Source organism: Sceloporus occidentalis, unplaced genomic scaffold (genome assembly GCF_023333645.1).
Source record: "Sceloporus occidentalis isolate IW3139 unplaced genomic scaffold, rSceOcc1.0.p SCAF_11, whole genome shotgun sequence".
Lineage (NCBI taxonomy): Eukaryota > Metazoa > Chordata > Lepidosauria > Squamata > Phrynosomatidae > Sceloporus > Sceloporus occidentalis.
Genome location: NW_028316991.1, coordinates 9,642,695 through 9,891,817, shown reverse-complemented (window position 1 = coordinate 9,891,817; position 249,123 = coordinate 9,642,695). Strand labels below are relative to the sequence as shown.

The 249,123-nt window shown below is 39.1% G+C and overlaps 5 protein-coding genes across 5 annotated transcripts; 2 read left to right on the top strand and 3 right to left on the bottom strand.

The window, feature by feature from the left end:
- Positions 1 to 5,508: 5,508 nt before the first annotated feature.
- Positions 5,509 to 27,279, bottom strand: LOC149305539 (leucine-rich repeat-containing protein 69-like). Its single transcript, XM_089477559.1, has 8 exons — positions 27,103 to 27,279; positions 25,982 to 26,108; positions 25,364 to 25,436; positions 12,201 to 12,396; positions 11,582 to 11,653; positions 10,191 to 10,292; positions 6,631 to 6,810; positions 5,509 to 5,619 (listed from the first exon to the last, which is right to left on the bottom strand). Exons 1-8 carry the CDS (start codon positions 27,277 to 27,279, stop codon positions 5,509 to 5,511), a joined length of 1,038 nt encoding a protein of 345 aa, XP_089333685.1.
- Positions 27,280 to 29,701: 2,422 nt separating this feature from the next.
- On the bottom strand, positions 29,702 to 34,041 carry LOC149305538 (deubiquitinase OTUD6B-like). The gene is made up of 7 exons (XM_089477452.1): positions 33,966 to 34,041; positions 32,948 to 33,102; positions 31,828 to 31,920; positions 31,262 to 31,574; positions 30,796 to 30,857; positions 30,300 to 30,406; positions 29,702 to 29,783 (listed from the first exon to the last, which is right to left on the bottom strand). The coding sequence occupies exons 1-7, from the start codon at positions 34,039 to 34,041 to the stop codon at positions 29,702 to 29,704; spliced, it is 888 nt and encodes a 295-aa protein (XP_089333578.1).
- A 3,473-nt stretch (positions 34,042 to 37,514) lies between these two features.
- Positions 37,515 to 56,978, top strand: LOC149305537 (type II phosphatidylinositol 4,5-bisphosphate 4-phosphatase). The gene is made up of 7 exons (XM_089477420.1): positions 37,515 to 37,617; positions 45,915 to 46,063; positions 47,226 to 47,332; positions 47,873 to 47,996; positions 49,604 to 49,656; positions 53,615 to 53,705; positions 56,835 to 56,978. The coding sequence occupies exons 1-7, from the start codon at positions 37,515 to 37,517 to the stop codon at positions 56,976 to 56,978; spliced, it is 771 nt and encodes a 256-aa protein (XP_089333546.1).
- A 7,407-nt stretch (positions 56,979 to 64,385) lies between these two features.
- Positions 64,386 to 138,781, bottom strand: LOC149305536 (N-terminal EF-hand calcium-binding protein 1-like). Its single transcript, XM_089477424.1, has 13 exons — positions 138,683 to 138,781; positions 136,371 to 136,395; positions 126,268 to 126,376; positions 103,227 to 103,252; positions 96,034 to 96,131; positions 81,519 to 81,655; positions 74,135 to 74,247; positions 73,010 to 73,086; positions 72,522 to 72,575; positions 70,144 to 70,256; positions 67,862 to 67,939; positions 66,354 to 66,445; positions 64,386 to 64,414 (listed from the first exon to the last, which is right to left on the bottom strand). The coding sequence occupies exons 1-13, from the start codon at positions 138,779 to 138,781 to the stop codon at positions 64,386 to 64,388; spliced, it is 1,050 nt and encodes a 349-aa protein (XP_089333550.1).
- A 61,988-nt stretch (positions 138,782 to 200,769) lies between these two features.
- On the top strand, positions 200,770 to 221,637 carry LOC149305535 (transmembrane protein 64-like). The gene is made up of 3 exons (XM_089477558.1): positions 200,770 to 201,408; positions 217,042 to 217,197; positions 221,449 to 221,637. Exons 1-3 carry the CDS (start codon positions 200,770 to 200,772, stop codon positions 221,635 to 221,637), a joined length of 984 nt encoding a protein of 327 aa, XP_089333684.1.
- Positions 221,638 to 249,123: the final 27,486 nt, after the last annotated feature.

Below are 249,123 nucleotides of genomic sequence, written 5' to 3'. Positions count from 1 at the left end.
TGCACTATATGAACAGGTTAAATTTGTAGTGTTGCATACATGTTCTAAAAACTATAAATACATTAAAACAGTATATCACAACTTTGTTGAAGATGGGACATAAAATGTAAATTTAATCCCCCAGCTCCTCTAATAAATTTGCACACAGGGACAATCCCAACATACAAGCAAACTAGGCAGCTATCCATTGCACCAAAAATATAGAGAGGCACTTATATAGCTCTAGTAACCTATACATAAATTATATTAAACAGTGCACCACTCCAAGGCTAACCCCAACAGGAAAGCATATATAGCACAAAAAAAGTAAGGAGGTGCACACACAAAAACATGTCATTTAAATAAAATATAATATTTATTCCAAAAGTAATTTTTAAAGCCAAAAAGAAAACATATACTTACAAAAGTTATTAATAAAGCAAGCCAAAGACAAAAAAACCCCAAAAAGATACCAAAAAATCAGGAAAACAGAAAAATAAGCAGGAACAGGAGAGTTGTTCCATGGAGATCCCCAGTTTCGACTTTCTCAAAAAAATATTTGATGCCCTGCTAATTTTGTGCATTTGCCCACTGACAAAGACATGATCAGTCTATAATTTTAATGGTAGATTAATTTGAGAGACAGAATAACAAAAACAAAATCCAGAATAACACATTTCATAAATTATAAATTGATTTGCATTTTACTCAGTGAAATAAGTATTTGACCCCTTTGCAAAACATGACTTAGTACTTGGAGGCAAAACCCTTGTTGGCAATCACGGAGGTCAGACGTTTCTTGTAGTTGGCCACCAGGGTTTGCACGCATCTCACGAGGGATTTTATCCCATTCTTCTTTGCAGATCCTCTCCAAGTCATTAAGGTTTCGAGGCTGATGTTTGGCAACTCCAAACTTCAACTCCCTCCACAGACTTTTTTATGGGATTAAGGACTGGAGACTGGCTAGGCCATTCCATGTGCTTCTTCTTGAGCCACTCCTTTGATGCCTTAGCCATGTGTTTTGGGTCATTGTCATGCTGGAATACCCATCCACGACCCATTTCCAATGCCCTAGCTGATGTGGTGAAGTTTTCCTGTCCCCTTAGCAGAAAAACACCCCCAAAGCATAATGTTTCCACCTCCATGTTTGACGGTGGGGATGGTGTTCTTGGGGTCATAGGCAGCATTCCTCCTCCTCCAAACACGACAAGATGAGTTGATGCCAAATAGCTAGATTTTGGTCTCATCTGACTACAACACTTTCACCCAGTTCTCCTCTGAATCATGCAGATGTTCATTGGCAAACTTCAGACGAGCTGTACATGTGCTTTCTTGAGCAGGGGGACCTTGCAGGCGCTGCAGGATTTCAGTCCTTCACGGCATAGTGTGTTATCAATTGTTTTCTTGGTGACTATGGTCCCTTTAAAAGAGTGCTCCTAATCTCAGCTTGTTACCTGTATAAAAGACACCTGGGAGCCAGACATCTTGCTGATTTATAGGAGATGCAAATCAATTTATTACCTATTTGAAATGCGTTATTCTAGACTTTTTATTGTTGTTCTCTCTCACTGTTCAAATAAACCTACCATTAAAATTATAGACTGAAACGTACAAAATCAGCAGGGGATCAAATCATTTTCTCCTTCACTGTATTTATAATTTTTGCAAGTATATGTTTTCTTTAAATATTACTTTTGGAATAAATAAATATTATTTTATTTAAATGACTTACTTTTTTATTAACTTTCTATTGCCTAAAGTGACAAAAAATGCCACTGCCAGATCCCATCATGAAGTAGAGCTGGTAGAAAAAGGTCAGAGATGACTTCCGGATTGTACATACCAAAGAATACAATGATAATGAAGGAAAGAAAGTGAAAACAAATCTGGGAGAGGGAAATTTGATGTATAGGGAGCAAGAAATAAAAGTGATGGAATCCTGAATTTGAAACAAAAAGGCAGCTTAAATTACAAAAGGAAAATGAGAGTTTGAAGAAACTACCGTATTTTTCGCTCCATAAGACGCAGTTTTTTTCCTCCCAAAGTAGGATGAAAAATCAGCCGCGTCTTATGGAGCGAAGATGCACGCACGCAGGGAGGGAGGGGGGGGGCAACGATATACCGTATTTATCGGCGTATAACACGCACTTTTTTAACTAAAATCCGGAGCTTAAACCCTACCTGCGTGTTATACGCCGATAAATCCGGGGTCGCAACTGAGGCAGGCGGCGGCGGCCGCCAGCAGAGGAGTCCTGGATTTCTGCCAGTCAGGGGGGCCCAAGGGGTGCCGAGCGGTTGCTGAAGACAACCGCTCGGCAACTCTCGGGCCCCCCTGCCTGACAGATATACAGGAATCCTTTGCTGGCGGCGGCCGCCACCGCCACCGCCGCCTGCCTCAGCGCTTCAACTCCTGTGTTGGAAGCGTTTGTCTCGGGTGCCGGCGCTTTACGCTGGGCGCCGGCATATGACGTCAGACGCCGGCGCTCAGCAGTGAAGCGCCGGCACCCGAGACAAACGCCTCACGCTTCCAACACAGGAGTTTAAGGTAAGTAACCGGGGCGGGGGGGGGATCCTGAGAAGGGGGGGGTTAGGGAGTTGGGGGGGGATCCTGAGAAGGGGGGGTTAGGGAGTTAGAGGGGAGATCCTGAGAAGGGGGGGTTAGGGAGTTAGAGGGGAGATCCTGAGAAGGGGGGGTTAGGGAGGGAGGTCTTACTGTGTGTGTCTCACTGTGTCTGTGTGTGTCTTACTGTGTCTGTGTGTGTCTTACTGTGTGTGTCTTACTGTGTTCATAGCTTATTCAGTTATTGTAATAAATATTTTAGCCCATTTTTTAGCTCAAAATATTTTTTCCTTTTTTTTCTCCTCTAAAATCTAGGTGCGTCTTATCAGCAGGTGCGTCTTATAGAGCGAAAAATACGGTAAATGGTTTCGTTACGAAATAATGCGAGCAAAAGGGGTTCAAGCAGCCGAACCTGAGTATTCTTATCCTAATAAACTGGGGTTAAGTAACTTTTCAACCATAGTTATAGTGGTTTGCTAGCTGATCAAGTGGTGCTTGTCATATAAGTGGCTTTCTTCAACATCTCAATAACAGAGCTGATTTTGATGGCTCTTCATAGACTTGTACTATGAAAACATACACTACCGTTCAAAGGTTTGGTCACTTAGCTTTTTTCATGGAAAACAAGGACGTTTTTTTAGCTGTGCTAACAAGCAAAAGGGTTTTCTAACTATCAATTAGCCTTTTAAACTTAAACTTGGATTAACGAACACAATGTGCCATTGGAACACAGGAGTGATGGGAGTGATAAAGTCCTCTGTACACTTATGAAGATATTCCATTAAAAGTCAGCCATTTACAGCTACAATAGTCATTAACAACAACAATAATGGCGTATACATTGTATTGCTCATCAATTTCATGTTATTTTAATGGACATAATTTGCTTAGGAAATTCCTAAGTGACCACAAACTTTTGAATAGTGGTGTATATGCTCAACATATCATGAATGATGTACTTATTGCATGTGCTATCAGAAAATCACAATAATCTAAGCCACCTATGTCCACATATTATCCATACTGTGAGAGGTTACTTGTACTTTTACCATATCCCCAGATTAACCCTAAAACACAGACCTTAATCATTTAAAGGAGCAGCAAAGGTTTAGCACAAAGCATATTTTATATAAAAGAGCACACCAAGAGAAGTTCATGTAGGCATTTAACATTTTCAGGACTAGATGATCTCTGAAAATTAAGTAAGCCGTTTCTCCTGACTTTTCTTGAACCTCTTCACATATTTTAACACTGTTGACCACCTCTTTCCTCTATAAACCTTTAATTCCGATGTTATCCTTGTAATAATGCTCTCCTAGCTGAAATTGTTCCACTTCGACTGTATCATAAGCATCTGTTTCTCTGGAACTTGTTTAACTCATCTATCATTTTCAGTTGCGGTATCCCGGTATTCCAGTTCTGGGTCTTGTGCTCTATTCTAACTAAATATCTTCTCTTGGTGAAGTCATAGTTCTTTTTGATTACAGTTTAACCTTTATATTGACGGCTTGCTCATTTCTCTTTGCTCTCTGACCTTTTTTTTCCATTCACAAACTGTCTTTTTGAAATCAGTTGGATGGCATCCAACTACCCAAATCTACACTATAGCCCACATTTACTGCCTTGGAGGTACACTTGGCGCTGCTCTTTTCTTTGTTCCAAACACCCAGTCACCCACCTAATCTGCTGCCTCCACCTGAGAATTATCTCAAATTTGAGCTTTTCTCACATAAGACACTACTGAAATATAGATTCATTTACTTGTGATATACTGTACACTCACTGGCCATTTTATTAGATACACCCGTTCAATTACTTGTTAACACAAATAGCTAATCAGCCAATCACATGCAGCAACTCAATGCATTTAGGCACGTAGACATAGACAAGATATCTTGCTGAAGTTCAAACTGAACATCAGAAGGGTGGGATAAAGGGGATTAAAGTAACTTTGTGTCATGGTGGTTGGTACAAGGCTATACTCCCCATGAATTGAATGAAAACAAAGCTACTGCTCTGTATTTTTGTCCAAAATACATTTGCCCACGTTCACTCGCACTCTCTTACACTCTTACACGTTTCCCTAACTTCTCTGCAGACCACTTTTGCTTCCGCATCTTATTCATCTTTTATCTTCTTCTATCTTTAATCTTCGTCCTCATCTCCGCAGACATAACCCAACGGGAATTTCCACCCAAATAGCGGTGTCTCCTGTGACGTCCTCTCCCCATTCCTCCAATTTAGGGAGAGGACCTCACCGAAAGTGCCTTCATTTTGCCACAACTTGAACTCAGGGCAATATAGCGGCACTTCCGGTGATATCATCTCCCCGATCCTAAAATTTAATAAAAGATGCCCCCCCCCAAATTATTGGTCAAACCAAATGGGCAAGGGACAAAACGTGTTGCTTGAAAACGAATAGGCCAAAAAAGAACCAAAAAGTTTGTCCGAATCATCTTTGGCTCATATGTTTAGTTTACAGTGTTTTCAACCAGTCAGAAAGTGTATTCAAACTATACTCTAAATCTAGAACTTCTGATAACTGGGCTGTTTTAAAATGACAGCGCTGCCAAATCTGCCGGCGCTTTCTAAATAAATGTAATGTAAGGTGCCAGGGCTGCCCTGTCATCACCAGTCCAGCTCCGTATCCTTTACACTTTAATGGTGGTGGGATTTAAGCCACAAACGGATATTTATGATTACACTGACAGTTTTTACATTTTAAATATACTTTAAATATTAAGATGAAACATCAAGGCATGTGGTGTCAAAACTAGGTATTACCATATTTTATTTAGAATTATAACAAAAAAAAAAACAACAACAATGCTGCTTGATCACATTTGAAGAGATAGGTCACCTGTAAATAATACTTTAAAACAATAAATACTGTGAGTTGAATACTAATAATTCACTTGGGAAATTATTACTGCTTTAAAACACATGACTGGAGAATATTGTGGCCTGAGTCATGCTACTGCCACTCCAAAAATGTCACCGTTCCTCTGATTAAAGCATTTGTACGAACATAATAAAATTCTGACTGGTAAAAACTTCACATTGCTTGAAGTCTTCATTTTCTGTTACATAGAAAGAAAAGGGGAAAAAATAGTCATTGTTGAATGATGATCCATATGACAAACATATAAAAAAGAGTAGGCTCTGGTAGCAAAAAAACAAAACAAGCCATATTTATAAAGCACTCACCTGGTGCGAAATGTTAATGTGATATAATAAGCAGGGCCGGCCCAAGACAAAATGCCACCTGGGGCGAAGTTTAAAATGCCGCCCCCCCATTATCTACCCTTCCTCTCCCTCCCTCCCTATTATCTAAACCTACCCCCCCCCTTGTACTTACCTTTCAGCAGTCCTGCGGCGAGTCTCCCTGCTCGGTCTCGGTGCCGGCTTGTAATGCTGAGCAGCCGAAATGAGAGGGCTCGCAGAGGAGAGAGGGGCGCCGAGCAGGTACTGACAACTTGGTAAGCGAAAACCACTCGGTGCCCCTCTCTCTCTCTTCCGCTTTTAAAAAAAAAAGCAAAGTGCCGCCCCTTCAAAAGTGCCGCCTGGAGCAGTTGCCCCACTCGGCTCCATTGATGGGCCGGCCCTGGTAATAAGTGAGAACCTTCCATGGAGATGCAGCAGTAATGATATTCACATTAATATAGTTTAACATCATTATGAAACATTATATGATAACTCTATTATATGTTGTCAACATACAGATGTAATCCCAGAGACTCATTTCTGTCTTTCTAATACATTACTCACCACCTATTACCACTGGGGCGATGAGTGGTATTATGTATTTTTTTTGCATGATGATGCATTTGTACTATGGGATGCTGTTGGCATCATTGGATAATAAGAATATGGTTGCACTCTTATTCTATCGTACTACTACTACTACTACTACTACTACTACTACTAGAATGGGTGCTGTCTTCCCTTATTGCACATGTTTTTCTGCGGTGTGTCGTCTCTGCCGTGTGAAATGCTTTGTGTTTGCCCCTCTTTTTCTCTGTATCTCTCTCTCTTGAGGGTTTAGAAAATTCCTTTTCTGAACATAGAGCATCTCACTTTAGAGATAGTACCTTTGTAACATCCACAAACTTTACACAATCCAGCCACATGTCCAGAAACCATTCTCCACAAAAAGCACAGACATTCCTGTTTGATAGGATGGATTTTGCCTCTGGATAGTCTTGGATTTGTTGCCGTAAGATAGAGTCTCTGCTTTGTAGATGGCGTAAAATTAACCTTGCTGTTATTTCCTAGAATAAATTGTACATTTTAAATCTCTGATAGATATCATTATCTGTATTATACATGGCTATTTTCAAGAAAGACCAAGTTATACACAAATCAGACATAATAGTCTTATAGAAAGTATATTATTAGATGCAAATTACATGATACATAAATATTACAGGTGTGAACACACAATGTTATAAAAAGTACTAGAAAAAGCATAAGAGATAGTAAAAAATTAAATCAGGTGTTTTTACAATAGCATTGTGGAATCCATACCATAGTAGTCCTGAAGAAGTGACTGGCTAAATAGAATGCATTATGCTACCTGTTATGCTGTTATTCTGTATATTACTTATATTCGTGTAATACAGCAATGCATAAATCCCCAAATACAAACACTTAGGCTAACCTTTCTGTTGCATTACCATAGTTAGTGAAGGTATAGCGCTTTCTCTTCTGTCATGTAACACCAAATGCTGTAAATTGTACAGCACTGTGCAATATGTTGGGCCTTAATGAATCAAGGATAATATATATATGCAAGAAAACATATGTGAACCATTTGGAATTACCAGCATTTATGTATAAATTTGTCTTAAAATATGATATGATCTTCAAGTTACAACAATGAACAAACACAATCAGTTTTAACTAAAAACACAAAAATTATTGTATCATTCTTATATTGAATTATGAGTATATCGTTCAAACATCCATGGTGGGTTGGAAAAAGTAGTAAATCCCTAGGCTAATCACTTCAACAAAAGCTAATTGGAGTCATGAGTTTGAAAACCTGGAGTCCAATAAATGAAACAGGTCTGGAGGTGTGCTTTAGAGCTACTATGACAAAAACAAAATACTCAAACATTTTAAGTTTGCTATTCTCAAGAAGCAGCTGCTGATGTGAGCTATGCCTCCCAAAAACACAAATCTCAGAAGACCTACAATCAAGAATTGTTGATTCACATAAAGATGAAAAGGGATAAAAAGTAATCTCAAAGTTTACATATTTAGTAAGACAAATTGTTCATAAATGGAGACGATTTAGTACCATGGCTACTGTCCCTATAAGCAGGCACCCAGCCAAGATGACTCCAAGGGCACAACACAGAATGCTCAACGGGGTAAAAAAAGAACCATAGAGCAACAGCTAAAGGCTTGAAAGAATGACATGAACTGGTTAACATCTCTGTTCATTAATCTACCAAATGCAGAACATTCAGCAGGCATGAAGCCCATGGCAGGACACCATAGAGGAAGCCACTGCTCTTCAAATTAACATTGCTGTTCACCTGAAGTTTGCCAAAGAGCACATTGACTCTCCACAACACTAACAGGAAAAAGAGTTATGAAATGATGAAACTAAGGTTGAATTGTTTGAGAAGAACACGCAGCAGTACATATGGCTTAATAACTGCACCCCATACCAACATGAAAACATTATCCCAGTAGTGAATTACGGTGTAGGGAGCATCATGTTTTAGGGCTACTTTGCCGCCTCAGGGCATGGACAGCTTGCCACCATCTAGGGGACAATGAATTCCCAAGTTTATTGAGATATCATACAGGATAATGTCCGGGTGGTTGTGCGCCAGCTGAAGCTCAGTAGAAGGTGGGTGATGCAGTAGATGTCAGGGTCCATCCAGGCTGCGGAGCTGCATATCTCTGTTTTTCCCTGCCTTGCCTCAGTTCCCATGTTTTGCTGTGGTCCACTCCTGGATTTCCATATGCTCTGTCCTGAACCTCTGATTCCAGTCTGCTCTTTGCTTCAGCTCCTGTTTCCTTTATAAGGTGTGTCCCACCTGTTTGTTCTGTTTGTCTCAGTCTGCAGTCTAAAGGTATGTCCTTCTCGGTTCTGTGTTTGGATTGAATGTTTAGTTTATCAGTACTTTCGTATGCAGGGCTTAGCGTTAGGACCCACCGTCATTGGAGTACTTTGGCGTAGTGGTGGGCTAAGCATACTATGGCCATATGATGTGACGGTATCTCCAATTGTTATCATATAGTTCTAGGCTAGTTTCTGTATTCATGTTTGTTTGTCTCTTATGTACCTTTGCCCTTCTTCCTTGTATCATCTGAGGATTCTGGTTCCTCTCTCCTCTCCATTTGTCCTAGTCAATATGGCCTATCCTTGCTTAAAGGAGAAGCGTCCGAGGATTCCGGCTCCTCACTCCTTCCCCTGTGTTCCTTGCCTTGTTCCCTGTCCTTTGTTGTGCCCTGTATCATGTATATCTTGTCTAGTAATGTTTATTCCTTGTCTGGTTCACTGTAGTGCCCTGTAACATGTATATCTTGTCTGGTTATGTTTTGTGCCTGGTCTCCCTGTCCCTTGCTTGTTATGTTTCTGCTATATCCTTTGCTTAGCTTCCATACGCCCAGCCTGCAGCATCCTGCACATGATTCCAGTGATATGTTTCATGCCTGCTCCAGGGTGCCTGCAGGATATCACTTCGTTTCATTCTGGACTTCATCCGCTGCTATATCAGGGCGCTGGTGTTTGGCTGGACAACCCTAGGTGCTCAACACCTGGGTCAGTGTGGTCGCCCTGCAACCAGTTCCTGTCTAACTCCACTACTGCACTGTGACTCCTGCACACAATCTTTGGGCGTGCTGGGTCCTTTCAGTCATCTGTTTGGACCCAGTCCATGACAGTAGAACAATGACGCAAACATCAAAGTAAATATACTACAGAATGGAAAATCTTCCATTTGAGTATACCCATTAGATGACCTCAAGACAGCAGAAACCAAACATCGTAACAATATGGCTGAGCTTAAGCAGTTCTGTAAGGAAGAAGAATCCCTCCTGAACCTTGTGCAGGTACCAGAAGCGCTTGTTTGAGGTTATTGCTGCCAAAGGAGGTTCAACCAGTTAATAAATCCAAGGGTTACTTTTTCCACCAACACTGTGAGTGTTTAATGGGTGTGTTCAATAAACACATGAAAGATTATCATTGTATTATTAGCATAAGCACATTGTTCGTCTATACTTGTGACTTAGATGTAGGTCAGATCACATTTTATGAACAATTAATGCAGAAAACCAGGTAAGTCCAAAAGGTTAATTTACTTTTTCTTGCCACTGTACATATAAAAGTGAGAAAACCCCTCCTCAATACAGAGTGTGTGTGTGTGTGTGTGTGTGTGTGTGTGTGTGTGTGTGTGTGTGTATATATATATATATATATATATACATGTTTTGAGTCAAGGATACTACCCTCGATACACAGTATCAGGTAAATAATGTGTGCTGTGGTGGACTGTTATTGTTATGAAACCTATTTATTTGCTTAGATAAATATGCACGGATCTGGCCATGTCTACCCTGCAGCAGAGTTTGTACCCCTGACATGGATCACGCCATTCGCATTAAACTATTTCTGGCAGAATGAGTTTAACACCTTCAGTGACAAGATCTCCTCATCTTGTACAGCAGGCAAAGGCTCTTTCTGAAGCAGGGGGTTTTCTTCACAGTATAGTTCTTGCAGTGGAACCTCATGCATCTTCCAAAGAAAATCAAATCGTGTTTATCAGACCAAAAACAAAGAATAAACAGTAAAAGCATAGGCTGACCACATTTAGTATGATGTCATTAAGGATATTTATTACTTTACGTGGGCTAAAAGACAAATATAGCTTTGGAGTTTCATAGCCAATGTTGTAAATATTTAAGTCTGTTGTTGAAGTTGATGTATTTTACTGGACCAACAATAAAATATGTAATGTTACATAAGCTTTCAGGTACCTCATAGGTCTCTACTTCAGATGGAGATGAAGAGATGAAATGGAGATCCCACAACTTTTTATGTTGGCTCAGTAAACCTAATCCAGAGGTTCTACACCCATAAATTGATGCAGCTGTATAATCTACTTATGAATCCACATACAATTTCTATCATATTAACATATTTGCTAGAACATAAGACAAGGTTTTTTTCATTGCAAATGCTCTGAAAATACCCCTCGTTTTATATTTGAGGTCATTTTATGATCCGACCTCAAATAGAGCTCCAACTATAAGACGAAGATCCAGATCCCCCACAGCGCTGCAGGGGACCTGGATCGTCCTCTCAGCCTGTGAACATCAGCGCGATGCGTGTAGACAACCTCCGCTGCTGCCGGCATTTCTGCCGGGGCTTCTTGACCGAGCACCGGCATCACATGACCTTCTGGTGCTCCCTCATAGAAGCCCCAGAGGAAGTGCTGGGCAGCAGTGGATGTTGTCTACGCGCATCGTGCAGATGTCCACCAGCTGCCCTCACTAGACACCAGGGAGTCTGGAGCATGGAGGACTTATTTCAGGGCGTATAAGTGATATCTGGGGGGCAAATAAAAATAATAAAATGTTTTTCCTATAGGGTAGTCTAATATTCAGGGTTTTTCTTTTTTTCCTAAATAAATATTAACATTTTCGGGGGTCGTTTTATAATCGAGCACATACAGTATATATTATACATATTATATATGTTATATTTTGGGAAGGCTTATTACAACATAGTAAAGGTATCATATTATTGAAATTATAAATGCAACACAAAAAGAAAGATTTCAGGGCAACTAGAACGCTTAATGCATACTTAACCTAATGTCACAATCACTAAGCCCAAAAGATAAATACGCAATGCGGTGTTAGCTTGCAAGAGCAGGGTTGTCCTTAATATGTGTTAATCTTATTGTCAAGTTGTGTATTGTGAACTTTTGTGTTATTGTTAACTGTCCCCCTGTTGTAATCGAGCTACGGAATCTGCTGGCATGCTATGAGTAAGTGTAATGTAAAATAATGCATACTTACTGTAGATGGAAACGCTTGAATCTGGTTTCCTGCCACATCTAGAATTCTTAAGTTTTTAAGTTTGCAAAGTCCCTGGTTAGAAAATAGTAACGACAAATTTAACACAAAGCAATGAAATTCATCTATTCTCCAGAAAACTTAAAATCAAAAATTTGGAAAACAAAACCTGGTCTTCCAATTTTGGATTATATGAATTTGACACCAGATAAAAACCTTCAGCCCATCTAGTCTGCCCATTATTCCTGCTGTAGAGAGCCCAACCTTAATGAGTTCTTGACCTTATCTTAGATTCAAGATACCATTATGCCCATCCCTCACTGTATTAGCCTCTACCACTTCTGCTGGGAGGCTGTTCCATCTATCTACCGCTCTCTCAGTAAAAATGTAATAGCATAATACAAAATGTCAGGGATGTAAATAGTTGTCTGTATGGCCAATATCACCAAAGGACCTGGTGCTTCCTGATTAACATGTAGTCAGACACTCTGTATAACCACGTTTTTTATGTAAATCTTAAGATTTAACCTGGTCCAATAAAACGTTTCTGGCCGGCATTATCTGGATTTGAGAGGCTTTTTGCTTGCTTCTTGAAGACTAGTCAACTGGCCCTTTTGCTTACCTCTGGGAGACTACTCAGCTTATTTCTAGAAATCCGCAGCTCGGTCAGATTAATCATGTAGCTCATCTGCTCGGGTAAGGCCTCTATTTGGTTGTTTGCAAGGTGGAGCTCGTGAAGATTTTGCAAAAGACACAGTTCTCTTGGAAAGGCTTTCAAGCGATTATGGTTTATGCTAAGGCTCTCGAGGCGTCTCATCCTAGACAAATGAAATAGTTGAATGTGTAATTTAATGTATTCTGAGCATCTAGATTATAAACTGGTTTGAATGGGGGCCTTTTATTTCTATAAACCCATGTTTTCTTTACAGTAAGGGCAATAAAGTTATGGAATTCGCTGCAGAGAGGTGGTTCTATGAAATACAATAGATGCCTTCAAAAGGGTTCTAGGTACGCGGACGTGCGCGCCTCCGTAACATGTTCCGGTACTGGTAGCCTGCTCCCTACCTCGAGAGACCCCGCTGTCGGACGAACTCCATGGCCGGGCGAGCGTAGTTTCTCCCCCGGCTGTTCATCGCCTGCCGCCTCCTGTCTCCGCTCACCAGCCGCCCGCCGCTAGTTGCCTGCCTGCCGCCCCCCGTGCGCTGACTGCAGTCTCCCGTCGGATCCTGCCGGAAGGTGTTTAGGGTAGGATTCAGACGGGTGGGACATGCGTGGAGTGACGGGTGGAGTGTTTCTGGCGGGCGTACTTTGGCGGGCGGTGGGGTGGCCTGGGTTTCGGGGTCTGAGGTGGCTTCGGCTCCTATCCGTGCGTAGCAGCACGGGCCTGCACAGGAGCGCAGGTGTTAAAATGATCAGCCAGCGGGTGAGAGATCAGACGTGTTTGGAGGAGTGTACCCAGTAACAGGGTTCTCCCCCTTATTGTTTTTAGACCCTGCTGGTTGGATGGTGGTTGCACTTCTACACATATTCCCAAAAATTAATGAGAAGTTTGAAGACAAAAGAAATTAAAGAAATACAGAGACAAATATCAATTTGGATTTCATACTATTGATTGCAGCCTATATCAATTGAGCTAAATGAGTTAATTTCATTTCACCTAATGGCTGTTTAATCACCTAATAGTTGTTTAAAAAGAAAAATATCAAGCATTATGATGCAGCATAACTTAATTGAATCTTAATTGAATCTTAATCAAAGATTAACCGCTGAGACTTTGCTGATTGGTTGGTGAATGTACTATTATATACACTCATAAATATAAATCTGCAGTCCGAAGACAAAAGATATACAGCGACAAACACCAATTTGGACTTTTCATGATTGATGTTTAACTGCTGAGGTAAATCGAAGGAGAGAGGAAGGAAGAGAAGATAAAAGGAAAGAAAAAAGGGAAAAGAAAAAGAAAGGAGAAAAGGGATAAAAAGGAAAACAAAAGAAAAGGAAAAAAAAAAAAAAAAAAAAAGAGGGAAATATGGCCCCTAAGAAAGATAAAGAAAAAGCTGTAGACAAAACAAAATCAATCAATACTTTTTATTCCCCAAAACGGTCTGAATTAGAAACGCCCAGTACAAGGAAATCCCTTGCTGGAGACACTAGAGAAAGAAGATAATTTCCCCTCGAGCCAAGGCCTATATCAGATTTGAATTTACCCGAAGAAGCAATATTACCTCAGGAGATCACTAATCAGTCATTGGGCGTAATGTTTGATTCATTATATAATAAATTGAAACAAGATATGGATAAAAATTCTGCGGATTTAAAAAAAGAAATTGAATATTAAGCGGAAAAAGTGGAAAATACGAACCTAAGAATCATAAATGGAATAACTGATAAGCAAATTAATTTTTTAGAAAATAAGGTGAATGAAATTGAAGATCGTTCAAGACGTAAAAATATTCGCCTTAGAGGAATTTCGGAAACGGTCGGAAATGACCAGATGAATACCTTCTTGGAGCATTTTTTCAGTTCATTTATACCTGTGGAGAAACTTGGCTCTAATTACATAGAAAACTTCCACAGATTACGTAAACCTAAAGAAGTGGACTTGTCATCTCCACGGGACGTTATTTTAAGATTTGCAAGTTTACAATTAAAAAATCTTATTGTACAAAGCTTTAGAGAAAATTCGAACTCAATTCCTCAACAATATAATGATATTAAAATCTTTCCGGATCTTTCTTTTGCTACACGACAATCAAGAAAAAATTTTTCTCATCTGACACAAATACTTAAGAAAAATGGGATAAGATATAAATGGACATTTCCTACAGCAATATTAGTTTTTTATAAGGAAAATTCGTATCTCTTGAAGGATCCAGAGACACTACAAGAAAAGATCGCACTATGGAATTTGGTCTAAAATATATATATATATATATATATTTTATTTTATATATATTTTTTTTTATAAGCACTATTTTTGCACTATAGCTTTATAAGCACAATGTGGTTAATAATTGTCCCCCTCCCCTTCCCCCTCCCCTTCCCCCTCCCCTTCCCCCTCCCCCTAATTTTTTTTTTTTTTTTTTTTTATTAATTTTATGATAATAAGAATAGCACTCTGATACACTTTTACTTATATTGAATACACAGATATATGTGCTTGATTTATAATAGTCTAACAATATTTTGGGTAATTAATTAATCTATTCAAGCATATAAGAATAGTTTATTAGCACATCAGATAAGCACTATTTCTTAGCACTTTACTAATTGACCCTATATACTGAGAGGATGTAAATTAGCACAGAAGTTAACTAAAGCTATAGCATTAATTGCATAATTAAATCCAATAATGGGGATAATAGATATCCCCTTTTTCCCTCATAGGATTATTTTGTTATAGTTAATATTGGCACTTCGTCACGTAACAATCTTATGAAAATATAGCTGAACTTATTTAATAATTAAAAAAAGGAAAGAGAAAGGAAGGGAAGGAGTGGGAGAAAAGTAAGTAGAAAAAAGAAGAGAAAAAGAAAAGGGAAAGGGAAGAAAGGGGGAAAAAAAAAAAGGAAAAGGGGAAGGAAGGGAGAAAAAGGAAAAAAAAAAAAAGAAAAAAGGGAATAAGTTCTTAGTTTTATATTTAATAAACATATTCTATACAAATACTTTGGTTGGCACTTGACACCTTTAAAGATTTATTTTTATGGAAACAATATATTATGTAATGCACCCTTACAAATTTATATTTATGCCGATTCCATAGATAATCGTACTTGGTATATAATAGCTTCCACTAAATACCTCTGGCTAATATTATTCTTGGCATTTGTTTATTACTCCTAATTTATTGAGACTATATACATCTATGAGATAATTATTTATAGTAATAAACATACAACCAATTTTAATATTGGGAACTATTTCCATTCCCCTCTTTCCTTATAGAAATATATAGTTTTTGATAATTTAGACATGCTGACATTTCAATATTTTATAGAAGAACTATCCCTTTGGGGAATATGATAGTATGAAACATAAATTGATATACATTACATATTAATATTGAGTCCATAGATATTAGTACATGATATATAATAAATTTGCAATAATAATGCGGGTAACTCAGCTAAATCTAATAAGTATATAAACTATGAATAAGCATTTAATAACCATATTTAACAAGCATTATATTTTATGTTATCTCATGAACCTTAATTTTTTTTATTTTTTTTTTGGAAGTCTTCATTTATTTTGGAATTATTTATTATTAATATGTTAATGTTTACAGGGGTATAGTTTAAGTACAATATCTAGGTTACTATACAGAGATAACGGGGCAACTTAACCAAGTTACCGGAATATCTCCTGCGGCGGCAGCAGGATATAAGTTAATAGCTTAAGAATTGTTGCTTTTTAACTCATTTGTAATGGTTATTGATTGTTGGTATGAATGGTGGTTAATGTGTGCATGCAGTGGGGGAAGACCTTCAAGATGGCGAAAGAATTGGGGAGGAAACGTTTACTCGCATGTCACTTAGAATAGCTACCCAGAATGTTAAGGGCCTAAACACACCACAGAAAAGAGGCTGCCTATATAGATACATATTAGAGAATAAAATAGATATAATGTTCCTACAGGAGACTCATTGGAAAGAACACCGTCAAAAAATATGGAAATTTAATAAATATAAAGATATCTATATGGCATGCTTTCTCGGCCAGAGCAAAAGAGGTGTTGCACTACTATTTTCCAATAAGCTTAATGTCACGACCCAGGTAAGCAGGTCGGGTAGGAGCCCAGTAGCAGGGGATACAAAGGGTTCCGTTTGTACCCCACGATGCATGACGGTAAGTGGGGTGGTACGGACAGGCGCAATAAAACACAGTACAAACAGAATACGTGGAAAGGTACTGTATTGATATAGGTGATATGACCAGCAAGTAAAGGCAGAAAGTCTCTAGGCAGGATGCCCACTGGCAGGGCTGACGGATACGGAGGCCCACTGGCAGGGCTGACGGGTACGGAGGCCCACTGGCAGGGCTGACGGCAGGTAGCTCAGGTACAGGCAGGTAGCTCAGGTACAGGCAGGTAGCTCAGGTACAGGCAGGTAGCTCAGGTACAGGCAGGTAGCTCAGGTACAGGCAGGTAGCTCAGGTACAAGGCCAAAGCAGAGTGGTCATAACACTACAATGCAAAGGCCCTGACTGCAGGGCTAGGCAGGCTTATAAAGGCTGTGATAATTAGGTAGCAAGGTGCACCTGGACATGATAATCAGCCAGAGTGGTCCTGAGTGGCAAGGGCGGCCACTAGTGGTTGAAAACGGGAATGAGCCACACAAAGTATGAACAAGTCCAGCCAGTGAAGGGTGAAAACATGACATACCCCCACCGCAAGGAGCAGCCTCTGGATGCTCACAGAACCATGGAACAGTGGTCTCACCGTCTGCGGTGAGACTTCTTCTTCTTCTTCTTCTTCCTAGCACATAGTGCTTTCTCGTACGCTTCCAGATCTTCACGACATATTACATTGCCGTTGGAAGTCACTACACGATCTGATGGCAGAGGTTCTGTTGTGCTGAGTTGGGCTGGATAGGCCTCAGCTACTGGATACACAGACGTGATAGTCCCGGTATGTGCTTGTCTTGTCCTACTTCTACTCCTGTGAGTGGTAGGAGTGGTGCTTCTGACTGCACAAACAGCCGGGGGGTTGATCTCCATGGATGTGTCCATGACCTCTGCATCAGATGACGCACTGTCCATATAGGACCACTCGGGGGTGTCAGACAAGGTCTGGAGGTCTTCTGACATTGTGATGGAGGGCGTAGGAGTCACAGGTGCCGAGGACTGGTTAACCCCTGCATCACCTGTCTGTGGATGTGACAGGGTATGCTCCTGCTTTGTGACGTTGCGGGCGTCATATGCAGGTTCCGGGGCATGGGGTTTCTCCAGGTGGGTTGTGGACGGTTTGACTGGTTTGTGCGGACAATATGTAATCCTATGACCAGTCTCTCCACAATAATAGCATAGGTTATCATCTTGTCTTTTCTGTTTTTCCTCCTTGGTAAGTGGCTCTCGCTTGAAGCTCTTCTTAGCAGCCTTCTTGCTTTTGGTCTCCGTCTTGGTCTCTTTAGCTACATGGTCAGGTTTTAACACAGTCCTTACAGATATACATATCTGGAGAAGACACTCCGCCAGTACTTCTAGAACTGCGGTTATCCCCGCGGACTCCTTGGTATGGCCTTTGCATTCTGTCACGACCCAGGTAAGCAGGTCGGGTAGGAGCCCAGTAGCAGGGGATACAAAGGGTTCCGTTTGTACCCCACGATGCATGACGGTAAGTGGGGTGGTACGGACAGGCGCAATAAAACACAGTACAAACAGAATACGTGGAAAGGTACTGTATTGATATAGGTGATATGACCAGCACGTAAAGGCAGAAAGTCTCTAGGCAGGATGCCCACTGGCAGGGCTGACGGATACGGAGGCCCACTGGCAGGGCTGACGGGTACGGAGGCCCACTGGCAGGGCTGACGGGTACGGAGGCCCACTGGCAGGGCTGACGGCGGGTACAGGCAGGTAGCTCAGGTACAGGCAGGTAGCTCAGGTACAGGCAGGTAGCTCAGGTACAGGCAGGTAGCTCAGGTACAGGCAGGGTTCAGGTACAAGGCCAAAGCAGAGTGGTCATAACACTACAATGCAAAGGCCCTGACTGCAGGACTAGGCAGGCTTATAAAGGCTGTGATAATTAGGTAGCAAGGTGCACCTGGACATGATAATCAGCCAGAGTGGTCCTGAGTGGCAAGGGCGGCCACTAGTGGTTGAAAACGGGAATGAGCCACACAAAGTATGAACAAGTCCAGCCGGCGAAGGGTGAAAATGTGACACTTAAGTTAGAGCTAATACACGAAATAGTTGATACTAATGGTAGATACCAAATTGTTATTATAAAAATCAACGATATATTGTATACCTTTTTGAATATATATGCGCCGAATCAATCACCTCTTAGATTTATGAAGGAACTTTTCTTAAAACTGGAAAACTATACTATAGGAACCTTAATATGTGGAGGTGATTCAAATTGTGTGATTAACCCTAGAATTGATAAAAGTTATACTCAAAGAAATTTGATATACATCTTTTCGACACTTCGACATCTTTACAAAAAATATTAACACAATATACACTCTATGATTGATGGAGAGTTCTACATCCGACTGAAAAGGATTATTCCTTTTATTCAAACGTACACCAAACATACTCTCGTATAGATTACTTTTTAATGAAACCTCAGACATTAAGTCGTATTATCAAAATAGAGATAGGCTCAATTTCTTGGTCGGACCATGCCCCTGTCGTTATGGAGATAAAAAATAATGAGCTATATAAACCACGTACAAAATGGAGACTAAATGAAAGTTTGTTAAATAATGAAAAAAATTTAGATTATCTTCAAAAAGAGCTAAAAACATTTATAATACACAATGATAATAATGAAGTATCTCCAGGAACTATATGGTGTGCCCTTAAGAGCTACATGAGAGGTGTTCTTATAAAATTAGGTGTAGAGAAGAAGAAAATAAATAATAATCTTTCGATTAATGAACTATATATCAAACTATCTACACTAGAAAGAGAAAATACATTTAAATTTGATCAAACATTCTTAGATAAAATTCTTGAAATTAGGGCAGAAATAAAAATTAGAACTTATGAGAAAGTGAACCAAGCCATTATTAAATTAAAACAAAGGTGGTATTACGGTAATAATAGAACAGGGAAGCTTCTAACTAAAAAACTACAATTTAACAATGAGACAAAGATAATTAAGAAGCTAGTAGTAGGCAACAAACAATTTCTAGATTCAATAAGCATAGCCAATGCTCTTGGAAAATTCTATAACGCACTATACAATATTCCGACTGAGAAGGATAAAAATAAATTAGATATAGTGAAGTTTTTAGATAAACTAAACTTACCAAAATTATCTAATTCAGATTTAGAAATAATAAATAAGCCTATATCACTTTTTGAAATAGAAGAAATAATCAATAATCAAAAGCTAGATAAAGCCCCTGGTCCAGATGGTTTTTCATCTATATTTTATAAAAAATTTAAAAAAAACTATATCCCCATTAGTAATGAATTTATTTTCAACTTCATTAGAGATAAATAAATTTCTGGCAGAGATGTTCAAAGTGGATATACTTCCTATATTGAAACCAATGAAAGATCCTATGATTATAGGGAATTATAGACCTATATCCCTAATAAATAATGATATACAAATTTTATAAACTAAACTAATTTATTCCAAAATTGATCAATACAGATCAAGTTGGATTTGTTCTTAAAAGAAATCCGGTTGATAACACCCGTAGAATATTAAATATAATACATAAGATTAAAATGCAACAGCTTGGAGCAGTACTAATGGCGATCGATGCTGAAAAAGCATTCGATAGAGTAAGCTGGGACTTCCTTGATAAAGTACTGGATATATTTGGTATATTGGGCACTATTAAAACCAATATTATGAGTCTTTATACCAACCTCACAGCTAGAGTAACAGGACCTCTATCCCAATCACAAGACTTTAATATAAAGAATGGTACTCGACAAGGTTGCCCACTGGCTCCACTATTATATATCTTGACCATCGAACCCCTAGCAGCCATGATAAGACAAAATACAGAAATATCGGGTATATCAACTTCCGATATAGAACATAAAATAGTACTCTACGCAGATGATATTTTACTGACATTAACAAATCCAACTTTATCTATTCCAGCTTTATTACGCACAATCGATACTTATAGTAAATATTCTAATTATAAGATACATTTACATAAAACACAAGTACTTAATGCAAATTTGACCAGCAATGAGCTAGAGATGTTGAGCTATAATTATAAATTTAATTGGAACAATAGGCCCATTGATTACTTAGGGATTAAGCTAGCTATGGATATTGAAAGTATTATAGATATTAATTATATGAGTTTATTTAAAGAGATCAGAGAGAAACTGAATAAATGGAGTAGCCTTGAAATTTCATGGCTAGGACGAGTAAACACCATAAATTCGTATGTCATTCCTAAGATATTATACCTTTTTAGGACAATACCTTTAAGAGTTAAAGCCAGAATACTTCATAATTTTCAAAAACTTTTTGCTGATCACATATGGGCTGGGAAAAACCCCAGAATATCACAACGTATACTTAACCCCTTCAATCCCAGGGGTTTTTGGTACCTCAAAGCCCAGAGCAATTTTGCCATTTTTGGGGTATGTCGGTTTAGCGATGATTCTCTTTTCCTGTGAATAGTGTACCCATGTAAACTATATATTGTTTTTTCAAGGAGAGATAGTGCTTTTGTTTGATACCATAGTTGGATGATTAGCTGAAAATTTAGAATGAGAAATTTAGTAAAAACTAGCGAAAATTAGAAAAATAAACTAATTTTTTTTTACATTTTCCCTCTGAATCCTCACAAAATTAGGTAAAGTGATGGAAAATTCCCTCCAAGTTTATCAATTCAGGTGTCCTGATTTCAGAAATACCTAATTTATATAGATTTTCCAGACTTTCCCAGCACCAGGGAGCATACTATTAGGTGTACAATTTTGTATAATTTTTATGCCTATGGCTTAACGGGTTTGGGGGTTGTGAACGGGGGCAGGAGGGTTATACTGGCTAGATGTTATGCTAGGGCAACGGGATGTAAGGTTTTTTTAAGAATTTTTTTTATTATCTTTTTTTATATTTTTTTTTATTTAAATTTTATTATCTTTTTTTACATTTTTTGTATTTTTTACATTTTTTTTTTTACACAGTAATGGTTAGAGGTCCTCCTAGGGACCTCCTGAACATACCAGTGATGTCACAGTGACATCACAGCTCATATTATAATTTTTTTTAGTATTATTTATATTATTATTTTAACGATTTATTTAATATTATTTTTAAATGACTAACCATTTATTTTTTTTTCAGCTTTTCTGTTACAGGCCGGGAGGGGGAGTGAGAGAGATGGTTTCTCACTCCCCTCCCCGCGATCCCCCTGCACCGATCACACTGTGATCTCTATGCAGGTCCTCACAGACCTGCATAGAGATCGCAGCGTCTCTGTGCCTCATCAGAGGGCAGGATATCCCCGCAGGGGATATCCTGTCCTCCGATGACCTTCCGGGTTACGTCAGCAGTGACGTAACCTGGAAGGGAATGCCCGATCGCGCGTTTGCAACTGCGCGATCGCGCGATCGGGCAGTTTACCGGCAACAGCTTACCGGCTTTCATGCCGGAAGCTGTTACAGGCGATCGGACAGCACAAAGCCGGCAAAGTGGGGAGTCCAGGCTGTCTCCCGTGCAGCGGCAGGGATGTGTCCCTGACGCTGCACGAAGGGCTGGACGTACCGGGACGTCCATAGGGGTTTCTTTGTGGGCGTTTTTTGGACGTCCCGGTACGTCTATAGGGGATTGAAGGGGTTAAACTTAATAAGAAAGAAGGAGGTATATCCTACCCAGATGTTGCTAAATTACATGAAGCATCTATGTTAACACATGCTCTCGCATGGTTCAACCCTGATTCCAAAGTATTTGCCTGGTACGGGATTGAATTAATATATTTGGCTCCTTGCCAGCCATCACAAATCTTCTGGGCTAATATAAAGAGAATTTTACATCTACCGATTGATAATCAGGTAATTGTAGACGCATTGATTTCTTTGAATAAATGTAAGACCACATTTAATTTAACGCAAGCAATCTCTATGAATTCCCGTATAGTCATAGCTAAATACGACATAGAAAATTTGGATATAACAATATGGACTAATGCCGGCATAATTAACATATCGGATATAATGGATAATGGAAATATTATTTCGTTTAGGGATTTGCAAATCAAATTTAACATCCAAAACAGATATCTGTTTTCATATATGAGGTTGAAAAACTACATATCCAAGAAGTTTATACTACCACTAAATCATCAAATTAATAGGCTATTAAATAACTTACAGAGAAAAGGACAGCTCTCAAGAATATTGTCTCTAAGCAAAGAATCTAGCGTTAGGGAAAAATATCCTCCCATACTGAAATGGGAAAATTCAATAGGAAATGTATACGACATGGAAGACTAGCTTAAAGGGTTATTAATAGTCACAAGGAATACCCACTGCATATCGCTGGTAGAACTTCAGTATAAAATAATGTATCAATGGTTCCAACAAGATTACATAAGATATCTAAAGTATTCTCGAATTCCTGCTGGAGATGTCAGAAGGCTGTAGGCGATATGATACATATATGGTGGGACTGCCCGATGCTTGATCCTTTAAAGGGAAACCTTAATAATATGTTATCTAGGATGTTAAACATAAAACAAATAATTACAGTGGAATCTTTTTTATTTAATATCAATTTTCCGGCAGTGAGTGAGGTACAACAAATCTTAATTTCTCAGCTGTATTTAGCAGCTAAAATATGCATTGCAAGAAAATGGAAACAATCGGAAATAATAGATTGGAGAGATGTTGTTGTTCAGGTTAAATACCAAAACAAGATGGAACAAGGTTTCTTAGTTTCTAGAGGCCAACATAATGTATATGAACAAATATGGAGACCGTGGGTAAATTTCCATAGTGATATGATAGATTAGACGCTCCCCTGTGGGAATTATTTCGCCTAATACAACCTAATGTCTACCCCAAGTCTATGTGAAGTGTGAATGAGCGAGGTATGTATGTACAACTTGAACGTTTTATGCAAGTTGGTAATAATGATTATAATGAATATTTACCTTCCTATAAATGGTAGAAAGTACAGAAATTCCGTTTGTTTTTCTGCTGTAATCTTATGGTAATTATGGAAGAAATGTTTTATGATGTGTAAAAATATGAAAATTCTTAATAAATAATAAAAAAAAAAAAAAAAAGGGTTCTAGGTATTTCCTTTTTTTAGAAAAGAAGAAAATACAGAGACACTATGCTAGAGCGGGTTTGAAGAGAAGATCTGTTCACTGCCATCTCTCCCGCTCTATTTCACCAGGGAAATCATTAGTCACCAGCAGTTAGATTTATTTTTTTCCCTTGGATCTTGGATCAGCAAATCTCACACACTTAGCACAATGGCTTCATGTGGCATATGAGTAGCTCGATAAGGCCCCTACCTTAAATTAGGCCCAGTCAGGACCGGACTGACTGGGCCTATGCGGCCTCTACGGCCGCATTAACGCAGAGCATAAGGGGCACCTGCCCCTTAAGCCCGCCGCAACTGCGACCGGGTCCGCCACTCTAAAGGGCCGGGAAGCTTTATTTAACATGGAGGATGTTAAATAAAGTAAAAAAAACCCCCGATGTTTTAATTTAAACCCTGTGCGGCCGCACACCCGTAAGGCCGGCCCTGGTGGGGGCTTCCCGGCCCCTTAGAGTGGCGGACCCGGTCGCAGTTGCGGCGGGCTTAAGGGGCAGGTGCCCCTTATGCTCTGCGTTAATGCGGCCGTAGAGGCCGCATAGGCCCAGTCAGTCCGGTCCTGACTGGGCCTAATTTAAGGTAGGGGCCTGGAGCTGCAGCTCCATCAGCCCCTAAGTCAATCCGGCCCTGCCGCAGCCCGGCGTGCCCGATGGCCAGTCCGGGCCTGTACACATGTACACACTATCCAACAACATACACACACTGGGTAACACTAACATGTATAAAAATACACACTCTAACACTATGCCCACATACACACTGAATCTGGAACTACAATACAGTAGGCACACTGACTCTGGAACTATACATTTACACATACACACACTGACTGCAGCACTGTACATTTACACATACACACACTGACTGCAGTACTTTACATTTACACATACACACACTGCCTGCAGCACTATACATTTACACATACACACACTGCCTGCAGCACTATACATTTACACATACACACACTGACTGCAGCACTATACATTTACACATACACACACTGACTGCAGCACTATACATTTACACATCCACACACTGACTGCAGCACTATACATTTACACATCCACACACTGACTGCAGCACTATACATTTACACATCCACACACTGACTGCAGCACTATACATTTACACATACACACACTGACTGCAGCACTATACATTTACACATACACACTCTGACTGCAGCACTATACATTTACACACACACTGACTGCAGCACTATACATTTACACATCCACACACTGACTGCAGCACTATACATTTACACATACACACACTGACTGCAGCACTATACATTTACACATACACACTCTGACTGCAGCACTATACATTTACACACACACTGACTGCAGCACTATACATTTACACATACACACACTGCCTGCAGCACTATACATTTACACATATACACTCTGATCAAGACAACAGTATACAGTATATTCCCCCGCAGGAAAGCGTAGGGTCACGGATTCCCAAAGCCATTTTTTTCCAAGACACATTTACATTTGACATTTTGCCCATCAGTGCTGTCCCCTGCAGTATGAGGAAGGTATAAACCTAAAGAAGAGTTACTCAGTTTCACATCCAACATATTGTATGGCAGAACATTACAGGTGCTGGCCCGCCATATGTCAAATGTCTATATATCCGGGGAAAATGGCGAATGTAGACACCCTAAGTATTTAGGTATTTCACTCTTTTTTTATAATGATGACTTTGCCATAGTCATGTATGAACATTACTTCTACATGTTATGCAGGAGGAAAGTAAAAGAGACTAGGGCAGGACTTGAGGATACCTACTTGTGCATTTCACCAGGAATATGTTCAATAAGGTTGTTGTTCAGATTAAGAGATACCAGATTTTCTAGCCCATCTGAAAAAAAAAAGGTTAAACCCAAATTATGTTTATGTTTTTTTTTTTTAGATTGAAAACTTCCAAATTTATGATTGTAGGCTTTACTTTTTACAAACGTAAAAGTTACTTTTCCTTAAAGGGTTAAATTTACTGTAAAAACGTTTCACATGTCAATGCTTTTTGGAGAGCTGAACAGACAGTAGATGTAACGTTATTTTTTTAGATCAAGCAGCAGTGACCTCATGGATTCATGCATCAGAGACAGAAGCATAAAAACAGATTTTTATATATCAGTTTAGAGATTATAATTCCATTATTGCACGATATGACTCAATCATATCATCTACCAATGCAGGAGTCTAACCTGGAGAGGTATGTTATGTGTGGTTACATCGCCCCCTTGTGGGAAACTTGTGAAAATGATTTGCTCATGCAATATATAAAGTGCCTAGAGGGGCGAGTAAAGGCTAACGGGCCCTATGTCCTAAAATTTGGCAGAAAGATTAAGTTTAAAAATAAGATTTTGTTTAAAGGTTAAGGTAACATTCATTGCTCATACTTACCGCATACAGTTGGTGGCATTTCAGTAATCCTGTTCCCAAACAGATGAAGTCTTTGCAAAGACTGGAGGTATTGTATTTCTTCTGGGACTTTTTCAAACAGGTTATTTCCCAAATGTAAGACTCTTAGCTATAAAGGGACATAAAATATTTTTCTGCCAATTTTGCGTCTTCAGACAATTTATAGCTCGTGTTTTATTTACATATATTTAAAATTCTTCCCATTCATTCAAAGTCTGTGCAATTGTAAGGAGGGGTCTGGCATCTATTCTCCATAGGTTAAACCCACGGGCTATTATTTGATGGGTTATGGCATCATCTAGCAGGCCAAACTCTAATCAATCTATATTAGCGAGTACGCAGGTAGATGACATTTAAAATGAACTGGTAAACCTCAAATGTTCACTTTACATGTAATATACAGGAAAACATTTATATGAACTTGGACTACTGAGCAGCCAGTTACTCGGGAGATTAAATTGTGAATTTATGAGCTTTTATGAGCCTATACATACGGTAAGTTAAAATGGGCTGAGTAGATGAGCCAAATGGTTGTTACCTCCCCTCAATTTCTATACCTCTAAAATAATAATGTTTCTAAAATAATAATGATAAAAATATTAATAACAAGTACATTGTTTGTGGCTATTTAATATTTGTCGTGGCCAGTGCTGACTCCCAACAAGTGAATCTGAAGTCAGTGTTTAGGATCACTTTGACCTTCACCAAGACAGCGAGGACACAGAACCCAAAGTATGGAATCAGCAGCTTCATTCTATGTGTGAGTTTAATCTTAATATAAACTCCTCTGGTCAGAATCCTTTACTTTAAAAAAATAAATAAATAAATAAATATATATATATATATTATATTATAAATACACATAATATATACATACACAGTATATACACATAATATATACACTATATATATATATATATATATATATATATATATATATATATATATATATAATTTAGTTTCTGTATGATCTGTATGGCCAGAGAAAGCCCATGTACATGTTGCACTTGACGACGAGCTGCTTTGGTGGCAGCACATCTCCGGTATGTAGCCAGCCTGCGGAGTTTATTATCATAGTATTTACACACAGCCCGGGCCCTCACATTGCGTAGCGCTACCATCTCCTCCGGGAGTTGGCACAGCTGGTTGTTCTTCAGCTGCAGCGCGGTCAATAAATGAAGGCTGCCCACGGCCCCGGGAACCCGCTGCAGTCTCTTGCCGTTCAGATTCAGAGTTCTGGCCTTTCCCCTAACGGCCCTGAGTACCAGGAGGTCAGCCATGAGCACGGTGCTCTATAACCGGCACAGGGTGCCACAGCCGTGTAAGTGTTTAGTGCATGGACGCCAGCCGCCCGTTACCATAGCAACGACGTCACGCAAGTATAGTCGGCTGGTTAGCGGCCATTTTTATTATGGGCTAAAGCCATCCACTTTACTGAAACATTCAATAGGAAGGCTGTTACAAAAATCAACTGTTTTGAGATCAGGGGAACATTACAAGATTTCCACTAAAGTGCATAAAAAACTTGGGTGCTGCATATCTGCTTATATTGGGGGATGGGGGGAAACCAGTTAGAAAACCAACCTACAAAAAGCATGGCCTCAAGCTCCCAGTTTGATAGTGTTTGTAAGTCTTTAAACGTTGCGCCTGAACTACTTTGATACATAACCCGGGTGTGGGCCAGCAGTGCTTAGGTTAAGGCCGTTATCTTTTATGAATATGGTGAAAACATGGTATTATGCGCTACAGTGGGTACTGCAGTGTTATTGTTTTCTTGTTTACGGACTAGCCCGCCCTTACGTTGTTGCGTGCTAAACACACAGATCTGCGGTGCCCAAGTGGGCGACAAGCTGTTGGGTTTTCCCTAGGAGATGCCACCCCGGTTGGCCAGAATACAGCACTGGATGCAAAGCGTTGTTACGGTCTGCGACCTGGACTTACTATCCCTATAAATAAGCGCTGGTGCACCATCTACCACTTCTGAGCGGTTTCCACAATGCAGTTTAGTTGAAGAACAGCTGAAGAATACGTTATGAAGATTATCCTACATGTCACTGATGTACACAACCACATCCATTCATACAGTTCTCCATAAATACACAACACACACACAAACAAAACACACGCACACAAATGGCAGGAGTGTTCTCGGTCTGCAGTGGCCAGTACCTATAAAAATGGTCTAAGGAAGTAAAAGGGGTGAACTGGTTAAAGTATTTTTTTTTTTTTTTTTCTTTTAATTAAATTTACAGGAGGTACAAGAGAGACCCCAAAGGATCTCTCCCCCCCAATGTTGCCGAATATAAATTGTATACGTATTAGCACTCTATTATGTTTTGTGTGTTTCTATGATTTCAAAAAGAAAGCCTTACGTGTCCTGAAAAAAAACAAAAACATATCTAATTTGTGCGGGAACATCAAACAGAAAATAGGAATCTCGATTAAACCAACATATGGTAAAAATGGCAAAAAGGTATGGTCTTTCGGGTACGGAAGGGGTTAAGAGAATTTTTTTTCACATTTTGTTTGATTTCTTGATTTATATAGCATCGTATTCTACGTGTGTGTACTTCAGGAAAAATTATGCAAATAAGCAAAGAATTGTATTGGTTCATTAGAGTATTTATAGCCACACTGTTCCTGTATAAATGGCACCAATTTAGAACATTTAAAAAAAAAAAGTAGCATATAGCCAAACAGAAAACACATCACATGTTTAGACTTTAAACAGAAAATATTAAAGAGGGGAATTTCCCTCAGGAGAGGGAGAATTCTATTTGAACATCAACAAAGCATACATCTGCTTTCATCATCTTTTAAACTCTTCTTTGCCTTGTCACTCTACTAATTTCAGCATTTGATACTTGTACGCTTAACATGTGCATGACAAAAGTTATGGTGGGGGGTAAAGGTGATGGAAAACCAATCCACTTAAAACTAACAGCGTACAGAGGCAATATTAAACATTAGTCTACACCAACCAGACAGGCCAGAAGACATGTTTCCCCCAGAAATCTTGTTGCTGCCACAACCGCAACACATTCAAGGTAGGTGTGTACCTTTTGTGATTATTGTTAACCATGTTTGCACCTTTGGGATCTAAGGGCACAAGGAGACAGTGGTGTAGGTAATATTATATAGGGAACCCCATCTGATGTGCCCGGAAAGCGCTTACGTCTTGACCTCTTCCGCGAGCCAGCACTGTAGCTACGAGTATAACGTGTGCTGTTAAGCAGAATATTTATTTGGATCAACGTATCTCCTGCACGCTATGGAGCCTGGGACAAAAAAGGAGCACATGCATAGTGGAGCTCCTGACAAAATAATAAATTTAAAGGAGACACTCATTAAACATCAAAATGCAAGAAGTTTAAATAAAACAAAATAAAAAAAACCAAGACATTAAAGTGTAAGAGAAGCAAAGACACAAAAGAAAACATGCAAGCAGCTTAGAGGACTTACAATTTATCTTTAAACAGCAAACTGTATGTGTATTTTTGACAGAACATTGTATGGATTTATTTTTTTTTTACTTTGTTTGTAGCACTAAAGTCATACAATTTACTGCCCACAAGTGAGAACTATTCCAAACCCTCTCAAACATATGGCAACATTCTTTTTGTGTATCTCTTCTAATGTGGCTAACAGTTTTGTAAAGTATTTGACAACAACAATAGTAATGGCCACTTGTAACAGGGTCCCCTAGCTGCTTTCCAGAGATACCACCTTTAGTTGTTCAACTGAGTTATAATGCTCTCCCAATCCGTAAGCGTGGCGCATATATCTAAAAGAAACAAAAATATAGAAGTATAGAGATCATTTTTTTCCTTTAAAAATAAATTAATAAGACAATATGATGTATAGACAAAGTACAAAGGTTTCTTTTCATACATGGAGAATGACAAAGAACCACATTTGAAATTACAAGAGTTATGATAGAACTATTACAGCTTTTTTGTATTTTGTAACCATAACAATTCAGATTTATTAGCAAATATTGCATTTCAGAAATGAGTTAAGGTAGGAGCCAAACAATTGAGCAGGTAAATGCAACAAAATGCTTGAATAATAAAACAAAACATTATAATGAGGTGTGATTTAAACAAACCATTTTTTTTTTTTTTTACAAAAGGTCATAGGTATAAGTCGGAGGTCTCCGCAAATTAGAAGTTTACATATATAATATTATTGGGATAACCGCTTTTGGTATTGCTTTGTAGTCAATAGAGAGAAAAAGAAACCAAAAAAAACTTGGTCCATTTATTGTTTGTTTTTTTATGCCAGAAGAATAATTACTTACACTAAGGTTATAGGCTTGCTTGAATATTCCTCACCAATGTAAATGGGGGAGGACTCTGCTTGGATAACCTCAATAGGAGTTTGCAGTATGTGAGACAGGGCTCTGAGCTGTTGGGAGGGAAGAATACATTGTAAGAAACTAATGTCAACCTGCGAGATGCTTCTGTTAATAAATGATTTAAAGACAAACTGCAAAAATCATACCTCTCTCTCTAACAAGCGAACATGTTAAAAAAAAAAAAAAAAAAAAGCCAGTGCCATTTAAATATTTATGTTCTACAGAAATGTATACACGTTTTAAATTATATGATATATATGTATCTCTCATTTCAGTTCTAGACTGCCCTTGTGGCAGGATCAGATCGATATGTACATGTACGCTCCCGGGTGGGGATGCACTGTAACGCAGCCTATTAAGTGGCCGCCCGATATGTCCATTTGGTGAGGGGGAAAAAAAAATAAAAATAGATAAAAGACCAAATAGATAAAATACTTACCTCTAATTGACCCCCCCATGCTGGAGTGCTTTCTATCTCAGTACAGTATTTCTCGAACTCCTCTGTATAAAACAATGGGGGGGGGGGGACATATGTTAAATGCACTCACGGCATTCTGTGACATAGCAAAAACAATTATGGGCATACACACATGCATGGGGAATTCACACACAGCTATCATTTGGTACTTTTTATTTCTATCCTGGGCAATAATTCGGATCATAAAGATTAGATGCCCTTTTTTTGCTTTAACATGACTTGTATCATTAAAACCTGGTGTGCAGACACAGCTCTGACAAATTCTATTTGTGGGCATAGCCACTTCTCTCTGTTCCATACAATCTTCCACCCACATTATGATTCCAATTCATTTGGTTAGCTCACTATGCCCAGAATCAATAAAGGACAATTATAAGGGTTAATGAAATATGTTAACAATATACACAAAAAGTGTAATGTTAGTTACCCTGGGTGTACATTTCCCCTGTGGCAAAATTTGTTAAGAACGGGAGAAATTCATCTGCGTGATTTCGCATGTAGTCTGCCGTTTGGCTTCTAAGGTTTGAAAGCGTAAGGACATTATCTCGCTCTTTCAGCTGGTGCTCGATAGCTCTGTACATACAGTGACCGTCTGATGGGATCTGTTTAATCTGCAGCTGGCGGTCTGCCAAGAGGCTCGTGAGTTTTTCACTTTCCAGGTGTCTGGCGCCAGATAGATTTTCTATTTCAGCCTCAGCTATGCGCTCATCTCTCTCTTTTTCCAAGGCAGCCTTTTTCTCCTAAAAGGATCGGAAACGCATATAATTAGCCTAGGCAAACCAATGTGACACTTGGTAAAATAGCAATGAAAGCTCCGATCTTATAGCTTCTAGAGCTGTGTATGAAACTCTAAGAATTATGAGCATGTAAACAAACTCTTACAATTAAAGCGTAATTCACAACAACTGCGTTCTATGTATAGTTATTGTGGACTTCATTCATGGATATTCATAAATACTCAATATTTTGATATTGCAAAAGGAGAAGTCCTACCCGCCTCTTTTGAGCTTTGGTGACACGTGGTTTTTGGACAGGCTCTGTGTTTTCCAGGTCTAAACTTAGGATACCATTAAGAACACTTTCTGTCTGAAAAAAAGAAACATATCGGTCATTATAAAAAGCGGCTAATATAGTACAGTATGCATCCTAATACTACTATATAAGGACAAAAAAAAACAACTAATGTGCTAAAATTATGAATTAACTTTAGTCAGTTGTCGTGACTTTAATCAGCTAGTATTAACCTCAGATCCTCAAACCCTGAAATGAAGGTGATTTTCCCCAATTCTAAAGGCCTACGGAGAGCCCAGTTTATGAAATTCCTGGAAAATCTAGAGCCTAGGAAATTGCTCAACAAATCAGTAATGCTAAATTACATCAATTCTTCCTTTGCATACGCCCATGTAACGTGTTTTGTGTTCCCAACGCTTCTTGGCTTCAGAGGGCCCAGGGAGGTACAACCTGGGACAGCTCCACTGTTTTGGTTTGGTGAGGGGTACATCAGTCATTGCATGTGGGAATGTTACCGATATGTGCTTCTGGGCCCTTTCATCTACACTTTATTTCACTTGGCTCACCTTGTGGCCGGTGCATGGAAGAAAATGTTAATAAACCTAGAATCATTAGCCACGATTTGTTTGTGCATGTGTGACCAAGATGTTTGTATTTTTGATTGAAAACACTTTATTCCAATATCATATTACTGTCCATCTGTGCATTCCCTAATGTATGTGGTTGTGAACACTGGATATTCAGGTCGCTGAAGATCTAGCTTTTTGTTGGGGTGGTAGGCTGGCCCTTTGGCCGCCATCTCCTTCTAAAGACATCGGATGGGGAACCAAAAAGATCCAGGCTTTCTTCAGGGAAGGAAATAAGGGGTCACATATCCATCTAGCTAGTGTAATCACTCCCGCTGCAGACTTGAAGACTGTAGCTGGAATGCTTGCTCGTGATTCCAAACCCTGTGCTGTGCTCAGAAAATGTGTCTAAATCAGGCTTATGCAAATGAAGGGCCTTAGACATGCCAATCTTGTATTTTATTCAGTTTGCAGACCGAAAAAAAAAATGAAAGGAGGAAAAATAAATATATGACAAGAAAAACTAAAAAAATTACCTGTGTTTGCACACGTTGGCTGTTTGCCAATTCCTCCAGTTCCCTTTTGTGTTTCTCATCCATTTCAGACTCCAATTTAGCAATATCTTCAGTCAACTGTTTCCTCCGCTTCTTGTCATTTTTAGGCACAGAGTTTTTCATGCTCTGGATTTTAGCTGCATGTATAAATATATATAAAAAGTTAATAAAATGTCACAAATCTTTAAACTCTACAAAAAAAAAAAATGTGTTCCGCTATAGAAAATTTACTTCCTGGCTTAAGAGGAGCAAAAAAAAACCAAAAAAACTCCATACTGGAGTGTGTGAGAACTTTTTAAGTTAATGTTAGTTAATCTCACCAATTTATTCATTCATCATACTCAGCGAACGCATCATACCCAGCCCTCTATATTTCACAGTTAGATAAAAGGATCCCTAGGAAATCGACTCCTCTGTGCACTCAATAGAGGGGAGCCCACATATACAATTACGAACAAACCCTACCATTTAAATGTTGGGGGGGGGGGAAATACTATCTCAGTCACACAGGGCTGTATCCCATATTATATGGCTCACACAGGGCTGTATCCCATATTATATGGCTCACACAGGGCTGTATCCCATATTATATGGCTCACACAGGGCTGTATCCCATATTATATGGCTCACACAGGGCTGTATCCCATATTATATGGCTCACACAGGGCTGTATCCCATATTATATGGCTCACACAGGGCTGTATCCCATATTATATGGCTCACACAGGGCTGTATCCCATATTATATGGCTCACACAGGGCTGTATCCCATATTATATGGCTCACACAGGGCTGTATCCCATATTATATGGCTCACACAGGGCTGTATCATATATTATATGGCTCACACAGGGCTGTATCCCATATTATATGGCTCACACAGGGCTGTATCATATATTATATGGCTCACACAGGGATAAGCATTTATCTTCCTTCCACCCATTCGCTATTTCTGCAGATGAAGCAGACAATCACAGCCTCGGCCGCCAATCCCCGCTCACCCTGCAGCTCCTTCTTCTCATTCCGGTGCTGTTTCAGCAGCGCCGCCTCGCCGGTAGTATCTTCCTCCCCGTCCATGCTTGCAGCGCGCGTCACCTTCCACACATCCCCACACTGACAGACCGAACCGAATGTGACCTCAACATTTTGGCGAGAAGGAGCCAATCAGCGGGCTCGACCATAAAAATCCTCTGAACTCTCTACTGGTTACGTCTAAGCTTGTCAGCGTCTTATTGGTCTATTATTCACCTTTGACTCGCTGACGCTCCCTCTGTATAACGATTGGCTAAGCGATCAACTGACGTCATCATACCGCGCCTGGAACGTACCGTTGTTAAAACATAGTACTTAATTTATAATAAAGCCTTCGTCTGAATAAGGAGAATTTTTTAAAAAAAAATAATAATCTTACAAGACAGAAGACAGTAGGACAACTGAAATCTGGCGAATTATAAGCGAGCAATGGTAATATAGTAAGAGAAAGAAACAGTATATATTATATATATAGTAAGAGAAGGAAACAGTATATATATATATATTATATATAGTAAGAGAAACAAACAGTATATATATTATATATATATAGTAAGAGAAAGAAAAAGTATATATTATATATAGTAAGAGAAACAAACAGTATATAATATATATATAGTAAGAGAAAGAAAAAGTATATATTATATATAGTAAGAGAAACAAACAGTATATAATATATATATAGTAAGAGAAAGAAAAAGTATATATTATATATAGTAAGAGAAAGAAACAGTTGGTTCAGCATTCAGGGCTGTCAAACAACTATGAAAAAAACTATTGGAAGTGTTTCCAAGGAAGTAGTGCCTGATTTTATCAGAAATATTTAGCAAACCCCTTCAAACACCGGCCCCTTCCAGAGAGCTGCATATGACATAAATGATGTGACATCATTCTTCCTTTGTATATGACCCATTATTCTCGCTTTCAAATTCCTGGTTAATCATATGGATATCGTCTAGGCAGGCTATATGGCTCAGTCATCTGGTGCCTGTTTTGATGCAGCCCCATAGTATAGTGCATTTTATAGACTTCTTTCCAGTTAAAGTAGACATCTGGTCATCTTAGTCTCTGTCTTCATTGATAATAGGATTGAAGTTCATTAGCCCACGTAAACTGAATTGTTCCCAAGTACAGCGTGGCCTCAAGATCATTCCTAAACTCCTTTAGGTGTTTATTTAGAGTAAGACAGCAGGAGGTGGGTCTTAAGATTTGGGGTTGTTTGTGATAAGGTTGTGTGTTTTTTCTTAAAAGCACTTGATTTTGAAAATTAGGCTCCTGGCATTTCCGCCTGGGTTTATTATAAACATAATACATGGTAACTTTTAGGCTCTGGCTACCTGGAGCCCCTCTTGCGGGATATGGCCAAGATTACCCGCTGGCATCGGTGGTCCTGCTGACGTTGTGTAACACACCCCATTTAAGGGGAAAATGGGTGGGGAGTGGGGCGAATCCAGGCATTCCCAGGCATTATAATTTCCAGGCATTATAATTATGGTTGAGATATTTCCAAATTTGGTTTGGGAGTTCTTGGGAATAACCGTAGCCATAGTGTATGCCTCTCAACTGTGCCACTTTGACAGTCTTGGACAGTCCTAATTTTGCCTCTCTATCCCACTGTCCCTGCAAGCTCTTACTCTGTCCTGTTTTCCGGGACACTAGAGAATACGGTCACTAAAGAATGAATTATGCGCATGCGCAGAATTGTGCGCACACACAGTAGTGCTGTCAGTCGCGCTACCTCCCAAGCTCTGCTCCCCCAGCAACCCTATTCGACAGGAGTAAAAGTCGGAAGGTATAATAGTGACATCGCGGTGTCTTTATGGATGTTGAAGCACTTGTCTCACTTGAAAACCAAAGGGTTTCATTCATTCAAGGGCCAACACTGGTAGGCTTCTACAGCAAAAAGTGCCGAGCTGGCCCTGCATAATGTATACTTTAATCGCAGCATTGAAGGGGGTTAATTCGGCACAATCACCGAATGGAGCGATCAGACAGTAGGGGAAGGTCGGCGCTGCTCTGATATATGATAAAATTAGATGTATTACATTGAGTGTATAAGATTAGCAGTCCTGAAGCTTTTTAATTCACACTAGCCTGGCTCTGACCTGCACCCACAGACTGAACCTGGTTACAAGGAAATGTATTTTTCATCTCAACTATGAAATGTATTGGCAAACTCTATCAATGCATGCCTCGCACTGGAATCTCCTCCTTATTTTAAACACCCTGACAAATGTTAAACTCCAAATGTGTCGGCAAACATGGGAAGCTGGAGACCATATTGTGATTCAGGTGGTTTCACTCCCTACCCCCTCAGCTAATCCATGCCTTGTGCTGCAACTAACATCATTTTGTCCTTTATGAAGAATATAGTGCAGCTCGTGTTAAATATAGGTAAGTTGTATACTTGAATTTTGTCATGATGAATATTTCTCTGCAAAGGAAAACTAAGAAATGGCCATTTGTGTTTTTATCATAAGTGCACTGAATGGACCAATCAGCAGCTGATTTTTAGGTAGCAGTTTGTTTAATACAAGTTACAAACACAGTTGCGATCAAAATTTCAACCCCCCATTGCAAATCAGGTTTATTTTCAAAATGTACAGACTTTCAGCTGTTTGCAAAGAACAAATCAAACAAACGCAATTGAAATAGCTCAACAACGAATGCTATATTATATTATATATATATCATATATATATATATATATATATATATATATATATATATATAAAACACTTTCAAAAAGATGGTCAGCACTCCAGGTCTTTAAATAGACAATTTCATTTTATTCAAAGTCAACGTTTCAGTCATTACTGACTTTCATCAGGACATATATATATATATATATATCATATATGCAGCAAGTAACATAAAATCATATCAATAATAGAATGTCTACAAACTATTTTGTTCTGAGCTCATAAATGTGCAAAGTTTCCAAAGCACTCTAGGAATTCTATTCACAAACATGTAGCTGAAGCTCTGCATAAATTGTTGGCGCTATATAAAGATAATAATAATAATAATAAATATACAATGTATATCTCTTGAATACTATGCCTAGTATGTCCCTTATTGATTCCTTCCCCAATGCTACATATGCTCTCTTATTTGTATATGCCTGCTACTTAACACAAAGCTTGGAATACAGAACATACTCATATTGTCCAAAGTGTATTTTATTATGCTTGATTTATATAAATAAATATATATATATATATATAAATATGGGATATTATATACATATTCACATGCTCATCTTGTGCTATAGAAGGACATACAATTGTTCTTTCAATGCCCTTTTTTTGAAGTGTATGAGGCATGTGTCCATAAGATCATGTACATGGGAATGCATGTGATTGTCTGTCTCCACTCTGCACCAGGGGGGGTCTGTTGGGAGGGCGTATCTTGGGCAGTCTCCTCCCTTCTCCTTGTGATTCCCAGCCCTGTGACATGCAGCACATTGTGAGACGCTTCCTTCCCTCCCCTCTGGTTTAGCTGCAGCTTCTGCAGTCATGGCTGCTGATGGGATTGATGAACGCTCCCCTCTGATCTCCCCCACTTCTGGCAATGTTACCCCCACTGCTCCCCCTTACACCCAGGAGAGTAACCTGCGAGGTAAGGGATCACCCGGCCGAGCAGTGTGTGTTTGCGTGCATGTGTTCCAGCAATTCAAACTCATTGGAGGGAGGAGATAGTTCTGCAGAGTGGCTGAATCATACTGATATGTGATACACTGCAGAGGTTTGGGCTATTGTAAGACCCTCTTGCTTTGTTGTGTTTATGCTATTAAAAGTACACAGTGCCCGTCTGTGGTGGACAAGAAACAACACCTTGCATTCTTTGTATGATCTGCAGATGATTAACATGAATGATCCAGTTTTAAAACAATGCCATTTGTAAAAGGGTCTGTATTAAAGCACTTCTTGGAGCACATGTGTCCACTTAATGTGGGCCTTGTGGTCCAGGGAATGCTCAGATCTGATTTGAGGATTAGCTCTTGCAAACCAGATTATAAACATTATGTATTTAAGATCCAGCCGCTAAACTGGTGTATGGAACAAACTGGGTAGAATATATTCAGGAATTGGTTGCTTGGTGAGTACTGCTTAGCCCTGGTAAGCGTCTTTGATTAAGATCTTAATCAGATCTAATTATATGAAATAGGAAATATTCAGAATAAGTATAAATACCTGGAGTGACTATTCCTGTGTCTAGGTTAACCCCAAATAGATCAAGGGGGTTACCTTGAACGAACACACCCCTCTGACACTCCTGACTATTAAATCAAGGTGCTTGTTTAAAAGCTGTTAAGTGCCTTAATTTACAGATCCAGATGGTTAATTGATGGTCTGTTATTCCTTGTACTTGGATGTATACATCAGAGATGTCTTTGTTAGATTTGAACTGCAGCAGTGTTGTCTTTTTTTCACCCTTTTGGTGGGGGGGGGGATTTTCATATTCTAGCATATATGGAACTGGCAGAAGGATAGTGTATTTTCGTGCACTAATGCTGAAAAATGTACTTTAATATGGATTTTTAAAAAAATAAAATTCACTTACCTTTGGTAGAAGTTGCAGCTGCAGGGCTGCTGAATGCCTACTTCAAGCAGCCAGTCTGAGACAGAAAAGGGCTCCCTTTGAAATTAGAATCCATCTCCTGCACAGACTATAGCTGATGAAAGGGCCAAATGCATATGCAATGGGGACATAACAAAAAGCCTGAAATGTAAATGTTTTGAGGTTTATTATATATATTATCATTGAATTGCATTGTTCCAGGGATGGTAATACAATAGTTGTACATGATAAAGAGACCACTGAGGTCCTGAAAGTTTATGTAACTTTACATCTTTTTTCTGTGTTGACCCAATAAAAGTTATCAACTTACACTAAAGATGCCAATAGTTGTATAGGACACTTGTAGATTTAGTCCCAAATATAAGGTTTCATTTCCCTATGTTATCTTTCATCACATTATATATCAGAAAGAGGAATAAAAACAAAGCATTGAAAAATAGAATTTGATCATATAATAATGGTTGCTCTACCCCTTGCTGTAAAAATATATTTGGTATGTTGAGTATAGCCTTATCCATGTGAAAAAGGTAAAGGAAGGTCTAGCAGTGCCTCTTAAGAGGACTTTTCATGCAATAGGACGTTTGCATTGCACTCATAGTTTAGCATCAGCCAATAGCCTCAGACCTTCAGGAAAGGCAACTGTTGATGAACTCCTGTAATGTAGTGAGTTCTGTGAGTGTTTAATAAGTAAATTTTGTTGCATTTTTCGAATTCCAATGTAAACATACTAATATGTAATAATACTAATGGCGTTTAGAAACAAAATATAACACCATGTGTAAAGCTATTCAGATAAGCTGAAGGCCCATTCCCACAAAGAGAAGGAGAAGCTTAAAAGAGGGTCAAAGGCTAACTTGTAATTTAAGGAAGTCATATTTTACTGAGATGGTGGTAGATAAGTGGAACAGCCTCCCAGTTGAAGTTGTATAGGTAAATACAGTGAAGGAATTTAAACATGGCATTAAGCTTATATTCAGGACAGCATTAAGATGTCCTGAATATAAAATGAGACAAGGGCTGGTTTAGGTTTGTCTTTACATCACAAAAAATGGGCAGACTAGCTGGTTGTTATCTACTGTCCAGTTCTCTTTCTGTACGTTAGTTAAAAAACATGTAAGGTTGATGGAAGTATTTTACATTTCAGTGTTTTTTGTAAATGCATTTTTCCCATCATTAGACCTGTGCAAAGGGAAGAAAGATGTTGAGAGGAAGCAAGGTGACCGGATTATCTCTCTGCAAGCACTGTCATTACAACTGCATGTTTCATTCAGACATCACACAGCCGCTCTCTTGATAATGATTTGCCCCCTGCATGCCAGATAATGCTCCCAGAGCACTGTCTCTAGCAAAATTGTGTAATTGTTGGAGTTTAACCCTTTCATTGACACACAATCAGTTTTTGTTGTATTCCTGTTAATGGGCACTTTTTGATGCAGATAAAAATGTTCTTAAAAGTAAAGGAATTTAGTCTCCTGAGTCAGCTTTTTTTCTTTGATCCTTGGTTGGTTCCTATAATTGGTCTGTTTAACGGTGCAAATAAATTGTATTACGCTAACACAAGCTGACAATGTAGATGTTTTTCCCAATTCAGTACAGCTTTGCTTTCACATTCCTGCTCTGTGATCACAGTGAATCATTCAATGATCTCTTGAGAATAAATGCCTTACGGGACAACCTTCAATCAACAGCTTAGAGTAAGACCCCCATTTACTTATACTGAGCCCCACTGATTACTCTCAGCTAACACATCGATCTAAACACACTGACCACTCTCATCCAAATTAGTGTAAAATCAAACATACTGACCGCTATCAATCCTCCTGACATGCACTTAAACACACACCCTGCTCTCAGACTACATACACATCACTCTCAGCGACACACCTCATACATGCTCTCCATGATCACCGCTACATATATCAAGCTTAAACATACATGTGACAGCAGTTGGTGGATGACATTTCCATTGTAAGCATTCTGCTGCCAAAGCCGTACAGATAATGTTTATGTGGATACTCAGCAATGACTCAACTTTTTAATCAGATTAAGCAACTTGGGGCTCTCAGTTTAAGAGATTCCTCTTCATATAGCTATAAGGTATCTTTTTTCCTTAGCGTTATCATTTATGTTTTCACTACAGTACAAACTATTGTAAAATGTTGGGTTTGGCAAGGTGGCCATGCCTCTGGGGAAATATGTCTAGTGGCCTTTTGCTTGTGCACTGGCCTTTGTGCTTTCTTTGAAATGTTGTTCAGGGAGCTCTTTCACACGTGTGGCTTCTGAAACAAACATTGCTGACATTAACTGAGGTCCAACTGTGGGCAAGTTTTCAGCATCACTGCACGTGTCAGACCCAGACGGATATATAGGGCAGCACAGATTTCAACACATGGATCCAGCGTTCCAGCTGCTATGATGTGCAATTAACCATGTAGCTGACTGAACATCATGGGAGTGATTCCCACGGCTATATGGCCAGAGGTATCTCATTCCTATTCCTAATAATCCAGCTTCATGTAATTCTAACCCAGACTGCCACATTATATTTGTATAATGCTACATGTCCCTGTTTTACTGCAGAAGCTGCTGTGTTTTGTTGAATACTTTTATTTGACCTCTTGTATCGTTATTCATTATGAACGACCCACACTGGCATGTTCCTCCAGCATGAAGGGCTGAGCTCCCCTGTATAATGCATACATCAATGTGTAGGGAAACTGAAGAAATCTCACTGGCTTGACCATACATTATATACAGCTAGTCCAGTTGTACCTGCTGCAATAGCTTATTTGTATGCCTGGGAACTTGTGGGCTCCGGCTACTCGGAGCCTACCCTTGCGCTGACGCCGTGACATTGCGGAAAAAAACCCCATGTAAAGGGGAAATGGGCGGGGAGTGGGGCATGTCAGGACCCTGCTTTCTCTGACCCTGAGGATTCGGGTGTTGACCTGGAGAAGTCGCGCTTCAAACCGGGGAGAGTTCACAGGTATGCTTATTTTGGTATTGGCCTTCTTAATGTATCGTAAAGGAACTCAATCAACTCTCCGTTTAGTGAATTGATCCTTCTGTTTTTAACTCCCATACGAGATTGGTACATGCAGCAAGTCCCACAAAATTGGTGCCTTTCTCGTTATGGAAGCCCTATGAATGGCCTGCATGGTGGTGACTATTACATCTTTTTACAAGTGCTTGGAGTGCTCAATCACTTCTGGTAATTCTAGTATTTGTGCGTGGGTAATTTGCTTGTTTTTACTCCCACCACAGTGTTCATATTTTATTTTTCAATATTTTTTTGTTCATTGCCACAGAGCATGTTAGTTTTTAATAAGATTTCTCTAGATTTGGAGCCATTATTTTTCTCCAAAAATGAGCACTTGACACTGCTTTTGACATGACATATGGGAGCTCAAGGCAATCTCCCTGAGAGACATTTGCTGCCTTTCATCTTGTTACTGGTAATTAGCTTTTCACAGTTATCAAAAATCATCATTAACTAATTAAATTAGTCTTCCTTAACAGCCAATGCCTGAAAAAGATAAAAATACTGTTAAGTTTAATTCACTTATTTAAAAAATATTTTGTACAACTAAGTAAAGCCCTCCTACAGGAGCTTTTCACAGTGTGTTTCTTTTAATGTGCCCATTAGCCCTTAGTGACCAATGACATACCAGGTACGTCATAAAAAGATGTCCCTAGAGGACCAGTGACCATACCTGGAAAGTCTGGGTTTTGCCCGCAGACTCTTGATGATGCACCGCTTCTCCGGGGCACGGTGGTAAATCTCTGCATCGTGGGATCAGCATTTAAACACCCCCCACCAATTTCCCCTCCTACCTCCTACAAAGTTAAAGAATTTGGGGATTAACCCAAACCCATCTACCTTATCAGTCTCTGGTAGCCAGAACCTAGAAGATTACAGGAATGCTTGTACCTGTTACGTCATCCGTAATCACCACTGTTGGTCAGTCTACAGCCAATCGCATGTCGAATGACAAATGTCTCTGCTTTCTGCCTCTCTCCTTCTCACTGTGATTGGTGAAGAACACTAAGTAAAAGTGATTCACTTGGTCCCAAGATCCAGGTTTATTTATTTGTTTTATATAGGTTTAAGTTTATATTTTAAAATTAGTGAAGCATTGAATAGGGTTAGATAGGGGTTAAAAATAAATAAAAACCTAAAAAAATAAATTGTGATCTATATAAATATAAGGTGGTTCTCAAAAATGTACATATACCGTAATTTGTGTGGGTACACTAAATGAGGGAAATAATGATTGAAGAAAGACATGAAAAAATGCTTTGGTCCAGTAGTGTAAAAAAGCACCGGTTTTTAAAGGGTTAGCTGAATGTCCCCTTTAAATTCACATTTTCCCCTTACAAATGGGTGGAGGGATTCATCTGATTCCCTCCTCCATGCATTTAGCCCTCTTTCTCCACCTTTCAGCTGCTTGAGTTGCATAAGATTTGGCCAAAGACGTCTCTTGTTTACCGATGTGCTTGCGAGATATACTCGATATCAGCCAGCTTCTGCATTGTATTGCGCAAGAGTTGAGCCCGACTAGCATTTGCTGTCAGTGATTGGCCAAAGTGCACAGCAGAAGGGGTTGTATGTGCCGCTCTGGAGGTCACTGATTTTTACTTTAAGTTACTTAAGCATTCTTCTTTGGAGGGGCTTGTATGAAATTATGACCCTTTTAGAAGGTTTGTTATTTAGGGAACATATGACGGAACAAAACACATACGCAAGCGTATATTAAATTAGCCCAATGTAACAGCCTTACAGTTTCAATAAACGAATACAATAACTATAACACAAACAATAACATCAATGAGCAATACTCAACCCTTACAAAAAAATACTGCAGTTTTTTGGACATGAAAAAACTGCAATACTGCACTTTATATTCTGCGTATCCAGCAGTTATACTGTGTAGATATTTAATAAAATACAGTGTGTATGCAAATCAGATGTCTGCGAGCTTGCGTTGCATTTTTTTCCCCTATGGAATTTTGTAATTTTATGAAATTGTCTCTTTCCCTGAGCTTGTGGCCGCTTTGCTTTTGACGTGCATGTCACTGAAGAACAAAATAATTTCAACAGTTTATTGCCTAAATCCCCTGCTTTCGCCTCTTCCCCCTGTGCTGACGTTAATATCTTGTGAGGTTGTGTCAGTCCAATGGACAGTGAACCGTGTGATTTTTGAGTTGCTACAACTTTATCCAGAATGAATCAAGAAAAAAAACCTTAACGCTCGCAGTTGGTCCTAGAGTTTCATGGTTATGTTTTTAGTCGGTTCCTCTGATTGTCTATTGGGAAGTATGTTCAAGCAGTGGTTTTATATAATGTGATGCTTTGAACTTCCCATGGCCGCTTCCACCAAACATTCCCTGTCCTCCTCCATACAGTAGTGAGGAAGAGAACAATGGCTGAGATTAGGATTTTCAGTAGCTCCAAAGAAACTTGAAACATGGGTGGGGAGTGGGACCTCTCTATTGAGTTTAATCACACAGACCAGGAGACTTGATAGTCTGTTCTGATTTTCAGAGCCTCACAGTGAAACCCTAAGAGTGCTTATATAAGCTGGGCACCAGGAAACGCTATTGTGAATAGGGTCGCTACCCTTAGGACACTCTTTGAGCGGTTATTCCTGAAGCTGTGACTGGGCATGGGCTGGGTGTAGTAGAGAGAAAGGAAATAAGAAAAAAATGGATGTACAAGAAAGTGAGGAGAAAAAAGAGAGGAAGGATAGCAAAAACAGAGGCATCAGAGAAAAAAGAGTGGCGTCATGGGCGTAGGAACCGGGGGGGGGGACAGATCCCCCCCAGTAACTCATGCGGGGAGGACCAATAATGAAGAAATCCCCCCCCAGGGCCGTAGGAACCCCCCCAATAGAAGTAAGATCGGCAGCCAGGGCAACAGATCTTACGCGGTCCGCACCTCGAGCCCTGCTACTTACCTGTGGGAGGGTCTTCTGTACTGCACAGAGGAAGCGGAACCCAGCAGAGTTCACGTGACATCCCATCACATCCTGCTTCCTCTGTGCAGTACCAGAGAACGCAGAGGTAGGCTGCGCCCCCTGCTGAAGTCTGTGAGCGGCATCGAGGAGCTGCAGTGCAGGTAAGGGGGTGGGGAGGGTGTTTGAATGAATATGTGTGATTGAGGGAATAAATCTGTGAATGAATGAGTATATGAATGAATGAGTGTGTGTGATAGCATGGATGTGTAAGTGCTGGAACCTAGGCATGATGGGAGTGTGATTGCTGTTAGCAATCACACTCCTATCATGCCAAGTCAGCCAGTACATGCTGAAACCTAGCTAGCTGCCCCCCTTGTGTATTGATGCTGCCAGCAATATGGGGTCTGCACATCACTTACAGCCACCCTGTACCAGCATGTACTGGCTGCCTGGGTATGATAGGAGTGTGACTCCTAGTGTGAGAGATGGGGATAAAGTGGGGATCTGATGGGGGGAAAATGCTGTCCCCCCCCAGATTTTTAGGGGTTCCTACGCCCATGAGTGGCGTTACCTTAATGCAACAAACAGCTTGTGATTGCTCTTAAATTGTAATAACAAATATTTATTAAAATTGCAATTTTTGGGTGCAGTCCTAATCTAGTGTTATAATGTGTGATATTGGCTTGTATTGAGGAAAATCTGAGAGGTTTGCACCTTTCTCAACTTTGATTTTTTAATAATTATATCATTTACATGCTAGTTTTATTTATTTTTTATAGTGATAGTTTGTAATGCTAATATTTGTGAGTAATTAGATTCAATGTTTGTATTGATTTTAACTAATTATAAATCTGTCTTAATATAGTTAATGAAATCTGTTCTCTACAACAGAAAAAACTAACCACATTCGTTTAGGGTTCACAAACTGATTGTCTTTCCTCTTTGCCTATTATCCCAGAGCATGCAAATCCTTAGGGAAGAAATGTATATCCAGCAACTCATTCTTATTCATTTTTAACTTTGTGTGCTAATTGTGACTATATAGATTGGTTTATTCCAGTTATCTGTATGTAATATTTTAATCGATTTGTATCCAATTGGAGTAGGTCCCATTGAGTTGCATTAGTCTTAATTCTGAGCTTTCTGGATTAATCACTATAGCTAATGCGTATAACAATAATCTGGAACGGCTGAGATTGTTGTGTGTTGATCATTAATAAACAGATCTTGACTAGAAATAAAATGTAATTTCAAACAAATTGAGTCAATTGCTCAGAGTTATTGTCTTTATCATATGTCAGTGTTATGTTTTGAGGCTTTTTATTGTTTATAGCAAACACTGACTTCCTGCTTGCATGAAACATTGTCTCTGTGCAGCTGAATTACCGCCTCCGTATACAGCCATTGCCAGCCCAGATGCCAGCGGAGTCCCTGTTATAAACTGCCGTGTGTGCCAGTCTCTTATTAATTTGGATGGCAAGCTACATCAGCACGTAGTGAAATGCACAGTCTGCAATGAAGCAACGGTAAAGGGAACAGCCTCATGGAGTGATGCTATTACCTAGCATAGCAATGCAGCATATATCCAAATAATCATATAAGAGATAAAAGATGATGTTAAACAGCCATTAGGTATTTCTAAACACTTTTTTGTCTTAACCCTACTCCATACCTTTTCAGTTTGGCTGCTGAGTGAAGGAAGCTTAGTTTCTTATGTTCTTCAACAGATTTTTTTGATATTAAGCAATTACCTTGTTGGCTTCCGTGTAGCCCACCACTTACTACAAGCTGCATATAGATATTAAGTTAGATATGTTTAGTTAAGTAATAGGGCTTATATTCAGCCTAGTGGGGTATTACTATAAAATTTGAGCGTTATTGTACATTCATACGCTGGGTCGGGATCTAGTGCTGCAATTTGCCGCTGAGCTACCCAAACCTGGTACCATTCTTCTTTGTATTGAGTTAACCTCTAGTTACGTTTCAGTATTAGTAGGCAAAGCTACACTATATGGACAAAAGTATTGGGACACCTGACCATTACACCCACAGGGACTTTTGCAATAGAAATGGGGCTTCACAAACTGTTCCCACAAAGTTGGAAGCATAGCATTGTCAAAAATGTCTTGGTATGTCCCATTCAGCATACCAAGACATTTTGGACAATGCTATGCTTCTAACTTTGTGGGAACAGTTTGGTAAAGATGCTTTTATATTCCTGCATGACTCTGTCCCAGTGCACAGAGCAAGGTCCATAAAGACACGATTGGATAAGTTTGGTGTTGAAGAACTTGACTGGCCGCACAGAGCTCTGACCTCAACCCATCAAACACCTTTGGGATGAACTGGAACAGAGATCGTCCAACATCAGTGCCTGACCTCACAAATGCTCTACTGGATGAATGGGCAAAAATTCCCACAGAAACTCTCCAAAATGTTGTGGAAAGTCTTCCCAGAAGAGTGGAAGCTGTTATAGCTGCAAAGGGGGGACCAACTTCATATTAATCTATCAATATCCCAGTCCTTTTGTCCATGTAATGTAGCTTACATAGATAAGGTAAGGTACTGTCCCAAGCCTAGGATCATGGCCTTTAGACTTTATAAATCACAATCTGCAATACATTAGAGATAAAACTATTCTTTATTGTCATGTTATATGTTAATATTTTGTGTTTTATTTTATTTAAGCCAATCAAAACTCCTCCTCCAGGAAAGAAGTATGTTAGGTGTCCATGTAACTGCCTTCTCATATGTAAGGATTCATCTCGGCGAATAGGATGTCCAAGGCCCAATTGGTATGTTGCAAAGACTTATTGACAGATACTCGCAAGATATTTAATGGAGAAACCTGCGTATAGATGGTGATTTGAGACTTGTGGCAGTTAGAGGGTTATTGGTGTAGGAGACCGCATGTGGTCCTGTCTCAGTGTGAGGCAGCAGAGAATAATGCCACCGTCCATACAGATCTATATCACTGATCGTTCATGTTCCTCAACAAAACATTTATCTTCTAAATGCAGAGACTGAAAATGATTGACTCTGGGAAATAAACATAGATACCGGACTCACTATCTCTTTATGGATTATAGGCGACTATAGTCGGTGCCAGGTGGAGCTACTTCCACATGTTGCTATTCAGGCAGTGGGATTTATGTCATCTTTAAAAAAAAATTATTTACTTGGCCATCATATGTAGCTTTTTCTACATGGCAGGCAATGACTCAACTAGAGTTTTTTATTAGATGACTTGTACCTTGAATCACCTCTGATGCTGAAAGTTAGAAGAAATCTTTGAGAAATACATATTTTTTATTAATGTCTTTTTCTCTCCACAGTAGACGTATTATTAATCTTGGTCCAGTGATGCTGATTCCCGAAGAACAGCCAGCTCAGCCTGCAATTCCAGTTCAGCCAGAGGGTACCAGAGTAGTTTGTGGCCATTGCGGGAATACATTTTTAGTAAGTGTACATTTTTAAATTCTTTTGTTACCCACCACCTGTTACCTGAAAGTGTTGTTATCACCCTGCATACTAAGTTGCCCCCTTCGATCTACACATCTATCTCTGCCCAGAGTTCTTACAAAATTAGGCGCCAATGCGTTCTGCCATGCTGCTTCTACCCTCTGTAACTCTGCTACATTCGGTCAGGGGGGCCTCATCTCTAGTGACCTTAAAAAACAAAACAAAAAAAAAAAAAACATCTTTTCTCCCAAGCATTCAACTAATTCTCTTTTTTTGTTACACATTAATGTCCAATTACGTAACTACAATAAGTTAATAAATAAATAAATAAATATATATATATCTACCCCTGTAAAGCGCTTTGAGTCCCACTGGGAGAAAAGTATATATAAGTGCCTGTTGTTGTTCGCCCCCTTACACTCCATGGCCTACCATGATATCATGAAAAGAGAGGGCTTTAAACCTTTATGATGACATGGTACACAGTATGAGGGAGAAAAACACTTACAAACCACCATGGTCCCCAGTGCAGGGAACAGCCTCACACCTGGGAGGGACCCTCACTGAGCACCACGGTTGGACGTCTTGCATGATTACATGTAAAGGCGAGATTTCCTGGAAGTTTGGGTTCTTCCTACTGTGCCTTCGAATCCTGCATGACTGCGTGAATGTTCTACAAGCCCCCTTTTTTCAAACCCCCCTCCTGTCTCAATAAATAATTAAAAATTAATAATAAAAACACACACATACGTGTTTGTTTATGTAAATATATATATATTTTTTCTTGAAATTTAAAAATGGACAGGGATTTTGCAGAAATGTGTATTTTCCCCCTAGATTGTGTTTCTGTGTTATATGTATGGCGTTTAACCCTGTCTTATGTACCGTTATTTACATGAGCTGTGCAACCTACATGCATATGTTTTTTTCATAAGAATTTTTTTTTATATTTGTATCATTTGTGTGTGTATGTATGTGTGTGTGTATATATATATATATATATATGTGCTTCCTTTTTGTATTTGTTTGTATATATATATTTTATTTATATATATATATATATATATATTAGTGTGTGTGTATATAGAAAAAGCAAGATATAAATTGTAATGGTACACAAAAAATTTAAAACATATGTCTATAAAGACAATAATGCTCCAGGGTTTCTGGTACACTATACACTTTATGTGTTTTTTTTTTTATATATATATATTTTTTTATTTTAGGCATGTTTCTATCTGGTTTTTTTCCCCTGCCTTTGTGATATGTGTTGGAATTTGAGTACATGCGGGTTCAGATATGTGTGCTGTTGATATTATTTTAAATATTAGTATGTTCTCTTGTTACAATACTCGTGCTTTAATTGCAATAAACTTTGCTAAAAAATACATGTTATCAGTATCTGTTTTACGTCAGCTAAAGACTTGCTTTTACCAGAGCCTGGGAAGTTCCCCCTTTTGGGAATTCCAATTTATGAAATGTCTAGATAATGCTCTTCCAGAGGACATACAGGCACTGGGGTGTTTCGCCTAACAGTATGAACTTGTCGTCAGCTCATTCTAGGTAATTGAATCTATATCCATGTTTTCTTTCCTCTCCTGCAGTGGATGGAGTTGAGGTTTAACACGTTGGCAAAGTGCCCGCATTGCAAAAAAATGTAAGTAGATATCGACATCGCGTTAAGTAACATAACTTTCAGTATGTGAAAAATACATTTGTTTCCACCATAATTAGTCATTTCTCCTAGAAAGCAGCTGCTTTAGACCTTCAACGAATTATCGATTGCTGTCATAAATATTTAAGATCTGTAGTTTTAGGATCTCCAAGTTTTTGTATTCCCTGGGAAAGTTAGTGATTTATTCTACTTTGTTTGCCTACATTATGCAGTGGCGTTTTTTTTCGCACACACAGTTTGAAGAACTAAGTTTTACATTTTAAAAAATTCCAGCAGAATAAGAAACTTAAAATATGCATATTTTATGATTTCCAGCATTTCATTAGGTGTTCTAATACACACACACACACACACACATATTATATATAGATAGATATAATATGTATTAATATAAAATGTACCCTTATGTATGAGCCCCTGAGTTTAGAGTTGTGACAGGCTCAGTGGTTTCCTTTGCTGATTCGTAATGTAGAATGAAGGCCGATATTTGTATTGGGGAAGGTCCTTAAATAGCTGCTATTTAGCCAATCATAACAATGTCTTGGCCACAGGAAGTCTCGTGTCCACCGGACAAAACACGCCAAACTTTCCAATCGCAATAATCCCACAAAAGAAGTGCCGAGGGTTACGGCACCAAATGGAAAGCAACTTTAAAACTCTAATAGCCATTTGTCTCCAACTCATTCACTGTTATATGGCATTTGGGCCTGTTCAGAAGGCTCGCATGTCATTCGCAAAGATTATATGTAGCGGAAGTATTGGCTTCCCCTTTGACTTGGCGTTGGGGGCACCCCGCTTCCTCTGTGTGCATGCACAGTATTTCTTGTGTCATTGGTGGATAAACAATGCAATATCTGAGACTGGTTAGTAATCTCCTGAGGCCTGTGAGGGACACACTATTTCAGGTTCTTTTTCCTTCCAAGCATGCGTTATGACGTGTTATGCATAGCTAACATACAAATCCTAATATATATTAATGAAAAATGTTTGGAGGATACATTCTGGCCAGCTCAGTCTTATTTACAGACTAATAGATTGTAAGATGGAAAGGGCAGGACCCTCTACTCCATCTGTACCAGTGCTGGGTACTTTATAATTTAGTTGTTACTTTTCAATGTAATAGTCCTCAAAAGCCAGGAGCATAACTCCATCTCAACCACCGAGTTCCAGCCTTAAAGGTGAATGATGGTTTGAAGTGAGGTGAAGCCGAACACCACTTATTGAAACATATAGACGTAAATCAGCTCTCCATAGAGTCTGACTAGTTACCCTACTTGATGGTGTGTATGCTTCTATGAAATGATTCTTCAGATTTCCTTATCCAAAATATGGAAGGCATATGACATGACTTTTAAAATAAAAAATAATCATGTCTTTTGTGTACCAGTCTTCTGCCTTTGAAATGTGTGTAGATTTTAATAAAATCATCTAGACGAACCCATCCAAATCTTGAATTGATTCTACTGGAATCCCTTGAAATGTGTCATGTAGCGGTGCTTTGTAAATCAGACGTTAGCTTTTCAAGTTCACCGGGTCTTAAATGTGCTTCTGCGATCATGCAGAAATCATGTGAAGAGTTTGAAGCACTAACTATGGTCATGTATTCATTTAGTCGTAATGTTTTAATTACATTTTTTATCACTAGAGTGCTTTGATAAATGCCAGGGCTGTTTAACTCTAACACTACAGCGTTTTATGCGAGCCGCTTAGCCATGAGCTCTAATCCTTTCCTCGTGATCAATCATGGGAACGATCTTGAGGTGATATCACATCACACAGGGCACAGCAGCTGATCAATTTGGAAGTGTGAACCCACGCTCTTCTGTATGGTTACATAGGCTGAAAAAAGACATGCGTCCATCAAGTTCAGCCTTTCCTATATCCGTTAATTTGTTGCTGTTGATCCAAAAGAAGGCAAAAAAAACCCCGGTTTTGCTCTTTCCAATTTTGCACTAACCAGGGAAAAAAATTCCTTCTTGACCCCAAAATGTCAGTCAGATTTCTCCTTGGATCAATAAGCCGTTTCCCCATAATTAAAGATTATATCCCTGAATATTATGTTTTTCCAGGTATCCATCCAGTTGCTGTTTAAACGTCTGTACAGACTCCGATAAAACTACCTCTGCAGGCAGAGAATTCCACATCCTTACTGGCCTTACTGTAAAAAACCCTTTCCTCTGCCTTACACTAAATCTCCTTTCTTCCAGGCTAAACGCATGACCACGTGTCCTATGCATAGTTCTGTTTATGAACAGATTTCCACACAATGGTTTGTATTGGCCTCGAATATATTTATATAATGCTATCCTATCCCCTCTGAGGCAATGTTTTTCTAAACTAAACAGATTTAAATTAGTTAACCTTTCTTCATAACTATAGTGCTCCATTCCTTTTATTAATTTTTTATTAACTCTGTAATATACTCATTAGAAATTGGGTCCACTTAAGTATCGCTATTTCATTGTTAAATATTTATGAACATTTAAATTATCCGTAGTTAAGATTTTATTTTCCAAGAGTGGTTAACATGTCCATTATTTTATGGAGAAAATGTTTTATTATCAGTCGCAAAGTAGTACATATTTTCAGAATGCTAATCTATTTTATACGGTAAAATAATTGCATTAAATCTTTCCCGACCTCTCCCGTGATGCAGATTTGCATGTTTTAAGTTTCTTTGGTTTTCCTGTTCACACATCTTTTCTGAAGGCCCTTCTTAACTTACAGCAGCGGGAACTAACATGGCGACTTCACGGAAGCTCCAGAGGAACACTGCCACCGTAGGCAATTCATACTTCCACAATCAATCGTACTAACACCTCCAACTCCCACACGGTTCATCCGCAGCAGCACAAATCCTCACCAATTGTCCTGTTTCGCCAGCACCACTCCCATCCCTCTGTAACTTGTGTTAAGTGTATTTTCGAGCTTAGTTTGATGGCTCCCACACGATACTTGTGTTTATTTCAAGAGGATCAGTTTATGGAAAAATATATTTAGTTTCTTTTAAAAGATCACCAAAAAGTATGATGTCAAAACCTATTGAAGGGGGAATAATGAAATTCATATATTTTTGTAAAAAATTCTAAATCAATAATGTTCAACTAAATTTTTTTTTAAATGTATTATTTTTTAAATCACGTCCCATGTTGCTACATTTGCAATTCATTTCTTCCTCGACATTCTCAGGTTATTTTGTATCTTTGTGTCTTCTGTTATGCATCAAAGCATGATTGTCCATTCCAGCACCTGTCTTTGAAACATGTTCGTCTGCTTGTATCATTTCGTAATTTAAGTTTTTTCCTGGCTCTCTAGCCGCTTCCTTTGTGCAATTTGTAAGGTTTTGGCAACATCTTTTCATGTTTGCATGTATCACAATGAAATTCTTCTCATCTCTGTTAATCTTGGGCCACTGATCATTTAAGACTATGGGTGGGTGTTTGTTAGATTAGTATAGAGTAATACATCTGTACATCCCGCGATATACTCCCAAAATAATTATGTAGTTATGAAACCTTTATTTCTTTACCTATACTTTCTTGGGATTAAGAATGACATAATATAGTAACTTTTTAATCCTATCATCCATGTAGTAGACTCTCAATTTGAGCATACTGAATGTCTATGTTTCACAAATAACTAGACGCTTTGCCTAGAATAGGGTTTAGAAAGCGGGTATACGCTTGATAAAGTCTCTGAATTGTCTGTAACAACAAATAACGATCTGTTACAGATTGTTGTGCTTCCCCAATGGTGCCTAGAAAGTGCTTTGTTTTTTTACCACTTATATAATTAGGATTCACATTCCATTTCAGGAGAATGCTGTTAAATTAAACTATGAATGTATAGCTCACTGGCTGACATCCAGTTAAGGTTTTTTGTTATTTGAACAACTATGGAAATGATCAACCAAACAAATTTTTTTATTTTTTTTTTGCAGCTCCTCCGTTGGCAGTGCGCTCCCACGCAGACGCTGCTGTGCGTATATTACTATGGGAATAATCTGTATCTTTATTGGGGTTGGTTTGACGGTAAGTATAACAGTGATCCTCTTTGAATCAGTGCTAGTTTATTTCTACTATGAAGTCTAGGAGACATGTTTAGGAAGTATTCCCAGTATGGTCATTTGGAAATGTAGCTGTCTTTTTTTTTTTCTGCTGACAGCATTTGAGGACATTTTGAAGTGACTTATTTTCCAAGTTTGGTAAAACCAAAAATGTGCATAAAAATAAACACACGTTTTTAACAAACTGGATGCTTGTGTTTCTTTGTTGCTATACAAGAGCAATGGAGCTTAGAAAAGTGCCCTCTGCTGGACACAACAGGAATTACAGCAGGGTTTTCCTCCACAATAACTGTTATCATACAAAGTACATTTCAGGTAGAAACTGCATACGATAGGTATGTTTTGTGTCGGTAGGTTATGCCAATTCACTTCTCCGGTTTGCAAACCCAAGAAAATGAGATCCAGTCTGTATTTGCATTGCCAAGCTGGACAGATAAGATGAGAAAATTAAGAATATCCTACCTTCGCTTAAAGTAGTGAAGCAGTGCCTGCTGCCATGATTATATATAGTATTCATATTATGTATATATGTTTGCCTTTTTAACGGTTATGTTGCGTGTTTAGTTTTTACATTTTTGGATCCCCTGTGCTGCACATAAATGTAGCATTTGCTTTGTAAAGAGTGACATATGGCAGACGAATCTGTGGCAGCTGTATCTCTTTGTTATTTCTAAAGCGCAGCACAGGGGCGAGTGTGCTTCATCCATGTATACCAGAGGAACAATGTTTCCATATTCTCTACTGTTTCAAAGTTTGGGGCCACTTAGAAATGTTCTTGTTTTAAAATGAAAGCACAATTTTCCCATTAAGAATATAGTGCAGACATTGTTAATGTTGTAAATGACTATATTGTAGTTGGAAACGGCTGATTTTTTATATGGTATATACATAGGCGTACAGAGGCCCTTTATCACTCCCATGTTCCAATGGCACCTTGTGTTCGCTAATCCAAGTTAACGTTTAAAAAGCTAATTGATCGTTCCAAAATTCCTTTAATATAGCTATAGCTAGAAATGTCCTTGTTTTCCATGAAAACAGCTAAGCGACCCCAAAGTTTGAACAATAGTGTACTTCTCCCCATTAACCCCTTGATGACAATTGCCGGTCCGGGCACGTCACCGAAAATCGTGACGATTATGACAATTGACGTGCCAGGACCGGCACGTCTTTAAACGGGTGAAAAAATCGATCCGTGATCGATTTTTTTCACTCAAACGGTGTTGCTCTAATGCCTCGACATCGAGGCATTGAGCAACACCAAAAAAAACATTCCCGGCCCCCCCCGATCGCTCCTAGGAGCAAATAAAAAAACATGTTTGAAAGACTGCACGTCTTTCAAACATGGCGGCGCCCGCCGCCGAAAAACGGGTTTAGGAAGCGATCGCGAGTCGCTTCCTTTGCTTAGCTGGTGTTGCTAAGATGCCTCAGTATCGAGGCATCTTTGCAACACCTGTTTAGCAAAGGAAGCGACTCGCGATCGCTTCCTAAATGCTCAACTTACCTTCCCGGTGCCGGCGTCTTCGAAACACATGCGGTGTTTCAAGATGGCGGCGCCCATCAAGCCGGGGGCGGAGCCTGCTGTCATCATCGGGGGGGGGGGGGGTGTTGCTGGATGTCATGGACATCCAGTGAATAACACCCCTAGTGGTCAGATCACTCATAAGAGTGATCATGATCTGATAAATCAAAGGCAATGTTTTCTAAACATTGCCTTTGATCAGTATTGGATCTGCCTCCCTCCTTCACTTGCTTCTAGTGAGGGAGAGAGACAGATCAGTGTGTTTCTAGGTATTCTCAATAATATATATTATTATTGATCCAAAGGCTCTTATAAGAGCCACCCATTTAATATTAACCCCTTCATTGCCATTGATCACTGCATAAACAGTGATCTTGCATAGTGGCAATTGTTTTTGGGGTTCTTTTTTTTTTACATTTTTTTTTACTTTTTATTTTTTTTTGTACTTTTTTTTAGGGTTGTTTTAAATTTTTTTATTAGAGCCATTAACCCTTTCCTTCCCTACTATTTTTGCTGCAATTGTTGCCATGCAGCGGTATACGGCTGAGGAGGCATGTTCCAAATTTGGCCCTTTTGCCCCCAAACAATCTGACAAACCCATGCATGTGGGGTATCAATGTACTCAGGAGATGTTGCTGAACACATATCGTGTTGTGTGACAGTGACATATACCAGGAGCTGTAATTTTACACCTGAAGTACAAAGTATGTTTAAAAAACAGCAAAAACAATTACTATCACAAACTTTGACAAGGGTTGGTGGTAGGATTAGTGCATGGAAAGGGTTAAACTATCAGCATCTAAAATACCCTGGGGTGTCTAGTTTTCAAAAATATATGGTTTGGTGGGGTAAATTTAATTTGCTGGCTTCAAAGATGCCCCAAATACCACATGGAGACAGAATTACCAGATTCAGAGAAAAATGGTTTTGAAATAGCAAAACGCTACTTGTACTTATTGCCCCATAACGTGTAGAAGAAAGCAAAAAAACATAAAAACATTGGGTATTTCTAAACTCGGGACAAATAGTAGAATCTATTTAGCAGGTTTTTTCAGTAGTTTTTTATGATGAATAAAAGATTTTTCAAATAAAAGTGAGAAATTTTTTTTTTTTTTCAATTTTTCGTCATATTTTATTATTTTTATTATAGAAAATTACATCATATATAAAAAATTATGGTGTCTGAAGAAAGCCCTTCTTGTCCTGAAAAAAACTATATATAACTTGTGTGGGTTTAGTAAATGGGTTAAGAGAAAATTACAGCTAAACACAAACACCGCAGAAACGATAAAACAGCCATTGTCACGAAGGGTACAAAAAATAGAATCAGCCTTTGTCACGAAGGGGTTAAAGGTGGAACCAAGTGTATAAACATGATACGGGTTTGTGGTTTGGGTTATTACTATTTACTTGCTGTCAACTTAAAGGCCACGTTAAAAAATAAAAAGGACACCTGATTTCCTGGGATCTCCTGTGTATGCATTTAAAAGTACAATTTCTATAGCTTTATAAAATGTACTCTTGTTGAATATATATATATAGTGATGGTCGGTTATTTCTTGTGTTCTTTTTCAGGTTGGCACACAGGATTTTGCACGACGTTTCCACGCTACATACGTGTCCTGGGCAGTTGCTTATCTTTTAGGATTAGTGTGTCTCATCCGGGCTTGTTACTGGGGAGCCATAAAAGTTAGTTATCCAGAGCACAGCTTTGCATAGACTTGTCTAGAATGGGTATAGCGGGTGATAAGGTCTAGTGATTCTGGGCATATAACTCATTGGGTTTAAACCCTACATGGTTGGATTTTCCTCAGGACAGAAAACTGTAGGCTTCTCCAGCCCGTAGCAGCTTAAACCTCTTTCTTTAGAGATTCCAATCCATTTCTAGTAGGTGTAAGGCTGGGGAATGGACACTTTTAATACCCATTGCACTACATTATATGCAAAGTTATTTTTCATTTTTGCTGCTATTTTCAAAGCTCTGAATATATAATATATGTTTACATGTTCAGACATCTGTCCGGTGCATCGTTACAGGAATTCCGGTGTGTTTTATATTTTAACATTCGTGCTTTTTTTTTTTTGCATTTTATCTTCCATCTGTGCCATTCTCTAAGTGTTGTAAAACAGCAATCAGTATTCATATTTATGTATTACTTACAGCAGCTTTAGTTTCGTGTTCATGTTTTACTTGATATTTTAATGGCTTGCTTCTAAGGTGCGTCATAATCAAATCCCAATGAATACCCCATTTTTAGAGATCATAAATATTCTTTTTTTGTGATATAATGTTTAGTGAAATTGATCTACTTCAAAACATTTTGAATGAAACATCATATTCAAGGCAGTGTGACCCGGTGACATAGTATACCATATACTAGCATAGTCTAAAATGTTTTCTCAATGTGTAGAAATGATCCAGCTATGGGCAGAACTTGAAGTTATTGCCCTAACCTCAAGAAAAGTCCATGTAACGTATCCTCTAATAGCTGTATTCATTTTTTCAGTTGATGTAAAGTCTCGTTTTCTCTAAAATGTCAAAGTAGGTTGAATGCACCTTTTTGAGCCCTGAGCAATAAGCATCTGCTTGACATAGACCTAGCTCTGTTTTACCTAAAACACTAGATAGGACCCTTTCAGGAAATTAAATGTAAAATAGTGTACTTTTCTGTAATTTAACATTTCAAATTTTTAGGTATGAAACCTGTTTCAACAGTACTTTCATCAGCACAGAAGAAATTCTCCTACCCGCATGTAGGACCTGAACCAGATTATTGTAAGAACATTGTTTTAAATTGCACCGCAGTGTTTCTCATCACTACAACAGGGATCAACTGTAGAAATGAGTCCATAATTACTCACGGGTCTTAATTTTCTTTTTCTACTAGTATTGAAAGCCATTCCTCTCAATGCGTGGAATGTACTGATTACAATTTGTATGGTTTAATATGGAGGATTTTTGGGGAGGGGGGGAGGGCGAAATGTTTTTTTATGTCTTCTGTGGTGGTGTTTTGGACACTGGGTGGCGTTTTTACCATTCTGATGTGCGGGAATCTTTACTGGTAAATCTTGTAGAATACATTTCCTTAAGATTAGGACACTTTTAAGAGTGAAATCTGTAATACCTGTGACAAAAGGGGGTTTATTCATTAAAAGGATCGTTGGCAGAAAAGTGAGTCCTCACTTCTGTATTCGTTGTGACGGAAGGGCTGAGCTGGCCCTGTATAATGCATGATTGATTGGGTGTGGAAATCTTAATCCATTTTATACTGTACATTATACTAGAACAGCTAGGCTCTTCCTGCAGAAACATTCACTTTCAGGATCTGTAGCAAAGTTGAAACCACAACTCTCTGGCCAACCCTCCCTTTAGTGAATAGACCAAAATGTGTCCTATACTTATATTATACCAGAGCATTTTATGCCAATTAGAATGTAGTCTGACAAGCATGCATTAATGTCCTTTAGTCTTCTTGATCAGCTGGAACAAATATCACACTAATACCATCTGAAATATGTGGTGTCTCCTTGTATTCCATTGTTTAAAGGATCTACCAAGTTTAGATTTATAAATGATATATAACTTGGGTGGCGGAGTCCTACTATGTATGCGGTTATTCAAATAAATTTAGCCAAATAAAGAAAAATGTCTGTATTGTAAATTAGTCTTAAGAGGATAATTCATTTAAAAAATACTGCCAGAGCACAACTGTAAGTCACATTACCTGTTTGTATGATAAATGTACATGTTAGCTCGTTAGGGATTATACTGTATCTTTTTAAGAAATACTAATAAAGGTTATTATACAAATAAGAAGTTTGCTGTATGTATTTAGTATAGTCACAAATGGTGAAAATATTTTTAATTAGAAAATAATCATAGTTCATACCAACTCAATTGCATTGATGTTTTTTTTACATACTATATTCCAATTTAAAAACTAATAAAATGAAGGGTAAAAAAATGTAATGTTTTAAAAAAACATTTGTAAATGTATATTGAAAAAACACCACAAAGTAGAAATAATAGATCTTCATATACTCATTGCCATAGTGTGTGAAGGAAGGAGGCTGTTAATTTACACGTTTTGAACATCCAACCATATACTGTATAAGTTTGTATATGTATGTATGTTTGTGGTGATCCTAGCTGTCTTGCTGCACCAAGCATTGTTACCACGTCCAACACACACACACACACACACACACACACACACTCCCCCCTCCCCCCCCCGTGCTACCGTATGACCGGATATACCATCCCTGATATTTAGTAAGTGGTTGGGTTAGATATGACACGGAGATTAGGCTTTTGAGAACACAACACATACCAGTCTTTTAGAATGCATGTGTTTCCCTTTCCTTTCTGCATTATAACGATTAGCCAAGCCCTGTCAACAGTGGGAGCCCTCTCAGTGTGTTTTCATGTTCTAATGATAAGGAGCATACTGAATGATCTACTATGCACCATGTAATGGGTCAGCACTCGTGAAATGGGTTAATTCCGATTCACATTATAATTTAGTAAGTGTTTCACATTATAATGGAGAGCACAGTGAGCAGGTCAGCTTCCTCGTTGCATATTCTTGAAGAGACATTCTAAGGTCTTCTCCACGGTGTGAATCTTAAGCTATCTCCTCTGTGTCACTTTATCTCGGAGATGGATCTTGAGTGGCTGTATATTTTGACATGATGGGGGCATGGTAAGTGGGCCTGTGGTGAGTTACATAGTAATGGGGGTTGATGAGTGTGCTACCTCTGTGCCTGGCTGTGTTTATTGTAGGTGCATATTAAAGGGTAGATAAATATCTACAGATTTGTGTTTTTGTTTGCTAATAAATTCAGCCATCATATTCACTTCAATAGAATACCCTCTATGGCTTTACTATTCTCACTGCCAGTCAAGTCTAGCATTGGGTCCTGTGGGAGTTTCAGCGGGTCTGACAAGAACCACTGCTGCTCCTCCACCGCAAATGCCCCTGTTGAGTTCAATTTCCATACAATTTTGTTACATTACCGCTTATACATTGAATGAAGTCTTGTTTGTTTGCTTTTCACAGGCTTTATCACAGTATTCAACTCTTCATCTTCTTAAAAAAACATTTTCTTGTTATTTGTGAGATGTAGATTTAAACAATTTACCCCTAGACGAAGGTGTGTTGGCACAAATATGTCTGATTTCCAGCATATCGGCTCGTCCTCTGTGTGGTTCCCAGGAGAAGACCTCAAAGAAATCTCAGGTATGGTTGGACTTTTTGTGCAAGAAGGAACAGAATCAAGTTAAAGCACTTTTTTTCTTCTTTATTTTAAGCAAATAGACAAAAAAGATTCAGACGAATAGTTTTTGTTTTCCCCCAGAAATCTGCCGGCATTATTCTGGTCTCTCCCAGGAAAAGCCTCTCCCCTGTTCCTGCAATCTAAAGAGAGAGGATGTGAAAAAACGCCACCTTTTTGTGGAAGTGTACGGATGTGTATGTGTAAGAGTGTGAGCATGGGTGTGTAAGGAGTATGTGCATGTGTGTTGGTGTCCAAGTCAGTGCAAATGTGAAAGTGTGTTATGTGCTAATGCTCTAGGTATACCCCTGATGTGAGGCCAGGTTCACAGAGAAGCAGACAAAGAAAGAAGACAGAAGAACAAGAAGGGGCAAAAGCAGTGCTGTGAGAAAGGAGAGAGAGAGAGCGTGAATGCGAGTGAGGGAATGTCAATGAGTGTGAGACCTCGTATGAGAAAGTGAGTGTGAAAGAGTGAATTTATTAAGAATGATGTAAAAATGGATGTGGGCACGGTTTTTGTGGTGGCAGTACATGTCTTGAGCCACTCTGGCACTCAGCCATGTCTTACACTAAGCGCAGGTAACAGTTTACCGATCTAATGGCGATCTAGTTATTACAGGTGAGAGTTCATTGTAACATTGGTGATGACTCCTCAGTCTAATTGTGCAGTATGTTAAACGATTTTATCTTGGCAAACTACTGGATGTATAAGACTCAGGTGGGTATTTATATTACAAACACATTGGGTGCTATATCCTTGTAGCAGAACAATACATAAACATAATTAGTATACGAACTGTGGATGTGGCACAACGTCTTTTTGGGTGGAAAAAAATGTTAAGTGCCTCTTTTTATTGCATGACTGTGTCCTTTCATAGATCCACATTTTTGGCTTTAACTACTCTGGAAACGTTTTGGAGACCACTTTATGCTTTTACTTTTTCTGGTTTTTAGGCCTTTTGGTGTCTTATAATAATACCCCCTTACTTCTTACACTCAATGTATTTCTACTCCTATGGTCTGCTACAACACACACTTTTTTAATATGTTGAAATATCAATATTTATGCCAACATTTAAGTATTGGGACACCTGACCACTACACCAACAGGGACTTTTATGGCATTGCATTCTAAAAACATAGACATTAATACAAAGTTGGTCACCCCTTTGCAGCTATAACAGCTTCTACTCTTCTGGGAAGGCTTTCCATAGGATTCTGTGGGAATTCTTGCCCATTCATCCAGGAGAGCATTTGTGAGGTCAGGCACTGATGTTGGATGAGAAGGCCGAGCTCACAATCTCTGTTCCAGTTCATCCCAACATCAATGGGGTTGAGGTCAGGGCGCTGTGTGGCTGGTCAAGTTCTTCCACACCAAACTCATCCAACCATGTCTTGGACTTTAAATAACCTATATAGGACAGAAAAACCTGCAACCAGAGGCTAAAAACTGTCCATTAACAGGATGAGGCAGTTTATGATAGAACGGTCTTTTAAGGCCCAAGTTGTTTCTTAAGAGTCTTTAAAAGGGACCTGGTGCGTCATAGTGCTTACTATAGCTACATTTATGTAATAGAACTACTTTATAGCTTGTGTCACTTGTTAAGAAATATTTCATGGTTCAGGAAGGTGGTGGATGGAAGGAAAGGGCACATAGCAAACATATTGTTAAACCAAGGCATTTAAAGTAAATTCCATCCAGGTCCGTCCCTAGTGGGGCCGAGGACTTTTGCAGGGCTCCACATCGGTAACGACATTACTTAACATCATGAGAGGCAATAATAAGAACGTGAGAGCCCTGCATTTTCTCATGATGACTCCCCAGCAACCAGACTGGGTGCAAGTGAGTACGAAGCTAACTAAAATAAAAACAGAACTATTCCCTAGGGCCTAGATACCGTTACCAGCTTCTTTTCCATATGCTTATGGCCAGGGACACTCAGGCAACCGGCAACCGTGGCTCCCAGCATGGTGACGTGGCGTAGTAGAGGCCGCAACAGTGCAGCATCTGGCACTGAGCTGTAGAGAATACTATCCAATAAAGTATTCAAAGTTAAACTGGTTGACTCTGTGTATTTAATAATTCTATAAAACACACTCCAGAAGCCATGGAATAACACAGTTTATTATTCTTATTCTGGTACATTACACATATCATACGATAAACCTTTCTTATAAAACTATTCAGAAGTATATCACTTTCTTTGTATGTTGGCCCTGAAGTTCTTAATATGTTGTGTATACGTATCAAACTATCAAAATGGTATTAACAAAGTCTACAAAGGATAGCAATACATTTTAACCATTATACTATCAAAGACCTACAAATAATATGAGCAGTAACACAAGCAGTGAGGTAAATTCATAGAATATTCATGAAGAAAAATACACTACACAGCCAAAATCATGTAGACACCTGCCTTTTAAAAAATCTGCATTACTAAAGAGTTACTGAGCGTTCACTCGGCTCGGAAGACTTTTCACTAAATGTTGGAACACTGCTGCGGACATTTGCAACACCAACATTAGTGAGGTTGGGTACTTATCTTTGGTGGTTTGTCGTAGCCTGCTTTTGAGGTCGACATTCCGGTTCATTCCAAAATGTTGTATGGGGTTGGGGTCAGGGCTCTTGAAGGCCAGTTCCTCCATTCATCTTTGACAAATCATTACTAGACAGATCTTGTTTTGTGCTCAGCGGCTATGTCATGCTGAAATTTCCCGCTCAAAACACCTGCCCCAAAAGTACCACAGAGTCCCCTAGAATATTATTCACTAAAAGTGAGTTTTCTTTGTGGTTGTGGTTTCAAGCCTCTGACTTCACCATTCATTAAGAAGAGCAAACAAAGGCACACGTCTCCAACAACAGGCCCTGTATAACACATAATTCAAAGTTTAAGGAGACTTCTCAGTGAGAAGAAATCTCCCTGATTTGACTGTATTAATGCATTAAAATAAGTCAGCCAAGCTCTTTCTACAGCACACTTTCGTGGGGGTGCTGAATAGTAAAATCAAGAAGTTAAAACCACAACTCTCCTATGAATACACCCTACAGTGTGCTGTGGGCTGTATGTTACTTTTGGCACTACGTCTTGCCAAACTCAGCTCTCCATTGGACTGCCAGATGCTCTAGAGTACAATCTTAATGACCTTTACTTGGCTACAGTTCACCCTTGGCATTCTGCGTGGTGATTTTAGGCTTTGCTGTAGAAAGCCATTTCATGAAGCTCTAAATTTACTGTGTTTATTTCTTACAGATGCAGTTGGAACCCTGCAATAAGTGCTCCAACTGGGGACAAGGAATTATTTAATGATTCAGGACTCTGCATACCAATTCTAGAAGTTCATGTAGCTTATAACTCCAACAACAACAACTACACTTACAATTGACTAGGGTAGATAGTTGATGGAGTTGAAAATATGGCATCTTATCTGTTTGTCTGTGGAGATTCCATGTGTGTTTGAGTTTAAAAACATATTTGTGGTCTGTCTGACTTACTCATTCAGTTCCATTTCCCTTGACAGTAAATCTGCAGTCCTTGAGGACTGGTATGCCACAGTCATGCCAATAGAAATCAGACTATAAATACACAAGCCTCATACACTAACAGAATCTGGAAAGATGTCACCCTGGCAATTTATACCTCAATGTACCTTTCCTTCATCTCTAATACAAATCACTGTACCACAATTACTGAATTATGTTGTCCGTATCAATGATTTTCTTAGAATGTCACAAGAGTTGTATGATTACATTAGGCAAGCCATGAACAGACACACAGGTACATGACGTAGTACAGTATTGTACAGTGTTGCACATTTACCACACTTCCACAGCAGATATGAAGAGCAGAACTAATTGTTATTCAGTATCCACCAAGAAGCTGGAAAAAAAATTAGAGGGTTTACTAAAGAGAAATAAAGACTTACATGCATCATTGCAAGTACATATAGATACAATGCATTTTCTATTGTCTTGTACCAGAGTTATTTTATTATTTTTTATATGGTCAGAGCTAAATACCGTATTTGCTCGATTATAAGACGACTCCCCAAAATCTGAATATTAATTTAGGAAAAAAAGAAAAAGCCTGAGTATAAGACTACCCTAAAGGAAAAAAGTTTTACCAGTAAATGTTAATTCATGTAAACTATGTAAACTATTTTAAATAAAAGCTATGATTGAGAAAAATATTCTGTTTTAATTTCCTTTTATTTTCCAACCTGCCCCCCCAGTTATGCACATCTGCCCCCAGGCTTGCCACTCTGCCCCAGAAATGCCTTATACCCCCTATATGCCACTGTGCCCCATGATATGCCTTTTAACCCTCTAAATACCACTGTGCCCCATGATATGCCTTTTAACCCTCTATTTGTCCTGATTTCATAAATGTGCCATTTGCCATTGTATTTTTCTTTTCTTTTTTTTTTTTTATTTAGCTCATGTACACCTACTTTAAAAAAAAAAATAATATATATATATATATATATATATATAGAAATGTTTACCTTAAATCTATATATCAGCATTAAGATAAGTCCCTCTTTATGATCGATGTGCAGTAAAAAGGAAGGAAGTGGTGCATAAACACTGCTATTGGCAACATGCAGGTGACTGGCTGCTTAAGCCATCACATGCATGATAGTGGCTCCTATTGGCTGCTGCTGGTCTGCCTAGGTCTCTCGAAAACCAGCAGCAGTGACTACAATTAGCAGTTTTTGCAGGGACGTAATATTAGGTCCTATGTCTTTTAGCGGTTAAAGTACTCTGTGAGTACTTTAATATTCATTCTTCCAAAACAAAATAAAACTAAAGCATTTACCTGACACAGAAGCTGCAGCAGCTGCTCCCCCCTATAGTCTGGCATTTCTTGCCACTGACTGGCTGCCTGAAGCAGTCATTTAGTGGCAGAAAAGTGCTCCATTTAAAATCAATGGACAAGCTTTGCACACATGCTCAAGGTACAGCTTTCCCTGAACCAGCAAGACCATTGTAATGTCTTGCAAAGACAGAGTTCTCGAAACTCTAGAAAATAGATAATACATCTGGTTTTCTCCTCTGCCTTATATTGGTTAAGATTAAAAAAGTCAGAGCAGACTATTTATCAGTTATTAATATGATACATATTGAGGAGGTGCTTAAAAGTTGTTTCATTAAAATGGCTTGCTAAAAATCATGGGGTTGTAGAATATATATATATATATATATATATATATATATATATATATATAGAAACATAGATATATACATATATATAGATACATATATATATAGATACATATATGTATATATATATATATATATATATATATATATAGATACATGTATAGATATATATATTTATGCTCACACATATATATAGTCAAATATTCATTGCAAAATGTAAAGGTGGCTGTAATGATTTATCTTCTATCTGGTTTAATACTTTAGGAGTTATTTTTAATGTAATGATTTCTGCATGTTATAGAAGTGACAAGGACAATGCTCTGAAGCTACACAGTTTGCAAAAGCTGAGCAGTTCTAAAAGCACTAACTAGACAAAGGCCGTGTGTCATCGGAAGAGCAGACATGGCAGACACAGTGGGTTTTCCATAAACTCAAAGGATATATCAGCTGCCCTAGTTTAGGCAAAGAAGAGCTTTTTTATTGTTCAAAGAAGTAAAATTCAGTGCAGATACATTAATACTTTGAGCCTCACAATAAATGTTCTCATTCTGAAGATGAATCTGCACGATGTTAGGAGTTAGAATGCTTGGTGGCATTATATATATATATATAAAATCAACAATCAACCATAAATCATTGGCAACAACAATACTAACCAGGTACAAGCATTGTCGTCATGAGTTCTGGAGTTTCCAGGAAGTCAACGTTACTTCTTTGAAAGGTCTTGCTGTAATTGCTTTGAAGGTGGCTGTGTAAATGTTAATCAATTCAAACTATAATGAGTAGTTCATATATTTTATATTCTAAATATACATCAGCATATAAGTGGATATTTACTGTACAGAATTACAATGACAGATCTAACCTAGGCAGAAGAATCCTTGTATTTGAAAGATATTGAAAGAACAGGAAGATGATTAAATCTCTATAATATGGACTCGTTATACGTGGGCACATCGGATATGAAGGTGTGGCCCGCATGAGATCTGCAGCCGTAACCACAGCTCCAACCATTGGTGGATCCAGGGGGAGCAATGGGGCAATTGCCCTCCCGAGATAGATGGAGGCATGTTGGGACTTAATTATTTATCTCCCTAATTTCCAGGAGGAGGCGGATTGAGGTGGGTTACACAAGGTCGCATTGCTTGACCCTGCAGGAGTAGACTGGGAGCTCGCCAGGTTCAAGCTTCACAAGGTAAGTTGGGTGAATATGTATGTATCTCCATCTGTCTGGGTATGTTAGTGTGTGGGGGTATTTTAGTGTGCCATCATGTGTCTTTGGGTATGTTATCATGTTTGTCTGGGTAAGTTAGTGTGTGGGTATCTTAGTGAAAATTTGAGTCTGGGCTATGTTAGTGTGTGAACCTGTGTTTGTGTGGGTGTGTTAATATGTGTGCATGTGCGTTAGTGTGGGTGTCTGGGTGTGTGTCTTATAGTTGTGTGTGTCTAGTTGTGTTGGCGTAGGTGAACTGCTCTATACAATAGATGGGGCCTTTTATATTATTTAAACCTTCATACCCCTGCTACTGGGGCATACACCTCCCAGGGTTATTTAGTTACCCCAGCCCAGTTTTTTTATTTTAATAAGTATTTATGTTTTCTTAAATGTATTGGGGAAAATGCTAATTTTGCGAGTTACATGCTCGGACAGCAAATTCGCTTTGAACTTGCATGCCCTCGCCTGTAATGACGAACATTTTAAGTCGTAGACACTATTATGCACTCGCAAGAGTTGTTTAACTTGGCAGACCGCTTGACTTCTAAGTGACTAGTCCTAGTCATCATGTTATGTTAATGCATATTTTGAGAAGCTGCTTCACTTAACACCCAATATCAAAATGAATTTAATTTACTAGAAATGCTGTTATTTTAACAGGAGCATCTTCAGAATATTTTTTCTTGTATTTCTAATATATTTATCGACTGATAGTATGAACAGCTTATTGAATGTTATGGTGCTATTGTATCAGTAGATGCCCTGTGAAACTAAATTACCTCCAAAGCCCTATATATACATTTTTGCATCATATTTACTATGCTGCATATATAGAGAAATAATTATAGCACATTTAAGGGTTGCCAACGTGCACATATACCCATTCAAGAATTTTGGAGCCATAATTTAAAATGTGAAATAGAACAAGCTAGAAATAGTTTTACTTACTTCTTCCAAATGCTGCTGCTTTCCCAAAATTCATAAACTATGAACCGGGACTCATTCGAAAGCTTCTGAATGGCAACGCTGTATGAAGAAAACAAAAATGGTGATAGAAACACAAATCTAAAAATATGTCCAGATTTCCCAAAACGTCAAATTAAATGTTACTATTGCTAAAGGAAGAAAAAAAAACCCTTTTTATAAAAGTTAAAAAAAAAAAAAGCTCACCTGTTGTTCCAAGCATATATTTTTTTTATTGTATTAACACATAATGTCATATAGATGGAATGTCTAAATGTGTTCATAAACGCACTTTAAATAGGCTTCAGTAAGGTGTATGTAAAGACAGAATTATAAGAACATTGCTCAACTGGCCAATTTAGGTATTTGTTGCATTTAACAACTCAATACCACAGGACGCTTTAGGAAGCAACGGTGATCAAAGCTGGTCTGTTCTGGTGCCAGTGAAAGCACAAAGCAGAGTAGGCTAGCACAGTCAATGCTCTAAATCTATGTGGCTGCTATTAGTATAATTACACAAAGACATCAGGGCTAACATAAATAAAAATCCAATGGCTAGTAAGCCAGTGAGTTCATACGGGCTAGGTAAAGCCAAACACCTAATAGCTTGATGCACAAAAGCCAGTGGGGTGGCATTGGCATTTTTTAACATCATGCTTCCTCTTTGTCCTGAACAGCATAGCTGATTTTTTAGTTTGTGTAAATGATTAGCAGATTTATCAAATATTTTAAGAATTTTGTCTTTAGTTGTTTTATGCCATTTCTACAATAAACACCATTTGAGAATAAGTAGAGTGCAGTAATTATAATTGGGTTAGCGCTAATATTTCCTAAAGAGTTGAATCCTAAGAAGTGGTTGTGTTCTCACTAAGCAATTCCCAAGATCACCTATATGATAGGTATGGCCCTGGGTATAACATATAAAACATTTTTCTAATTAAAACATAAAAATAGTTCTGATGGTATTTCTTTGCATTTCTTACTTTTATACTCTTTATTTCGTGCTCAACATTGTTAGAATACTGTTAGATGTGTTATAATTGAGTTACCAGCAGGTGGCGCTAGGCATCCATCTTATAATAATTGAATGTTTCACTTTTACAAATGTTTACACCACATTTCTGAAACCTTCTGTTTATGGAGTAATTCCCATTTGTAATCATATACTGACGTATATCAGACGTTCTACAGTAAACAGTACATTTATTTAATGCATTGCTATAAAAAAAATACATATATAACAAATTCTGTTACAGAGAGAAACTCTACAGCGCTTTCTCCTTCTCACTTCAATTCTGTTTTACATCTGTATAGTGTTACCAGGGCCGTAACTTCCATGGGGCAACAGGAACAGCTGCCTTAGGTGCTCCAAGGAGAGGGGCCACTTCAATCCCCCCTGCTTCCAGAGGTTCATGTGACATCACCACGGTGCACAACCTCTGACCTCACCCCAGATCCCTATTTACTGTTCTGAGTGACATAATGGAGAATTATGTGCCAGTACATACTTTGCTGTGGGGGGGGGGCTCACTCTATATACATGTAGTATGTTGGAGACGCAAAATGACAGTCTCAGAAAACGTCATTATGTGCTTGTGAACCTAGTATATGCTCTATCCAAATAAATTATGCAATTTAAAGAGCATACACGCTACAAAGAATATGCCAGTAATGGCAATAGTATGTGCACAACATATGCTGTGGGTAATAAAGCTGTCACCACCGGAATCCAAGGGCTTACCTGTGGACCAAGGACCAAACAGTAGAGGGCCAGAGACCAACAGTCTCTGTGACCGGCTGCTCTCTGCGGCTGACATTAAATTCCAGCTTCTATGAATTTCTTACTTTGTAGTTTGTAAAATCTAAACTTGTAGAGGTATTTTCTTATTGTTTATGATGCTGGGTTTTAACATCATATCATAATATAATATAAACACCCCCTTTCAACCATTCAGTCAAATAAACACACCCCTCACCCACCATTCATCCAAAATATTAGGATGAATTATTGATATTCACGTCGTAGTATATAATATCTTACCAGCGCAAAATAGTGTCATGATTTGCAAAGTACCTGCGTTAGAGGTTATTAGAAATGTAAGTGGATTGAAAAGCTTTATATATTTTTATTGCGAAAAAATACTATATATATATATATATATATATATATATATATATATATATATATATATATATATATAGTCCCTTTTCATAAGCCTGAATACTATAAAACATTAAGAGGCAAAACAGCCGATTCACATACTCACTGCAAACACCCGGTTTGAGCTGAAACTGACTCCACATAGTGTTTCAGGGAGAGACGAAATTCGTCTAGTTCTTCTGTTAGCACAGATAATTGGCGCTGAACAATCATTATGTGCTAAGGGATTCAAAGAGATTGACATAATCTGACAGTTAGAGAAAGAAAGACCTATTAATTCATGCATAGTTTGTTAGAATAGACTCCAACGGCAAAGAAAAAGAAATGGTAATTTCCAGCTTTTGTGTTGGTATATATTCGACTCAGGAAGCTTGTCGATACTTTTACAATTTGCAATGTAGGAAAATAATATCCGTAGTCTAGAAGTGGTTTCTGGCGCTAAAATGTTGTTTTTCATGTTCATGCAAGTTTTTATCGACTTCCTATACTAATTATCCATGTTGTTCTGGGATACAATCAAATTCCCATGTTTCATTGAAGAACGGAAATAAATACAATAGAAAACAGGCTTAAGAGATATGTCAGCACATTAGCAGATTTTAACATAAATTCCAGTAATGGTCTATTGCATCATAACAATCAAGCTCTTTAAAAAAAAAAGGGATTATTCGCTAAGGCAGGAACTGGCAAGAAGGTTTGAGGAAGAGCTGTGGTTTCAATTGACTGGCATCAGTATAAATTATAAATGGCCCCTCAAAATGTTAATATTAATTTAGAAACAAAAGAAAAAAAGCCTCAATATAAGACTACCCTATAGAAAAAAAAAATAAACCAGTAAATATTAATTAACATGTGAACTATTTTTTCATATTTAATAAAAATTATGATTGAGAAAAATGCAATTCTTGTTTTTATTTCCTTTTGTTTGCCAACATGCCCCCCCACTTATGCACTCTGCTCCCCCCAGACTTACCAATGCATCCCCAGACTTGTCCCCTGTGCTTCAGATTCCCTGGTGTCTAGTGGGGGCAGCCCGTGGGCATCTGTGCGATGTGCGTAGACAACCTCTGCTGCTACCCAGCACTTCCCCTGGGGCTTCTATGACTGAGCACTGGAAGGTCATGTCACGCCAGCACTCCGTCATAGAAGTCCCAGCGGAAGCACTGGGTAGAAGTGAAGGTTGTCTGCGCGCATTCTGCAGACGTTCACCGACTGCCAGAGAGGAGGATCCAGGTCCTCTCATCTTATATTCAAGAAAATATGGTAAATAACATGGGGGGGGCTACCGCAATGTTATTTACATTTGCGTTTGTTTATGGATAATTTTTTGTCATCGTGGGTAAACACAACCTTTCCTGTGTCCTTACTACGCACAAATTGTCTAGGTGCAAGTTTAGAATTGAGGAATGTATCTCTTCTCATCCACTAAAAAAAGGAAATGTATTGATTTCATGCATTATACATTTTTTACACTTGATGTTTTGTTTTCATAAGGCCATTATATGTAGAACATTGAAAGCTATTATGTTGACATTTGAAGTTTAGTAGATTTTGAGAACAAAGCATCAAAGGTGAAGTACAGAAAAACGGCAGGAACTCGAGCTCTGAAAAGGTCATGAATAGCCACGGATTCTACATCCCTGGAGAACGTCTATCTTACTTAGTATCCTCATGGCTATTCATTCTGTACAAAGGGCACAGCAAGAGAGCCATAAACTGTTTTGATTAAATGTTTCCTTCAGCAGACATTTGATCATTTGTATAAACGTCTAAAGAAGTAAGTTAACCCTTACAAAAAATTACTGCACTTTTTCTGAAGTAATACTGCAGTTTTTTGGACATGAAAAAACTGCAATACTGCCCTTTTACTGCAGTATTACTGCACATTTACTGCAGTTTTACTGCATTTGTACTTCACTGTACTGCAGTATTACTGCACATTTACTGCACTTTTTTTTTTATGTTGCAAACCTACAGTTGTACTTCAAAGTACTGCAGCTTTATTGCATTTGTACTTCCTTACAAAAATAACTGCAGTAAAACTGCAGTACAGTGAAGTACAAATGAAGTAAAACTGCAGTAAATGTGCAGTAATACTGCAGTAAAAGTGCAGTATTGCAGTTTTTTCATGTCCAAAAAACTGCAGTAATTTTTTCGTAAGGGAATATTTTTGCAGGACCAGAATTTCCCTATATTTTTAATCTAGTATTATGAACAGGATGTACAAACTGACATGTTGGAGGTCTTTTGCTTCAGTTAGGCATCATCATGGCCTAGTCCATGACAGTAGCATTGGACCCCAATAGACCCACCACACCCCCATGAACTGGCTTCAAGGGTCAAAACCCATGACCTATGTATTAGGTCATAGAACCACCACACCCCCATGCACTGGCTTCAAGTGTCAAAACCCATGACCTATGTATTAGGTCATAGCAATCCACTCTTCTGCCCAATGCGAAATTGTAAAAGTTATATACTTACAGATTTTGTATTTCCGTCTAAAACCTCTTCCTCCAGTGGTTCCAACTTTAGATCCTGTTATAAATGATAAGGAAGGTATTAAAAAAAAACAGAAACCAAATAAGAGTTAAGGAAATTTGGCAATAAATATGTTTATGATGATTGTACCCCAGCCACATTTCTGTAATGCTCCAACGATATTAATCTGGTGGTTCAGAAATCTATGTTGAAAAAACTGCTTTAACATGTCATTTGAATTTTTTTAAAGCTACAAGTATTATAACACATGGAATTTGATTAGAGTACAAAATACACTAAATAAAAATAATATAGTTATCTACAAAAATTGCATTTACCATTCCAAATTTTATTTTATTTTAACTAGGGGAGAATTTTTGTGTCTATTTGAATGAGGGCTGTCTCAGCTCCAACCAAGCGAAAAAATAGAAAAATAGTTCTTTATCAGCGTTTGCAAATGAAAACCATATAGGCAAATATAGATTTAATACCTTCTTTTCCAGTCTGTCAATTAGTTTCTGAAGTCTGTTTATCTGGGTCATCCACTGGTTATCTTCATCTAACAAGCCTTTGGGAAGAATAAATAATGGAAAAGAAAATAGATTTTTTTTTTTGCAAAATAAGCTGTTCAAAAGAAAAAAATAAATCACACAACAGAAAAATACACTCTGTTGACTAGATTAGTATTCTGCATTCCCCTTTGGATTAAGCATTTAATTTAATTTTATATTCTGAAAATGTATCAGAAATATGGAAATCAACCCTGCATTGATTTTGTTGTTTTGTTTTAGTCTAAGCAGCGAAAGATTTGTAAAAACAAATGTTCAGAGCACATCTCGTAGCGATGAGTGTTTCTAAGACTTTTTGCCATGAATACATTAGAGAATTGTAACTTGAAGGCTCTGTGTTATAAAAGTGTGTGGAAGATATTACAATACCACAGCGAGAGGTCCATTTTATATAAGATTGGGACTTCTTGATTAAAACAAAGATAGAAGTTGTCTACCTCTCCAGGGTAAGAAGTAAGCTTTTACGATTGTAATAGTTATGGCAGTTGCGAAGGGACCAGTCGAGTTCACTGTCTAGGTAGAAGGGAACATCAAATACACTTTATATGATAACTGATTCATACCCCAGGGATTTGTTGACCGTTAAAATGATAAATAAGTAATGTGAGACTACCCAGTCCATTTAGTGTTAAGGGGCGCTGTTTTACTTTTATCAATCATAATCGTTATTCTCATTGGGGTTCTGTGACCTACTTCTTTAATTAAAATACAAACCACCATGGATATTGCTGTAACTGGTTCCAGGCAAGACAAAATTATTATTGGCCAACGTCCATAGAGTAATGGAGAGTGATGAACCTTTAAGACCTCAGAGGTTTCTTCCAGTTTATAACTTCTGATGAACTCACACTCCGAAGCTTATTAGTGACTTGCCATCACTCTTCACTATGTGTTAATGTTTTCTGCATGTTGGATTTTTTGGCCAGCTTTTTCTCTATTATCTGCTTAATATTTGCTCCTTTGTAGAAATCGTAGGAATCAGGGAAACCATGGGCCTACTACAGATGTTTCATTTACATCAGCTGATATGTAATAACAATGAGTTACCAAGGTTAAACTGAGGGCTGTTTGGAGAAAAGCTGTTGTTCCTTTGAAGTCTTCGATTTGATCGCTTTCCTGACCATGGGATCGAAAGGACTTCTGGCTTTGCAGGACCCTGTCTGTAAATAAAGATAGTTAATGTGATTTTATTCTGGTCCCTTGACTTTATTTATGCTAAATAATCTACCTTTGAAAATAAATACAAATGAGTACAAACATTTATCTACGAATGTTGAATGTAAAACTAACAAAAAATATGTTGCATGCACTTTAAGTCATTTCCAGGCCCATTATGATGTCTATTCCCCACAAGGATAATTCTTAGGTAATAAAAATTTATTTTCTCATCTTAATTTCTATTCTGAGCTAAATTATTTTATAACATTAGGATGTATTGGCTAGAGATATATTTACATAAAGAAATAAAAATCAAAGTTTTTAAAAAAGTGGGAAAAGCTTACACAACCTGATAATTGTTACAAATGTTACATGGCCATTTGCCTAAAGTATTTGATTGTCATCATTGGGGTGCCCTAATTTTTTGGGGGGTTACTATTTATGAGGAGGGGCAATTTTTGTTCTACTTTTTTTCTTTTATTTTTCTGTGATACTGAAATGATTGCTGAAAAATGCTTGACTGGTGTACCCTCAATGCCCGGGCCAGGATCCCTAACCAATTTAACTAAATAATGACACAACACCAGGAGTGGGGGTGAAAAGGCCACAGCCGATTTATTTATTTAACCTAGCCATTGCCACGCAACCTAAACCAAAACTAGATGCGTTAACAGGGCAATGACTACCAAAAACTGAACTCCAATAAATAACATAAATAATGAACATCAATAAATTACAAAAATTCCCTACGCTTACCAGGCTATCCAGGTGCTACCAACATAGGGGAAGACATACCAGGGTGCCCAACCCCAGACACGAGGCTCCGAGCACCACCAGTCAGGAACCTCCCACCCAAATACCACCAAATGCTCTCCCCCCCAGAGCATTTACTCCTTAGATGCCTGGAAAGCTTCTGCCCCCAACTGTGACAAAATTAACCGCCCACCTTAACACCACAAAGAGATGGAGGGTAAGACAAACTACACGAGGCAGGGTGACACACAAAATGGCTCCTAACCTAATAACACCTGTCCTTAAATAACCTCCCCTAGCTCCGCTCCCAAAAACTCAAAAAATGCTGGCAGGCCTTGCTCTAATCGGCATCCCAGTCAAGTCCCCCGTGGGCATCATTCTCTGTTTAATTGATGGGGTCATGTGTATTATTGATCAGGTTGCTGCATAATGCTTATATGATATATGTAATTATATATATATATATATATATATATATATATATATATATATATATATCTCAACATCAACCAAACACATATACCAAACCACTCTTAATATATATAAGTAGCATTTAACTAAAAATAACAGTCAATGGGTCTGTGTTTCTATATGTATTTAGTTAAAAGTCTGTACTTCTTTCATGTATTGTATTCTGCAACAACTTAATGGCATAAGAGCGCACATTGTTAAAATACAATAATTGGTAAATTTGCTAATAAAAAACGAAACATATTTCTTAATGTAACTCATAAAGTGAAAATGTGCTCTCTGGGGGCTTATTCAGTGGTAACGCTTATTCATGGCGTCTTACTTTGCTGTTAAATTTTAAAACATCTTTAAAAGAGGTCACACCACACATAAACCTCTGTGTGATACTATTTTATTCCATACAATTTCAGCTACAGTAACAAGCTAAATAACCACATTATTATCCCCTGGGGTCCATATTGATAGTAAAGAAAGGCATTCTTGCTGCGTCCTCTCTGTGGGTTGTGGTATTATGTCTAAGCGCTCCTTCTTTTCCTATATCTTAAAACAACAGTACTTTCCTCTTAATTGTGTCACTTAACAATGTCACAGCCAACTAAAACTGTGAAAGTAAAAATAAATAATGGAGGAATCTATATTTGATATTTGTCTCAGTGGCCTTTTCCACTACATATTATCATGTTTTATGAATTAAGGCCATGCAGGGCCAGAATGGGCTATAGTGGGCATTGATTGCCGTGCACAGTAGGGATAGGTTGTTTGGCGGGGATTTAGGGGGAGGAGCTTGGGTAGTAGGTTATTGACGGTTTGTCGGTCTTCCGAGCCAATTTTAACAAGCATGTCTGGGTTGTGTGTGCCTCTCTCCCATTTACATTATAATTCTGAGTGAAGATGTTAGTGGAATTTGTCACAGTCTTAGGGGCAGCAGCTTGCCAGGCATCAAGGGGGTTTAATGCGGTGGTAAGATAGGTGTTGGTAACAACCAGTGGGAGATTCTTGGCTGGTGATGCTTGGAACCTCATGCCCGGGTGGGGTCATCTGGGTATGTCTCTTCCCTAATTGGTGTTTGGCCCTGGTACCTGGATAACTTGGCAAGATTAGTGGATTTGTTGTATATATTTACATGTTTGTGTCATTGTCTTTGTTAATGCCCCTATATTTATGCACCTATGCTTCAGATTTGATGTGACAATGACTTTAAATTGGCTGTGGCCTTTTCTTACCCAAAATCATTTTTTTGTGTTGTGTTTTCATTATTGGGGTAAGTGGAGGGTAAGCCTAGCCTGGAAGTCGAGGCTACAACAGTCATTTGTCAGTCCATTGTGCAAAGGGAAAGGGTTAGGTAACTTGGTAAAATAATTGGTGGCAATTCAGCCACGGAATTACATGCAATTTGACATGCTTAATGATGTGGAAAATACGTTACTAAAAGGTAAAAACACAGATAGGGCCCAAATCCTTATAACAGAGGACAAATATTTCCACTAGTACAATCACATGGTTCAATGTATCAGTAATGATCTAAAAATAGATAGTACTGTTGAGTACTGACATTTGATGTAATATCCCACCTCTTATAGATAGAAGCACAGCATGAGTACTCTGTCAGTTCCTTTTAACCAGCCCGTTAAGCAGCGGCAGAGCAAGGTGCCTAATCACCCAAGACGGCCATCTGTCCCTAGTTTTGGGGACTGCCCTCTTAGTCAGCCTAGGCCAGAATATGCTGCTGGTCTTTCTATGCAAAGAAGGGTAGTAAAACTCACACATGCTGATTTTGATCTAAATGGGGCCAGATTGACGACTCATCACTTTTTGAGCCGCTAGTTGACTCCTAATTCCGTAACGTTCTGTAATGCGAGGTTAGCATCTACTGAGGTTATCAAATTACTACTATGCGCTAAAAGAGCATCAATGCAACAGAGGTAAATGTGTTTATACCTACATGCAAAGATTTTACTGAAAGGGAATATGAACAAAATAGGGTCACATAATCAATAGGGAAATTGAATATTTTAATACATTTAATAAAACTGGACTACTCTAGAAAAGAGGTGCTTAAGGGGTGAACTCATCACTATACCTGTTAACATTACTGGTTTGACAGAGTCTGCCGGTGAATCCTTGCTTCTCTTGTTCAATTTCTTCTTTTTCAGGGGATCATACCTACACAAAGCTAGCACCACCCTTTCACAAAGCCACCGCTCCTCTCCTCTGCAGAAGAGGGAGAGCTCCAGGTTGGCTACCCTAGGAAGTTCCCAGGTATACAGGTATACAGGTATACAGGTATTCAGGTCACAATGTACAAATGCATTCAAGTCTGTATGGTATCATAGCCGGAAAAATCTACACCCCTTGGACAGACCCAATTACAATCAGAGAAGCCAGATTTTTAATAACAGTGAATGAATTTCTGTAAGAACATTAAAGCTCTGGAATACACTACATGTACTGCCTGCAGGCTTTAGGAATACGCTGGATTTTTTTACAAGGAAAGATATTCATCAGTACACATAGTAATTTAAAAGTTATTGAGCCAAGGATTATTTTGACTTCCCATGGAGTTACCACTGCTGAGCAAAATTGACAAGTGATTTCAAGGGTGTTATGTCTTCATCTGGATCAATGCAATCAGGGATATCTTGGTTGAGTTGAAATTGACTTGTGTCTTATTTAAAAACTTGCTAAATACATAAGTAGGTAAAAAATATAACAAACTAACTAATTTATTATGCTTAGGCCATCCAACTAGGATCCAATTGTTTAGTTTTTACATAAATCATAATAGAAGACAAAATATGATATTAACCCAATCATCTAAATAAAAGTATAACAGTATATTGTCTGTTTACTCTCTAAATAAGAATCTTTTTAGCAGAGAACCTACTGTTCAGATTGATTTGAACATAAACGTTCTTTCAACTAAAATCGACAATGTTGATATTGATCAAACATCAGCTACACTGCTGTGAAAGTATTTGCCCTCTTCCCGATTTCTTCTATTTCTGTGTATTTCTCACACTTAAATGTTTCAGGTCATCAAACTTATTTTAATATTACACAAAGACAAAATGCAACAGAGGCGCAACAAAGTAAACACAAAAGGCACTTTTTAAATGATTTCAAGTATAGAAGGTAAAAAGCCTATCAAACCCTACCAGGCCCTATGTGAAAATGTAATTTCCCCCCTTAGTTACTAAATCAACTGATTAACCAAATTGAATTGATAATTGGAATCAAGTTCACTAGACACACCCAGGCTTGGTTCCTGCTGTTGGGTTATGCAGCACACAATCAAGTCCACCTGAATGGCTTGAAGATTTTGGAGTGGCCGAGTCAAAGTCCTGGCTTGAATTCAAATGAGATGAAGTGAAGTAACTGTAAAAAGACAGTTAATTCTCCAAAACCCTCTAATGTGGCTAAATTAAAACCATTCTGGAAAGAATAGTGCATCAAAATTCCTCCTCAGTGATGTAAAAGCCATTGACCGTTATCACAAAACGTCTGAATGCAGTTGTAGCCACCAATGGTTTAGGGGGGCAATTATTTTTTCACGTGGGTAATTTAGGTTTTTATGAACTCTTTACCTTTTACCATAAATAAAATGATCATTGCAAATCTCCATTTTGTGTTAACTCAGGTTGTCTTTGCCTTATATTGAAATTGATATAAGACAGACAATTAAATGTGACAAAAATAATAGAAGAAATAATTACCATTGTCTCGGGCTAAAGATGTAATATTGAGTGACGACAATAAAATGCATATAAAACAATATTTCATTGGTCAGAACAAACACTCTAAGACACAGTAAAGCTATAACAAAAAGGCCACACCAGAAATTTACTTTAAAAAACTTTAGAAAAAAGCTTTTAACCAGATACGGTAGCAATCCAGAAGATGGCTAGTATAGTTCACATATTTCAAACAAAACATGAAATGTATCTGTGATTATTGTGGGATAACTAATCAATTGGTAAATACTTAACAAGCAGCCGTCCTTTATATCTAGACTGCCTTGTAGGCACAACCCTACTGGAGACACAGGCCACTTGTGTGGCAATTTCCATCTTGTGCCAATTTCTTAAGTGCCACTAAAAAGGGGTTTACCAAGGAGGCTACAAGTAAGGACGAGGAACTTGGAAGCTCCCTTTCTGTCAATATACCAGTCATCCTTTACCATCTGCAAAAATCTACTAGCTTTATTCTTGACCACCATTTCTCTTCCCCTCCCAGTGTTTGCCATTCACCATGCCCATAATGTCTTTCTCTCTCTCTCCCCAGCCACCAGCACCACCACATTATATTTTTATTGTTTCCTCATTAGTTTCTTCTCCCTCTTCTCATCCCAGACACCCTTCTCTTTCACTAGCTCTATCTCCTCCAACTCATCCCACTCAGCGATCTCTTCCTGATTATTGTAACACTCTTTCTTTGCTGGTCTCTTCATACATGTCTTGCCCCTTTACAATCCATCTCTAATACTGCTGCCAGACTTATATTCCTCACTCATTGCTTCACTAGCACCTCTCCCATCTGTCATGTCTCCGTCACTAGTTTGCCTATACGCTTAAGAATCAATAATAAAATGCTGACTCTTACAGTACTTTCAAAGCGGTTTCCCAACTTATCTCCAAATACACTCCTATCCTATCTATCCACTCATCCGCTGATCTTCATCTTTGTTTCATCTGTTATTTGTTTCAGCTGCACATCATTTTTTTTTTAACTTGATTTTTCTTCAAATTTAGCATAAACATTTTCATTACTAAAAAGACAACCCAGGGAATTTTACTATGGCCACTTTGATACTTTTCAGGTAGCCATTTTATCTCCAATCTCTTCCAAACTTTGTGATAACGTTATTTTCTATGTTTTTCCACACAGACATTGCATGCTTTTCACTTCTTGCCCAGTAAGTAAGCGCCTGCACATAAAACAGACTATTTTATGTTCAGCAGTGTCCCCTAGGTTAGTTTAGCTGCCCCCCAATTCAAATTACTACATAGTGAACTAAGTATATTTTTCATATATTTCTGTTTTACTTATTTATTTTAGGTAACTGTGAATCTTTGTAGGGGGTGGAAAGGGAATTTCACTTAAAAAAATTATAGGTGTGGATACAATGGGATTTTTTTTTTTTAAAGTTTACATTCTTTTTTTAAAAACTTTAATTACATTTATTTATTACAGCTCTGTCATATTGTTGCAGGAGACCCAATCAGGGTATCTACGGACCCCATGAGTCCCTGCCATATCAAGAGGATTCCCTGGTGACATCAATGATGAGGTTGCCGAAAGGAAATGCCTGAACTTTGATCAGGCATTTAATTCCCTGTAGAATGTAACGGCACTGTCACATTCAATCAGACAGCTGTCACACCAGTGCCAAAAATGTTTGACAAAAGTGAAACAACTCATTGGGGTCAACATTTATGCTACCTAGAGATGTAAGAAAACAATATGCATTTTCTCCCCTTCTTAGCTACGGCTATTATCTTATGTGTATTTAATACATGGAGAAAATCATGCTGCTTTATGCCAAAATACAAGCCATGTTTCTTACAGCAACTGGCTCCACATTCACACTATGCCAAACAACAGCTAGAGAAGTAAAAGCACAGGAGATGTCTAAACTACTTAATAACGTTAGCAAGAACAGACCACACCATAATTATTTAAGGCTAAGGAAAATAAAGATACTAACTATTCCCTGTTTTACACAAGTGACTATGTTATAAAACAATACTACTATTATAGTACTACAGTATATAGTGAAAATAATAATAATAGAGCAATGTGCACCGTGACATTTGGACAAGCCTGCTTTAAGTACTACATATGTTCTGCGTACTCAGAGACCATATCTACCAGTTTCCCATTGTATGTTGAAATGGAATGTATGGAAGATCCTAATTCAAATTCTGTAGTTTTAAGTTTCTTCTGGTTTTGTGCCATACCCGTACCTAGTGGTGTAGCATGTCTTTATGTTGTCCATGAATACAGAGTATTAAAAAGGAAGACATGTTCTTGTAAGTGAGATTCCACCTACCTTTCCAAACGTGTCTGCTCTTCAGTGGTTTCCATAGCACATTCTAAAGAGTTCTGGAGAGACTGCAGCTGGTTGAGTGTTTCCTTCAACAAAAAACGTGTCACGAACTGTTCTAATTTTGAGGCATTTTGATATTGCTAAAATTAAGCAAAAATGTAACATTTGTGAATAAAGAGATTTTGTAATATATGAGTCACTCCACATGATCACAAAACTGTTTTACTTTCCAAAGCTCATATACATTCTCCAAGTATAAAAAGCCTGCATACTGAATCACAATTATTTAAACAAGTACACAATCACCATAATTACTCATGGATTTTGCAATTTGTTCCTAAAGCTGGATTCTTACTTTTCTGTAAACATTTTGTATAACTCTTCTCTAATTTATTTTATCCCTCCATGACTTTTCCTGCTTCTCCATCTGATATTCTAATTTATTCTTATCTGCACTCCTCTTGCTGCCCACCATCTACCACATTTACATGTCCCACTCTTGGATCCAACGGGCAGGTCTTGTTGAAGTACAATGCCGACAATCCTTGCCAACAGCTGATGATCATTAAAGCTGATTTCCAACCACAGCTGAAGCTCTCTTGGCCACCATAACCTTTAGTTTGCCAGGCTGTGTTGTCCCATTTTAACCAACTTTATGCATGCGCAATGCTTTTTGGACAATCTTTTTTTTTTTTTTTTATAAATTAGGTATGCATCAAAGTCACATAATAACTCTAATATTGTTAAGGACCTGTTAAAGGTGTATATGAGTTTTTAAGGCTTTTTCTTGGGTGTCATATAGGTACATTCCCTGGCTTAGGTACCATTGAGCTCTAGAGAGAGAAGAAGCAGAGGTTTATGGAGATGCTTTTCTTCTTTCATAGACTCATTCTGGTTCTGGAAAAAGCAGGATGTTTTGCCTCCAATGTGAGTTCTAAAGTATACATTTTCCATTGAAATATGTAGTAAAAGACAAGATATAAATATAATATTTAAACAATATGCATTACAAATATAATACATTATACCACAGAAAGGAATGCTTGAACAATCAGTTATTAGACTTTAAAATGCTGCAAGCACTCGGCTTTAAAGCCCCTGAAACAAACTTCAAAACAAAGTTCCATTGCCAAACCTCCCCATTCCCATGACCTAGTTCAACGTCTTAGAGGCTGACTTCTTGCATTTTGCCTTCAAACATACGGGCTTTAAGGTTTAGAAGCTTTGCAGCCTATTAGACGCCAACTGTTAATATTCAATACAAATACACTTTGTTCCATTGTTTCTAGTGCTCTTGGAATGTTGAGGTTCAACCATTTAATTTTTCAAGTCATCTGTGTATTTGATAGAATTATCCAGTAGAAAACAAACACTATTTGCTATTTTCCTTCTGTATTGAAGTTGCATGTCTCATTAAAATTAGTGCCAAACGCTAGGCTAAATTATGTGTAAAATTAATAATAACAGATATTTTCAGTGTTATTAGTAATATTCCACTGGGTCCATTTACATAATGTTTGTAGCTGTTGTGTGTGTAGCGGCCCCGGTGTACTGTGCGAGTGTCGGAATTCTTTTAATTTTGACTTCAAGCACATTACATGACCTGTTCGGTGTAAGCTGTGCATACTTGGCACATATCTGTCTGTTTTCATTTACTGCCTAAGCGGTTTGATATTCTATGGCACGCTGAACTTGCAATGGAGAATTTTCAGCAAGAACAAAATAAAATACATTACTACTCACAAGCTACATCTGTATATAGCTGCGTGGACTGTTTTTTTAATGTAAAAACCTTCTGAGAAATGAATGGATTGTAGATTGTCCATTAAAAGAAATGCACCTTTGGCCAAATTCCTACCATGAAAACAAGTTAGCCTCTTCCAAGAAAAGAACAGAGTTATTGAAGATGGCAATTAAGCCAAGTTTCTATGTTGTCTGGCGTACATGAAAATAAATTATTTGGGGATTTCTTTGCAGAGCAATGATCAGCTGTACTTTCACAATTTGTCAAATATATCCTTCTAAGGAGCGGTGTGTACAAAATGTTTTTTCTAGATGCCTTGTATTGCCCAAGACGGATAGAAGCAATAATTACCTTTTTGGAAAAAAAATGTATTCTCAATTCTTTTCTGCGACAATGTAAGCTCTGCAGGAGTGGCACGTGTTAGTTTATAATGAACTCTCCATGTACCTGGGTTTCTGAACCCATATGACCTCAGTTAATTTGGCTTGGGAATCCCATATCTATTTTTTGATCCAAGCTAACTTTAGTCAATACGTCATTATGAACCTCATTACAGCTAAAAAAAGTTCAAGTGCATGGCCATCCACAACTCTATCTGATATTTACATGGATTCATGTAGTGTGATTGGTATTGCTCATAACCTATAATAATTTACTATATAGAGGTTTGTTGCCTACCCTGCGTGCTGGATTAAGTCCATCTGGTGCCACTAGGCTTGCATGCAGACACACACACATACCTATAAATCCAGATACATAAATAATTCTCCTTACCTTGTGGCACCTGTCCTATTCTCACACAGCTTATGGTTGTTCCATATTAAAAAGAGACAGGTACCTGAACCTGGTCATTCTTTTAATGTTCAGCTACCCACCGATGAAGCATCAAGGCTGTGGCAGTAGAAGGATACTGGTTTGTTGTTTACCCTACAGATAATTCACCTTAGTTTCCTACAACTAGTTCTACTCCTACCCATTAGTCTTTGAATAAGCCATTAATATATTAATTCTTCCCTCATTTTTAGCAGGGGGTAAGTAAGGACAAAGCTTGTTACTTTATAATGCTTTTATTAAGCCATGTTTAATTCCATAAATAAAATAATGTGTTGCAAAAAGGTATTGTCAGAGTACATAAACCTCACAGGGTGATACCGAACATATATTGTACGCAAATATTTCTTGTTCATTTCATTAGTATAACTGCTATGGGGTTTTATACTAATATAAAAACTATTTTATCATTATTTCATCATATTGCCAACATTTGCTCCAGCTGCTTTTAGTGACTACTAGATGGAGACTACCATTAAAACTATATTATCACATTTAACTATAATTACAGCCAGTTGTGATATAATGGTTTTTATCAATATAGCTTATGTTGTTTCTTAACTGATTTAATGGCCCTTTATTTTAAATCCATTCCATCTTAAAATTCAATAACTTAAAAACTACATAGAAGCCGTCAGCTTTCATGGCAACAACATACGCTATATGGACAAAAGTATTGGGACACTTAACCTTTACACCAACTGGGGGCTTTATAACATTGCATTCTAAATCCATAGACATTAATAGGTAGTTGGTCCTCCCGTTGCAGCTATAACAGCTTCCACTCTTCTGGGAAGGCTTTCCACAAGATTTTGGAGCCTTTCTGTAGGAATTTTTGCCCATTCATCCACCAGCGCATTTGTGAAGTCAGGCGCTATTGTTGGACGAGATGGGGGGCAGTCAAGTTCTTCCACACCAAGCTCATCCAACCAGGCCTTTATGGACCGCGATTAATTGAATTGAGCCCCACATGCACTAGTTCTAACAATGCTCTACTGATCCTCACTTAGTTCAGCTTGGTTTAGTAAAGTGCTTGCAAGCTAAAAACTTTGGAGCAGCCAACTCATACAAGTTGGACAAATAAATACAATACGGCCAACATTTATTTCTCATTGCTAAAATAACTCAAGACACATACACTTCCCTGCAGGACAGTCAAGTATATGTGAGATGAACAATGCAGGAAACGTTCAGATTCCCTAACCTGCATGTTGCAAAATTTGCCACTCAACCCCTTGTGACTTCCATAAATCTTTACTAAAAATACATAAAAAAAAAAAAAAAAGAAACTGTGGTACCCAAGATCACAAATCTTTTGTGTCGGGCTTATTTTGATATATTTTTTCCTTGGGTTGAAAATTAAGTAAGGATCTTTTTTTTTCTCAGGCTTTCCGTCCTAGAGTGCCAAGGGGGGTCCACAGTGATTTTTCATGTAAAGGTGTATATAAGGTAAACAGGTTACTTATGTAAAGTATTTATGTATGAGTATAGGATTGCATGTGTATGTATTGTAGTTTGGGGTAGCCGTATTAGTCCAGTGTATAAGAATGCAAAAAAACAGAATGTTGCAGAATCTTGTAATACCTTTTTTATTGGACTAACAGTATTTAAAATAATAGACGAGCTTTCGGGAGTCCTCCCTTTATCAAGTCAAAAGCATTTCTGACCAAGCAAGTGAAAAACACAGTTTAAAACTGACCAGTACATGTTCTGATACAGGGTTAAAACAGGGGTTAAAACAACACGGTAGAGAATTTGCAGACAAAAAACTAAGAGGGTCGTAAATAGTAAATAGTGGCATATACTGCACAGATAAGGCTAGAGGGGGAGCAGGGGTGAGCGTGTAGGAGAGAGAGAAGAAGAGAAAGAAAAAAACCAAAAAAAAACCAAAAAAAAAAAAACCACAGGTTATTGGAAGTGTTGATAGTGTGCTAAGAAGCTCAAATCCACATTAAGTCCTCTGTTTTTACAATCATAAAAATGTATCATTTTGGCTTCAAATGTCTTTCTTTCTTGGGTGTTTTTGAAATTACCTCTCAGTGTTTTGATTTTAAGGTCATGTATGGAGTGACCGGTTTGGGTGAAGTGTTGCCCAACTGGAGTGCAAAGGTTTTCTTCATCATGATGGTTGATGGAGTATCTGTGCAGATTCATCCTTTTATTGAGTTGCTGGCAGGTTTCACCGATGTAACACCCTATAGTACATTTGGTGCATTGAATCATGTATACAACATTTTGTGAAGTGCATGAGTACGATCCTTTAATATTGTATGTCTTGTTGTTGTGGGTGGCTGTGTTGCTGGTACAGATGTGTTGGCAAAGTTTGCATCTGGCTTTGTTGCATGGTTTGCTTCCATTATCTGTGTGTGTAGTTTCAGTATGTAGTTTGCTACTCACCAGCTTTTGTTTGAGATTAGCTGGTTGTCTGAAGGCCAAGATGGGGGGTTCAGGGAAAATTTCTTTTAACACCACATCCTCTGCTAGCATTGGCTGCAGATCCTTGATGATTTTTCGGATTTCTTCTAGGGCAGGATTGTATGTGGCTACTAGAGGTATGCGTGAGGATGTTTGTTTGTCTGTGTATTGCAACAGGTGTTCACGTGGTGTTTGTAGAGCAGAGTTAATTTTCTTATTGATGATCCTAGGTTTGTATCCCTTTTGTTTGAGTGTCTCAGACAGTGTTTTTAGATGCATGTCTCTGTCATCAGTGTTGGAGCAGATGCGGTGGTACCTGGTGGCTTGGCTATGGATGATGCCTTGCTTTGTGTGGGATGGATGGAAGCTGGATTTGTGCAGGTAGTTGGATCGGTCTGTAGGTTTTCTGTATAGGGATGTATGTAGTGTGTCCTTGTTTATTGTGACAGTTGTATCCAAGAAGTTTACACTTTCTGTGGAGAAGTCCATTTTGAGTTTTGAGTCCACTCTCTGAGGTTTTCTTTTCCGTCCGTCCAGACAATGAAAATATCATCAATGTAGCGATAATATTTGTAGGGTTTGTGAAGTTGTGTTTCCAAGAATCGTTGTTCCTGGTCGGCCATAAATAGATTGGCATATTGTGGTGCCATTCTCGTCCCCATGGCAGTGCCCATGGTTTGCAGATATATATTGTTGTTGAAACTGAAGCAGGCCTCAATTCCATCTACGTGTGGGATGTTGGTATATAGAGATTCCACATCCATGGTTACAAGTATAGAATTGGCAGGCAAGTTTGTAATTTGACTGAGTTTGTTAAGGAAGTCAGTGGTGTCTTGTATGAAGCTCCTAGTGTTTTTAACAAAGGGTTTTAAAATATTTTCCACTAAGCCTGAAATTGGTTCGGTTAGTGTGTCCATACCTGTTATGATAGGTCTGCCTGGGTTCCCTGGTTTGTGGATTTTTGGAAGCATGTAGAATGTCCCTATGTTGGGATTGGTGGGTATGAACGTTTCCAATCCTTTTTGCTGTTCCTCTGGGACAGATCTGATCAGCTTCCTCAGTTTGGCAGTGTATTCCTTGGTGGGGTCTTTGATCAGTTTCTTATAGTATGTGCTGTCTGATAGTTGTCTGTTTCCCTCTTCTATATAATCTTGGGTGTTCATAATAACGACTGCTCCTCCCTTGTCCGCTGGTTTGATTGTGATGGTTTGATTATTCCTTAAATCCTTGATTGCATCTCTTGATATTGTATTTCATGTGTATGTATGTATGATATTTAACTTTCTGATTTTCTGATTTTTTCCATGGAGGATTGGCTATCACTTATTTCCACGGGGGGAATTCTAGAAAACGGAGGACCGTTCCTAAGAAAACAGAACTAGTGATATACAGCAAATAGTCTGCGTGAAAGAAAATATTTCATTTAAACACCAAAGGCAATTTTTTCACTGCGTTGAATATTAGTCATTTACATAATCCATGTAATGTTCCATTTCTTTGAGCAGTTGCTGTCAGCATGATTTAATTACATCAAGTCTGAAGTACTTTCGATGTAGATATTATTGTCTTAATTACTTTGTCGGTTAAATGTTCAGCTGCCCTGCGAGAACATTTGTGGAAATGAAATAAACTAGTACATTCCACAAGCACATAATATTAATATCTATAATATAAGTGTTATTGTAATTTGCAATATAAATATAATGGTGTTATCCATTAGCCCTTCTGGGCTATACTTACTCATGCTCTACAACATGCATTAGGTAAAAATAAGGATATCATGCTGAGACTGAAGAGGAATGCCTTAAACAACAAATCAAATTGTGTTTGAGGACTCCTGTAAATGTTTTAGTAGGATATGGATGTCCAGGAGAGAAACTATATCATACCGGACATATGTTATAAATATATTGGGGAACGCCACTCCTCATTCCAAATCTCCAGTATATCCCCATGAAGTAGCTCTGCTGTCGATCAGGTTCACTGTGTGTTGCTGATCAATAAGCCAGCACTACATGTTGTGCATGATATGATGTCATCTCCCCTTGTTCAGCAGAAAGGACAGGGGCTGCAATAGTAAGCTGTTAGGGGCATCTAAAGCAATGCCCTAGGTCAGATCCAAATATAAGGGAGTTGGCATCATCCAGGATAAGTGAGGGATCACATAGGTTCTACTGTCTCCCAATGTCTGATTGGCTAAGTTTTCTCAATGCATAGGCCTGCATAGAACACAGGAGAATCCCTGCTTCCTGTTATACCACCAGATACAAGATAAGGTACACACTGCATGTCTACCACCTACAGCCCTATAGTTATAACCTTACTTTCAACTACAATAACTACCATTGAGCTTTACCAGCCAAGAAAACAACCCATTAGCAAAGAATCACGGTTGTTAAAAGTAGAAAGAAAACATGAAAGGGATGAAAAACTGTATACTTCCCAAGAATATTTTTCTAGTTTCCTTTAAAGAAGATGTAATCAGTTCCTAGCTATTTTATGCACAGTTGTAGCAAATCAAAGTAACAAATCCCCCAAGGAGATGTAATCAAATATCAAGTGCCATCATATCCACTTGAAATCATTCAGTATGCCAATGCTGTATTGCTTATCTCACTACGGTTGTCTTTTCTCATCCCACGGGAAACAGTCTTTTGTAAAAATCGGCTACATATATGCGAGTAATAAAATAGTTTACACACACACATACAGTACTGTGCAAAAGTTTTAGGCATGTATGAAAAAAAAGCTGTAAAGCAAGAATGAGCTCAAAGATTGGCAAGTAAATGGTTTATTTTTACCATTTAACAAAATGCAAAGTGAGTGAACAGAAGAAAAATCAAATCAATATTTGGTGGGACCACCATTTGACATCTAAACAACATCAATTCTTCTAGGTAGATCTGGACAAAGTCAGAGATTTCGTAGTCATATAATTAGGTGTATGATTAAATAAATATACCAATCAGGCACTAATGATCATCAATTTAATATGTAGGTTGAAACAAAAACATTCACTGAAATAGAACAGCTGTGTAGAAGGGGTAGGAACAGCCAAACTCACTAACAAGGTTATTGTCAAAAATCGTATATCATGGCAAGACTGAGCACAGCAACAAGACACAAGGTGGTTATACTGCATCAGCAAGGTCTCTCTCAGGCAGAAATTTCAAGGCAGACAAGGGTTTCTAGAAGTTCTGTCTAAGCTCCTTTGAACAAGAATATATATATATATATATATATATTAGACTTGTGCATTCGTCTTCGGGCAAACATGAAAACGAACACGAAGAGTGCGTTTTCGTGTTCGTTCCGAAGACATGAAGAAGAGAAGACAGTGCCGGTAAAACGTAGGCGAAGACGAAGACTCACACACGAAGAATCTTCGCCTTCGTCTATTATTCTCCCCGGTCCCTTCCCCATCTAACTTACCTTATCTTCACAGCATCGCGGGAGTTGACTGAAGTGGAAATCCGCAGGTTCGTCGTCAGGGGTTACAGGGCAGTGTGAGTGAGCCTATTGGTCACCTGCAGGGTCTTCCTCTGGCATCAACCAATCGGTTGATACCAGAGGAAGACCCTGCAGGTGACCAATAGGGCTCACTCGCACGGCCTTTTTAACTCCTGATTTTCGCTCCCGTTAACCCCTGCGATGCTGCGTTGGATAACGGGAGCAGAAATCCGTAGGGTAAAGGGCTGTGCAAGCGACCAATAGGCTCACTCGCACGGCCCCTTACCACTAGTTGCTAGGCAGAAAAAAAAAATCAACCTGGGACCCTGCTGCAACAGTTAAAAGTCCGTGCCAGCGACCAACAAAGTCGCTGGTACGGACATTTAACTGACACAGCAGGGACACCAGTGGTCTCCCCGCTGTGTCAGTTAAATGTCAGTGCCAGCGACCAACAAAGTTGCCGGTATGGACATTTAACTTAGCATAAATAACTTAATATAACTTCGAACACAATGCTGCCCTCCGAACATATATTAGCCATATGTCTTCGGACAGAATGCTGCCCTCTGTTGGTTTTACATTAAGTAGCATAATAAATAACTGGATTTCAAGCATATGGAACAATGCTACTTAATGTAAAACCAACAGAGGGCAGCATTCTGTCCGAACATATATGGCTAATATATGTTCGGACAGAATGCTGCCCTCTGTTGGTTTTACATTAAGTAGCATTGTTCCATATGCTTGAAAGAAATCCAAAGTTATTATGCAACTTAATGTAAAACCAACAGAGGGCAGCATTCTGTCCGAACATATATTAGCCATCTGTGGCAGTGAGCTCATTTGCATTTAATCAAATAAAATATATTCCCATGATCCTTTCGTGTAATGGTTTAATACAAAAAAACCCCAAAATAAATAGAAAAAAAATAGTTTGCAAGTTCGACAGAATTAATGTCTGCGAGTGCGGACATTTAACTGTTGCAGCGGGGAGACCAGCGGATCATGGGGATATATTTTATTTAAATAATTAATAAATGAAAATGAACACACTGCCACATATGGCTAATATATCTTCGGACAGAATGCTGCCTTCTGTTGGTTTTACACTGAGTAGCATAATATTCTGCCCGAGAATATATTAGCTATATATATGGTAGTGAGCTCATTGGTCCCCTGCTGGCGACCAATAGAGTTGCTGATACGCACATTTAAACTACTGGCGCCAGAGCTGCTGCGGTACGCGTTAACCCCGTATTAACCCCTTAACCGGAAGGTTTGACGAAGACGAGCACGAAGACGAACACGAAGAGCCCTCTGGTGCCCAAGTCTAAGATATATATATAATTGTACTTCTGAATTTTGCGACAGACATTGTTGCATAAATTATATGTTATATGTGATAGCTAATGATTTGCAGAAAACAAGAACTAACTACAATCACCTAAGACATGTTTTTAATATTTCAACCTATGTGAACATATGTGACAACATGGATAACAGGCTCTATCACAAGGAGACATTAGTAAGGTACCGAAGGATAATCCAAACAGGAAGTCAAAGCCAACGCCAAAAGGTCAGAAAACAGTCGAAATCAATGCAATACAAAAGGGCGAACCAGAAAACAAAGAATTAGCTATGATAAGGAAATCCACGAGATCACCAATTAGGGCAAGATTGGAGCGACCTCCCCTTCTAAGACCAAGTCTGGGCAAAAGTGCAGAGGTCAGAGGGAATGCATTCCAAACTAGAAGTAGATGGCTTGTGGAAGTTGTCAGCAGTGAAGGTAGGGAAACATTTAGAGAGTGAATGAATGAGAATTAGAGCATCAGAGAGTATGAGTAAATGTGAGTGATTTCGAATGAAAATTCAGAACTTTTTTTTTGTCTGATTCGTGGGGGTCTGGCCTTGTTTTTATGGCTTTGTAGGAATCGCCGAATTAACCAAAATTGGCTAAATTTGCAATATGTACAAATCTGATTGCACAAGTCTAATATAAATATATATGTATTAAAATGCTTATGATTTTCCTTACAGCTGTTCTGTTCCTAGCTATCCATATGTAAAGTCACACTGGTACCTAATATGGCTGGTGATTATAATGATTTTGACAGTGTAATGAATGGAACATGGGGACATATTAGGCAACTGGGGTTCTGCAACTGTAAAAATTATAAGAACCCCTAAAATAGGCTATGTGATATCATGTTAATACAAAGCATCTGGCACCCTATTGAAAATAGTTTTTTTTTTTTTTATACACTTCGGTCTGTTGCATACTTGCTTTGCTTTTAAATAATAATATATCTTTTCTTGCACAATATAACAAGAATACTTTTTGTGAGATTGTGTTATTATGCTCTGGCATTTTTAAATAATAATCTGCAGTTTTAAAGATTAATTTCACTATATCTTACCTACTGGCTGAATTTAATGACACTATGGATAAATACTAGCTATCCTAGATGTGTTGAAAAAATACTCTGTTCAGTTAGCAGAAGTTACAAATAGTTTTTATGATTATTTATATTAAGATTTTTTTTCTATGCATTGGGTTTTAACCTGCATTTTTCCATCTCTTTGTGTTGGATTTTTTTTTATAATTGCCTATTTTTCTGATCATCAGTTCCTGCTAAATCTTCCTGTTTTCATACATCCCATGCAGTGAAGATTAAGGGCTCTGTGAAAATATGATCTAATACCTTTTTAAGAACCTTATTAGTGAATGCTTTATCTATAGAAGAAAGCAATCCAACAGAACTACAAGAACCAGAAGAGCTATTTACTACAGAATGACCTTGGTTGAAATAAGGAGGTAATAACCCCGTAGGCGCTACTAGCTTCGAGACCTCATAATGAGTTTTGAATACAAAAAAAAGACTAATATTTAGACTGGGTTTATTATCATACTTTATTACTTCTGGTTTGCAATTCATCTGGGTAAAAACTTGTAAAAAAAGGGCATTATTTTAATTCACCATAATCTTGGTGAGTGAATGAACAGAATCGTACAACAAATTAGACATTAAACATGTGCAACTTGAATATGGTGGTGCTTGCGGTGACTACCTGTCTTCATAAAGAGATGAGACCTCTCTTACTAAGGTTTACCAGAATGGCATTCCTACTTATGCTTTTGTAAATTTTCAGGTTGTGGAGCCCAAATGTGAGCAGACTGGGTATGTGGTACAATGTACAAGGACAATACAAGAATCGTGGCCAGACATCAATAGGTCGGGGCTGGCAGAAAATGTAAAGATTAGACAAGCAGAGTCAAAAATCCAGAACAATCAGAACAAATACAAGAACACACGCTGGTACAATTTATTGCTACAACTCAGCAAAGAATGAGTGGCAAGTTAGTTTTTATTAGGGGATAATGTATTATGGGGAAATATACCCTTAAGAGGCTTGCACATAGCATGTGTGCATAAAGGAAGGCCCCTTCAATGGAGACAGTGGCTGTAGCAGTCTGGTGCACAAGGAGGCGCTCATGCACTCCAAAGGTAAGTAGAAATGCTGACGTGTCTCACGGCCAAAATGGCCGATTAGAGGATCGGGGGTAGGACAGTTACCAGGTGTGCCATAATATTGGCCCGAATTCAAGTTAAGGCAAAATGACGGTGCATCCCCCCCCGGATTTGGAATAGAGGAGAGGACTGTGCCATCATATTGCCCAAGTAAGTTCAAGTTAGGGCAAAATTACGGGGCTTTCAATGATACCCTCTGCCCCAATTGGAGGATCAGGGGGAGGATCTCACTGCAAGCGTCGCAATCTTGGTGGAAGCTCCCGCCAGGTTATGCCCACAGATGCGGACGAATATAGAAAATTGAAGATAGCAGACTGAAGATGCAGAAGCGGTCGTAGAAGTGGTCGTCAGAGAAGGTAGGAAATAATTTAAAGAGCTTGAGAGTGGGAGAGAGAGCCAGAACGAGAGTGTGAGAGCATGAGTGAGAGTGAATGTGGGCACCAGGCAACTAATTTCATTCTTGAATCAAAAATAGCCCTGAATTTCCATGGTACCAGGCAGGTCTCATGTGCATTAAAGTTTATATGATGGCAGTAGTTTCCCCTTTCATTTCTATATTTGGAAATATTTTTTTTTTCAAAAACATTTAGTACTATCAGGAGCTATAGCGGATTTGTGGAGCAATTAACTATTGTGTCTCCCCATATGAACTATACACAATACAGAGGTGACATTGACATAATGCAAGAATGACTTATGCAGCTAAATTGGCTAAAGCTGTGATAATGCATTATGTGTGGCAGGTTTAGCCCTTCTCTGGCAAATATCTGCAGAAGAGTGTCCTGAACGGTCACACCTAATAAAGTGGTAGCAACATAAACCTTGTGGCATAAACCTTTGAAAGGGTTTCGAGGCTGGAGTAGAAGTGAAATTACAATCTAATATAGTAAAAAGTGCTACACATTTTGCTCTAATTTAAAACAGTTTTATTGTTAAGGTTTTGTATTATCACACTTCCAGTCTACATAATACTTGCTGTACGAGGTTATCAGTACTCTGTGGAGACTTTTTCCCTATAATTAATGTCTGAAATAACTCTGTAGAACTGTATTCCACGTAATTATGAGATGGCAACTCTTTTACTTTTCTAAACACGTGGTAAATTGTGTAGTTTATTTTTAAGTCTGTATCTACAACCAAATATATAACTACTTGTTCTTCAGAAATACCTAATATATTACTATTTGTTCTTCAGGAATACACTTAAGAAACTAAGCATGGAATACTGTATATTATGTATGCACCTATGTTTGAAGAGCACCGGCAGACTGGCACTACCATATGTTTAGTGACTGGGTCAACCATTATTTTTACACATGTCAGACTTAAGTCAGTGGGACAGGGTGCAACCATTCACAGGCATTCTTCATAATCAATGTCCAGCAAGCGTCTCCTGCTGATTTTAATGGAAGCTCAGTTTTTATTGAATTCAACATGAGTGCTTCTTTTACTTAAGTATGCTTCCTGTTTTCAGAAGGAGAAAGAAAATGGTCTAATTTTCTAATTTTAATAAAAAAAAAAAAAGATTCATAATTATTCCTCTTCAGAAGGATTGGAATGGTGAAGCAGGACAAAAAAAAACGGCGGTTAATAAAATAAAAGAACAATGAAATTAATACAATGAATAGAATCAGACAGAGTTACATAACAATTTTCAAATTCCTATGACTAAAAAATTGATACATTGACTTTCATGCAGTGAAAAACAAAACAAAACAATAACAAAAAACCAAAAACAATTTAAGGGACTAAACTGTACATTTCAAGTGACACTCTTCCTTTATTCAACACATGTCCTATCCACACATTTTTAAAGGCATTATAGCTAGAAATAACATATAATTCTTGTTTTTCAGGTGGCTGGAATACAGTGAATTGCTTCTTCATTTATTGTTGAAGTTTACCGTTGATAACACCACCTTCATTGGTTCTTATATATATATATATATATATATATATATATATATATATATAAATAATTATATGTTTATATTGGCATGATATACTTGTATAACACTGTATTTATATAAATCCAGACTATAACCCATACACCTGAGACATCCCAGGAGACCATGTGTTTTTTACATCATATTGTCTATACAGTATGTTCCACAGAGCTGTCAGGAGATACATTTCATGTATATAAGCTTGATGCACAGAAAAGAAGAAGAGAAATCCATTCCACATTCATCAACAGCAGAATGTAAAATGCCCTCTGATTGTATGAGAGTGTGCATACATTCTCCTGGCTTCAGCTACCTCAAGTGGTTGGAGGACACATTGGATTCTCCATTGAGTTGAATAGGCTCCATTGACTTCAATTGGGTCCATAGACCTGAGTCTCCTGAGGCAAAGTGTGTAGTTGAGAGTAATATTTCACAAGTACAATGTGAGTTGGCTTTAGTGAAATTGCTACTGCAAACTCGCATGACTTAAGCTCTTTGTGCTGACTTGCGCAACTGTGGTAGAAAATCATCCATACAATTTCAATTTACTGTGCATTTATGAAATATACAATTATGACTACTGGAAATATCAGGCTCCTTACTTTTTTTGTTTTATCCATTGCCTTCAGTATGGAAAGATTGAGGTCCTCCAGTGCTGCAAGCACATTTTCATATTCTCCCAAATGCTGAGAAAAGTAATCTGCAACACAAAATATATGCTTATAAAACCCCCATGTACACTGTTATCCCTGTTATCCCACTGTCTTGGGGCATGCCAGTTACATCTACAGCTGCTAGGAACTGAGCCCTCCCAATCCCTGCTGAAAAGATGAACCATCCAGTGTCTACACAGTTGTGTCATAGAGCCCCACAATGAATAAGGAAGGGGCGGCATAACTGCATGCTGGGCATTCCCTAGGGGGTCAGTGAGACTAAAGTGGGCTGCCAGACCCTGGGCCGTGAAGGAAATGTGTGGAGCAACATTCGGAGGAACAGCTTCCAACAGCTAAAGCAGCTTTAATTTACCGGGCTGATGGGCGACACTACACTGGATGAGCTCATCACCCGAAAGGGACCGATTGGCTGGGCTGAACAGCTTGAGGCTCCAGCTGTTCCACCTTTTTGCGAAGATGGCATCAGAGCGATGCCGGTGGGGTGAGCCAGACTGTCATCACGTTTGAGTTTAATACCTAGCACAGGTCATTGACCGAGAAGCAATTTGTACGGGCTGTTGGGAGCACCACTGCCAGATCGCGTCCCTCAACAGGCCCACAGAGAAGTGGGACGCCTGGAGTTTCTTTGGCGAGAAGAGAGCTCAGCACCACTCAGGCCAACGTGGTTTGAAATGCCCTTGTTTGGACAGGAGCCAACCAGTACAGGGCGGCAGGAGAGACTGTGGGGAGCTGCGGACAGGCTCTCAGCCAGTGGTTTAAATGAGGAGGAAAAAGAAGGAGCAGGTCCAGGCAGAGTGGGACAATGGGCTCCACCCCCGCACAAGACCAGCAGCGCACAAGACCAGGCTGAGATCCAGGTCCTACAACTGTTCATCTAGGGGTTATGCGGGCAGGTGCCCCACGTGGAGGAAGCATGGTGAGGAGCCGGATTATTTCCTTACTAATCCAGAAATTTTCACAAGAGGATAGCCCAAGAGAGAGGCCACACCAAGAACGGCTGCGATTTTATCCAGTGTGAGGTATATATTGCAAAGTTGTGAGGCTTCTATTGCTGTGGTGGGTAAATCAGGGCCTGTGGTGATGCCAGCAGCTGTTTGGGAGTAGTATAGGCCTCTGGACACAGACTTGATACCCAGGCAGCGGGGGTGCCAGGGGGGAGTAGTGGCCTGTGGGCCTGCTGAAGGGTCATCGACATCTGCTGGGGCAGGGGACAAGTTAGTCACTGCAGATAAGGCAGCAAAGGACTAGTTAAGTTATTTAATGCTGCACATAACAAGGTTTATGCCCTCACCCATTGCTTTACTAACCCCTCTCCCCTCAAAATATGCACATGACATACCACTATGATAAAATAATAAAATCTGGTGATTCTTTTTCTTGCTTTTATTTGAAAAATCTCTTACTCATCTGCAAAAACGAATGAAAAAAACTCCTAAACAGATTCTACTATTTGTCCTGGGTTTAGAAATACCCATTTTTCTTTCGGACATTATAGGGTAATAAGTAGCATATTGCTATTTAAAAACTATTTGTTTTTCAAAAATGGTCATACTGCCCCCATGTCCTTTTTGGGACATCTTTAAAACCTGCCACTTCAGTTTATCCCATCAAACCATATATGTTTGAAAACACCCCAGGGCAGTAGCGTACCTAGCGGGGGGCGGTCCGCAGTGGGTGCCGCTCATCAGGGGGGTGCCAACTTGCCGGCACCCGGCACCCCTCCAGAGACGGACAGTAATGTCCGCCGCTGGAGGAAAAGGCTCGCAAGGGAACCATCTTAAAATCACTCAAGGGAGCCGACTCTGTTAAAGACCTCCGATACCGCTCCCTTGGGATCCGCGCGGTAACTGCTGCTGTGCGCCGGGGTTTCTTGTCAGATCCCGGCACACAACACTGAAGCCGCGCCCACCGCCGTCCGTGCCCTCTGAACCGGAAGAAGACAGAAGAAGAGGAGCGAAGAGGAAGAAAAGGAGCTGACTGCTGTAAGAAGAAAAGAGGAAAGGTAGGAAATCATTCAGTGAGAGTGACAGTGAGAGTGGATTGGTATGTGTGGATTGGTATGTGTGGAATCTGTGGATTGGTATGTGTGGAATCTGTGGATTGGTAAATGTGGATTGGTATGTGTGGAATCTGTGGATTGGTATGTGTGGATTGGTATGCGTGGAATCTGTGGATTGGTAAATGTGGGTTGGTAAATGTGGATTGGTAAGTGTGGAATTTGTGGATTGGTATGTGTGGATTGGTAAGTGTGGATTGGTAAGTGTGTAGAATCTGTGCATTGGTATGTGTGGATTGGTGTGTGTGGATTGGTATGTGTGGAATCTGTGGATTGGTATGTGTGGATTGGTATGCGTGGAATCTGTGGATTGGTAAGTGTGGATTGGTAAATGTGTGAGAGTGATGGGTGTTATGCTGTACCATTTCCAATGTCTTTTTCATTATATAATTATGCTCTAAAGTACATCATAACTCACATCACTATACTGTTCCATATAGTGGCAGAGCTGGGAGACAGAGGCCTTGCACCCCCACCGCAGGACTCCTGAAAGGTAAGTGAACTTCAAAGGGGGGAGAGGGTAGATAGTTAGGAGGGGATAGATAGGGAGAAGGGAGTGAGGCGGGGGGTATAGGGGGTAGATAGGGAGAAGGGAGTGAGAAGGGGTAGATAGGGCAGAAGGGGGTGAGAATAGGTAGATAGGGAGAAAGGAGGGTAGCAAGAATATTGAAATAAAGAGTCAGAATGAGAGAGCGAAAATGAATGGATTAATGTGTGGATGAATTGTGTGAATGAGTGAGAGAATTAATGAATTTGTGAGAATGCATCAATGAATATGTGTAAATAATTTGTGTGAAAGAATAAATGATTGTGTGAATGAATTGTGTGAATGAAAGTGAATTAGTGAGTGACTGTAAAAGTGTTTGTGTTAATCATAGGCGTATAGTTGATTTGTCAAAAAGGCAAAGATGGTATAAGCAGGGTGTTTATGGGACAAAAATGGCACAGGCAGGGTGTTTATGGGACAAAGATGGCACAGGTAGCGTGTTCATGGGACAAAGAGGGCGTACACTCGGCTGTTTGGGAACAATGCTGACTCATGCTGGGCTGTTTGGGGGAAAAGATGGCACGTCCTATGTGTGTGTAATTTGGGTGCTGGTCAGGTTCTATGTGGGCAATGTGGACACTGTTTTTTTTGGAGGGTTATTAAAGAAAGCACTGTTATATGTTCAGTAAATGTTATTTAAACGTATTTATTTTACTTATGTTATTAATTTATTTTTTCAGATTTCTTGTTGTTTACAGTTGACATACAGTTTACATATTGGTGCAATAAATATTCTTGCCAACATAATTTTGTAGATGTCTTTACATTTACAGGATCCGCCCCGGGTGCCAAATACTCTAGGTACACCCCTGCCCCAGGGTATTTCAACTGCTAGTATTTTAACTCTTGCACCAATTCTACCACCATTTATTTTTATTGGGTTGTTTGGGGAGTAATCGGCCACATTTGGGACATGCACAATTCAGTTTTTTAACATGTTGAAAATTCTGCCCCATGTTCTATTTGGGATATCTTTGTAGCTGTCCAATTCAATGTTCCCCATCAAATCATATATTTTTGAAAAATAGACATCACAGGGTATTTCAAATGCTGGTATTTTAACCATTTCAATGCACACATTTTATCAAAGTTTGCAGTAGTATTTTTGTGTGATTTTTTCCACACACATTCTACTTTAGGTAAGAATTTACAGCTCCTAGTATATGTTACTGTGAAACAACAACCTAATATGTGTTCATCTCCTGAGTACAGTGATACCCCCAATGGGTTATTTGGGAGGTAAAAGGCCACCTTTGTGAGGTGTGCATTTTTTTGGAATTTTGACATCTGGTCAGTCTGTGCCCATATCCTATTTTTGGAACATCTTTGACCCTGGCCAATTTTTTTAAAATAATTAAATCATACATTTTTTTTTAAATTAGACACCCCATGGGCATTTAACATGTGACAATTTTTGTGAAGATATAGCACTAATATTAAAAATATTATATAAAATAATATATATTATTTTATATTATATAATAAAATATAATATAAACATTTTTGTTGGAACAGAGTGGTTCCCCTGATGGTGGGGAATTATTTGTACATGTTACCAAATGTTTAAATTTTTTTTAATTATTTTACTAATACATGATTAGTGAGCTGGGCTCCATTGACTTGCATGGATAGACCCTCTGTAAACTCATTAGCGTTTCAGTTGATGCCGCCATCTTGTGAGTGGCAGCAATGTCAGTCACTAATGGCACTTGTGATTGCTCTTCAGAGCCACCTCAACGAACCCTGAGACTGATAAGGTCATACAGAAAATGATTACTTCAAGTTATTGCTGCTAAAGGTGGTTCTACAAGCTATTAAATCATAAGGTGTATTTAGCTTTTCATACATGACTTTCATTTTAGCTTTATTTTTGTTGAATAAATCCTGAGACTTTAATATGTCATGTGCTGTTGTTCATCTGAGGTTGTATTAACCTATTTTTTAGACCTGCTAAGGAACAGATGATTGTTATTATGTCTTCATATGTAAAACCATAAAATGTAAAGAGAGTGTACTTTTTTTCACACAACTATATCTATGTTACCACACACACACTCTTAATAGAGTTAGATTTTAGAATGATTCATTGCCACATGTATGCCACAAGGTATCAGAAATTATCACAAACTCAAATAATTTCTTAGATCATCATAAAAATATAGCATAAATTGCCACGCTATACTCTGTGGGTATACAACATAGCCATTAAATAGTCAAGATGGTCATACTTGTATAGCCATTTGTGAACACCAATAACCAAAAAGTAAAAAAAAAATAATAACCTTAACTTAATCCGAGCCACATCAATTTACCCCAAATCAAACTAGTTATCGTATTTGAATTTGATATACAGACACAATAGATATGTAACAGTATCCAGCTTAGCATGTTTATTATTCTGGGCCTATATCCCAATGCTTTGATTTGACAGAAATCGAGTGGATTGTTATAAAAATACAGCTAGTCTTTTCTTAATGAATAGGCAGACAAGCAACATTTCAGCCACCCACTGTTTATTCACCATGAACAATCTCAGGTGTAGATTTAAACTAAATTAACTTAGTTTGACACTTGAAGGGTAGATTTCATTAACATAAACCAGAACTGTTCTTTTTTTGTGTTTCACACATCATTAATAATTGCTACTCTTCAACTAGGTAACAAAAATAGACCTAAGTACTTGAAGATTAGCCTCTGCCTGCCAAACTGTTTGGGATATATAAAACATGGGATTTAGACTGCCAAGTTGTGAAGGCTATTGGGTGCATTGAAAATACATTTTAAAGTTATATTCCGTTTAAAATTATTTTAGGAAAAATAATCTCTAATTATTCTCTAAATAGAATGTACTGATGCCTGACCAGCCAAAGCATTGCAATGAAATTCGCCCGCAAATAACTATTTTTTTTATGTTATCTCTTAAGCAGAAGGAAATGTGGGAATATGATTAACTAATGGTATTTCCATTACATTTGCAAATTAGTATGGGCTTGAAGTTGTAATGGTCTTCATAGAGATAATAATTACACACAGACAATGCAAACAGATGCACAAGGGTATTAATGAAGTAAGTATAATCACACTGCCATGCATCATAGGGAATTGCATAACAGATGAGAACTCTGTCTGTTGTAGAGGAAAGTTTGAAGGTTTTAAATGAACTACTAAAGGTTATATGTTATAGATCTAATTCTGCACCACAGTAACGCAATCATTAGATTTTGGTGCCAGCTGAGAGTTCGTATTTGGTTTTTTTGGGAAAAAATTATTGGTATTCAGCGAACTTCGCCTGCTGCGTCTTCGTATTCAATAACATTTTCGTTTTTGGAAATCCCATTCGTCCATCCGGGTTGCCATGGAAATAAATGCGTAAAAGAAGTTGAATTAAAATGGCGAGATTCTCCTTCCCTTAGTGTAGTGAAAATGGCAGCCACGGTGACAAACAAATGAATGAAGATTTTGTAGTGCGCAGATTAGTTATCTGTTTCTTTCGTCCAATGCTGGGTTTGCTTACTCATTATACGGACTAATGGCCGAAATGCCAATATTCAAAAACGAATGCGCTAGTCTAGTAATCATACCTGTCTTTATATAGAATAGGGCCCAGGGAAAACTATCATCTATGCCCCACCTTTACTTGCATGTGGGTTTAAAACACCAGCAAAGACCTCTCCACTAATGCTTCCTTCCCAAAAATCAGTTGGAGGTATAGTGGGTGAAATGACTATGGTGGTGACAACAAAGATAGAATGTAAAAAAATCAGATAATCACACAAAATTATGCCGCAAGTTATGCTTCATTACGGCTCCAGAAGAGCCGCTTAAAGAGTGTGATTTCACTTTACACAATATTGCTATCTTTAGTTTATAACTTTGCATATTCTCCATAGTCGTCATTGTATGTGGATTTTTTCCTGTACTGGACACTGGAGATAAAAGGACTTAATGTGAATTATTGTGTAAACAAAAATTGAAATATTCCTATATGAACATATGTGATATTGTTTATTAAGATGCTTTTTATCTGTTAAATTATTTGAGTTAAATATTTGATTTTCACATGTTTTTATTGTATTTTTGGCATGTTTGAGATTAGGTTGCTCAGCATAGGTTGAAGGGTGGGTTAGAAGTTGGTGCTATAATGGTTCCTATATCATTCAGTAGAACCAATGAACTAAAATGAGTTAAGCATCAATGGAGACAAAAAATGTCTAGAGTTGGCTGTGGTTCAATAATTTACATTTGCACCATTATGAGATGTTGTGAGTCTTTCTTTTTTGCTCAGGTTACCCTGATTGCCTACACCATGCATTTTAAATTCCTCACAAGTTTAACAAGTTCCACTGCTACTGGAAGGCAGTTCTATGTATCTAAGAGCTCAACACATGTTAATGCAGCATTAAATTTAATAACTGGTGACTAGCTTGATCATAAACACTTACTAGTAATACACAAGTAGTAATATTCACTTTGGAACTTAAATTATGTGAAGACAAATATACAAGAACATTTTCTTACCGTATAATTCTTCTGTGTCCAGATTACTGAAAATTCAAAAACAAACAAAAGAAAATTCTTAATAAAGTAATAAACAGTGATTATTATTATACATTTGTATAGTTCAGAACAAACCATTTCAATAAATCATATACTTCCCTAGAAAGATAAACTTATATGTCCAGAACTACCTGACCTCTACTGGAAGGTAAGCACCAAATATTTGGCAAATATATTTGTTTTCCAACTATCCACAAAAATAAGTAAATGTGTCAGTTCACATCTCACAGTCATTCATGAGCACCCAAGGGCAAATGCCAAACATAACATAGAGTGTGTCTTATGACAAAGACAAACCTTGTGTGACAAGAAAGGAGAAAAATGGGATTTCAGGTTGGCCATTTACAAGCCTATGTCACTGAATGTTAATGCCATGGCTTAATTAAACAAGAGCTAATGTTATAAGTGCTACAAAGGCATATAACACATCAGTGTTGCAACGTACATAAAAGATTAATATTGATTCTTAATGTAAGCAAGATTTCTGTTTAATAATCCTTGAAAGCAATAAAGATGGTAATGTTAATTTATTTATAGAATTAATAAACCCAACATTACAAAACAATGGCTCCCTATGCAGCAATAATTAAAATGGCATCAAAGTATTAAATTTTCATCATAGATAGCACCAAAGAACTTCCCCAATGATGAATTAATATGACACTGCTTACAACACTTTTCAGACCACAAATACAGTCCAATATACAGCTCAGAACCACGCTCATATTAAGTTCATCAGGCTAGAATTGTTAAACCCTTTTGCTCTAAACGATGCAATTTGAGTGATAACTTCTAGCAGGAATTAAATTAAGCGTATGTAGAAATTAGAAGACTTGTGCATATGGAACAAAAAAGATTGACAAATTTTTTGTTTTGTCTTTGGTCCATTAGTTTTCAGACAACAAATTTAATTTCCTGCCCTTTTGGTTCAAATGAAATTTGGATGGGTTTTACATTCGGAAGCATAATTCATTGTGACTCACCCTTATTCACTCTTTCACGCTCTCTCACATGCACATTCTCCCACACTCTTTCATTCTCTCTCGCACTCTCGCTCAATGCCACCCTACGCCGTTCACCAACCGCTTCCGTGTCCCTGTTTCCTTTTCCGTAGCTCCATTCTTCCATTGCCTCTTCTTGTTCTTCTGTCTTCTTTCGCTTCTCCTTGTGTCTTCTTTCTTTGTCCGTGAACCAAGCCTCCCAGGCACACTCTCTCCCCCAATTGGAGTAAAGTGCCAGAGGCTGTCCCTGTGGCTCTGCCCTTTTGGGGAATTGCTCCTGGAGGCCTGGTTCATTGAGAAGCTATAGTGTGTGGGTGTGTTTTTTGGCCTACTTCCCTGGGTCTCTGGGGCAGTTTCTTCTTTCTCCAGGCAGTGAAGAAACATTTGGTCATGCCCGTTCTATGCAAACTAAAGGCTCTCTGGGTGCTAGTCCCACCCCTCTGTGCCGCTAGCCTTGTCCCTTCATGAAATACTTCCCCAGCAAAGTGATAGCTACAGCATGTGTAGCCTACTCTAGATTTTCCTATGTATGATTCTATGCATACATCATTGGACATATAGAGCACAGCACAGCATATTCTCTAGCTTACACATTTCACTTATTTTGCTTTGACGTGGCCCTCTGAACTACCTCCTAGAATACTAGGGATCTTCTGGAAATTGATAAGGGCATTACCATATTTTACATTCATGCAGTGTTTGCAGGTTGGGTAAGGTCATTGTGTGGGAGTCTCATGTTTTTTTTTATGACATTTATTAATAAAACCAATAAAGACAGCTTAATGTCCACAGCAACCTCACATCAGGAAAGAACTTGGTGAATACTTTAATATGCATTTTTTTAAAAATGTAAAAACATTTTTTTTAAAAAACTTACGCCACAGCTCCCCCTGGTCCATGGATCGCCGCCACTGATTGGCTACTTGAAACAGCCAGTCAGTGGTTGGTAAGTGCTTTCATTGACATCGTTGGATGTGCCTTCTACACATTCTCTCCATGCATTTGCAAGGATACCATGCACATTTAAGAGGAATTATCAGCTATCGTATGAATTACAGTGCCTATGGTGGTTGGAGTATCACTTTAAAGTTACCAATTTTAGGGGATGCGTGACCTTAACATTGCTATATTTCTAAAATATTGTGAACAATGTGTTATTCCTCTTCCCCAATAACTGGAGGTAAGTGTATTCTTTCCACATGACCTATCATTCTTCTACCATTATACTGTTATCCTCCTTATGTGAGCCATTCGCAGCATTCACTTTCGAGGTTTTCACTTGAGTTTTCATTGGAAACAAATGTGCTGTTCCACATAGATGTTGTTCTCCCAACTTCCCTAGGTTTTATATTGCTATGTACTACTATGGTATACATCTTAAATAAGGGTATTTGTTTTATAAAATAACATACCATTTTGCTGCATTTTCTTAAGATAGCATTTCAGCAGAGCTTCTTAATCTTGTCTGTCTTCACTGCTTAGCCCCACCATCTCTGACATCACAGAATGGGCATTACCTTAAAGGTCTTCTAATTTATAAGGACCTTACTTTCTCACACCAATATTACATCACTAGCATCACATCTATCACACAAAATGCTTCACACCTATTACACACATCACTCCATCACATCTAATCACACAAAACAGCTCACTATCACACATTACACCTCATACCAATCACACATCACTTTCATTACACCTACAACACAAAACCTCACACTGCTTCTATCACACACAACTCCTATCATAACAAAACACATCAGTCAATCGCACTCACTTCCCATCACTGTGTATGTGTAAAGAATTGCCGTTTCACATACATGAGCATGACATGGCAGGTGGAAGTGGCTGAAGGCGATCGGACTTCAGTGATGTAATACATAGGGGGGCTTTGGAGGAATGTTAAGTATTTCAATATTTAGAAACATTTTTTAAGAGACAGCGAGCGTTAATGAGAAAACGAAACAACTTTTCTCTACATGATGCAGAACTTGTCTAGGGATATTTTAAGAGATCCCCAAGATGAAACAGCACCTTCAAATTAATATTGCATCACTTGTTTTCTTTTTCTGATTCAATAACTAGAAGCTTAATCCATGAATGCATATAGTGGACTTGGTGAGAGACTGACATATGTACATCCTTCAATTTGAGGTATATAAGACAATCAGGATGTTAATTGGTCTATTGGTCTCTCTTGGCAAGCATCAAAATGGAAAACTTTAAAAATGTGTGCATTCAATATAAAAATCCCCACTGCGTGCCTGTATGGATGTCTATTTATGGATATCTCACCCTGTGCTCATCTGCAATATTAGAGGGAAATGTACGTTAGAGAATAAATATCTTCAATATAATTACAGTCGCCTGTCATTTACTATGTGGTAGTTTTGGACAACGAAATGCAGAAAGTATCAGCTTATGTTTCTATTTTATTTCTACTCAGATATTACGCTTTACATTATTAATTAAAGTTGCTGCATGCCAGCTTTAACCCATATATATGTTATGTTAGAGCTTCATATATTACTAAATATTGATGCCTTTAGTATTGTTTGTATTCAGAAGATTATTGCAGCTGTGTTTGGTATACCGTTGGTGACAGTGATGTAACCTCTAACATATGCCTCCCAATTATCCATTCAAGCTCCACCTCTGTCCCACTTTTCTGGACAGAGATAGAGCTCAGCAGGACAGCAGGATTCGACAATTGTCAGGAAACTGGGTCCATACGGACGACTGTAATGACCCAGCGCGCCCAAAGGTGGAGTTCAGGAGTTCAGTATGCAGTAGCGGAGTCTCAGGACAGGGCCTGGTACAGGGCGACTGCACTCACCCAGGTGTTGAGCATCTAGGGTTGTGCAGCCAGATACCAGCGCCCTAATATAGCAGCGGATGTAGACCAGAACGAAGATTAATCCTGCGGGCACCCTGGAACAGGCATGAGACATTGCACAAGACTCATGTGCGGGATGCTGCAGGCTGGGAGAGTGGAAGCTAAGCAGAGTTTATAGAAGAAACATAACAAGCAAGGAATAGGAAGACCAGGCAAGATACATAACAAACAAGATATACATGATACAGGGCACAAGACAAGGAATAAACATAACCAGACAAAATATGCATAATACAAGGCACTACATGGAAAAAGACATGAACAAGACAGGACACCCCTCTGCCGGGGATACGAGACAGGACAGGTCAGGACACCCCACAGGTACATCACAGACTGACACACATAAATACAGAAACTAGCCTAGGACTGATTGATAACTATTGGAGATTCCGTCACATCTTATGGCCATAGTATGCTTAGCCCACCACTACGCCAAAGTACTCCAATGACGGTAGGTCCTAACGCTAATCCCTGCTGACAGTGGTAAGAAACAGACCAAACATGTAATCAAAACACATAACACTGAGACATACCTTAGACTGAAGACTGAGACAAACAGAACACACGGGTGGGGCACACCTTATAAAGGAAACAGAGGTGAAGCAAAGAGCTGAAGCAGAAGCAAGGAATGGGAGATCAGAACAGAGCAAAAGGAAATCCAGGAATGGATTGAAGCAAAACAGGGAAACTGAAGCAAGAGCGAGATATGCAGCTCCACAGCCTGGGTAGAACGTGACAGTAATCCAGTGGTCCTGATTTCACCAGAGAATGCACACTGCGCATGCGCTGACACGCTACTTACCAAGCTCCGCTCCCCACGTCCCAATTCGCAAGGGGTAGAAGTTCGGAGGCTGGGGGATCCTGACACAGTTACTCTAAGCCTCGTTTTTCCCTTACAAGTAGAGAGTCATGCCCTTAGACTACAAAAGAAGCTTCTTACTGGCTGATTCTGTCACAGACCACACTCTAGAAATGGAGTCTGCAAATATACCTACTGTAGACGAGGGACCCTACATATGATGTGGGCCCCCATATCAACCGGCAAAGCAATAACTGTAGTCCCGCGGTGCAGTGCATGGAAAGGTATATATTAGACAACATTAATTAAGCATCAGGTCTCATTGAGAATCATCTCTGAATCATCTTCTGAACCCATATTCTGAGTTAACTGGGTTTGGGAACAGACTCTTAATGATTTCATGTTATCTGCTACATGGTAGATGATTAAAGATGTGAAAAAGAGAAATATTGCTGATATTGTAATTTCCAGAGCTGCAGATATACAAAAAAGTGGCCCACAAGGTTTGTTGTTTGTACATAAATTTGTATTAATAATTTAAACATACATAGATTTGCAATAGTAGAAAACAAAAATTGTAATCTAGGGGTAAACTAAGAATTGGTAGTTTACGGTAGAGAAGATGGGTGATGAGGGAGCTTATTTCAGAAAGAGTCTGGTTTCCATTGAAGTTGAAAATTCTTTTTTTTTATATATATTTCTCTCCATGTTGCCTGAGAAAACCCAAAGGCTTTGATGAGTTATGTAATTAATTCAAAAATGCCAGCTCCCTTCAGAATATGCAGATGTCTACATGAACAAAATGAAATGTTATACACTGTACCAATAGCCCATATGTATTAAACTAAAATGAGCTACATTATAATGCAAAAAAAAAGAAAACCAAAGCAAAGCATTTCATGCCATGCTAACAAATTGTCCATCTGTTTCAGTAACTTTAATTTAAATATTAATCTTCTATATACCATATTATTATAGATATTTAAAAAATTTTTTTTAGCCATAATGAACAATAAGAATATTTCAGGTGCATGCTGGTAATATTGTATTCTACGCAATAGATGTATTGTGATGTCATGGTATATATGTATAGAATAGGTTTACTTTTTTACCAATAAAAAATAGTAAACAACTGGGATCTACACTGATCAAGAATCTTCAAACATAATAAAATAGGAAAGTGTTAAAATTTAAACCTGTAAAATATACGTATAAATTATTCATTTTCCATAAGGAAAGACATCGTTGAAATATAAAAAAGTGCAAATGCAAGAAGCCAATCCGATTATTAATTTGTAAGTGTGAACAGGCTCCATGAAGTGGAAACCAAGACGAAAATGTGAAAAATCCAAATATTTTATTGATCCAGCTTTCTGGCGAGGTTATATATAGAACATCTTGTTTTTCTGCTGCTGAATACGGATGCTCTGGGATGCATTAAGATGTTTCCTTGAGCTATATTTGATCCTGGGTAGAATATGCTGTTTAGTTTTGTATAACATGCTGCAGTAGATATAATTTATTTACATTGCTCATCCTGCTAAATAGTTTATGCCATGATTACACGTTATCATTAATCTCATTCATTTCTAAGTAACCACAATATAAAAATGTGCAGCTAGTAATATCGGGTTCTCACTTAACAGACGTAAAAAATATATTGCGCAATGTTTAGAGGGACAGTATAGGTCATCTATTTTCAGTAAAACTGGTAATGAGGACAAATTCTCTTTTTAAAGACTCTGTTACCTCTATAATTAACCTCTTAATGACAAAGCCCGCACATGTACGGGCTCAAAATGCATTGTTTTCAATGGGTTTTGGAACCGCCCATTGTCCTTAAGGGGTTAAAGCCAGCAGACTATAATACATACTCCAAAAGGCACATCTGAGCAAGTATGAACCTCAGAGGCATCATGAAAACCTGGGACTTAATCTCCAACCCAACTAAATCAGGTTGTTGTTTTTTTTTAAGGTTGGCGCTCATGTTTACCCTTTGAGTAGAAGATTGGTAAGCACTGCATTGCTGTAATATGTTTTACTCAATACTTATAAACTAGCGAGTAAATGTATTCCGCATCTACAATAGTAATGAATAAAAATTGCCTGTCTTATAACTTTACATTGCAAAAAATATATTTTGTTTGACTTCTAAAATCCAATTAAACATACGAGTGTGCTGTGGGAAAAGAAAGCAAACTGCATTTTGTTTCAAAGAGGCAGACTTGATTGGGAATGCTTTCAGGTTTTTATTATTAAATAATGCCGGCTACAAAAAAAGGACTTGTTTTGGCCAATGAATTACACATGAAAGGATTATGCTATGTTCTGCCCATACTGTCTTTATCACAGCCAGCACAAAATCCACTGGGTCAAAAATTGGCTTCTTTTTGGTTTGCAGCAAATCAAGCTTTAAACTAACTAGGGTAAATCATAATAATGCAGACATGAATTTAAAATTTAAACAGAAAATATACTTGATATATGCAATTACACCACTGTACTGTATAGGTAAAATTGTTTGGGATTTAACCATTTGAGTACCTGCAAAACTTTCTGAGTTTCACCTGTAGCCTCTAGGTGAAGAGCTCCATGTGAAGAGCTGAGAAGTTCCCAGATGTGACAATATATGTGATTTTATATATATATTGTGACCGTGTGAACCCCAGGGAGATGATTAGCATGGCATCTGAGTACAGCTGCTATGCAGATTACACATATGGGTCCCTGGGGTGGAGCAATTGGAGAGCAGGGTGGGCCAATGCTCCATTTCCCCATTCTGTGGAAACTCCATGCCGGGTTTTCCAGGAGGCAAGAAATCTGCAGCATCCGGTCCGGGATTTCTATGAGGCCGGCGTCAGGCACAGGTGCTGGGCATTAAAAACCCCTGGAGCCTGATACTCAGGGAGACTGTGGGGGGAAGAGGAAGTTCCCTGTGCTCCCAGGGCAAGGAGAGGCCCTGAAGAAGACTATCCCTGAGCCAAGTGAGGCAATACCTGCCTGGACATTTTGTGTGCTGTCTGGGGGGAGGTTTTCCAGAGCCTGGCGTAGCTGGGTCTGGTTGGGAGGTTGAGGTAGTGGGTGATTAGGCTGGTCAGTTTAGACCAGCATTGTTCAGTTAGAGAAGGCTCCAATTGGGAGCTAGGTTTTCTTTTTATGATTTGGTTTTTGGGGTTTAAGTGGTTAAAATAAAGCGCTGTTTTGTTTAAAGCTGCTGTTCCTGACTCTGATTGCCCTAGAGGACTGTGTTTAGGACCCCTAAAAGTGACATGTATGGCCCTCATGCTATAGGGTTTGTCACAATATATATATATATATATATAAACGTGTGTGTATATATATATATATATATACACACATGTTTATACATGTAGATTGCGCATGAAGCCCCCCTGACACTACACAGTGTATAGTATTGCAATCACACTTACAATTCGGTTAAATTACATAATTATGGTAAAGTAAACAAACAATATATAGTTACTGCATAAACATTTTGATTTGGTACAGAGTTGCCATCCCAGGCCATCTATTTACCATGTACACAGCTGGTTCTTACAGTATGTAGTGTTTCTGAATAATGGTCATGCATTAAATGGATGTCCTCAGTAGTTGTAAAAAATCTTATTTTGAGCTATTATACACCAGATGAGAAGGAACGTCACATAATCACCTTTTCCTGATCTCTAGTGGTAGGGTTATTAGTGAGATGAAAATTGTGCGTGATACAAAGTCTCACAGAAGTATTGATATTGACTTTACCACAGTTGATACAATTTAAAAGGAACATTGTTTTCAAAATGAAAATTTAATTGACAAACTATTTAAAGACTATTAAAATGAATGACATTGTTATGTTACAAAGTATAAACAGAGTGCCAATAACTAAGTCCAGAAAGCACTGGTAAAGTTCACTATTTCTAAGTGAATAAATAATGTCACAGCAGAAGTCCGGAAGTTAGGCATCTCGGCAAGAGTTAGGATCCCATCACACTAAACACAAACCTGCTGTTTTGGTATCGATTATTTATCTGCTTACCTGACGACAAACCTGCGCCGAGTGCCGCTGAGCCTAGATTGTTTGACTGCTCTGTTGGTTTATCCTTCTGTACTGTCTCTCTGGACCTGTCCAATTCGTACTCCCATATACTTGGGTGGCTTGTGCCCATTTGGTTACTGTTACTAATGTGGTTTTGTAAGAGTGTCTATTTCAGGCAACTGGTCTTCAGAAGCAAACTGTGTTCCAGTGTGAGATGCATGATGTCAACCTTCTTCAGTTTATTCTACTCTACTTTCACCTAATGGAATATGGAACATTGGTTTCATATCAATAAGTGGTAGATAGCCCGTTCTTTTCAATTTCAGCTCATTAGCAAAATTATACATCTATTCAACATTCAAAATGTGTCAAAGACTGTTGATATTTAGTAAAACTAATTGATAAATAGTATGGTTTAAGTTGAACTTTGTAACATTTTCTAACTGACAACCTACACAAAAGAACAAAAGACATCTGTGCCATGCCAAGCTCTTCTTCTCATTTCAAATCAATCATTTTCTTGGAAGGATACACAACCTTCAATCAAGCTCTTTGCCTGGTGAGACAAACCCTGCCTGTACATTTTAAAATCACTTTCTGAGAATGAGGGGAAAAAAAATAATTTTTCCCAATTTATATCCAGCTACAGATTCATGCATAAAATAAATCATACCAGAAGGGAAATGTTCTTTACATGATGAAGCTGAATATATTAATGTATTTTAAACATTACTGCTAGTAATGGGCATACTTCGAGGCATGGTATATATGTAAAGGCAGAAAATTAATCTTCAACGCCTAATTCCATTTGCATGATACTAGAAGGTTAATTAGAAAAATAGTCATGTATAGTTTTAGGTAAATCATTTTCCATAACCGTCATTAATGTCATATATAAATGTAGTTCTTACATATTAAATATCGTCTAGGACTATATGGAATACATTGATCACTCTACCAGCTTACGAACGTACGTTCAGGGTCTTTATGTATATATGAAGAAAATATGCATTATGTATACATTAGACTTGTGCATTCGTCTTCGGGCGAACATGAAAACGATCACGAAGAGTGCGTTTTCAAGTTCGTTCCGAAGACACGCCGGAGAGAAGACAGCGGCGGTAAAACGTAGGCGAAGATGAAGACACACACCACGAAGATCTTCGTGAGCGTCTTCGTGTACCACTCTCCCCGGTCCCTTCCCCTTCTAACTTACCTTGTCTTCGCGGCATCGCGGCAGTTCACGGAAGTGGAAATCCGCAGGTTCGCCGTCACGGGTTACAGGGCAGTGCGAATGAGCCTATTGGTCGCCTACAGGGACCTCCTCTGGCATCAACCAATTGGTTGATGCCAGAGGAAGACCCTGCAGGTGACCAATAGGCTCACTCGCACGGCCTTTGTAACCCCTGACAGCGAACCTATGGATTTCCGCTCCCGTTAACCCCTTCGATGCTGCGTTAGATAACGGGAGCGGAAATCCGTAGGTTAAAGGGCCGTGCAAGCGACCAATCGCACGGCCCCTTAACCGTTTTAAAAAAAAAGTTAACCCCTAATGAAAGATAAAAAGTTAACCCAATGCTGCAACTTACCCTGCAGATGCCACTGGTCTCCCTGTTCTATCAGGTAAATGTCCGTACAAGCGACTTTATTGGTCGCTCGTACGGACATTTAACTGATAGAACAGGGAGGCCAGTGGGATCTGCAGGGTAAGTTGCAGCATTGGGGTTTTAAAAGTCTGTACGAGCGACCAACAGTCACTCGTACAGACTTTTAAAACCCCAATGCTGCAACTTACCCTGCAGATGCCACTGGTCTCCCTCCCTGTTCAATTAGTTAAATGTCCGTATGAGCAACTCTATTGGTCGTCAGCAGGGGGCCCATCTGCCAATGGGTCGCTCGTACAGACTGTTAAACTCCTGGTGCCGTAACTTACCCTGCAGATCCCACTGGCCTCCCTGTTCTAAGTTACGGCACCAGGAGTTTAACAGTCTGTACGAGCGACCCTATTGGTCGCCAGCAGGGGGCTCGTCTGCCATCAACAGTTGTGAGCTCCACAGTTTTTAAAGTCTCTGGTAATTGGGGAAACGTGGCCTCCTCCTCAAATTATCCTCGTTTTATAAAGTATGCATTATACAGGGCCATATCAGCCTTTCTAGCTGGAAGAGCCTGCCAGTGTTGGCCCTTCATAATGAAGAGTTGAAACCATAACTCTCCTGCAAACTCAAAAGTGGTCTACACACTTCATCATGCAATACAATCACTTTAACCCATTCAGCCCCCTTAGGAAATATCGGTATGTCCTTAAAACCTGAGGCAAGAAGCCCATTGTACCAATACATAGTGACTTTGTTATCTATTGACAGCCTTTCCCCTATCAGAAGATCTTGCCGATGGATCACTTGTAGTGGTACTCGTCACGTGATCTCATTGCTCTCCCTGCTGGCTTTTCACATATATTGTGATCAGCAATGCAAGGCTATGGAGCCCTGGTTGCTGATAATAGTGTGATCAGAATAAGTAAATCAATAATAAAAATAATGACATTTTTGGGAGCCCAATGTAAATTGTATGAGAGGTGTATGGATAGTTTGCTTTTTGGAAAACTGATCTGAGGCAGAGGATAGGGTTAAACTAGTAATCAGACAGAGCTTGCCTTACAATAAAGCTCTGTTCAAGATCACTTCTTCCATTTAGTGACTTAATTATTGGTTCTATTCAACAATATGTCTTTGGGTTACATGCTTAATGCATGGTCTGACAAAAAGCCATGTAACTTAGGTCATTTAAAATGTAGCTAGCTAAGGCCATGTAGCTATTATGTAACATTATATTGTTAGATCCACAGTAATTCATTATAGCACTCTTGTGTAAAAACTGTCATTATATTTCTATGTAGAACTGATTTATGAATGCGAAGGCTCTTTACAAATCACGTTGCCATGCTGTATTTCTTATAATGATTGATGTAATAAGTAAGTTAACTGACAATAATGTAAATGCAGTCCTGTCTTCCTGGCTGGCTGTACAACACTGATATGTCTATTTGATCCATTAAAAGGTAGAGATTCTAGTTTTACTACATTTCCCAAGTTCACATTTAATAATTTCAGTCCTCTATGTTCTTAAGATCTTTTTTTCTGAAATCGTAACATCATGAGATTCTAACGGAAGCTATGGGTGGTTGTGATCAGGTGGGCTAGGAACCATGGTTACCTTTTTGCTAAAGTATTTTGGGATTCTGACATAAAGGGTTAGTCTGTAATGTAATGATGTGGCTTTGCCTCAATGCCAAACAGGGAATATGTTGGCCCCAGTGTATTATTTAAGACAGAACAGGGACTACAAGAGTAAGTCATGGCATGTTCACAGGAGCATGAAGCTACAGTATATCTGTATATAATAATTTATATTATTTGTTGAAATCAAGCACACGGAGAGCCCCTTTTAAAATATTCTTGTTGTTCAGTGGGTCATGAAAGAGAAGGAGAAAAATGAATTCACAGCTGGAGGAGGGAGGTAATTAAATTAATAATCATGGAAATACATCTAGTAAAAGATACATACCTCGGAGATAATAGTATGACAGTACACAGAACGGCAGTGGTTTATTAGGTGATAAATAGACTTACTGATCAAACCCCTTTTAATACATTCAGATGTAGGGGCACAAGAGACTTGAGGCTTTGTGAACAGATCAGTAACTGATTGTCACAATTGTTTAAACATTTTTTTTATTATCTGTCACTGTGTCGAACAAATATTGTATTAGTACAGCATATCTATTTACACAGATTGCTAAACAAAATATTCATATTAAAAGCTGTGATGAACCCTCAAAGCAAGAATGTGATGATTGTCTTCTAGATAATCAAGTCTTCAACTTAGCAGCTCTGGTCACATAAGTCCAGTTATGCACCACGGCACATAATAAAAAAAACAAACATACTATCAGTGTCCACCCATGCTCTAATTCCAGAGGAAAAAGTAAAGAAAGGTATTCCCTTGATGCCTCTGACTATGAACACAAGGGGATCTTCATCCCATATGTCACAAGAATATTTAGTTATATAATTATAAAAATGAGTTCTGCAGACCAAAGACTCCATTATTGAAAGAGCATCAACGTATCCTGACAAAACCGTTGGCAGACTTTTTTAACCAGTCACTATTGGCAAGAGTAGTTCCAGGGGAGTGGAAGTTGGCAACCATATTACCACTGCACAAAATAGGTAGTAGGGATGATTCAGCCAACTACAGACCGGTAAGCCTTAACGCCAGGAGCTGTTCATATAAAGGTGAGTTACCGGAGGAAGATGGTTGTAGTACATCAGTGACCTGTACTTTTTTGTATTTTTATTAGTAATATTACAGAGGGTCCTAATGGTATAGTGTGTTGTTCTACAGTCTAGACCATCTGGGCAGAACAAGTTAAATGGCAAATTATTTAAGTAAATTAGAAGAAGGGTCAGGAGTGTGGCAGCTGCAGTTTAATGTTGATAAATGTAAAATAATGCACTTGGTTTGTAAAAATTCCAAGGTAGAATATAGCATTGGGGAAACTATTTCTGATGACTTAAAGGTAAGCAGACAATAAAGTGCCAGAAAAAAAGAATGCAGTCTGCTGGGTTTTATACCAAGAGCCACTAGTAGCAGGAAGAGGGAGGTGGTTATATATCATTTTAAATATCTCTGGTCAGATCTAGAATATTGTGTACATGTGTGGACATTTTGGAGAGAGTTCAGAGGAGAGCTACAAAATGGTAAATGGTTTGCAGGATAAACAGTATCAACAAAGACTAAGGAATCTTAATACGTAGAGCTTGGGGAAAAGAAAAGAGAGAGGTGTAATTGAAACATTCAGATAATTAAAGGGATTAAACAAAGTATAGGAGGCATGCTAATTCGAAAGAAGAAGAAATATTAGAACAAGAGGTCATAGAGAGAGTGCTAGACAACTGGTACAGTCTCCCAGTGTCACGCCCCATCCAGGCTGCGGAGCTGCATATCTCTGGTTTCCCCTGTTTCGCTACAATCCATTCCTGGATTTCCTTATGCTCTGTCCAGAACTTCTGATTCTTTGATTCCTGTCCTGTTCTTAGCTTCAGCTTCCGTTTCCTTTTATAAGTTGTGCCCCACCCATTATGTTTGTCTCAGTCTGCAGTCTATAGGTATGTCACTCTGATATGTGTTCAGATTCAATGTTTAGTTTTTTATTAGTAATTCGGTAGGCAGTGTTTAGTGTTAGGACCCACCGATAAATTGGAGTACTTTGGCGTAGTGGTGGGCTCAGCGTGTTATGGCCATAATATGTGATGGAATCTACATCATAGAAGCCCCAGAATTTAGTGCATTGCCAGTGTTCTACATGCCTTATTCAATTACACAGAGCTATAAAGAGGCAACAAAATTTACGTAAAAAGTTTTGTTCAAGCCTCACTCATGCCTGTAATCGAACCCTCTTAAGTCAAATTGCCCATTTAAATCCTGGCTTTTTTAAAATATAAATTATTTGTTAATGGCATATTTGGTTCAAAAGGTGTCTATGAGGAAATGTATAACCGTATACGTGATATTTCAAGGTATGTTTCCCACATTACTTTCAACAATATGTAAAGTTGTTGATGCAAAACATTTTTTTAACCTCATTAATCAATCTTCTGCAAACATTACTGTTACAAAAAGAAACGTTCAGATCCCCAGCCTGCATCAAATGTCATGCATTTAAACTAGGTTAAAAATAAAACCAGAAGGAGCCTACAATTGTTTAGTTCGCACACAAGAGGATCCACGAGAGGAGTTTGTGCAGCTAGAATCTTAAAATAAATATAATGGGAAAGAAAAGAGAAAAAGAAAATAGGCCTTTTACTGGAAACAGCAGGAATTCAGAAAAATGGTTTTCTCTGTCAACAATGAATAAAAATTTAATGCTGTTTTGATCTCTCAAAAAAAAGTCAAATCGCGGTAGGCGTCATATTTGTGTGTTTCTCAGAATCTGGCAACAAATGACATTGACTTTTTAAAGTAAAATTTGCAGTCCCTCTGGCATTAAACGGATATCTCTTCCAAGTATCTTTGCATGGAGGGCAGTCACTCTGCTGAAACTGTTACAAATGTTGTATAGAAATCAGTTTAAATAAATTAAACAATTTGTTATTGTAAGGGATCTACCCAGTCACCTAAAACACAAGAGTACGCAATACCTCTAGCCAATTTTTGGTTCTGTATGTTCCAAAGAATATCATCTGGTTAATAGAACAATCAATATAGTAGAGGTATAGAAAGTAGGCAGTGGCAGGGTCCTAGCCCTCACGGAGCAAGATGGGCAGCTGTCCAGGTGCTACAAGATGAGTTGTGTGATTGAGCTGCCTTGCGGCAAAACAATTGTGGCCCCTTCCACTTCCAGAAACAGCCGTGACATCAGTCCGGGGCCCCAGGCGCCAAGGGACCTAGTTAAGACTAATAGGCACAAGTCAATCTTAAGTAGCTATTATATATAATAGATTACAAAGATACACAAACCACTAAGATCAAAGGCAAAAGGGTCTCTACCACATTGCAAAGTACAAATATTAAATCCTTCTGAGGATTCATAAATGCAACGCACAGTATTGTAAACACAGACATCAGACAGGCACTATGTCACAGTACTTGCTACATACATATATAAGGCATTTTTGTTTGCACTCAGTAAAGATTGCCATTTATTTTTCAGGACCTAATAACAACCAACAACTAACACCACAGTAAGATTTTCCTCTACATGGTGCTAAAAAATTGGTACTAAATATATAAAACAGGTCATGGACATTACAATATAAGATAACTGATGATTCTAGAAAAAAAATGTTGTGTAAAATTAAGACCAAATAACAGAATAGGTAGAGCTTCTGCTTTAACCCCTTCGTGACAAAGGCTGATTTTACTTTTTGTACCCTTCGTGACAATGGCCGTTTTAACATTTCTGCGCTGCTCGTGTTTAGCTGTAATTTTCTTCTTTCCCGTTTACTGAACCCACACACATTAGATATTGTTTTTTTCAGGACAAGAAGGGCTTTCTTTAGATGACATTGTTTTGATTGTATCATATTATTTACTATTAAAAAAAGTATAAAATATGGTGACAAATTTAGAAAAAAATGACTGTTTCTAACTTTTAGTTGAAAAATCTTTTACTCATCTATAAAAGGTAATGAAAAAACCTGCTAAATAGATTCTACTATTTGTCCTGAGTTTAGAAATACCCAATGTTTTTATGTTTTTTTGCTTTTTTCTACACATTATGGGGCAAAAAGTACAGGTAGCGTTTTGCTATTTCAAAGCCTTTTTTTCCAAATCTGGTAATTCTTCCCCCCATGTGCCATTTCAGGTATCTTTGAAGCCGGCCAATGCAATTTACCCCATCAAGTCATATATTTTTGAAAACTGGACAGCCCAGGGTATTCCAAGTGCTAGTATTTTAACCCTTTCCAAGCACTAATTCTACCATCAGCCTTTGTCAAACTTTATGGTAGTCATTTTTTTTTGCATTTGTTTTTTCACACACTTTACTTTAGGTATGAATAAACAGGTTCTGGTATATGTCACTATCATAAAACACCCCAATATGTGTTTAGCAACATCTCCTGAGTACAGCGATACCTCACATGAATGATTTTGCCTGGGTGTTTGGGGGCAAAAGGGCCACATTTGGGGCATGCGCATTTTCAATGTTGAACTTTGGCATTTGGGGATCCACTGCCCATGCCCTATTTGGCACATCTTTGAGCCGGGCCATTTCAGTGTGCCCAATAAAGCCATATATTTTTGAAAACTAGACACCCCAGGGTATTTCAAATGCTAGTATTTTAACTCTTTCCATGCACCATATCTACCACCAGTCTTTGTCAAACTTTGTGGTAGTCATTTTTTTGCATTTGTTTTGTCACACACATTTTACTTCAGGTATGAATTAAAAAGTTCTCGTATATGTCACTATCACAAAACACCCCAATATGTGTTCAGCAACATCTCCTGAGCGCAGCGATACCCCACATGAATGATTTTGCCTGGCTGTTTGGGGGCAAAAGGGCCACATTTGGAGCGTGCACATTTTTCAATGTGGAACTTTGGCATTTGGGGATCCACTGCCCATGCCCTATTTGGTACATCTTTGAGCCGGGCCATTTCAGTGTGCCCAATAAAGCCATATATTTTTGAATACTAGACACCCCAGGGTATTTTAAATGCTGGTATTTTAACTCTTTGCATGCACACATTTTACCACCAGCATTTTTTCAAAGTTTGCAGTAGTATTTTTGTGTGTGTATTTTTCCCTTACACACCTACTTTATGTATGAATTTACAGCTCCTGGTATATGCCGCTGTCACACGACACCCCAATATGTGTTCAGCAACATCTCCTGAGTACAGTGATACCCCACATGCATGGGTTTGTCATTTTTGGGGGGAACTAAAAGGCCACATTTGGTACGTGTGCATTTTTCTAATTGGAAATTAGATGTGTGGCCATCCTTCCCCCCGTGTTATTTGGGACATTGTTGAATCCGGCCAATTCAATTTACCCCATCAAATCATACATTTTTTAAAAGTAGACATCCCATGGGCATTTAATATGCCAGTATTTTAACTCTTTCCATGCGAGAATTGTTTTAAGCTAATGTGCTAATTTTAGGACTTGCTCACAAAAATATATTTTTTATATATATATTAATTTTTTTTTGCCTTTTTTAAAACATTTTTAAGATTTTTTTCCAACTTGAAGGTTCCCCTGATAGTGACATCAGAGGGAAATTATTTTTACATTTTACTGGTTTTTTACTATTTTTTTTCTAATGATTATTAATTTTATTTTATTTTTAATTTATTTTTTTCTAATCACACTGTGATTAGAAAGCTGAGCTCCATTGACTTGCATGGTTGAATGCAGTACCTGTATTCAACCTGCAAGTGGAGCCAGAGTTCTCTAGAGGGTCAGAAGACCGTCTAGCGAACTTTTTCGTCTTTATTATTTTTTTATCTTGCTGATGGCGAAGATCACCGGCAGCTGCGGCTGTGACCGCTCTCCGGAGCGGTCACAGTCCATCAAGAGGTAAGTGTTTGGTGTCGCTGGATGCCTCCTGATCGAGGCATTCCAGCGACACCATTTAAGTTTAGGAGGTGATCGTTGATCGCCTCCTAAACGCTTTTAAAACGGGCGTCTGCCGCCATACATTGTATGGCGGATGTTGACGCCCCGGGGAGGGGCCAGACATGGCCCCTGATTCCAATCATGGCGTTGCTGAATGCCTCGAGGTCGAGGCATTACAGCAACGCCGTTTGGGTAAAAAAAAAATCGATCACGGATCTATTTTTTTTACCCGTTTTAACAAATGACGGTCCTGGCACGTCATTTGTCGTTAATGACATGATTTTCCGTGACGTGCCCGGACCGGCAATTGTCATCAAGGGGTTAAAATAGTTGATTCCAGGTTCATCTTAAAAGCAAGGAAAATGGGGCAGCTGTTCTGAGCTTAGCCTTATGTTAGGGGCCCATGTTAGCTGTCCCTTGTAAACTGCCATCTCAGCCTGGAGGAGAAGGTTTGTGCAGTCCCCGGCACAAGCCTTCCCACCAGCGCTTCCTCCCTCATGATCTGCGCATCACCTGCTGGTGTGGAGAGTCAGGATATGATGTCATATCGTACTTTGGTTACACAGTCTGATTTTAGATTCTCAGTCTTAATGGGAACCTAAGGTCTGTTCTTGTTTTTTTCCCCTACGGGATGACGGAATCTTTACAACAGCTCTAACAAAAGATCAGGGAATGGTGTAGTCTGAACTGCGTAGCATGAGTATTTCAACTTTTCAACCTTTCTGAACTTAAAGAAGGATTCGTTTTCATATTTCAACATAACAATCCAGCCCACCATTACTTATTTGGATGTAATCAAAATTCAAATTTCAACACACATTGATCTTGAACAACAGGCTTTTGTAAAGCGTCCTGATTGAACACTGGGATTTATAATGACAGATCTATCAAAAATAATTGCATTCATTAATTTAATTGTTACACACGGGATTCAGTGGTATGGCATTTTTTGCTTAGCAAAGAAAACACAATCACTTTTGTTCTATGAATGATTGTGATGGTAATGTATCTTGTTTAAACCAAACTATTGCCATTACAAGCTTTGATAATCTGCTGACATTATGCATACTGTGTAAATACTTTGTTTGGAATAGTTGGTTCAGTAATCATATGAATAATTTTAAGTGGGAGGAAAACAGAAGTAACCATTCAGGGCTAATGCTGGAATTCCCGATATCACAAGGGTGAACATATGCTCCTAACATGCATCGTAGAACACACAGCCGTTTGGGATTATTATTAGAAGTGAGACAATAAAACACTCTACTTGGAATTATGGATATAAGCAGACTTTGTAGAGACTGAGTATGTATGAGTATGAGGTTACACTAAACCTAACAGATGCTTTTCTTGCTCAGGTAACAATGTTCGGGCTGATATAATGGTGTTCCATAAGTAAATTATTATTTTAATGATGATGTATAAAACCTAGGAGCAAATTAATTAATTTGTATTATAAATGTATGGAGAGAAAAAGAAATGCAGCAGAGGCAATGCTGAAAATGATATACAAAAGGTGTAACTTTAATTAAATTTAATCTTTTAATTTAGAATTAATCTTCAGAGCTGTCCAAGGCCTAAGCCAGAGAAGAGCCACCAGCCTCCCTTCTACTCTACAGACCTTACTGTTCGGTGTTGGGATATGATGTCATTTCCTTTTGAAGGACACATGCCACCGGCTCAGCACAGTCCTCTATAGCGCTAATGGGCCAAGTGAGAAGATCAGTGAACACCCTTTTTTACTGGCCCACTAAGCAGTGGTGCCGGTGGATCCCGATGGTCTTCCATGTACCTTTCTTACCATCCATCTGACTGAGCCAATGCTTTACTGTGCAACCATCTGCAGGATAAACTGCAAACGTGGTGGCTGGGAGTATCCATCAGTCGCTCCATGTGTGTCATTTATGGGCCACTGGCCTTAAAGCACAAGAGCTGCTTTTTACCCCAGTCTGTTCTTGCTTATACAGTAAGCAGGACATTCTAAAGAAATATATTTAGATAAATAATGGCAGCCAGTCTATATTTCTTAGTTCAGCCCCTCCATGGGGCTTTTACTTTAACCTTGAATTCATAAGGTGACTATTTTAAGAAATCTAACTGATTGAGCTTTATGTTATACTGGAGAAGGTCAGATTTATTTTTCAAAATATATAGGGAAGTCACTTAGGTGAAAGCACAACTCTTGCAGATTCACTGAAAAACGAATGCTGCATTGAATTAATCCCACTTTTCTGATTAACCAGCAAGTATGATTTGTTTTCATATATTTAATAATATATTCTTCAAGAGTATTATTGAACAGAATGACTAGGCTTTTGCAGTGTTAATGTGGTATTTAAAGAAAAACATATTTAAACCATACCTTTAACCTCAAGAAGTTCAACGTTTGGGGATAATTAATAACTGGGGACAGTAACTGTGTGATCAGCAAGAAGTAGGGCATGCGCAGAGACCTTACAGAGCCTCAGACATTGAAGGATACTTCGTGCCATTTAGGCATTTTAATCGCTTTCAATTTGACAGCATTTAGTGTAAGCGCTGTTAGGCAGCATCTGTACAGCACTGGCTAGCGATGCTGGCTCCTGCCGACATATGAGTGTCCAGGCTGCCATCAGACAAGTAAACACAGCTGCTTGCGATGCACTGCTTGCACTGCCGTGGGCCAATATCTCAGGGGGCACCACACAGCAGCCCACACAGGTAGCTCACCCGGTGTCCAATTCTAACCTAGTCTGACATGGTGCAAGTAGGTGATTTGCCTCTGGTTTTTAGGTATAGGCGCTAGCTCCCCACCTATTTGGGCTATGCCAGAATACAGTGTTCTCCCCTCTTAAGGCTTAAATGAATGTCTAGCAACAAGATCATTCTTATATATGTTATATCCCCCTAGACACAATATTACGTCTACGACGGTTAATCATAGAGGGCACAAAATCTGTGGGATGTTCTAAACCTTGTAAGATATATCACATATCAAATATTATGATGGCTACAGTAAAATGTGTTAAATTGCTTTGATGCATTTTCAAAACATAAAATGGGTCGTAAAAAGCAATCTCTAGCCAGAAGGCATGAAAGTACATATAGGCTTTGCTTTAACAACTAACTCATTCACATGTTTGCAATATATTTTAATAGCTGCACGCAAGATATTGCATTTTGAATTGAAGCAAAAATACTATTGTGCCGTGTGGAAAAAATATTTTAGTGTTTGCTTCAGCTCATGGTTACACAAAATGTAATTGATTATTCCCTGCTTCATTTCGTGTTAAAACAGGTATTGAGATGCACCATGTAATGAATTATACATGACTGGTGACCCATAAACCTGAGAAATGCAGGCAGTCAGATCCGTGAAACCAGATGCTTAAAGTATCAACCTGCTGGAGGGAATCAGAAACTCTGCGAGCGTAGAACCAAGCCATGAATTATAATAGAAACATTACAGATCACTGTTCCGGTCAAAGCAAATAATGAGTAGTTTATTTTAAATAATTGTTAAACAGCTCTTAATTATAATTAGATTTATCTATACATTGTAGCGGCTTCATTTTTTTGGTTGTTATTATTATTATTTAAATTGCCAATGATTGACATCACTAAATCCTATGTAACACATAAGGATATGTTGGTATGACAAGAAAAGGAGGAAATATAAGACATGAATCATATACAGATGTAAAGACCACATTAGCAAAAATATCCTGGGTGTATAATATATACACGGGTACCCCTTGCAGCTCGAATTACTTGTTTACCTCCTAGAAAATCAAATAATCTGGGGAAAAACATCCATTCAGCAGCAACATTTTAGTAGGGATCGGCATACATTAAAAATCTACCCTGATATATTTATAGCAAACCTCCGATAAACCTCTGATTATCAGGCATTCCGCACTCTATGCACAGTCGTGTAAGTCCAAATTGTTGTGTCGTGTACTTACTTATTAGGTTCTGTTTGCACACTGTACTGTGCTATGGAATGAGATGGCACCATTCAAGTAAAAACAAAATAATTAGTTGGGCAAGAGTATATCGCATATTTCTCCAGCCATAATGTCACTAAAAGAGGATGAGCCTGAGCGAACATGTAATACAAGACTATATAAACAGCATAATACATGTTCACTCAAGGGTCCACTCTGCCCCCTGATCAGGTATTTACACTCCCAAATACAAAAGTGCCCCTATTTGGCCATTTATAATGTTTAGACGTACGGGTTAAAAAACAAGGGGCAGCTGGCAGCGTTCAGCACAAGGGCTGGAGGCGACTGGCACAATTAGCCTATTAATATGGTGACCTAAAACAACTCAGTCCTCTCTAGCCTTCTATACATAAACTGAAAAACATTGCATAGAAAACCAAAAAAACATGCAAGACTTGACCCAGTCAGGACGCAAAGGCTGCCTAAAGTTCTTTATGTCTGGCAGCTATAGTTGGAACGGCAAAAAATACAAAGAAGAAAAAGACGGCGGAGACAGTCACCCAATCTCCCTTTTTTCAAACCACATTTGGGAATTGGTAAGATGCTTGAACAGTCATATATATAATATAATAAAATATAATATAATAAAACTGGCTTTCCAAAAGATAACATATATTTATTATCATTATTATTTATTGTTCTATAAAGCGCCATCATATTCCGCAGTGCTGTACAATGGGTAAACAGGACATAACAAGTAGTATATAACATAACAATTTGACTTACAGAAACAAGCGGTAAAGAAGGCTCTGCTCAAATAACCTTACAATCTACATACTGGATGCCTAAATATTTATTCTTACTAAACTCACTTTAAACCTGCGTAAAAAGATAAGGCTAAATCCAGAAGGCAGATCATTACTGGATGCATGTCTATGAGAAATGCATTGATTTGCAGTATGTGTTAAGAGATAAGGGAAATATTAGAGCGCATGTAATGTCTCCTGTTTTTGCGCTAAAAAGGAATATGTCTTGATAATGTTTGGAAAATACACAGCAATATTCTCACTTATTTCAAATCACTCCAGGGGATCATCCTCCACAAAGTATGACTGCAAAGAGCAGCAGACATTAATATCTCCTTTTTGCTACAGTATTTTACAGTATTTACCAGAGTGACAAAAGATATCAAAAATAAAATTGTCTCTTACTCAGTTTTGTGAGTATCGATCTTGCGGAAAAGTTCGCCGAGTTCGTCGGCACTTAGAATTCCATCAGCGAAGTAAGCCTTGAATTCTTCAAAGGATAACTTCCCATCATCTGCAATCAGAACAAAAAAGCCAGGTAATTAGTAGATGCATGTGAAACACCCATTCTATTCTTTTCTACAAAGCGAAAGTTAACCACTTCTGCTATTACAGTCTGAGGAAAGAAAAAATCATTATATTTATGATCTGAAGGTTTACCAAAGACCTAGATTGCACAGTTTCTGTCTCTGTAGTTAATCAATGTTGGTTTTTCTATTGTCTTGCACTCCTGCCTGTTGTATTTTTCTTCTATTTATTGCTAATCAAGTTTTCATATTTGCTGATATATAGTGTGATTTACTAAGTGGTGCCACTAACTGCTTATACACTTTTTCCCGTGAGGATTTACCGTTAAGCTATAGACACTGCCAGTGGCTCTACTGTTGGCAGCCAGCTCTGCTCACGGGGTCCTACAGAAGGTAGGCAACATGAGCTGATCTACACGAGTGAATCTTCTTTTTAATTCAAACTCTTGTGCAAAACCCAGTCATCAGGAGCCAGCATCTCTGGCTCAAGGCTGACAGAATGGATCAATATTGTAAAGAACCAGGAGAGTTTGGCCTTTCTGATGACCCTTTCTGACTGATCACACATGAGATCAGGATTGCAGGGCTGTGGAGGTTACAGGAGAGATCCCAAAGGGATATCCAGTGATGACAAGTTTAAAAAAGCAAAAGTAATTAATATATATATATATATATATATTTTTTATTATTATTATTTATTTATTTTATTTATTTATTTTTTAAAAAAGAAAACTTGTCAAAACACCTTATACACTTCTGACCACAAATGTAAAGCTAAAAAAAAATTGTGCTAAAAATGATGTCAGGGATCATTTTGGCCTTCTAAACATTACCGTTTGTACTGTATGTAGGGAACTACTGTAAGAAAAGTATATTGCTGGACATCACATAACCTATGGAACAAATCCTTAGTAAACAAAAAATTATTGAATTGTTTAAGAATACAACAAAAGTGTTCACTAAGAATACAAATTCTGTAGGTGTATATGGACAATGCTGCTCAACCTAAATTTTCCCACTGTCTTAAAGAACATTTCAAATAATTAAAATCAGTATTGGCATCATTAGAATTATACATTACTGATTTTGTAGGCTGTATGTGTTCTAAATTTGTTTACCATAATAGTAAACACAGGTGTGATAAGCAAAACACATTAGGATTGGAAAAAAAATATTGTGAAGCTGTTACTTTGCTAGATGACTGCAGTCTCTCTTGGCCAAATCTGAATATCAAATCTTTCTAATCAACATATTTATGAGGTTTGGGAAGCTTTGCCGTTTGGCATTTCAATTGAGAAAAAAACAATTTGAATCTTGTGGAAGAGAACATTATTCAAAACAAAGAAAACTATATTGTGTTTTTAAAAAAAATATTTTCTAAGGGAATACAAAAGAATTATAGCACAAGAACAGATGAATAAGGGGACTTCATGACTTTCTTTCACTTATTGGGTAGAATGGGTAGTGCTTAGCTCTTCTCATACTCTGCATGATCTGTTCATTTTCGAACTGATTGGCCTCTTTCCCTCCTGGCTCTCAATTAGTTACAAGGTCCCCAAGTATCCCAAGCAAGAAATAGCTTCATGACACTTAAACATAAACATCCATTCTAACTTACACATTCATGCTCACACACATTGTTATTTATATTTTTATTTAATATTCGGTTCAAGTGCAGCCTCCATGCCAACTTACGGGACATACCAAACTACCAATTTACTGCCAAAGACCCCAACGTAATGTGGAACCCATAACCCTGGACTGCCTTGGAACTTCTCAAAAATATAACCAATAACTGTTCCTGAAGTGAAATATCAACCAAAGTCGTATTCCACCCCAAAAAGACAGTGAGGGACAGACTAGCTTGCCCATGTAGTTGTAAGGGATAATGTAACCAAACAATGTAACCTTTCATATTTAGTTGTAATAAAGACAAACACTCTCAATGTGGAATAAACAGGCCGTGTACTTTTATTTAGCTTAACAACTTAACATACATTAAAGAGACTCTTGGCCCAAACCCAGAGTCTCACCTCCAAATAAATTAACCAAATAAATATAAATACCAAGCCATCCGCCCCTAAAAGCCAGAAGGCCGACACCATTTCACCAGTCCATCCACCATCCCTAACCCATAAAAGACACGGCCTGTTCCACCATGTTTTGCAAATTCACATTAAAAATATCGCAACCTATATCTGATAGGTGCACTCCATCTTTTCGAAATAAACCATCACAACTGCCTTCCAAATCAATGTGACGAAAGCTAATTAAACCTTCCATTAACATAAACTTCTCCATCGATCTATTCAATTTTCTTCTCACTCTTTCCAGCGCCTTCAGTTCAGGTCTGGAGGTCCAAATTAACCTGGGAATCATTTCGGACCATACCAACATAGCATCCTTAAAATAACGTCTGAGGTTCATAATTAACTCTTTAAACAGTAACAACAACTCAATTGATTTCGTCTTCCCCAAATCATTACCCCCACAGTGAATAATAATAACGTTTGGCATTGGCAACATATTTACATAGTCTAACAAAATAGATTCTAGCTGGCAAATATTTAAACCTCTAATACCTAACCAATATAATTTAACAATCTTGCTATCAAAACCCAGATTTTCACCGTAGCTCCTTTGTGACGCTCTGTTCTGGGCCCAATAAATGAAGGAGTGCCCCACAATCCATACTATAAATGGATGTTCACCTGAAAGAAAAATCATCAATACCTTACAATAAATTAGGTCTAATATAACTTAAGAACCTATTTGAATCCCATCTACCTATTCTCTTTATAACAGATTTGTCCAAACCTAATATAGCAGCTTCAGTCGCTGCCCCAATCCTAAAAGAATGCGACGAATAGTCACCATTACCCAACCCAAGTTGCACCAATGATTTTTTAAGCACGCTTCTAAATTGGAAATTTGTCAGCGGTGTACCTGAACTATGAACCAACCAATTACCTTCACCTGCTGGCCTGATGGCATTAAACAATTCCGCATGTAACACTGGACACAATTGCGATTCAATCCTGTATAATACTATCCAACAACCTTTACCTGACCTATCCGTTTTAGAAGATCGCAAAAATATTCTCAAATGTTCCCCACATATAATGTCTACCTTCTTCAAACCCAAACCACCGGTTTTGTTAGCAGCCACCAACTCACTTATACGAAATGCTCCAAAAAACGCTATAATAAAAGCCGTCCTGAAAAGACGCCTTTCAAAATCATCCCAACACACTTTGCTTAAAACATTCACTAATTTACCCAAAATCTCAAAAGAAATCGGTTTCCTGTTATCCACCCCCTTTACAACCTTATTATACCCTTTTAAAACTTGCTTTATTAAAAACTCCTTAAAAGCCGCACGTTTCCCCGCCAACTTAAAGAAAAAGGAAATGCCCAGTAAATACCTATCAATAACAGCTCTAGAATAATCGTTATTAATCATCATAAGTACAAAATCCAAAGCTAAATCCTGCCTATCATCAAATTCATCTAAATCCCTACTTTTGACAAAATCACACCAAAACTTCCAAGCCTTCGTGTAGGCACTCCAAGTCCCTCTAGACAAAGATTGAGAAAGTAAAGCACTTATCTGGGAGAAGTTATTTCCCAAACACTTTTCGGAACAATCACTCCCTCCTTCTCTGCATGCGGCCCACCCTCCTGAAGCTCTTAAAATCAAAACGTGAAAGTGCATCAGCCAACACATTCTTTTTACCAGCTATATGTTTAGCTTTCAACCATATATTGTGTATTAAACATAAATAAACCAAACGCCTTAAAATGCTTATAACCGGCAACGATTTCGCTCTCAACGTGTTAATAACCCATACAACACCCATGTTATCACAATTCAACAACAACCTTTTATTTACCCATAAGCTACCCCAACATTCGAGCGCAACCAATACAGGGAATAACTCAAGTAAAACCATATTTTTTGTCCAGCCAGCCTTTATCCACTGCACCAGCCATTTGTCAACCGCCCATCGTCCCTGCCAATAAATCCCAAAACCTGTGGCCCCTGCCGCATCCGTAAAAAACTGCAATTGATCATTAGTAACAAAATCCTCCTGCCAAACTGCCGCACCATTGAATTTATCCAAAAACAAACTCCAAACCTGCAAATCTTCCTTAATTTGCTTAGACACTCTCACCCTATGATAAAGCTCCTTCTTACCCGAAATACCCTTACCTATAAGCCTTGAAAATACCCTACCCATCGGTATCACCCTTGAAGCAAAATTCAATAAACCCAACAACGATTGAAAACAATTAACCGTAACCTTCCGTAAACACAAAACCAAACGAATCTTGTCTTTTAACTTCTTAATTTTCTCCTCTGGTAACCTAAAAATCATTTTCTCAGTATCAATCTCTATACCCAGAAATTGCAATCTAGTTGTTGGATAAACCGTTTTATCTGCTGCTAAAGGAACACCAAAATATTCCGAAACCGCCATGAACGAATTAAGCAACCTTAAACAATCTGAACTATCCGCTTCTCCTAAAAATAAAAAATCATCAAGATAATGAATAACCTGAACCAAACCAGAAACCTGAACTACTGACCATTCTAAAAAAGTTGAAAAAGCCTCAAAATAATAACAAGAAATTGCACAACCCATGGGCAAACATTTGTCAAAATAAAACTTTCCTTCAAACTGAAAACCTAATGAACAGAAACAATCTGGGTGAATAGGTAAGAGCCTAAATGCTGCCTCTATATCCACCTTTGCCAAAAGTGCACCCTTGCCCAAAAACTTAACCCACTTCAATGCATCATCAAAGGAGGTGTAATGCACTGGAAACTCAAATTGCTTAACTTCATCATTAAGTGAATTACCCTTAGGGTAAGACAGATGGTGTATTAATCTGAATGCACCTGCCTCTTTTTTAGGTACCAAACCTAACGGTGATAATCTAAAATTAGCAAAAGGTGGCCTTGAAAATGGACCCTCAAATCTACCCAGACTTAACTCTTTCTGAATCTTCACTCTAGCCACCTCCAAATTTTCTTCCACAGTTTTCAGGTTTCTGACAAAAATACATTCTTCACCCGAAAAAACTGGAACTCTAAAACCCTCTGAAAAACCCGAAAACAACAACTCAGCCTTCCGTCTGCTTGGGTAATGCTCTAAAAAGGGGAGCATTCTTTGCCACCTCACCGGCGTCTCCGCTTTTTTGAACCTCCTTTGACTGGTTCTTACGAAAACAACGCACCGCCGGGTGGCTACCCGCACAAATTGAACACTCATGTCTAAACTTACATGAATTGGGCCACTTGCATTGTGTATCATTAAATGCCCAACATACCCCTTTAGCACGCGGCTGACCTGCAGAACTCTGAGACCTCACCACCGATGTACTCCTCTGAGGCAGCATAGTGCTAATCCACGTACCCACGTCTTTCATACCCCAATCTAAATTTTTGTGCACAGACAATTTCTGACGAAACACCTCATCATAATTAAACCACGCTAACCCACCAAAATTCTTATATGCCTCTAAAACCGACTCTAAATGTTGAAACAAACCAGAACTTTTTTCACTATGCCTCTCGCAATATACACTTGCATAGATGCAGAAAGCCTGCAGCCAATTATTAAAAGACCTAGCAACAGGTCTACGTCTATCCTCTTCTTTATCATGTTTTATCAGAAACTCCTTAGAGGCAGGCAACAAAGACAAAATGTCAACATAATCATTACTCCATATCTTCTCTTTCATAACATTACTCAAATGAAAACCTAGCGCCGAAATTTCACAAGGCAAAGACTCTTTCATGCAGGCTTCATTAATCACGTTCTTTCTCTGTACATTAGCAGATTTATCCCAAGCCTGAGCTGGGCTGGCACCTTGCAAATCCTTTAAGCACCCCACTAAAGAACCCACTAAATCATTCCGTTAACACAAATTTTCATTTGTATACTCACCCCTGCTAGACCCAGCTCTGCCTCTGTCAACTTCTGCTAATTCCTCCTGTTGCAGTCCAGAACCGGTTGCTGCCCTCTCCTGATGCCCATACCGGTCCTGAAGTCTCTCCTGCTCCTCTTCACTGCTCCGCAGCAGCAACTGCTTCTTCACCCCTACCCCTCTAATGGCTGGAGAACGAGGTAGGGGCCTTTTCTTGCAGGACACCGGTTTCTTACCCCGGCTCCCCCGCTCCTCGCAGACTGGAGATTTCACATTTCTACGTCTGCTGGATCTCCTGGCAGACTCAGGCAGCTCACTCGAGGACCCGTCCAAATCCCGCAATGTTTCGGCAAGCTCCCGCGATATCGAATGCAGCTCCCGCGATGACTCGTCCCGTGCAGCCGAAATTGCTACATCTTCAAACTCCGCCTCCGTGACGACCTCCTGCTCACTCCCCAACCAGCCATGATTCAATTCTTCTTCAGCATGGACTCCGAGGCAACTCTTCAACCAGGCTTCACCCCCTTCGGACAGGGCTTTCTCCCGGATCTTCTCAAGCAGCAGTTCCATCTTCGCCCGCGGCTCTCCTGCACAGCCGAGAATACCAGCCTTAAAAGGTAAGTACCAACAGCTTAGCAGTTCGCCTTGTGGCATGAACGCTAGCACTTCAGTCAACTCTATTTATAGGGCAAATTTGCGCCTTTAGCGCGGTGCGAGGCACCTCGAGGCGCTCCAAAAGCGTCCTCGAGGCAAAGGAGGTAAACTACTAAGCGGCGCGCGCAACTCCAGATCTTTCTGAGTTATATAACATCACCTATTTATTTTTTTTTTTTTTACAAAGCAGCCGCCTGAACTTTTGACCCCACCTTGTACTTAATAGATAAGCACAGAGGTTAACAGCTGACCTCTGTGTGAACCCAAACCCTATCCCCACAACTACATGTCGCCCAGAGCTATTTAGGCGGCAGGGCTCTTCATTCTTAAAGTTCAAAAGAGGATAACCTTTCAAATCCTGCTGCACCACAAACTCCTTGATCAGATCACATTCGGCAAACTAAAGTAAAAGGGCAGACATAAACATGGAAACATTCAGCCTGGAGTACCCTTTTTCAAAAGCATCCCCAACGAACCAAAGCAACAAGGAGATTTGGCCCTCAAACAAGTTCAAGGCATTTTGTCCTTGAATGTCAATAAACATTCCGGACAGACCACCCCATCTGCTTGGGCTCCAGGAGCCAACTGCCGAAAACGAGCCCTTTGCTGAATTAGAAAAGCACGGAAAATGTCCCAAATACAGATATTTATTTGCAGACACAGTGGCACCAACCAGGAAAGAAACGGAAAGGTGAGTAATGACCTCAACTACCCCAATATTGTCTCATCAAAATGGTGAAGCTTCTTATGCTTCACCATTATGGCAAAGTAATGTCCCTACCAGTGCGCCACGCTCCAACTCCTTCTGACATAGTCCCTGTAGTCCTCTGCTTTTTCCACATCAGTAAACAGCTCGAACCCATCATTAAAGACAAACTGTCTGTTGAAGTCACTAAGGAAAACATCTTTGAGATCCCCGGTCAGCCTAACATAATGATGTGACAATCACAAGCTATCTGTAAAAAATTAAGACACTGCATCTGTCACAAAGTGATCTCTTTGTCCCTAAAATACATGCTAACCCAACCCCTAAGCATACATAGATTTCACATCTTGTAGAGTCCAAGAAACAGTCCTGCTCCTTCTCCTTACCTTCCTTTTACCCTTTCCATTTTTTTGTCCCTTCTGCAATCTGATCTGAGGGGCGAGAACTGTTCTCTCGGGCAGACTGAACCCAAATGTGATGCATGTGTGTGCTGTGCAAAATATGCACTCATCAGGCTGAACATGGAGCAGCGACTTCTCTTGCAGTTGTCTCTTCCGTCTGCTATCTCCCTGCTTTGTTGTAGTACGGACCATGTGAAAATCACATATATGAGCAAAATTATTTTCCTCTTATTATGCCTAAATATTCTTCTAGGGTTTTCAATAAGCAGTGTTTCTTAGCTTTCTCTTGTATTTTCAGGAGCTCCCCAGCAAACTCCTTCTTTAGAGAATAGACCCCTCAGTGTGTATGAAATTGAGTGGGGTCAGCAATGCATTAGTGAGGCACTACTTTGATGTTTCTGTGCAGGCTGTATGACACACTTAATTGATCCTAGGACTTTGTGATGCTAGAATGAGATTTCCTTGGCCAAGGTTGGGTTGAGGATTCAACTAACTCATCTATCACTCATTGTGTTACATAAATAGTACCTAGTTTTGTGATGTCCATTCCGTATAATTTCCCATGACCTAGTGTCAATCTCAGCATGTGTGGGAACATGCAAGAACTATTCGCCAGTAAAGTGGTGGCAAGACCCAGTACCAGCCTTCAACATACAGTTTGAAGAACCCTGCTCTAAAGCCCTCTAAACTCTTTTACTCCACAACATTCCGCTGTTCTTGTCTTCCTATATGTTTATATAATCTATATTCAAAAATAGGTATCTGAACATCGCTGAGCTTGCAAAGCAAATACTGTATTTCACCACGGTCAAGAAATGCGGTCAAGAAATACCCCAGATGATGGTTATTCTAAGAAACCAACAATTTTAATCTGTGCCTATTAATATCCTGTATTTCCTCTCATTAAGACATACAATACCATTTATTTGTACATTTAAACAAACCATTTTTGCAAACACGACATGCCAATATCATTGCAATTTATAGGAAAAAAAATCAGAATGTATTTACGCTCCTTGGATAAAATAGACTTTGTTTGGTAATTGCTCTGTTTTTTTCCTTTCTTTGTTGTTACACAGAGAAGTTCCTAAATCTATTTTACTTTGATGGGTGACTTTGAAATAAAATTACTCCACAGAATGTTCCGGCTTTTATCTTCTTGCGATAGCATTTGAAACAGAAGTGTCATAAACAATGATATGATTTTCAAATTTGAAATGTATCACAATAGTGCATTTTTCTTTTTCTTGGAACTTCCACATAAATAACGTGTGTGCATTATTAACCTCAGGCAGAAATAAGATTCTAGCTCTTTTACTACTGAAGCTTATTGCTTCTCTTCATAACGGCTTTTCTGTATTGTGAATCCCAACCACTATCCATATAATTGGCCCTGACAGAATGATCTGTTATCTTGCAGTCTATAATGGTAATTTAGGACTACGTACATTCAAAGCAATAAATAACACACATATAATGACCTTAAAGGAAGATATCAGGATAGGCGAGATACGGGCTGCTCTTAAATTTTTATCATTATAATGTATTTTTTTAAGAAAGCTGTGAGCATCAGATATGTGTTCCTTAATTTAAGCATAATTATCATTTTCATCACTTGCATTTGAAAAGGGCCCCCAGAACATATATATATATATATATTATATATATTAAGTATGTCCTGTCCATCATAAATTCACTAAAAGGAGGCTGCATAGAATAGGAGGCACAATAAAAGCACTCTAAGGATCTAGACATGGGGTAAATGCTGCATAAAACCATTGATGGTAAAAAATCTTGTATTGAACTACGAGTAAAACAAACAGGCTTCTGATAGTAACCCAAAGTGTTTGTTTTAGAAAAGCCCGGGTGGGAAATGCTCCCCATAATATAACTAAACATGAATCGCATAATATAACTAAACATTAATAATAGTTTAAATGTTCCAGTTTTAAAGGGGTCAGTAACAAGCTTAAAACATTTACTACATTAATGTCCTCTGAACCCGATTTTGGTCTAAAGATATATATATTTTTTTGGAAGTAACTTGTTTTTGCTTTACGTACAATTAATAATATTTCACAGAGTTTTAAAACGCCATCTGATTTGCTATATTTACTACTACCCTGTGATACTATAGCAGTGATACTGCATTAAAATGCAAATTAAAACTTGTATCATGTATCCCATAGAATAGGACTTTACCAGATTCTTTATTCACCACAACAAAGGAAACACTTACTGCATATAAGTGCATTTAGTTATATTTTTGTGATGTAATATTCTTACCGTTCTTGTCTGCTCGTCTCAGTATCTGAAATAAAAAATAAAATAAAAAGTCAGCTGGCATGTATGCGCAGGTGCTTATTAATTTAAACTTGGTTGCCACATTTCACTACCCAGGGTATGCCCAGGAGCCCATCCCAGGAGCCCATCTGTGAAAAAGCAGCAGTTACTCTGTGGACAGTGAACGCAGATATGCAAACTGCAGGGGCCACAAAGAGCCAAACATAATGAATGGGAAGGTATCATCATAGTTTTATGCATTAAAGCCAAAGATCTCGGTCAACGGTCCAGGATATCTGCACATGCACAACACGCATGTTCATGTAACAGCACTTAACCCTACTAGACAGGTTGCAGCGAGGGAGAAGAAGAGGTTCAGCGATGTATCGTATAGAAACAGAGCCTGGGGAACTTTTCTTTTTTCCATGTGGTTTTTGTGTGTGTTATATACTGTATATATTCCACATTTACAATCTCTGAAAAAAGTCTGAATACACAGCAGTTACAGAAGCTATGCAAGTATGAAGACAAAACAATAATGTAATATTGTTGAAACCAATGTCCCTTTATATATAACCTCAATTAAATGCTTCAGGGAAATTAGGAATGTCTCAACAATCAATTTTGAATTTAAACAAAAAATGGGAGACATTCTTTATATAAGATCTGAAAATTCCTACGGTGATGCCCATATGGAACAATTTATTTTGACCTAAATGTATAATTTCTTTTGCATATTCATGACTTTCATTGAGGTTAGAAGAATTCATGTAGTCAGCTATATGAGATTACACGTTTAAATCCGTTGAGACTGTATGACATATAAATTTGCATATCTGCGAGAGGATTAATAAAGAATTTAGGTAACTGATTCCACTTGATGCAACCTGTTTCATTTCTTGCCGTTGACTTGGGCAATTTTCAATCCAGAAAGGTCCTCATCATTGTCTATCTGCTCACTATTCCCTAAAGGATTGGCTATTGATGTGACAATTGATGAAGCACATGAGGTAAATTCAGACAATTTAACCTATTATTTTTGTGTGTTTCAATGAGGTTAACCCATGGCCCAAGGCCTGGATCTCAACACTTATTGCCTTTATGGGTTTTCTCGGGTTGGCTCAACCCATGGTTAATAACCCTAGGATTTGTAACCAATGTAAAAATGTGGTGCAGAGAATGCGCACCCTGTGGTTTGCATAATACACAGATGCTTGGCTTTCACTAGTACATAATAATAAATATTGAATAATATGGTCCGCATTTACTGATATTTTTATTTAAAACACATGCCACAAGCCGAGAAACACTGCTCCTTGAAAACAGTTTTATGAATTTTATGGTATTTATTTAATCATAATATTGGGGAAATTATTTTACCCATACATAAATATTCATATTGTGTAGGTGGATTTGATGTTTTAGACACTTGTGAAATAATCCATAACCTGTGTTTTTAATGTACTATATTCATTTACTATTATGTATACATGTACCTATCATTCCTGCTCTAATACTTTGTGTTTTTAGTCATAGGCTAATACCGTATATGTAATATATACAAATGCCGGTATGTAAATTCACAAATCTATTTTTTTAGCATGACTTCATAATATTTGCTCTATATCTAGGTTAATTGCAGGGCAAAAAAATCTGTTCTTTTATTATAGTTCATTTAGCAATTACTCATTTCCATTAGTTCCATTGGACTGGTCTTGAAATATTTCTTGTTTAGATGCAATGATTTTAAATGTAATGGAGAATATTACATAGTAGTCAGAACACATGATGCATTTAAAAGGGCTCCATGATAACAGGGAAAAAAGCAAACATATGGAAATAATTGCACAATAGCAAAAAAACATATGTATTGCTTTTAAAATAGATGTTTTATAATTCTGTACAGCTATACATCTACTGCTATGCTCATCTATCTATCTATCTATCTATCTATCTATCTATCTATCTATCTATCTATCTATCTATCTACACATACACACTCCTTGAAGATGTATGTTCTCTGTATGTATTTTTGAGTGAAATAAGGAAATGTAAATTAATTAGAAAGTGTATATATTATAAATAATAACATTCTATTTCAAAATGCCATATAAGTCATATAACAGCAAATGATGAAAGAAAAAACCTCTTAAAGATCACTGGCTCAGAGGTTGGGGATGGAATGAAGATAACATATAGTTTGCATGTGTTTAAAAGAAGTTCAGAAATAAGGACTTCAAACACAAAAGAAACAAGTTTGGTCGTTTGTTATTATTACACAAAAGAAATGTTAATTGTCTAATTATTATACTTACATCTAGGAAGATAGACATTCCTTTAGTCAGGTGCGCTGATGAGCTGAGTTCCTCTGAAGAATCCGTCCGTGATGGAGAGGGCATCTCCTGACCATCCATGGCTTGTGGAAGAGGTGGCCGAGGTTTCCTTTACCAGTGCTATGTACTGGATATAGGTGGCTAACTAGTGCTTTTTAGTATGGGCTAATACAGGTCTGGGAATGTGTGATGCTCACTTTCAGCTGGCATCTGCTCTTTGCAGATCCTCCTTCAGTTTCGTTGAGCTCCTCCCAAGTGTGATCATCCTCTATCAACAGAATCCAGAGAAAACCTCCTCTCCCACTATTCCCAGTGTTCTACTTCTAGAATCTTCTTATTATATAAAATACATTTTACAGTATTGACAAAGTAAAATGTCCTATCTGTGTCTTAATTACATTGGCTATTATGTAATTTTTAAATCTTATGGCACAAAATGGTCATTCATACTTTTTCTTGTCGGTATTCGTGCGCCATCTAGTGGCTTTGTTTAGCATTTCAGTAAATTTTTAGAAACTGTTGATAATGTAAGTTATGCATTATCCACTAGTCCTGAAGTATCTTGCATTAGAGCACAATTTTTACCATTTAGCTATACAATAAGCTAGAACTGAGCTGTAGTAAAATAGAACAATGCATTCCCTTAATAATATACATCGATCAGCCAAAATGACCACCTGCCTAATATTGTGTAGCCCCCCTTCTTATCTCCAAAACAGCCCTGTCCCATCGAGGCATGGACTCCACTAGATCTCTGAAGGTGTGCTGTCATATCGGACACACCTTAAATGACGGTAGCAGTAGGTCCTTTAAGTCCTGTAATTTGGGAGGTGGGGCCTCCATGGACGCATCTCGGTGCTATTTGTTCTCCAGGTAAGTGACGCACCCGGCAATCCACGCGTTAAAGCCGCTCAGATCCTTATGCTTGCCCATTTTTCCTGCTTCTAACATATCAACTTTGAGGAAAAAATGTTCACTTGCTGCCTAATCTATCCCACCCACTGACAGGTGCCATGATCACAAGATTATCCGTGTTATTCACTTCACCTGTTAGCGGTCATATTGTTATGGCTGATCGGTGTATTAAGAATGGTCGATTCTTACATGTTTCCTAAGCAAGAAGGGCTGCATCAGCCTTCCATAAGACACAGTTTTATTGTTGCACAAACTATCACATACTATCAAACCATTAGAAAAAACTTAGACAAACTGCAATGGATTGCGTAAGTAAATTTACAAACAAATAATAAATGCACTTTGGCAGAAGTCAGACCTCAGTTTCTCTTTTTTGTTGTATGTTGTAATTGTGTAAAGTACTTTCTAAGTATAAATATTCAACTGAATGCATCTCCTGCAAACAAATGATCTGGGCCCTGGGGAAAGGAATTTCTTTATGGAAAACAAGATTAAAACTCATGACTTCTAACAATGATTATTTTTTTAATTTTTAATTTAGCTGTTCCTGAATTATTCCAGTGTTTTAACCCTGGTGCTTCCAGGCTATTCCACATTGTCTCTTTTACACACAGAGCATAAGAAAAAAAGCAAAAAACTACATGAGTGAGGAATCGTCAATTTCGTGGGCCCCGGATATCCAATACCTTAACCCACCAAATAACACACGGACACCAACTGTTTTGGATAAAAGTTGGTCACAGATTTTAATGGTAATGTATGGGAAAGAAACACAATTATTAACACAATAAAGTCATTGTCAGAATTAACACCACAAGTAATACAGTGTATCAGTAGCGTACCTAGCGGGGGGCGGGGGGGGGCGGTCCGCACCGGGTGCCGTTCATCAGCGGGGTGCCAACTTGCCGGCACCCGGCACCCCTCCAGAGACGGACAGCAATGTCCACCGGTGGAGGAGCAGGCTCGCAAGGGAGCGGTATCGGAGGTCTTCAACCCTTCGTTGGAATATCCGATACCCCCCTCGTTGGAATATCCGATATCCGGAGAGCGCTTGGGGAGACAAGTTCTGTGGAGACTGACGGTACCCAGAATGAGAGCTCCTGGTAATATCTTGGGGTATCTGCCTGTCGGTAAACCCGACAGCTGGCAGGATGTTTATGGTTATGATGTGCTGGTTCATGATGTTTTAAATAAAGCTGTGGCCAACACCCTTACCCACATATGTTGTGGCCAGGTTATGGTTTTGGTGGCTATGGGCCTAAGCAGTCATGTGCAGTGAACTACTGACACTATTTTAGCTTGAGCATCTTTCTTAAGGGCACTTGTTGTTTATGGTGGTCTGCTACCTCAACTTGGATTTTCTTGTATTGTTCCTGTCCATTACACTATTTTCGCCTGTTCCTGCACCCTGTACCTCTTTTACCTTTCAGTCCTGGCCGTTCCTGACCCACTTTCCCCTCGGTTTGGCTTTGTAACTTATGGACTTTTGGTTTGTTTTAGACCTAATCTTTCATTTGTTTACCACCCAGGCTGTCGTCTAAGCTTGATCCTGACCTTCTCTGGAGCTACTCTTTTTTCTGCTTAACCTCAGGCTCTCTAAAAATTCTAGTCTTGAGCCTCCAGTGCCATGACAGCCTTCCTTATGTTTGGTTACTCAAACTGGACTCCTGCTCCAAACTCCATCCTGTGCGAGACCAGATTAAAGATATTGGGGCCCTGTAGCATTTCTACAAAAGAGACCCTCCTTTCTAGCGCCCAATTATATTCCACATCAGCACAAGTAAAACATTGCATGTTCACATGCATTCCCGCCGACGTCAGTGGGCATTCCCGACATCAGCAAAACCCCACACCGATGTCAGCAGAACTGCCCACTGACGTCAGCAGTCCTGGCCATGTCCCAAAACAGTAGGCTGGGTTAGCCGGAGCCTACAAGTTCCTAGCTAATCTAAGGTGTGGCCACTGCACAAACCATTTTTTACTGTAAAATATGCACTGCACATGTTCAGCCAGTGAAATGAAAAAGAAAATGAATCCTACCTGCGCCCCATAGAACTGGATTGTAAAATTGCTGGTTGTGTGGGAGGGTGCCTTTAGGAAGGCCTTTTCCTGGGCTAAAATGAGGGAGTCATCTGCAATGCTGGACAGGATTCGAAATGGGCCAAAGAGGTGGACAGTGATTTGCACTGTACATCCTCCTAGCACCCAAAGTTCCTACCATGAGGTAGGGTGGTAAGGAAAGCAGTTTATTTTAATCACACAATAGATTATTATTATTATTTATTTAATTAGTACCCCTCAATTGTACAGGGCAGGGATGGAGGCAGAGGCAATAGAGCCAGCCCTTACATGGGTCTTGGTGGGTCCATGGGACCCAGGCAGCGCTATGATGGGGGTGGCAATGTTTGTGTGTCTGGGTGTGTTTGTGTGTCTGTACATGTGTGTGAGTATGTGGGTCTGTTAGCTTGTGTATGTTAGTATGTGTGTGGGGTATTTTAGTGAAACTGTGTCTTTAGGTATGTTACTCTGCGTATCTAGGAAGTGTGTGAACATGTTTTTAGTGTTGGTGTCTGAGTATGTATGGGAAAGTGTATATGAACATGTGTCTTCGGGTATGTTAGTGTGTGGGTAATATAGTGAAAGTGTGTGTGTCTGGGTATTTTAGCGTGGTTGTCTTGGCATGTCAGTGGGTGAACGTGTCTTTGTCTGGGTATGTTTGTGTGAGTGCGAGTGCTTGGGGATGTTAGTGTGAGTGCCTGGGTATGTTAGTGTGTGAATATGTGTCATGATCCTACCCAGGCTGTGGAGCTGTATATCTCGCTCTTGCTTCAGTTTCCCTGTTTTGCTTCGATCCATTCCTGGATTTCCTTTTGCTCTGTTCTGATCTTCCATTCCTTGCTTCAGCTCTGTTTCCTTTATAAGCTGTGCCCCACCCATGTGTTCTGTTTGTCTCAGTCTGCAGTCTAAGGTATGTCTCAGTGCTATGTGTTTTGATTACATGTTTGGTTTGTTTCGTACCACAGTCAGCAGGGATTAGTGTTAGGACCCATCGTCATTGGAGTACTTTGGCGTAGTGGTGGGCTAAGCATACTATGGCCATATGATGTGACGGAATCTCCAATTGTTATCACATAGTTCTAGGCTAGTTCCTGTATTCATGTTTGTCTGTCTCTTATGTACCTTTGCCCTTCTTCCTTGAATCATCTGAGGATTTCGGTTCCTCTCTCCTCTTCCATGTCCCCGTTAAGTAGTCCTATCCTTGCTTAAAGGAGAAGCGTCCGAGGATCCTGGCTCCTCACTTCTTCCCCTGTGTTCCTTGCCTTGTTCCCTGTCCTTTGTTGTGCCCTGTATCATGTATGTCTTGTCTGGTTATGTTTCGTGCCTGGTCTCCCTCTTCCTTGCTTGTTATGTTTCTGCTATATCCTTTGCTTAGCTTCCATACTCCCAGCCTGCAGCATCCTGCATGTGATTCCAGTGATATGTTTCATGCCTACTCCAGGGTGCCTGCAGGATTTCCCTTCGTTCTGGACTTCATCTGCTGCTATATCAGGGTGCTGGTGTTTGGCTGCACAACCCTAGATACTCAACACACAGCTGAGTGCGGTCACCCTGCATCAGGTCCTGTCCATCTCCGCTACCGCGCAATGACTCCTGAACTCCATCTTTGGGCACGCTGGGTCCTTTCAGTCATCAGCATGGACCCAGTTCCTTACATATGGCCGCAGGCAAAGGCCAGGAGTTTGCGGATTGGAGTCTGCAGCATTCAAGCCTGGCCAAGGGGTTTCCTGTTGTGTGCGCCCCACCAAAAGGGGTTTCCTGTCGTCTGCCCAGCAAGTGGGTTTCCTGTCGTCTGCCCAGCAAGTGGGTTTCCTGTCGTCTGCCCAGCAAGTGGGTTTCCTGTCGTCTGCCCAGCAAGTGGGTGTTCTCAGTCATTGCGCAATGAAAACTTCTATATGAATAACAGTTGCATCAATCTAGGTCATTTTGTTCTCAGCCAAACAATATTATCAGTGGAAAAAGTTAATGCTTAATCTTTATTTCCTCCCAGCCTTCTAAAACAGGGCATTCCGTTTACAGTGTGTACAGTGTGCTAAAATGGATTTGAAGTGGGAAATTTTTAAATATTTACATTTAGTGTGCACATGCACTGTTATTTAAATGTATAGTTTGGTAAAATATTGTATGAAGATAAGTTATTTCATTACACCGATGGAAATACAATGGTGAAACCAAACAATTGAAAAATTACCACTAGGGGGAGCTTTGGTGCAAAAAATGTATTTTGAAAACTGAATTAGTAAAAACAGCATTCACAATAGAATATTATTTGTAAACCTGCATCTATATAGGTGTTTCAATAATTAAATGTTATTTTTGTAAAATATTTTACCCCACTGGACTAATTCTCTTCATCGGTTTCATCCTACACTGCACAGGGCAGAAGTGATTTTTATGTAACACACACTTTGATTATCTTATGAATACATGACTTTGTACATAGTCTGCCAAAAACAGTATTCATTCTGTTATTGAAAATACCGGTAATTGAATGTTTTCCATTGGACTGACATTGAAACACGGAAACATAGAATCTGATGTCAGATAAAAAAAACATTTGTAAGCTCACAAGAGAAGGGCCCTCTTCTCCTTTTCTACCAGTTTATAATAGTTTGTGATTTTAAATTTATCCTACTGATTTTGATTGTAAAGCGCCACAGAATCTGCTTGTGCTATATAAATAAATGTAATCTTTATCAGTCCTTGATCTTGTCTTAGATATAGGATAGCTTTATTCAGCTGAATTCATACCTAGGCCATCCAGTTCTAGTCCTATGAATACAGGTCTAGAGGTGGAAGCTCATGTGCCACATTACTGAAAACAGATCGCTGTTCAATGGGTCTGTAAAAGAGATCAGAGATTTAGATCTGCCTGGCTGTATAGCCTCTGCAGTGTCTCTTTGTCTGCCACCTTCTGCGGTAAAATGATTGGCAATCAACATAGAGGACTTGGTGCACAAAGAAAATACCCTGCATAAGGTCGATGATAGGGGTGCTGCCCAGTATCAAGTCTAAAGCAGAATTCTTTATAAATACCCCCCTATACGGCGAAGGATGGAGGCAGTGAGAGTTGAGACTTGCCTTGGCCAAGCCGGACAATTATATAGCTCTCTGAACAACAGCAGAATACCATGTTGGCCTTTTTTATAATAGTATATAAGTAGGGTGTCGATAGCTGTTTCCATTATATTATAAAACACTGTGTACTGTAGACTGTATCTCTTATCATGTATAGATTTCTTGGCTGAGACAGTGGGGTAAAGATTCTAACTGATATTTCTAATCACTGTTTACAATACATTACCTTTGAACCCAAGAAATGGTAGGAATCTCTGTTTTCAGTATGATTAACAATTTTATGGCCCTGTTTTTTAAACTTTTTTTCCAAAGTTAAAAGACTGGTAAACACTTCCGCAGTGTATACACCTTAGTAATTACTATACTATAAGTAAGAATATGTGGGAATTTCCATGGGCAGGTTACCCAGAGCTCTTCATCTTCTTTGCAGTTGGGCTAGCTAGTCAGGTGGGCAATGCTAGACCTTTATGGGGGGGGGTATTTTAGCAAGCTGTGCATGGGGTCAGTCTAGCATTGGGCAGTCTTGGGTAGGAGAGAAAGTGTGAGGGGGTGGGCATGATTAAGCACTGCTTCCCCTTGCCAGGATAAAGAGACCAGGAGACCTGGAGATGTAACCCTGGTCCCCAATAACTATGTAGCACTCCATCATAACAACTCTTCTGTTTCCTTGGTACGTCTCAAGCTCTTCTCTTTCCCCAGTCAATAGGGGATAAATACGAGTCAGAGTGAAGAGTGTGAATTGACAAACTATGGCTAGTGTGACATGGTGGTATCAACAGGACGAAATGGCCTTCCACACGCCTTTAAGATAATAAACTGCATTTGCTGATTAGGCCAATACCATTATTTACTTTTAATAAGGTTCTCTGTGACATGAGATATAAAACTATTTTACTACCACATTCCAAAAAAAGAACACATACAATCTAGATTTCCCATTATCAGAACATGAAAAAAGCATTTGTCTTGGGACCAACAGTGACAACATCATCTGACCTTTAATTCTTTCCTTTTAACATTTCTTTTGTGAATCGTGACAGCTTTCACACATGTTTACTGTGTTGTCACGCTTGTTATCTGTATTGACAGAGTGAAACGTATATACTGTCTGAATAAATTTGCAGCTGACTGGGCTGTCACTGCCTGACTCACAGGAGAGCAAGATCAGTTGTCAGAACCACTCTAAATATTACAAGCACAATGAAAGGATCATGAAGTTAATCAAATACAAACCTTTTCTAATACATTAACTGTATTTTTGAGGAATGCTTCAGTAAAACACTTTGTAACATAAGAAACAAAAAGAACCAGAATCAGAACCAACATAAGTGAGAATAATCATGTAGGGCTGATGCTTGGCTTAGCCTGGCCCAAGTGAAGGGTCATCGACTGGATAAAACCCTGCCTCTATATGGTCCTCATGTGACAACCAATCCCTGTTTAAGCACGTATTTGGAGCTAGATTAATCTTGTTATAAAAGAAAACAAACAACTGACATAGCTTATTAAAACAAGATATATCTTTGCATTAAAGTTTATGCTGCTTTTTTCCTCTTCCCAGATATTAGACAAAAGCAAAAAAGCCCTCAAAAATAAAATGAATATATTACCTAAATAAATAATTATATTATTTCAATAACATGTTTGGATACTAAAGAATAGACTTGCTCATTCGTTTTCGTACAAATGCGTTTTTACTTGACTTAAAAATTGGGATAAAATAATACAATGTTTGATACGGAGAATAATATATATATACTTTTAAAGGGTTTAGCATAGAATCATAATAGCTATTATTACTAGACTTGCGCATTCGTCTTCGGGCGAACATGAAAACGAGCACGAAGAGGCCGTTTTTTTGTTCGTGCCGAAGACGCGCCGAAGAGAATACAGTGCCGGCAAAACGTAGGAGAAGACGAAGACTCACAACCACGAAGAATCGAAGATTCTTCGTGATCGTCTTCGTTTTTGCCGCGCAGCCGCCAAAATTTCAAACAGGAGTGAGCTGATCCTCGTCTGTCCAATCAGCTCACTCTTGTGACGTCACGCTAAGGGTCTCGTCCAATGCCTGTGCTGCTGTTTTTTGAATTCTGAAGGCGCCTTTATAAGACCAGAGCTTGCCTGAGAGATCCATTCATTTTTCGCTGTGACTGCTTTGGCAACACTGCTGTGCTGCATCCGAGCGTTACAGAGAGAGATTGTTCTGTTCTGTGTGAGACTGGTAAGCCTTAGCCTGCCATTTCTCACAGTGTACCCTTCCTCACTTCAGTTCTACTGAATTAATAATATTTAATAATAATAATTTTATTAATTTAATCATTTTTTATTTAATTTGTCATCAACTGTGTAGTGCTGTAGAGTTGACAGTGCACTCAGTGCCTCACTGGCACTGGGGTGCCCTTGCCCTCGGCTGGCACTAGTGCCTACTGCCTGTCCTCCTTAAATAAATTAAATAATAGAATTTATAAATAATTTAATAGAATATATTATTAATAATTGAATACATATAAAATTATATATATATATTTGTCAGTTATATATACTATAGTTAGTATAGTATTAGTAATAGTATACTAGTGTAGAACGTACTGTAGACATTCAAGACATCTACTAGTGTCTAATCTAAAATTAGTAATATTAATAATTAATAATTGAATACATTATAAAATTATATATATATTTGTCAGTTATATATACTATAGTTAGTAATAGTATACTAGTGTAGAGTGTACTGTAGACATTCAAGACATCTACTAGTGTCTAATCTAAAATCATTAATATCAATAATTCTATAATTCTTTCTTATCTTAATAGTTAATTAAATTAGCTATAAATATAATTAATAATTACTACTAGCTTATAGTTCAGCTTATTTTATTAGTACTGGTGCTGGTGACCAAGTCAATTTTTCTTAATTAATATTTCATTTTATTTCATTTGTTTTGCTCACCTCAGTCCATCAGTGAAGTGAACTTGTTGGGCTAGTGAGTGCAGCCGCATAAGTGCTGTGTGTTTCAGCAAGCAGTGAAGCTAACTGTTTTGCTGTGACATATTATTATTTCTAATTTCTTTTCAAGAAAAATTGACTGTGTGACGACAACAACTGTACTAAGCAAAGCTTCAAGCTACTAGCTGTAGTACTAAAATAACGCTAATCTTTAATCTTCTTAATCTATAATATATTATATAATATAATATAAATTCTAATTCATAATCTATAATATATATAAGTAATTCTTTCTAATTCATAAACTATAGTCTATCTATAATCCCTAATATAAGTAATTCTAATCTATTAATAATATAATATTATATATAACTTAACCTCACTTTAGTTTAGTGGGCTTGAGAGCGTCTGCCTAGAGTTAGACTAGAATACTAATATAGCTGTAGGTTTAGCATAGTAGTAGGATAGGCTCTTAGGCCTGTGTAAATTCAAAGTCTTTAATTTTTTTATCCCCCTTTTTGGACTAAGGAGGGAGAAGCTCCATCTACCACCACCACCACCACCAGCACCACCAGCACCACCACCAGTTCTAAGATGCAGCCTTTGCGTCAGTCTAGTCGGCCAAGTAGGCCAAGCTCTCGCTTATCATTTGGGGAAGCATTGCTTGAAGGATCATCAAGTAAAGGAAAGGCACCAAAAGCAGGCAGTAGTAGTGCGGCTAGGCCCACAAGCTCTATGTTTTTTTACGGAAAGCCTAAAGCACCAGAAGCACATTTAAAGTTAAAGGGTACTTCTACTAGCCCAGTGAGTAAAAAGAAGTGCCTTTTGCCCCAAGCAGCATCTTCCCCATCCACGAGCAGCATGCAAGGTACCAAGCAGAGCCAAATTTGCAGCAAGACTCAGAGGGGTCCCAAACCAAAGCGATCTCATTCCTTTGTAGGGAAAACCACCACCACCACCACCCCCACCTCTACCACCACTAGTGCTGCGCCTACTGTTCCCACCGGTACCGCCACGCCATGTCCTCCTAGTACCTCGAGCAAGCCACCAAGTCCTTACAATATTTTTGTAAAGACAGTTAGAGAGAGGGCTTCCTGCTCGCACTACTACTAGTCACGAGTCTCACGACAATATCAGTCTTAGCTCCAGCCTAGCAGGAATTCCATTTGATCTGGCTAATGAAGAACTAGACTATGAGCCAGAGGAAGTAGAGGAGATGAGTGGTCAGGAATCAGATTCCTCAGGGAGCAGTGTCCAAATGACTAGTGCACAATTTTCCCCTGAGCCTCCACCTTCTCCGCTACGATCATCACCATCACCACCACCAGCAGCAGCAAAACCGAGCAAATCTAAAGTTAAAGCAATTAGCAGTCCCACTATGGCCAGTACTGTTACCACCAGTCCCACCACCACTAGTTCTGCCTCTGTTCATCCACCCCGAGAAGTAGGAGCAGCACCCAAGGCACACTCCAAGGCTATGCGTGCCCCAATTTGGGAGCACTTTGAAAATGTTGAAGAAGGGCGCTATGGAAAGTGCAAACATTGTGGGAAGCTAATAAGCAGAGGGAAAGTGTCTGGCCATTTTACCAGTGCTAGCATGAAGCATCACCTCAGCACTCAACACAACACTGTGCTATTGGGGAAAGATGCAGAAGTAAAACTTAGGGCAGGCAGCATAGCTGGTGGCCGTGGAAAAACCCCAACAGCTGCTTCTGGGCCAATAGCAGCAGCTAGTGCTGGCAGCCAGAGACCAAGGCAGGTTGGAGCACTGCATGTCCAGCCCACCCTGGAACAATTTGTGGCATTCCAATCCAAAAGGTCAATGCCCAAACAGCAGGCCAATAAAGTAACGCAACTTATTGGTCAGTTCATTGCTGTTGGAGGGGCATCCTTCTCTATGATCGAAGGGAAGCCTTTCAAACAATTGATGGCGGCTGTGGCTCCACAATATACAGTTCCGTCACGTTCCACTTTCAGCAGGAACATTGTCCCCTCATTGTATCAGTCCTGTGTTGCAGCAGTGAAAGAAGAGCTTCCCAAGGCTGCTGGTCAGTGTGTTCATTTCACAACAGATTTGTGGAGTGCACCTAGTGGGCAGCATGCCTTTCTTTCTTTGACAGCACACTGGTGGCAGCCTGGTGTGCCAAAGGAAGCTGCTGCAGCAGGCTACCGATCATTCCTTCTCCATGCAGAAGTGATGGATGAAAAGCACACTTCCCAAAATATTCTGCATGCAATGAGGAAAATGTTTAGCCTTTGGGTGGGAGCAGAGGCAGGCACCAATGTTGAAGTTGGTTTTGTGGTAACTGACGGAGGTGCCAATATGGTGAAAGCGCTGCGAGATGGCCATATTGTTGATGTGCGCTGTGCAGCCCACATCATCCATCTTGTAGTGAAGGCAGCAACGTCAGAAGGAACTAATGTGGCAGCAGTAGTTCTGTCCCGCTGCAGAAAGATCGCTGGGCACTTTCACCATAGTGTTAAGGCTAGCCAACTTTTGAGGGAAGAGCAAGAGAGGTCAGGTCTTCCCGTACACTGCCTACGTCAGGATGTCAGTACACGGTGGAACTCCACCTTAGACATGCTGGAGAGGATTTTGGAGCAGCAGAGGGCAATTCATAATCTTGCCTCAGAGCACAATATTGGGATTACATCTCCATTGAATAGGGAGGATTGGACAGTGATCACCCAGCTAGTGGCAGTCCTTAAACCATTCAGGGATGCCACTGAAAATTTAAGCTCAAACACTGCCAGTCTGGCCCAGGTAATCCCAGTGTTCCCCCATCTAGGCAGCAAGATGGATGTGTTCCTTGAAAACCGTGAGACTGTTCAAGGTGGCACTCTACATCCTGACGTAGCAGCCATAGTCAGGAAGCTGAAGGATCTGCTAAAAGTACACCTTCGCAAACGCATGGAAGAGAGTCCCGAAATGATGCTAGCGTGCCTTTGCGATCCAAGAATTAAGGGAAAGCTAGCTTTGAAATTTAATGTTCTCAGTAGCTACCGGGAGCAATTGGTCAACAAGGTGCGTGACTGGCAGCGTAAAATGGGAATGCTGTCCGAGGAGGGAGAGGTGCAGGAGGAGGAAGAGATGATGTAGTCTGCTACTCCTAGCGGCAGCATCAGCAGCAGTGCCACAAGCAGCACAACACAGCTGAGTGGAGCAGCGGCGTTTTGGGAAGAGGCACTTGGGAGTATAGTTGGACCATCTGACAGAGCTAGCAGCAGAAAGGAGAGTAGTGCTGCTGAAATGGTCAAACTTTACCTCTGTGAAGTTCCTTCTGCACCTAATGTTTATCCTCTTAGCTACTGGGATGAAAAGAAGAGTGTGTGGCCTGCACTCTCATGGGTTGCGCAGCAGCTACTATCATGTCCGCCAACCACTGTTCAAAGTGAGCGCATGTTTTCTATGACTGGAAACATACTGAGTCCACAGTGCTCACGCATGGCACCTCATCTGATGGAGCAGATTGCCTTTCTTAAATTCAATCTGCCCAAGTTGGGTTACCCAGCTCTTAGCTTGGAAAGTTAATTTTCTTTCTCTAATGTTTAAGGTAGTTTCTCCCCCTGGTTGCACGTGTTTGTGGTGTGGCAACGTCTGCTACCTCCGCCGGTGTAGCCAATTTACGCTAGGGCCTAGTGTCTGAGCTCTGGAAGTCCGCTCCCAAACGTCTAGGACTGACAGTCTTTGGATGCTTTGCCCTGGGGTGGAACAGGTGAGCGGGTCGCCAGTTGCCCACTCATTTGCCTTTCCCAATGCTGCTGCTGCTGGTGGTGGTGCCAGCGTCTCTTCTCTGCCAGTTCGCTTCCTGGCTAGTGTCATGCCTCAAATGTCCAAAATGTTCAAGGTAGTTTCTTCCCCTGGTTGCACGTGTTTGCGGTGTGGCAACGCCTGCTACCTCCGCCGGTGTAGCCAATTTACGCTAGGGCCTTGTGTCTGAGCTCTGGAAGTCCGCTGCCAAACGTCTAGGACTGACAGTCTTTGGATGCTTTGCCCTGGGGTGGAACAGGTGAGCGGGTCGCCAATTGCCCACTCATTTGCCTTTCCCAATGCTGCTGCTGCTGGTGGTGGTGCCAGCGTCTCTTCTCTGCCAGTTCGCTTCCTGGCTAGAGTCATGCCCAAAATGTCCCTAATGGTAAGGGTAGTTTCTCCTACCTGGCTGCGTCTGTTTGCGGTGTGGCAACGCCTGCTACCTCCGCCGGAGTGGCCAGCTTACGCTAGGGCCTTGTGTCTGAGCTCTGGAAGTCTGCTGCCAAACATCTAGGACTGACAGTGTTTGGATGCTTTGCCCTGGGGTGAAACAGGTGAGTGGGTCGCCAATTGCCCACTCATTCGCCTTTTCCCTTTCCATTTCATTTTTTTTCGTCTGGTACACAACCTACCAAACATAACACACACAATAACACATATAACACAGTGACATAACACATAACACATATAACACAGTGACATAACACATAACACACATAACACACACATGTACAATTCACAAATCACAAGGACCTTTCCTCCTGTTATTTGCCCTGGCCTTCACTTCTACACTCACTAATAGCATTACATTAACGCTATAACTCACACTTCACCCTATAACATTTTTCCATCCACATAGCTGCCAACAGACCCAACTTTTTCCGAGACAGTCCTGCTTTTTTCCTGTCCCATCAAATTTAGCTAAACTAGGTATGCTAGTGCACATAGGTATAGCTGGGTAGGGTAGCACTACAACATTAAATAAATATAATAAAGTAAATAATAATAAATATAACTTTAAAATAAAATTCAATAAACCCATTAAAATTAAAATTAAATTATTATTTAGACGTAATACATCTTTAACCAAAACAGTGCACTGCTAATAATCTTAAAAATAACCGTACATTAACCCTAAGCTATTTTTTAGTTCTTGTCCAACATTTTTCCATTCGCATACCTGCCAACACACCCAACATTTTTGTGGACAGTCCTGCTTTTTTCCAGTCCTGTCCAGTAAAAGTTGGGTTGTTGCAAAGTATGCCATTATAAATAGGTAGCAAATGTTAAGGATGTAAAGTGGTCCAAAATCATCTTAAAAATGTAAAATAATCCCTATTCTTTTATTAAAGATCTATGGATGTGTGACTGTGTATGATAAAAAGGAGGCCAAGTTCCTTGGAGCATTTGTCTAGGTCATTTTGTGTACAGTACGTGTGTGCAACTCTATTGGTCGTTTCGGCAGGGGGCTCGCCTGCCATCAACGAATGAGGTGCATTCTGCAGTTCTGCAATTCATTTGTTGATGCCAGACCAGCCCCCTTCCGGCGACCAATAGAGTCGCACACACGTACCTTCACGGCGCGAACGCATCTGCTGCTGCTGCTGCTGATGCTGCTCCGATGTGTTCTTAACCCCGTATTAACCCCTGCTACGCAGCCGGGAGAAAACGAAGATGAAACGAGCATGAAGAATGGCCACGAATATTCGCCCGAAAAGAAGACAGGAACGGGCGAATATTTGCGGAATACGAAGGTTTTTTTCTCCGAAGACGAGCACGAAGACGAACACGAAGAGCCCCTTGGTGCCCAAGTCTAATTATTACAATAAGAAGATCTGGCATATAAGGCGTGATATGAACAGAAACTTTTAAAGATGGCCTTTGCTCATGAGAGACAGAAAACAGGTGAAACAGTGGTGGTAACACAAGCAAATAGAGACAGCTGTTACTGTGATACTTATTGTCAACTGATCTACTTTGACCAGCTCACATTACAAAGGCAGCAATTGTCTGAATGTGAAAAACAATCAGTTGTAAGCAGTTCTTCAGCTACTCTGAAAACTGTAATTTTTGTCTAACACCATACATTTACTAATTCATACACACACTTCTATATCCCTGTGACCACTAACTCAATGCTCACCCTGACACTTTAAAGCCATATGCTGATACAAGATATCAATACACACTCAAAGCCATATGCTGCTATACACACTCTTGCCAAAACTATACAATAACACCCACACATGCTAATCTCAAATACTAACACACATAAACACATCCTAACACATACACTACATACACACACACTCATGCTAACCCCATACACTAACACACACATACTAATAGCATAACCACACACAAGTTTAACACCATATGCTAATATGTGCACAAGCGAATTACATTTAGTAACACACACACACTGATTCTAACATTATACACTTGCACTAACGCAACAGTAGATTGTCCCTTTAATCTTGCAATTGGTAACCACATATATAATACTTGCACAAATAATTTAAACCTCAACACAGGCAGCTCAATTTGGCTCTGTTCTGTATTTCAGAAATGCCACTTTTGTTTATATTTTCTATAAAATGGGTTGGTATTTGTTATTTGTATTCTGAAGAATGTAGCAGTCTTGGAATGTAGCAGTCTTCAAAAAAACAAATCTGAGTGTGTACTCTGCGTATACCTTGGACATTCCTAGAGCTGATCCTCAGGTCAAACTAGCTTTAAACTATGGACAGGAGATTTTCATGCAAAAATGTATCACAATAGCAACCAATGAAATGACCCAATTGTTACAACTACAGTAACATAGTAATTTAGGTTGAAAAAAGACTTGTAACACAAATAGTATAATTTACTGAAAAAGAACAAAACCAGACCTACTGCACTAATACAAAATAAATATCATAAAGACCAGAGCCGGCCCTACAATGTAACCGAGTGGGGCAATTGCTCCAGGCGGCACTTTTGAAAGGGCGGCACTTTGCGGCCCCAAGCGCTTTTTTTTTTTTTGAAGTGGAGGAGAGAGAGGGGCGCCGAGTGGTTTTCGCTTACCCGTTCAGCGCCCCTCTCTCCTCTGCAAGCCCTCTAGCTCGGTCTCGGTGCAGGCTTGTAATGCTGAGCGCCGGAAGTGACGTAAATTTCTGGCGCTCAGCATTACAAGCCGGCATCGTGGCAGAGCAGGGAGACTCGCCGCAGGACTGTTTAAAGGTAAGTACAAAGGGGGGGTAGGGTAGATAATAGGGAGGGAGGGTAGATAATGGCGTCGACGAAGTTTAAAATGCTGCCCCCCCCCGGCGTCGGTAGGGGGTTGGCATTTTAAACTTCGCCGCAGGCGGCATTAAGTCTTGGGCTGGCCATGAACAAGACTAACCAGAAAGGTAGGTTGGAAGAAAAAACTCTGGATCTAAAATTTTTACTTTTTTACTTTACAGTGTTTAATCCAAATGTATGAATCCAAATGTATGATATGAACAGACATTTCAAAAGAAGCCTTTTGCTCATGAGAGACAGAAAACAGGTGAAACAATGGAGGTAACACAAGCAAATAGAGACAGCTGTTTCTGTGATACTTATTGTTAAGTGATCTAACTTGACCAGCTCACATTACAAAAGCAGCAAGTGTCTGAATGTGAAAAATTTGAAAAAAAAACACAATCAGCTGTAAGCAAATCTTTAGCTACTCTGAAAACTGTAGTTTTTGTCACTTGTCTCATGAAGGGGTTAACTTCTGGAATAGTGCTAAAGACACAGACTATAGTTAGAAAATACATATGGCTGCAAGTGTGCCAACTGTCATGGTAACTAGAGTTAGTGAGTGCATTATTTCTTCGGTTCCCCCTCCATAAAAAATACTTGCACATGCTAAGATACAAAGTAACTCTGACACACACTTATGCTAACTCCATACATTTACACATACACACATACACCATTAACTCAATGCTCACCCCTGACACCCTAAAACTTTACTCTGACACCTTCCCCACACACACACACCTATGCTGACACAAAATAGTAACACACACACTCTAAAGCGATATTCTGCTATACGCGCTAATGCTAAAACTATATATTAACAACCGCACATGCTAAACTAAAACGCTAACACACATTCATGCTAACATATAAACTACCATATACACACTAATGCTAACACCATATGCTAATATATGCACAGTATAATGACATAAAATAACACGCACAGCATTCCCTCTAAATCTGATGCTTTATAAAGTACCCTGCTGTAAAAAAAGGCAAGAGATCCACACTTAGACAAAACTTAGCAGTATATAGGAGTGGATGACAACCATTGTGTATTTGCCTCAAAGTAACAAAAAAAATAAATATATATATATATATATATATACGGAAATATTTAAACACAATTTTCATAATTTTGCCTCTGTACGACACCACAATGGATTTTATATGAAACATATAACATAAGTCTGATTGAAGTGCAGACTTTCAAGGGGTTGTACAAAAATATCATAGGAAACGTTTAGGAATTGCAACTATTTTCATACACAGCCCCCCTTATTTAACTAAGGGCAAATCGACAAAATCATGCTTCGGATCATGAGCCGTTCTAATACTTTTTTCTTCCCATCATTCTGGTACAGGTTGATCTGAGTTTAATCTGCCCAAAGAATGCTGTTCCAGAACTGGGCATGCTCTTTAGATGTTTTTTTTGGCAAAGTATAATCTAGCCTTTCTATTCTTGAAGTTTATGGATGGTTTGCACCCTCTGTATTTTCTCTTGTGAAGTCTTCTCTATATGGTAGACTAAAATAATGATTTGCTTTACTTGACTGGATGTTGTGAAACATTTTTGGTTTTTTTAACCTTGGAAAGGATCCTACGATCATCCACTACTGTTGTCTTCCATGGACCTTTAGGCCTTTTTGTGCTGCAGAGCTCACCATTGTGTTATTTTTTGTACCTTAGAATATACCAAACTATTGATTTGGCCATTCCAAATGTTCCTGCTACGTTTCTTTTTTGCAGTCTAAGGATGGCCTGTTTCACTTGCAGTGGCATCGGCAGGGGAGTGCCAGAGGGGGCTATGGCCCACATCATGCTGTGCCCCTCCGTGTGCCCCCCAATTGAAACGTCCTATTTTAAATTTTTTGCAGCCGCGAGGGAGGAGAGAGAGGGGCGCCAAGCGGTCGCTCATGAACAAATTTTCACCAACCGTTCAGCGTCCCTCACTCTCCTCTGCGAGGCAGGGTGTTTATAGGACAAAGATGGCACAGGTAATTTGGGTGCTGGTCAGGTTCTATGTGGGCAGTGTGGATGCCAAGCCTGGCTTTGGGGTGTGCAACCTGTGATCTATACCTGTAATTTAGGGGGTTTTATCTATACCTCTAATACTGAGTTTTTATGTGAACTCCAATTGATCTATACCTGCAAAGCTGGGTCTGTGTGTTATTCTGTTGATCTGTATCTGCTATGCTATGTTTCCATACATTATTTATGTATACCTGCAAATACACGGTTTGTATGTCTTATTGAGTTGATCTATACCTTCAGTGCTGAGTTTACATGTGATTTCCTGTTGATATATACCTGCTATGTTTTCATACATTATTATTGTATACCTGCAAATACAGGGTTCTTATTCAGTTGATCTATTCATGCACATGCTGTTTACATGTGTTGTTTATTTGATCTATACCTGAATTACAGGGAGTAAGTAAAAGAGAGGTATGCCTTAGTGAATGAGGGGACAAAGGGACTGGGGGGGATGATTACGCGGGGAGAGGACCTTTCAATGTCACGTTAGGATCAGAAAGAGGGAAAACTGCACTGACTCTCACAGTCTTCCCCTAATCTGCAGTCAGTGTGGCAAATATTGTTTTTCGCGTGGGAGCAGAGGGAGTGATTGCATGCCAGGGAATTTGGAGCGTGGCCCAATGAAATGCTTTCCTGGGGTCCATTTTTTTTTTATACAAAATATATTGGCAACAGGGTCCAATATTTATATATATATATATATATATATATATTGGCAGCAGGGTCTAATATTCATATATATATTGGCATGCTGTGCCCCCCCGTGTGCCCCCCAATTGAAACGTCCTATTTTAAATTTTTTGCAGCAGGGTCTAATATTCATATATATATTGGCAGCAGTCTAATATTAATATATATTGGCAGTAGGGTCTAATAATGTATATTGGCGTCAGGGTCTAATATTAATATATATATATATATATATATATATAGGCAGTGGGGTCTAATATTAATATATATTGGCAGCAGGGTCTAATATTTACCGTATTTTCCGGCGTATAAGACGACTTTTTAACCCATGAAAATCTTCTCAAAAGTCGGGGGTCGTCTTATACGCCGGGTACTGAAACTTACCGAGCCGGAGAATCACGATTCCCCACGAAGCCCCTAAAACTGTAGCGTATCTCTACGGAGAAGCCGCCTCCCCTGGGCCGGTCTTCAGGGCCGCGCCGAGGTAGGTGGAAGATCGTGATCTCCCCAACTAGCCCTGATCAGCGGGCGCCCGATGAGCAAGGCTGGCTGGGGAGATCACGACCTCCCTCTAACAAGCCCAACATTAGGGAGCTTGAGGTCTGGCACTTAAGACCTCGGCTTCCGTGCTCCCTAATGACTATGCGCCGGCTATTGATGCCGAGCGCGGGGATGAGGTCATATCCTGGCGCTCGGCATCAATTGCCGGCGCGTAGTGATGAGGAAGCAGTAAAGCAGAGGTCCTCACGCTCCCACAACTGGATAGAAGATAGAAGATGAGAAAGTTAAGAGATCGGGAGAAAGGGGTGTAAGTGCAGTGTATGTGTATATATATGTTGGTGTGAGATGGTCAGTGTATGTATATGGTCAGGTGTCTGTAAAAGCAGTGTAGGTATTTGTGTGTTTGTAAGCTGGTGTGTGTGTATTTATATATATATGTCTGTGTGTGTGTAAAGGCAGGGGTGTGTGGTGAGGGCAGTGTATAAATGTGTATGTATGGACAGGCGTATGTTAGTATGTGTAGTGTGTGGACAGGCATATGTTAGGGAGAGCTGACCCACCCAATCCAAGCAGGCTTTGTATACAACAACCAGCCAATCACCGGTAAGGTACATCTCTTGCTGTGATTGGCTGGTTGTTGTATACTGGGTAGAGGGGTAGTCTTATACGGCGAGTATAGCCCAAACTCTATATTTTAACTGGAAAAGTTGGGGGTCGTATGGATAGTTACCAGCACTCTAGGTCTTTTAACAATAAATACAGATTCTGAATTATGAAAGCTGGAGACACCACTGTTCACTTGGCCACTTGCAAAAACAGGGCGCTACATATTGAAGAGCTGTAATTTATAATTACTTATGTAACCCTTTTTTTACCTTGCTCCGCTGTCAGGCTGGTAGTTACATATTTCAGTGACGCTGGTGACAGGAAACCTGAGCCTCCGCAATTGCTCGGAGATCGGGACATCTTCTTTCTTTATGCAGTGCCTCCACTCAGTGATTTGTACTATGTTGAGTAGGGGAACCCACCCACTGAGAAATGGCCCCTTTCACACAAGAAAATAACACACACAACTAAAATGCAAATTATTTATAGACTATATTGAAATAAACAGGTATTATAATATAAGGACCCAGCTGCTGTGCCTATGCAGTTCAGTTCTAGCAGTGGGTGCACAGTCCAGAGAATATATATATTTAACACAGATAACTGCCAACACCCGCTCCCCCACCCCAAATGTAGGTGTTCTTCCCACCCAGATGTCCCAGTGTTGGTGCACTGTTGGGGCCCTTGATGCAGGTAGCGCTACCCGGGGAGAAAAGTATATATATGTTGATATATATATATATATATTAGCTAAGTACCTCTCCTTAGTGTCTTCAGGCAGCTCTGGGATGCTGCCCCTTTAACCTCCTGGCTGAGAGTATAACTGTCTTCCCACACAGATGTCTGTCTGCAGCTCTGCTTTCACCTCACTGGTACAGGATGCAGGACTTGGACGCTCTGGGTACTTGCAGTCTCTCACTCTCACTCAGGAAGCATACAGCACCATGCTGTATTCTCTGCACACTTCTACTTCAATGTACTGCTTGGATGTCAGCAGTACACACACTAAAGGCAGCAGGCTTATTTCAGGCCTACTTACAGGGAGGACAGTCTGTCTCTCTTCCTCCTTCACTCCCCTGCTTAGCTCTGCTCTTCCAGAAGTTTCTTCCTAGACCCTCTCCTCTGATAGGCTGAGAAACATTCCCTAGCTTAGGAAAACTGACATATGTCCCATAGAAATACTGATTGGCTCAGAGGAGACAAGTAACCTGGTGCTGGAAGGAAAGGTCAGTATCCATGACAACCCAGCTGTAATGTTATTAGACAAAATAACTGCACTGGGTTACACCCTCCGCCTCGAAAAAAAAATATCCTGCCTCCCACTGGCAGGAACAGAACATCCTAGCAAAGTATAAAACAGTAAAACACAACATGGTACGTGATACACGAACAGCGACTTAGAACAGTAAAGCACTCTCACCAAGAATTTCGGTTAGGGCGTGAACACATTTATCAATTTATTGTACATGGGTTGGGACTGAGAGTAGGTGGGTTCCCCAATGTTGTCATATGTTAGAAACCTCGGTGGCCTTCTATTTCTCCTGCTGCGGCCCAGATTCCTCTGAGGAAGTCCTCTGGTATCTTCAGCACAAGGTCTTCCCCTTGCACTGTTGGGGAGGGGTCCAGTCGCTTGAGGCTCTGGTTCTCCCATAGTACTTAAGTCTCTTTCAGAGGAACCTGGGACAAAGCTAGGGCTTTCAGGATTCAGACAATTTGGAGGAGAATCATGGACAGAAGGTTGGGGTAAAGTCCACCAGTCTTGTTCACAGCCAGATTCAGCAGCTCCTCTGCTAACAGGACCAACTCCACTAGAACCTTCTCCAGGGTCAATTGTTGATGGAGGTTGCATACTATGGCCCTCATTTCCATTACTCTGACTATTTTCAGGAAAAGCCACAGGTAATAAGTGATTCCTGTGCCATGCCTTTATCCGGCCTTCAGGCCCCTTGATTCTGTACACGGGAATCCCTGGGATCTTGGAAACAACTTCAAACAAGATGTCTTTCCAACGGTCAGCCAACTTGTGTTTTCCTGGAATGCCTAAATTTCTCAGTAGGACTTTGTCTCCAGGCTGAATGTCCTTATAACGTACTTTAGTATCATACCTTTGCTTGTTATCTTCATTCAGCTTGGCTGTGGCCTGCTCAGCCAACCCCTAAGCCTTTTGTAAGTTCTCCTTTAATTGCCTGACATATCGGTAGTGAGATCCATGGTTCATTCCATCTGAGGACACTCCCAGGCGGATGTCAATGGGCAATCTTGCTTCTCTTCCAAACATCAAAAAATACGGGGAGAAGCCAGTGGATTCATGCCGTGTACAATTGTAGGCATGAACCATCGCTTCTACATGCCGACTCCAGGACCTTTTCTCACAATCTTTAAGTGTCCCTAACATATTAAGCAGAGTTCGGTTGAACCTCTCAGGAAGAGCATCTCCCTCAGGGTGGTATGGGGTCGTTCTAGACTTTTCAATCTGAAGTAGCTTCAACATCTCATGAATAAGCTTACTTTCAAAATCTCTACCTTGATCGGAGTGCAGCCGGTTTGGGAACCCATAATGTACAAAGAACTTTTGCCATAATACTTTAGCAACAGTGGCAGCTTTCTGATCTTTTGTTGGGTATGCTTGGACGTACCTGGTGAAATGATCAGTAATCACCAAAACATTGCTGGTGCCAGTAGAATCGGCTTCTATGCAGAGAAAATCCATGCAGACTAAATCCATGGGGCCCAAACTCCTAAGGTGGCCCATGGGTACAGCTCTGGTAGGTAGGGTCTTCCTCTGGATGCATCTTCTGCTCCACGTCCGGCAACACAGCTCTACAGATTCTCTCATTCCAGGCCAGTAGAAGCGATCTCGTATCAACCCAAAGGTTTTGTCTACTCCTAAGTGGCCATGGTGGTCATGAAGAGACCTCAGGACCATCCCTCTATACCTTTGAGGTAGGACTAATTGTTTCCTGCCAGGATGATCATGGTATTGTATAATACGATACAGGAGCTTATTTTCAATATGGAATCGACGCCACTCCTTCTTAAACTGTTGTTGTAGCTCAGCGGGTAAATCATTCAAAAGCTTAAGATTATTAGTCTTCACAGCTCTTAACAAACGACCAACTACAGGATCTTGGTTCTGGGCTTTTTGCTTTTCCTCTATTCGAATCATGGACCACAGGGGAATTGTGGCTGGAAGGCACATAGCCTCTGGAATGGCTTCAGGCGTACAGCTGAGAGAGTCTATACACCGCAACTCTGAGAAATTTACCCACTCATTTTCCACTGTTGAGGTTTGGCAAAGGGCTCTGACTCCTGGGCCAGGGATCTCAACCCACTCCTCTTCATCTCTCACTGCAGGCAATCCAGATCGTCTAGATAGAGCATCAGCCCCCACATTCGTTGGTCCTGCCTTGCATTTCAATGAAAACTCATAATTGGATAACGCAGCTAACCACCGATGACCTGTAGCATCTAACTGTAGTCAAAATGTAAGTGAGAGGATTGTTGTCAGTTCGCACCTCAAACTTAACACCATACATGTAATCAAAACTTCTCCACAATAGCCCACTTAAGGGCAAGGAACTCTAATTTATGTACTGGATAATTCTTCTCACTTCTGGTTAAACTCCGACTGATATAGGCCAATGCCCTAAGCCCTTCAGGATATGGTTGGTGTAGGACACCCCCAAGTCCTTCCACACTCGCATCCACGTGTAAAACATATGGCTTGTCAGGATCAGCATAAGCTAGAACGGGCGCCTCAGTCATCTTCTGTTTAAGAAGCTGAAAAGCCTCTTCACACTCTGAAGTCCACTTTTCCCCAATAGGGTCTTTGGGGTGAAGAATTTTCCGCCCCTTTTTAACAGGTTCCACTTGTAGAAGATTGTGGAGACTTCGGGCTATCTTGGAGTAGCCTTCCACAAAACGCCGGTAATAGCCACAAAATCCCAAGAAAGAACGCAACTCCTCAATGTTACTTGGTTTGGGCCAGTTAACAACTGCTTCAATTTTGGCAGGGTCTGTGGCCACTCCTTCAGCGGATATGATGTGTCCAACATATGTAACTGAATTCTGAGCAAATTTGCACTTATCTAATGAAAGTTTGAGACCTTCAGCCTGTAAACGATCTAACACTTTCAGCAGCCGCTTTTCATGCTCTTCGGGATTCTTTCCAAATACAATTATGTCATCCAAGTAGACCAGACACTCCCTTGGATTCTGATCCCCTAATGTCTTCTCCATTAGTCGTTGGAAAGTGGCTGGAGCTCCGGTTACACCTTGTGGCATACGGGTAAATTGAAAAAAACCCCAAAGGACAAGTGAATGCAGTCTTCTGCTGATCTTCTTCTCTCATAGGCACTTGATAGTAGGGCTGCAACTAACGATTATTTTAATAATCGATTAGTTGGCCGATTATTTTTTCGATTAATCGATTAATCGGATAAAAAAAAAACAATATGCAAATTTTTCGTTTATTTAAAGTAATTTAATGAACTGGATGTTAAAAAACAACTTAAAATTTACATTAACATTCTTATTTTGTTATGATGTAATAAAAAACTATTTTCAAAGTACAAGAACCCAAACACAATATTTATGAAACAAAATAACCCCAAACATTCTGAAAAGAGGTGGACTATTACTGTTCAAGAAACTTTGCCCCAGCCCTGGCACTTTGCACCCAGCACTTTGCACCCAGCACCCTGCACCCAGCACCCAGCACCCAGCACTTTGCACCCAGCCCTGGCACATTGCACCCAGCACTTTGCACCCAGCCCTGGCACTTTGCACCCAGCACTTTGCCCCAGCCCTGGCACTTTGCACCCAGCACTTTGCACCCAGCACTCAGCACTTTGCCCCAGCCCTGGCACTTTGCACCCAGCACTTTGCACCCAGCACTTTGCACCCAGAACTTTGCACCCAGCCCTGGCACTTTGCACCCAGCACTTTGCACCCAGCCCTGGCACTTTGCACCCAGCATTTTGCACCCAGCACTCAGCACTTTGCCCCAGCCCTGGCACTTTGCACCCAGCACTTTGCCCCAGCCCTGGCACTTTGCACCCAGCACTTTGCACCCAGAACTTTGCACCCAGCCCTGGCACTTTGCACCCAGCCCTTTGCACCCAGCACTTTGCCCCAGCCCTGGCACTTTGCACCCAGCACTTTGCACCCAGCACTTTGCACCCAGCCCTAGCACTTTGCACCCAGCACTTTGCACTGTGCCCCTGCACCCAGTCTCCAACTCTGCCCTGCACCCAGCCCTGCCCCCACATTCTGCCCTGCCCCCACACTCACACCCTGCCCCCACACTCACACCCTGCACCCACTCTGCCCTGCACCCACACTCACACCCTGCCCTGCATCCCCACCCCCACTCTGCCCTGCACCCAGTCTCCCACTCTGCCCTGCACCCACACTCACACCCTGCATCCCCACCCCCACTCTGCCCTGCACCCAGTCTCCTGCCCTGCCCCCACACTCACACCCTGCCCTGCATCCCCACCCCCACTCTGCCCTGCATCTCCTGAAACCCCACCCCCGCGAATCGCTCTGTGCGAATGGAGCCACTCGCACAGAGCGATTCGCACAGACATGAAGAATACTTACCTCCGGAACGCGTCACATCCGTCACGCAACTAAAAGAAGGCGGAGACTGCAGAGCATGTAGCAGAAGCGGGGAACGCTCGCGGAGGTAAGTAAAAGGAGCCGAGTGCTCCAACAACGAATCGATCACTCGATTAATCGATAACGGAAATCGTCGACAACGATTTCCGTTATCGATTATTATCTATTTTATCGATTCGTTGTTTCAGCCCTACTTGATAGTATCCAGACCGTAGATCTAAGACACTAAACCACTTGCTCCCGGTTAAGGCATTCAGGAGGTCTTCTATCCTTGGCAGTGTATACTGATCAGGGATAGTTCTCTTATTCAATGTGCGATAATCAATGCACAGGCGCACTGAACCATTCTTCTTTCTCACCACGACTATGGGAGAAGCATACTGACTTCTGGACTCACAAATAATTCCAGCCTCTTCCATTTCTTGAAGTATGTTTCTCACATCTTCAATATCTCGAGGAGCAATTCGTCGGGATCCCTCACGAAAGGGAGCAGGATCATTCAGCCTAATGCTATGCTGGGCACTTTTGGCACAGCCCACATCCATATCTCCTGTAGAGAAGGTCCCTTCTCGGGATCTAAGAGCCTTCAACAGTCTCTCTGTCCATTCTGGGGATAGGTGGGACCTATCCAGATTGAACTTTAGGTCTCTGGAAGAATTTTCTTCACAATTTACTGTCAGCATAGTGAGAGGGGTTATCTCTTCCAGAAGGTGGATAACTCCCAACTGCTGACAATGATCTATACAAATATCAGTAGCAGATCGATTGAAGACAGTTACTGCAAATATGTCGATCTTCTGACTTCTCCAGTCTTTCACTTCTGGCATAATAGTCCAACCTTTAATGGAGTCTTCCTCAGGAAGGGATTCCAGGCAGAACTGACAATCCCCAGAAAACATACCTTCTCCCAAGACTGCAACAGCTGTAACAGACTTAATTTCTCCAGGCTTTAGAGAAACAGGTTGGGGACCCCAATAATGAAACTGTCCAGTTTGGGTCTCAAGAGCCAATTTATGACATTCTTGTCTCAGGGCTGGTTCTAGTTCTTCCATCCTTTTCATATAGACATCTCCCACTTCCTTAAGGTAGGTTTGCAACAGACCTTGAACCATGTGAGTGTTCGTCCCAAGTATAATGGGAATACCAGGCCGACCTAGGTTTGGACACACTAAGGCTTCAACATCCATAGGATACACCATTCCAGTGTCCAGCTGAGGAATCACAATCTGCACCTTGACGACTCCTTCGACAGGATAAGCCTGGGAACTCAACCCCCACAACTTGACATTATCTGCTGGCAAGATAGGTAAATGGCTTAGATGCTCATCGTAGAATGGACGGAAAATTATAGTTACTTGGGAGCCTGTGTCCAGCAATGCTGAGGCATGAATCCCTTCAACCATAAGAGATATGAGAGACTTTGGGCCTATCCTAATATCTGTAGACAGTTCATCATTACTTTTACTAGGTAGCTTTTTCCTTTGCTTCCTTTGCTTCTTCTTCCTCTGACATTTAAGCTCTGCAGGACTCTGTTCAATAGTTAGGACTTCTACATTAGCAGAACCAGCCTTAAGAGGGCATTTACTTAGCAGATGTCCCTTTTGTCCACAGTTGAAACACTTAAATTATCTCCTCATCTTGGGCTGTGGCCACGCTCTAGGAGTCTTCTCTGAGTCTTTGGGTTGAGCATCCACTTTCTTTTCCTTGAACTCAGTTTTCCGTTCTTCCTTTCCAGAGGCTTTGGTGTCAATTCCCTTTTGGCTAGCTGCATAGGAGAATTCCTTCTCAATGGCTTTAGCCTCCTTTATTAGATCTGAAAAGCTAAGGAGACCTCTAGATCGCAACAGAGCAGTTAAGGACATAACTCTATTATCCTGTTAATGAGTCCCTCTAAGTACTTGTTTTCTTCTGTATGCATCAATTTCACCTCGAGAAATTATCTTCTTTTCAAACAGCTTACCTAATATCAACTCTAAGCGAACCAAATAAGCAGGGAGTTTCTCCTTTTCTTTCTGGATGGTATTATAGTACTGAGTACGTAGTTCATCCTCTGTATCATCATCTCCATAGACTTCATTCAACACCTGGATAATATCGTTGGCTGTTGAGTCAGGGTATAGCAAGAGATGATGTCTCACTAATTCCAATGCTGGAGTTTTCAAACCTTCAATGATTCGTTGAAGTTTAACATTCTCAACACAGGTCCACTCTTCTAACATCTGGACTGCATTACTTTTCCAGGTAGAGAAATCCTCCTCACCTGTGGGCACAGGCATAACACCGGAAAAGGTTTTCAACTTCCTGTAGTGCTGTTCATGAGATGCTTGTACAACACTTTTAGACAGCTGAGCCAGTACTTCAGTTAAGGATGGACTTGTCTCATTTCTCTGAGTAACAGGGGTGGTATGATACTTCTTTCGAGATCTGTCTCGCGTGGGCAGCTTAAGATGCTTCCTTACAGTTTCACAACCGCTCTCACTGTCACTATGGATTTCGGTATCAGAGTCGGGGCTGAAAATGTTGTCATTGTCCCCATCGTTGACTTCACCGTCATCGTCGCTATTTTCATAACCGTAAATCAAAGGACTGCCAGGTATATGTGTCCCTGGCAACTGTATACACATAGGACCATCTTCCTTGTTCAGAGGTCCATAGCCTCTTACTAGAGCCATAGCCAATCCTGCTGTTTCATCCTTCCGGGTCTGTACTAGACGAAAATGCTCTAATCCTTGTATCTGTCAAATGGCATCCTCAAAACTTTTTCTTTTTAATGCAAGAGGTATATTGCATATAGCCACAGCCTGGTTAGGTGGAATAGATTTTCGCAGTGCCCATTCCCGACCTTCTAGGGAGTTGGGGTACGAAATGCTACTAATAACTCTATTAACGTCCCAACTCATCTCAGCAGTGCCTCCATCTGTAACCCTTTTTTTTACCTTGCTCCGCTGTCAGGCTGGTAGTTACATATTTCAGTGACGCTGGTGACAGGAATTGCTGGGAGATCGGGACATCTTCTTTCTTTATGCAGTGCCTCCACTCAGTGATTTGTACTATGTTGAGTAGGGGAACCCACCCACTGAGAAATGGCCCCTTTCACACAAGAAAATAACACACACAACTAAAATGCAAATTACCGTATTTGCTCGATTATAAGACGAGGTTTTTTTCAGAGCAAATGCTCTGAAAAATACCCCTCGTCTTCTAATCGGGGTCGTCTTCTAATCAGACCTCAAATAGAGTCTGATTAGGAGACTAAGATCCAGATCCCCCGCACCGCTGCAGGGGACCTGGATCCTCCTGTCTCACCCCCCCCCCATCATACACACACTTACCGGTGCTTCCTGCTGTATTGCCGGGGCAGCGGGTTGACGTCTACGCGATCCGCGTAGACAACGTCCGCTGCAGCCGGAAGGAGGTGTGGCTAGCAGCGGGGGTTGTCTGCGTCCGTCGCGCAAACCTTCCCCGACTGTCAGAGATCAGAGTTCCCCGCATCGGACGGATACAAACCCCCGCTGCCAACTCCACCTCCTTCCGGCTGCAGCAGAAGGCGACGTCAACCCGCTGCCCCGGCTGGAAGCACCAGTAAGAGAGGGCTGAGAGGGGAGGGGAGAGTGTGTGTGTGTGTGTGTGTTAGTTAAATGGGGGTATAGGGTGTGTGTGTGTGTGTGTGTGTGTGTGTTAAATGGGGGCATAGGGCATTTCTGGAGTGGCGTTAAGGGGGCATTTAATAGAGCACTCTGCCTCCTGAAATGCCTTATACACCTATATGCCACTCTGCCCCATAATATGCATTTTAACCCCCTAAATGCCAGAGTGGCATATAGGGGTATAAGGCATTTCTGGAGGCCGAGTGCTCTATACAATGCCTTTTAACTCCCTTAATGCCACTCTGCCTCCTGAAATGCCTTATACCTCCCTATATGCCACTCTGCCCCATAATATGCATTTTAACCCCCTAAATGCCAGAATGGGATATAGGGGTATAAGGCATTTCTGGAGGCAGAGTGGCATATAGGGGTATAAGGCATTTCTGGAGGCAGAGTGGCACATAGGGGGTCAAAAGGCATACCATGGGGCACAGTGGCATATAGAGGGTTAAAAGGCATATCATGGGCCACAGTGCCATATTGGAGTGGCAAGCCTGGGGGCAGATGTGCGTAACTGGGGGACAGGTTGGAAAATACAAGAAATAAAAACAAAAAAAATATTTTTCTCAATCATAGCTTTTATTAAAAAAAATAGTTTACATGAATTAACATTTACTGGTAAAACTTTTTTCCTTTAGGGTCGTCTTATATTCAGGCTTTTTCTTTTTTTCTTAAGTTAATATTCAGATTTTGGGGGGTCGTCTTATAATCAGGGTCGTCTTATAATCGAGCAAATACGGTATTTATAGACTATATTGAAATAAACAGGTATTTTAATATAAGGACCCAACTGCTGTGCCTATGCAGTTCAGTTCTAGCAGTGGGTGCACAGTCCAGAGAATATATATATTTAACACAGATAACTGCCAACACCCGCTCCCCCACCCCAAATGTAGGTGTTCTTCCCACCCAGATGTCCCAGTGTTGGTGCACTGTTGGGGCCCTTGATGCAGGTAGCGCTACCCGGGGAGAAAAGTATATATATGTTGATATATATATATATATATTAGTTAAGTACCTCTCCTTAGTGTCTTCAGGCAGCTCTGGGATGCTGCCCCTTTAACCTCCTGGCTGAGAGTATAAATGTCTTCCCACACAGATTTCTGTCTGCAGCTCTGCTTTCACCTCACTGGTACAGGATGCAGGATGCAGGACTTGGACGCTCTGGGTACTTGCAGTCTCTCACTCTCACTCAGGAAGCATACAGCACCATGCTGTATTCTCTGCACACTTCTGCTTCAATGTACTGCTTGGATGTCAGCAGTACACACACTAAAGGCAGCAGGCTTATGTCAGGCCTACTTACAGGGAGGACAGTCTGTCTCTCTTCCTCCTTCACTCCCCTGCTTAGCTCTGCTCTTCCAGAAGTTTCTTCCTAGACCCTCTCCTCTGATAGGCTGAGAAACATTCCCTAGCTTAGGAAAACTGACATATGTCCCATAGAGATACTGATTGGCTCAGAAGAGACAAGTAACCTGGTGCTGGAAGGAAAGGTCAGTATCCATGACAACCCAGCTGTAATGTTATTAGACAAAATAACTGCACTGGGTTACACTTAATTATTACAGTAACTTGAATTCATTTTGGTAAAAATAACAACATTTGTGTCAGTGTCCAAATATTTCCAGACCTAACTGTATAAATATATATATATACACACATATATTATAATGAACAAGTAACTGATAACAATGTATATAATACTTGCATACCTAACTAATTAAAATCTCGACACAGGCAGCTCAATTTGGCTCTGTCCTGTATTTTAGAAATGCCTCTTTTGTTTATATTTTTATGGAAAGATTTAATATTTGTTATATGTCATCTGAAGAATGTAGCAGTCTTGTATTTATATAAACAAATCTGAGAGTGCACTTTGCATATACCTGGGACATTCCCAGAGCTGATCTCCAGGATATTTCTCTCTCCCGCTCCTAAAGTTAGGTGTAGTCGATTTGGCAAGGTTTGTCTAACTGCACATATGGGTAAAACTAACCCTAAACAGTGAAATGGACAGGAGATTTTGATGCAAAAGTGCTGAATGTATCACAATAGCAAGCAATGAAATGACCCAAATCTTTTTTTAACTAAAAATAAATCTATATTATCAAAAATAATGTAGATGTGCCATTTTCTTTTTAAATATTTGTAAATGCTTTTGTTACAATATCCAGTGGTCTGTAACAGGGAGCCAAGTGACCTATTGGATGATAAGGCTCTCTGTTGCATTACTGTTCAACACTAAAAGGAAGATCACTGATCTCTTCAATTGGTCCATTAACTCTACGAGTCGCTACATCCTCCATAGCTTACTTTCTCCCAGCACTGCGCATCATTAGAAAGATGCACTGAAGGGGTAGCTGGTGGCAAACACTCGGGGAAAAAGTTCTAAAGAATATGTATATATATATATATATATATATATATATATATATAATATCCAAAAATAGTTACTGGCACTCCAGGGACTTCTTTAAATAACTACTCGAGAAACTCCAGTTTTCCAATCAATGGATTGGAAAACTGGAGTTTCTCGAGTAGTTATTTAAAGAAGTCCCTGGAGTGCCGGTAACTATTTTTGGATATTGTATGATTTGCTGTTACAGCTACTTGGCACCGGGCAGAAAAAGTGGTGATTGGAGTGCAATTGTCAATTTTGGACTTTATATACATATATATATATATATATATATATATATATATATAATCTGCCCAGTCACCCTTACATGATTCTACTGAGGCATTATAGGGAGATCAGCTACATGACTTTGGCAAAAACTTTGTTTCCTTTTTGCCACATTCATTTTCAGGGCAACCAATTTGGTTTCCCAACCATTAGGCTCCGACGACATTCATGAGCATTTTTTCATTTAGGAACAACATTTTGTGAGAGGTCTCTGATGCCTTCTGTACTCACCTTTCACCTACAGCAGCACCATCTCAAGGTTAAGGAAGAGAACCACACTCGATTTTGCACTGAAGGACCACCAGCATCAGCAACACTTCACCAATGGATACACACATCCTGCAGCATGCCATGGGATTCAGTGTTTCCAAAAATTGGACCAGTTTGATTAATTGATCCATCAAAGTACTGAAGGTGATATGGCAGCAGCAGTAGCAGTGCACTGGGAATCGGTAGACACTGGCACATATCCAGCCCCACTGTACAGGACATTGAATTTCCTCAAAATTAGAAAAATATTATTGTTATTATTTTTTTTACATTTTGTTGGAACTGGATGGTTCTCCTGATGGTGCCATCACTGCATAATTACTTTTAAATGTTACCACATTTTTTAAACTATTTTTATCAATATTTGTTTAATTATTTTTTCAAATATAAAGCTGGGCTCCATTGATTTGCATGGCCGTTTATTTAATGTCATAATGTGCCAGGCATGTCATTGGTCGTTAACTGACCATTTTTGCGTGACGTGTCTGGCACGTCATTGGTCGTTAATGGGTTAAACAAGATGGCAGCACCCATTCAAAAGAAACAAGTCTGTTCAGACCCTCCTGGGAACTCTGAGCACCCTTGCAGGATGACTACAGGTACACCAGCCAACCATGCAGGTCAATGAAGCCCAGCTCACTAATCACTATGTGATGGATAAATAGCATTTAAAAAATATATATACAAAAAAAGTAAAAAGTAGTTAAAAAAATAAATACAAATTTAATAAAATAAAATAATAGAATAGACCCCAGTAATGTCACCATGAAAGCATAAGGCATCCCATTAAAAGAAAATTTTTCCATAAAATATAAAGATAAAATATAATATTTTTATGAGCAAGTCCTAAACCCTGACACAAAAAGATTTAAAATACCAGCCTTTGAAATACCCTGGGGTGTCTTAAAAATATATGGTTTGATGTGGTTAATTATATTTGCTGGCTTCAAAGATGTCCTAAATAGGGCATGGGCACAAACTGACCAAATATCAAAATTCAAAATTGAAAAATGCGCACCTCCTAAATGTGGCCTTTTAGCCCCTAAACTTCCCAATAAACATATGCATGGGTGATATTGTTGTAGGAGCAATACAGGAGATATTAACACATATTAATTTGGCTGTGACTTATACCAGGAGCTGTAAATTCATACCTGAAGTAAAAACACACAAAAAATACTACCAGGAACATTGACAAAGGCTGGTGTTAAAATTAGTGCATGCAAAATGTTACAATACCAGCATTATCCCTGGTGTATATAGTTTTCAAAAATGTAAGGTTTGATGGGGTATATTGAATTGGCTGGGTCCAAAGATGTCCCAAAAAGGGCATGGGCACAGGATGACCAAATTGTACCACTGTACTCGGGAGATGTTTCTGAACACATATTGAGGTGTTTGGCAGTGACATAAACCAGGAGCTGGTTCATACCTGAAATACAATGTTTGTGAAAAAAGACCAAAAAAAATACTTTTGAAAATGGCTGGTAGTAGAATGAGTGCATGGAAAGAGTTAAAAATGCTAGCATTTGAAATACACTAGAGTCTGTAGTTTTCAAACACATTTGGTTTGATGGGGTAAATTGAACCGACTGGCATCAACAATGTCTAAAATAGGACATGGGGGCAGATCGACCAGATTTGAAAACAGAAATATGCCACCTATAGTTCTTGCTTTATAACTGGCAAGAAAAACCATAAAAACATTTGGCATTTCTAAACTATTAGAATCCGTTTAGAATGCTTGTTCATTAACTTTTCTAGACAAATAAAAAAATTTTCCAATTAAAAGTCAGAAAAAGTGATTTAAAAAAACCCCATTAGATGATATGATCAAAATAATGGTATTTAAAGAAAGCCCTTCTTGTCCTGAAAAACATTGAGTACACTAAATGAGAGAGAAGAAAATTACAGCTAAATATAAATACTGCAGAAGCATTAAAAACAGCCATTGTCACGGAGGGGTACAAACAAATAACAACAGCTCTGTCTTTAAGAGGTTAAAGACTGGAAATTGTTTCATTATTATAGTTTTGCGCTTTTTTTACCACAAATCTTACCCTCTTCCAGAAATGAATTCCATAGTTTCAAACAATATACCCGTTTGTATATACAATATATATAAACTATATACCCCTCGCCAAAAAAAATACAAGTAGTTTTAATAAATTCTTAGACTAAAAAAATTATTTATTTTTGCAAAAATCTGTAAAGGTGATAGTTCCCCTTTAAATCAACCAGATTGATACAAGTATCAGTATCTGTGTTGCTTTTTTTAATGGCTTTGTTATCACTTACATCTTCCAGGGAATAAAGAAGTCAGTATAATTTCAACCACTCAGGAATATCTTTTACAGACACAGTGTAAAGAAAGAAGGGTGTGTGGATTTTGTCCCATAATAAACCTTTAAATGTATCTCTGGATTACAGTTACATTGAAAGGAGCTGTTGTGAGATCATTTTACCATTTAAATTAGAATGACCTGTCTTTACACTAATCAGCAATTCAAGCCATTCCTGACTAGCCATGTTAAGAAGCTGTTAGTTACTTAAGTGTGAATGCAGATTATGCCAGTTTTCACAGTAATACTGAAAAGCAAGCTTTTTGTTTCTGCAGTAACAGTACACAGTAGCCTACCTAGGGCGGGGGCGTAGGGGTCACGTGCCACCAGGCCAGCATCGGGTGTGCACCCCTTCAGAGATGGAATATAATGTCTGCAGCTAGAGGAGCATACTCGATTGGGAAGGTCAAGTATCTCCCTCTAACTTAAAATCAATCAAGGGAGCGGGAGGTCTGATAGAGACAGAATAAGAAGAGCCTAGAGGAGGAGGTAAAGGAGGAAAATGAGCTGCAGCAGGAAAAGTAACAGTGACAAAGGAAAGGTAGTGAGAGAGTGAGAAAGCCTTAGTAAGTGTTCGAGAGTGATGGGAGTTATGCTGTACCATTATCAATGTCTTCTTCAGTGTATAGTGGTGGGAGTTATGCTGTACCACCATCAGTGCCTTACTCAGTATGATACAGAAACAAAGGTTGGAATACAGCACTCAGTTGTGAGATGGTGCACGAGCCAGGGTACCACCAAGTCCTTCAAAATATAAAAAATAAAGAAGTAGAGGCTCTGCACTCAAATAGTAAGGTGAGTTTTTTCACCTTAGGAGCCCAGGTGCACAGGATATAATGGGCTCCGTCTGTACCCCGCGATGCATGATTGCTTGGGGTTGTTACAGACACAGGCAGGAAATAAACCACAGGCAGAATATGTAGATAATATATCTATTGCAGATGATGTTAAGAACAACACATACAGATGGTAAGTCTCTTAGCTGGAAGTCCTCTGTCGCACACGACAGGTAGCCCTCTGGATGGGGCGAACAAAACAGGTAGCCCTCTGGATGCCGCGCACACGACAGGTAGCCCTCTGGATGGGGCGAACAAAACAGGTAGCCCTCTGGATGCCGCGCACACGACAGGTAGCCCTCTGGATGGGGCGCACACGACAGGTAGCCCTCTGGATGGGGCTCAAGGCAGGGACAAGTCAGGATCAAGTACTCAGGAAGCAAAATAGTAAATCAGGAACAGGTACAGGGCCAGAGCAAACGGTACACTAACTACAATGCAAAGGCCCTGACTGAAAGGCTTGGCAGGTTTATATAGGCAGGCTGATCAGGTAACAAGGTGCAGCTGTACATGATGATGGTCTGAGTGGTTCAGAGTGACAAGGACAAGCTCAAACGAGCTTACAATCTCATTTCTAGATTTCTAGTTTTTTCCAGTTGGCATACAGTTCACAAATATGTGCAATAAATATTCTTGCTGACATTAATTTGTTGTAAAGCGGGGGTTGAGGTGCCACATACAGAATCTGCTCCGGGGAGCCAAATACTCTTGGTACACCCCTGACAGTACAGACATATTGACAAGCGGGACATCAGTCCCCATGCAACATTTCCATATCAGCCATTTCTTGAATGGGGCACACACATTTCACACATTGCTGGCCAGCCTTCATGGCAGCTGACTGAAACATTTCAGTTGGTTGCATGACAGCATGTGGTCTCCAGTGAGGCTGCAATTTTATGGGTGATTTTCCACTAAGATTGTTGGAAGCTGTAGTGGTTAATGATGCAGGTGGGTGGGGGTTTGTTGTTGCTGAGTATCTTAAGGGTGTTTTGGGATAATGCAGTAGTGGTAGTTACAAAAAAAAATGAGATGCGGATATTGGAGTGGTGTAAGTGGCTGCTGGATAGCATTGTATGTAAGGAGGAGAGGGGCTCCAGAAAATGTAAAGTGTTGGGAGAGGTGTGTACGGGGCTTCTGGATAATGTTGTATGCAGAGAGGCTGCTGGACTGTGTTGTATCCAGGGGAGAGTGGGGATGATGGGCTGCATGATATCATTGTGTGGGGATTGAGGGGCTGGATACTGCTGGATGCAGGGGAGGGACTTCTTAATAGTGTTGTGCACAGGCAAGAATAAAAAAGTAGAGGGGCAAGAAAGAAAATTGCAAAGAAAGCTCTTTGTTGAGTTGAATATTAAAAAGGTAGCAGATTTGATTAGTTTGTTTCATTAAATCTCCCAATTACTTTTTTGTATGACAATAGTTCCTTGTATTCTGTTGTAAATGAGAAATATATTTGTTGTATGTGTTTACTGTAAAACTGATTATTTTATTACTCCAGGACAATGCTGATAATCTATATCTTCCTGCTTATTTGATTAGCTATAATCTTAATGTTGGTACTTGTTGGTACTTGTTGTAGTCACACGAAAACAAGTGTCTCCAAGTTGCCCATGTCTATACTCCCAGTACATTTTGTTTTCTAATACACTTGCTTGATTTATGATGGTCTTGAAATGGTTTTGACATAATAATCTGATGGAGAGCTGTAGGCTTAGTAGTAATTTGCTTTTGGAAAGCTATTGTTGCCATGATTACAGATGATTAGATAATTGGGTTTTAAAAAAAGGACGTTGTGTAGTTAATGAGTTTTCCATGGCAGAGTTCACGTCTCTTGAGAATGATGTTATAAATAGAAGCAGATTGGCAGTAATTTTTCTGCATGCTCCATTACACAACTAACTTGAAATATAATTTCCTGGCTAGACAAAACATACCTTTCCCTATAATGACATTGTACCATAAAGTAGACCTATGCTATAATTTATATTATATGCAGTACCATAAATACAACATACAACAACAAGTGAAGGAGTTCACTAATGTCGTGGTAGGTTAACAGTTATGAAAAAGTCATGGATTTGGGGACAGTAAGTTTTTGCTTCAAAATGTAACTGGTTTGTGTTTCAGGTGCATTTCCCATAATAGTAATACTAATAATAATAACAATAATCAAAAATAATAATAAATATTATTATCATCATCATCGTTGTCACCAGAGGGGCAAAATTAGAACATTTTAATCATCTATGGCAATCAAAAAGACCTGTTCTCTAATTATAAACTAATTTTGCTTGGATTTTCTTTTCTGTTTTATAGTGTGAATGTTCTACAAACCATCAATGCACTTCTAGAACATGCGTGGTTCTCAGGTTCCATCAGTCAGATAATTTATCTCATGGATTTGTTGATGTCCTTGCTGGTATACATGTACACAGTTCCCAGTCTCCCTTTCCACCTGTTAGAGTCATATTGCTATAATGGCGCCTGATATCTATTACAGCTGCCTTTAATCTCACATTCTTGTAACATAACATTCTAGACAGATAGGAAATGTTTAAGTGCCTGTCATTTTCCATATACTTTTTACCCTACAGTTTATAGCATGGCCATTCCATTCCAATTGTTGAATAGGGTATGGTATTAAATAGCCCATGCTTGTAAGGTGTGTTGTTGCAGTCCATTGTTATTTAATACCAGTGCATAACAAATCATTATTCACAACTGAAGGCATCTATGCAGTCTTTCTAATTGGAATGACCAGTACAGTTGGGATATCACCTTTCAAACGCACGCAAGAAAATTTGTCAATGTAAAACCAAGGAACAACATTGCTACCATAAGATTTTAAAGTGAGGCAAAGAGAAAGAGATGGGTCTATTCACTAAAAAGAAAAAGAACGGGCCTAATGAGTAATGTGATGCAGTTTGTGATACTTAACAAGCTAAACAAACCTAGATCCAGTGGCCTAACGACAGGGGTTGCAGCCGTGTGACCATTGCGACCCCTTGTTCCTGTCTCCTCGTACCAAATTGTGTAATTCTGTGTGTGAGAATGGAGGTGTAATTCTGTGTGTGTGAGTATGGAGGTGTAATTCTGTGTGTGTATGTGAGTATAAAGGTGTAATTCTGTGTGTGTGTGTGAGAATGGATGTGTGTGAGCATGGATGTGTAATTCTGTGTGTGTGAGTACTGACGTATAATTGTGCGTGAGTGAGTATTGATGTGTAAGTGGATTGACTGAGTGACTGTGTGTTAGTGAGCACTGTTCCCTCTAAGCTGTGCGCTTGTGCGCGCGCACATAAGTTTTGATCAGAGCGCACACGAAGAAAAATGCTTTTTACCCTGACAAAAAAAAAATTTAAATCCTTTACCGTGATTCGTACAGGCAGTCATCCATCCAACCGCAATCTGTGAGACAGACACGTGACGTCGTGACGTCGTGACGTCACACGTCTGTCTTCTTAAAAGCTCGGGGGTAGTCCGTTGCAGAGGCAGAGGTGTGGAGAGAGCTGAAGGACGCAGACGCCGAGTGTTGCAGAGGGGCAGGCGATCCCACGCTTTTTTCCCGTCACAGTGCGCCTTCCTGCACCGCTTTCCTCGTGCACCTGGTGAATTTCTGTTTTGCAGGTAAATTCTTGGTGAGTACTCTCGCTCTATTGTGCTCCTCTGGTCTCTTATCCACGTGATTCCTCTCCCGCGCTCTGCATCACACACCATTTATTATTTATATATATATATATTTATTTTTTTTTGTTGGTTGGGTTTTTTTTTTTTTTACTTACCGAGTTTTTAGTAAGTGCGTATGCTGACCGCCCCCCCCAAGTGCGTATGCTGACCGCCCCCCCAAGTGCGTATGCTGACCGTTTGGCGGGAATTCAGGGCGTTCTAGCTCAGGCCTCATTTATTAACACCTCAATCCTCCCCCAGCGCTCTAGCAGGTTTATAGGCGTCCATTTGCCTATAAAAATAATCATTAAGACGCCACAATTGTCTTTACGTTTGTAGCCACTGTTCCAGACTTCCAGCCACAGAACAGAAGCCCTAGCCAGCCAGTGCCACCAGCATCTAAAGGAAATGTGTTTTCATGGGTGAGTCTAGTACTACTATTGGATAATTATATTTGTCTGCAGTGCTGAATCTTACTGTTTGTGCCTCCTGTGTAAAATAAATAAATAAAAATAAAAAATATAAATCCCATTAGTAAGCTTTACTTTTAATGTTTGGAAACACTGCTTATTTATATATCACATTATTGGGTAAACTGCTGCACTATCATTTGCTTTTGCCTCCATTGGACAGTTTGCAGATTTTCCATCATAATTTTTTTAATGTTTAAGAAACATTAATATATAAAAAATACTGTCCTGCAGATTGCCGTTTGATGTTAAATGAAATAGCCCTCAATTGCCTGACCAAGAGACCAACCTGAATATTCAAGCCACACTGTTCAATACTTCATTTGGCTGGCTGCCTGATCTACTGCAACTCTGCACGGTAAGTAGTAAAGTCACCCAAGACCCTGTACACTGTTTTCCCCCTTTTTTTCTTTATTTTCCTCCTATAGAAATCATTTTCTTTTTTTAATATATAAAAATACTGTCCTGCAGCCTGCCTTGTCTAGTCAAAGACTGGGACTTAACTGCTTCACTTTGACTTCCTTTACTGGGACCAGGGGAGGGCTGGCAGCCTAAGGCCTGGGGGGCAAGTCTAGTCAACTGGCCCGTTGCACCATCAAAGCGGCTGCGAGCGACATTGAAAGCGGCCGTCGTGCGGCAGTCACTCCACCAGCGCCTAATGAAATTAAAGTGGCCGGCGTGCACGCACCGCATGCCTCAGCTCTTCATCCCACCACTTTTAAGACGTGGGAAGAGGAGCTGAGGCATGGCCATTGGGTCTGACAGCCGCATGATGCAGGGGGGTACCTAGAGTATTTGGCACCTGTGGCAGACCCTGTATGTGGCACCCCCCCCACACACACACACTTTAAAACTGCATAGTTTCTATGGTTAGGCAAACATTGACAGGGGTACAGCATATTTGTTATCATTATATGCTTAGGGATTATGCGGTACCACCGTCAATGTGTGCCTATACATTGAGCCAGACACTGACAACCCCTATCACTATATACTAAGCCAAACATTGATGTGGTGTAGGCTTACCACTTTAGTGACTGGCATAGTATATAGTAGGGATGCAACGAAATGAAAATTCTGGACTGAAACTAAAAATTCAGCATTCACTTGGCCAAAACTGAAAAAAAACAAAAAAAAAAACTTTAAAATACTTTATTAAAAGTAACACCAAAATTAGACAAAAAAATCAACAACAATATTAACATATATATACACACAAACACACATATATATAACAACAATCACAATCCTATCATGCCCAGGTTCTAGCATGTGCTGGCTGACTTAGCATGATAGGAGTGTGATTGCTGTTTGCAATTATATATATATATATATATATATATATATATATTAATACTGTCATTGAATTATTCTGTCCAATAAAAGTGTTAACACACCGAAGTTGGACCAAAAAATAATTTATAACAGCAATCACACTCCTATCATGCCTAGGCAGCCACTACATGCTGGAATCTGGGCATGAAAGGAATGTGATTACGGACTCCCTATGCCAAGCTATCCCCCAACACTTACACATCCATGCTATCTGAAACCCTCATTCACAAACATTCAGCATAACACCCATCACTCTCACACACTTACATTCAGCATAACACCCATCACTCTCACACACTTACATTCAGCATAACACCCATCACTCTCACACACTTACATTCAGCATAACACCCATCACTCTCACACACTTACATTCAGCATAACACCCATAACTCTCACACACTTACATTCAGCATAACACCCATCACTCTCACACACTTACATTCAGCATAACACCCATCACTCTCACACACTTACATTCAGCATAACACCCATAACTCTCACACACTTACATTCAGCATAACACCCATCACTCTCACACACTTACATTCAGCATAACACCCATCACTCTCACACACTTACATTCAGCATAACACCCATCACTCTCACACACTTACTAATCCACTCTTTCCTACCTTTTCTTCTTTCACTCTCACTTTTCCTCCTCCTCCTCTTCTTCTTCTTCCTGTCCTTCCGGTGCACTGAGCGCGGAAGACGGTGGGCGTGGCTTCAATGTTGTGCCGCGCGCATCGTTTCTGGAGGCGTGCCGGCATGGTGGCACCCCTCAGATGAGCGGCAGCCGGGGCGGACCGCCCCCCTCCCCCCCACGCCAGGTACGCATGACGGCCGCATTCAATCCTGCTCGCGGCCGCTTAGTTTTTAACTTTGCGGCCGCAGCCGCATTGAATGCTCGTCAGTCCGGCCCACCGGCCCGGATTTAGGGCGGCCTGGGGGGCAATTGCCCCCCTGCCCCCCGGCCCAGTCCGCCCCTGACTGGGACTGTGCCCTTATTGCTTCAATTTGGCTTCCTTTACAGGGATTGTGCCCTTACTGCTTCAATGTGGCTTCCTTTACAGGGACTGTGCCCTTACTGCTTCAATGTGGCTTCCTTTACAGGGAGTGTGCCTTTACTGCTTCAATTTGGCTACCTTTACAGGGACTGGGCCTTCACAGCTGCAGAGAGGCATCCGATACAGGGACTGGGCCTTCACTGGAGCATACTGGCTTCCTTTACAAAGACTGGCACGTTACTCCTCCAGATCAGTCTTTGTAAAAGAAGCCAGTCTGCAGCAGTGAGGGCCCAGTCCCTGTAGAGGAAACCACTCTGCTGCAGTGAGGGCCCAGTCCCTGTAGATGAAATCACTCTGCTCCAGTGAGGGCCCAGTGCCTGTAGAGGAAACCACTCTGCTGCAGTGAGGGCCCAGTCCCTGTAGAGGAAACCACTCTGCTGCAGTGAGGGCCCAGTCCCTGTATAGGAAGCTAATTATATGATTCTACTAAAATAGTGGGCATTTATTGCCACAGACTAACATTCTATTGAGATACTGGAGATTTTGTGATGCAGTTTGACTTCCTATAGAAAGATTTTGATTTTGATTTGACTGGTGCAATCCAAGTGGCTTCCAAGTTACAATACAAAGATTGGCTTCATCTGCAAAGATTAAAATTATTAGGAATCCCAACACTGGCTGCATAAATTAAACTTGCAAATTTAAAACATAATCAGAACAGAAATATTTGTCCAAGAAAAAAAAAATCAGTTAATTTTGTTTTGTCAAAATTTTACAAATGGGATTTTAAACATTTATTTAATTGTGAATTATATTCTATTGTATTCTATTACATTTATTTGTTTAGCGCTCACAGATTCCAGAGCACTATTACAATAGTAGACAGAGAAAAATATACTCCACACAGTATGTTTCTAAGTTCCTGACATTGTAAACCTTGTTGCAAAGAGTACTGTTATTGCAAAGTAAATGCAATTTTGAGGTTAACAGTTTGTCCTCTTTAACCTTAAGTATATCTTTTGAGAACTATGTGTAATAAAAACATATAATGTGCAATGAATGGTCTGCTTTTAGTTTATTTTCACATTGCATTACATAAAAGTAACAAATACACATTCATGTGTGACTTAATGGAACAACAGCTTGAACAAAGTACATATGCATAGTTGGTGTATTTACTTATCAATGATACTTTGGCCATAATGATGGCAATTGAACAAATTGACATGACGTACAGTGAGAATTTCACCTTTAAAATAGACCATGGAAGTGGAGTCAAAAGGGGTGGAAATATATTGCTCCATCCCCTTGCAATGTGAATTTTTTCAGCTCCACCAATTTAGCTTTATATGGACTGTGACAGAGCAAAATGGACATTAGGAGAGAGGCTTGTCTGTCAGACAGGATGACATTACAGTAAGTAATACTGTTGTGTAACTTATACTATATTATCACACTATAATGTAGTGTTATTAACCATGAGCGAGCTGTACCAAAAATATAGAATAACAATTTAAATTTAACATTTGCAGAAGCATATTGTGCGCACAAGATTTTGGCTCCGGGAAAATTTTTGCACAAGAGAAATTTTCTGCGCACACCACCTAAGAAAAATTAGAGGGAACATAGTTAGTGAGTATGGGTAAGTGTGCATAATTTGTGTAAGTGTATTTACATATGTGTGCCAGAGTATGTGTTGGAAGGAGGGCAAGGGACTAGGAAGGCACAAACAAGTTGTTTGGGGCACTGACCAGCTGTTGAAGTTGGGGGCCCTGGGTTTCTAGTTACATCCCTGCCTAGATCTATTCACTAAGCACCAGGTTGCTCCTGGAAAGCCCCAGAGATTTAATATTCTATCTCTATTTGCTAACTAGTTTGAATATCCAGCTCACTAGGTCCCGTTATGTTCTGCTTTAGATACTGGAAGATCCCATAGAAACCATAGTTGCCTCTATTTACTAAATTAGTTTGAAGCAACAAAAGTCCAACTCACAAATTCACTAGAGCCAACTTACATAAATAAAGTAAAAACCCCCAACAAGGAACAGGATGGCGGTAAGGGAGACGCACAACACGTGGTCCATGCCACCCATAAATGTCAAGTCTACCTGCTACTTTTTTTTACCTTGATACGCCTTCCAAGAGGTGGAGCCCCAAGTTAAGCAGACTGGGTATAAGAGGATCCCAACAGTGAAGAGGCAGATAAAGTTTAGTACTGAGTATATAGGCAAGACACTGAAGGATCCAGGTACTGGTGTAGGTACTGGTGTAGGGGAATCACAGACCAAATGCCACGGGTTAATACAGGATGTATGGTCAGATACAGCCGGGTACGGTACACTAAATGGGTAGTAATACACGCCAAAGGTTGGTTCATGGAGCAGGTAGTCAGACAAGCCAGGAACAGTGCACTAATAGATTAACGAGGAGAAGAATCACTAAGCCGTAGATGGTGGTATATGTAGCAATTAAGGGTTAACTTGACTGGCCACATGAAAAGAACACATTGAGCATATATGTGAGTAGCTTGACCAATGGAGCTCGATTACTTCAGCTCATTAAAGCTGGGAGCTGCTGAAAAATAGAAAAATTCTGCAAGCGTTCTTACACTATATGAAAGTAAACTCCCAGTTTAGTCTAACTTGTAGTTTTGTTTTTAAAATGTCCTTATCCCGGTTCCCACCCCTTTTGTGTTTCTGATGACTGGCCCATTCCCTTGGTTGCTATGGAGCTAAGGCCACTTTTAAAACTTTGCACCACAATAACTATTTATAAATAACCCCCAGCGCATTCTTAACAATACCCACCCAGATGCGGTTTCCATAGTATCAGCATCATTAACATAAATGAAATCATTAAGGAGACACAAAATAACTAGAAATTAATGCATCTGCATCTTTATGCAGGAAGGAATGTTACAATGTCTTATCATGCATAATGAGCGAAGACAGTTTAATAACATACTGTAATTTCTCTTCAAAAATGCACAAAAAATGAATATGTATTTCTACTTTTAATTTTGTTTTGATTCCTGTTAATTTTTTTGATTTGCTACTAAACAAGAAAAATGGCAAAACGTCATCCGATTTGGTATGAGTTGTTTAGAACATCTACAGTATTTAAAAAAGAACACTTTGGCCATCATGTACACTTTAAAGCATATGATAGCTGAGTGGTCCCTTTAAATAGTTTTATTTTACCCTCTGCAGATGCATGGAGGGATTCTGCAGAATCATCCTCAATGCAATTTACACTTACCTACCTTTCCTCTCCTTAGCTTGCAGAAGATCTGTTCAGGCAAGAGTTCCTGGGAAAGTCTAACAAAGAAGCCGAAAATTAGTGTTTTTCGCTCTTTTAAAAATAAAAATAAAATAAAACATATTTTTAAAAATAGTTAAAAAGATAATAATAAATTTAGAATTTAATAAATAATTAAATGAATGCCAGTGATTTCACCATTACATCATAAGGGGTACCATCTGGTTCCTAGAGAAATCCCCAAAGTTTTTACATACCTCAAATGGATCAAAAAAAGTGCAAATAAAAATAAAAAAAACTCTTCCCTCACCCAACCCAAAGTTGCAGTAAATCATTTGCCATTTGATTTGTTCCACCTGGAATGTCTACCTTGTTCCAGACCTTTGTGTCATCTGCAAAAAGACATACCTTATCATTAAGAGCTTCTGTAATATTAGTAATATTAAAACGTCCCAATACTGATCCCTGAGGTACCCGACTGGTAACAATTCTTTCCTCTGAATATACGCCATCAACTACAACCTTCTGCCTCCTGTTACTCAACCATTGCCTTAGCCATTCAACTATTTTTACATCCAAACCCAAAGACTGCAGTTTATTTGTTAGCATTCTATGGGGCTCAGTGTCAAAAGCCTTACTGAAATCTAGATAATCTAGCTAATTCTACAGCTCCTCCCTGGTCTATCGTTTCAGATACCCAGTCTAAGAAATAATTGAAGTTAGGTTGACAAGATCTCCTTGTAGTTAACATGCAAACCATTTACAGCCAGATATTTAACAATCCTATCCTTTAGCATGGTTTCCATTAATTTGTCAACTACTGATGTAACTCCTGGTTTGTAGTTGGCCAACTCTTCCCTACTACCTTTTTTGTGCAGTGGTACTATGGTTACCAACTTCCAGTCTTCTGGAACTACTATTAGTGACTGGTTAAATAAGTCTGCTAGTGGTTTTGCCAGGACACGTCAAAGCACATTTAAAAGCTGTTTCACATGTCACCTGAGTCCATCAGCTTTATAATCCTCTGTAAAAACAGTACAGAAGTAATTATTTAGGTGGTTGGCTACATATTTATTTGCTAGATCGGTATCTTCTTTTATATACCGTATTTGCTCGATTATAAGACAAGGTTTCTTCCAGAGCAAATGCTCTGAAAAATACCCCTCATCTTATAATCAGGGCCGTCTTATAATCAGACCTCAAATAGGTCTGATTATGAGACTAAGATCCAGATCCCCCGCAGCGATGCAGGGGACCTGGATCCTCCTGTGTTATGCCCCCCCAACTTACCGGTGCTTCTGAGTCCCCGGTGCTTAGTCCGGGCTGCGTGTAGAGCTCTACACGATACAATCATGTAGAGCTCTACACGCTTCCCTGACTAAGCACTGGGGACCCAGATGCAGGGGACCTGGATCCTCCTGTGTTATGCCCCCCAACTTACCGGTGCTTCTGAGTCCCCAGTGCTTAGTCCGGGCTGCGTGTAGAGCTCTAAACGATACAATCGCGTAGAGCTCTACACGATACAATTGCGTAGAGCTCTACACTCTGCCCGGACTAAGCACTGGGGACTCAGAAGCACCGGTAAGTTGGAGGGGGGGGGGCATAACACAGGAGGATGCAGGTCCCCTGCATCTGGGTCCCCAGTGCTTAGTCCGGGAAGCGTGTAGAGCTCTACGCGATTAAAAGGGTTAAAAGGCATATCATGGGGCACAGTGGCATATATGGGGTATAAGGCATTTCTGGGGCAGAGTGGCAAGCCTGGGGGCAGATGTGCATAACTGGGGGGGCTGGTTGGAAAAAAAAAAGGAAATAAAAACAAAATATTTTTCTCAATCATAGCTTTTATTAACAAACAATTGTTCACATAGTTTACATGAACTAACATTTACTGGTAAAACTTTTTTCCTATAGGGTCGTCTTATATTCAGGCTTTTTCTTTTTTTCCATAAATTAATATTCAGATTTTGGGGGGTCATCTTATAATCAGGGTCGTCCTATAATCGAGCAAATACGGTAATTCCCTAATAGAAACCCTTAAATACGTAACATGATTTAACAAAGTACATGAGACAGGCTTATTTGAAAGGAAGAGCAATTTTTGGACAAAAAGTCATAGTCCAAAACTAGAGGGTCAGAAGCTTAGAGGTAACGTAAGGAAGTTCTACTTTACTGAGAGTGTAGTAGCTAAATGGAACTGTCTCTTAGCAAAAGTGGTGGGGGCTAATACAGTAAGGGAATTTAAACAGACATTGGATAGAAATAATGCCATCCTCACTTTGGCACCAGACTGATAGGGGTTTGAATCCCTTACACCAGGAAAAATAGGCCGACTTGATGGGCCAAATGCTTCTTATCTGCTGTCAAATTCTATGTTGGCCAGAAACCAATCAGCAGCCTCAGTAAAAAACTTGCTTAAAGTTTTCCAGCTGGCACACTGAAAAAACTGTTTGATCCCAGCTGGCATGCAGGGGATCAGACATTATGGCACAGCCACACTTCCCCATACCTGCAAATAAAATAAAATGTACACACAAAAAAGAACCAAATAAAACACAAATAAAAAAAGAAGAAAAAATACCCCACACCCACATATATTTTTGGTTTGATGCCAATCTTTTGTTTTTCTTGTTCACTTGCTTTTGTGAATTAAGTAAAGATAATGGGAGTTGTGGCCCGCAAAACGAGTGCGTGAGAAAAGGCTGGCATAATTGTGAAAATGTATTGTATCTATTGTTATCTGAACTGTGTTTGTATACTGTATTATAATTTAACCCTTTATTTTCTATGTATGTACCTTATTCTGTGTACTGTTGCTCAGTGAAAGGAGTGTGTCATGTAAATTTCAAAAAATATACAAAAACCTTTACATGTGGGGTATTTCTGTAATCTGGAGATGTAGCAGAATACATGCTGGTGGGTTTCTCCGCAGTTGCATGTAATCTGTGCAAAGAATCCTAAAAAACACGGAAAGCAATAAAAATTATCGTTAAGACTCCCTTTGCAAGGGATTGTTGACCAACTGGTTGCATGAAAAGTGTCCAAATGCTCCTTGTGAAATACCCTGGCTTGTCGAGACTCCAAAAATATATACTTTTGTGTTGGTATTTTGAGCTGATGGGCTGCTAAACAGTCCCAAATAAGAGATATGTGAGACAAAATAAAATTTGAAAATTTTAAATTTGAAAAGGGTTATGGGGATGCTCCATTTTGTACCCCCTAACTTCTAAAAAACATTTAAAAAAAAAAACCTATGCACAGCAGTTTTTGTTTTTTTCAAATTCAAATTTTGTTGTATTAACTCCCTGTTGTCAGGATTTGCATGATTATTCCTCCTTAGGTCATTTTTCTTTTATTGATTTGCTGTTCCCCTTTGTGGGCAGCTGGAACCATAGAAAGAGGGCCAGGAGAACAACAAACTCTTACAGCTTTCTGTCCACCTGTTGTAAAATTATCACATATGTATTAAATCATATAACTCCAAAACAGAGTAGGAGCTAGTCTTTAACCCTTGAATAGTCCCAGTTATGGACAACAAAGAAGGCCCTGCCATTGTGAGCTTACAATCTATGGTTGAGGGTGAATGTGACAGAAGATGCCACAGGTTGACTTTAAGGTGGCCAACTGATTTCATGAACATACTCTGAATTCTTTTTTCTGGTTGTAATATTTTCATTGTATTTTTTATCCTCAAAAACGGTTTTCTTTGTTATAGGAAAACTTCAAGATGTTTCTGTACAGCACCCTGTCCACTTTGGCCAGCACTCCTAATATATTAGTTCATTATTTATCATGATGTATTTAATTTGCCTATAAAATAAAATGTGATGAAGAATAAATTATGTTATAATAATAAATAAATGATGTGATGATAATAAACTACCTGTGTGTGCATTTCAGTCAGGGATATTCATTATAAATGGATGCAATTATTTCTGGAAATTATTTATATAGCAATTAAGAGGATATAATTACAAAAAGAGACACTGATAGAAACATACACAAATTTCTTGTGACAGCTTATAGTTTATGGGTTTGAGCGGAAAGCTCTACTCAAGACAATAGCAGGAGATCTTGAAAATTAGGTTTAGTAAAATAAACCCACTAGAAATATTAACTAAAGTTAATATAATTGAAACTGGCTTATTGTGCAATTAAAAAGTTAGTCACATACATTAAGAAGCTATTAGTATAAAACTATTACATTTATAACAAAAAACATCAGCAGATGCTCTGGACTGACCATTTTTTAATATTTGGCTGTAGCAAAAGGCAGTTTGTTTACTCAAGTTTGGGGCTGCATTTCTACAAATTTGGTCACAATGAATGGTCTCCTCATTGCTGAAAAGTACAGGAAAATACTTACCATCATGCAATACCATCAGGGAGCCATTTGACTGGCCCCAAACATATTCTGCAGCATGAAAACAATGTCGAACATAAAGCCCAAGTCATTAAGAACTACAGTATCATAAGCGCAAAGAAGACAAGTCCTGGAATCGATGGTATGGCTTCCACAGGGCCCTGATCTTAACATCATCAAGTGTATCTTATATTACATGAAGAGACAGAAGCAACTGAGGCTGCCTAAATCCACAGAACAACCGTGGTTAGTTCTCCAAAGTGTTTGGAACAACCTACCTGCCGAGTTCAAGTGTATCTAGAAGTATTGAAACTGTTTTGAAGGCAAAGGGTGGTCACATCAAATATTGATTTCTTTAGATTTTGTTCTGTTCACTTTTTGTTAAATGATAACAAAATTATCATGTATACATACATACATACATTCTCTATATGGACATCTGACCATTACACCAACAGAGACTTTGATAACATTGCATTCTAAATACATAGACATTAATATGTAGTTGCCCTCCCCCCTTTGCAGCCTTAACAACTTCCACTCTTCTGTTTTTTTTACAAGATTTTGGAGCGTTTCTATGGGAATTTTTGCCCGTTCATCCAGTAGAGCATTTGTGAGGTCAGGCGCTGATGTTGGACGAGAAGGTCTGCCTCGGAATCTCCGTTCCAGTTCATCCCAAAGGTGTTCCATAGGGTTGAGGTCAGGGTTGTGCGGCTGGTCAAGTTCTTCCACACCAAACTCATCCAACCATGTATTTATAGACAGTCATTTTGGAATAGAAAAGAGCCTTCCCCAAACTGTTCCCACACAATTGGAAGCATAGCATTGTCCAAAATGTCTTGGTATGCTATATATTTTCTGGTCAATTGGCTAGAACAATGAATAGGTTAAAATTGACCCCATACAAAGTGACATCTTGTAATTTTTTCATGACAGATGCACTATAACTCCAGCTGTCGTGTGCTGTCTCAAACATGTTTTGCTCGACCTAATACAAAATGTCTCTTTAAATAGCAGCTGAAAGTACTCTTCTCTTTCATGTAACTCTTCAGACCCACATGCTTCAAGTGGATCACAGTAATAATAATGATTTAAAAAAACAGTTCTCAAAGCCTACTAGTAAAGGATTTTGTTCTTGTAGAGAGTGGTGCTGTCTTTAAATTATGTGCCATTATTTTCCTTCTGACTACGGTTCCTTGTATAGTTAAATAGTTGGGGGTTGGCGGGGGGTTGGGAGATTTAGCCAAGCTTTTTTCTAGATTGAAACTCATCAGTATTGTTCATTCTGTGATTCAGAAGCAAACATATATATATATATATATATATATATATATATATATATATATATATATATATATATATATATATGAGTACATTTTACTTGTCACCATTCTGTAATTAATTTATGAAATGTAGAATCATGGTTGATGCATTGTTAGTTCTTCTATGGTGACCAGAAAAATGAAGCACTTGTACTAGATAGTAACAGCATTTTATGCACTACTAGTTTTCTTGCTGTGCTGATATTAAGTCACCACAACCAATTAGAGCAACATTCCCTACATTACTAGGCCAGGGTGCCAAGTGTTCAGTATTTGAGCAGCTTGACCAGGTTAAGTTGGTTACTAGTTCGATATTCTGATTGGCTTTATAGAGAGCAAGTTCATGCAGGCAAAGGGCTGTATTCTGACATCATGAGCACCTGCATGACAGTAGCATAGCTGGCTCCATACTGTCAGACACAATGTACAACAGTCTGGATATAATGAAGCTGATACATTGTAAAAAATGCTTGTCCTCTTCAATGCTGAAGTGCAACTTCTATATGCGTGTATGTGTCTTTGTAATCAGCCTCCTTAGATCTGGGGTGCAACTTTCATGTGTGCGTATTTAACGTCTTCACTGCTGGAGTTCCAAACTTCTGTGTTTGTAGTTAACCTTTTCAGTGCTGAAGTGCAAAATGTCTGTTTGTAGCAAGCATCTTGAGTATTGGAGTGCAAACCTCTGTGAGTGTGGTGGCATAATGTATGCCATGCTTTGTTGAAGCCAGTTTTTTTTATTTTGACTTTGGAAACCTTATGGAGATGGCCAAGGGAAATAGCAGGTCTAAAAAACTGGTAAACTAATGCACACTATGCAGTTCTTTTCCAACAGACATTTACCAAAACTGATGACACAGAAGACACGGAAAACCCATAAATGTGTACAGAAAGGATCTAGTCAAAGTGCTTCCTAAAACCCTAAAAGCTAAAGGCATTCTTGTGGAATCCTCAATAAACCACACAAATCATCATAAAAACCTGAACATCGTGGTAAGCATGGTCTGCAGCACCGGCCTAGTAGTATGTCCAGGGGGTTGGGGGGCTTTTGCTAGGGGACCGAGGGGGCCTTGCTTCCCTGTGGCCAAGCAAAGGGCCCTGGCCTCTCTGGTGAGAGTACCGGTAATACCCCTGCCATGCCCAGGCCTAAAGTGGCAGTTTGAGGGGGTGGCAATCACAATGATTCAAAACCGTTTTGTAACCCTGTTTCACAATCTCATTTGTTTATAGCTCCATGCATCGGTTTTACTGATAACGTGTTTGGTTTTTGTGGGGTTGTTTTTTTGCAGAATTTCTAATGTTTTATCAGATGTACATGACACAGTCATGCCATGGTTGGACATTGTACTTTCTGAGTGATAAAGTAAACAAATTCTGATCTGTCAGATGTGAGAGCAAATCGCAACGCTCACATAGAAAAAAATAATGGTAAGAGGAAAGATCCACATAATAGTAAGAAGACATAATGTATCCAATTAAAATTTTGGAAATCTGACAAAGGTGCAGGGGAGAAAAAAATACAATTGTTAGTTAACAAATTAAACATTATCCTTGGTACAGATTATTTACTCTACTATTTACTCTAAAACAAACAATATTAAAGATGTGCAATAAGCCTGAAATGAATTGCTTATTTGAAATATTTGGTATTGTTTCATATAACATTTGTTTGAACAAATATTTAGAAGGTCCAGAAAGAGGTGGAAGTATACTTCATCCTGATTGATCCTATACTTGATTCTTTGTTTGAGCGACGGACTTTGGCTAGCAACATTTAAAACCCTTCTCCTCAGTTCATTAATACCCTTTTACCAATAATTGAAAATATTCCTAATCTATTACACATTATCTTTTATGCATTTTATTGTTGTGTGGATACTTTTTAATTTTAATACAAAGACTCAATAATATCATATACAATTGAGTATAAAGTGAAGGAGACACTGCATGATCAGTGTACAAAAAATAACAATCTTTTTTATTTTATTGTTCATTTGTACAGAGTGTAGCGTGGAAATGTTTAGGCTACACACAAAGCTATACTAATTGCAGGAAACCACAGAGAAATGGGAGGACTATTACAGTTACAATGAGTTTTATTATGGGGGTCATCTCTACAAAGAAACATTATAAACGTGGAATTCTACCCTTCTTTTTGAGTGCATGGATGGCTAAAGTGAATGTTTTAATCAAAATGATTGATTAAGCAATTGTGGTACTTCTCCTACAGTGGATGTCTTGCCGCACCACTTTTCATTATGACCTATTCCAGAAAATTCCAGAGATGAGCAAGCTGATCAGTACCCTAAGGCTTTCATCAGCAAGCTATGCCCAAGTCTTACATTCCAGAAACAGGAGGAAACAACTGAAAAGTTGTACGGAGTTCCCAAGGGCCACAAAACAAATGAGAGGGGAGGTTTGTGCAAGTCTAGTCAACACTAGCTTGCCTAGCTATAGAAAACACATATGTCAAAGTAAAACTATGGGTCGACTAAGTATCACTCGCTGTCTTTAAACAGATAAGATCCTCAAACAGAGGTGAAAGATCATGTCTAGTCAGCATGTTACTCAGGTTCAAAGGCTGTTATCAGGACATAGCTGTAAGGTGGTATGCTCAGGTGACAAGGTCCAGTATCATATTGTTCCATGATATGATTCACTGACGTAGATGAAATACAAGGCTTGCTAAACCTCACTTTCGATGAAATAACAGGCAAAGGTTGAGTGAGGTGAATTTAAATATTAAACTGTAGGGTGATGAAACATACTGGATTCATTAGACAAAGATAGTATGCAATATTTATAAAAAAGCAATATATGATGAATTTTTATTTCATTTTTATTAGCAAATATATTTTTGTATTATCTTGGATACTTTCTATCGCCTGCCTATTAAATATATTTTTGGTTTTTTTTATTAATGTGTTGTAGCCTAGTGTTTTACATGGAGGCGCCTAGAGCTTAAATCTAAACATAAAGATTGATTTGGACTTTAAACCAGTTGACTGGAGTATAAAATCAATTATTTTTTTCATGCCTAACTTAGCTATTATCACTTAATGTGAATAAGTGTTGCAAGACCTTGATAACACATGAATATTGTGAATAGTTAAAATGACACACAGTCATAGCAGGAACTATAGATCATTACAACAATATTGCAAAAATAAAAATCTATAGCCTATTGAGTACACCATCACCAACTAGTTTAATTTGATAATTTATTAAAAACTATTAAAATAGTGTAATCAGTCGATACTTGCTACTCAGGCATACATTATTTAAAAAAAAATACTGTCTGCGCTTCTCACCCTAATAAAGTTGGCAACAAATATATAAACATAATATAAATGAGAGGTTTTGGTTATATGAATTGGCCAAAGCATAATTAAGCTCACCCGCCACGTCAAGGCACACTCTCAATAGGGTGAGAACCTACTCTCACCTCCTACATAGTGGGCACACAAAGCAGTTTATACTGCTACCAAAACCAAATTAATGTGTTGGGGGAGGTGCAATTGACGTGGCGGGTGAGCTTAATTATGCTTTGGCCAATTCATATAACCAAAACCTCTCATTTATATTATGTTTATATATTTGTTGCCAACTTTATTAGGGTGAGAAGCGCAGACAGTATTTTTTTTTGTATACATTGTACAGCCAACACACTGTATTTGCAGCATGCTCACACTGTTTGGTAGGCCTCATATTATACATTTGTATTATTTGAGCCTGAGACTAGCTTAGCGCACCGACATTTTTTCTTTTCCCTGTTTGCACATATTTGAGGTTGTTGGCTCCTCATTAGTCTGGTTGCAGCTTGCTGTCCAGGGGTTAAATGGGAGTAGGTTTAATTGCACCTCCCCCAACACATTAATTTGGTTTTGGTAGCAGTATAAACTGCTTTGTGTGCCCACTATGTAGGAGGTGAGAGTAGGTTCTCACCCTATTGAGAGTGTGCCTTGACGTGGCGGGTGAGCTTAATTATGCTTTGGCCAATTCATATAACCAAAACCTCTCATTTATATTATGTTTATATATTTGTTGCCAACTTTATTAGGGTGAGAAGCGCAGACAGTATTTTTTTTGTATACATTGTACAGCCAACACACTGTATTTGCAGCATGCTCACACTGTTTGGTAGGCCTCATATTATACATTTGTATTATTTGAGCCTGAGACTAGCTTAGCGCACCGACATTTTTTCTTTTCCCTGTTCATACATTATTTAACATTACCAATAACATGAAAATCCTCTTTACACACCATTTGCTTATACTGAGTGTTTGTCTTTTAATGATTAACACCTGATATCCCGTTGGGATCTTTGAAGAAGGTCATTAGTTGAAATACCTTTTGCAATCATATCAAATGAGTTTAGTGAAGCTATTCCTTCCCAGCTAATTTAAATATTTCTAAGGGGGCAGTTCAATGCATATTTTTACATTTTTATCCCAAGTCAGACCAGGCAGAAGTAATGTGACCACATCATCAGAAGACAAGTGTATCACGCTAACATCATTAGAGATAAAAAGAACATCTGCATCTGCACTTCAAGCCCAGCTGTATCAGGAATATCAACATTTTTAGCAGGGATAGGTGAAGTATCCATACAAAGGACAGCAGTGTCCGTGGCAAGGTTTGTGAAGGTCAATAGAACATCATTAAATTGTCAACTATGTACCACAGTAAATGCCCACCATGAGCAACGTTGGTGCCGACCCCTGAATTTAAGCATAGGCCAAATAATACAAAAAAAAAATCACATAGGAAGACTGGTTACGAATGAACTTTTTGGTTGCAATTGCAGAGTTTGTGTGAGGAGATGGCAGCATAAGTAAAATGTGTAAAACCTACAATATGGGTGCAGAAAATATTCAGGTGTGGGAGTGCTTTGCCTATTCTGGAGTTGGCGACTTGCACAAGATCCACTATCTTTTGACTAAAGAAAAGTACTCTCTTCTGTGGAGATATGCCATCCCTTTCTGTGAAGAATTTGATTAATTTTCCAAAAGGAAAACAAAGCTAAACACACAAGGAAGTGAAAGGAGTGTTATTTATGGCTTGCCCACTGCAATCATTGGACCTCAACCACATTGAGCATCTTTGGGAACACTTGCAAAGGGAAAAGGTGAAACACACGGTAACATCTCTACGCACACTCCCTGCGATGATCTAAAGCAGTATTGGAATAAGGAGATTGCACAAACTTGTAGAATTAGCATTCTTTAAGACAAATTGTGATCATTGAAAATATTGCAATTGTTTGATTTTCAATATGTACTAATAAACATGTTTTTTACTTTTACCATTAATTACCATTAATAAATAAGAGTTCTAACGCCTCACAGTGCCATGTGTATAATCAAGGAAGGTGAGCATCTTGTAGAAATGATACCTAATTCGAGCTGGGAGCAGGTGTGCATGGCAGGCTTTCGTATGCTCCCTTGGGTTAATCTTCTTCTAATGTCCTTATTCAGTTCTGCCTCTGTTACTTATATATGGATACAACAACTAAGACTGAAAACTAATACAACTTGTTAGATGCAGGAAAAGTAGGTGATGACCAAACTGTTTGGAGGCATGACCTGCTAATTACGAACCATGGCACATTTTTACCAATAATAATTAGAACATTGATTTACAGATTCAGGTAAATGGATAGGTCTGCTCTAAAAACAATCTTAATATATGGTAACTGATGTTATGTATTTATATATTTTTTATATTGTTTCAAGTGTCTTATTAGTTATGTAGTGTGGTCCTTCAGTCAATTTACTGGAGCTTCCATCCCTCTTAGGCTCTTGTGCATTTCAATGGTCACTTATAAATAACTACTTATAATACACTAAAGGTTGTGTATAAAAAGTGATTGCAAACTTTGAAATATGGTTTTATCGCCCTATCGTTAAAATTCAATTTTAACACCTTACTCACAGAATACTTTTTAATACATTGCCTCCATTAAGTTTAAAAGCAAAGGACTGCTTTACCATATGGAAGCTGTGATCTATGGCAAAGAGTAGGACATATAGTCCTTACAAAATCTTCCTGTATCAATCAGCTGCCACTAGAGGTACAGTAATTTAACCAATTGAGTCCCCTTAGGACATGTAAGTCCTTGTGGTAAAAGGCCCATTAGAACGTACAGGCAAAAACAGATCAGGAGTAGAGGGACAAAAATAGTTCTTCCCCCCTCAAAAATAAAAAAAATAAGGGAACAAAATAAAATATAAATTAATTAAAAAAAAAATTGAATGGGAGCCCAGTGATGTCACCATGGCATAAAAAAATGTATGACAGATTCCCCAAAAGATCCATAGCCATACTGCACAGGGAACAGTGCAAAAAACATTTAAATCATAATAAAATAAAAAAAATATCTAAAATAAACAATATTTTTCTAAAACTATGTACCCCTTATCACTTCCACTATAAGTAAAAAAGTATATAAAAAATCACTACCCCTAAACCCCTTCAGTCAATAGTATTAGAAACATATGTAATATAAGGTAATATGTAAAGCATGGATGTGGCCCCCTGAAACATAAAAAATATGTTTGTGGGGTGTGACTTGATCTTGATAGCAACTTGACCTGAAATTAGTTTAGTTGACCAATGCCACAACCAGTTGTGATAACATTAGATTTCAGATATTGAGGCATTGCCTGAAGGAATCTCACTTAAAATACTTAAAAACTGTCTCTGTAGTTTTTTTTTTCTATTTGTCAAGTTCTTCAGACCTGACTCACCTAGCAAGGAGTTGAGCCCCAAACTAACAGGACAGGGACTTAAACAATCCCAACAGTGAAGAGGCTCAGATGTAGGCAGCAAAAAATCTAATGTTTATTAATAGTTTTTCTACTCCACAGATTAAACAAGCAAAATATTATTATTATTATTTTTTTATATATAGTGCCATCATATTCCATAGAGCTGCACAATGGGTAAACAGGACATGACAAGTAGTATGTAACATAACAAATTGACTTACAGAAACAACAGGTGAGGAGGGCCCTGCTCAAACGAGATTACAGTCTAGAGGGATTGTGTAACCTGCTGTAGATCCAAGTAAACTGTCGAAAGCCATGCAATAGTTAAAGACAAGGTCGAAGTGTCTTCCTCCCTTTTAGCTTCTATCAGTAGAGAAAATAGGTACACAAAGTACACCCAGACCTTTTACAAACAGGAGCGCATGGACAGCAGCCTTGAACCTTCAGGTTGGCCTGTGTTTATAGGAAAAAAAATGATTTTTTTAGCCTCCAACTTCAAGTAGAAGGGATCGTGGTGAAAACTGAAAAGGCTTCACAAAACATTTGACTTTGCCCCAAATGGGACATGAACCTCGTAAAGTGATTTGTAAAATATTCTGATTTTAAATAACAAAAAGTGCCTGTTTCAATTCTCGTCCTGTAGCTTCCCCAAAATATGACAAACCTGTGAATGTCAATTACTGCCGTATACCGGGGGCATTGGTAAACACAAATTTGTTGTGGATTCTGCAGTTGAATAAAAGAAATCCACTTAATAAGAAATGATGAAAAAGAAGATGCCTGTGTTTAGTAAAAAGATTGCACAAAACATTGCATTGTGTCCCTATAAAAACACTTTGAGTTGCCTTTCAGAAAAAAATATAAAAATATATACTTTTTATGGATGTTTTGGGATTCTGTGAATTAAATGACGGCAATAGTCACAGAACATGGAATTAAAAAAAAAACAAAAAAAACCATTTTTGAAATCAGGACAAATACTTGAATATATTGTATGTTTTTCTCATTTGCACAAAATATTAACGATGTACCGACCTAACGCTTTCATATTAAAGGATAGATTATAAATATGTATCTGTGTATATTACTATAGCACAGGCAATATACTGGGCAGTTTACAAAGGCATCTGCATCCATACTGAGTGTCTGTCAATTACAGCTTCAGTGTAATTGAAGTGCCCGAGGCACTGGGAGTTAATATAATTTAAGGTCATTGGGATCTAACAGAGATTTTAAACAGATAAGCCTTGTTCGGTATCTCTGTTAGATCTCAACGATAGTTAGTCTCTTTATAAAAATTGAAATATTCTCATACACACATTATATATGCAACATATAAATATATTAATTTTATAGCAATAAAAAGTTAACATACTTTGTGTAGTATGTGAGTGTTGCCATCCGATGCTGCGTTAAATAGTTCTATATATGGTTTGACTATAGTTTTGATAACAACTAGACTTGTGCATTCGTCTTCGGGCGAACATGGAAACGAACACGAAGAGTGCGTTTTCGTGTTCGTTCCGAAGACACGCCGAAGAGAAGACGGCGGCGGTAAAACGTAGGCGAAGACGAAGACACACACCACGAAGATCTTCGTGATTGTCTTCGTCTTCGTCTACCATTCCCCCCCTTCATCTTACCTTGTCTTCGCGGCTTCGCTGCATCGCGGCAGTTCCCGGAAGTGGAAATCCGCAGGTTCGCCGTCACGGGTTACAGGGCAGTGCGAATGAGCCTATTGGTCGCCTACAGGGACCTCCTCTGGCATCAACCAATTGGTTGATGCCAGAGAAAGACCCTGCAGGTGACCAATAGGCTCACTCGCACGGTCTTTGTAGCCCCTGACAGCGAACCTATGGATTTCCGCTCCCGTTAACCCCTTCGATGCTGCGTTAACACAGCATCGAAGGGGTTAACGGGAGCAGAAATCCATAGGTTAAAGGGCCGTGCAAGCGACCAATAGGCTCACTTGCACGGCCCCTTAACCCTTTAAAAAAAAGTTAACCCCTAACTAATTGAACAGGGAGGGAGACCAGTGGCATCGGCAGTGCCGATGCCACTGGTCTCCCTCCCTGTTCAATTAGTTAAATGTCCGTACGAGCGACTTTATTGGTAGCTCGTACGGACATTTAACCCGGCACAGACTAACTAATTGAACAGGGAGGGAGACCAGTGGCATCGGTCTCGCTCCCTGTTCAATTAGTTAAAGACCAGTGGCATCGGCAGGGCAAGTTGCAGCATTGGGGTTTTAAAACCCCAATGCTGCAACTTACCCTGCCGATGCCACTGGTCTCCCTCCCTGTACAGAGTTAAATGTCCGTACGAGCGACTTTATTGTTCGCTCGTACGGACATTTAATTAATTGAACAGGGAGGGAGACCAGTGGGATGTGCCGGGTAAGTTGTAGCATTGGGGTTTTAAAAGTCTGCACGAGCGACCAACAGAGTCGCTCGTGCAGACTTTTAAAACCCCAATGCTGTAACTTACCCGGCAGATCCCACTGGTCTCCCTGTTCTATCAGTTAATAAATTATAGAACAGGGAGACCAGCGGGATCTGCCGGACAATTACGGCACCAGGAGTATAACAGTCTGTACGAGCGACCCTATTGGTCGCCAGCAGGGGGCTCGTCTGCCATCAACCAATGGCAGACGAGCCCCCTGCTGACGACCAATAGAGTTGCTCATACGGACATTTAAACTCCTGGCGCCAGAGCGGCTTTAACCCCGTTTTAACCCCTTAACCGGGGAAAACGAAGAAAACCCGAGCACGAAGAATGTCTGCGAATATTCGCCCGAAGAGAAGACAGGACCAGGCGAATATTCGCGGAATACAAAGTTGTTTTTTTTGCCGAAGACGAGCATGAAGACGAACACGAAGAGCCCCCTGGTGCCCAAGTCTAATAACAACCTTACAAAAGGACTCTAAGGGCATCAGTCCCTAGAGGTACAGGACCATGTGTGGTCTGTTAAACCAATGCAGATCTAGTCTAGGCATGCTGCAGCTTCACACGCGTGTCCAGCGATGGATGTGGCATTGGAATCGGCCAGTGGCCAATATATGACATGAATGCAGCAACCTGCTGAATCCACGTGGTCTTATGCTCACTTTAATGCTTTTGTAGTGTGCGACCGTATGTTTCCTAGGGAGCCCCTGTGCAGGTGTAATGGTTGGGTTCTCAGGTAAAAAAGTATTAAATATGCTAGAGTGGCACAGGGCCCAGCATTTTGAAAGTGATGGTAGAGGTAGGTGAGACAGACAATGGCAGGAGACAAGCCGAGCCAGATCATGGGGTTTAGCCTGTCCAGCTGCTCACAAGCCGACCAGCACTAGCCAGTAACATGAGCGATCATAAGGAAAGTCTCTGCATTCTGCCCAGTTGAAAAGAGGTTGTTATCTACCTATGAAAGCATCAGTGGGCAAGGAGGAGGATAGTGTGGCATGAGGCCAAACTCAGTTGAGCCCCGGCTCAGCTCATCACGTCACAAGGAAGCCAAGTTGGATTTGCCTGCAGTGTAAAGAATCACAAGGAAACTCCTGACACTTAAGAGAAACGGAGAATTTGACTGTAAACAAGAACCTCTCAACCCATCTATTCGCCCCATTTTTCCTGATGTAAAGACTCAGACCTTAATCAGTTCTTGGTCACGTTTTATATTCAGGATATCTTTATGCCTATCCCATGTATGTTTAAATACCCTCACTGTATTAGCCTCTACCATATCTAAAGGGATGCTGATCCACTTATGCACCACCCTCTCCGTAAATAACAAGAGGACCAAAATCCTAAACAAATTGGTTTGGTGCTGTTTGGTGAGGCTTGTTAAGAACGTCCCGGCTCTTCTGTCTCATCAGAACCACCAGTTGGGTTGGGTGTCATCGTGTCGTCGTGGGCTGTGACATTTTTGGCTGTATGGCGCTGTTGCCCAGCTTTATTCCTGTGAACGTTTTCGCTGTGCTGGAAGCATCTTATGTGAACGATTAAAATGTGATTCAGGAGACATTTTGTTACATGACAGACATTCTGAACTCATTAACCCTGTGAGTGTGCCTGCTCCCAAAAACATCTGCAACTGTGCACAACACTAGATTCATGGATGTCCAATACAATAAATGACCAATAAGAACAAAGGCTTTATTTAAAACAGAGTCAATGAGTGGAGCTTTCAGGATTCATTCATGCACCCCCCCTCGGCAACACCGCAGAGAGGACAGAGCGTGACTGTTTCGCTAGGGGGGCGGTTCTTTTTAAATGATTAAATGAATTGTAGACGTGTGGGCGGGGCGATATCTATGGGCGGGGCTGGGCACTTTGCAGACCGTCCTACGAGAACGACAGGACCTCAGGCCAGAGCGAGATATGAAGGAAGTTGTCTGTCGCCGCGCAACGAGCTCCGCCCCATCTGTGTGGGTGGATCTTATTGTGTGACGTCAGAATCCTGCCCACAGCTCGCATTCGCTGCTAGGACGCGTCGTCTTCTTAGGTGTCTTCCCGGCTGGTAACGGAGCTCTTTGCTGAGCGATGCCCCCGGGGAGAGAACGAAAGCGAGCGGCTGCTGTGGTGATCGCCGCGTGCAGGTAGAGGCTGTCCGTTTGGTCCCGTGTTGGGGTAGCCGGGATGTTTGGCTCCGCGCTGCAGTTCCTCGTATCGCAGGGGCGCCAGACTTTGGCTAGGTGGATGCACGGCCGGCACCCCACCGACAGCCTTATTGGATCGGACCAGCTGGAAGAGGGCTACCACCAGCACCACCACAACCATTACTCAGCGATGCAGAGCCCTGGCCTGCTGGAGCCGTGGAGCTGCCCCGGACTGTGTTGGTGCCGGAGCGTGGTGCTGCTTTGCGCCGTGTGCGCGCTGTGCTGTGCCTCGCTGGCTCTGGTCCGCCACTACCTCAAAGACCTGCTGCTGTGGGTGGAGAGCCTGGACAGCGTGTTCGGAGTGCTGCTGTTTGTCGTGGGCTTCATCCTGGTGTCCCTGCCGTGCGTGTGGGGTTACATCGTGCTGAATGTGGCAGCCGGCTACCTGTATGGCCTGGGCTGGGGTATCGGACTGGTTGTGGTCGGGGTGCTCATCGGGACCTTCATAGCTCACCTGGTGTGCAAGAAGCTGCTCACCCACTGGGTGCTCGCCAAGATAGAGAGCAGCCACAGGCTGGGAGCTGTCATTCGGGTGGTGGAGGGAGGCAATGGCCTCAAAGTTGTGGCTCTGGCCAGACTCACCCCCATCCCCTTTGGACTCCAAAATGCTGTATTCTCGGTGAGTCCTATCGATGGTTAACTGATTATCAGCAGCGTATTAAGGCTGTAATCTGGTGTCACTACTTTATCTTTTTTTGTGGTGGGTGGGTATGTGGGACAGCCTCTCAGAAGATAAGACCAAGGACTGATTAAGATAAAATGTATCTTTGTCATCCATAGAACTTGGAGTAGACTGGGGTCTTATATATACAGTGTGGCCCCATATCCTGGAATTCTGTAATGTCCTTCTGGGGTGTTTAGCATTTGAATCTGCACCTATGGCAACTTTTAGCAAAAGTCAATGAATGAACTGGGAATTCCTATAGCTTGTGCTTCTTGTTTTGGAGATATTTTATTTAAAGATCCACCACATGAAAGCTGAGATCTCTCACCCAGCATCATTTAATGTCCTGTCCTGAAGCTTTCCTCATCTCCTAACCCAGCTGAGATATGTTTGCCTCTGGCTTTAATAAGTACATGTCGCTTATTTTAACCTTTACCCAGCCCTTTCTTAGATGTTCGCTTTGATATTGTTCCAACTTGGATCATTTAATGATCTAAGACACATTGGTCATTGTGTATCTTTTACCTTCTACAGCGGCTGCCCATGATGTCCTCTACTTGGTACCTACCTGCTCTCTGCACCTTAAGTGCTCTGTGTGATCTTTGAGGACTTTGTGACTTTTCAAGGCTAACCATGCTGACATACTTGCTTTATCTTCACTTGTAATCAATTCTGACATTATATAATAAAAAGTGTTCAAGAAACTAGTCACTAAACCATACTTGGATTAATACATTTTTGACATAGCTTTGAATATTTGTTTCATCTTGTGTCCTCCAGAGAGTTCTGGTGGGAGCTTTGAGTGTTTTCTGCAAAAAAGTCACTGTTTTGTCACAAAACACTAAAAAGTATCTGTGTTGACCCTCAAAACAAACGGGTCTCAGGTGTAGCCAGTTATAGGAATCCTTAAAGTTTCAAGCTATTTGTTTACAAGCCTTGTTTATGAAAATGCGACCTGTGTAAAAATATTTAGGCTTTTTTTTTTTTAAACAAGTTGTATCAGCATTTACTGTTACGGTGTTTAGAGTGGATAGTTTTGGAATTATTTTACGTAGGGTATAGCTGTAGGGATGTTTATTAAGCAGATATGACGACGTCTGCCAAGTGCCCCTTGAGAGTATTTGGCATCTCAGAGGGTAATTCCATTGTGTTCCTTGCCAGTCTCACCAAAGAACATTGAGCGTTACGCTGAATTGCATAACTTGAAGCAAACTCTATCTCCAAAGGCTTCTGCATGCTGCCCAGGTAAAACTCAAGGTCGCTTGAGTTAGTCCCATGTTTAGGACAGACTGAACTTCTGAAAAGTTGGGAAATCTGCTCATCTCTCTATTTGTTGCTATAGGAAGCAAAATCCCAGCTCAGGGTACTAATAATTGGGTGTTTGCTTTTTCTGATTATGTCAGTGCATGGGTCGCTCTTCCTGACCTTTGGTAGCTTCAAAAGGCTTTCTAAATGTCCAGTTAAAATAGTAGCTGTTCCAGGCAAATTACACCCCAAAGTGGTGGTTCTCAAAATGTAAGCTAGCTTGGCTGTACTTCTCTATATCTGTGAAACACATAATTAGGGGAAAAAAACCTTTCTTTTCCCACTCTGTGCCAAATAACATAACTAGGCATGATAATAGCCTGAACAGTGTATTGGCTTGAGTAATAGGTCCCTCCTGTTGAAGAACACTTCAGTCGCACCCTTTATCTTTCTGAGGACCACCAAGAGTCTGCTCTAAGTCTTTGTAATGAGTATTGGCTTCTTTCCTATCTACATTAGCTTCTAGCCCTAAGATTCTGTGGATGTTATTGGCATCTATGACTTTGAATCCAGTGCTTCTTATTAAGGCTCATGGAGGGCTAATTGTTAGCTGTCACCAGTCAGCTGAAGCCGAACTAAGGAAAAGAGGACTGTGGTTGACAAATCCGGGCAGAAATTATTAGCTAGTTAGTCAACAAATGACATTTACTATGATGCACATCAGTAACAAGAAACCACAGGGCACTGGCACATCATTGCCCCCAAACAACTTGTCTATGACTTCTTGCCCCCCTTCCAACATATATGAACACACATAAATTACAGATGTACTCATACTTACTAACACGTACTCCATCTCACCCACCTTACACATCCATGGGTAAATACAAACATAAATCAAGCCCCCGCTTACCTCTCACTGCTCCTGCAGATTGCTGTCCGGCTGCCTGCGCACACTATGTGGACAGCCTCGGTTTCGCTGTCAAGTGACATAATGTGACCCCGCCAAGACTTTCCTGTCTTCTCATACCGATTCAAGGGGGTAGTAGAAGTATCATTAAACACTCATCTACAGATGCCAGACAAGCCAGAAGGCTTGTTTTTCCCCTCATAAATCTAATGGTGCTGCCACAACCAAAATGGATTCTGGGTAGGCGCATGCCAATAAGGTCAACAATAATCACCTTTTCAAACTGATTCAAAATAGTCTAGAAAGGGCCCTTTTGACCTGGACTGGTGCAGGTCTGAATGGTCCTTTCTAAACTATTTTAAATCGGTATGATGGGACTGTAACAACCTGGGACGCCTGCAGTTACGCCAGTTACAATGACGAATAGGCGTTTGCTTCCCTAACAGTACAAATTTAGACTATTTATTTTTTAAGCCAAGTATTTTTTGTGTACATTGATTCCTTAGTTGTTTGATTTTTGGTAATCTTGGCTCACGTGACTGTCATAATATTGTGTGTTTGGGGATTTCAGGATTTGTATTGCACTTTTAATTGAGTTTGAATGTAGACGGCCAAGGATCAGATACAAGAGACCGGGCGGCTTCTCCAACAAGATACAAAAAAAACCAAGTTGGATTAAAATCAGTGGTCTAGTAATGGCTGCTTGCTACCATGATTCCTAGCGTGTGTAAATAAAAAGGAAAAAAAATCCACCCCAGCTGATCCCAGTAAGATCAACTGGCCAGCATTCTGGGTAAATGTCTGATAAACAAAATAAAGCAAATCGTAAAAACACCCACGGGTATATAAAATATTTTATCTGCATTCCAAAACAGCCTGTGCTTTTATGGATCACAGCTCCCATGAATCTCAGACAGGATGATAATGTGTTTTAGCCCTGAAAAGCACTTGATTTGTGTAAATGTGCTTTTCTACCTTGAATTTAACCCCTTCTTATCTGCCCTGTATCACTGCGCACTGATAGGGTTAGTAGTTAAATAGTTACATTTAATTGATACACTTTACGTTCTGACATCGCAAGCTCTGTCTCGCTTGTAGCTCTGGTGCGTCCTATAGCTGGTCATTTTTATGTCCTTGAAACGCATGTGTTGCATGCTAGCCAGGAATATTTTAAATATGTTGATCCTTGGATTGCTGGATTGTGGCTGGACTATGTAGCTATACATATCTGCTAAAGATACTTTTACAACCCTATTTGTGTTTCGACTTGTTTAAACCGACTTGTCTGAGTTTTCTATAATGTGGCTATTTCTTACATTACATTTTGTGTGCATCGAGTCGGATAAATATTTAAAGAGCCAGGACTAAAACTTAAAAGAATAAAGCAAAAAAAAAAACCCTAGCCTGTTGAAAGTAGAATGTCTGTCTCTATTAAAAGGATGGGACAAAACCCAGGACAAGTTTATTCCGGGCTTTTTGTGATATCTCACATTTATATATGACGAGTCAATTCCCCGCAACTAGGATTTTCTGTCTTTTCCAAAATTCTATATGTTAAGTGTGCGAAAATCCTTGACAGTATTACATTATATCGGAACAAAACAGCCCCCACCTTGCTTAAGATTCCAAAATGCAAGCCCCTTCTTGGACTTTGGTTTGTAGGCTGTAGTCACCGGTGCTCCACCAGTCAATAGAAGATCTGAAACCAGGATATGACTCTGTAGGCCTATGATTAAGCGCCTGAGGTCATGAAACATGTAAGGCGTAGTTTATTTTCACCGAGACAGGGCACCGGCAAGTGCCAAAAATAAATGCACTCTTTTGCGCAAGCCTCTAGTTGCCCAGCTTTTCATTTCCTGGCATGGAGTCATATCCGTTCTTTATATCTAATATGTCATTCTTGTCACCCAATTACCTAATCCTAACGTGTGCTGATTACCTATGTTGGACCTAGTTCACGTGTTTGTCGTACCACTAGACACACATTTAACCCAGTGATGCATTGACCTGTGGGGCTGCTGTAGGCCCAACATAGGGCAACATCCCCAGGTTCCTGCACATCCATGGTTGGCGTCTCTGGTACAATGAACGACATGGCACGCCTTTTAAGAAAGTGTCAGGATATGATGTCATACCTCGCCATGCTGTGTCTTAAAGGTGCACGGCACCTCTTAATGAATTATGTTCCGCAGTCAGAGCGTAAAAGGTCTTGCTGGGGAGATCAAAGATTGTAATGCCCCCCCTGGACCTGCCTGCCTAGGCCAGGATATGCCACTGCTTTTACCTCCATAACTTTTTTTTTTTAATCTTATCTGTATTATACTGACTTTTACCACCCTAACAGGGCCAATTTATTAAAGAGGAAAAAAGGGACACGTTTCAAGTCCTATATTGCCTTTAATTCCAATATGGTTTCTCATGGCTGGTAAACGTATCTGTGGACAGAATAAGGTTAAACTGCAAGATCATGTTTAAAAAAAAAATAAAAAAAAAAATAATAAAAAAAAAATTAAATAAAAGTCAAGAAATCCAGGGATAGTCTTCAGTAGTTGCCACGTCGGAATCTGTGTTTGACATCTTAAAATCTATTCCATCTGAATAAAAATTGTGATGATGTGATGTGCTGTTAACATTAGGAAGAGATTAAGGAGCTATCTCAGTCTCCGCTTTCTCTAAAGCCGGTTCACATGGTTCATCCTCTTAAAAAGTGAAAGGAAAAACGGTACATGTAGACTAACGCTTCGGGCTCGTTCTAAAGGACCACAGGGATGAATGCAGCAGTACGGAGCATGATTTTTTTTTTTTTAAAAATTCTATTTTCTTAAAATCTTAGTTTCATGTTTCAAATCTGTTTTTCTGCATGTAATGTTTGCGATTATATCTCCCGTGTTTGTTTTCCATAAGTAATATATTTGGGTTGTTTCAAATAAAGAAGCCCGTAGGCTTGGTTTTGACCTGCTAAAGACCATAAGATAATTTAGACGAACAATAGATCCCAAAAGGGACACTTCTGCTTCATATGCACTTTAATTATATGATCTCTTCCCTATATGTGTTCCCTTCCTCTGCCCCCCAGCTATTTTCCTTCCAGATGTATTTGGCCGGACACGTCTCCATGCAGGTGATAGTTACTGCCAGTCTGCTCCATCTGCGCCACTGGAAAGCGTTTTTAGAGCATGGGCAGAAAGTGCTCCCTTTAATTTCAGTAGGAGCGCTTTCCTGTCGGTCAGGGGCAAGCAACTTTCTCGCTCGGGGATAAGGGCTGGAGAGTCTGCCTTGGCTAAGTATATTAAAGTACTCGCAGAGGATATTAATATGCATCGTTCCTTGGTGGTGCTGTCAGACAGTGATGTTTTTTGTATGAGCGTGTGTGTGTGTGTGTGTGGTGAACAAGCTTAACACATTTGTTTGTTTATACAGAATTGTTTTAGATCAGATCTAAGAACATAAACTCATTCCTCTATTTACAGAAAGTCAACTGAAACCTCTTATTCTACAGAAGTAGAACACATTTGTGAGATAAAATCAGCTATACTTGAGGTTTTATGGTTTTGTTAAAATAACACATTTATTTTGCCAACGTAAAGTGAGGACTTAAAGGAACAGTCTAGCCCCCAAATTGTTTGTTTTTATTTTGCATGTACTCCGATGCATTTTACTGCATGCAAATTGCGGCATGCATTCGTTATTGTTGGAAAATTCTTTTTGGTTGAACTCTTTTGGCTGTCTACTGAAAACCTGAAGCTTAATGGATCATAGCTCTCTGATATCTCATAATCCGAAGTCTGCGTAATATAAACTTATATAATATATAGGCATGACTTACTTTGGGAAAAATTGTGTGTTCTGCTGGATGTTAAACAATTTTTTTTAAAGGTTGCATAGGGATCTGTTACAGAATCTGTGACAAATATTTTTTGCACGCACATACCGGTCTAATCACTGAAGAAACTAAGTTCTAAAATATTGCTGCAGGTAGAAGCTCTAATAGGGCAAAACGCGTTGCGTGAATTTGCTGAGCTGATGTTTCATTCATTTTAAATGACTTGTACCATTTGGACTTTTTTTTTTTTTTTAATGCACTTTTGTGAAAAGGAGGCACAAAGACTCGCAGTGCAGCTGGTGATGGGTCAAACGCCTGGTATTTGATTTGTAAGCTGAGCCTGCTGTCTGCAGTATTTTGTTGATTATATTCGAATATTAAAATGAGTGCTGCTGCATGTCACAAAGATTGGACATTGTGTTACTGTTTGTTTTCTTTGTTTTCCTCATAACCATTAATGAATTAATCTTTTATGCCGCTTGAATGAGCTGTAATAATGGTACTGGGAAAAGAGCAGAGGTTGTTCTACTGTATGAGAAAGCTTAAAATATTTTTGCTAATTGTGGCACATCATTCACAGTCTCCAATCTTGCAACACACATACACACTAGAAACCCACCCGTTAACACACACACACACACACTCGCACTCACTAGAAACCCACCCATTAACACACACACACTAGAAACCCACTCGTTAAAAAAACACACACTAGAAACCCACCCATTAAAAAACACACACACACATACACTAGAAACCCACTGTTTTTTGTTTTTTTTCCCCCTCAAATACAAGTCTTTTAATGTGATGGCACTCAGCAGTTAGGTTACTTCAACGTCTGGGCTTTTGTGTAAGACCAAGTAGGAACGCGAGTATTAACCGCTTGAGCAAATAAAGAGCAATATTTGCTCAGCATTGATATAATATCTTAAGTCATGAAATCTCAAAAGGTAACCGTGATTTCCTTTGACATTTCATTTTATCTTGTTTTTATTTATAAAACACACAGTAGTCTTCACCTCTGCTTCATGTTATGGGACCTGCTCCACAAAGATGGATGGGCACTGGCACCTGATATGTTCAAGCATACAGAAAATATGGGCAAAATGTATTTCATTAATGTAAGTAATCTTTAGCATCTGGCATCTGCTTGGAGGGCTGGAGGTTGCTCTCAATATATTTGTTAAAATATTTTATATACATATGGAGGACAAAGTATATGTATACACTACGGTTTAAGAGTTTGGGGTCACTTTTATTTATTTTTCTATGCTAATATATTATTAATTTTTCTAATGATCAATTAGCATTTTAAACTTGGGTAAGAGAATGCAACATAGGAACACTGGAGTGACAAAGAACCTCTGTAGCCTATGAAAATATTCCATTAAAAATCAATGTCTACACTGTAATTTCTAAGACATCTGATGTTTTAATGGACACATCTTGGTTTTCTTTTAAAAACAAGGACATTTCTTAGTGATCTCAAAGTGAGGGGGGAGAAAATAGAGGGGAGAACTACTTAAAGGGATTTAACAAAGTACAGGATGGAAGTTTATTTCAAAGTAGGAGAAATGTTAGCACAAAGTCGTAATGTAAATCTGGACGGTCGGAGGCTTAGACGTATCAAAGTTTTACTTTACATAAGGAAAATTGGGCAAAGTAGATGGACTGTATAGTCCTTTTCTCTGGTCACGCTCGAACTTCATGGGAAATTTTTCCCAAAGTTGCAATCCTGTGTACAGCATTTATGAATGCTAAGTGGACACATCACCAAAAATAAGCAAATGTTAGCATTAAATAGAGCATAAAAATCTGCAAATGTTCTGTGTTGATCATTTTTTTTATGGTTCAGCTGCTTAATGTACTTGTAAGTATAGCGTTCTGCTACGCAGCCATGGATCTAAAGTGCCGGTGGCGTTTTCACATTGCAGTTATTACCAACATCCTGAACCACTACTAAAAGTTCCAAAGGGCAAACAGTTCGGAATATTAATAGCAACGCAACTAAAAATATGTTGCAAAGTAGTGAACCATTAACGTTCATGTGTGTGTGGATACATACATAATATACAGGCATATGCAATAAGAACCAAATTACATTAGACGTGTTTCATTCTCTAATTTTTTTATTAGTGGAATCTATAACCTTAACGCCTATATTTAAATAAGGGGAATTTTACCTCCATAATTTGAATAATGGTTTCACATTGGTTTCATGGTCAAATTTTTTAATACCGTATTTGCTCGATTATAAAATGACCCCCCCCAATCTGAATATTAATTTAGGAAAAAAAGCCTGAATATAAGACGACCCTATAGGAAAAAAGTTTTACCAGTAAATGTTAATTCATGTAAACTATTTTTTTTTTTATAAAAGCTATGATTGAGAAAAATATTTTGGTTTTATTTCCTTCTATTTTCCAACCTGCCCCCCAGTTATTCACATCTGCCCCAGAAATGCCTTATACCCCCTATATGCCACTGTGCCCCATTATTTGCCTTTTAACCCTCTAAATGCCACTGTGCCCCATGATATGCCTTTTGACCCCCTATGTGCCACTCTGCCTCCAGAAATGCCTTATACCCCTATATGTCACTCTGGCATTAAGGGGGTTAAAAGGCATATTATGGGGCAGAGTGGCATATAGGGAGGTTTAAGGCATTTCAGGAGGCAGAGTGGCGTATAGAGAGTTAAAAAGGCATTTCTGGAGGCAGAGTGGCATTAAGGCGGGTTAAAAGGCATTTCATAGAACACTCTGCCTCCAGAAATGCCTTATGCCCCCCATTTAATCGCGTAGACATCTACACGCTGCCCCGGCTACACACCGGGGACTCAGAAGCACCGGTAAGTGGGGCGGGGAGGGGGGGGAGACAGGAGGATCCTGGTCCCCTGCAGCTGCGGGGGATCTGGACCTTAGTCGTCTCATAGTCAGACCTATTTGAGGTCTGATTATAAGACGACCCCGATTATAAGACGAGGGGTATTTTTCAGAGCATTTGCTCTGAAAAAAACCTCGTCTTATAATCGAGCAAATACGGTATTTAAGGAAGGAAACTATAAAAGGGATGGGGTAAAATTTAATTCATTGTAAGAGAAAAATCTAAATGGTTAAAACATTTTTTATTTTATTTTTTAAATCTTCTACGAAGCTGAAAGTGAAGTTTATATTCCCCCTAAGTAACTACCGAAGAATGGCCTCTGCTGACTTACTAACATGGTGAGCCAAATAAAATAATTAGCCCCTGTCTTCCCTACAAACTTCCCGTCCCAAACCTTTCCCTATATAAACAATAAAATGACAATAAAAATAGACTTTCCTCACTCAAGATATAACTGAATATCTGGATAATATGTCTATGCGCCTCCAAAAAAAACCCCCCATCATTTTATGTGATACAGAACCTCCCCCAATTATCTAGTCGTACATACTGAAAAGTTCGACATTGTAATATTATTGTGTGTTAATTCCTATGGAAAAGAGATATATATATATATATATATATATATATATATATATATATATATAATATAATATATATTCCTACATTTTGGTTATTGGTGATTTAATTCCCATGAACAGAAGATCAGCGGAAATGAGAATGATCACAGTATAGCTGTTTTCTCATGGAGTACTTATATGATGAGAGGTCCTATGTTACATTATCAGAACTTTGACAAGTTACATCCATGTTCATGTTAAAAATTACCATTACAATCCCCTCCATCCCAGGTAGCGCTGTACCTTATCCAAATCACTCGTGGTGATTCACTCTTTGAGAAAAGGGGTTGGATTATAGTCCTCATTGAGAGTGTTCAACTCGGATCCATCTCTGAAGTAGCGTGCGATTCACATTATCTCTTCTAGATAAGGTAAGGTTCTTAGAACTGCCTTCGAGTGACGCAAAATTTGTGTATTAATACTGATCTTACATTTTCGATGATATGAACTTTCAGTGGTTTTACCCAGTAAATGTAATTTACACACGGTGTCCACATCTGTATACTGTTGATTGTAGCCATATTGTTTGGATGAAGCAAAATAACGTTTGACCACCCTTGATCATATGTACCAATGTATCGGTGTATTCCATAGTCGTTTGAGGGTATTTTTCCTTTTAATAAATTCTCTCTTGCTGTAGTTTTACTTTCTGGCGTACGCGTTTTGCCTGAACCTATCCCATTACAATGTGACAATATGACCGATTCTTGGGAAATGTTGAATAACCGTTAATTGGCTAGCTGGTTTTAAATTTGTTCGAGAGCTACTTTCCTCTTGGTGAATTATCTTGACGTGGTGATTATAATTATACTTATTAAGAAATATTTATTATATACCTAGAAGCGTTGTGCTTTTCAATTTTTATGACTAGATCATTGAGAGAGGCTCTGGACCTCGCAAGATGATGGCTTTAAAAATAGAACAGTGGTACATTTTTCGGAAGGCACATATGCCCCCCATTGTTAATCTTTTTCATTCATTAATTCGTTTAGAGGGAGCACCTGATGTGGAGGTTGTCTCGGGTAATTGGGGGTTAGATTCCCTGTGCACCCAATCAAACAAAAGTAGGCCCGTCTGCTCCTTGACCAATCGGCAACACTGCTAACGTAATGAGTTAAGGCAAAGTTTTAATTCCGAATGATATGTGCTTCTTGCTTACCTTTGATCAAAATCTAATTTTATTGTCAAGAGGAAAAAGTCTATACTGTTGAAGTATTCATTTGAATTCATCCTTGTAGAACAATAACGTCCGAGGGTCTCGTATATATACCACCCTCCCTGTGTATCAAACCAACATGAAAATTTAAAATCTTTAGTTCCAGTGCCATTCGGTTGGTCAACCTTGGTATTTTCTGTTCCTTAATAAGAAAAATAGATATTGCTCTGGGAAATTAAAGTCTGGTCGAAGTTGATACCTTTTTTTTATTGGGCCAAAGTAGAAAAAGCTCTAGAGTTGCAAAAGCTTTTGGGACCTAAGAGGTCTTCTTTCCATCAAATGTTACATGGAGATTTATAGAAATGTTGCAAAACATGGTGAGATATGAAAACATAGGCTTGAGTCGTAACAATATCATTAAGCAAAAATAGTAAACTATCAACACATGTCTGCAAGTACTTGATTCAAATTTTATTTGATTATTATTTAATTTTGTGATGCACCTTTTTATTCATCTAGGTGCGAATTTAAATGCCTAGAACTGCTAAACCTAGTGTGGTCCTGTATTGCCCATTTGGTGAATTGATACCTGAACGTTTTACTTTGACTACTGGCTTGTCTGACCATTCTCTGCCCAACAATTTTGTACCTTGCTGACCTGCTCTGTGTACCGACCTCGACTTGTCCAACTACCTGCTTAGTGCACAGAACCCTATTTTGGCAGACTCTATTCTGTTATGCATGATTACCTGGCACCCATTGATAACTGTCCTGGGTATTACCTGTACAGGTATCCGGCTATTCCTACAGTGCTTCGCTACATATACTTGGTGCCTATTTATACCTGCCTATATTCAAGCCTTGCTAGGTGTTTCCGTGGGAAAAACGTTTCGGGTTGAGAGCACCTCGGTGCTGGCATTCGTGACATACAGGTCCATGACAGACCTTAGGGTTTAGTCCCCCCACCACAAAAGTGCCTCATTAATGGTGTCCAGAGAGGGCTTTCAAATGCATGATTAAAATACAGTGCAGTTCCACTGAGTCAGCTCTTTGGTAAGCAATATATCCATGTAGATTACATAGAATTTACCAAACTTGGGGTTCTTTGATGTAGTATTGGGCTAAGCGATATATGGTCGTATAGTGTGACGGACTCCCTAATATTTATGCCTAAGGTGCTAGTATTTTTTTTCATGGGTATGTGCTGTTTTCATCTTATAACTCGTGTGTGTGTATGTATGCATGTATATGTGTGTGTGTGTGTGTGTGTATGCATGTATATGTATATGTGTATATATGTATGTGTATAACAAATACAAGAAGGAAGCACTTACCTGAACTAGCATTAATTATAAGGGGGTGCTGCTGAAGACCAAAGTCATACACAATCTCTAAATCAGCGCACTCACATCAAATAGGTTATAAACTCTCATGACTGTAGTTAAAGCTATTTAAAAACACCTTTCTAAGATGACAAAATTGGAGTCCAATTTTGTCATCTTAGAAAGGTGTTTTTAAGTAGCTTTAACTACAGTCATGAGAGTTTATAACCTATTTGATGTGAGTGCGCTGATTTAGAGATTGATTATTTATATATATATATATATATATATATATATATATATATAATATAATTGTGCCGTGTGTATATATAAAATACTCACACACACTTGGAATATTAGAGTGGCACGTTTGGAGTATTTTGTGTTTGGTTTTTGGGTATTGCTAACCGTGGCATGACTTGTATCATACTTGCTTGTCTCTGTGGGACATGACAATACTATATAATAATAATAATATACTATATGAATCAATCAAAATATTATTGTACGGCTGATTATATACATCTGTAGAAGGAATATATTTACTTTATTTGACTTTATTTAATTACTCTGTGCCGTCTGGTCTTTGACAAAGCCAAGAGTGCAAGGAAACCTGCTCATACACGTATGATTTCACTTGGGAAAGATTTAACTTTTTTTTTTTTAGTTTAATTTTTAACTCATTTTCTTTAAAGAACATATCTAATTTCCTTGTAGAAAGCAGCAGTGGCTTCATACATATTTATAAGATTCATAATTGCACATATTTTATTTATGTGTTTAGAAAATATTTTACCAGGTAGAATATGTTGAGACGTCTGATTCTCCTCATTTGCAAGTATGTTCTCTGTCACGTTTAGAGGAGCAGCAACCCAGATACAAGGTTACATGTGTAGAAAAAATACAAATGAAGTAAAACTGCACATAATTATGTCAGTCATTTGATGTCAAATACAAAGAGAAAGACCTTCACTGATCTTATAGATGAAGATGAAAAATATTTTGCTCCGAGAGCATAAAATGCAGTGCTGTATACAGAAATATCGTTTAGCCTCGACAAAAAGCTTGGTTTTGTCTCATTTTCTTAGACCGATTAGCCTGAATTTTTTTTTTTTTTTTTTATGAACGTCTGTCTAGAGATGGAAATGAAATCCTGTGCATGTGCTTTTTGTCTTGCGTTAACTATTAATGCTAAGCTTCTGCTTCAGTCATTTTAAACTCTTTCTCTGCAGTACAAGATAAGCCACGTCTTTGGTTGCGAATCCTATCTTAACCCTTTCATTACAATGGCTGATTTTATTTTTTTGTACCCTTCGTGACAATGGCTGTTTTAACCTCTTAACAACCAGTGATATGCCAGGTACGTCACGCAAAAAGTCGGTTAACAGCCAACTATGTGCCTGGCACGTCATGGTATTTGAGCTTAGAGTGCGATCTAAGATTGCTTTCTGCACTTAAACAGTGTTGCTGTAATGCATCGATGTTGAGCCATTCAGCAACACAGATCGGCAGCAGGGGCCCCTTTTTAATTAGCAAATTTCTCAGGATGTTACATTTCCATGTGGAGATAAAGTCTCACAAAGTTGTTTTTTTTTTCCCATCGTTTTTTTCCCTTTTAGTGCCAATCACGTACATTGTAGATGATTGGCAAAGTGTGGCTAAGATGCCTACATGTGGTGGCACTTTAGGGTCTCCTATGCTTTCTGTAGTGCATTAGAGGCCAATGATCGGCTTCTCAGCCAACTAGCAGCCATCACCACCCCCTTTGTTTGTTTATGACAGACTTGAATGGCGCATGAAAGGTGGGGGAAAGGGGACATGGGGAACAGCATACAACAGCTGTGCGTAAAGATATAGGATTGAATAAACCTCAAAGGAGGAAAGGAGAGGTGGACTGGGGGGAGGGGGATAGGTAGAAAATCACAAGTTGGTGAAGTAGGAGGCCTACACCACCACCCTTTCTTTCATCACGCCTGGGAGTGGGAATGAGGCGACAGCCTCCATAGGAGAGAGTAGCTGGAGAAGCTGCGTTAGCCAGGTGTAGGTACTAGATGTATGGAGGCCCAGGACCTAAGAAGATATATCTGGCTTTCAAAAGCAGAAGGAGAGAAAGTGAGCAGAGGTGGGACATGTAGGAATGGGCAGATTGTTGAGAGTGGGAGGAGTTTGGTAAGAAAGCTGGGAAAAGGAAAGGGTGCCTGTGATGAGTAACGGTTAGATGAAAGTAATGAGGGAGCAATAATGATATAGTGTGCTGAAGAAGGTGCCTATAGAGTGAAAGAGGTTCTAGGAATGGGGATGAAGCTAAGACTGTAGCAATAAATAATTTAGTGCATTTTACATTCTCAAAGTTTTTCTTAACATGAGTGCATTTATTGCTACAACCTTATCTTCTTCACCACAGTTTTGGTTTGCCTTCTCCCCAAAGTCCCAAATGTTCCTGTTTACAGGAATTCCCAAACTTTGTAGACAGCCAGGAAGCAGGTTGTGATGTCAGAACATAAAGTAACACTGGAATACCTGGGAACTTCCAGGCTACCTGGAGCTCTTATTCTGAGAGCAGTGGCTGTAGAAAAGGGCAGGGCTAGCTGCACATGAGGGCGGAGCTAGGGACAGAAGAAATGGTTGAAGGTGGGGCTAACCCTAGATGGCATTAAATGAGGTGGGAGAGGAAATGGGCAGGTAGTAGGTGTGCCTAAACACAGATCCACTGCCCTAGAGAATGTGGTGTCATATACATATAGTTTAACAAACAAAACTTCTTCACCAGACTTTCCTCATTAGAAGACTTATCTTTCCAAGAACGCCAGCATTGGACATTCTGTGATTGGGTTTTTTTTTTTTTTTTTGTGCAGAAGTATTTGATTTTCTTTGCCATCTGCAATATGAAACATCATGTACAAATCTGGCAGCTTATACGTTTCCTATTCTCTTTTAATTAAATAACAGTGTCTCGTGTACAGAAGGATACCAGAATTAAATGTTCAGAGGCAATATAACAATTGGCAACCATGCACAAAGCAATTATGGAGGGCGGGGGAGGGAGCGGGGTTAGGCAGAACAGGGCTTTCAACAAAATGATGTAGTTATGTACCCTGTTGAATAATTCCAACTGATTTTACTTTAGTACTCTTATTTGGAGTCACACATATGGCACATATTCCTTCAGGAGTATTGCTGCAAAAGACATTTTACTGACTACACTTTAGGGAGACCGGTAACCCCGCAGTTATCCATTGGGGAATATGGTACATAATGGTGAATCACTTTTTACCGCTTTATACCGGAACTACTCTGACTATAAACTCCAATGTGTTGACACTAGAGGTTGATTATAATAGTGTTGTGACGTGTTATAAAAGTCAAATTAAACAGAATTACCAGATTAGGTACATGTGCCAAACTGCGGTGCAACATATGTATAAAGCAAATCTTCAATATTGTTTTTAATGCAAATCCTATCTAGCAGTATTGCACTGCAGCTGCCCTAATATTTTTGAATCTGTAGGTTGTACTGTCTTAGTGCTACAGACAGTTTGACTATCCATATTTAATATGTCACTTATTTAAAGTAATGTAACTAGTGTTCTTGATAGAAAGTATATCTTACCTAATATTTGATGTTTTAGATTACAGATGTATCGCTACCCAACTATCTTGCTGCTTCTTCGGTGGGCCTGTTTCCTACTCAGCTGCTTAATTCCTATCTGGGAACAACCTTGCGTACCATGGATGATGTCATTGCAGAACAAAGTGTTAGCGGATACGTTATTTTCAGTTTGCAGGTAAGGTGGAATCACGCATTTTAATATAAACAATGCCTTTTGTAATACTCTAAGGCTGTTATAAGACTAATATTGACAGCGTTCCTTTTTTGTGTGTTTATTTGATTTTAGGGGAGAAATAAATCAAGTTTTCAGACCTAATTATACTGAAGCTGAGCTGTATTTCATCCAATCCATGTAATTTGCTGATGCATGAAAAGTTGAATAATGTCATTATGATATACATATAGAGTCAACATATCACCAGAAAACTAAAGGAAAATAAGGCATATATGTCAGCAGCTCAGTGTCAACTTAATGTTGGAAAGTTTTTATTTTCAAGGAAAAACAAAATACATATATCGTATTTACTCGATTATAAGACAAGGTTTTTTTTCAGAGCAACTACACTAAAAAATATCCCTTGTCTCATATTCGAGGATGTCTTATAGTAAGACCTCCGCAGCGCTGCAGGGGACCTGGATCCTTCTCTCTGGCAGCCGGTGGGCGTCTGTGTGATGCGTGCAGATTACCTCCGCTGCTGCCGGCACTCCCGCTGGGCATCTATGATGGAACGCCAGGATCATTGACCATCCGGTGCTCCGCCGGGGCTTCTATGGTGGAAGCGCCAGCAGCAGCGGCGGTTGTCTGTGCGCATCCCACAGCTGGAGAACGTTTGGGGGATGCGCACAGAAAACCGCCGCTGCTGCCGGGGCTTCTGTCACAGAGCTCTGACGTGACATGACCTTCCAGTGCTCAGTCATAGAAGCCCCGGCGGAAGTACTGGCCAGCAGCAGTGGAGGTTGTCTGCACGCATCGCCCAGACCTCCACCGGCTGCCTCCACTAGACACCAAGGAGTCTGAAGCATGGGGTACAAGTCTAGGGGTGCACTGGTAAGTTGGGAGGGGGGGGTATAATGGTTTTCTGGAGGCAGAGTGGCATATAGGGGGCTATAAGGCAGGGCTCGACTAGGTTTTGTCAGCCTCTTACGTCCAGAAAAAATTGTGGATGTAAGAGGTTGAGTCACCACACGGGGGCGCTGCTGCTGTCTGCCCAGGAGTCTGGGCAGACAGCACAGCCACTCAGAGCCCGCCCCCGAGCCTGAGGTCACTCCCACGGAGTGATCCTGTAGGCTGAAAACGCGGTTGCTGCAAAACCAGCAATCGGGTTTTCAGCTGCCACAGGGAGCTTCAGGAAAGGGGGTTGAGTGTTGATTGGGTCCCCACACAAGTGTGGGGACCTGACCCAACACCCCCAGCTGCCTGATCGCTCCATTAAAAAAAACAAAAAACAGCACTGACCTGAAAGTCCAGGGTGCTTCCAGGTCAAACGCTGTGAGTTTAGTAAGTGGGCTGATGATGATCAGATCACTCCTGACCAACTGTTAGTTTAAAAAAATCCTGGCTCCTATCTTTTTTACCTGGCGCCTAGATTCACAACAAATTTGTCAAGCCCTGCTATAAGGCATTTCTTGGGGGCAGAGTGGCATACCAGGGGCTATAAGGCATATCTATGGGGCAGATGTGCATAGCTGGGGACAGGTCAGCAAATAAAAGGAAATAAAAACAAATGCATAGTTTTTATTAACCCCTTCATTCCCCTATAGACGTACCGGGACGTCCAAAAAACGCCCACAAAGAAACCCCTATGGACGTCCCGGTACGTCCAGCCCTTCGTGCAGCGTCAGGGTCAAGCCGGAAAGCTGTTACGGTTGAAAGTGCCCGATCGCGCAGTTGCAAACGCAGTTCCGTAACCCGGAAGGTCATCGGAGGATCCTGCCCTCCGATGAGGCACAGAGACGCTGCGATCTCTATGCAGGTCCTCACAGTGTGATCGGTGCAGGGGGATCGCGGGGAGGGGAGTGAGAAACCATCTCTCTCACTCCCCCTCCCGTCCTGAAAGAGAAAAGCAGAAAAAAAAAAGTTAATTCATTTAAAAAATAATATTAAATAAATCATTAAAATAATATATATAATACAAAAAAAAATTATAATGTGAGCTGTGATGTCATTGTGACATCACTGGCATGTTCAGGAGGTCCCTAGGAGGACCTCTAACCATTTCTGTGTAAAAATAATATATAAAAAAATGTAAAAAAATTAAAATAAAAAAAAAAATTACAAAAAAATATAAAAAAAATAAAAAAATTATTTAAAAAACCTTACTTCCCATTGCCCTAGCATAACATCTAGCCAGTATAACCCTTCTGCCCCCGTTCACAACCCCCAAACCCGTTAAGCCATAGGCATAAAAATTATACAAAATTGTACACCTTATAGCAGGGGCGTCCAACATGCGGCCCGCGGGCCAAATGCGGCCCGCGAGACCTCGAGGTGCGGCCCGCGTAAGATCGGCAGCCAGGGCAACCGATCTTACACGAGCCGCACCTCAAGCCCTGCTACTTACTTGTGGGAGGGTCTTCTGGACTGCACAGAGGAAGCGGAGTTCACGTGACATCCTACTTCCTCTGTGCTTTAGCAGAGAAGGCAGAGGGAGGCCGCGCCCCCTGCTGAAGTCTGTGAGCGGCATCGAGGAGCTGCAGTGCAGGTAAGGGGGTGGGGAGGGTGTTTGAATGAGTGTGTGTGATTGAGGGAATGAATCTGTGAATTAATGATTATATGAATAAATGAGTGTGTGTGTGTGATAGCATGGATGTGTAAGTGCTGGAACCTAGGCATGATGGGACTGTGATTGCTGTTAGCAATCACACTCCTATCATGCCAAGTCAGCCAGTACATGCTGAAACCTGGCCAGCTGCCCCCCTTGTGTAGTGATGCTGCCAGCAGTATGGGGTCTGCACTTACAGCCACCCTGTACCAGCATGTACTGGCTGACTTGGCATGATAGGAGTGTGATTGCTAACAGCAATCACAGCGAGCACAGTCCCATCATGCCTAGGTACCAGCATTTACTGGTTGCCTGGGTATGATAGGAGTGTGAGTGCAATCACACTCCTATCATGCTAAGTCATATTGCTAATTTTGTCCAATTGTGTGTTACCTACTTTTATTAAACATGTGAGTTTTTATTATTATTTTTAAAGGTGGGGGTCATTTTCGGTTTTGGCTAAGTGAACCCTGAATGTTTTGGTCCAGAATTTTCATTTTAGTTCATCCCTAGAATAAATCTAGGGAATCCTGAATTTGTAGTCGCAAAACTTTCAAGGCCCAGAAATCAGTGAGAGGAAGAGTAAAGGTTTTGTGTTATTTACTTTATTTTAATCTGCATATTTTATTAAAGGCCATATTTTTTGTCACAGTGAAAAATGAGTGCGGCCCGCGCACGTATACAATTCTGATGAAGTGGCCCACTGCAGAAAAAACTTGGACACCCCTGCCTTATAGTATGCTCCCTGGTGCTGGGAAAGTCTGGAAAATCTATATAAATTAGGTATTTCTGAAATCAGGACACCTGAATTAATAAACTTGGAGGGGATTTTCCATCACTTTACCTAATTTTGTGAGGATTCAGAGGGAAAATGTAAAAAAAAATTTTCTAATCTTCGCTATTTTTTACTAAATTTCTCATTTTAAATTTTCAGCTAATCATCCAACTATGGTATCAAACGAAAGCTCTATCTCTCCTTGAAAAAACAATATATAGTTTATATGGGTACACTATTCACAGGAAAAGAGAATCATCGCTAAACCGACATACCCCAAAAATGGCAAATTTGCTCTGGGCTTTGAGGTACCAAAAACCCCTGGGATTGAAGGGGTTAAATATGGAAAAATAGTTTACATGTGAATTAATATTTACTAGTAAAACTTTTTTTCCTTTAGGGTAGTCTTATATTCAGGCTTTTTCTTTTTTTCCCTAAATTAATATTCAAATTTTGGGGGGTTGTCTTATAATTGAGCAAATACCGTGTATGTATGTATGTGTGTATATATGTGTGTGTGTGTGCAACAACTCATCTATGTACATATGTACTGAGGACTTCAAATGTTAATTTTGGTATGAAACTGACTAGACTAGGCTTTTACAGTCTTATTATGTACCGCGTTAGTCTATAACAAAATAGTAAGTGAATGTTATAAAGATCAAAGCAATTTATTATTGCAAAATTTGTCCCATTAATGATTGAAAAACCTTTTTTTTGCTAAGCCATTTCATATCAGACACATCTCTGAATTAAAGTGCAATGGTTTTAAATTCGATCTTCACCCAGATGTTTAAATTGTTGGTAATTTTTATAAGTTTGCTAGAAATTGCTGTAAATAAAAATACGCACTTCAAATGCCATTAACTTGTCTTGTCGTGATTTGCAGATTGTGATAAGCATAGCCCTTATGTTTTATGTTGTTCATCGGGCTCAAGTGGAACTGAATGCAGCTATTATAGCTTGTGAAATGGAACTGAAGACTTCTTCCCTCAAAAACAGTCAGCTCAATGGCACCAGCTCAACATTCTGCAGCAAAAGGACACAGTTTTCCCTCGGAGGGATCAACATTGTATGATTATCAAACTTTCCCTTCCCAGCCTTTGTTTGTTGCTAAGATGATAGTTCCTGAAGATCACAATTCTTAATTTTGGAAGGAACACCTATTATTCCTAAAAAGAAATAGACAAAAAAAACTTTTTTTAAGAATATTTGAGAATATTTTCCATTTTAAGGACGCTCCCCAAAGGTTAAGTCATGAAGCATTTTGTAACGTCATATTCTGTGTGCCATGGCAGATGCACTTTTCTTGTGTAGCTCTACAGACAAAATGTGTCTTGGCATCTTTATTTATTACTGCACATACTTTGTTTCATATAAACCGGAAAAAGGGACTTGTATAAAACTTATGATTTCTGTGTTTTTTGTTTTTTTTTCCAAGTATTGCTAGCGATACCTAGACAGTGTTTTTTGTAACAGGACCATATTAAGCTTACACCCGTTTTAAGCTTACACTCTATGAAGTGGGACAAAGTGCTCTTAAAAAAGATTTTGTTATGGTTAAACTGTGCTATCCGAATTAAATATCGGGAGCTGTAGTTTGATACGCGTTAAGGCCATGATCGCTGGTTATATGTCCTTACAATGGATATAGACAAGTGATGATCTACTTTCAGGCTTGGGTTGTTTATTGAATCATTTGGGGGTGTTATTGTAGAACTCCTGTTTATAATGGGGGGATTCCCTCCCGCTTTTGGCAGCCATACTGACACACATCTATCAAACCGACTACTGTAATTGCATCTTTTAAATAGACCTGGCTAGCCCAGTACAGTAGATCTAGTAGTCCCGATAGCCAGTATCTAGTCTGAACCCTGGTAATTTTTTTTTTATTTTTTTTTTATATATATATTTTTATTTTTTTTTTTATTTTATTTTTTTTACTGGTTCTGGGGTTTGGTCAAACAGTTTCCACGATAAAACGGATGCTAGTACTGTAAGCAGCACCATAATTTTAATTTTTGCTATACATGTACAATATGTTTGTGTTGTCGAGTTGGAGAAACAATTTCCAAATATGCTGACTAAACATTATTTTAATTTTTTACATAAAATCCTTCATAGATTTGTGGTTGCTTTACTTGTCGATATGTACACATTACAGGTTATGTGTACTTTTGAAGATTGCCTAAATGCTGGACTGTCCGCAGCAAGTTCTATTGAGTGGCCTTTACATTTCTACGCTTATTTATTCGTTTCCACTTTAAAACAAGCTTTAAAATCAATCTAAATTACAACTGTTCGCTTGGGTTGTCATGTTTATACACGTATTGTATACTGTATGTTTTCTCTTGCTTTGCACATTTAAAAAAACCCACAATATGATGCAAAATAAATATTATGTACCATCAAAGACATTGGGATCCCTGTTTGACTCAGGACTTCTAAAAGAAAATGTGAATTTAGATGTGATCCACTGCATTTAAGTTCTGAGAAATTGAGCACTCAGTTTGCAAGATTTGAAGACTGTTCTATTTCAAACCGGAGTTTTGCTCATTTAATGTGACTTGATTTAATTAAATTTTTTATTCTTTTATAATTTGATGTTTTATAATTGTGCAATAGCATCGTCATTGCTTAAAATACAAATGCTAGCAAAAAAAAAAAGTGGAATTTAATGGGACGTACATAATTTAGATATGCCAGCTAAACATTTTCAACTGAAATGTTAACAGCAAGGCTGGAGAAAAGCTTATGACTGGTGATCACATTCACAATTATCTCCCTCCTATAGCGCCTATGCAATTAAAAGATGCCTTTGCTGTGCCATCCTTCGACATGGTTTTTTTGACTGCAACAAGTCTCCGAATTCAGTCTGTCGTCTGTTATGTTGTATCTTTTCATGTGTTAAAGAGGAACTGTCAAAAATCCACCCAACTCTAATTCTAATTCAAATGTAACTGCTTGTTTGCCGTGTTGTGTGGCTCTCCCCCCGTTTAATCTGACCGCACTTACTTTTGGCATCCTAGCTTCCATCCTGAACCTTGCTGCTACAGAACATGAAGCAGCTTCCGGGAAAATAAAAGCAGCAAAGCAAAATCGGGGGTTAAATATAACAAAGTGACTATTCCATTAGACTATTTTTCAAACTTTACATTTTATATATTTTTTATTTCTAATGTATTGTTTTTTCCTTGTGAATCTCTTGTCCTATATTGATGATCTATATGTAGCTCGACAGAGGACAGGGAATCAAAACTGTAATAAGAAACACAACACATTATTCAGAGCTATTTTGAGTTACTGTTTAGTTTCAATGATGACAGTTCCTCTTTAAATGTATTGCTTCTTGAAATCTGCATTTCTGTTTAACTCTCTGTGCTTATTAACATTTATGATTGCCCTATATATCATTAAAATTTCCTGCATACGGACCCATCCCTACTTATCACGGCACAATCTGTTTCTATGTAGCTGTTTGTATGTGTTATTCTTTGTTCACCCTTGTTAAACATTATCGAATACTTTATATTTGACCATTCATAATTTGTTTAAATTATATGAAAAGCAGCTATTGTCAAAAGTGTAATTCTTATAATGTTTTCTAGTTTGGGTAATTTGCTTGCAACATGTGCAACTGAAAAGGGAAAATCGTCACAATGTATGTAAAATGATAGTTTTATAAGAAAACTTGGAATTCCCTAAATAAATATTATGCAAATTATATTTAGAATGCATAGTGCAGTGTATATGTCAAGAATACATACAGTTTTTTGTTTGTTTTGTGAATGTGTGTTAGATGTCCATAAAGTTTGCAGAAGAAAAAAATATATTTTTATGCATATAGCATCAACGATTTATGCTGAGCTTCTTACAATACATACATTCAAAAGGTATGACAAAACTAGGACTGACAGTCCGAAAAACCAATAAATTAGATAAAGTGGGACCTGTTCAGGATATATATATATATATATATATATATAATTATAATCTGGTTGTAAATCTACAAAATCACAGGCATTAATATTTAATACAATAATTTGTTTTTAGTTTTGTTAAACCTTTGTATACTGACAGTGGCTTAATAGTCACCCAATTTCTTATGTCTCACAACTTTTTTTCTTTTGAACGAGTGTACTACCTGCAATGTAGTGGTGTTAGTATGGGTGCTAGACATTCCCCTTCATTGGCAAATCTAACGATGTCTTTTTGGGAACATATCTATATATTTTTGACGTTCATAACCCTTTTTTAGATTCTATACAGTGGTACGGAAGATACATCGATGATCATTTGGGAGGGAGATGTCTTCCGTACCACTGTTTATCAGTTATATGAATGACAATCCATATAATTTGAAATTCACTCATGAACTCTCTTCTAAGACAGTCTCATTCCTAGATTTAAGCCTTATTGCTAATAATGATCAAGTTATAGATACTGTTACTTATAGAAAACCAACTTCAGGAAATGCATTACTGAGAGCGGATAGTAACCATCCAAAACCATACGGGCCATTCCTGTTGGCGAAATGACACGCCTTAAAAGGAACAGTAGCACTGAGTCTAATTTTCAAGCACAAAATGAAGGGTTAATCACTCGACTTAAACAAAGGGGGTATTCTTCTAGACAAATCCAACGAGCAGAGAATATAGTTAGATGCAAAAATCGCTCACAATTATTATTGAACAAAAGTAATAAAAGTACTAAGATAGAAAGTAAACCGGTATTAGCATTAACTTATTCACCATTTTTCAATATTGCTAAGAACATAGTTACTAGGAATCTGTATATATTAAAAGAAGATCCAATTCTTTCTCAGATTTTATCTGCAGGGTGTGCAATTGTTCCCAAACGGGCCCCCACATTAAGAGATGATTTGGCTCCTAGTATGTTAAATAATCAAATTCTCAGTGATAGTAAAAACGCGTCCGATTTGGGGTTTCCTGTGTACTGGATGCACAGGTGTGAACTATGCTTTTTAATCATTAAGTAAAATAAAGCTGGAAGTTTTTTTTTTTTTCCAAATGCTGGATCGATCCCTTTGGTTTTTTTTGTGTATATGTCAAGAATACATACAGTTTTTTGTTTGTTTTGTGAATGTGTGTTAGATGTCCATAAAGTTTGTAGGAGAAAAAAATATATTTTTATGCATATAGCATCAACGATTTATGCTGAGCTTCTTACAATACATACATTCAAAAGGTATGACAAAACTAGGACTGACAGTCCGAAAAACCAATAAATTAGATAAAGTGGGACCTGTTCAGGATATATATATATATATAATAATCTGGTTGTAAATCTACAAAATCACAGGCATTAATATTTAATACAATAATTTGTTTTTAGTTTTGTTAAACCTTTGTAAACTGACAGTGGCTTAATAGACACCAGTGGTGTGCTATACCTTACTTTTTACATATACACTTTATACACACACACACACACACACACACACACACACACACACACACACACACACTGTTCTTGTCTGTAATTGGTTTTATTTTATATTTTATTATAAAGAGTGCCGAATTGGAAATGTATGGTTTGGGAAAGTGCTGTTTCTACTCTGGAGTGAATACTTTAATAACTAAATGCAGCAAAACCTAATATTTACTACTCTGGAACAATTTATTTAACCAATTGGTCTCCAAAAAAACACTTGCAAGTTGTTAAAGTAGAAAGCGATAGCTTTGCTGACCTTAAAGAACGCAGTAGACACAAAGCTTCTCTTTACCTCTTGCCAAACGGTGACATAGATTTGAAAGTCTCAGACTCCTAAGGCATAGATAAGTTTAAAAATATCAACTTTTCTTTTTGACCATCCTTTCATAGGTTTTTTTTTTTCTTGTTTAACACTTTTGTCACTATTTTTAACACTATGGGCGGGTCCTTGGCATTTATAATTGAAACTTTTTTTTATTATTATTATTATAACATGGGCCTGAATACATTTTATATACCTGACAGTTGTAAATTTGAAATAGACTTAGAATATTGGTTATGTTTCGATTATGTAACCATTTTGTGTCTTGACAAAGCATTCAATTCCCTTCATAAAATGTTAAATAAACTTTAGCAAACGTGAGAAAGTTTTAGGCATTTAATGGTACTAACAATTATGTTCCTAATACTGTATTTAGGTATGAGTAAATTCAGCAGACTGAGGCTAGGTTTCCACTTGGGTTTTTGTCCTGCGTTTATTTTCTTGATGAAAAACACCAAGAAAATTGCCACTGCGTTTTGGCGTTTTTTCTGGAGTTTTTTCTGGCATTTTAGCCTTTCTGTGGAAATTGCTTTTTTGACCTTAGGCAGGTTTGCCAGCCTTTAGAATTTCCACCCAGCTAAAAGGGATTAGGATAAATGTCAAGTATCTGCCCCCTCCTGATGTAATTTCCTTGGTAGAGTTCTACTTAAACGCCCCGGCGGACCCTTTTGTCTCTTTTCTGTGGTTTGTAAGGCATGCTTTATTCCGAATGTCTGCTCCTCTAGGAAGATTGGCCCCAAATGATGGTGCAAATTGTTTGCTGTTGCTTTTGGCACGCAGGGTCCAGTTGGGTATGTTTGTTTGTAATGGCATGTTTGTTCCAAATGGTGTAAAATTCAATATGAACTTTTTGTGTGAAACTGTTTGTTTCCAGCCTATTTCTCGTAGGACACACAGATACCGGGTCCATCCTCGGCATTGGAACTGTGGGGGGAAAAAACGCCATAAAAAACGCCAAGGCAAAACCCACATAGCTTTTTCATGGCGTTTTTTCAACATGCTGCGATTTTTAAAAATTGCCACAGAGCCCAAAAAAGCAGTAAAACGCCAAAGAGGACTGAAAAAACGCCAAACAGAAAAACGCTAAGTGGATATGGCATTGTGAGATTTCCTATTGAAGAACAGCTAACATCTGGACGCAGCGTTTTTCAGTAATAAAACGCCGCGTCGCTGAATTGGCGTTAAGGGGCGTTTTTGCAACAAAAAAACCAAACAAGTGGAAACCTAGCCTAAGTCTGGCTGAACATTTAATCAGTTTTGTATTAGAGTAGGGTGGGTCAGTCTAGAGCAGTCTTTCTGTTTTGTATACACCCTGTGTTGACACTAACGAGTTACATATACATGTGGTACGATGTGATTAACACATACAAAATCTATATTGTATCACAATTTAAACATTTCAGAAACCATACAGAATTATAAGCACAAACTGCTCATTTTGTGATGTAGCGATTGTTAACACTGTATTTATAGATAACCATCAGATTATGTAGCACTACTACAATAGGGATAATTGAGAATGTATAACAATGATTCTTGTAAACTTGCATATTATTTGTAATGCAAAAAAGTGGTGCATACAACATGCCACAATACAAAAAATAAAAGATGGAGAATGCCTTTCCTAGTTATTGCATTTGCCATCTATCAGATTTCCAAACACCCGCCTTACAAAAGCTATCTTGATTTGCACCATTATACTATTAATCTTTTTTCTCTCCTGTGATGGGAGCGGATGTCCTGAATACTTCAGAAGCCCAAATATTTTCTAGCTATAAAAAAATTGCAAAAATATAAAGTCTAGAGGTTCCATTTAATAAGGCTGGAATCTCACAGGTGCATATCCACTTGAATTGTAGATGGAATGCTTTGCCACCAGAGGGAGCCTGTGTACCTTTGTTAAAAACTGTAAGTCTTCTGTTATAAGATGTTTTAGATTGATTTAGATTGGACTAATTTAAAGTTAACCTACACCCAATTAATTGTTTTGCCATCTAATATATCAAGACCAAATTGTATGGTAACGTATTAGATCATACAGCGAATTCTTTGTGATTGTAACATTCTGACCTTGTTAGCTCTGTGAGCCAGAAAATTAACAAGGAAGAAACTGTATCTAATCACATATTACATTATACGTTTTTTAAAATTACCACAGCTGTACCACAATTACCGTAGGACTGTTTTAAATTGATATAAAGCTATATCTAGTGATTTACAAAGTATTTGTTTGCATCTTGGTCATACATAAACTATTCACAGGGTTATTTACAAATATCAACTCTGGTAATAAGCCAGAGCAAATGGAATGGTTTTGCTGATGTAGGTGTAGAGATACTTTGAGGTTTTGTTTTTGTAAAATGCATCATGGCTTTATAGAGGAAGAGTAAAGCATCCATGAGACTGTCAATGCACTTTAATTTACAACAACAGACACAGGGAAAGCTCCTAAAAGGGGCATGCCATAGTTTGGAAAATAAATCATGACTCTTCCTCTCTCTTTTTACAGACCAGACATTTTACTTGGCAACAAAACTGAGTAGATCCCATGTGGCCATAACCATCGTACAAAGCCATGTTATCTTGCTGTTCCATTCTTGGGTTCCTGGGATTTATAATGTATCTGTCTCTTCTCACGGTGTTGATATGTTACACAGTACCTGGCACACAGCTTGCATGGAACACTGGGGATCTGGTCTTTGACAGAGAGATATTGGAGTATGATGCTGACACACTGGTGGATAATTAGATGATTTATTAACATCGCTGGCCTCTTTTTTTTGGAGGAGGTAATTATGTTATTTTTCTGAGCACAGCTACAGTAATCCGCTATATAGATTTGGATCCACGATTCAAAGAGAAAGTAATGCAGTTTTCAGTCTGTTTTTAATGACATTCATTATAAGTAGGTCTTTTCATTGTAGAGTGCAAGGTTGATGCAGTTTCACAGCCCATGTTTCTATTGTTAGGGGTAATTTCCATGACCAATAAAAAAAATAAAATGTGAAAACAAAAAGAGGGCAAATAATCAACTAGAATGAAAGTAAAGAAGTTTATATTAGAAACATGACTGAAAACTGGACTTATGTGCTTTTTATGTATATTTCTGCTGTATTTAAGTACATATACTACAAACAGGGAGATTTATGCGATCACATAGGTTAACACTAGGTGGCAGCTTTTGCCTAATTAAACAATATTTTGTAATAAGTGACCATTTACACATTATATATTTCTTTATTGATTTATTTAGGGCCATCCATATTATGCAGTGCTATACAATGCATAAATAGGACATGAAAAGTAGTGCATAGCATAACAATTTGACTTACAGATACAAAAGGAATTTGATGGCAGATAAGAACCATTTGGTATTTACACACATACACACACTTACATCATGTGTATCCCTTTGAAAAGGAAAAATACACATAGGGAAGTGGCTTAGTTTGTGCTCGCACCTAGTTATCCTCCTCAGAACTTGGCACGGTAGAAATCTTTAATCTGTAAATAATATTTTTTACACTTGAATAATATTTGGTACAGGAAAGCTGTGGAACCGTGCTTCATATGCAGCAGCTACATTCGTTACCATAATTTCTTCCCAAACCACAAATCGTTTTTGGAGACTGATCACATAAAATAAATATATGCACACAGGGTATGGAAAACTAATTTTAGCTTCAGCTCTCATAAAACACATTATGGGGAGCTGTCATCATTAAAGCATTATTAAAATGTATTTATTAAGTATGGAAATATGGAACATAACAATTGGTTTCCTATTTAGAATTTCTTACTTTTGCTTTATCCATCTTTACAAAGGTTGCCACAACAAGCTTCTGCCTAAGATTTTGCATGGTTATGCAAAAAAAGTACAAGCAATAATTTTACATACATAATGTCAATTTGGACATGTCTAAGATATGCATATAAGGGCACAAGGTATATAATTTAGTGATTAATTATTTAATGGGCTCTCTCAATTACCGCTTTATGTAGGTAGAACACTCAGGATCATGCATTTGGAACCCAATTCTGTGCACAAAGCTATGTCTAAGAAAGTCGGCATATGTAAATGCCTATATATATGCCTATATAACCATGGAATCAATAAATTACATTATTTGTGTTGCTATATGCATGTCCTTAATGTATGTATTTATGCTTGTTTCCATTAAGAAAAACAACTTCTCAAAAGATAGTATGTCTGTAAAGTAAAAAAAATAAAAGTAAATACATCTATGTAACAGTGTTTTGTATTTTAGAAGGTGATAGATATGCTTTTAACTTCTAAAAGAAGTTCAGTGGCAAGCCGGACATTGGTACAAACTCTGATGGATTTGGTTTATGAAGAATGTTTGGACTTTTTCATGATTATGCTTTGGTGCTGACACATAGTTGTTTATCGTAACTTGTGGAGTAGAGGTTTTCTTATTTTCCTCAGTGTTCTTTTCAGTAAGAATGCTAAACTATATGTTAGATTGATAAAACTTGTTCTAAACCTGTGGACTGAAATGAGTCAATTGTTTAAAAAAAAATGAGCCATCTATGTAACTATGTATACATCTTTTTGTCCTTGAATCCTGAATAGTGTGGATGGGCCAGCTTTTGTGCTACAACAATTTCTAACCCTCAAGTGGAAAAATGTAACGTATTAGACACAGCAAAATAAGGATGCAATAGAAGTTTAAACTTCATAGATTAATGATGGAAGTGGTGAGGATATTAAATCTTTACGTATAATTTTATGCTTTCACGTTCCTTTGTTCCCTCAAAGATTACATAGGGCCCTGCATTTACATGTGCCATGTGCTTTTTGTAGACACAGCTTGGAGCAGAACATGATGAAATGTATGAGCTTGAGCATTCCTAAGACTAGCTTATTTTCAAAAGCTGTGAGCCTCTGCCCAAGTATGCCCTCTCAATTACACAGTGTGTAGATATCAGATCAGGGGAAAACTGGGTGGAGAACGTAGGTTATCAAGAGGATACACTGTACACTTCTGAACTGATGGGTTTTAGTAGTCATGGAAAGAGTTGTTTTGACTCCTACCTACTCTTATCCTAGCTTTCAAAGTTCCAAAGAATAGGTGCAGCACCGATAAAGTCCTGTAGCAATGAGTGAGAAGAAGTGATGACAGTTGAATAGAGAAGCAAGTCATGGAGAGAATGAAAAAAGCAATTAGGAGCAGATGTTGTCCAGGGTGCAAATTTTAGCCTTTGAGGGTATGAGGTCCATTTGATGGACCGGTGTAGTAGAGTAGCAGATGAAGATTAGTGAGCCAGCGATACTCAGTTTTAGTTCTGAAATGTGCAGAAGGGCAAGCCAATTATAAGAGGGTTTACTGTCACTTTAACTACTAGTATCCTTTATTATATACATTGTATTCAAGCTGGTTCTGTAAAATAAATATATTCTTTATGAATATTCCTACCTCCAGATGTTGCACAGTGTTGCAGGTAAAGCAACTGCAGATGATTTTGTCACAGTAAACGGAGGCTGTATTTTGCATTCTTTGCCCATCAAACTGCTATGTGTGTGTTATAAGCATTAATAATAAAAATGTATGAAACCAGATCACACAGAATAATTTTTCTGCATTAAATAACCACAATGCACAAATCATATGCTGATGAATGCTGTTGGTAAAGTTGGTAAATACATTTTTTTGTCTCAGAATTCTAACTGAAGAGCAGTTAGTCAAACAAAACAGTAGAAAACAAAAAATGGGATCAGTTCTGCCCAGCAAACCCTCAGCTAGTGGCACAATACAGACAATACACCTGAAGCCAACGGTGCTCAGAATGGGCCTTAGTGGGCCGTTGACTGTGGGCCGAGCAGGGATAGGTCCTGACGGCATTTTTTTGAATGTAGGGGAGGGGTTAATGGTGGGCTATTTAAGGGTTTGGCGCCATTGGAGCAGTCTCCATTTTGTCTCACCTACCACTCACTGTTTGTCCCACCCTCCCTCCCTGTTCCTTGTGTGTGTTGTGTTCTTCTGGTGTGTGTTTGTTGTCACGGTCGTGCGTAAGCTTACCAGGTATCTAGGGGGTTAATGCTGATGGGAGAGCATTGGTTTTGGGAGGTTTCCTGGTAGGTGGAACTGGGAACCTCAGGTTTGGGTTTGGGCATCTCGGTATGTCCTTCCCTGTGTAGTTCCTGGATAACCTGGTAAGCTTGGGATGGTTTACATTAAATGGTTAATGTTTAATTATGTTAATTTAGGTTATTTATTGTTTTCTGTGTGTTGGTCATTGTCCTGTTAACGCACCTATTTTTGGTTTTAGGTCTGCGTGGCAATGGCCTGCATTTAAATAAATTTCGGCTGTGGCCTTTTACACCCAAAATCTATGGTTGTCGTGTCTTTATTGGGGGAAAGGTTTGTGTGTTCTTGCAGGGGGCCTAGCCCGGGAGTCGAGGCTACTACAGTCATGTCTTAAGAACCACCAGTGCATATCTGACGAAAAAACAAAAACTTGCAGAGGTGGAAAAAGAATGAACTGTCATGGATGGGTAGCAGGGGAGGGCTGGCAGCCTAAGGCCTGGGGGGCAAGTCAAGTGAAGTGGCCCGATGTGCCACGAATCAGCCCACCATACATGCCCATCTTTTCCTGAACGCAAATTCATTTTTAAAAATACAAATATGATTCAAATGTGGTTCAACATAAGTAAATTTAATAACAACAAAGGATGGTAAAAAAAAAAAGCAAAACCTAATGTTCCCCTGATGCTCAGCCAGTTAAATGCCCCCCCATGATACTGGCTGAGGATTATGGGAAGTATAGTACACAGCAGCAGGAAAATTGTAAAGGCTAATATGAGTATCCTACCAGGATCATACCTTAAAGTGGGCTGATTGGGGACAGAGGTGACACTGAAAAGCTGAATGGGGACAGCAATGACACGGGGGCTGAAGGGGGACAGAGGTGACACTGGGAGGGGCTGATTGGGGACAGAGGTGACACTGGGGAGCTGAATGGGGACAGCAATGACATGGGGGGTCGAAAGGGGACAGAGGTGACACTGGGAGGGTCTGATTGGGGACAGAGGCAACACTGGGGAGCTGAATGGGGACAGCAATGACATGGGGGGGCTGATTAGGGACAGAAGTGACATTGGACACACACAGACGTACACCTATTTTTTTGTTTTTAACGAATACAATAAAAATATTATATAGCTTGTACAAAAATAAATTGGTTTACTAACCTTCTACTTCTACTTTTGGGGGGGGTTTCGTCTAGACCTCCATCCTCTGGTAGCAACAGACTGTTTTCTTTGTATACAGTGTCAGATATTTTATGATAGAAAACATGTATTCCACATATTCTGTATTTTACATGAACACAAAATGGAGTCAGATCCATTTTATTTTACTTAATCATATAGTGATTATTTCTTTTTGTCCTTGTTCACTCTATAATTGAGAACAAAGGAGTATTCATGTATAATGATGTTTCAGCGTATATATGATACAATTAATGTTATCTTCCATGAGAAAGTTAAGGAGTAGACGCTGCATATCTTTGGAAATGTAACTTGGAATGGGGGATACGTCGTAAGACTACCAAGGCCTGAGTTACTATCTAGGAAGTAACATTTGACGATTAGGGTGACCAAGGATAAATTCCAAACACATATGTAATGGTTTTAAGTTAATTCTTAGACCAGAGCGTCTCTCACAGGTAAATTAAGAAATTACAACGGTGTAAATATGAGTAGAAATCCTAATTATAATGGGTAAAACCCACCGTTATGATTGGAGAAAGCTTATGTCTTTAATAAAAAAAAAAAAAAAAGATCGCACCCTGAAATAGACAGACCCTGACGGACTTATTCGCAAAATTTACCCCAGAGAATTGGAATCTTAAGATCCTGGCACCATATTTCACTCTTAGAGTTACTTGGAGTCCTAACCTATATAATTTGTAGAAAGTTATATTCTTGCCCACTTAATTTCTTGACAATGAATCTGGATTAATTTCTACAAGGACCAGTTGGACAACAGCAACAAGTGGTGGTAAATATAATTGTTTTATTATTCTGAATAGAGGTGAATTTTGTCTTCTTCGTATAGAATTCCCTGTTTCCGGGAAATAGTATATTGCATTATTGTATATGACGGCTTGTGAGACTGCAGATTATAACCCTTGATAATAACAATAATGAAAAGGTATTTTTACCTATAGACGAAGTTTGACATTATTTGCATCTATTAGGAACTTCACTAATACTCTTAGACACAATTAAATTATTTTAATTTGTCATATTAGTTGAACTAATATTAGAGAAATAGTGATATCTTTATTACTGCCCTGCTTTTTATCAATTTTTGGTTGCTGAGTGGACTGGAAATTAATTGTGTGTTAGACTCATAAAATAACAATTCATATTGATAACTATCGATAATATACTGTATTTGAATTGATTTATTTTTGACATGTTTTAAGAATTTTGTGTTTTATATCATGCACTGTGTGACTCATATATATATTTTATAAGTTGGATTTACAATAAATAATATTTTATTGACTATGGTGGCGATATCTATCTAATTTGAATTATAATTTTCGGCGATCTGAAAGAATTTAGGATCGGAGATAAAATATAGGGTATCTCCTTAAATTAATATTGTGGATGTGGTACTACAATATTTGGTAGCGTCGTTATTTTGTGTGTGTGACGAAATATTGGTTTTGCCTATTTTGTCTCATTAATATCCCTAACAACAGGATGTCAGTGCGAGGGGGCGGAGCTTTCACCCCTCATGCTGCGGCCATCAGATTGCTGGAAAACTAATCTAAGCGGCCGCTGGGTGCTGATGCCGTCGGCCGGAGCTACTTTAATACTTTAAAAAAAAAAAATTAGTATGGCAAGCCGGATCGGCTATTAAATGAAAAAAAAAAGGTATTAAAGTAGCTCCGGCCGGCGGCATCAGCACGCATCGGTCGTTTAGGTTAGTTTTCCAGCAGTCTGATGGCCGCATAGTGATGGGAGCAGCGTGAGGGGTGAAAGCTCCGCCCCCTCGCACTCACCTTTCACCCCTCACGCTGCTCCCATCACTTGGCGGCCATCGCATACGGCCGCTGGGTGCTGATGCCGCCGGCCGGCGCTGCTTTAATGCTTTTTTTTTTTCATTTAATAGCCGATTCGGCTTGCCATATTACATTTTTTTTTTTTTTTAAGTATTAAAGTAGCGCCGTTCGGCGGCATCAGCATCCAGCGGCTGTTTAGATTAGATGGGTAGGATGGCCACCGTGAAGATGTCAATCCAACCAAATAATGTATATACATTATGCGTACAACACCTTTAGAGCATTCTAAGCATTCAGTTGTTTCTATTCAAAATGCCCTTACTGACTTCATTAAGATTCAAGGTGAATCTCGAGTGGGAAAAAATACCTTATATGCCCAAAGATTGCAAGGCGGGCTAGGAGTACCATATTTAAAATACTATTCAAGAGCCTGTACTCAAGCCATTGTTTTTCATATGAGTGGAATAGCTCCATCATGGGTAGTACAAGAAAAATTAGGAAATGGGTCCAACTGCCCAGTTGCTTTGGAGAGGGTGGAGAGGCCAAGGTTAGTAAACGTGTTGCCCATGACCAAATTTGCCATCAAAGTTTGGGACAAAGTAACGCAAAGAATTCCATATTTGAGACAAATACATGTAGCTACACCTATTATGTCTCTAGAGCTTAAGATATCAGAAATAATGTTCTTGGAGTAATTATGGGATTTTTCAAGTTGGATATAAAAAAATGGGCATAGTCTATACTTCACCAAATCTATGGATTGCACCATAAAGAGTTTTTTAGTTGCAGTTTAGACATCTCCAACAAAATACAGTAAATTCTGGAGTGCTGACCTGTAAGACTCTCTACTCAATAGTGTCTCAGTGTGCCAAACCAGCAACTACACTAGGCTCAATTGCTCCACATAGTAGCCTGGTAATGAATCTACGAAGAGCTTTTCCAATTAAAGTCTGGCAGAAGGCGGAAGGCACTATGAGATGAGTTTCTTATTGTGTAAACCATCTTGAGTTTTTTTTAGCTTTTTGAATATTTTAAATAATAATTTAAAAAGATTATGTGCCAGCAAAAAGATTATTTTACCCCAGCCCATCTTGCCCTCATGTTTAAAGCCGTATCTCCAGAGTGCTGGAGACTTTGGTACATATTTGGTGGCATTGCTGAAGTTACAAACGCTATGGCAGCATTTTTTTCAATCATTGGATTCTATTTCCAGGTCAGTTACCATATTTACCAGAAACAGCGCTTCTTCATATGGGCCCAGAGCAGTTGTCACCACAAACTCATAAATTGGTGTTACACTTCTTCCTTGCCATGAAATTAATGTTTGCAAATAATTGGAAAAATGCAATACCCACAGATTTGGTGGAGGTTTGGCCTACTGTGGGAGCAAATGTCTTTCTCTTTGGACCATATGATCCCAAGCTATAAAACAATATGGAGACCGTGGTTAAGAAGCAAGCATATGATCATTTTATGAAATAATTTGTTAGATGGGGCTCAATTTATGTCAGGCGATTGTAAATAATAGTATAAAGATAGAGCTACCATTAAGAACAACAAGATGGCTTACAACCACCATTTTCCTGGATAAATCTCATCAGTTAGCTTAGGTTATTTTAATATGTTGGCCGATGTATAATCAAAAAGTTAGATTTTGGGTTTAGGGATAGAGTGGAGGACGGGGACCATTGTTGGCTGATCTTATTAACCCCTGTGAAGGATTGCATTTTAACTTTTTGTTTGTATTTCCTTTTTTCTTTTTGTTATTACAAATTACACATTTCAATTGCAATATGACTTACATATTTTTCATGTTCTATATCCTTTGGTATCATATTAAGAGGGTGATAGATAAGTGGACTGGCCTCCCAGCAGAAATTGTAAAGTCTAATACAGTGAAGTAATTTAAACTTGCATTTAAACATGCATGCAAGGACTGATTAAGGATTAAATCTTCAAAGCAGGAAAATAAGGGACAGGCTAAATGGTTCTCATCTGCTGTCAAATTCTGTGTAGAATAAACACCAAATATGCACACTGAACACATAAATATGGAAATTAATGTGATTTTAACTATTGTATTTTATCTAGATTAGAAAACAAAACAATCTATAGTGAATAATGACTTTAGTTACTATATAAACTGAGTAAGGATCTAACTAAATAATGCAAAAGATAGCCAATAGTATTATTTAGCCCTTTACTGGTATCAGTAACAAGTAAACAAAGTTGCACCATTCATAACATGCCACTGCCCGGTTCAGATCCCAAACGTATAGTCATCCAGCCCCCAGGGCTAGCTTCTGGAAGTCAAAAAGATATGAAGCCAGCAGGCTTGCAAACTACTTGTCCTACCATCCCAGCCAATTCGTTACAAGCTATGATAGAATACGACAGAAGGAAGATACTGACTATACCACTCCGATGCACGAGTACGGATTCCTGATCAGTAACCACTTTGTAATTAGTCTGGCTAATAGGATCATAGTGAAATAGCAGAAAGACCAGGTAAAGAATTAATCATAAGGAGTAGGAGTTTTCGAAAAGTGTTCTTTTAAATTGTTAGTTTAATAGACAAGAAGTTTTTCTCTCTATCATTTATATCTCATATATTTACTATCTTACTCTATGGCCAAATAATCCATATAAGCGGTAAAATCTAATAAATATTTCTAATACTAACATATTCTTGACCGCTTAGTGAATAATGACAATACAATTATTATTTGGATATAGATAACATTTGTTTATTTTACATTTAAAAACTATTTATCCATCAAAGTTTATCAAACTTGCTTAAGTATATTTCACAAAATGCTTTTCTTTCTAACCTCCAAATAGTGTTCTATAAATTTTGTTTTCTAGCTATTTACTTCCCCCTGAGACACTTAGTTCGTTTTAAAGCCCAGAGGCTTTTTGTAGGTTCCTGCTGACCGTTGCCAATGATCTCTTTAAAGTCCAAAAATGTACTTTTACAAAGTGACTTCCAACAAGGCCTACACACAAGAACGTATTACAATGGCTCGAGTAAAATTGAAACAATAAGTTAAACAGCAAAATGAATGTGTTTAATACTAAATATATTGTTTCTCATACAATCATTGTTTCTGTTCTGGAAACCTATATATAAAAACAACACAAACCCTGTTAATTGTGACATAACTTATGAGCATGTTATTTTAACTTGTTTAACAAAACTCGATTTGCTAGAGTTTTATTTCAGATAAAAGGATTGATGTCATGTACAATTATCATGTCGTCTGTAGGATCAACACATCACATTCAGCCTTCACATGCCCTTTTCACTGCACATCAAAGCCAACCTGTCAACTAAGAATCCGGGCAGCTCATTTGATAATAAATTATTCTACTGACAATATAAAGATTGTAAATTTTATTTTTTATAATTTATCAAAAATACATGCAGCTCAAAATAAGTGTTTATTACTGGAAGTTTAGTTTTAGTTTATATTATCTTTATTGTGCTTCTAAAGTTGTTTACCCAAGGACATGAACTCTATAATATCTATTAGCTGGATCCTACCGATGTTGGAGAAGATACTTGGGAGAACAGACTTTTTACTTAGAAGATTTATGTAAATTTCAGTGTCTGTGAGAGAAGGACATGGAGTTGTCTCTATTGGTCTTTCAGAAACCACAATGAACCATAGGTCCATCCACTAGACACATCCCGTCACACTCCCTTACAGTCTCATTCTCATTTACTCTCTGTCTCTCACTTTCTCTAAATGTTTCCCTACCTTCTCTGCCAACCACTTTTGTCGTTCCGCATTTTTTTCTTCACCTTTTATCTTTTATTATTAATCTGCTATCTTCGTCGGCATCTCTGCGGACATAACCCTGTGGGGTAAAATGCATCATCGAAAGTACCTTCATTTTGGCAATATGGCGGTGGGTCCAGTGACGTCTTCTCCCCGATCCTCCAATCATGGGGAGGACATTGCCTCAAGCGCTGCCATATTGCCCCCAGTTCCAGTAACAGCAAAATGTCACATCACAGCAAAAACCACCATTTTGTGGAACGTTTCCTCCAGGTAATGTCTGTGGAGATGCGTACGGAGATAGAAGATAGCTGGTTAAAGATAAAAGAGAGAAGAGAAGGGAGAAGATGGGGAAGAAGAAGTGGTCGGCAGAAGCAGGAGTTTTTGGCAGAGAAAGTAGGAAAACATTTAGAGCGCATGAGAGAGAAAGTCAACTAGAGTGTGATTGTGAGAGAGTGTAAATGAGGGTGAATGTGGGCACTGGGCAACAAATTTAATTCCCTGGTTTCTCTGCCAAACCAAACAGGCAGAGAATGAAATTTGTTTTGCCGAAAATGAATGGGCCATAGGTAAGAAGCACAAGTGACACAGTGCTGCGTGTAGAACCTAATTTTCTGGACAGGTTTATATGGTTATTTCTTTTTTGTTGTTCTTAAAATTTGAGGAGTTCAAATTAGTTCAAGAAAGTGTTAGAAGTTAAACAAATAACATCTATAATGGATGATGATTCCTTAAGTCAATGAAACATCTACCTTGTCATTAGCACTCACCGACATAGTTAATAAAGAAAATATGGATCAAGGGACTGTACCAGGTCTAGAATCTATATTCCAACATATTTTAATGTCTTCAGTAAACGTAAACCTCAAACGTATAGTGAACAGTGCAGGATCATTTTTCTTCTCCCAAAGAAAATTCTATACGACCGGCCGCCCCAATTGTCATAGCCTTTTATTTAAGTTAATGTAAGGTGTGTACATAGGAGTATATAAAGACACTACTGTGCAACCAGTGGCATTTTACAATCTGCTGCTAGGAAAGTAAAAGTAAAAATATATATTTTTCCCCAACAGGCTTCACCTTTTGAGTGTCAGGGAGGTTGGGCAGTTATACATAGAGGGTATAAAGATGGGTAAGAAAGTAGAGCACTTTTAAAAATATATATATATTCAAATTCAGATATAACTCTATCTATCCCATACGACATGAGATGCAAGGAAGCAGAGAGGCATAGATTGGCTCCAAAGGGTCAAGCTTTAACCCCTTCATCCCAATAGTCAGGTGGTATGGGTGAGTACTGGGATCCACTGCCCCAAGGGTATTTTTTCCGTTTAACCCCTTCATCTGACCAGGCACATGTTGAGGAAAATGAGGTGGAAAAGGATGGGCTCCTTGCCTTCCATAGGTTTCATTGATTATGTTTTAAGCCCACGTCCCTCTAGGAATGGGTGTAATGTATTAGATTGTCTGTATGTACCCCAAGAATGAATGAATCCTACCCCTCCTAATCCCTCCTTCCTGCTAATAGGGGGTCTAGGGGAACTTTGTTTCATTTTTTTCAATTTATGGAGCTGCTACCACTACCGCGGGGTTACATGACCCAAGATCACGTGATACCGCTAAAACACCTCCATAAAATTGAATGCCACTCACCACCAGCCCAGTGATTTCTGGCCAGGATCTCTTGTAGGCCCCAGTCAGGATGTACCCTCCGGGATGTCCGACCCAAGGTAAAGGGTGTTACATAATTTGAGTGAGCAAAATGTAAAGGTATACAGTACTTCATATTAAACTTATATTTGCAGCTTTTCTGGTTTAAAATTCTTTCTTAATAACTGTAAATGTGCTGTATTCAGATTAACATTTTATATTTATATGCAGATTTTGAAATCATTTATAGAACTATAGGGAACAGAAAAATAATAGTCCTTTACCAAGGCTTAATTCTTAGAGAGATATAGATCTTTCCGGCAGACAGTTAGTATCAGTATGTCTATAATTCAAAGAAAGCAAGGAAAATATTCTTGCTGTGAAGAATATTAGTCTTTTTGCTATGTCGGCTGGTAAGAATTTTCCACAGTGAACATTATTATTACAACATTATTATACCACCTGTAATATTGCTGCATCCACATTGATGGTATAAAGGTCTGAATACAGTTTGAATTCCACTTAGGGATGTACTCACTTTTGTGAGATACTGTGTATAGATAGATATATATATATATATATATATATATATATATATATATATATATATATATATATATACTTTTACCAACAATATAATATATTTTGATGTATTTATTGTCTACTTTTCCAAACACCATACTTCATGTAATTGTTGTGTTTTTTGGATATCATGAAAAAGGGGGGGGGGGGGGATTGAAAATAACTTCCACAGGAGTTACAACGAAAAGCTGTCTTTAACTGTCGTTGAAACAATGGTGAGCGCAAAAGTGGACGGAAACTGTGGGCACGACATGCATGACGTACAGTATGCATCAGGAAAAAGATATATATATTGATATATATATATGTCACGGAAGCCTCCGTGACTTGGGACTTGGGCGGCGCCTGGAGGCTGTATTTCCCATGATAGACGGTGGACCCCTGAATTACATTACATACTTCCAGCAGGTGACAGTGGACACTAATTACAATGCAATACCTGGATCCTTTGCTTGGATTTATGTCACCCTGTATCTGACTAGGAGTACAGGGTGGCAACAGTGAGAGAGCCGGAGCTCTCTAGATCCCAGTTTCACCCTTCCTCCTGCCTGTCTGACCAGTATTATTGGTTCTGATGGCAGGATTGTGTTCATGTGCTTTTTGAGTGCTGTTATAACTAATTTGCATATCATCTGCATATTGTTTTACATATGGTGTGATGCATGCTGGTTGTAGCTCACCACCACCTTTTTGAAAAGCTCTTGGAGGCTGGTGGTGATTGCTTCCTCAATAAAGTTAGTTCCTGTTTTACCTCAATGCGAGTCTCGTTTTGTCATTGGGGTAAGTCTCGGTGCTGCCCTTGTCAGGGCGGTAAAGCACTGTATTGCTATACTTCTGTATACTACAGTGCCGCCGAGGTCCTGAAGAGCTATGATTCCTGCTGTCTCCGTTGCTAGTCCTGCCTGACGGTAGAAGTTTCGTGTTCCCGGTGGCCATGGGGAGAAGGAAGGATCGTCTGGCGAGTGTACCCAGTCAGGCTACAGGTTGTTCCCGTCACAATATATATATAGATATATAACATAAAGCTTTTTTCCTCCTCGAATCTCCCCTCTTTCAGACTTTATGCCTAAATTTTGAGGACAAACCCATAAAATCAGGTGAATCAATTTTCAATGCTTGCTATATGAGTTTTTTTGAGAAACTGGAGGAAGGCCGCCAAAGTTTCATTTAATAAACAATAATTGAAATGAAATTATTATCTCCATTATTATTAAAAAATACTTTGTTTGAAAGATAAAACATAAGGGTTCATTAACTATAAGATCTGGAAGTCTTGTAATATGATATAGGAGATATACCAGTTAATTGGATATCACTGAAACAGGCTATCCATTTGTTTTACAGTGATTGCGCTAAAAGCCAAGGTCTCAAAAAAACGCTGTTGAAACAAAATCCTAGTTACATTGTGAAGACGCAATATATAAATCAAGAGAAGAATAACGGCTGTTAAGCAGAACTGAAATACTGTATCCAATAAACTGCACAATTTAATTTCCCTTGAGATGCAGTATGATAAGGTTCCCAAATGGATGGTAAGGTTTACACATCTAACTATCTGTTCTGACACTATCTTTTAGAAATATTTTTCAAGGAGATCATTTTGGGTGTAAAACTCTCCTAAACATCATACAGCTATAAAATACTAACATCCAGATCATTATAGAGAAGTTTATAAAAATAATTAGCACAATGTAACCGGCTGCTTAACTTATACAGTATATGGAACCCTTATAATAAAAGTAAACTACTCTGCAGTAAATCATTTCTATGTTGTCATAAAGGTCATTGGCATTTTATTATTATTTTTAGTTTGTTCTTGTGTTAGTTTAACTACGATATAAAATGTTATGTTTAATTGCCATATCAAGTGTCATTATATTCAATTAATTTGGTCCTGTGATTTCAAAAGTATTAGAAAAATGGTATCTTGGAAGTGAGAAAAGACCTAAATATATAGTATATGGACAAAAGTATTGGGACACCTGGGACACCAACAGGGACTTTGATGACATTGCATTCTAAATACACAGACATTAATATGTAGTTGGTCCCCCCTTTGCAGCTATAACGGATTATCTTCTGGGAAGGCTTTCCACAAGATTTTGGGGTGTTTATGTGGGAATGTTTGCCCATTCATCCAATAGAATATTTGTGAGGTCAGGCACTTAGTTAGGTTATATGTATTGTCAGTACATAAAGTCATATTTAAGTTCAAATTTCAAAAGTGAAACAAAATATAATTAAAATGATACATTTAAGATATTTTGTTGAAAGTTATTTTAGTTTGCATGATATAGGCAGTATAAATTAATGTACTAACTGTGCTTAGTTCTGTTGGATTTAAACCCTGTCACTGGGAAATATCCAGTACCAAATTTGTTTTATCCATCACAGACCGCCTAATCCATTCAAAGATATACTTCCATGTGTTGATGCATTTGTACAGAAAGCATACAAAACCTTTTTACTGCAGTTTGTACCCTTTATAACTGGACATCAAATTAGTTATTCTTTGTGCTTAACACCTAATTTTAATTTTCTTTTTGCCCTTTTATTTCATATACATATAACCATATCTTGATGGTTTTTGTCAACCTAAATTACTAAATGACTGTGCTATGTTACAATAAAAGCTGCAAGTTAGTGAGCTTTTTATGTGTCTGAGAAAGCATTACTGTTCTTTTTATTGTGTATGAAATAAAAACACATACTATATAATATATCTATATACTGTATGCATGCATTGCATGCCTGTGTGCAAAATCATAGTTTCGTGTAATTTCCCACAGTGTCTGGTAAAGTTAAGCTGGTGTGAGTTACCCAAAAAACAACAACTTTATGTGCTCATATGAGATCATGTATTGTCTATACAAATGCATGAAATATACAGTATGTACGGGGTTCGACATAGCTTCACCTAGGGTCCCATTAGAGAAAAAAGTCATAACTGTACTCCCCATGTGTCTGTTCAGAGCACATGGAGAGCAGAAGAAGATAGATATGAGTGGCACTAGACACAGATCTCAATGTTGTTCCAGGGACCCCCAACAGACTTCCATCCTCATGCTCACGGAGAGCTGCAGTAGGGGGATATCAATATTTTTAGTATACATGGTGTGCCCTCTTTTCTCAGTAGCCCATTTATCCATTTATCCCAGGGAAAAACTAATGAAATGTGTTGAGTAAATCTGTATTTGTATGCATAAATCTCTATAAATAGGACATGATTTAAGTCCTACTGAAGCAAGTGTGTTAGTTAAGATTCTTAAGTAAGATTAAGATTTTTCTAAATTATATTGAGCTCTATTGTTTTTCTTTTGATGCCTGTTACTTCACAGCTTTTTCATCGAAGCTTTTGGGCACCATATCGAGTGCTTATTGAATTTCTGCAATGCCTGATTTCATACGTTTCTTGACGCGCACAGTATATGCACGTGTACATAATCTCTTTCTTTTCTTAAATGTTGTTTTGTTAGTTGAACATATTTGTTTTCATTTAGAGAACAACAGAACCTTAAATTCTGTATTCTTTTGATAACATTCTACTTTAGAATTATCATTTGGTCTCATAGTATTGCTTATATCTGTTCAAGAGAAGGTCATTGCAGTGATGTGAATCAGTGTCTCCACTATGAATTGTCTGACTAAGAGGCTTAGGAGGCATATAATGTATTCCCTAATGTGTATTATTTACCTTTTAGGTGGTTTAAGTGAATTAAAAAAATAAAACCTTAAAGAACATTGTGTTGCCCTTTTGAAGATCTAAATCAGTGCAGTGTGCTGTCTTGTCCTGATTTTAATTAAACATGTCATGTCCCCTGGTTTATTTTGTAGCACATAGTTTTTATATTAAAATTAAATACCCATCATTATCACATTAGCAGGGCAGTCTGAATTTGTGTTTATGCTTTAGATATTCAGTTCATTGTAATCAAATCTGCATTAGTCCAATATGAAAATTGGAATTATAATTAACTCTGAAAAACAATGCTAGGTTTATTGCGGGATACATATATATACTAGACTTGTGCATTCGTATTCGGGCGAACATGAAAACAAACACAAAGGGTGTGTTTTTGTTGTTTAGCCCGAATACCAAAGAAACGAACATGACGGCAGCAAAACGTATACCAAGACGAAGACACACAACACAAAGAATCTCCGTGTTCGTGTTACCTAATCTACTAATCTCCCTGGTCCCTTCCCCATATAGCCCACATTATGTACGCAGTATCACAAGGGTTAACTCGAGCGGAAATCTGTAGGTTCGCGCGAGGTGTTAAAGATCCATGCAAGCGACTCTATTGGTCGCCTGCAGGGGCCCCTTCTGTCATCAATCAATTGGTTGATGCTAGAGGAGGCACCTGCTGGCGACCAATAGAGTCGCCCTTATAGACCTTTAACTCCTCCTCTCCGCCGTTAAACTCTGCCTGGGGAGAACATTGGTCTCCCCTCTCCAGGAGTTAATGGCCCATACGAGTGATCAGTAGAGACGCTCGTACAGACCTTTAATGCCTGACGGCGGAACTTGGCCTGTTGGATCATAATCAGTGAGAAACAAAATTTTAAGTTTCATTGACCCATCTGAAACCTATAAAAAATAACGATTGTATGATAAAATTATATTCACAAGTTAGTAATTCAACTCCTAGGGCCCAAAAGCATTATTAACTGCATAAATACATGCTCTGTTTTTGCATTTAATAGGGTCAAAGGAAAACGTTTAATTGACGTTAGTGCAATGCCACAGCAGAAGCTCATTAAAGATGATGTGGTAGAGCAGTAGTCTGAGTACTTTTATGTTTTTTAAAATTTGTTTTGATATCTCTCTCTCTGTCAAATTAATATAGGTAACGTAAAGTAAAGTTTTAAGAAATAACAATGACATTTATGTGTCCAATATTGGGATGAAAGTGAAAATATATCACTGGATAAGTCACTGTAAATATGATGTAGTAATAAATAAAGAATATATAACTCCTAATTCAGTAGCATGTCATTTTAGAGTCTAAACATTGTGGCTTCTTTGTTATTGTACATTCTATGTGTTGGCAATAAAAGGCTTAAATTATGAGTGGTATACTTTGTTTCTCCCCTCTGCCCATGTACATAGTGTTTTCTTTCTTTAGATGCATCTTGTGAATTGCAGATTAAATTGTCTTTGATTGAAATGTGTCTACTTGTGGTTGTGTTAATATTCTCTTTTGTATTGGTTTCAATGTAAAAATATTTTAGTCTAGTATCCATAATCACTATTTGGGGATGATGTCCTTGATGACCAAAACTAGCACCACTTTCTATACAGTCATAGAGGTTGACTGAAAAAATGTAATAACTTATATCTCAGACAGATCAATCAATAGCATTTAATTTCTTCCAGTGCTACCTTGTCTTACAAAAGATATTCCTTTCATTTGTAACATGGTCATAGACTGATGCTTCTTGTCATTATTCCGAATTAAACATCTACTTCAAGGCCTTTATTAAAGTTAGGACTTGTTTGAGATGATTCTTTGAAACTTTCATCAATGGGATAATAAATGACATGTTATAATTACTTCTCCTCTATCAAATAAAATAACGAAACTCCAGCATGATAAACAATAAGTGGGCTATGTTTAAGCCTCTCCCGCCAAGTATAAGATAACACAAGATATTTGAAAAGGAAGTATAAATGAATTTGTGTTGCTTTAGTTAATCATGGTGAGCTTAATTACAGTTCAATTAATATTTCATGACACTTATGAATAATATATAAGACATTACAGGTAAAAACGTGATACAAAATAGAACTTAAAGGGGACAGAAATAGCGGTCAATCCATCACATAGTCACCTAATATGTCTATTAAAGCCCTGTCCCTTACCCACACCACTGTCTACACCAATAAAAATAAAATTGTTGTTCGAAATGTTGTAAGGTATACTAATACTTGCTCCCATAGAAGCTTGGATCAGGATTAAACTCTGCAGGCATTCTACTGGCACAGTGACTTGCTAACAGTAATTGACATATTCAGTAATCTGTTCCATCACATTCTCAGCAATTTTGTTTAAGGTTAACATTTCAAGTTCAAGCAATATAAAAGTAAGACATATGAAGAGAATATAAAATTTTAAAGCCTGCCAAAGTATTAAAACTTACTACTCATAGCATTCTATTCCTTAAACACAAACCAGTCCTGTTTTGTGCTTGTGAAAAGCTGGTATGACATTGGCATAATGTTATCCATGCAGTTGTATATTTATGGTGAATGCTGCTCTAGGTCTAGATTGGATATCATGACCACCTTCCTAAGGTTGAGTTATTTGCAACCTTAAACATATAATGCACATATAATGCACATATAAAAGTCTACATTTATTACAAAACCTAAACCTCTAGTTATAAGCCACGATGAATGCTTTTGCATGGAAAAGGGATAGAATCAGGCTCCAAGCAGAGCATCTTATGGATGCATTGCATATAATTCTAAAATGGATTACTGTACAGCATGTCCTTCTCCTGTACTCACAGGGTCTGACAAATACTTCAAGGCATGGCTCCCTATCTGGTTTGCCATGTGGCTATATTTGATTAAAAATTGACTGTAAATGTTATTGTGAAAAGGAGTGCCATAATAGACAAAGATGCCATGTAATACATACCATATATCTAACATGTTACCTTGTATAATGTGTGAGTATGAAGAAAGCTGTGCAAGTTCTCAACAAATTTATCTCCCATTAAAATCAGATAGTAACTTCATGGAGAACGTTCAAGAAGACCGGCACAAGTGTTTTTGGTTTGGGGCCCATGGGTATGGCAGATCTGGGGCTCATGGTAACGTCTGCTCCCATGGGAATGGATGGACCTGGTTCTATAGCCAACATGAACATAGCATCCAGCTTGAAAGGAACAAGAGGTGTACCTGGGTTCCATTGTATTACAAGGTTGGCTGGTAAGAGAGGTAGCTTTTTGTTGAAAAACTGTTAAATGTGTGCTTTTTTTGTACAGGCCTTGGTTAGGTGAAGGCTGCTGTTTAGTAAGCCTCCTAAATAGGATTAGGTTTTTGTTTTTTGTTTTTATTTTGTTTCAATAAAAGCCTGAAAATCTACCGGGTCTCAGATCTCCTACCCCCACAGCAAATGTCCTGCCAGTAACTATCCCACAGTGATTAACTCTTACACTGGCAGAAGATTCAGGTACATATTGTAAAAGAAAGTACTGCATTGCTCATGCATCTTACCCCAAAAGGTTAAATAATAAAACAATGAAAATATGCTATTGTTCTTATAATGATTAACTCCTCTTTTATTTCAGGGGTCTATACATTTTAAAGCAATAAACAGTTACATAGTTATCTTTATATACAAACTGACAGGTATACATTATGGTAAGGGCATTTCGCCGAGATCCTACTGTACAGTCTCAATAAATAACAAATATTTCCATCAGTGCTGGCTTTGTGCAAAGTTGGTTTTAGTTAACCCAGAAAATTTTTTTTTTACTGATTACATTTAAAGAAAGGATCCCTGCAGAAAACATTTCTTGCATTTTAAGTAACAACTTCTTTAATGATAAGCTTCATATGCCTTGTGTTTTCAGTGACATAAAATAAGTATATTGTCAAAAAAACTATGTTACAATTCATTGTATGGCAAAAGGACTTTACAATGGCCATATCATATATTTTTCCAGCTATAAATGTATTGCACCAAGTACTCGAGGGGAAAATAAATGAGAATAATTACAA

Excerpts from the sequence above, each read along its gene's own strand:
- LOC149305539 (XM_089477559.1), bottom strand. The coding sequence starts at position 27,279 with ATGGCTGACCTCCTGGTACTCAGGGCCGTTAGGGGAAAGGCCAGAACT. Across the intron at positions 12,397-25,363 it reads ATTCCTGGTGAAATGCACAA|GATGAGACGCCTCGAGAGCC; the intron begins GTAGGTATCCTC and ends TCATTTGTCTAG. Across the intron at positions 10,293-11,581 it reads TTCAAGCGTTTCCATCTACA|ATGCATGAGGTTCCACTGCA; the intron begins GTAAGTATGCAT and ends TTTCTTTGGAAG.
- LOC149305538 (XM_089477452.1), bottom strand. The coding sequence starts at position 34,041 with ATGGACGGGGAGGAAGATACTACCGGCGAGGCGGCGCTGCTGAAACAG. Across the intron at positions 31,575-31,827 it reads CCAAAGCTCAAAAGAGGCGG|GAGAAAAAGGCTGCCTTGGA; the intron begins GTAGGACTTCTC and ends CGATCCTTTTAG. Across the intron at positions 30,407-30,795 it reads CATGGGGGGGTCAATTAGAG|CTCAGAGCCCTGTCTCACAT; the intron begins GTAAGTATTTTA and ends CCCTCCCAACAG.
- LOC149305537 (XM_089477420.1), top strand. The coding sequence starts at position 37,515 with ATGGCTGCTGATGGGATTGATGAACGCTCCCCTCTGATCTCCCCCACT. Across the intron at positions 49,657-53,614 it reads TGCCCGCATTGCAAAAAAAT|CTCCTCCGTTGGCAGTGCGC; the intron begins GTAAGTAGATAT and ends TTTTTTTTGCAG. Across the intron at positions 53,706-56,834 it reads TTATTGGGGTTGGTTTGACG|GTTGGCACACAGGATTTTGC; the intron begins GTAAGTATAACA and ends GTTCTTTTTCAG.
- LOC149305536 (XM_089477424.1), bottom strand. The coding sequence starts at position 138,781 with ATGGATGGTCAGGAGATGCCCTCTCCATCACGGACGGATTCTTCAGAG. Across the intron at positions 74,248-81,518 it reads GAGCAGACACGTTTGGAAAG|ACAGGGTCCTGCAAAGCCAG; the intron begins GTAGGTGGAATC and ends CTTTATTTACAG. Across the intron at positions 72,576-73,009 it reads TTGACAGACTGGAAAAGAAG|GATCTAAAGTTGGAACCACT; the intron begins GTATTAAATCTA and ends CATTTATAACAG.
- LOC149305535 (XM_089477558.1), top strand. The coding sequence starts at position 200,770 with ATGTTTGGCTCCGCGCTGCAGTTCCTCGTATCGCAGGGGCGCCAGACT. Across the intron at positions 201,409-217,041 it reads TCCAAAATGCTGTATTCTCG|ATTACAGATGTATCGCTACC; the intron begins GTGAGTCCTATC and ends TTGATGTTTTAG. Across the intron at positions 217,198-221,448 it reads ACGTTATTTTCAGTTTGCAG|ATTGTGATAAGCATAGCCCT; the intron begins GTAAGGTGGAAT and ends CGTGATTTGCAG.